General features: G+C 40.0%; 9 protein-coding genes across 18 annotated transcripts; 6 read left to right on the forward strand and 3 right to left on the reverse strand.

The window, feature by feature from the left end:
* The first annotated feature begins 23,281 nt into the window (after window positions 1-23,281).
* On the forward strand, window positions 23,282-42,146 carry col1a2 (collagen, type I, alpha 2). The gene is made up of 50 exons (XM_055058877.1): window positions 23,282-23,487; window positions 24,066-24,075; window positions 26,195-26,230; window positions 26,643-26,726; window positions 27,184-27,240; window positions 27,419-27,463; window positions 27,633-27,686; window positions 27,771-27,824; window positions 27,941-27,994; window positions 28,087-28,140; window positions 28,555-28,608; window positions 28,770-28,814; window positions 28,916-29,014; window positions 29,114-29,167; window positions 29,413-29,511; window positions 30,145-30,189; window positions 30,591-30,689; window positions 31,097-31,150; window positions 31,229-31,336; window positions 31,420-31,473; window positions 31,559-31,657; window positions 31,864-31,917; window positions 32,014-32,112; window positions 32,225-32,278; window positions 32,381-32,434; window positions 32,543-32,596; window positions 32,873-32,926; window positions 33,019-33,063; window positions 33,140-33,238; window positions 33,356-33,463; window positions 33,562-33,615; window positions 33,711-33,764; window positions 34,667-34,720; window positions 34,824-34,877; window positions 35,000-35,107; window positions 35,227-35,280; window positions 35,609-35,662; window positions 35,762-35,923; window positions 36,056-36,163; window positions 36,403-36,510; window positions 38,153-38,206; window positions 38,300-38,407; window positions 38,494-38,547; window positions 38,658-38,765; window positions 38,856-38,909; window positions 39,496-39,603; window positions 39,737-39,980; window positions 40,079-40,263; window positions 40,355-40,597; window positions 40,697-42,146. Exons 1-50 carry the CDS (start codon window positions 23,414-23,416, stop codon window positions 40,841-40,843), a joined length of 4,068 nt encoding a protein of 1,355 aa, XP_054914852.1. The 5' UTR covers window positions 23,282-23,413; the 3' UTR covers window positions 40,844-42,146.
* A 2,085-nt stretch (window positions 42,147-44,231) lies between these two features.
* On the forward strand, window positions 44,232-57,557 carry casd1 (CAS1 domain containing 1). Its single transcript, XM_055058879.1, has 18 exons — window positions 44,232-45,393; window positions 46,546-46,642; window positions 47,424-47,544; window positions 47,996-48,040; window positions 48,121-48,183; window positions 49,175-49,219; window positions 49,337-49,460; window positions 50,395-50,609; window positions 50,712-51,131; window positions 52,017-52,106; window positions 52,210-52,329; window positions 52,443-52,599; window positions 52,970-53,049; window positions 53,173-53,274; window positions 53,359-53,499; window positions 53,578-53,655; window positions 54,757-54,849; window positions 55,423-57,557. Exons 1-18 carry the CDS (start codon window positions 45,144-45,146, stop codon window positions 55,681-55,683), a joined length of 2,502 nt encoding a protein of 833 aa, XP_054914854.1. The 5' UTR covers window positions 44,232-45,143; the 3' UTR covers window positions 55,684-57,557.
* Window positions 57,558-57,681: 124 nt separating this feature from the next.
* Window positions 57,682-70,407, reverse strand: sgce (sarcoglycan, epsilon). Of its 4 annotated transcripts, XM_055058883.1 has the most exons (13): window positions 69,722-70,407; window positions 67,974-68,084; window positions 64,893-65,015; window positions 63,708-63,865; window positions 63,376-63,448; window positions 62,140-62,338; window positions 61,538-61,700; window positions 60,637-60,851; window positions 60,186-60,212; window positions 59,579-59,767; window positions 59,251-59,294; window positions 58,568-58,605; window positions 57,682-58,290 (listed from the first exon to the last, which is right to left on the reverse strand). In XM_055058883.1, the coding sequence occupies exons 1-13, from the start codon at window positions 69,756-69,758 to the stop codon at window positions 58,240-58,242; spliced, it is 1,428 nt and encodes a 475-aa protein (XP_054914858.1). In that variant the 5' UTR covers window positions 69,759-70,407; the 3' UTR covers window positions 57,682-58,239. The 4 variants fall into 4 exon arrangements, with proteins under 4 accessions (XP_054914858.1, XP_054914855.1, XP_054914857.1 ...); XM_055058880.1 differs by lacking the exon at window positions 67,974-68,084 and having other exon boundaries at window positions 69,722-70,399; XM_055058882.1 differs by lacking the exons at window positions 58,568-58,605; window positions 67,974-68,084 and having other exon boundaries at window positions 69,722-70,398.
* Window positions 70,408-73,124: 2,717 nt separating this feature from the next.
* ppp1r9a (protein phosphatase 1, regulatory subunit 9A) lies at window positions 73,125-116,273 on the forward strand. 5 transcript variants are annotated; one of them, XM_055058884.1, is made up of 19 exons: window positions 73,125-73,546; window positions 75,376-76,859; window positions 90,872-91,004; window positions 91,633-91,753; window positions 95,082-95,186; window positions 99,434-99,569; window positions 101,946-102,095; window positions 103,202-103,255; window positions 103,895-104,124; window positions 105,244-105,340; window positions 106,310-106,445; window positions 107,573-107,652; window positions 108,221-108,311; window positions 108,403-108,460; window positions 108,970-109,018; window positions 110,916-111,038; window positions 111,223-111,246; window positions 111,447-111,629; window positions 113,190-116,273. In XM_055058884.1, the coding sequence occupies exons 2-19, from the start codon at window positions 75,477-75,479 to the stop codon at window positions 113,373-113,375; spliced, it is 3,339 nt and encodes a 1,112-aa protein (XP_054914859.1). In that variant the 5' UTR covers window positions 73,125-73,546; window positions 75,376-75,476; the 3' UTR covers window positions 113,376-116,273. The 5 variants fall into 5 exon arrangements, with proteins under 5 accessions (XP_054914859.1, XP_054914860.1, XP_054914861.1 ...); XM_055058885.1 differs by having other exon boundaries at window positions 101,949-102,095; XM_055058886.1 differs by lacking the exon at window positions 111,223-111,246.
* A 964-nt stretch (window positions 116,274-117,237) lies between these two features.
* On the forward strand, window positions 117,238-119,946 carry asb4 (ankyrin repeat and SOCS box containing 4). The gene is made up of 6 exons (XM_055058873.1): window positions 117,238-117,677; window positions 117,857-118,156; window positions 118,240-118,482; window positions 118,570-118,817; window positions 119,011-119,124; window positions 119,213-119,946. Exons 1-6 carry the CDS (start codon window positions 117,242-117,244, stop codon window positions 119,399-119,401), a joined length of 1,530 nt encoding a protein of 509 aa, XP_054914848.1. The 5' UTR covers window positions 117,238-117,241; the 3' UTR covers window positions 119,402-119,946.
* A 4,126-nt stretch (window positions 119,947-124,072) lies between these two features.
* pdk4 (pyruvate dehydrogenase kinase, isozyme 4) lies at window positions 124,073-133,806 on the reverse strand. Its single transcript, XM_055058867.1, has 11 exons — window positions 133,431-133,806; window positions 133,011-133,152; window positions 131,338-131,409; window positions 130,095-130,279; window positions 129,437-129,526; window positions 128,216-128,293; window positions 126,908-126,984; window positions 126,737-126,835; window positions 126,526-126,639; window positions 125,748-125,861; window positions 124,073-125,353 (listed from the first exon to the last, which is right to left on the reverse strand). Exons 1-11 carry the CDS (start codon window positions 133,546-133,548, stop codon window positions 125,210-125,212), a joined length of 1,233 nt encoding a protein of 410 aa, XP_054914842.1. The 5' UTR covers window positions 133,549-133,806; the 3' UTR covers window positions 124,073-125,209.
* Window positions 133,807-134,948: 1,142 nt separating this feature from the next.
* LOC129378489 (cytoplasmic dynein 1 intermediate chain 1) lies at window positions 134,949-194,045 on the forward strand. Of its 3 annotated transcripts, XM_055058781.1 has the most exons (19): window positions 134,949-135,216; window positions 135,803-135,924; window positions 136,073-136,190; window positions 136,620-136,707; window positions 136,975-136,980; window positions 137,788-137,829; window positions 139,785-139,844; window positions 139,962-140,077; window positions 155,657-155,752; window positions 159,876-160,047; window positions 161,530-161,629; window positions 162,371-162,496; window positions 173,147-173,293; window positions 175,048-175,161; window positions 175,411-175,544; window positions 176,599-176,743; window positions 184,323-184,463; window positions 188,564-188,689; window positions 193,313-194,045. In XM_055058781.1, the coding sequence occupies exons 2-19, from the start codon at window positions 135,817-135,819 to the stop codon at window positions 193,421-193,423; spliced, it is 1,950 nt and encodes a 649-aa protein (XP_054914756.1). In that variant the 5' UTR covers window positions 134,949-135,216; window positions 135,803-135,816; the 3' UTR covers window positions 193,424-194,045. The 3 variants fall into 3 exon arrangements, with proteins under 3 accessions (XP_054914756.1, XP_054914754.1, XP_054914755.1); XM_055058779.1 differs by lacking the exons at window positions 136,975-136,980; window positions 137,788-137,829; XM_055058780.1 differs by lacking the exons at window positions 136,975-136,980; window positions 137,788-137,829 and having other exon boundaries at window positions 136,076-136,190.
* A 65,410-nt stretch (window positions 194,046-259,455) lies between these two features.
* On the reverse strand, window positions 259,456-263,080 carry sem1 (SEM1 26S proteasome subunit). The gene is made up of 3 exons (XM_055058786.1): window positions 262,943-263,080; window positions 261,851-261,944; window positions 259,456-260,822 (listed from the first exon to the last, which is right to left on the reverse strand). The coding sequence occupies exons 1-3, from the start codon at window positions 263,016-263,018 to the stop codon at window positions 260,780-260,782; spliced, it is 213 nt and encodes a 70-aa protein (XP_054914761.1). The 5' UTR covers window positions 263,019-263,080; the 3' UTR covers window positions 259,456-260,779.
* Window positions 263,081-278,524: 15,444 nt separating this feature from the next.
* Window positions 278,525-284,583, forward strand: si:dkey-220f10.4 (tubby protein homolog). Its single transcript, XM_055058782.1, has 12 exons — window positions 278,525-278,729; window positions 279,644-279,803; window positions 280,292-280,522; window positions 280,647-280,775; window positions 280,879-281,031; window positions 281,118-281,284; window positions 281,396-281,557; window positions 281,687-281,799; window positions 283,317-283,431; window positions 283,527-283,625; window positions 283,740-283,911; window positions 284,000-284,583. Exons 1-12 carry the CDS (start codon window positions 278,688-278,690, stop codon window positions 284,131-284,133), a joined length of 1,677 nt encoding a protein of 558 aa, XP_054914757.1. The 5' UTR covers window positions 278,525-278,687; the 3' UTR covers window positions 284,134-284,583.
* The last annotated feature ends 3,775 nt before the right edge of the window (window positions 284,584-288,358 follow it).

Here is a 288,358-nt window from a genome sequence, read left to right on the forward strand (position 1 = left end):
CAATGCATTATGCATTGCAAAAAAAATAAAAAAAATAATAATAATAATAAAAAATGCAGCATGCAAGTGGATCTTGCTAATGACATAAGTGGGTACATTTAAGTTAAGTCAAATTTAAACAATCTTGATGTTTAGGAAACACATTAACTAAAACAGACTTTGCTAAGATATTAACGGTACTTAATTTCTGTCTGGCCGTGAGAAATCACTCTGAATAAATGCACTGCGTGCTTAAGGCAAAATCAGTTGAGATGCACATTTATTTGATGTAACAAGCTTTTAGAGAGCAGCATTTACTGGGGCATTTGCTGCTCCTCGCACACTGTGGTGCAGTGGCGCTCCCTGCTGGACAACGCAGTCATTTTAAAAGTTTTCAGCAAAAGTTTGACTTAACTGTTCCTGACAAAGGACAGGATATACATTTCTTGGAAAAATGAAAAACAAAATGAGTGTAATGTCAATTTTTTTAAAAAAAGCATTAATTCCACAACATATTAAGACACCTGATAACGGGATCTTTGAGAGTCTCACTACTGCAATAAAACACGACTGGAAACTGGAGTTGGAAAGGGGTCGTCCCTCCTCTTCAGAGTTGCTCGCTGAGCAGTTCAACCAGAAGAGGTTGCTGCTCTCTCACACATGAGAGAGCAGCAACAGAGCAAAGTCAAGCTGGTCTCAAGTGAAAGGCATTAAAAAAAAAGAATGGACAGCATATTCGGATGGAAACATGGGGAGAACAGCTGTGAATAGTTCTTCTCTCATATCAAATACGAGAGATTCATATTCCTTGCTATACAATTCTGTAGGGTGGTATTTAAAATTAATCATCCAATATATATATTTTTTTGTTTTAAAGCACTTTGTGTTTTTCGATGTTTTGTTTCAACTGTGCTCTTGTGCTTATTTTTGGGGGAAACCGTTAGCTGTTTTCCTCTGCTTTTCTCAGCAGATGGTCGGGGCGGGCGCTGGAAAAAGGTCTGTGGGAGGTGCTTTGACCCATCACGTTTTTCTCTTTGTAGCCAGACTAGCTTCTGCTGAAATACTGCGTTTGTAGGACTACCTAAGATGGGACATACGTTGCATTGAAAAAGGCTGAGAGTGCTACTGCTACAATACATTGCTGAGGACAATCCGCACACAGACGTGCTGGTAGAAGTGTTGGGACTGAGCAAGCATGACAGAAAACACAGAGGTCAAGAAAACTTTTAAATATTCATACGACAAAAACAAATTTGAAACAAAAATGTTAATTTTGTTTCCTGCCATAAACTGGGACGCCTAAAGAACATATATGTGATATCATATATTTAATCTATTTAAACATTCATTTAGTTTCATCCTATTGTTTGTATGAATGCACTTATTTCTGTTTACTTTTTGATAGTAAAATAGTAAATAGTAAAATTCACATTTTCATCTCAAAAACAGAGGAAAACTTTGTGTAATTTGTCCATTTCATTGCGCTGACATGTCAGCCATGTCTTAAAGCCAAATTTAGATTATTTTGTCTTGCCAATTGTAAGGTGAACTTTCCATGAGATTCATGTTGTAATACTAGTTAAGTTTGATTTTTGTTTAATCACAAAGGAGCGTTAATTTAAGTCTAATATTTGCATCAAACTGTCTGAACTTTAATATTTCAACAGATCAATCTTTTACATGAGCTAATCTATAGACCAAATCAAAGAATAAGAATTGCCACACTTTTCAGCTTCAACGCATCAATCAACAAGTTATTTGCAGCACTTTTTGTTTGAAGTTTGTTTTTCTTTAAAATTGGTTCAAATTTGAATTTTATTTTCAAACGAAATTGTAATTCCTTCACCTTTATGCCTTATTCAAAACGTTCACCTTGATCAATGAACTCATAGAATGTCTTTACTTTTTTACATGGTATTGTGATAAAAGCACAAGAAAATAAAACAGGTTAAAAATCAGGTTCTGGTTCACAATTACGTCCTTGAAGTCAGAACTTCATATAAATCATGAAACCAGTGTCACTCCAGAAACAACCTGATCTGCATCTGGACAGTCTTTAATGTGGCTCCGGATATGATGACACGACATTGAATAGTTTTATGCATTCACACCTTTGCTTATACAAAGATCGTCGCAAATGAAAAACCAACTGGATCATTTATGTAATCTACCCACAACAACAAAGCATTATAATTTTAGTAAACAGGTCCAGTGTTGTTCAGAAGTCATTAGTGTCTTACCACATGATTTTTTTAACAGTTTTATAAAAACATTTGTTGTCTTTCTGCTGTTAAACTGATTGTTCATTTTGACATAGCACATATAATATAGTCAGGTACTTAGCATGAAAATATCTACCTTAGGTATAAGCATTATATAAGCATCACTCTAGAGGGCAGCCAAGTTACTCCAATACTGCCTTTGTTGTGTGTTAAATATGCAACACCAGGGATTAATGGTAAGGACACACCACCTTGACTTTGTAGTGACAGGAGTCAAAGAGTCAAATTCTCTACAATATTTTGCAAGGAGCTCAGTCCATTTTACTCTACTGATTTGTCACTGTTGTCACCAACCCAAACCTTTAGTTTGTGCCTCTCTATCCTCTTTACCTCTTTGTAGTTAAACAAATTTTCTGCCAAAACCAGGTAAAAGTTCATGCTATTCATTTAATAAAGTCAACTGTGCAACAGGGGCAATTTACCCATTTTCTCTCTCTTTTGTGGAGCAAATCTGCCAGTGACACTGCTCAGTGTCCATTCCCACCTTGCTGTTTGTATGAGTTGCCAGGACAGGGCATAGACTAAAACAATAAGCAGAAAAGGGACTTTCGAATTTCCAAATCAATAACAATTTCCTTGCGGTAAGCAATCAAGACTGTTCATGTGCAAACTGGACGTGACTTAACTCAACGTTATCAAGATCAGTTTGTCAAAACGCCACATGAGACGTGCAGGACTGTGTCTCTGTCTCAGAGTTTAGATAAAATGAGAGACCTGAGCTCAGCATACAAGGGCCTCAGAAGAGCAGCTGAACCAACTCTGAGCCCTTTAACGCACCGCTGTGTGGTCAGCAAGGTGGCATTTAGGGAGCGCAGGAAGCAAGCTGACTGCACCGAACCTCCCTTCTTCAGCAATGCAACCACATCACACTACGAGAGGAAATGAAGAAGAAGGAGAGCAAGAAAGAAAAAGGACAGAAAGAAGTAAGGGAATCTCAAGCAAGGAATTGAAAGGAAAAGTGGGAAAAAGCAGAGCGAGGGAATAAGGAAGAGTCAAAGAGTTTGACAGAAATGAGAAGGAGGGCTGAACGCTAGCTAGAGACAACGTGGCAGGAGGTTTCCTGTGATGGGATAATGGGAGTCTGGGTTCATCTGAGGATGATCCCTGTGCAGCTCTTCACCAAGGTGCTGCGACTAAACACTCATTAACTTTTAAACCTCTAACTGTTGTTTGCCCTGAATCTGATGCGATGATTATCAGTCTTTTAATGTAAATCTCACTGTCCAAATAAACTCATAACATGCATTTTAAGTAATTAAATCCTCAAACAAACACAGACCTCGTCTCTTATTGAATGCTTGTATATAATGTGTCTCCAAAGTCATCTTCTATATTGTTTCCCTCCCCGCAGACCTGAATCACAATAATGTGGTTGTCCTTTAAAAAGCGAGCATCTTGTTTACCTCCGAATAAAGACAGTTTGACTTGAATAAATCGGAGGCCTGTTTTAAGGTCAGAGAAAATTGCTATATGCATCAAGCCCAGCAAAACAGTGGAGAACAGCTTGAATTAAGCAGCGCGACCTTTGTTCTACGACTTGCTTAACAGCTTGTACTTGTTCTTAATCCATACTGACCTCATGTCAAGCAGAAAACTCACACGGTGGATTTAAAAGGCCAGCAGGGATGAAACAGTGCACGCTTACGATGGAGGATTCAAAAACTTTTAAATGTGTTATGTAAATTACGTGGTGCTGTTGCCACACATTTCAACAAAATGAACTCCATGTTTTCCTCTGCAGAGGAACTGCAGAGCAGACAGCACATAATTGTAGGCTGCACTTCTCCCGGGCCCACCTTTCATTTTTCTCATTATTGCTTTGGAAATGAGGGGGGATTCACTCAATGTGCAATCACGGGCAATGTGTCGGTAACAAGCAGGTATAAGTGTCTCCCCCACATACATTTTTTTACAGAGCAGACGTTGGATCTTCAGCTTTGATTCTTTGTTTTTTGTGCGTTTGTGACATGGCGAAGCTTTTGTTTTATCAGTGGCATCCATTGTTGCAAAACAGATAAAGAAATTCAGAGTGAAAACATGTCGGTGAGCTTCAAGTTTCAAACATCTCATGGGTCTTAGTGTAACATTTTAGTGTAACTCATGTGTGCTGAGTTGAAGGATGAAATATTTACAGCATGCTTTTACATCAGGACACAAAAAGATACGTTTTGCTGCTCAGTTTGTGGCTTTTTATCCATACGTAGTTACTGCCGAGCTATCTTTTACCGAAAGTACAATGTTCTATTTACAGTGTACTAATGCCCCCAGTGGTTGGATAATTAATAAGAAAGTAGGTTGGACTGCCCTGCTATAGGAGCCACTTCAAACACTTAGCATGTCTAGGAGAGTGAATTTTCATCAGCGCAGAAAGAGAACGTGCATGGCGTAGTATGAAATCAAGCAATGCTATTATTTCATCAATTTGGTCAATGTTTCACAACATTGAGATTGATGTCTACATGTAGTGTAAAGCTACAAAATTGATTTGAAGTTGTTCCAAAATTTCATGACGGGCTGGAGAATCACAGTAGCTGCTCTGCTGCTTTTGCTGTACTATTTTGGATAGTTGGGAATAGGTCCTTGTTAGAATATACAATGTTAGGATGATTTAACTAAATAGTTAGCAAAACTGTTCAACTCTAACAGCTCTGTGCAACATCTTAACAAATATCTTTGCAAGTGTTAGTGTGCTTATTTAAACAAACTCTCTAGATGGTTTAGCAAGAACAAATTCATACAGTTGTAAACATTGATATTAATAGCTTTTAATAAGAATGGCAAACTTTGGTGCTTTACAACCCAGACGACGATGCAAACCAGTAAGCCAATCAGAATCCAGTGAGAAAATGATTCAGAAAAAAAAACTGGTAGTGATGTTAGCACTGGAGGACGAGGCACGGGGAAGGGTGAGAACATGGCGGCAGCAAAGCAAAAAGTTTAAACGAGGGAGGAGGATGAGGAGTGGCTGTAAATGCAGGTTCCTTTGTCTCCTCCTCGTCTCCCCTCCCTTCAGTGAAAGTAATGGAGTCCACAAGAGAAGCCACCTGTCTTTTCCTCTGCCTGAAGGTGGGTTGTCATGTCTTCCACCAGGGCCCAAGATCCACCTGAGAAGGTTGCTCCCACCTCCCACCCTTTGACCCCCAGATGAGCAGAGATAGACAGTAACGATCCATCAGCTCTTTGGCCACGCAGGGTTTTGTTCCACTCTTACTGACCAAACTGCAGGCTGAGACAATCCAGCAGCAGGAGCCTTGAGCACAAGAAACCGGGTGGAAAGAGAGAGGGAAAAATAGAAAGGAGGGGGGAAGGGAGACATTTGGACCCTTTAAGTGTCTGTGGAAAATGAATCACGGGGGCCGGCACAAGGGGAGATCCAGAGAAGAAACACATCTGGCCGGGAAGAAAGAACAAAATGAGAATAGGTCTGAGGATCCAGAAAAAACACAAAGACTTGTTTTTTCATGACCTAAATATGACATTTGTGACTTTTAGACATCAAAATGTGTCTTTAACAAAACAATTAATAAGAAGAATTCAGGGTGAAGAAGAAGAAAGGAGATAAAAAGAGACATAAAGATTATAAAGGGAGCAGACAGTTTACAGAGTAAGACGGGATGAAGAGGACAAAATGGAGACTTTGAATTGCCGACTTTGAGGTTAATTCCATGTTATTCTAAAGTGGAGATGCCCCGCCCTAAACACAGACCTGTCTCCATCGTAGACGGGCAGAGGCAGGGAAATATGAGTCAAAGCTGCCAGCTCTCTGCTCTCTCTAGCCGCGAGGGCTTGTCATTATGACTTTTTTTCCCTTCTGTTCCCTTTTAGACGCAAAAAGTAAGCGCAAAAAGTAGCAGAAAGTCTAAGTCAGCCACGTCACCTAAGCAAAAAAAAAAGGAAAAAAAAGATCAATGTGCCTGACATTGTTAATAAAAAAATTTCTATGTGAATTTTAAGTTAGTTGCATGCTTTTGTAGTGCAGTTGTGTTTGTTTATCTCTTAAAGGAACCTTAAGAACTTCTTTTTTTACAACCCCATTCTGAAAAAAGCAGATTTCTGAGATTATTCAGTCCAACCGAGACATTCATGATTATCCTATCAGTCATTATTGTACGTCTTCATATTTGTCACCCAACCACATTTGCAATACATATTGACCCAATTGGCATTCAACAGGAAATGCATGTGCTTCTTCTCAAAGTTCAGAAGTAATTATTGCCACAAAGGGCGTGATCAAAAGACGTGGAAGAGAAAAGAAGAAGAGAAGATCCTGTTGGATTCCAGACACGTTGGAAAAAGTCCAGCTCTCTGAGGCTGCAGGCAGCAGACTGCAACGCAACCAGCAGTCTAAGTTTTTAGCCAGATTAAAATATAAATCTGAGACATAAGCTCAGATTTATATTTGAGAATCTGAACAAAATTGTGTTTGTGAATATTTGCTCTACCTTCTTTCGTTCTCTTGTTTACTCTGCCAAACCTACCAGGGCTTTTCTGCAGCTTTTCCGGAACTGACCAATTGCTTATGTCTGAACTTACCTCGTACTTCTCCAGGAAGTTCAATAGCTAGTGAGTACCACGACAGTGCTAGTACTTAAAAGATCACGTTCTAGAAGTGACAAAGTACTTTCCAGAGCTCACCGGCAACTTTGATGAAACGTTTAATGAACTAAGTGGATATTTTTTTGAAGAGCATCACGTACTGTTCAAAATCTTGCCAGGTGCTCATCTTGGACTAACTGACCACTTGCCCAAAAGTTGCAATATATTTTTTCAGCACTTAAAAGGTATTTTCTGAAACTTAGCAGACACTTTATTGGGACTTTTCTGTAACTTATATTACTTACTTACTTACTTACTTTCCCAGAATTCCTGAAACTCAGTGGTTGCTTTCTGTAACTTCCCAAATGCTAAATGGATTCCAGAACTTTCACGACTTTTATCAATAGTGAGCACAGTAAGACACATTATGGAGCTAACTAAATACAAAAAAAACAACTCTGACAAAATCAGAAATGAGTTGCAAAAAAGAAAAAACAAAACAATGAAAATGTTTTATTATTTGAAATTTGATAGATATTTTTTCAGAAATACTTGCAAGTATTTACAATTCCTCAGCCTCACTAATGCAGTAACAGTCTCGGGGGTGTGAACTCCTCCCCCGCAGCAGAAATGCTTGAGTTTGTTTGTGTACATGTGCGAATCAGAGCGTGTGCATTAGCCGAACCAACCTCATGGGAGCAGTGAGAGGAAACGCCACCGAGTCCTGATCCCTGTGGTCTCCCTCTTTTACACAGACTGAGAAAACACAGTGACATGACCGCCTGAGTGGCAGAGGCGCTCACCTGTGAGTGTGTGTGTGTGTGTATTAATAGGTATGCGAGCAGATATTCACGTGTGAAAAGAAGAAAACTGATCTTGCAGCTTGCAGCCTCTGATAGCGAATGCCTCTGCAGTTTCAAATGTTTTCTTCATTTCTGATGAAGCTCCTCAACAGACTGAACGTCTACAACTGGAAAGTGTCACTTACAGTCACAGACCGACCCTTCAGTGTAAATGTGCTGACAATATTTCACAGTTTATTGGACAGTGCCATACTTTCTGAGGTTCTTTTCTTTCTATTTAAAACCACAACAGCGTCAAAGTGATGACAAGAACGGACTGAATCAGAGCCTCGGGAGTTTTGTGATTACAGGCAGGCAATGCTTCACTGAATCAAAGGGGGGTTAATTCAGTCTTCTGCTTTATTTCTTACCCTTGAAGCTCAAAGTGGGGACTTCCTCAATGCAGCTCCATGTCCTTAAAATAGGGTGCAAATATTAAATTACACCGTCCAGCGTTTTACGATAAACCGTCTTTTTAACACATATGTCTTGATCTTGTAAATGCAGCCGGCTGTCCTGGCCCTGCGGAAGAAAAAAAATGTCCCTCAGCATGATGATGCCGCTAATATATTTAACGGCGTGTTGCTGTCACAATAGTTTTTCAAAGACTCCAAAAAGCTTACTGATTAAAGTTAATGTCCAGCAAACATTGAAAGTTTTGAGTGTTTGGATAATATTGATGCAGTATCACAATATTCATCCGCCATGCCTGCTGGTGGCAGTCAGAGCACCTGGTGGTGTCAGACTTACAAACTGTGCCAGGGAAACTGTAGCTACAATATAGTAATTTACTGCTATCAGTGTGTGAATGTGTGTGTGAATGGGTGAATGATTAAATGTGGTGAAGAGCACTTTCAGGTCATTTGGACTTGATAAAGAACTCTAAAAGTACAGGTAATTTACCTTTTAGATATGATTTTTTTACAAATATGTCATAGGAGGGACGACCGATTATTAGACTTATTATCTTATGCAAATGTTTGGCACAAAATCAGGACATGAATATTTTCATGTCTGGGAAAAATTTGGAATTAAATGGGTTAATTTGAAGTGTTTTCCTTAAATGCTGGGATTAACGTGACATATGAGGCCAGTTGATTACAAAGGGTTTTATTTAAGAGTTTTAAATCAAAGGGAACTGAGTAGAAATGCACAGCACAACTTTCAGATTTTTTTATTTGTTGAAAAGTTTGAAAACGATTGAGCAATTTCTTAAATTTTGTACTTTTTTTCTTTCGCATAATTCTGTTGATACATTTACGATACTTCGTGTATTCCAGGCCTTGAGCTAGTGAAGAGAGAACTTGGTAAAGTGAATGTTTACTCACTTCATTCTTTAAAAAATGTACACTGCCCTGAAGTGGAAGATCAATATCAAAGAAAAAAATTGCTGTTAATTTTCTGCTTTGCCTGATTTTCTTTCTCTTCATTGGAGTGTTCAGACACAAAAGGAAACAACGTGTCAGGTTATAATTTCCAGAAATGAAAATCAAAATGAGAAGTTTGGTTTTGATTTTAACCTCCCAGGAAAAAAAGGGGTTAAATTTAGACACCAGAAGAGCTTGAATTAAAAAAACAAAAAAAAAAACAAACAGACTTGCTTCTTTCCTTTCTTTCTTCCATCTTCCATCCTCCATCCTCCGGTTCCTGCAGAGGACACGTGGAAGAATTTTTGGGTCGTCATAAAGTTTCTGAGTCTAGCAAGAAGGGTGAAAAAAAAGAAGACAAAAAGCAGGAATGAAAAAAAAAGACAAAGCCAGACTCCGCCTCAGCATTATGACTGGCTGCAAGAGATCGTCTGGTCAACAAACTGAACAGCAAAAAGAGCAGACACTCCCTGAAGCAAAGAGGGGGGAAAAAAACCCTATATGTGTTTATGCTGCAAGGAAAGATGGTAGGAATCCAGACAGACTGACAAGTTCTGAATATTTTTACTGCACAAAGTGCTGAATTTGAAGTTTATTCTGAAAATGTGTCAATTGAACTTCATTGTGAAAGCCAGAACCCACTTAAGTCACATATGAAAGTGTTGGTGAGTCAGATTATATGTGAATAAACCCTCAAAGAGAAGTGCTTTCACTATTTCAGCACATTGACTAAACTGCTCAACAAAATAATAATCAGACATTGGGAAATATGATTCACCTGCAGTAATCTGAGATCATTTGCATTTCTTTTGGTCACCATCTGGAGGCTGCAGCAAATAGTTCTTGCAAGCTGTGCAGACATGGTTCCTTGTTGTGTGTTGGGACGACTTTAGGGCTTAAATTTGATTCAACTTTGTAATACTGACGCCGCTGCAAAGCTAACTTACTAAAATGCAATACTGGAGCTCCCTTGTTCAGTTAGCAGCAGGAAATAATGATGGCAATCATAATTTATGTCTTTGAAAATACAACCTCTTGTGAAAAAGATTTTTAATCTCAAAGTAAAACGAGGGGTTCTCTTGTTTGTACTGGAGAGCTATCAGACATTATAAAGTAATAATAGCAAAAATACTGGAACTCCCGGCACAAATGTGTGAAAATTCTTATATTAAATAACTTTTTTCATGGGAGTACCCTTATTTGACTGAAATAAATGTACAAACATCCAGCCTTTAATATGAGTACATCTAGTGAAAAGAGAAAAACTCACACATTTAAAAAACATTCTTACTATTTCTACAAAATTACTTAAATTTCTTTGCTCAAATCAACTCTTGGAATTTGTCCACGATGAGACACAGAGACACATTCATTTTTAATATTTGTATGAGTACGTGTTCAAAATGGGTAAGACAAGTGAACATAACATTCATGGAAGTCAGATGTGTGCGAATGTTCTTAAATCGGGTCACGTGAAGTGAAGAACAAAAAGGCGTTTTGATTGCAATCAGTGTTATTTTGAGAGTGTATTTTTTCCTGTTGATTTGAATTAATTTAAGTGTGACGTGGAGACAAAGAAGCACTCAAACATTTCTCCAAACTGAGTGACTGAATATTGTGTGAAGCGCTTTGTGGTCGTCTGAACCTGATGCTATACAAGCACTTTACCATGCTAACTGGTCATTTAGCAGGTAGCATGACGGTTCTGTGCAGAAAGCCTTGAACAACCTAAAATCTCTTTATAATTTGGCTCATGGGAGTCAAGGTCTCTGATGCCTGATCTTCCTAAAAAATAGGGTATTTAACCATTTTTTTCACTTTGTCTTTTCATCTGTTAAATTACAAACATCAAATGAAAGTCCAATAGATGAATATGTACTTTGGTGTACTTCTTTGAAATACACCAAAGAAGTAGACCGACACTAACACTTAGGTGCACACACAGGAATAAATTGATGTCAAAATGAATTTTCTGATTGAGCACTGAAGTTTTTCCTGTCTTTCTGACATTGTGTTAGTTCATTTTCCTCCTCGTGTTATTATCTCTGAGCCTTGAATCATACAAACAAACAAACAAACAAACAAAAAGAATGTGTGCTTCTCTCTAAATCTGCTTCAAACATCACAGAGAAAGCAGGTCAAAGTATCAACTAGAGTTTCTTGTCCCACCTGTTTGTCCTTGTGAACTGAGAATAAAGATAACCGCAAAGTTCAGTGACGCAAAACAGTAGAGATCAGTAATGAAACTGGTCTCAATGTGAAAAGATGCTAAGGTAAGTTGCAGTAATGGTCGGCTGACAATGCAATGCGAAGAAGAGGAATCAGAGAAGTGATCTGAAGGAAAGCAGAGGCAGTAACCAGACACAGAAATCTCTCAGTGGACGTCAGCCAACAGGCATGTACTAATGCTTTAGCTATGTCATGGGCTGCCTCCTCTACCTCCGCCCCTCTCTTTCTACCCCTTCTTTTTTCAACCTTCTCCTCTGACTTACCCACCCCCTCTCTGAGCTCAATCGTCCCCTGATTTCCATCACTTTCTTGCTCTGCAGTCACCCAGCAGCTTCTGACTCACACCGTCGAAACCCACGTCTGGCACATGCCCTGTACGAGCGACGTCATCACAAACTAAAGTTGGTCACATGTAAAGCTTCTCTCTAAGAGCTTCAGGATAAAATCGCTGCTCTGGGATCATTCAACGTTTGTCGAAGTCTCAGCAGAAAAGCAGGCGAGCAAAAGCCATGATGGTGATTTTCCGTTAAAGCCCTGAGAAGCCAGTGGGAGAGTGGGAGGGCCCAGACAAAAGAAGCTGGAAAAAAATAATACAAGCATCTGTAATTCTCTGTAGGAATTTCTTCCATCATCAGCCAGACCTCTAAATGCAGGAAGCAGATGAGGGTAGCGTTTGCTACTTACTGACCTCCAAACACAAGACAAACCTTCCTTACGGGTGAATTTGGAAGAGAAAAATTACATTAGTAACAAACTGAAGATTAGTTTTATTCATGCAAACTGCAAGACCAATCCGAGCGATGCTGCGAATTGAATAGTTTCACTTTTAAAGTACATTTTTGCAGTCAAAATCAATTGTTTTTGACTGCAGTAGCTGCAGTTAAAAACACACAGTGTGGGACGATATCATGGGGTCGCAGAAAAGCGACCAGGTTGGTCGGGGGTGCAGACTTTCCTAATGAGTGTAATGTGGGAACGGCAGACCCTTGGCCACTTTAAGACTCATATGCCTACCACACGGCTCCACCGGGATGTAATCTGTTCCAGGTGCTCAATGAGACTTTTTTTTTTTTCCAGATAAGTTGGTAACATATAAACAAATGGTAGTTGCCTTTCACATGCGCAGAAGCACAAATTTGCACATCCACGTGTGACATGGGGGAACAGAAATTAGTTAAAGGATTTGTACAAAGATGAGACCTTCCAACGTTGGTTTTCACAGACTACGCAGGAAACATAAAACACTTCAAGCTGAGCTACAAGCTCATGAGGGAACTAACTCTGAGAAAAAATATTATGTCAGAAAGTTGCATTTATTGAACATTGCTGTTATTATTACACTGGAAAATGACCATGTCCAGTAACGATTACTCAATTATAACAAAATATGTATATATACATATATATATATTTTGGATCCTTGGATTACAAGTGTCTGGTCCCGGCCTTCTCTACACAGCAGCAGCTCCAACCACACGCCGCCCTCAGGCCTGGGTAGCTTTTAGGACTCTTATTAACACACTAACTCCCAAACAAACTACATGCATGTGGTTGTTGTTGCTCAACAGGAACTCACCTGGGGTTTTCCTCCAGTAAACTGTACATTTACCTATTAGTGTACTTGATACTGCTAATTAAGTACCTAATCCCATTGCTCTAAATGGATTGCTACCCAAGAACACACATCTGTTTCAAATTATATCCTCCCAATTAGAAGTTGAAGGTTTGAAATAAACATTAATCTTACAATTGAAAACCATTTGTTGTGGTAATGCATGTGCTTATGCAGACGTGGACATTTTTGTTACCCCCCCCAGGGTAGAGTTGTTTAAACAGAATAAAAATTAATTCATCCTTTATTGCGGTTGGATGCAATTTAGGGGGGGAAAAAAAATCAACAGATAACCTAAGAACATCAGAGGAGAAAAATCTTCATGTTCAAAGATAACTGGCTTTACAATTATTGATACCTCTAAAAGTTATATTTTTCTAAAAAAAAAAAAAAAGGCATATTTGTGCTTTACCTTTTAAGTTAATCTGACTGTACTTGAAGCTCTGGGGTATGAATATGATGTGACACAGAGGCAAGTTTTGCTCTTCAAAATGTGAAAGAATGCAGCAAAATGCATTTTCTGTCAGCTAATTTGTTTCAAACTGGAGTTTAAAGCAAATCTCAGTTTGAATCTCAGGACCAGAATGTGCAACACTGCAACTGAAAGGAGTCGCTTGGATTCAATTTTTGGCACATTTCAAAGGCAACAACTTCATGCTTGCACTCTAATATTTGATCTGTGGGATGCATTCTCACTGGAGCCCACACATAATATAAATTTGAAGGTCTAAATAGTACAAGTTGATGGAAAAAAAGGAAAGAAAAGTTTGAGAAAAAATGTTGGTTAATTGTCGCCTCCGTCTTAAACACAAATGTCTGAATTGCGTCTTTTCCCAATATCAGGCAACCCATGTCTATTTTGCCACCGTGTTCATAAGGAGGATGGCAAGAGAGGTAAATTTTTAAAAAAAACAAATCGTCTTAGCTCAATGTTGGATACTGCGTAAATGGTTCTTTTTCAAAAACACTGGAAAACGTATCCAGTTTGATGATCCAAAGCCCAAATCTCACAACCGCCTCAGCCCTGGGGCATAGAAAAGATATGTACCACATTTATTCAATTTTATTTATTCAATCTAATTTGTGTGTAATTTTGCATTCAAGTATTGTTACGTATGTAAGAATCTTTATCACATACCAGAATATAAATGTACAGCAGGTGCTTGTTTGGAGAACGACACTGTCTTTATTTCATATCAGAGTTGGATAAAGACAAAGCAGATATTTTGAACTCCTGACGGTCAGAAGTTTGATGCTGTATCAAACTTAACCAAATGTATCGGTATTTCAGTATTGGTGATACTGATCATGTATTTAGTTTGTTGGATTGAACCAAAATGTTCAGCTTTCTCACTTCTCATCTCCAGAGTTCAGCAGTTAGTGAGAAACAAACAGGAAAAGTCCAGATCGGCTGTAAAGTAGCTAAAACACTACAATATTTAATAAAACACAAAAAAAAAAAAAAAATGAAAGAGATTTTACAGTAATTCAGCTTTAAGTGCTTCATTCACACTGCAATAACAAAACAACACAAATAAAACTCATTTTGTTCAAGTTCCAGCTCAGAAATAAAGCTTTTAGGAAGAGTCACAGGTCATGACTCCTTCACAAATGAGCTTAAGCGTCTTTTTTTGGGATCTCTGCATGTGTTTTCTCTGGACAGCAACCCTAACATTTGGATGCAGGCAGAGAGGAGAAGACGAATTGAAAAGAAGAACTGCCCAGAGAAACAGGAGGAAGAACAGGAGATTTGGTGATGTAGATTTTGAAATGAAGAAAGCGGAATATAATCTGAGCAACCTTTAGGGATAGAAAAAACTTTTATTTTTGTTAATCACAGAAAGGAAAAAACCAAGTAAAAAAAAAAAGTACTTATGAGTCCTTTGGTATTCATTTTACTATTGTAACATTCAAGATAACTTAGATATACCAAGGCGAGTCTGCTGACAATGGCTTTATCTCGCATTGGTCTTCCTTCGGCTGTGACGGTGTCTGTTTCTCTCAGCTGAGGCTTTCCCTTGCAGCTGCCTCCCAGCCCCCTCTCCTAGGTTTGCGGGTGGAAAAAAAATGACACTGCTGCAGACTGAAACGAGAACGAGAACGACGCTCCCAGACAGAGCAATCAAGTGTAGACCAAAGAGAAGATTTCAAAATCTGAGCTACATGCTACATAAAATACAGCACTGGTGTATTTGTTCCCTCATCAAACAAAATAAAATATAACAAAAGGACACACACGACCTGGTCTGTGTGTCGAATCAGCCAGGACTAAGTGTAAAAGGAACTGTCCCTCCAACAACAAGTAATTCAATTTTCAGGCTGGTATTTTAAGATGTTGCTTCGAATTTCCACATAATGTTCTTTGTTCACGGTGCCATGCATTTTGTAAAATGCACCAGTCCTCCTATGCCAAAGCACCTCCATCTAGCAACATGAGTCTGCAACATATGATGATGCTCTTAGGGTTTCAATCTAACCTGTTTTTTCAGGAAATGAAATAATGGTAATTATGACCAAAGACGTTGTCTTACTTTCACTGGACCACTTGATATGTCTTTGAAAACCAAACAATTCTCCTGATGTTCCTTCATGAAATGCAATCAAGCTTTTGTATGCTTGTCTTGAAATAATGACTGCTGTAGGTTTAAATCTGCCTCTGTTTTTGAGGTTAGATCTTCTTCAACACAGGACCCGTCTTCCTTTTTGAACTGTTTGACAACTGGACATCCCCGCGTGGTTTAAAATTATTCAAACAAATAATTGTGGCTCCTTCAGGCTTCTGGAAATTGCACCCAAGGATGAACCATTTGTGGACGACCACAATTCTCCTTGTGTTTGATGTAACACAAGGAAATAGTGTTTGAAGTGAATACTTAATCCAAAGCTGTGCTTCAAACCAACCATATTTTTGATTAGTCTTTCAGCAGCTAACACGGTCATGCCGTGTTTGTTTCAGTTTCTATAAAAGAAAAATCTCAACACCAGTTCACCATAACTGGGAGTAGGTTTCAAAGGAAGAGCCCTGGCCTGGTTGTCTAGCTGCAGGTCATACTTTGGATTTAGGTTTAAATTGCACATCATTTGTTTGAGGGCTGCCTCAAGGGCTCAAGTTTCAAATTGGCCAAATTTCAGCGTTGACTTCCCATGTTCTGCCTCCTTCTGCTTAGGTGGGGCTTGCTTTGGTTGAAAACCTGAGAAATAGAAATCATTTATGCAAAACAAACACAATGAATTGTGCTTAGTTAGTCATACGGCGGCGTGACATAAGTGGAAACCTCCGTCACCCTGCTTCTGCCCGTTGGTCTAGCTGTTTTCTTTTCTCCCAAATGTGAGGTCCTTCAGGTCTGGAGGAGTCATTACTTCCTGGATGTCAGACCAGCTGCAGCAGCAATAAAGGGAAACCAGGCGCTGAGATCTTCCTTGACAAACAACCTACATATCTCAAACACTGAAGTATATTTTTATCCTAAAACCTTCTTAGAAGATTTTTTCCAATCAATTGTACTAGTAGTTGTTGAAGCTCCTAGGTTTTAGAAGATGTAGCAGGCATTAAGATGTTGACTCAAGAAAAGATGGGAAAGGTGTTTTGTTTCCTTGTCAGCATTTATTTAAATACCTCCCATTCTTTTGGTGGAAGAAGGTAAACGTGAAGTCGGGCGTGAAGGGGCTGTCATATGCTAATCTTCAAGAGCTCGCAGAAAGTTTGCATCCCCTCCCCTCTAACTTTGACCTCTATTCTGCAGCGCATGGGAGTCATCCATCATTCCTCCTGCAGGAACCCCTCTGCTTTCCTCTGTTATCAGACAGCAAGATAACTTGGACAAAAAAAGATTTAAAACTAGTTTCTTTCATGTCTTGGTGTGTATAAGTGCTGTATAGCATCAGAGAGACTGTAATACTGTGGTACGTAGAGCCAGAACTAAATGGCAAAAACACTCTTCATACTGAAAAAGTAAATAATAAAAAAGGTTTTCTCCTCTCTTGAAAGCTCCACCTCTCGACATCCATTAAACTAAAATAAAAGAGCAGAAACCAGAGTAATCTGGAAGAGGTGGAACTAAAGGAGCAAAGTAATAGGAGGAGCCATAAAACTCTCACAGCTGTAGCCTACTTATTAACATATTTTATTCCCTTACTTGCCGCACTTTTATAAGTCCGTCGTTCGCTTTGCTGTATGTTTTTGTGAATTAAAAGGAGTATATATGTTTTATTTTGGTTATGGGTGAAGTCTATTGTCTCCTCTCGCTCTTGTGTGTCACCCTGTGCTTTTCCCCTCCAGATGTGTAATGATATACAGCTGTGTCGAACTCAACTCCAAACCAAGTGAGAGAAAGAGAGAGAGACAAAAAGGGGGAGAGAGAGAGAAAGGTTGTTCAGACAGCTGAACTCATTTCATGTGTGCTGTAATGTGGAAACGATTTCAGTCTTCTCCTCTCTCACCGTAACAGAGCTCAGCTTTAACTCCTGAAGAACCAGACCACAGTAAACTCACAGAACATGATCAAGGATGCTTGTCGGTTCCCTCCCTTCACAGCCCTACAACTGATCATGTTTACATCGTAACACAATCGAAATAAGCGTCTGTAATTCCCCTTGGACATTTAGTTTGAAAATGGTGGCAACCATTAGAGCTGGTATGGAGTCGCATTCTCACATATTAATCAACTTGAAAGGTTAGATATGTAGAATCTTTATTCTTGTAGTAGGAAGGCACAGTTTTTAAAAGTTGGTGAAATGACATAGCATTTCAACCTCAAACTTCAATGTATTTTCATAGTTGAGTAAAATTTCTGGATCCTCTAACCACTGCGAACAACTTCACTGAATGAATCAGACGCAAACACAGACAGTTCATGTTCAAATGAAAGTTCTTTGTGAAAATGCCTTGCTGTTTCTGCGACCAAACAGTGTGTAATTTTATCTCAAGATAAACAGCTGTTCTGTGAAGGCCTCAAAGTTTGTTTTCTACTTGCTTACCTAAATACAAAATGCTGTCTGGTGGAAATCTAACGCTACTCATCCCAGCAGTAGCACCATCGGCACAGATTGAAAGGATCAGCTGTAAAGTAGAGCACTGTAATGCTGTAGAAACTTACAGAAGAATATCTCAAAATTTCAACATACATTGGTGAACTGTTGAATCTGACATTTTAAAAATGGACAGGCAAACTTAACGTAACATAAACATCACCCAAACTGACAGGTCAGGTCAGGAGGGCATTAATAAGATAAACACCAACTTTAGCTAAAAAGTTTAGCAAAAAGGTAGCTAACGTTTTTGCTACATGCCAAGAAATGGTATGTAGCAAAAGTTAGTTAACCACAAGTTAGTGTTGGCTAACTTGTGGTTAACTTAACTAACAAGTTTGCTAAGTTAAAGGGTCGTTTCACAACTTTGATGAAATATGTACAAAAGCAAAGCTCTTAAGAATTGCACTTAAAAAGCTACAAACATGAATAAACTATATGCACTGACACGGAAACACTTCAGCAGGTGCTCGTAAAATAATTCTGAAACCTTCTGTATATTAGATGTTGGACAAGTGTGGCAAGTTTTTGGAATAACTTCTGGTCAGCTAACACAAAGGTTAGCTAACTTCTGCCTAGCTAACACATGCTTTACCTTTTGCTTGAAGCTACAACAAAATCCATTACACACATTTTAAAGGGAAAGTCAAGAAGGATTTTTGCAGTCCAAACATATTTTGTCACCTGGGGCTAATTTCTTTTACAAAATTTTGGTTTGTGCTCTTAAGACAGCTTCCAAGAATTACCCTGTGCTATGAGTATCGCTCATTCCTTCTTTGCACATTCATACAGTTTCAGACAGAAGAAACACTACACATACGACCGCTCACTCGTTTCCCAGTTTCACTGCATTTTTTTTTTTTCTTCTTTCTCAAACCACGGCCCAGCTCTATCTAGCAATTAACTGCCTGCCGTGGACTCTGGTGACATTGTGTGGGGATATTTCTGTCACGTTTATTATGCGTTTGCTGACCAGACTGTGAGTCATTTAGACATAGAAGCAAATCTACCGAGGGGCTGTTTCCCTTTAAGGGAGGTGCCTTGCTCTCATTTTTGTCCTGTTCCTTTACTTTTTTTTTTTTGAGAGAGGATTTTGCTTCTTCCCAATGTCTTCAGTTCGCAGAATCCAGACTTAAAAATATGCCTTCCATGTGCAACGTAATTCAGTCAGATTCATGGGGTTCCAAATCTCCAGCTTGCGTTCACTGATACGCAAGCTCTCGCCATCCACTCCCTGCCTAGAAAATCCTATCAGGGAAGTAGCATGCATACATTTACACGTCACAATCTTGGCCAAGATGTTGTATAATTGCGGGTACTTAGCCTGAATGACTGCTTCTTAAAGTCCAAGCCTGTTTTTAACTGATTCCCCTTCATTTCTTCCGGTGTTGTGCAGACAGACAGCAGGGTGAACATCAACCAAAGGCCTCAGCATGCAGATATGCGCTCATGCATGTCTGACCAGCCAGTTATCCAAATTCTTTGACCCGGTCTGCGTTTTCCACGTGAAGAGTGCCTGGCCTGGAGCCTTATATAGAGCAGAGAAGAAAGTCGCAGCACAACATGAATAAGATCAAAATGAAAAGTTACATTTCCAACAAAATCAGTTTGACCTACTTATGAGGTTTTAAAAAAAAAAACATGTACACTAAGACAAATTTCCTAAGTAAATATCTTCCGCAGATATGGCTAGCTGAAAGATAATATTAGCACACTTAAGAAATTTAAAAAAAAATTTCATCCCCTTCATCGGAAGCAGAAGGATATATTTCGTCTCTTCATAACATTAGAATGCAGCAGTCAGATAGATGAAAACCTCCATCCCCGTTTTTGCTGATTTTAGCCAGAAAAATAACTCAAACTACAATATTCGAATGAGCCACATTAGTTTTATAGATTTAAACTTAAAACACCTGAACAATATTTAAGATGCCATAGAGATCATCAGGCATAAACCAGGTCTGGAGATTTAACGATAATTGTCATTCTTGATCACTATCTGGTCACGTTCCATGCTGTGAAGGACCCAAACCTGGGGCAGCCAGGTGACTGCCTGAAAGATAATGCAGTGAAGGTAATTAACTGAGAGAGCCTCCTCAAATGTTTACACTAGTTTACTTTTTTAGGTGAGGAGACAAAACTATAGAAAAAAAAAAAAAAACATATCATAAAAGTTTAAAATAAGTATTTGTCTCCTTACAACAAGCCCAAATTCTGCCTCTTATGTTCTCTTCTCTTTTCAATCTACATTACTTTTCAATAAGGAGTCAATGTTATTTTAAATTTCACCTTTTCAATATGCAAACTGGTAAATAATGGGGCTTCAACACAAACTCACGAAAGAATGTGAAAAATGGCTTATTTTAAGAAACACCAGGATAAATTCCAGTTTCCTTTTATCGAAGTCACTTTCTAAAACAGAGTGTTGCATTTTCTTTCCTATAAAGAAAGTCGATTTAAGGTTTTCATGGAGCAGCCTGAATTGAAAGAAGCATTTGAAACATAGGCTGTAATTTGAAAACCTCATCCGCCCCTGCATGTCTGCCACTATGTGCACATGCAATGCCCTGTTTAATTAGGGCCTACCTCTGTATGAGAGCTTTTTATCTCACAATGTAAACACTGCGCATTTCTTTAAAATGATCTTTCCTCCTCTACATATTTCTTTTCTATGCTTTTGTCTTTTCTATGCTTTTGTCCATTTTTCTCTTCCTGCTTCAGTTCTAAACAAAACATGAATTTGGGAACCGAGTGGAAGAAGGTTAACAGGTTCTGCTCTTCCAGACTCCCGTGAATAATTAGTTTAATATTAAAACTTTCACTAAAGAAACTGAACAAAGGGGGTTGAATTTGCTTCCGCCCCCTTTCATAGCATACATTCAGCAAATAAAATCTTCTAAAGATGTCTAATTAGTAAATAGAGTCCATCTGTGTGCCTAAAGCTCAGCATATCTACAGATAATCTGAGGAGGATCTTTGCTGGTGCACAAAAAGCATCAACATGACCAAGAAAGAACTTAAATACATTTCTTGACCTCTTCCTGACTTTTTGATCTAAATGTAAAATGTCATGAGTGGCGGAAAGCAAATGGACATTAAATTATTAGCAGAAGTGTAACAAGGTGGTGGCTGAATCATGTTGCGGATGGAGCTAAATTCAGGGCAATCCTGGATAAAAAGGAGTGAAACTGCAAACAAGGTAAGACAATGATGTTGGTAGTTACTGTCTCTCCAATTCAATCGGAGTTGAGCTATTTTGCAGCGTGATTAGACGTTGTTTGTCTCCAAGTGTATCAGCGATGGAAGGCAGTTTATGGAGGTTTGGCTATGCGAGTGCATACAAATGGATACAGTTCTCAGATTATTAAAGGCAAAGCATTTTGAAAACTAATAATGCATTACCTTGCATTACTCTATTACTGAAAAAACACAAACATTTGAAGTAGTGATGTTATAATTAATCCTTATGTCGAAAATACAAGAAATATTTATTCTATGATCTTTTATTTGTAGAAATGTGGCTCATTTTCAAGAGTGACTACCCAATATTGTATCTTCCCAAAGATAACAAGACATCAGGGATGAAACTGCAGTTGATGTTAGCATTCCATTCATCCTGAGAAAACGTACTGATTTTAAGATGTTGCAGTGATGCAGAATTATGGGACACAAAGAGAGATTAAAGTGAGCGAGGATGGAGTTTAAACAGCGAGTCCTTAGTGATCTGCATGCAGGCTCAGCTTGCGGCACTGTGGAAGACAGCAGTGGCGAAGAGCTGAGCATAAGATTTAAAAGCTTATCATTTCTGGTGGGGGGTTGCCTGTCAAAACTCGACCAAATAAAATGTTGTGTCCATATCTACACATTTTTAACACATTACTACTTACAACAATTTTAAGAGCAAATAGTGTCCTGTGATCATTTGAAAGTTACAGTGAAACAGCGTTTCTCGACTGTAATCACACCGTAAAGAGTTCTTAAGGCTGATGATGTGGAGCTTTTCAGCCATCTTTAATTCCCTGTGCTGCCTGTCTGGTCTCTTCCACCCACTTCAGAGTAGCTCTGCAGCGACTGGGAGCGCTGCCATCTTTAAATCAAATTTCAACTCACTCACTCCTCCTCTTCTTTTTTTTTTTACTCTGTTGTATCTCTCAGGATTGACTCAGGTATAAGATTTGGGTGGAAATTTTGCAGACTGGTTCCCCTCAATCACTTTCCGTGGGTGCAATAGTTGCAGGTAAGTTTCAGTCAGCAAAAGGCTCACTGTAGCAGGAGGAGGGAATGTAAAAAAAATTTTTTTTAAAAAGACCACAATCAAGAGTGGTTTCTACGTTTTAGGGCTGCATAAACAACACCATAGTAGAAAAAGAGCACCAAAATCATGCATCATCTAGGGAAAGGGGTCTTTATTCTCATAAATATATAAATAAGCATTATAGTCTATGGGATGGAGTGAGTTGTGGCTATGTGATAAAATGCTGGATGTGGCCCTGGATGGATATTGTTGGAGTTGTGGTGGAGCAGATGACATGTCTGGTCATGTGGGCAGGTAAGAGCTGCACAAAGACAGACAGAGAGAAAGAGAGAGAGCAAAGGGAGGAGTAAAGTTAACTCTTCTCTCACACCTGCCTTTTTGACAGTCTGAAGGTTCCCCTAATATTTTTGCGTGAAACACTGCATTCCTCCTGTGGCGTTTTCCCAGAGAGAACGCTGCTGTGGTTCTGACTCGCCTCTGAAACAGTAAATGTTAAAGTTTGCACATAGGGGCTTTATTAAAAATGTCTAGTGGATGAGTTCTGCATGACGTGTTAATATGTGGGAGAAGTGAAGCTTTAATTTCAATCTAATCAACGCGAAAAGCGAAAGATTCGCCAAAATCCGCGCGCAAAGCTTTGGCGCAAACGTCCAGTCCAAAATGATTTGACGCGGAATCTCAACATAAGCTGCAAAAAATCCGAGTAGAGGCGCACTCGGAGCTTCCCGGTGAAAAAAAAAATATCCCCACTCACGCTTATCTTCTTGTGCGCGTTTTACGCACAAAAAGTATCAGGGCGCATGACCAGACGCCCCTGGCCCTGCGCGCTGACCTGATCTGCACCGACGCTCTGTAAAAAGAGGGACTCGAGTTTGGCCTCCGTCTGCCTTATAAACCTCGACGCTGTCCACGTCCTCAAAAAGAATGGATCTAATTAAAACGTTGCACTCGTCATCATCGCCAAAGCCTCTGCCAAACTGTTGCTGGTGGAGAGGAAAAAGGCAGGGAGATGCCGGACCACATGACTGCCTCCAAGCTGCAGAGGGATGGGAGTCAGATTGGGTTTCTCCTCACCCATTGGCTGATGGGCCGACTTTTGACACGCAGACCAGGGACCCTCCTGCCGTATAAATAGGCCTGATAGATCTTTATTATTCTAGCATCACGGCAGCAGGCTTCTGCTAAGTTTGGAGTTATTCGTGTCACCACAACTGTATGCCTGCTTAAAGGTGGTTTAAAGACAGGGGCTCTGCGGCACAAGGAGTCTGCATGTCTATTTAGACATGCTCAGCTTTGTGGATACTCGGATTCTGTTGCTGCTTGCAGTAACATTATACCTAACATCATGCCAATGTAAGTTTTGATTGTCTACTCTTTCTCTGTGATGGATCTATACTTTTTCCCCCCCTTTGGGTCCCTGCTTCTTGAGGATGTTTTTGCTTGGCTTTTGTTTGGGACCTACATGATGATGGTCAACCTGAACTCAACCGGACTGAGCTCATGCAGTGGATTCTTCACTTTATCAAAGGATACAATGATTATGTGATTAGTTTTTTTTATCTCTCTTTTTTTTAAAGGATAAGTAAGAAAAATATTGATGTGAGGCGAGACCTTCATAACAAGTCTCCCCCATCCCCATTGTTTAATGCATGTTGAATTAACATTGGCACTATCCTTTAGAAAAATTGGATGGAAAGCTTTTGTGGGGCGTTGGACACATTGTTCCATCCACACGGCCAAGAAACGCAGCTTTGCGTTTTATGTTGCAATGTCTCCCCCTGGTGGTCATGGAGGCAAGCACCTAATTGGCACAAATTCAGGCTTTTTATTTTTTATTCAATCAAGAAGCTCCAATTTGCCTTGTGAGAAATGGCATAGATAGGAAAAGTACTACATTAATAGAAAATTAAAATAATAAAAAAATTTAGTCTTTAGTTTGAAAAAAGTTGTCTCTCTCTTTAAAGTTCCTGTTTTTAAGGCTAAAAATAACCCCCAAATCACAGAGAATTTCAAAGAAAAGACCTCAAACAATTCACTTAACTTTAGTTTGACTTGCGTTATAAGGCAAAAAGGGAGATCTCACATTAACGCTTTAGTGTGCCACCTGCTGGACCAATGTGGACATGGCACGCCAGAGTTCACAGGGAGGTCCCAGCAGCTCCGATCCCAAGCCATGACCACCTGATCCCAAAGCCATCCAGGGAGGAACTGGTGTTCACCTGCTTCAGAGAATAAACAGGAGTTGCAAACTGTCATCAAGACAAGTTAAATACCACCTTCGTCCTTTTCAAGGAGCTCAGCAACAGAATCAGAGCACATTGCAGTATACTGGAAGTTACAGATGTCATTGGAAATTACCTGCATTTGGCCTTGTTTTCAGAGGCAGGCAAAAATATTCTAGTCCCGAAGGCATACCTGCTAGTTCGGACCTGTTAACAATTTGCAGCTTTAATATGTGGAATGCTGCAGGTTCCCAGAGATGAATCTCCATGACACGGTTAAAACATCTTGGAGTGGTTACAGTGATTCATTGAGTTTGTTGAGCTTGCAGCTCCTAGTTTTGTCTGAGCTGAGACGTGTTGAGCCACACGTAATTTGAGAGGAGACTTACTTGTTTTATTATATACTTTATATTCTTTAAATGTCATGGTGAAGGAAAAGCAATCCTACGTTCAGGCAACACAGAAAGCCAGGTTTTATGTTTCAGCAGGCAGAAAATATACACAGTATGTCTTTATTTTAATATCTTCAATCAGTACTCCATGTTTTTTTATTAAATAGATAATGTATTATCAAATTAATATGAGGATGAATACTTCAAGATTGTTTGCTCTGTACATTATGAAATTTTCTAACAGAGTATTCCCTTTTCTCCCCCTGCCCTCTCCTTTTCCTCCCTCCTCGCCCGCATCATCATCTCTACAACGCCACAGCGGTTAGTATGCATGCATGCTACCATAACAACATATCTGAAACACAGCTTTACCTCATCTTGTCCACCTCGTCATGTCTTCCGAATCCCTTGAAACACATCAGGGAAAAGCCACTGTTAGCTACTGCTGACCAGTGTGAGCTGTCTCAGTCACGGCAAGAGGATTTCTTTTAGACTGAGCTGAGCTGTTTCTCTCAGCGTATTATCTTTCTTTCTGTCCATCGTTAGGTAAGGGTCCTATTGACTCTAGACCGTGTCAGTGAAAGCTAAAACCGTAATGCTGAGGCACCCATGAGAGCCTGGCACAAAGGATCCTTTCTGAGGACAGCAGAGAGGGGGCCAAAGGGAGGTTTTTCACGACTAGCTGACTTTGAGTCAGTTTGGAGTCTATATTTGCCTCTCATTTCAGATAGATGCAAAGTCCAAGGTCTGATATCAGGCCTGTGAGTTGGAGAAAAGAAAGAAAAGGCAATTTATGTCTGAATCACTCTGCTTTGATGGAGATTGCCTAGCCTGAGGTTTGCCAGTTGGACCTTTAGCAGCAGTACCATCTTACAGTGTACACTGCGTGGTTTTGGCATCATCTTAGAATATTACTTGCCTTAAGGGAACCCTTGTGAATTAGCTTTTTACTCTCAAGAAATGATTGAGCTCAACTTTGTTGTGCACTATGTTGAACACTTATATCATACACGCATTGCACTGTTGAGGCCTTTTCTTATCCTGATATTATTGAAAGCAGTATTCAGTGTTTGTCTTTCATTGACTGATAATAATCACAGGTTCCAACAAAGTAAGACAGAAGTATGCTGAAATATCAATACATGTATTTATTTCCAATCTATACAAGGTAGTGTTTAGATGAATGCATGGTATAGGATGGATCTAGTGGCCAAGGTTGACTAGAATAGAGATTTGCAAGTTCCAGTAAGACAATTCAAAATTACCTTTAGCTGGTGTCTACCCCCAACCAATGAATCAAGTTGTTCTGTGCATGTTCAGTGTTTTGACAATATAGCTCTCATTCAGGCAATGAGGCCAAAGTCTTCTACTTGATTCCAGTTAGGAAATCTTGCATCTTAAAGCCGTCTAATCTGTGTTGTGGTCTAACCAAGTGATTTCTGCGCTGCAGGGTCCCAGAGGAGACAAAGGACCTCGAGGTGACAGGGTAAGCTGAATTTGAACTCTGCTACCTTTGATCTGCCAAGTGAATTCATGTAAACATTATTTGACGTTTGCATTCTTTGTGAAGCGTGATTGGTTAAGTTTCTTGGTGCTGTCTGACCTATTAGCCCCAGTTTGTCACTCCCCTTTGTTTACCATGCATTTGATAATTGTCCCCCTTGATGGGAATTTTAAGATAAAAGTTTACAGGACACAAATTTTGTGTTTTTGCTCATATTAGGTGTGTTTTGCTATGTTACAGTCACTGAAAATATTTCACAATGACAAGCATTTATGGGGGGGGTTTACGACAAATTTGCAGCATGTCATTTCGTAATAGTTTTGTCCGATTGCAAACATGCTTTGTTCGTTAAATCCGTGACACGTCATCACTCAGATTATCTTCTCTTCTCCAGGGCTTCCCTGGCCCTAATGGAAAAGATGGCAAACCTGGACTCCCTGGCCCTCCTGGCCCCCCAGGCCCCCCTGGACTCGGAGGAGTACGTCTCTCTTTTCACACTCAAGAAATCCGCAGTTTTTTGAAAAACATTCATGTATCTTCAAAAATAGACTCAAGAAACGTTGTTGATGCCACACAAAATCGCGTCTTCATTTGAGTTTATAATAGACGCATGCATGATTTTAGTCTTTGACTCCTGACCTTTGCCCTCATGAACTTTTCTAAGACAAGACATGCCTGCTGCCAAATTAGGTCACTGGTGGGCAACTGAAATGTAAAGTAGGCTTACAAAAGCTAAAACAATGTTTTATATATTTTAGGTAAAAACTGGTATTTTTACCAGTTTTTCTTTATAAATTATATTGTCTTTTATGTAAAGACTGAAATTACTCTGACCCTTGTGAGGTTAATGTTAACCCTAGCAGTAGCATAATGTGGTTTACTCATGAATTAAATTGAATTAATTATTTTTCTGTTCTTTTTTACCTACTCAACAGAACTTTGCTGCTCAATATGATGGTGCGAAAGCCCCCGATCCTGGACCCGGACCCCCAGTGAGTTTCCTACCCTACCCCAATATGTCCTATTTTGTCTCAAATAAATAACGTCAAATATTGATTTGTATAAACATCTAAAAGCAATCCAGATTAGCACAATTTATCTGCATTGCTTTCAGATTGAATACATCACAGCGTGACTTGAAATGAATCATTTCATATTTCTTCTTATCAGGGACTGATGGGACCCAGAGGCTCCCCTGGAATGCCTGGACCCCAGGTGAGGGCACAGTTCAAAATTTACCTTGAAATTCACATTCTACTCAAATCCATAAAGAGTTCAATAATCCGAAAAGACAATTAAAAAGACACATCGTTGAAAGAGCTCAGCGAGGCAAAGCAGAAATGTTCTTCCATCAATTCTTAGCGATGTATGTGTCATTCAACAGGGACCTCAAGGACAGACTGGACACGCTGGTGAGCCCGGACAGCCTGGAAACGATGTAAGTGTACTCCCTCAATCTTTCTACTAGCCTGAGTTGCCATTGCAACCTTTAAGGTTTTAATGCTTGATTTCTGTTTTCCAGGGTCCTGTTGGAGCCCGTGGACCCCCTGGACCACCTGGCAAATCTGGAGAAGATGTATGTTTGTGATCTTTTTCCACCACTTCTTTTGATCTAGCTTCTGCAGTTTTTTGTTGTTGTTTTTTTTGCATCCATAAACAGCTAATGGTGGGTTCTCTTCTATTGATTCATAGGGAAACAACGGCAGACCTGGCAAGCCCGGAGACAGAGGTGCCGCCGGCCCTCAGGTAAGTGGTTCTTACCAGGACATGGAGTCGTGACTTAAATTGAGATTCAGCATTTTTATTCCTTCCTAACCTTCCTTGCTTTGGAATTGTAGGGCGCTCGTGGATTCCCAGGAACTCCTGGTCTTCCCGGGATGAAGGGACACAGAGTGAGTGATTTACCTTTTTTTTAACCTTTTAACCTTTTAACCTTTTCACCTGCGGCCTGTTTGCCGGAACTTGAACTTGGAATAGACATTTACTGTGGCTCATCATTCATCATCTGACCCTTCTCCTTTTACCTGGATAATTTGAAAATGCCCCAATTTTAATAGTGATGCCTTCCATATCGACACCTGCCTCCTGTTAAAATTAATTGTATTAAGTCTTCACTTGAACTTTGGCCATTAGGACAGAGAAATGAACACACATTTTCACTTCACTCCATCTCCCTTCAAGAACTTCTGTACAACAGATCGTTAAAAAATAACAGCTACTTTCATGAGATTTTCTTTTCTTAAGTGTTGACCTAAGTTTGGCCTCTCAGTGACTGCTTTACTCACCTCTATTCTTCTGTGTTGTAGGGTTACACTGGTATTGATGGACGTAAGGGAGAACCCGGTTCTGCTGGCGCCAAGGTAAGGCACCACTCAACACGTAGATTACTTTCTCACTTTCTGCTTATCTTTTTATTTTTGTTGGAAGCCTGTCTCTTTCTTTGTGCTGATCTACTTCATATGTTAGCATATAGCTACAAGTATAATGGGGATTTTTAATTTTTTTCTTAACTCTCCCACAGGGTGAGTCTGGTGCCTCAGGATCTCCTGGAAGTCCTGGACTGGCTGTAAGTTCATAATAAAACTCAATATTCTTCATCTTATATTCCTGTGAGGGTTTTCCATCAGCTGTGGTTTTGACTGACTCTGTTGGATGTTCGGTCTTCAGGGACAACGTGGTCAGCCCGGTGAGAGAGGTCGCCCCGGCCCTGCTGGCCCTTCTGGTGCTCGTGGTTCTGATGGCAATGTTGGACCTGCTGGCCCCGCTGTGAGTAAACCTCTATTTCCAGTCAAAGGAGCAAACGAGAGACGTTGCTGATGTCAAGAGAACTCCTTACACCATGATTGTTCTTCCTCTTTTATCCAGGGTCCTTTGGGTGCTGCTGGCCCCCCAGGCTTTCCCGGCGGTCCCGGACCCAAGGTACATGTCTTGTCACTTCCTGTTAAAGAGCCACAAAAGAGTTAGAGAACAACATAGTCACACATAGCCTTTATTTATTTTTATTTTTTACACTAAATGTCCAAATGAAAAGCACAAATATTGTATATTTTCAGCAATGTTTACATTTTTGAGCACACACTTCTTCAAGTAACATTTAATTCTTAATCACAGCCTTCTCTCTATCACCAATAAATGAAAAATAATTCAAATATTGTCATTAACAGGGAGAGATTGGAGCTGCTGGAGGCACTGGCCCCTCTGGACCTCAGGGATCTAGAGGAGAGCCCGGACCCAATGGTGTTGTCGGCCCAATTGGTCCCCCTGTAAGTAAAAGAGAGGAAAAAAAAGAAATAGTCAACTGGTATATTTTTAAAATCATTATTTGTCTGGGAGAAGACTTTAAGTCCTTGATAAACCATTGAACACTGGAAAGAAGCTTGTTTTGTGGTTTCTCTTTGAAAATAAGGGGGAACTTCTATTATATTTCAACTATTCTTTTTTTTCTGGTTTTGGCATGTACATTTTCTAACATGCACTTCTGTGAACTGATTTTTATAATTCATTTGATATAGAGAAATAACATATAGTATAATTTTAAAACCGAGAGAGGAATAGTGTTTCTGTGTTATGTAATTATATTGTACAATTTAGGGATTCAGGCACTTGTGTAAAGAGTTCATTTGAAAATATTCAGACATCATAAAGATTTACTAGACTTTTTAGATAATCTTCATGTACTAATTAGGTTTTCATAGCGCTGTATGTAATTAGACTGAAATCAACTGCATGATCACATTGGACTGGAATTACATTTGAAACTCAATGCATTCTATATAACTGTATTTTAACTGAGATGGCTTGTAAATTGCCTTTCGATAAGTTAGATTAGTTGTAATTTGGGGCTCTACAAACATAAATAATTAAATGAAATGAATTTTTCTCTGCTTTCCCCATAGGGCAACCCTGGTGCTAATGGTCTGAATGGAGCCAAGGGAGCTGCTGTGAGTATTCACTCTGTTTGGTGTCTTCTATGATTTGCATACATGTAGATCATTTTGCAGTAGGTTCACACTCTTACCTTAAGAATGAAGACAGGTTTATACACCAAATACACTCAGTCTATACAGTCCCTAAAAGAAAATTGTGTACTTCCTTTAGTTGTTGAGCTGGACTGCACCTTATGTTAGATTTTAGTTGTCTGTCTATGTATACTCAATAAATTGGACGCATTAAAAAAATAATCTTGCTTTGTAAAACGTGACACACGCAAACTCAAACCGTTTTTGTAATCCTGTTGATGATCAGTTGGATGTCAAAACCAACAGAGGGCATTATGTTGAAGTCTGGTTCTGAACGATTTACCAAACGCCAATGCTGACCTGTCACCCTCCCAACTGTAAAGGGAACCCCCGGTGTTGCTGGAGCTCCTGGTTTCCCCGGACCAAGAGGAGGACCTGGACCTCAGGGACCTCAGGGTGCTGCTGGACCAAGAGGACTTTCTGTAAGTATAAACCCTCTGGAAAAATTAATCCACTGGATCAATTGTTACTAAGTAACATCCATGAACATCAGCCTCACACATCTCAGCCTTCGCTGATTCTGACTTCTCATTTGAACTGATCTTAAGTTCCAACATGTTGTTTCTGAACTTTTTTCTTATTAATAAAGGTGACAGATTGCACAGAATGTACACGTTTATAGTACTTTACATATGCACTACTGCAATAATAATGGATTAGAAGCAGTGCTTGTACTGCAGAAGCTTTACAAAAGCCTTTTGCTTTGCACGTCCAAATGCAGACATAATGCTACTGTTTGGCAATGCACACTAATCACACATGATGCATTACTGGTATAAAATATTTGCTCTTTGGTTGAATTGCATTTCTATTTCTCTTTATGTTTCAGGGTGATCCTGGACCTCAGGGTGTCAAGGGAGACACTGGTGGCAAAGGAGAGCCTGTAAGTTGAAAAGATGATTTATTCAAAATGCAAAGCAAATCTGTTCAAGACGCTGAATTTCATTGCTGCCTCCTTCAGGGTAACGCTGGCCCTCAGGGACCTCCTGGAACTCAAGGTGAGGAGGGCAAGAGAGGACCCACTGGTGAGATTGGTGCTAATGGGCCTGCTGGTAGCCGTGGTGCTAGAGTAAGTGTCCTACCATAATCTGTAATGGTAATGTTTGACCTCTGACCTAGCTTCAGCTGCTGATAGCTGTGTGTCACCCTCAGGGTGCTCCCGGAAGCCGTGGTCTGCCTGGTTCCGATGGAAGAACTGGCCCAATTGTGAGCATTAGGCCCAAGACACTCAAACGTCTATGCATTCAGTGAGCTACTATTTCTAATGTTGACCACTTTTGGACCACAACAGGGTATGCCTGGTGCCCGCGGTGCTACTGGTGCTGCTGGACCTCGTGGACCCCCTGGAGATGCCGGTCGTGCTGGCGAGCCTGGCCCTGCCGGTCTCAGAGTGAGTCTTTTTAATCATTTCGTCATGTAGAGGAAGAATAGACCATCTTAGAGTGACAATGAACTTGATTTATATGTATGTATAAATCAAACCTACATGTCATCAACTGATGCACTGTACCAAATTGTAGCAAAAGCTAATTCGACTTCTGCAGGCCCCCTGAAAATGTGGACTCTTAATAACTTCTCCATGTTTGTTTTCTGCAGGGTCTCCCAGGAAGCCCTGGAAGCTCTGGACCCCCAGGAAAGGAGGGACCTTCTGTGAGTGAACCTTAGTTCTACTCTCTTTAGAGAGTTGCTGCTGGTCTCATGACTGTTTCTCCAATGGCTTGAGGTAACACTTCTTCCATCTTCCAGGGTCCTGCTGGACAAGATGGCCGTTCTGGACCTCCCGGCCCAACTGGACCTAGAGGCCAGCCCGGAAACATTGGTTTCCCCGGGCCCAAAGGACCCTCTGTGAGTGGGCCTAATGCAGGACCTGAAAAAAAATAAAAATAAAAAAAAAGCAGTTCAAATTGTATGTGTTTGTTTCAGCTCCATCTTACCTATAAATCCTGTTTTCCCTCAGGGAGAGCCTGGCAAACCTGGAGAGAAAGGACCTAGTGGCCCCACTGGTCTGAGAGTAAGTCAGAAAATATAATGCTATGAAAGCATAAACATTTGCATAATTTCTGTTTCGGATGTTCGGTGTTGCTGTATGCTCAGTTGCTATCTCTGTTGTCAGGGACCCCCTGGACCTGATGGCAACAACGGAGCCACTGGCCCCATGGGAGTTGCTGTAAGTGTCTCTGCATAAAAGGCTTAATGTAATATCCGTTCTTGCAAATGAACCATGCAAAATTTGATTGTAGCAACCATTTTCAAGAATGTTTTCTCCTTGATGTAGGGCGGTCCTGGTGAGAAGGGAGAGCAGGGACCAGCTGGAGCTCCTGGCTTCCAGGTTTGAACATTTCTCTTCTCTGATTACCAAAATGGAGGCAATACAAGGAGATAAGAGCATTTCTGATGGCTACATATTGTCTTAGCATTGAGTGCTTATGGACATCTTTCTTCATGGCCACTTAAGACTGGCCAGTCCGGGTCTTTAGTGCCCTAAAGAGCACTAAAGAGCACTTTAATACCAATTTCTGTATTGTTTTTTTCTTTTAATTCAATTCAATTTACTGTTTTCTTGTTTGACACTGTTGGATCTTGCGTTAACACTTGGTGTTTGCAGGGTCTGCCTGGACCTGCTGGATCTGTCGGTGAGGCTGGCAAGCCTGGAGAAAGAGTAAGTAAATGGACTCAAAACAAGTTTCGCGGATGAAACCCAAATGCTGGTGCAGTTTAACCAAACCTAACCAAAACGATGTGGTGCTCTAGGGTATCCCAGGAGAGCAGGGAGCCGCTGGGCCAGCTGGTGGCAAGGTGAGGTCACTCTGCTTTCACATGCATGTTCAAGATCCAGGAGAGCAGAAATTAAATAAGCATCTATAATCTGCAGGGAGAGCGTGGTAACCCAGGTGCTGCTGGAGCTTCTGGAGCTCAGGGACCAATTGGACCCCGTGGACCAGCTGGAGCCCCTGGACCTGATGGTGGCAAGGTAATCCAAAGGAAGAAAAAAATTGTCAAAAACGTATTATGATTTTTTTAAAGCAATGTAAGAAAGATAAACAAACAAATGACTTTTCTTTTTTTTTTTTTCCTTTTCTGCTGCTAGGGAGAGCCTGGAGCTGCTGGAGCTGCTGGGGCTGCCGGACATCAAGGATCTGCTGGCATCCCCGGTGAGCGTGGTGTAGCCGGTGCTCCAGGAGGCAAGGGAGAGAAGGTACATTTAAGAGGGGAAAAAAAATCTACCACATCCACATTTTTTACTGTATTGTGTTCGAAAGTTACAGTCCGTCTAACTACTGCTTTCATTCTCAGGGAGAGACCGGCCACAGAGGCCCTGATGGAAATCCTGGCAGAGATGGCGCTCGTGTAGGTTAAATTCTCCTGTTCTTTTGAGATACACCTAAAAACAAAATACTGGAGTCTGTACCCATCATTTACCGTCCCCTTTAACCTTCTACCAGGGCCCCGCTGGACCTCCTGGCCCTCCTGGACCCACTGGAGCCAACGGTGATAAGGTCAGTTGGTGCATTAGCTGCGTAAATAGATAACTGACGAATCTTGGCAAATGACACCAGCGCAGGACTATTCCTGCCAAACAAACAAATATCACCAGAATTAATGTGCACCATGAATGACTCCTGCCAACACTCAAGGTAGACTTCTTAAACCATAGCTTTGCAACAATAAGCTGCCAGGAGAAGCAGTTGGGATTGCAGAAGTGTAAAAATATGAATTCTGAACAAACCCGTAGCTCGTTTTCAAATCCTTTGTTTTTCTCTGCGGCCAAATCCCAATTAAAGCTGTAGCAAATTGCTATATTTATAGCAACAGTCTCACTGCTGCCATCTGGTGGCTGTTTTATAAACTGCAGCAACAATCCAGCTGCTACCGAGCAAGAGCAGACTTTTTTATGATTTAATTAAAAAAAGTCCATACATATTTTTTTCTTCCATTTCTGTAATTATTTTAATCCATTTTGTTAATAAAAAAAAGGTGAATATTTTTATACAACACATCATAATCAGAAGGCAAGGATCATATTTTCTGCTTGGTATTTATTCATATAAAAAGATTGTATAATTCAGGAATGTCATGCTCTTTTTCACTTCGGGCCACATCAAGATCAGGAATTTTCCCAAAGGGAAATAAGCTTTTAAAATATTAATACAAAAACTGTGTCTGCATTCGATAAGTACTTTTTCTTTTCACATTGATGTTATTTGGCAGAATATGAATAAAGTGCTTTGACTTTTATTGATTAAAATAATATTTAAGCATACAGCTGTTATCTTGAAGGTTCTATTGATGTGGCCCTGTAGAGTGCAGGCGGCCACATAAGAAGGCATTGAGTCTAATGCCTCTGATGTAGATGATTAAGCGTCAGAGTAATTCTTATCCTGTCTTTTGTCTCTTCTAGGGTGAGGCTGGTTCCTTTGGACCTTCTGGCCCTGCTGGACCTCGTGGACCCTCTGTAAGATAGATGTTCTATTATTTACATAGCTTCACTTCATCATATGTCATCATAAAACAAGGTCTTAGGGAGCCTTTTTTGACCAAGTTCTTCTTACCTACAGGGTGAGCGTGGAGAGGTTGGACCTGCCGGAGCCCCTGGATTTGCTGGACCCCCTGTAAGCCTGATTCTTTAATAGGTTAAAATTACAACGAGATTTGGATTGACGGATATACTGAAGATTTGCTCAACAAGCGCAAAAGCTTGTCCGGACGTTTACATCCATTGGTTCTCCCACAGGGTCTTGATGGTCAGACCGGAGCCAGAGGAGAGCGAGGACCTGGCGGAGCTAAGGGAGAGGCTGGAACCGCTGGCCCTGCTGGACCCGCCGGACAGTCTGGACCTGCTGTAAGCACACGCACGATCTCGCTTTCTCACACTTGTTGCAATTGCAGCTCAAATAGTGTGATAGGGTATGGCGAGATATGAAGAGACGAAGAGATTTTGCTTCTTTTTTTGCTATCTAGGGCCCATCTGGCCCTGCTGGACCTCCTGGCGCTCGTGGAGAAACTGGCCCTCCAGTGAGTACTCGATTAAAAGCTCAAATCCACACGGTACCACACACATGCTTTCTATCATCACTTTTCAGTTCAGTTTTGTGGCGTGCCTCCTTATTCCAAAATAAGAATTGTGATATCTGTTAAATTCAGGGATATAACACACGTTTAGCTTTTATAAATATCAAACTGTTCTTCAAAAAATACACATAAAGCTTACAGACACTTACTGGATAAGATATATTGTATTATTTCATTGTATTTGGGTAAGTTTTTTTTATTATTTAAAAAGCGTATGCTTTTTAAATAAAATAGAACTCTGTTTCTAACCTCTGTGTGTGTTTTCGTTCAGGGTCTGACTGGTTTGCCTGGTGCTGCTGGCAGAGTTGGTGCTCCCGGCCCTGCTGTGAGTACTTTCATCGTGCAATTCTCCATAAAATCAAACACACACACACACAAAGAAGCCACACATTACACAACATAATCCTTGCTCCTTTTTTCTCAGGGTATTGTGGGACCTCCTGGCCCCTCCGGTAACGCTGGCAAAGACGGACCTCGTGGTCTCCGTGGTGACCCTGGTCCTGCTGGTCCTTCTGGTGAGCAGGGAATGGTTGGACCACCTGGTCCTCCTGGAGAGAAGGGACCCTCTGGAGAGTCTGGCCCTGCTGTAAGTACTACGAAATCACATGAAAGAAATATGGCGAGGGAAGAAAGAATTCTAAGAAATGAATGAAATGTCCCTACACATCACCTCAAATTGTTATGGTGATTAATCATGAGTGTTTGTGCATATGGTCAGGGACTTCAAGGTACTCCTGGACCCAGTGGACCTCTGGGAATTACAGGATTCGTTGGTCTGCCTGGTGCTAGAGGAGATCGTGGTCCACCTGGTGGTGCTGGTGCTGTGGTAAGTCCAATTTAGTACCAAGACAACCCCCTGGCTCAGGACATGGTAGAAAGCCATCAATCACATTATATCTCAAGGGTGCAGAAATGTAATAAAACTGTTCAAACAAAGGATCAAGGATCTTTAAACAGCCCCAGTGATAAACTGGAATATACTTCAAATGACAATTAGCATCCTATCTGCTTCATCATGAGTTTTGGTCCATGTCTCACCTTATTTTCTGTTTTACAATAATACAGGGAGAGCCTGGTAGACCTGGACCTTCTGGTCCATCTGGAGCCCGTGGTCCCCCTGGTAACATTGGCATGCCTGGTATGACCGGACCTCAAGGAGAGGCTGGACGCGAGGTAACACTTACTCAGAAATTTAGCCAGTTAGCGCGTTAGTTCTTGTTCAAAATGTAGAAAGGAATGATTGCTTTAAAAAAAATGCTAATTGCTTCTACTGTAGTTATTTTGAAATATATTTAAACTCTATCAACTTATTTCTCAACCAAGTCAGGCTCGTCTTACACAGAACAAGCAACACAACGAGCATAAATCAAACAGAAAGTCAAGTAACTGTAACCAAACCAAATGGAAAAAAGTATGGCAAGCCACTGGCGTAGGGGAGCATCCTATAATTTCCAGATTCCACACAGCACCATTTTGTTTTTGCGCGAAGACATGTATTCATATTTCAATAGAAACTATATTATTTGATCAACTAACAAGACAATGTAGACAAAAGTTGAAAAGATCCACCATTCACAACAGTTCAAGCCCAGATTATCAGTGGAAGCAGCAACATTCAACTCATCATCATAATGTTTCGTGTGTACTATTAGACAGATTGATTTCTTCGTCAATAATTAAGTATGAATCCACTTTTAGAAGCAATACACTGATTAGTGCACCTCCTGAATGGGTAGGTGAAATGTTTTCCTTTTCCTGACAACTTGCATTAATTGCATAGTTAGCCCGGATATGTTGCCAGGCTTTTTCCTTGTCCTTATTCTCTGTATGCATTCCTGTCTCGTGGACAGATAGAACCTCCTTTTGCTTCTCCCAGATAAACCAGATAATGACCACATGTTAGCAACAACAACAATGACATACTTCATACTTCTGATTCTAGTAGCAGAACGAATCATGCTTTTTGTCAAATGAGAATTTGTGTCTAACTATGATTTTAAAAAGTCTAAATACAATCCAAAAGCACAAGACTTATGTTATTTAGAGATAGAAAATGGTTGAAAAGATTTCAGAGTTGAAGAAAAATAGTTAGAACTCTACTTGCCAAATGTGGGTCATCTGTAAAAAAAAAAAAATGTTAATGTAGGCCATTTGATTGGCTGAGCTAATGACAGATAACATCTATGGTAACTTTTATTGCGGTTTGTGCTTAAATGTGTAACTGTGCTGCAATTTCTTCATCATATCGAACACCAGCAGGAATATTCTGAATGAGAAATTTTAGAAGGCAAATTTCAGCTTTTAAAAGTTTTCTTCATATTATTAACGCTGCTATAAGATGAAGAAAAGTGGATAAAACTTTCAATGTTTCAATAAATTTCAAGTCAATAAATCCTTTATGAAATTTGAATGGGTTATATTTTGGCCAAGATGATGCTTTTCTTCATAACAAGTATAAATTATGTCCGAAATGCAGATAGTAAGCCTACCTGGCTGTGGTCAAAATGAATGAGATTATAAACTTAAAGCTTCCTTCAAATGAAGCTATTGCATGTTTTGTCTCTGTGTATTCTGAATCAATATGTTGAATATAATGATTTAATTCTTTTTTCTGACATGAAAAACAGAAATAATTATATTAGTTGTGGGTTTCATTATTGTCCTGTAGACCACTGTAACTGTATACACAGAGAAACTGGAGCTAATCAATGAGAGTGAAGGACAACATCACTTGCTTTACCATCTCACATGTATATTTCACAAAGTTTGTTAATGAATGTTTTTTGCCTTTATTCCCACTCTTTGTCCGAAACAGGGCAGCCCTGGTAACGATGGACCCCCTGGTCGTCCCGGTGCCGCTGGATTCAAGGTAACGTCCTGATGGTTCATTTAAACATGATTGTTTGCTGGAGAAAAACACACTATGCTCTGAGCTTCATGTTCTCTTGTTTGTCATGCTTAGGGAGACCGTGGTGAGCCTGGATCTCCTGGTGCCTTGGGACTTGCTGGTGCTCCCGGACCTGCCGGACCTACTGGAGCTGCTGGCAGACCTGGAAACCGTGGAGAGGCTGTAATTATTGTTCTTCTTTGTCTTTTCAAATTGCTTACCTTTAAATATATCAGCTTGTCTTCATATATTTGTTGGTGTGTCCCTAGGGCCCATCAGGTCCTTCCGGACCCGCTGGACCCGCTGGAGCCAGAGGCGCCCCAGTAAGTACAATAAATATGCCACACTATTGGGTTCCATGAAACAAAGCAACAACACATTCCTATGACCTTGTGTGACGACTGAATTAAAGGCTGATACCTGTGTGTTGTAGGGACCTGCTGGACCCCGTGGTGAGAAGGGGGTTGCTGGAGACAAGGGAGACAGAGGCATGAAGGGTCTTCGTGGACATCCTGGTCTCCAGGGAATGCCTGGACCTTCTGTGAGTATCATTTTATTGACTCTGGTGTTAATTTTGGAAGATGGAGAGCATACAGAGTGTGTATGATTTGGGACTTTCCTTTTCCGACAGGGACCTCCTGGTGAGAGCGGTCCTGCTGGAGCCCTCGGACATGCTGGACCCAGAGTGAGTTTAATGCTGAATTAGAGACTATTCTTCATTTGTTCTTGAGGTGATCAAAAGTGTGAAGCCACAATGTTACACAAAACTTAGTTCAAAGTTTTGTGTAACATTGTGGTGTGTTTTAATTAAAGATGAATTGTTTAACTTCCCATTCAGAACTGCAGCAATAATCTCCCTGAAACTCTTAGAGGGAAAGTCTCACAGAAACCCCACGTTAATGCAGCACAACCTCTATTTGCAATCACGGTGCTTTAGAAAAACAAAAATGTTGCTGTTAGCGTGCGCTGCTGCTTGATGTTAGCATCACAACAAGCAGCAAATCCTACAGATTTCCTGGCTTGCAACTTGAAGGAACTTATCTGGGGTATTGACTTCACTCCAAGGCCTGAGCTCTGACTTTCTTGATAAATTAAATGCAGCATTTTTTCACATTACTAGATTTCTTTAACACAACATTGCAAAAAAGAAAAAAAGAAATGGGTTGCCTATTAAAAGACTTCTTTGACATTGGGGCTCCAAGTTCCATTCATGCTATAATTGTTTGCTGTACATTATTTTAAATGGCTGTAAACAATTATCTCTTCTTTAGGGACCCTCTGGACCCAATGGACCCCCTGGTAAAGATGGTAGATCTGGGACACATGGTCCAATGGGTCCTCCTGGTTCCCGTGGACCTCCTGGATATGTTGGACCAGTTGTAAGTTTGACTTTCCATAGCCTATCTATCAGTATTTTGGACAGATTTGTGTGCTACGATTTGCATTCTATGTCTAAAGTAGAAGATTCAGATAGGTGTGCAGCTTATTGATCAACTCGCATATCCATTGTAGGGCCCTCCTGGATCTCCTGGTCTGCCCGGACCTCCTGGCCCATCTGGTGGTGGATATGACGTCTCCGGATACGATGAATACAGAGCTGATCAGCCAGCTCTCAGAGCCAAGGACTACGAAGTTGATGCCACCATCAAGTCTCTCAACACTCAGATCGACAACCTGCTTACCCCCGAGGGATCCAGAAAGAACCCTGCCCGCACCTGCCGTGACATCAAGCTCAGCCACCCCGACTGGAGCAGCGGTAAGCAGATTATAGGCCCGGATTTAGTACGACGCATTTATATTACCTCCTCCAAACCCAAAACATTCGACTGATACCCCATGCCTTCTCCTCCTCAGGATTCTACTGGATTGACCCCAACCAGGGCTGCATCAATGACGCCATCAAGGTCTTCTGCGACTTTACCACCCGCGAGACCTGCATCTATGCCCACCCAGAGAGCATTGCACGCAAGAACTGGTACAGAAGCACAGACAACAGGAAGCACGTGTGGTTCGGAGAGACCATCAACGGCGGTACCGAGGTGTGAGGGGGACGCAGTCAAATAAGAATGCCTACCCTGAATTTGGCCGTCCTTTGAAATCCTAACTTTTCTGCTTGGTTCTGTCCTGCAGTTTACCTACAACGACGAGACCCTCAGCCCACAGAGCATGGCCACGCAGCTGGCTTTCATGCGCCTGCTTTCCAACCAGGCTAGCCAGAACATCACCTACCACTGCAAGAACAGCGTTGCCTACATGGATGGTGAGAGCGGCAACCTGAAGAAGGCCGTTGTGCTGCAGGGCTCCAACGATGTGGAGCTCAGAGCCGAGGGCAACAGCCGCTTCACCTTCTCCGTGCTGGAGGATGGCTGCACTGTAAGTACAGTTTTTGCTTTTTTAGGCTCTTTATAGACATTGAACTCCACCGTTTGTCAGTGTCTAATCTCCATTTTTTTTCCCCTTTGCCTTTTGCAGACACACACTGGTGAGTGGAGCAAGACAGTGATTGAGTACAGAACAAATAAACCAACTCGCCTCCCCATCCTCGACATTGCACCTTTGGACATTGGTGGACCTGATCAGGAGTTTGGTTTGGACATTGGCCCAGTCTGTTTCAAATAAATAGACTCATGATAAATTAACACCAAAAAAGAGAGAAAGAACGAAAAAAAAAAGAAATCTCTGCCCTTCTCTGTTTTTTTTTTTGTACTGAATGCTGACTTCTCTCTGCACATCCACTTGCTTAAGATGGGCAACTATCGGACAGGACCGAATGGACTGAACGGAGATTTTGTGCAATGCAAATTAATACAGCCAAACCCAAAGGGACGCGGGAAAACACCTTGTTGTGGAACATCATGGCATCTTTTTTTGTAAAAAATAAAAGAAGTGTAATAAAAATGCTGAAAGTATGCATCACTTTTTGTGGTCTTTGTATATCTTCCAAAGAAGAGGTTTAAAACCACAATTTCCAAGAACAAAAAAGGTTTGAACTACCTCATGCCTGTACTCAAAGAACATAGTATTGACAAAAAACCTGAGTCCACAACCGAGATGTTAAGACTTCTAATGCTTCAAGCTTTGTCCTGCTTGGAAGGTGCTCAGTAACTTGAAGCAGAGACCTATGGTGCTAAAATGCAGATGTGGAACGAACCACTTTTTACTGTATTACTTTGTATTGACCTGTGAGGAGTCTTACATTAATCCCGCTGATATTCTCCCCACTTTAAGCAGGTGGAATGTTCCTAAACCCTTATGTCTAATGTCTGTTTTCTAATTTTTTTTTGTTTTGTTTTTTGTTTTTAATTTTCTGACTTTTTTGTCCTTCAAAGTTTTTTTCAGGCTTTTCTTTTGTACTGCCCCGGCTCCACTCTCAGTGTTCACATTGACAGCACACTTTTCCTCCCAAATGGTTTTCAGGCGGCCTTTCTCTCTCTCTCTCTCTCAAACAATGACACCACAAAGTCTATTGTACCTATTTTGTATATGTGAGATGTTTAAATAAATTGTGAAAAGTTCTGAAATAAAGCATGTCCAATGTTCCAAAACCCACAAACCATGCAGTGACTTTTATGTTTTAATGACATCATTGAAGGTGTGTCACTGTAATGCTTTTTCTTTTTTTTCAGTTTTTTTTTTTATATATATCATTTCATCTGGTCTTAGTTGTGCTGACGATTTATGTATCAGCATTGACTTAAACATCTTCCTATTGTGGAAGCAGAACACTATCATGAATCACATCCCCCTTTATGTTGCCTCTCATCAGAACATCCAACTTTAATGTATAGTAAACTTCTGTTTACACTCACCATGTCATTGTGTGATTTCTAATGTGCATTTTCTTGTAAATATGCATTCTCCAATGTAGCTTTTTTTCTTGCATAAAACAGCTTTTGCATCCAAATAAACCTCTGTGTTTGGATCAAGGCTTAAACTGTATTGATGCATGACTGTAAACATTGGCTTCTTTATATGGCCCAGGATTGCAGATATTTTACACACGTTGTTTAATTGACTTAGAAGCACTGGGTACAGATATTTAGAGACCCTTTGGAGACTTGGAAAGCTGCAACTCACGTCACTGCTAAATGTAGTGAGCTGCAATACCAATTATAGCCACAAGATGGCAGTGAGGTATAAATGTATCTAACACTCTAAGGGGCGCCAAAAAGAAACACGTTGTGCACTTAATTTTAATACAACTGGCATTAGATTTATAAGTGTCAATAAGTCGGAGTAAAGGCTAGTTTATATTTAGAAATGTAAGAAATTGCAGTTGATGCAAAAACACAGACAATTATTGATAATACACTGAGGAAAACATGTGACAACAAATTTCTGGGTGCAATGGTACCGCAGAATCTGCTTGAAAATTCAAGGAAGACATGCAAAAATGAAAATACCAAAACGTGCTACAGCTCTGGGGACATTCAGCTCATAGATTAATGAACGTTCTGTATAATTCACTTGCAGTGACATGTATTACTCACTGTGTAGAGGACCAGGGTAACACCTGGTCCTCTACACTGAATACTGAAAATATGAGAATAATACTACCACTACATTATTTCTCATTAGGATTACATATTTTTTCTGGTTGAAACATGTTGCATAGATCATACTTTGGTGGAGATTCTTTACATAAACCCGGATTTTCAGTCACTCCTGATTGTCACAACAAAAAATTAGCTCTGATTCAATCTTTTTAAATTGAACTGATGTTCTTAAGATATTCACAGTGTTGCCACTTACTGCTAATTTGGTAATATCCAGTTGCTACTAAGAGGTTAATACCTGGTCCTCTACACAGTGGACCACAAAAATGAGAAATCACAAATTAACTGTATTTAATGTAACACGTGTTAAAACTTGTCAGTTTGATCAAATCCAAAACAAAACAATAATTATGTCCAGTTTACTTAAAAGCAGTAACCTTGAAATGTTTACAGAAAAGGCAGTTTATGATTTCAGTTGCGGAGAGAATGTGTGGGTACAACCAAAAGGAGTTTGTGTATTTCAATTTGGGTAATGGCTTTGAAAAAAAAGTCAAAATATGAATGAATTTTTTAAAAATTACAGTAAAAAGACATTTAGGAGAGACATAAAGCTGAGGATGGATGAGTTTTAGTGAAAACTTCACTAAATCCCTTCAATTGTTATGCTTTGCTATCACATCAGATTCAAATAATTGAATCTGATGCAAATCCTTTTCATTCAGAAATTGGATGTTTTATGTTTTGTTGGTATGCAAAACATTTAGCTTGCAAAACCAGTTTATGCAATTTTTGCACAACTAAATTGACCTTTGTATCTTCACCAAAATAGATGGCACACCCCAATAAATTTAGAACATATCAGTTTTTATTGTAGTCTATAGCCATAAAAAGTCAGCCACACCTGTACAAAGTAACCATTGAAATCCTGTTTCTGTGCTGCCAACCATGGGTGTGTTGTTCTGTTCTAGTGGGGAATAGTGTTTACGATTGTGTCATGGGTTTGTACAGCCTTACCCTTTTATTTCTTCAGAGTATGACCATGTGGTCAGACCAGTATTTTCTTTTTTATATATGGGCACAGTCTTCAGAATTTTCAGGAAAAAAACAAAATAGGCCAATCATTTTCAATCTAATAGTACTAGTTAGCTTTTTTCTTAATATATCCTGAGCAAAGATACAATGTAATTAGTTTAGCTTCTCTAAACTATTTACTTTAGTATGGATCTTGATCGTCGTCAACGTGTTTGTTTGAGGTAGGTACGGCACACAGAACTTGTAAAATACTGAGGTGTGCTCTTCTGTTCTCATCCAACCATAATGTTAACAGCGTTTCACTGGTAAAAACCTCAGGCTGTGTGCTGTAATTTAACATGTAAGGAAAATAAGTAACTTATTAAAGAACTACAGACTGACAGAAAAAAAATCATACAGTCACCCTGCTTAAAGGACTCAGAGGAAATATTCAAGTAGTGGAGTTTTAGCAGAGAATCTGGGCTGCAGGGCGATCAGGTAGAGCATTCATGGGAGCAGACAACTCTGGAGGAGACCCAGGTTACAGAATCTGTCAACGCGATTTTCGTGCTTTCCGCTTATTTGCTGCTCACTGAACATTGGCATAAAGAAAGAAACAGAGTGGACAAAAATATCATCAGCCTCTGGACATAATCCAAAAGACTTGCAGCCGCAATTGCACTGAAAGATGGTTATCAATTGGCTTGACATTACCTGACTATTAGCAATTTGTGTAATTTTTCTTCCGTTTCAGAATCATCGACTCCTTTGAGTAGGACTACTGTGTGAAACTTACATAAATCACAGTAAGGTTTGTGGTTCTGCATCATCAAAATGTAAGGCTCAAGGGGCACAGAAACCTTTGCAGGCAAGTATGAGGCAACATTCATCTGGAAAACTGATGACTAATATAATGGAAAACCATCCCAAACCTTCATAACCTAAATGTACCCAGACTTTACCTCTCCAGGTTTTAACATTGGACTTTGCCCAGTAGATTGTACGTGGTTTATAACAGACAATATAGCATTTTCAAAAACTCAGACAATCCTCTCTAGTACCATAACAAGAACAATAAGGCGTATCCTAAGAAATTACTAGCTGCACTCCCTATATCGGTAAAACCTTAAGTCAGAGGGTATGCACGGCTCTGCACATTGTTCAGGACAATCCAGTCCATCCAGTTCGACCTCTGAAAAAGATTCAGAGTATTTTTAAAAGTCTCCAAACGGAGAGCGCGCGCGATATTTACGGGACACACTGGGGTTGTAAAAACTGCGCTCGAGGCACTTGAGAACTTTCCCCGTTGTTAAGAGTGAAAGGGCGCGCGGTTGTACATAAGCTCGGGAAAAGTTAATCATTAGGAATACAAACAGTCACCCTTGAGCGCTCGCAGCGACTCTGCCGAGGCGATGATGGAGACCGAAGAGGAGGCAGTGCCGCAAGAGCCGCAGCGGACAGGTGGTGCTGCGCTGCCGTTGCTGCTGCTGCTGGACCACACAGCTGCCTGTTGTCATGGAGGAGCAAAGATGGCGGTCCTGGCCTATAGCCTGGGCAAACGCGAAATAAATCAACATTTTACAATCAAGAATGCTAAATTGATATCGCTGGCGGCGGTTCTGTTGCTGCTCTTGTTCCACACGGCTTTGCGGCATTACGGAGGTAAGTGGAGCGCCGCTATTCGAGCTGACTGTTGATGCTGCCCACACTTGACACATGCTAACAGCAGCTAGCTCACTGCCTGGGTCTGGGGGCGCTTCTTCGGCTCGCTGCTGCAGTGCAGCGTTTGTTTCGTGGGGCGGATAAAAAGATTGGAAACAGGCATAAAATGTATGCAGTGTTGTTGAAACTAAGCCAGGCAAGGCTCGCAGCGGAGGCGTGGATGTTTGTTAAGCGTGCTAGCTAAAAATGAAGCTAGCATACTGTAGCTCTACTGACTTGTGTCAAAACCTGATTTTAATATTCGTAAGATTGAAATATTCATGAAGCAGACGCCGGACAAATAGAGCCAGTAAACTAGTTACTCCTAGCTTTCGTGTTTTTCTTGTGAGCTGAGTGTTGGGCAGAGTCTTGTAAAACGCGTAGAAAATTTAGAAATAACCCTTAAATATTGTCATTACAAATGCAGAATTCCTAATTTGCATTTCTTTTGCTGAATAATAATAGGAGGAATAAGAATAGTAAACAGTTATTATTATTATTATGTAATTTTGTTAGTAAAGTGACTATATAAAAAAATCTGAAACTGCAAAGTGTAGTGTTTTTTTAACCATTGTCTTTTGCTAACTAAGCTTTTTTCTTCTTTTTAAAAAAGTAAAAAATAAAATAATAAAAATATTGATTTTTGCACCGGAACACAGCCTCTAAAATATATTTGATTTAAAATTTAAAAATACAGAGTGTAGTAATACTGTAAACTAAAAAAAGTAACAAAATGTTTAACTTTTCAATATTTGTGTACTAGTACACAAATATTTGTGTCCTGCTATCAGTCTAGAGAGACTTATGCCTGAGCAGCTGCTTTGAATAGGTGGTGACAGTAAAGCTTGTCAGTCATCAGCTTCCGTGTCTTTCATGTTTTGTTGGTTTCAGCAGACATGTTCAGTTGCAGCTGCATTCAATTTTGTACCTAAATGAATAGCCAGAGGGAATTGCATTCAAAATAAAGCTCACGGCTTTATTTTGTACGAAGCCACCCAACTCGAGCTGCGTATTGTATTGTCCTGTGGCAACCACTGTACTGTTTACACATCAGTGAAAAGTGAGTTATTTGTTGTTCACACTTACTCTTAGGTTTTGTGTGTGTGTCTCTAGGTGGCGACTCGTGTGAATGGCTGTTGTCCAAAGGACGCTACTTGGGGGAGAATGTATGGCAGCCTTATGGTTGTATGATGCACAAATACAAAAGCACGTGAGTCATACAAATAACTGTTCCTCTGTGTGTTTTAAAGCAATCTGTAGGTGTGGTTGTTTGTCTGCAAGGGTGGATGGGCAACAGTTACATTTAATAAATTAAATGGAAGTGTTTGCATCGTTCCTACCTCAAAGGTTTTCACAATATGCAAAGAAGAATAAAACATAAAGTAAAATGTTCCGACATTGCATAATTGGAACCAACATGCAAGTGAATGAAATATTTCAAGCAACGGCTGGCTGTCTCTGTGAAACTGTTACCTCTTTTCTCTTAAAAATGTTTATTTTATTGTAGATTTGCGAATATGATCCATTTGTTTTAACTCAGATTTTTATCATTGTGAAACAGAAACAAAAAAAACTTTGCCTTCTACTTTTTAAATGAAATTGTCTGAATGTTTTGCCCCACATTCTCTTTAGTTTCCTTCAGATTTCTTTGATATGAGTGAAAGTTGTTTAGGCCTGAATACTGAAAATATGAGAATAATACTACCACTACATTATTTCTCATTAGGATTACATATTTTTTCTGGTTGAAACATGTTGCATAGATCATACTTTGGTGGAGATTCTTTACATAAACCCGGATTTTCAGTCACTCCTGATTGTCACAACAAAAAATTAGCTCTGATTCAATCTTTTTAAATTGAACTGATGTTCTTAAGATATTCACAGTGTTGCCACTTACTGCTAATTTGGTAATATCCAGTTGCTACTAAGAGGTTTTCACATTTATACTTCTGATTTTTACATTCCTCACCAATGTTTTTGTCTTGCAGTGAAGCCAAAACATGCCTTTCCAAGAAACGGGTGGTCTTTGCCGGTGACTCACGAATCAGGCAGCTATTTTACTCCTTTGTCAAAATTATCGAACCTGAGAGAACAGAAGATGGAAACAAGGTATCATCGCGAGACATGGCATGTTTCTCGCTCAGGGGCTATTAGAAATCTTTCCATTCCGGTTTAACAGGATACGTTCTACCTGAATCCCTCATGACAAATATTTGTTGGTTGTTTAGCTCTGAAGCCCTATAATTAGATCTCAGACTCTTCCTGAGAGATAAAAGGATTGTTTTCCCATACCCTACGAAGTTGAGCTGTTACTGCCAGAAACTTAAAAGCCTTCCTACTTGCTTAAAAATGAGATTTCTGTCATCTGTTTCAGCCTAAATGTTGATAAATTACTGTGCTTGTTCTATTTTTGGTAAATGAGTCAAACTCCAGATATGTGCAGCAGAGTGACAGACTAGTTTTGTCCTGAGCTGAAGCAAGCTGGTGAAAGGAAAGTGAGAAAGGAGAAGTCATTTTCCAACAGACCCTCTCTTTGTCTGCTTGCATGTAACACCTGCAGCATGAGGACATCTTCTTTCAAGATGAGAAGTCCTCTCTTAATGTGGTGAGCTTTCTATAGAGTCACAGTTATCTTTCCTGTTAAAAGAAAAAAAAAAAAACTTCTGTTCTTGTTTATATTTCTAGGACTTCCTTTGGTATCCAGAGGCAAATAACTCGATGAAGGACCGCGTGGTGTCATGGACTCATGTGAGCGCTGACACAGCATCAAGTTCTATTTTTAAGCACCAATTGAACGATTCTATGACAGATCCATTTTCTATCCTCGAAGCAGATCACTTTGTTTGTGTCTTGATTGCTTGGGTAAAAGTTTTCCTCACTTTTCTTCACATGTCATGCTGTGTCATATCTGATTGTAGATATTACGCAATCTTTACGCCTTTATTCATGAGCACAGCAGGCAAGTCAAGGGGGAAGTTGTTGAAATGTTTAAAACAGTGTTAAGTTATGAAGCAGTATTGCAAGTTTTAGATGTCTCATGGATGAGTTTTTGTTTGTTTTTCTAAATACTTCAAAGGCATGGCCATTCTCCTGAACTGACAAGCCAGAAAACAAGAAAAAGTCACTGAGACGAGAGCATAATGAAACCTTTTGGCCAATGTCAAAAATCCTTTTATTACAGTAAAGTAATACTGCATATTATCCTGAAAAGCTAATCCACATAGTGAATTGGTAGAGACAGGGCTTACAGTGGAACATTTTATTTTTTTTATTGAGGCCAGGAAGCTGGTTAGAATTGATAGGAAGATGGATGGAGATAAATATATATGGTGGAGGAAAATATATTACAAGAACAAACAATTGAGACTGTAAATTCAGTCAAAATCAAGGTATAAAACAAACATCTTCGGCAAGACTTGATGACTCTTTCTTACAGTCAAGCATCATTGCTTCTGAAAGTGAGTCATTTTGCAACAAACACTTGGCAAAAGTCTCTCTTTTGCCAAGTGTTTGTTGGTAAATGTTTGCAGATATGATTGCAGCCACTGGTGGTTTTCTCCATGTTGATTCAGGGGAGCTAAATGCAAATGCTTCTGGCTTTTTGTCAAGGAAAAACTCTCAATAAAAGCAATGGATAAAAACTTCACATTTCCTTTTTATTGTTGACTTAAAATGAAAACAAATCAGGTTGTCTTCCTCTCATGTAAATCTGTCAATACTCTTAACCTTTGTGTTGCAGGAGACCGCTACGAAACCTGATGTTGTCATCCTCGGAGCTGCAACAGTAAGCGGTCTACAAGAATGCCTGTCAATATTTGCAGATCAACTAGTGCACAGAGCTGGCAAGGTGTTGGCCAAATACCATCTGTCTTAATCTCACTTGTTTCGTCACTTATCACAGTGGTCCATCAAGTTGCACAGTGGCAGCAGCGAAACCCTGCAGCAGTACAAAGCAAACCTGACGGCAATTGCCGTGCATCTGGATAAACTGGCTGAGCATGCAGAGATCTACTGGGTCCTGCAAGGTGAGCTTCACTCCAAGCAGATTGCCTGCTTGGAAACATGATGATGATTAACTTTTTACTTTAGAGTGAAAACTTAAAAACTGAGAGCTGATTATTCCTGTTTGAATTGATGCAACTCTCCCTAAGTTTTATGTTCTTGGTCATAAAGTCTGATATCAGCTGAGAGTTCAACAGTGAAAGTGTTTCCAAGTCTCTGAATTGGCCAGCAGAGTTTTGGCATTTTGTCAAGGGTGTAACTTTGTGTTGCAAGTTGGAGGGCGCTGACATGCCCTCAAGTATGCGATTGGAAGACCTTTAAGTGTGAATGCCATACAGTTTTATTCAATACATGAAGATGCACGTCCTGATGAGGCTTGTCAGATTAATGGCACTTTTTCAAAATACAAACCTTTTAAGCAGCAATTAAACATACTAAAGATGTTAAATTGTTAGTTTTTATTCATCTATATAATGTCTTTCACTTGGTGACGGAATTACTGAAAAAATAACTTTTCAATCATATTCTGATTTATGGAATGAGTGTTTGCGTGCTGAGTTCTTGTCTACAGTTGAAAACAGTTACGAAATTCACTCATATTTTCTGTAATGAATGATCTCAATGATATTGTTGCCTTTAATTACCTGATTTTATGAAGTGCTCAAAAACAGAGACCAGAGAGGACAGTTAGGGGTAGAAGAGTAACCATCGATATTACTGGATTGGACGACGTCTATTAGCCGCTACAGCTAGTGACTTTTACCTGCGTTCGCCAATGCTCTGCATTGAGTGATGTCCACAAAACCATACCATTCTAATGCAGGAGGAGCAGGAATCTGTCACACAAATGGTGGTAGCCCCAATATTTCTTATCCACTTGATGAGTTTTACAACAGAAAGTGGTCAGTAGTCAAATGTGTACCATGTGAAGTATTGCCATGCCATTCTGTTTGGCAGATCCGGTATACGAGGACACGTTGAGTGAGAACAGGAAGATGATCACCAACCAACAGCTTGACCTGTACAATCAAGCGGCGACGGAGGTGCTCAACAGCAACAAGTACAGCAGGAGGTCTCGGGTCAAGCTGCTGGCGGCGGCCCGTCAGGCTGCTCTGGAAACGATCATTAACTCAGATGATGGTTTACACCTGCCAGAGGGCACCAGGAATGTGGTAGGCAGGATATATATATTTTTGGTTTATATTTAATGAGATTTTTTAGTGTTTCTCCTGTTAATTGTAAAAAAAATTTTAACGTGTGAAACACCCCTCCAGGGTGCCATGGTCCTCATGAACTCCCTTTGCAACAAGCTGCTGAGGCCCATCGACGGCTCCTGCTGCCAGACCATTTCCCCGCCAAACCTCATCCAGAAACTGTCAGCTTGTTTCTTCCTGGGAGCAGCCGTCGTCTTCGTGGTCCTCCACGTCCTCGGCTGCAACCGCCATCGCCGGCATGCCACTCTCGACGTGGAGAGCCTCGAGGAGAAGAAGCCTGCCACTGCGGCCGCCCCCCTCGGACCAAAGGCTCCTTTCCAGGCTCTCTGCAGGATGGGCGTCATAATGTTGTACTTCTACTTGTGCGACCGAGCTGATGTGTTCATGAAGGAGCAGAAGTTCTACACACACTCTGCATTCTTCATCCCTCTCATCTACATACTTGTGCTGGGAGTGTTTTACAGTGAGAACACCAAGGAGGTGAGGAGACGCTTTACTGCAAAAAACACACATTTTTAAGTATTTATAGTGCAAATACGTTAGTTTTATCTTATTTCAAGTGTATTCACAAGTAACTTTTCGGAGCTTGTCTTGAATCAATAATTTCTTAATATTGTTGGAGAAAAAAGTGCTAATTATAGGTGAAATAATGTGCCATAAGTCATATTAGCATATAGTATGAGAGAAAATGTCTCGTTCTCCAGCCACTATATTTCACTTGTAATTAGTATTTTTTTTAATCAATATTAATAAATTGACCCAAAACAAGCTCCTGTGTTATACTGAAAAGTTTCTTGCAAGTTAGCTTTTGTCTTATTTCAAGCGTACCAAGATATTTGCACTAGAGGCTACAGCAGAAATACTTGGTAAGATTTTGTGTTTGCAGTGTTCACTGTGGAGGTTTCTTTTTTAATTCTTTGAAATGTCTAAACACGGTTCCTACAGTCCAGAAAACTCTGGGAGGCCGTAGGGGGGGGGGGTTCTAAAATGGAAAAATGTTTATGCTTTCAGGCTTTAGAGATTTTATGATTAAAAAAAAAAGCTCACAAATCTATATAGGATGTTGAAGGGGAGAATAGAACAGCCACACGGATGTGATTTAAATTAGTAACTGGGTCAAACTTTGCCAAAGACTGCTCCTTTTTCAGTTCAATATGTTTGTACTGATTACGAATCTCGTTAGTTGAAATGTAAACTTGCTCTGGAGCTGTCTGCTGTTGCCCTCACTGGCTTAAACAAAATGCACCCATTCAGGATTGTGACGATTCAGCACTTTTCATTTATGTTTAGTGTCATGTCTGACTGAAAGATCCAATTTTTATTTATATTTTTTTGTTTAATCATCTTCTTTTCTTTGGATCACAGGCCAAGTTGCTCAACCGAGAGCAAACAGATGAATGGAAAGGCTGGATGCAGTTGGTTATTCTTATCTATCACGTTTCTGGAGCCAGTGCTGTGAGTCCCAAACGTGTTCCTTTTACATGCATAGGCAGCTGTTCTGCTTTGAGTCTGATGTGCATGTTTAATAAATAACAAACTTGTTTGTCTTGTATTATAGTTTGTTCCTGTGTACATGCATGTGCGTGTATTGGTGGCAGCATACCTGTTTCAGACCGGCTATGGACACTTTTCCTTTTTCTGGCTCAAAGGAGACTTTGGACTTTATAGAGTGTGTCAGGTAAGCTTACATTCAGTTATTCTGTAACCTTTAGGAATCCCCAACATGAATGACTTGTATGCTTATGAGCGTTGTTTTTTTTTATTTTATTTTTTTTATGTGTATGCTTACAGGTGTTGTTCCGGCTAAACTTCCTTGTTGTGGTGCTTTGCATTGTAATGGACAGACCATACCAGTTCTACTACTTTGTCCCCTTGGTCACATTCTGGTTTGTTCTCATCTACGCCACAATGGCCATTTGGCCACAGATCCTTCAAAAGAGGACGAACAGTAGGTGTCAAATATGAGATTGTTATTAGTTTCACCACCAACTTTGTACACTTTTTTGTCATTTTAAAAAATTGCAAGTTGTCAGTGAAAAGTTCACATATGCCCGTAATCGGGATGACTGTTATTCATTTTGGAATTTTAAAGTAGGGTTTGGACCTTTGTTCAACTTCAGTTTGTTTCAAAGCTGCATGAGAAAGTTTGAAATGACTTTCTTTAGACCTAAATGTAATGACATTCTTGAACAATAAGGGTGCATGTAAACATTTCACCAAAACTGTTATTTGCATTTGGTAAACAGTTCAAATCTTGCATTGTGTGCAGTTTTAGAGATGAGGGGTGTCTTTTTAAAGAAACCATGTTGTCTGGACAGGTAGTGGTATCTGGCATCTTGGCATTCTGGCCAAGTTACTGGGCCTGTTGCTGATTATCTGCTTCTTTGCCTTCTCACAGGTGGGTCCATTTACTCACTATAATTAGTGGTGTTTTATTGTTACAAATTGGTACAAGTCTTCTGTGTTTTGGCATGATGTGCAGCACTTTTAGTCTGACCTTCGTCTCCAATCTTGCCTCCAGAGTCTTTTCATGAGCGTGTTCTCAGTGTGGCCCGTCTCTAAGCTGTTTGAGCTGAACGGAAGTGTCCATGAGTGGTGGTTCCGATGGCAGCTGGACCGATTTGTAAGTCAAATGTGGCAACCAGCGTACTTTTAACCAGTTTCAGTTTACTGTAAACCGAGACGGCTTCCACTTGTTGGCACGCAGGCTGTGATTCATGGCATGGTGTTTGCCTTCATCTACCTGGTGCTGCAGAAGCGTCAGGTGTTGTCGGAGGGCAAAGGAGAAGCTCTTTTCCCTGCAAAGATTTCCAACTTGCTCCTTTTCTTTTCTGTGGTTTTCTTCATAGTAAGACCTCTTTACATTTTGTTTCTCAGTCAACCTATGTTGCAGAAATGTGCCTAACCTCTCTTCTTCATTTTCAAGACTTACTCAATATGGGCGAGCAACTGCAAAACCAAAACGGAGTGCAATGAGATGCACCCTTACATCTCTGTGGTCCAGGTACCGTCTTCTATTGTTACATTTGTAATTTTCTTAAGTTACTTGTTGCAGATGTATCAACTCAACATGGCAACCTTGTTCCCTATGAGAAAAAAACTTCTTAAACTGATGTTAAGATCATCAGATGAACTTTTCTGGTGTGTGAGTAACGCATTTGTGTTCCTGGGGTTAAAGTGCCGTGCAGGGCGTCGACCTTCAGTACAGCAGATCTTTTATGTGACTTGGCAGGAGTTGTCTTGGTGACTCTTATAAACTCATTTAGCATTCCCTGTTCAGTCGAACGACAGCAAACCTGCTCACATACTATTTCTATAAGTCTAAGTATTTCCTTTCAAAATATAAAATGACAAGATAATTTTAGTTGTCTGTTTTTCAAGATAAGTTGCCTAAAACAAATGAAGACTTAGATCTACAAATTGCTATCAGCTGGGCCTCATTCCTTTGAGATCTTTACACAATGAGGGTGTGACTCATAACTTTGTAATGCAATAATTTATGTTTGAATATAATTATTTCAGAATAGAGAGCTCCAGTGTATTTTTAAAGCTATGAATCTGATGCTCAAGTTTGCTCAAGATCCTCTTAATCCACCATTTTTCACTTCGAAACAGCTTGTATTCAAATATTTAAGTGCTACAGGTCAATGCCATCGCTCCCTTGAGCCTTGCTAGTCTTATCTCCATAACAAAGCCAGATGTCTCCAAGCTGATTATTTTGCAGCTTCCTTTTTTAAGAACCCTCAATGATTTCGTTGAACTTTCTTCTATCAATCGGGTCATTTCTTGCTGACAAGGAGAAACGATCAGAAGCCAAATAGTCTTAATCATTCAGAAGTTATCATGCCTTGACCTGATAGATGTAAGACAGTTGTTTTGATTTTTGCACCAAGTCGCGCCCAGGCCAGCACCATTCGGAGAACATTGTTTTGAATGTATTCAAATGTTGACTTACAATTAAAACAATGAATGTAATAAATTGCATATATGCCCTTGCCGAATGTTTTTACTCTACCTAATACTTCCAAAACTTGAAATTTCACAAATAACACACCTGTGTTTTCCTGGCTTGACTTGGAAATGTTTTCATTTTGTGTGTTAACAGATTTTGGCCTTCATTCTTATCAGGAACATTCCTGGCTACGCTCGCTCTGTTTACAGCTCGTTCTTTTCATGGTTCGGAAAGATCTCCCTGGAGGTAAGATGGTCCTGTCTCCACAGGCAGGTACATGTCATAGTTCCGAATTGCGTAATGCATTGTAAATAGTGCATTAAAACAGTAAGTGATGGCAACCTTTTGGTGAGTCTCAATTCAGTAAGATGTAAATAACTGCAGTAGTTAAATATAAATGCATCTTGCATAGACTTACAGGGTACAGTGATATATTTCAAATATTTAAAATTTTATTTGGTTTACAACTAATATAATCTCCAAGTTTCTGATTGTCATATTAAAGAGGAAAAAAAATAACATCTAGTGTTTTTCTTTCTAAAAATATGTATGTTTGGGTTTTCATTAGTGATGTCATAGCTGAATAAAGTAAACTGAAATGCTTAATAGGTTCCTCTGTGTCTAACAAAACTGAATTTAAAACTTGTTGAATTTAAAATGTTCAGCGCTATTCAAATTTGAATTCCTTTGTTAACTTGGTAGAAATAAATAAAAATACAGACTTGACTAATTGAGTTGGACTTAAAAGGTCTGCACAGGTTACGAACATGTAACTTTAAATGGACCTGGAAATATGTGCTTTGACTTTGTCGCCCCCAGCTGTTCATATGTCAGTACCACATCTGGCTTGCAGCAGACACCAAGGGAATCCTGGTCCTGATCCCGGGTAACCCTTCGCTCAACATCTTGGTGAGCACCTTCATCTTCGTCTGTGTAGCTCACGAGGTTTCTGTCATCACCAACGACCTGGCTCAGGTGGTGATGCCCAAAGACAGCATGGCCCTGCTGAAGAGACTGGGGGCCATGGCGGCCCTGAGTTTATTTGTACTGATGTCCCAGGTCCTCACACCTGGAACTTAAAGGATACTTTGAGAGGACTGGGTTACAGTCTGGGGGTCTGCTATGACTGAAGTGACGGATAAAATTCAAACTGAATTTTTTTTCTTTCATGCTGCTGGTGGCCAGATGAGACTGGTCAGAGTACTTCAGTAAAGTTGTTATTGGCTGCTGTAAAATGAGAAATCGTAACAAGAGGACAGAAACGCTGAAATGTTTACATTACCTTCATGTTAGACTTGGAGACCCAAAACCACTTTCTCTGGGCTCAGGACCTCATGCTTGCTGTGAACTTCGCAGCACTTCTTCTGCTTAGCCAAACTTGTTTCATATGAAGTTCGTTCCTCGTTTCCTGCGAGGATCCCTCTGTCCACGTGGCAGTCGGACCACCAGCATATATTTGGGACCTTTTTTTCTCTTTTTTCCCAAATAAGCTGACCTGCATAACATCTTGTCATTGACCTTCCATATTGCTGGTGTGAGATACTCACACAAGGAGCACAGTGGATCAATGTGGACCGATCACAAACCTGCCGAGTGTATAGTAAAAAATTTGCAGTGCAATTGTTAATTTTAGGAACATTTAAAAAATTTTTTTTTCATTTTAAGCGATGTTTGAGATTATTGCGTTTGCAGAAAGTCGCTGTTGTCACCTGCTGTAGCTCAGAAATGACATGTGACGTGTACAGTATTTAATGACTTAAATTAAGCTTATATTTTATACATTTTTGGCTTTGTTTTGTACTTTGCGTCCATAACTGCTGTTTGTGAAGTATCGCATTAAGAATTTTGTACCCACTCTACTATCTCATAAACAAGATTGAGCCTTTCAGTCAAATAGTTGTGTCCTATTAGCACCACATGCTGTGTAAATATATATATATAAGTATATATGTATATTTGTATGATACAACAGATTTATTTTGTACAGCTGTTCATCTCCTGTTCTTTGAAACATGCCTCATACTAGCTGTGGTGGAAAATGCACAATATTGCACATACTGTTCTACCATAGAAGAAACAAACGTCCTTCCTCAGATTGACCTAAAAATAAAAAACAGCTTTTTTTTTTTTTATATAATTAGGTGAAGGCTTTTGATATTTTTCTCTTTTTTAAATTCAGAAGGTTCTGTAACCAACACATATCCAAGTGTGTCAAGAACTTGAAATCAGGGCCACTTCAGCATTATAACCACTTTGTAATGCACTGACAGACCTAAGAGGATACTTTAAAGCCGCATAGATGAAAATATTGTTCAATATGTCTGTTGCCAGATGGGTAATTGGTTCTTTGCCTGTTTCTACTCACTTGAGAGGGAGCACTTTTATTTTGAACCTGCTTTTTATTTTCCACTTTCATCTTTAAGATGAAACCCAGATTTTAGTACATTCTTGTTTGGCATATTTATTATTATTTTTTGCTCAAAGAAAACAGTGATATTAAACTTTGTGTTTAATTGCATCTACCGCCGGGTAGTAAAACAATCATTTTGTATTTATGTTTGTGTGGGGATTTTTTTTTTCCCCCAGGAAAATTAGGGGGCACATTTCTGTTTTCGTTACAATCTGCAGCTTTTGAGGCTGTTCACTCTCAAAATGAAACGGAACCAAGGTGACCTCAAAATTTCTACTAACAATCAGACACTCGTAGAATTATTGATAATATGGTACTTTACCTGCTATCATTTTTCCTTTGGTACATGTATAAAGTTTACTGACCTCTTTTATTGATCAACAGCAAAGTGGTACATTTGGCAGTTGTTTCATGCCTTAATTGATCTGTGTGATCACATAAAAGCAACAAATATTACACCCTTTTTTAGGGCCTAGTCAAATATTTACATGTTTGTTTGTGGTGTCTGACAATGTGTGGAATTGTCTTCATATTTATAAATGCCTTTATTCTGTTGTACATTGTTTAAAAAAAAAAAAAAACTCCCTTGATTAAAAAAAACAAACAAAAAAAACTTGTGGGGTTTCTTTTTCTTTTTTTGCTCATGTGTATTGCTCAAAACCATTAAATATTTTATAAAGAATTTATTACCAACTCATACATTACATAAAATTGACACATTACAAACTCCCTTTGCTCTGAGGTCCATATGTTTAACATAGACACGTCTAGTGGATCTGCTGCTCCTCGGTTACAGATTCTCACCAAACAGGAATGATATGTGACTGAAACCTTCCATGTGAGACATGCAGGCTGATAACCGGGAATGCGAAATAGTTCAAATGTGTGCGACGTTCCCACAATGCCCACACGTCATGAATTAACACTTTGCATGCCAGGAATCCACCCGGATTTGCTGGATGGCGTGTCGCTGAAGTAGCCGTCGACGCCTGACGCAGAGGGTCATGCCTAAGATGCTAAAGGTCACGCAGTCGGAAGCACGAGTGGAAAAAGAGATGCGTTAATCGCCACTGACATTGTTGCAGTTTTCGGCAATAATACAGCAGTTACATGATTTAATATCATGCAGCCCTACTTTGGCGCAAATGTTAGAAAACACACACCCACAAAAAAAAAAAAAAAAAAAACAGACAGATGGAAGGCAGTTCCTACGCTGGAGCTTCTGGTCATAGGTTCAGGGCTTCAGCCACCTTCCTTTCCTCAGGGATACCATTTACCTGGGACAGATATCAAAAAAATGTTGTTAGATCCTGCTGCGCTCTGAAGAGATCAGTGACGTTATGTTATGGGTGGGTTGTCACAGTATGGCCGAGGTTCAACAGTTTTCAAAAAAGCTAAAATTCACATTTCTGTCATTTCTGTCAATCTTACCAGTAATATATCAGGTTATACCATAACAATTTCATGCTGGCATATAGTATGAAAAAAATCCTGTACAATGCAAGAAAAACTATTCAAATGACACATCAATCATCTCAACATAATTGCACCTACCTCCAGTCTTCGAAATGTTGACATGACATAATTATCTCCTTTGTTAGCAGTGAACAGAGAGAGCAGTTGGTTAGTGCGTCATGCAACTGATTGTCATGCTCACTAGAGGGCGCTCACACACTGTCAACATAAGGGTGACAAACTGAGGCTTCTTCTCCAAAATGCGTCTTTGTTTCTTTGTTTAGGAAATGTTCTAAGTACATCCACTGACCCAGACGTATTTAGGAAGCAGATATAATGTGATTATTTAAATCCTCCAAAGGAAATCAAATGAAGTGGCTTTTAGAGAAACACTGTAGCAGCGTGTGTGAAAGATGAAATCTGAATGCTTAGACTTTTCAAGTCAGAATTCAGACAAATCTTTTACTGTTTCCGTTTTCCTCATTTTAGCTTTAGCTACTTTTTCCACCTTAAACATTTGATGTTGATATAAGCATATTCAAGAAGTGCTGGAGATGTTTGGTAGAACTCTCAATTTAGGGCTTTAATTATTTGTAAAGTTTCTGGTAGTGTTGTTACTTTTGTTACATTTTCAAATGAAGTTGAAGAGTTCAGACATGGTGTGATTAGGGAAGCTCAAACAGCACAATATGAAGTTGGACGAAGAATGAACCAAGTGTAGTTTGCTGTTATGACTGTCTGAGTAACAGACTGCATTTTTAGACACCTCTGATCATACTAACCTGATGGCCTCTGCTGTGGTATTGTAATCTGATTCTGCAGATTCCTGAAGACAAAAACAGACAATAGGGTAAATCATGCAATTATTTCCGATAATTTATTATTATTTTTTTTCTACTTTCTACTATTATTGTCTACGAAATGCACCATGGCCTTTTCGCTTTTTGTCAGATTATAAAAGCAAATTTAGGTATGAATTTGGATAAAAAGGGACTTTGTGCTTAACAATCGCATGAAATTGCCCGAAAATACAACTAAGAGTGTGAAAATATGTGATACTTTAGGACGACTCCTATAAACTTGACCGAACAAGCGCTTCACTTCACTCACGCCTGTGTCTGCATGAGGGGCATGCTGGTGGTCTCGTAGTTGTCGGGGTGAATGGGGGGCACCACCTCCCCGCTGACCGGGTTGAAGACGGGCAGGGTGGACAGAGGCCAGGAGATCTCGCGGTTCTTGGACATCCCCCGCAGCTCCTTGGTGGACTTCTGGATGGTGCTGTGGTGAACCAGCTGGATGCTGGGGAACAAGAGAAGCGGTGAATATTCGTCGCAGCGTGTCACTTTATGTACGGCATGGCGAAGGTTCTCTCATCCTGCACTTCGCCTAGTGGTCATGCACAAAATAAACAGAACGCCCAGCCCCAATCTGGAAGAATGCAGAGGAGGGTTTTCTTTTGTTCAGCAAAATTACTCATGTTGAATTACTGAAGTCTTATTACACCTAACTCCCTGCAGCGGGTCATTAATTTTCAGCAGCCCATTAAATGAATGGATGGCAACACACAGATGAGCATATGAATGGAAATGAATGGCCATCGGTGACAACAGAAATAACAAAACAATGACTAAAGAGAGGGAACAAAAACAGCCCAAAAACAAAAAAAAATAAACCAACAACAACAAAAAAAAAAACACAGGAGAGGTAAAACACTTACGCTGGTGTTTGCATGTTTCTTTTTTCCCTAGAAACAAAACAAAATGGATGAATTAAATACTAATATTAATAGTTGAAGCAACATCTAGACACAAATGAATGAAGTGTTGCATTAAGTCAGAGTGGAAGTGGAAATGGAGTGAACAGAGGGAGGCGCTTCTCTTCCAGCCTGTAAATGACCAAACAACACGAATAAATGACCTTCAATGGACTGAGAAGCAACACCAACAAACAAACAAAAAAATCACATAAAGTAATGAGAAACTTAATATAAATGGATCACAATACCAGATGGTAATGACAAGCTGCAGCTTTCAGTCAAGATTAGATTTTTGTCCAATCAACCTGCCACTATCTAGACCCTTCGTTCAGAAACCTGATCGCGACCTTTTGTCGAACGTCTTTGGGGCGGTATTAGTGCAGAAACAAATGGCAAGGCCGTGCACACTTACACCCCCTCCCGTCTGCAGCACATAGTGTAGCCCAGGATGAAGAAGAGGACGAGGGCCACGGCGGACGGAATGGCCAGCGTCACCAGGAAGTCGGAGAAGTAATCTGGGCTCTTCAGAGACTCCGACGGGGGGTTGTACTCCCCGAACTCGGGCAGGATGCCCGTGCCCGGATCTGGGCGGGAAACGTACACCGGAACCACTTTGTTGATATCGACCTAGAGCAGAAACTCAGCGGTAAGTTTCAGTTGATACACTGTGGCTGATGTGATGATTTGCAGCGCTTTCCACAGATACTGGAATGTCTGATCATATATTTTTTTTCTGTTATTCAAACAACAATTTGAAAAATCTAACTTTTTAATCTGAGCGTATATATTCAGTGGGAAAAAAATAAATAAATAAATTAAACATGACAAAAAAAACCAGTCCTCACATTTCTGGTAACACATTCTTACCAAGGATGCCATAACACTGCAAAAACACAAAAGTATTTTTGATCTAGTTTCTAGTAAAAATATTTTATTATATTTCAGACAACAATAAAACAAACTTACAAGTAACTTTTCAGCAAGAAATAAGAGCTTGTTGTAAGTCATTAATTCCTTCATAGTGATTTAAAAAAGTCCCTGCTTACTTATAACAGGGGAAAATGCCTTGTTCCATTAATAATTAGTACTTTTTTATCAATATTAAGTAATCATTCACTTAAAACATTAAGTTCTATATCCTGCTGAAAAATTACCTGTAAGATAGGTTTGTCTTATTTCAAGAGTAATAAGACATTTGCACTAGAAACTAAACCAAAAAATATCTAGTAGGGTTTTGTGTTTTGGCAGCGTGTTCTGGTTTTTGTTAGGCAGCGTTTTGGTGTCGTGGCAGAGTAACGCCGGCGTCTCCTCACCAGGGAGATCTTACACCAGTCGATGTGAAACTGAGCTCTGAATTTCTTGTCACAGCTGATGACAGGCTCCATCTCCTGACTGCAGCGCAGCTGGTTGTGCGGGTTCTCCACCTCCCGCAGGCACGACGAGAAGGGGACGTCGGCGCCGACCATCACGTACACACTGAGGAGGAGGTGAGAGAAGAAAGGAGAAGGGAAGAACGGGGAAGACGAGACTTGTTTTCTGTGTTTAGAAGGAGGCTCGTAAGAAAGCGCTCCTGCTCCTCTGAGTTTTCTCCTACATGCTTTCATCTTCCGACACATTAGCATCAATCTTTGATGTGCAGCTCACAGCGGGTCATGTGGGCTTCCCTCCCAACTTAACAAGCTGAGTGTCTTGACAGTGCAGATGGTGAGGTGTTTTTATCTGATTCACAGGGAACTGAGGGACCCTCAAAGCCCCAATTAAATAAAATGTCAAAGAGGAGCGAGTGGGCACAGAATTTGTTGGTGGAGACAGGATAAAAGGCTGCTGGGGGAAGAGTTTCTTCTGAAGAACTAAACCTCGTAGAAATGGAGAGCATCTCAAAGTTAATGATGCAAATCCACGTCCAGATCCTCACCCTTCTTTTAGGTTGTTGATAGGCAGGGGCACCCGGCCACCGCGGTCCAGCGCCGACGTGATGTTGATGGCGTTGAGCCGCTCGGGCTGCCACACGTTCTTCACGGCGCCCAGAAAGTCTCCCAGCACCTCGCTGGCCAGCATCTCCTCCACGTTCATGTTTTTGATGTAAAACTCGGCCTGGTAAGGCAGCGGGAACTCTGAACACAAACACAGGGAGGGGGACCAGCAAGAGGCGGGCTCAATCAAACGCCGGCGACGCAGATTTTACCCCGGAGATCCCGGTATGTTTTCAGGTTTCGGACTCCTTCTGGCGCCAGATGGCTGATGACATCACGCTGCACAAAGAGTGATGTCACGCAGAGGCAGCAAGCAGCTGCCTGAATTTAAGCCCCTTCGTCGGTTTACGATTTAATGCATGCACCGCGGCTGGTCAACAAGCTGTGAAACACACAGATGTGCTGTGTGACTGCAGAGACACAGAGGAGCATCTGCTGCCTTCCAATAGATAAATGTCGCATTTCGCTTGAAACTCCACATCATTATTCCTTTGCTAATTTGTGTTTTCTATTAAAATTATTGCTAAAAAAAATAGAAAATGGGACAACCATCATTGCATCATTTCAGGCGAATTAGAAGATCCAGCAGAGCAGAAAAATACACTGTATTAACAAGTTTCTGGACAATAAGCTGTAACAGAACAGTTAGTCCCGGAAATGTTACTGTCAGACCAAGAGAGCTGAAACCACTAATCATAATTAATCGATTGAAATAACCGTCAACCAGTCATCATTTAATCATTAGCTGGAATATGCAGACTCTGAAAACAGCCATTTGTTGAAGGAACAATTGTTGTAGAAAAGTAATTAAGCCAAAACTGTCCAAAAATAATCATACAATTTGCATCCCAGATAAAAAAACAAAGAACAACCTTCTTTGTCTATAAATATGTTCTGCACAGAACTCCTCGAGTGACAGAGATTTAGCTTTGTGTGGTACAAATTCTGAAAAGGAGACAAAAATTCTCTCAGAAGCACCTTTTGCTCTCCAATTACTAAAACAAAAAAATAAATAAAGACTTCTATTCTTTAAAGAGATATTTGATATCTGTAGGCAAAATATTCAAAGGCCTTCTTTTCCATCCTGTTTCAGAGTACCAAATGTGCTATTAATTAATTAGCAAAACTTTTAAGCCCCATCTCTACTAGCTCTAATCATTCATAGAGGCGCCTCGTACCTTCTGTCGCCATGATGTTAATGACCAGGTTGTGCCGCGCCGTCTCAAACGTGCGTCTGTTGTAGGCGGTAATCTGCGACACAGAGGGGGTGAAAGTTTAAGCCCAGATCAGTGTAGCTTAGATGGCTGGAGTTCCCAGGCCGGAGCTGAGATAGATGCAGGACGTAAGGCGCCGTATCGAGACATACATGAGCCGTGCCCGACACGGTAAGCCTTTTGGGAATGGAAATTCAACGGTAGCTTATAGGCCGGCAGACAGATCAGAAAACACACACAAGAACTCGGGTCTGAAAACTGCACGCGTAGTATCAGAGCGACTCTGAGCCACTCACCTCTATCACAGTCGGCTTGCCGACATGCTCTGCAGTGGGGGAGCCGTAGAGGACGCCGTCGCCGTGAGGAGTCCTCTGGATGTAGCGCAGCCAGCCGGGCCTGTCGGGGAAGCCCTTCAGGTTGGTGTTGAAGGTGATCGGATCATTGCTGGCATCACCTGGGGAGAAGATTGTTTAATGATGACCGCCGCTGCCGGGATTTGCGGTGGGTCAGAGCCAATTCCATAATGAGCATTTAGACCGACCAGATGAATAGCAGACATGTGACTGAAGCCAGCGGAGAATCCCTCTCTAGTGAAACTGGACGCACAGATGAAAACCCAAACGTTTTAGCTGCAATCAGCTGATGTACCAATTAGAATACAAAAAGAAACAGAAACAATACTCATAATTCTCTTTTCGACCCCACCTGTCATGAGCAGTTGTTGGAATCAAGTTTGTCTGAGCAAATAGTCATTGTTTTGCTGAAAGCAACCACAAAATCAGGAGCTCATATTTTAGTTTTGGTATTGTTACGCTTTTGTTTTGTTTGTATTACATGTCCACCCACTAGGGGCACTGTTATGCCAGGAGCATATGTTATTGGTTTGTGTTCTTCTTCGGTGCTCTCTGTCTGTCTGTTCGGGGGATGCACATGGCGGAATAAAGTTGAGCAAAGAAACGAGTTATTTTTTTTTTACTGACTAACATTGGTAGCAGAGGATGGTTAGTAACTACAGAGTTCCGCCAACGTTTGAGGAAGGAAAGCCTTACGAAAGCTGGAAGAATGAAGTCAACATTTGGACGAGAGTTACAGATTTGGAGAAGAAAAAGCAAGCGCTGGCTGTCGCCCTGGCTCTGTCTGGAAGAGCGCGGGACACGGCGATGGAAATTCCGGTAGACGATCTAAATAAAGACACTGACTAACAGGTATCGTATATTAATGATGCGGTTAAAATGGCAAATCTTGAGTCTTCTTCGCTTACTAACAGCATACACATCAAAGAGTGTTGCTGCGCGTTGCATGTGTTCTCTGATCGGGAAAAGGTCCGGATTTTGGGTTATAACTGGGTTATTGGTGCTCTACTCAGTCTGGGGTTCACAACCGTTTATTCTGATTAAGATGAAAATCAAAAGATTCTCATCGCTGGCAGATATTTTTGGTGCATCTCCGGGTTGGACAAACTGCAAATGTTTGTGTTGTACCTGATTTGGGGTAAGGAGGAAACTCTCCTTTGAAGTGCTCTCTCTCCAGCACGTGGACAAACAACACGCCAGCTGATGGGTAGACATTACGGTCGGCGTGGGATCTTGACAGGATGGTGATGACTGAAAAACACATTTCAAAGAACATGGAGGTTAGTTCCTCTTAGCTGAGCATCTTGTTAACACTCCTTCTCTGCATGTACACAAGGGAATTTATAGAAAAGGGAAATAAGGGAAGAAAACTACTAAAAAGTAGGGAAAAGAAGCCACCCAGAGTGCGCTGGATCATTTTATGCTTTCACATTAGACCCACAAACTTATTAGTGAACACATTAAAGAAGGTACTAACTACATTTGAAGGATTTCTGAGTATGCTAATTGTTGTTTTTCTCCTCAGCAGCCTTCCTTTTGGCTCAACCTTTAACCTTTTGCCGCATGATTTTCATAATCTCACTTTTTTTTCTTCTCCTCTGTACCACAGCAAGTGGAAACTCAATTTTTAATCACCATGGGAGACTGAGTGCAGAGCTAAGAAGAGGAGGAGGATGAGGAAGGAGCTGTGGCACCAGAGAAATGTGCTGTAAAGTGAAAGTTAGGGGCCACAAAGCAGATTTGAGCTGCTCTCGCTTCCAGATAGACAAATTCAAGACGCACTACACAGCTGGAAAAAAGCTCAGAAAGCTCCGTGTTCATTCCCACCGGTGAAATGCTGCATATTTCATTTATTTTTAGGCTTTTATTTAAGAAATACTTTTTGTAGAACCGAACCACAACTTGCTACACTGATCACGCTGCAAAATGCAACAGTCGTTGCTCTGCCTTTGAACCAAGATGCTGCTTTTTGATTAGGAATTTATTTTCACGCACAAAAAACAAGCAAACAGGGAAACCTTCATGATACTCTTAGCAAGTATCATAATGCTAATGATGTGTTCAAATCTTTACCCAAATGTATGTCTCATTGCAACAGAATCATCTCACAAGAAAAAATTTGCTCATTTTTAATTGACTTTAGCTTTGGAGACTGAAAGTGGTGGTGATGAAGAAGGTTAATTCAGTGTCTGGTGAAACATTTCTCTTTTGAATTAGCCCTGTTTTTGGGGGGAGGAAGGGTTTTGGTCATTATTGTGCTGAAACAGCTAGATATGATGAGTTTTCAATTTCCTGGCAGAAGATATTAAATATTATATTAAAATTTTTTTTTTTTTTCAAACTGTTCATAATCCCCTTACACTCCCAGAGTCTGGAAGTCAAATAAGACCCACAACATCATTTGTGTGAATTGTTACAGAATTACTCTGAGTAATTCAGGCACTGCTAATTTGTAAAAGCAATTATTTATTTGCTGACATGGGATTTCCCCGCCACTCTCCTCAATTAGTAAACGTACTCAACTTTTTTAAATGCCTTTTTCAAAAGCATTTTATCAAAATTCATTTTTGCTAAGTGTCCCACTGACTTAGAAAGCTGCTGTCCATTTTAATCCGTCTCTATGAAAAAACACAGTCAAAATGAAAATAGTACTGAACAAGTCAGAAAAAAAGAAGAAAACACTGATGCACACAGAATGGGACATTTACAATTCAAAATCACAGCAACACAGACTCTGACCCAGCCATATGTCTGGTGTCCCCAGGGGCGCTGTCACAGCTTGATACAATCAATGGCGTTTGGCAGCCGCTAAATCTACACCTGAGGTTCTGTCCACCACATCTCTTTCGAAGCAATCGCCTGAGCATGACTAATCCCCACAATAGCTCATCTGGTTGCAGCTATTGCACCCACGCCAGCAGGATCTGGGTTAGCCGAAGACCAAAAACAAAACCTCATTTAATTTTATCAGACCGTTTCCTAAGTAAGAATCCAGTCTGAATGGGCCCGATTTCTTTCTATTACCTGACCATGTGGGGCCACAAAAAAAATACACTCCTACCAAAACAATGGTAATGATGTGAACGTATTGTCTCCTTTGGATTGTGTTTCACCTCCTTTCTAAGCCAGCGTAAATAAAGATCAGTGACTTTAGCCTCACTGGGGATCTGCTTATAGCACTCAATCTGCTTATTTGTGGCCGGGGTGAGCCTGCCAAGCACTCTCGAGATGATGAATCTGAGCGCGTCACCCAGGTGTTTTAATACATTACCAATTAAAAGTTAATGCTAAACTGTACACTGAAATCTGTACCAATTCTGGGGAGAAAAAAAAAAAACGTCAAAAAGAACAAGTTGGACGTTATTTTTTTATACGGCACAGATTCCAAAAAAACTATGTCCCCCAAAAATAATAATGACAAATTTTTAAAAAATTTGAACAGAAGGTTAAAAAGAAAGGGCGTGTCTGACAGTAATATAACTTGGTAGATCACTTACAGACCTCGAGGGTGGTGGAAATAGGTAACCAGATTTAATGCATTTCTTAGCCAACCTTGCACCAGCTCATGGGATGCCTCTCTGGAGCTCTGAGCTTCCATAACGGTTTCAGCCAACAGAGCTCTCTCTAACTAGCTGAGGGCTGAGCCAAGGAAAAGCGCCTCCGTCCTTCTGTCCTGCTGAAATGAGGCTCGTGTGCGCACGTCTACTGGATCAGGAGGAATTCATGTGCTTCTTTGGTGCTTAGGAAGAAAGCAGAACCAACAAGGATTGCCACTGTTTGCGACTGACGCCCTGGCATGCCCCTGATGACGAGTTTGAACTTGTTATTCTGAAGTCACACATGGAAGTGAAACTTGCTGCTTTCGCAACAAGCAGAAGGACGGGGCTCTGGACAACAGTGGACACGAAGCAAAAAGACCAAAAAAAAAAAAAAGAAAGGTAAAAACTAATTTTTTTTCTAAAATTATTCGTTTTAGATTATTTAAAGCAACGATAAAAAGTCGGTATAAATATTTTTAATCACAATTAGAATGAAATTTCTATCAAGGACAACATTTTAAAAGAACAAAGGTTGTGCTTAAGAAGAAGCAGGAAGGTAAAAACAATGATGCCGCTATTAGGGGAGCCAGCTGAACTTGCCACTGTGTTATGAGAGGGAGGGATGAGGCAGCGGGTCAAGTGAAGTGCACCACCGCACAAACCCACTCACCGTCTTTGTACAAGGTTCGTCTCTGCAGCAAAGCCACGGCCTGCTCCGAATGGACATTTCCTTCATGAAACTCTCTGAGTGTCACTTCTTGGGCATGCACAATGTAAACCACTGCATCGATAAAATAGAAGCACGCATAAAACAAAGGGGCTTTTCTCAGCAAATTCTGGAATAATGTTCCTCCCACCTACACACAACTGCTTGTAAGACACAAGAAGAAAAAGCAGTTTCACAAGAAATCCTAAATTTAGTGTTTTGTTATCGTTTCCCCTGCTTAAGTCAGCACAGACACAGCTGATGTTTACAATCTGTGCCTCTGGCTCTCGCAAAAAGTTATCTTTTTGACATGACAACCTTTATGTTCCTTTATGTTTTAGCCACTCTGGTTTTGATCTGAGATCTCGCTGCTTTTGCTGGAATTGGTTAACTTTTTATGTATTGGATTTTTATATTATACGACTGGACGGAAATGAATAGGGAACAGACGCTCAACAGGCTAACTTCTATTAGCAATACAAGTCAATAACAATGGATTTTCCTGCATTTTATACTTAGCACTGTAACATACTGACAATAAATGTGGGTGAAAGACCTAATGGAGTTCAGACAATCAGAAAAAAAAATGTTATGCTAATATTGAATTTTGTGGTCCAAGGTGGTGGGAAACCATTCACTTTTCCATTCAAAATTGCACATTTTAGCATCTTTATGTGCATTTTGCAACTCTGAACAAGAAACTTTCACCTCCTGAACACATATTTAAACCATATGATTCAACTAATCAATGCCAGTCAACATATATGTTTGCATATTTCTTTATTGTGTCTGTTTCTTTTTTTTCCTGTCAAAATTGTGGTACTGGAAAATCTTTGTATTCACCTAAGCAGTACTAGTATAACAAGTACAAGTGATCATGGCTAATTTTAAGCCAAGTGCATCTCAGAAAATGCTGGATTTAATTTAATTTCTGCATAAGACGTCAACTTCGTATATGGATTCAACATACACATGGTATTATATTGGTTTTACATAGCCTGTCTTTTGTCTCTCATCTTCCACTTAAGACTTTGATCATTCCTGTTGTTCCTGTATCCAACATGTTTTTTTTTCCTTCCACTTAACTTTCCATCCAAAATGCTAAGCACTTTGCGAGCAGCCACCATTAGCAGTTACCGTTTATGGCTTGTGGACGGTGTCAATTGCTATCCACAATCTATTTTCCCCGTGATTTCGTAGAACTTCAATGGCCAGAAGAAAAGCCATTTTTGTTTGCCAATATTCTACTATTCGGCTTTAATAAGCCGTAAGCCACTATAATTTAAAAAATGGGAGGGGAATGTGTCAATATATGTTATGTGAGTTTCGTATTTTTAATAGAAAAACTAAATAAACTCTCGTCTGATAATTTAGAGATGCACCTGTAAGTGTAACTGGAGGAGCTGGGCCGCTATTAAACAAAAACATGAGCATTTAAAATTACTGGTTAAGCGACTGAAACGATGCAACAGCATTATTGTCGACATATTGTTTAACATTTTCTGGTTCTGTTCGCGTTGTGGCACACAGAACCCTGCTTTTAACGGTCGAGCTGTCAGCCGGTAGCCATTTTCCACGTCTTCCTCCTCCGCGAGCCCTCTGGAAAAAATGACCGAAGCGGCTAAAACGGGCAGCGGGCTAACTAGCCGGCTAACTAGCATCGACGACGAAACGCGAACGACGCATGACTGTCGGTTTAAATCGATACCTACCCGTTCCCAGCAACACCGTGGCAGCTGCGGCGAGCATGGTGTAAAGTCCTCCACGTCAACCTCGCATGGAAATATATGCTTTGTTTGTTTCTTTTTTTTTTTTTATCCTGTCTTCACTGAGGTTTGACAGCCATTATAATGAGCATCCTGCAGCATTCCTCCCTCCGCCTCCTTCCTTCGCTGGATTCAGCGCCGCTTCTTATTGGCTGAACATCTGGATGGAAATAGATGGCAACGTGTTGTGCATAGTGAAAAAGAAACGCCACGCCTTTGCTTGAAAGATCCCTTTTGGAAGAGCTTCAGTTTCTCCGAGCTGCTGTCGCACATGCTTGCTCGTTCTACTCTGCTGTTTGAAGCGCATCACTCCCTCTTTTAAATGTACTGGATTTTGCCTCCAAATTCACAGAAGGTCATCTGAAGGCAGAGCCGGCCAAGTCTCCAGCTTGACCTCCCGAGCACAGCTGGGGGCAGAAGGTTGTTTTGAAAGTCTGCTTCAGTCTGTCCTGCAGCGGCTGCCTTAGCAGACAGATGGTCGTGTTTCGGGCCCTGCTGGGTCCCCCCTAATGTGCTTTGGGACCCCTAATTGACCCCCACACGCTCCCCTGTTGCCAGTCACCTCTAAGACAGCTCTTTGAAAGCAGTGATGAACATCTTCTGTTTCATAAATTCTTAGGTGATACTCAAGCCTTGGCTTTCGCAGCGAAAAACACCATCCCTTTTGCTCTGATGCGCTGTTTTCTCCCATCTATCCCCATAAGATTATTTTTAGGCTGCTTAGCAACATCTTACGCAGCCTGTGTTTAGACAAGTATGAATGTATTTGTAAAGGAGGCGTTACGCAGCCACCCGATCAAGGGGAGCGAGCCTACTGCATGTTTGTGCTGGGGAAAAAAAAGCCTGATTTGGGATTTTAATGTATAAATTCAATGGCAGCCTTAAATAACTTTAACAAGATAAAATGTATCTACTGTGTCTTTCTATCTATATTATGCAGTTTGTTAATTTTTGATGACTCAAATCAGTTAGTTGAGACGCTGGACTCTAGAGGCGGGTCTTGAAAAGATGAAAACCTGGATGACTTTACATTTTGTGCTTTTAAATTCAGACAGGATGGAAGTTGTCATCTTAGGCTCTTGATCTTTGAAAAATAAACTATTTAGTCTGTAAATAACGTAATGGGTTTTGCATAATGGGACTGAACTATGTGGTTGCTTTTCACAAAGTAACTTTTGCTGTGATTTGATGCTATATAAACAAACTGAACTGGATTGAATTGAAATGGTGAAAGCTATTTCAAAAAACATAAAACATAACCTCAGTGTTTTCCTTTTTAAAATTGGTATCCAATGTGATGGACCAACACTGCTAATGGAAAATATGTAATTGTCAAAACAGTTCAGAGTAAAACCCAAAATCAGTGACAAGCACTTGTTATACATTGTTAGACTTTCTGTACATGTGAAATTAACAGTGGTCTCTATTATACCATAGCAGAATCACTGAAGAAACTCTGGATCGTCTGTAAAAGGAATCACACATTTCGGAGTTGACAAAAGCTTCCTTGTTTCCTCGTGATTAATCACATGATTTTCTGCTTTAGGTGGTGTGTCTGTGAACTGCAGTGTGACCCAACCAGCTGGAATGTCGGACTTGCATAGATCCTGCTAAGCATGAACGAAAAAAAACAGTATTCAGATTCCTAAATGACTTGGAAACTAAATTCTTAAACACGGCTTGTTAAAGAGTGAAGAAATCCAGGACGTAGTGAAAAAAGTGAGTGAATTCATGTTGGAGATTACGTTATATTGAGTTTTTATCTCAATCAAAATTGGACTGCCTGGACATTTCCAATACAATCAAGGCTTTGATAAGGCAGATGTTTGTTGTTAGTTCAAAGACTAAACTCTAGCTCTATGTAGTCATGTCACAGTGGGCGTATACGGTTTCATTTTAGAGTTGATGATCCAAAAATATATAAAAATTTGAATAAAAAAGCAGCTTGTTAGCTATACTAGACTTTAATTGTTGATTTATGTCAATAAAACATACTTTTAAATCCTAAAACCGCAAAATTAATGAGTATCTCAACTTGAAACTCACCTCTTTTAAATCTTAAGAGTTTAGAGTCAGAGTTATTTAAAAGACTATTTAAAACAAAAAAACAATTTGATATTTTATGAGTTTATTAATATGTGGCTACCAAAGGAGCAAATTAAGAGCTGCGAAGGTATTTTTAAAGCTGAACAATGTTTTTCTCTAAAACATGACGTTGGCGTGGATGAAACTAGTTATATGATGTAAATGCGCAACACTTTTGAGTTTTTGAAGTAAGTTGCTGTAAAGTTGTTATTTTGCAAGCAATAACCTTATGTGGGTTCTGCAGTTATCAAAATCTGGATGAAGAGAAAGGCGTTTTGACTGATGACAAGTCAGACCCGGGATAGGTTCAGAGTAAGGTTATGCCTGGGATCTCTTCGATAAATTAAACACACATTGGCATACAACACAAGAATATTCAGTCATTTATTTATTTCTAATATGACCTCAGAGAGTCATATTAGATGTTAGAGGCTGCAGCTGAGAAATTCATTTTTCCACCATTCTATTTTCAAGCACTATCACTTCTGCTAAAACTTTATACGGCTGATTCAGATCGCTGAATCAGCTATTAGTGCAATACGTGTGTCTGTCACGTCGGCCAAACGACTCACGCCTTTCAGACCAATTCCATCACCAAGGTTCAAAATGTTCCGTTACTTTAAGTAATGAGAACAAGAAAGAATGATCACATTCAGTCTGACTTAAACAAAGTATGCCCTTCTTTGTGACAGGAATGCCTCATGATGAAAAAAATACACACTCCTGTTTGCTGGGATAATGCTGAACACAAGCAACTGTCACTTTTCTGTGTGAGTTTGTTTTGCGGAACAAATTGTGCCAATTTCAAAATGGCAGAAAAGCCAATCTAGTCTGGCTGACAATTAAACTTTTGTGCTTCTTCGCACTATCAAAAACGTACACAGAAATGTACAGCATGTAAGACCCTGACTACTTAACGCAACTCCCTAGAACCCAAATTAAAATAATAACAACAACAACAATTATAATAATAATTAAAATAAATAAATCCAAACTATCCCTTTATGTCTAAATGTAAAGTTCTGGCAGTTGAACTGCAGCACGACGACAAAACAGCTGTAAACTTTCTGGCCCCCGCACCGCCGTTTGGGAACCCCTCTCCTATGGACCACCAGCATCAGTGTGGCCCTTGGCCCCACACCACCCAGAGCCTCATCCTCCAGCGAAGTTACCGTCGCTGTGTTGGTATTTATGCCCGGCTGCAGGCTCCCCGAACAACCCCCGCTCTCTCCCCTCCCCTCCGCGGCGCAGATTATCGGACCGAACCATTGCCGCAGTTTAGGTTTGAGCACCTGTCACATGACGCGTTATATTTCCACGCCGCTCTCCATCGGCGCAGCGAGCTCGTGCGCTTGGACGCGACGCGGACGTGGGTCGGACGCTGCCCTCCGGCGAACACGCCGCCAGAGTGCTGGTTTCTCGGCGACGCGGGCTGCCAAATTGCCCCGACACCCCTATTGTGCGACTGGCAGCATCACCCGCCGCCTGCAATGGCGTTGAAGCGGCGTCAGTGTGCCTAAGCGTTTCCGTAGTGGCGACTCCGTCCTGGACCGTTTAAGAGCGTGGGAGAGAAATGTTATTTTTGGGAAGCTTTTCCAGCGAGAGCGTCCATATCCCCCCCCAGCATTGGTCCTCTGGATTACATTTCGTACGTGTTAGGAGCCCAACGAAGCTGGAGCGTTGAATGTAAGTCTTTTTATTATTATTATTATTTTTTTTTTTTTATTTTATTTTTTTTTATTTTTTTTTATAGCAGAGGAGTCAGATCGCAGTGGTTTTGTGGCTAACAGTCATAACTTCGCCGCCTTGAAAACACCGAGAACATTTGACCGCATATGTGCTCCGCCTGTTTTCAGAAAGATGCCAAAGGAGATAAATGTAAATAAATGCACGTTAAAGGGCTCCGGGGAGGAGGAGGAGGAAATGTGGGGGCCAGTCCGAGCTGTCATGCTCCGCGCGGTGTGGCTGATGTGCGCTTGTTTGTCTGATTCAATTGAGTCAGTGCTAAAGCCTCACTTTTTTTTCTCCTCCCAAACAGCATTATGGTCTCCCCCTCTCCTCCACCCACACACACACACACGCACACACACCCACACACACCCACCCCTACACACACCCACGCACACACACAGTGGTGCTGGAGATCAAACCAATCAATGCATTGCTTAAGAAATTCACAGAAGTGACCCGTTAAGAGTCCAGCTTGGTGAATAATGAATAGTGAACCAGGACATTTAGGTTTCAGCCCCTGCTTCTGTTACTCTTACATCTATACCATTCAGGCTTGTGGGTTACAGAACAACTCGGGTTAATGGATTTTTCATGTACCGGATGGTTGTTCCTCTGTTCTTTTTTTATCCCAGTGTTTCCTGATGTTGTGTGTGGTATGCATTTCCGAACCAGATTAAATATTAATGGCTGTTGATATGGAATATTTGTCTGCTTTAATCCAGTTTTACGGTGTCCGGAGGCAGAGAAATGTTGCCAAAAGTGCCACCCGTCTGCAGCGAAACATTAAAGCTCATAGATTACACAGTCAGCGAGTGATGGCTGACATTTTGGAACAACAAACAAACAAACATAAGGCATGTGATGTTCTCAATAGAAATGGTTATCAAAAAAAAAAAAAAAAAAAAAAAACAAGTATATTTTGTACAGCTTTGAACACAAATGTAAGACTCTTAACATGAAGTATAGATTTATAAATATCAAAGGGTGTGACCTGAAGACACTAACAGTGTGATCGGGGTAAAACCGCACAAAGTTGTCCATCCAAATATTTCTGCAGTTAAAGCTTTGAAATTAGAAGCACCGATGTTGCCCCTCCCGCCCCCACCTATTGCTGTTATTGCTGGTTGGCTGGGTGAAATAAGGCTAATCCACGTTTTACTTCATTATTTTTTAAAACAATTGTCAGGTTTTTTTTTTCTGGTAAAAAATAAGAATCGGCAAATTTAATATTTGCTGATTCTTATTTTATTAGACCTGTAATATTCATTAATATTCAATATTCTTTATGCCTCAGGTAGCAGGAATGATGGCGTGCTCATGTACGTTTTTTAAAACATTTTCATTTATACCTTGAATCTGTGGATGTCTTATTTTTGCTTTTGCCTTATGTACAATAACATCAAGCAGTATATTTGTTCTACTTGTCTTTTGAAGAGTATGTAAATATGTAATTGATAACATAAATTATATTTTCTTGCTTTTATCTATAATTATTAACAAAGTGAAAAGTTAGCTACATATAATTGTTTATGTCTGGAGGTACAACATGAAGTGTCAGGAGGAAGAGTGTGTTGTGCAGTACACAGAAAAATACAACATCTGCCTTTTCATTCAACATCCTCAGGCTGGACTCTTCATCCCAAAGTTGCCTCTGGTGCTTTTACAGATGTGTGTTTATCTCTGAGAAAACACTGTGGGTAGAATAAAGAAGTTCTGCATTGACTGTTGTTAAGATATTGTCAAATATAAATTCAGTCTACTTACATGTCTTTTTCTCTCTGCAGGTGTGACTAGGCTTAAAGCACTGAAGTAGGCCCAGCTAGACTTTGGACTCTATTGAGGTCACAGCAATGCTGACATTGCCTCTAGACCCAAAGACATCATCATGCTGAAGACGGAGGCTTCGGGGGAGAGGACCAGCCTCCGCAGTGCCTCCCCCCACCGTAATGCCTACCGGGCTGAGTTTCAGGCACTCAAGAGGGCCTTTGACCAGCCTCGGATTGATGGGGACTCGAAGCCCAAAGACCTTGAGCGGGTTAAACAACGAAGGGGTCGCCAGTATGGCGCTCACGTCAGTCGCATTAAGGACATGTTCATGCAGATGGGCTCAGAAAATACAACCGGTAAAGCCAGGGGTCGGGATGAATCCTCGCCGCAAAAACTAGTGAAGCCCACCAACTTCATCAACAAAACTGATGGATCAGTCATCAAACTTCAACATTCTTCATCTGCTGAGAGGATTGGCGGTGCAGGGGCAAAGTTTTCAGAAACCAGGAAGCTATTTGAACAACAGTCACGTGACCAATCCCAATCACCGGTCTTTCCCTACGGACGCGATAAGAGGGGCTCTCATGAACACCTTGACGACTGGAGAGGAGCGAGGTCCAACAGAGGCAGCACAGACTCTCTGGACTCTCTGTGCTCCAGAACCGAGGCATCATCGCCAACCGTTAGTCAGCTCAGTGCTGTTTTTGAAAATGCTGACCAACACAATCAAGGGGGGTCCTATAGAGGAGCCAGTAGGCGAGCCCTCTACTCACCTGATGGATCCTACCGTCAAGGAGGAGATCTCAGCGAGGATGAGTCACGTCAATCTCCAATCCGCGGAAACTACCGGAACAAAATCGGGGGCAAGTTTCCTGCGTCTTCATCCACTGAGGACTTCCAGAGCCCCAGCCCTGGAGCAGATACTTCTGAAGCCAAAAAAGAGAGTTCACGAGATCAAGAGATCCAGGACGAAACCGGGGAAGCTTCTAGAAGGCAAAATTTGTACAATACCACCAATGGAAGCCAAGTTAACGGCTCTTGTGAAGAAGAAGAAAAACCCTCAGACTCACTGACACTTATTGAGGACCAAGAAGTCATCAAAGCCTCAAAATCCACACGTAGTACTGTGATTACCAATAAAATTTTTGAAGATGTCACTCATGAGCCACTGCCCACCACAACCCCGCCAACTGGAGAAAGCAAAGACGACGTGGATGCTTTGAAGCAGGAAACGTCCCCTGAACCACCCAAGGACCAAATTGAAGAACCGGAGGAGGAATATACAGGAAATGAGAGGGTGATTTATAATGCTGATGGGGACGCCTGTTACCAGGGATGGGGGGAAAGCTGCACCGATCCCGATGATGACCTGTACGGTGATGACGAGGATGTTGTCTACGATCCAGGCTCCGATGTGACGGAGATCCCTGGTCTGCCAGAAGAAAACAAGGAGGACATCCCACCAAAGAGGAAGATTCGCTTCAGCACGTCTCCCATTACAGTAAGCTGGATGTACTATAAAAATGTTCTGCTAATGCACAGAGCTCAATTACACCCACAGTAGACTAGACAGTAGACATACAAATAATAGGCTAAAACAACAATGCACTACATTCAAGAGTTTCTTTTAATAATCTATTATTTCAGGGTGAAACCTAAACCACAGTGAATTATTGCAAATTCTTCATTGTGTTCCTTTTTTACATTTTTGTATAGTTTAATATCTTACGTGCTAATATGGTGGCAGATGAAACAAATGCTCTCGGGGACTTTGACGTGTTTATGAGCACATCTGTGCATGTGTTAGTCATGCTGGTTCAACGCCCACGCAATTATAACACAAGACACTGTGTTTGTGTTTTCTCCTGCAGTGTTTTGTTTCATTTATTCAAATGGCAAATTCGTCATGATATTGTTTGCATCACCCAGGGAGAATCCATGTAAGCCTTTTTCTGCATATTGGGGCCCTTTAATGCAAGTATTTGATAAAGGTTTACCCCAGTTTTAGAAAAGTGGTAATTGCAAGGCAGTGGTGTTTGCTCCATCTGTCTGTTACTTTATTTCAATACTGTGTTTAACGCTCGGCTTCACATAATGCAGCAAGTGTTTGAAGAGATGGATTTGGAAGATTATGCAAAATATTTGCCCGCATTTGTCCTCCAAGTACTCAGCTTAACATTTCTAGGAGCAAACAACATGCCCTTTTCTTCTCTATTTTTGGTTATGCAGTCTGTCTTGTGAAATCTAGTTTCTCTGCCTGAGACTTTCAACCGGTGCTTGGCAATGGGATGAGATACTGCTTAAGATGTGAAGCAGGATCTTGAGAAATGTAGGTTATTGTAGAAGAGCTGCTGTAAGTGGAGCTGTAACAAACGACCAGGGTGGTTGTCACCAAACCCTTTTTTAACACATAGTATTGAAGCAGAACAATTAGCCCAGTTATGCTGAGGCAAAAACCTTCGCATTGGCTAACTAATTACCCTGAGCTTTCTCTGCAAAGTGTGTCATTTTGCCCTGCTTTCCTTCTCCTTGTGGTTAAGACCCAACACACAGAGAAAAACAGGTTTAAAGTCTATGTTGCCTAGTACTTATGTTTTGCTGTTTTGTAAATAAAACAATATTGAATATTTTTGTACATCACTTATAAAATCATCTTAAATGCATGTATCTGTATTATAAAAATGCATGCATGTGAATTAAGAAAGTTAGAATACCTCATTAAATATTCGTTTTTTCTGAAAGAAAAGCCGAAATTAAATGTTTAATTTAAGGTTAATGGTACTTTCATTGCAAAGACCAAACAGCCCCATTGTTTTACTCATTGTTCATAAAAGTTTACAAAAATGTGTCTCCTAACTGGTTCAGGAGTGTATCCTAATATCTATTGTACTTCCTTTGGTTAAAAACTACAACTTTTGTGAGACAAGTCTTGTAAACAGCAACCTTTCTTTGATATCAATTTGAGGAAAGTTTGTCACTTTCAGCTGTGAGATGGTTACCTTATTCATCTGTCTGACTTTAGAGAAGTCCTCGTCGTTGCCTTTTGTCCCCTTTGGCTAAAGTCCTGCCCTCACATTTTCTTGAAGAGCAAAAGTTTTCTCTATCTATGAAAGTGAAATGTGAGCAGTCTCTTTCTGGTAGCATAGCTATGCACCTCTTGTTTGACAATGTAATGAGATTTTAGGATTTTTTTTGATGCTACATTTAGCCTCTTACAGTCTGTTTTCAGACTGTAAGAGGCCCCAAACGCCTTCATGAGTAAGTTGTTTTGAGCGCCTTTTTTGTGCAGTGTAAAGATTAATATCAGATTCATTTGAGGCCTCTTTAAATAATTTTCCAGGTTCAGAAGCTGCTTCCGAAGGCCTCAGACAGCTCTTTCGATTTCTTTGTGGTTTTTACTCTCACTTCCAACGCTTGCACATTGCAGCAAGTGTCTAAAGTTTACAGCAGCTCAAACCTCTATCAAAATGCTGAGTTGCGAATTGCGATGCTTTTCACCTGATGTGAAATGCCTGTTTGATTTCACGTTTGTGTTCAGTTTTTGTTGTTTATTTGCTTGATTCTTTTTCAAGATGTCAGAAAAACAACCAGAATGTGCCTTTTGTGAGAGTACTAACACGGCGAATCTGGATACTATGGCTCTTGTTGCCCCATTTAGCGTGCAGTTTCTTTGGTCTGGTCTTGCGTTTCAAGGCTTCTGTTTTCTGTGAAAAGCCCTGACGCTCATTCATCATATTGAATATTCAATAGGGTGGCTGCCCCAACCGCAAACGCAAACCCACAACCAATTAGACATGCACCCCTCCCACCTCTTCATTACACTCCCCCTCTGCTCTCAGCACATGAGGAACAAACAGGGTTCTGTCTTTTGTTCATCTTCATGGTGAAAGACACAAAGCTATTTTCTCAGCCCCCAGCACGAGTCCAGCTTGACCCCTGTGGGTGGAGACTGTAAATGTGTTTGAAATTCTGTTACATAATTCTAATAAAGTCTTAGTACTCATGCAATGTATTTCTCCTGCTTTGTAAAATAATTAAATTATTCGAAACTCGATAAATCACAAAGCTTTTGAGTTATGATTATCTTTTTTAAGATAATCTGCTATCAAGAAGATTTTCTGTTGTAGGTTGAGTAAAGGATATCTTTTTCGCCTTCTTGAGTCTGTCAAAAGTGCTTAAATAGAAACTGAATCTATTGGCTCTAACCCCTCCATTTACACAGTGCTGTCCTTTAGTGAAATGGCGACGTTTTGTTGTTGCGGTCCAGCTGCTTGTTTACATCTCTTTGCTTATTGTCGTCTCCAACAGCGGCACTTTCTCAAACCAGGTCTTATGGTGAAACACTTTGGGAACACAAATGCAGAACGCTCACCTGCATGCACGGGCAGATAACAACAAAAACAGCGGCGGATGGCGTTGTGCTGTCTGTACTTAACACATCTTCTGATAAAAATACATTATGTGTCACATGAGCTCTTGGTACATCGAAGACGAAGACGGGCTACTGTTTTCTTAAATTAGGTCAAACCTAAGGGTCAAAAGCTCATGTGTGTTTCGACACCATGTTAAGATCACAGCGCCACACAGAGGCTGAGCATCACAATTACAGCGGATTCAAGGTGTCTTCGCAGTTTCATCTAAATGTGGAACTTTTCCCCAATCAACATCCAGAAATAGTTTCCAGGCAGCCTTCTCGCCCAAACTTGGCCTAAAATAAAATACCACAGATGTTCCTTTGACCTAACTCCCCACGGGATCAAATTCTGTCCAGCTGCTTCAACGTCAGATGACAGACACGTCACTTTGAACATGACAAATACCATATCTGCTAAACATCAGACTATTTGTACCATCTGGGTCAAAGTTGGCCTCATTCTCCGTAAATACAGGCTCGCTGAGCTGCTTCGTTGGCTGTAAATCACAGCTTTTAACGTCCTCGCTGACCCACTAAGAAGTGACCGCTTTGAGCCAGCAGACGCAGCGGTTGTCTGCCATACCAAGCGGCACCCACCAATGGAGAAGAGTCGGGTCTCATACTAATTGAAACTGCAGGGTTTATCCCCGACATCCGTTCACTTGTTCAGTGTGTGGCCAACAGATTAAAGCGCAGGCATTAAAGTCGATTTGGTCCTCTATCACACATTTGATGTGCTGTTATCAGGGCGCGTTGTGTTCAGCTTATCCGACGCAGAGAACCTAATGTGTGATCTGAATTTATCACGCACATCTCTTCCAGTTTGAAATCCCCGACCTCGGTTGTGTCTACAACCTGAAAGCTGCGACCATCACTTGTTGCTACCTCGCCTCTTGTCTTTTAATGTACATCAGACAGACATCTTGGGTCTCTGCCTCTCTGCTGTGTCAGTCAACCGTTGGATTCTCTCCTTCTGCATGAGTGGTTTCCACTGTTTTCATAACCGTTTTGCGCATGTAGAGCCGCTGCGGTTTCATTAGTTGCAATACTGCAGTATCTTAATAGAATTAAATAGATGTGATGAGTGGAGCAGCAGTTAAATGGCCGCTGAAGTGGCTCTGTAATCGCTCCACTCTGATGTCAATGATCAGACACACAAAGGCGATGTCCATTAGTTTCTGCTGCTGCATCATCACTGCAATCCTGAGTCGGATGGATCTGAGGTCAGAACGGTGATCAAAGTGATCTTTAACCGTAATGCCTACGTGGCAAAGGTTTCCTGAATGCAGACGGGTGTTTGTTTTGCCAAATTGATTTGAGGCATCAAATGGTTTTGTTGACTATCCATATTTATTCATTTATGTATTGTTTTCCACTTCTCTTTGGGTGTAACAGGACTGTGAGAAACACAAAAAGTTATAACGATTGTATTTGGTAAAGGATGAAAGAAAGTTGCTCATGCCAACACAACAGATCCAATCCCATCTCGCATTCACTCAGTCCCACTCCACAGACTTGTCAGGCATTAAGAGGCAGTTATTTCTCTTGAGGATTTGGAAACTCTTTTATGTGCCTTCGGTTCAGGACGTGGCAGAGAAACCCCCGGGCTGAATCTGTGTCTATTCTTCCTCTTGTGCACAACAGTTAATTCTACAGATTTTTTTTTTTTTTTTTTTGATATGTGGGACTCCAAAGCATCCTTATCTGAAGCGTGACTTAATACAGTCATGTAAAGGTCAGCTCAGATTAGATGAGCTGTGGCCTCCAACTTTGTTTTCTGGTGGACGGGATTACTCCACTTTAGGACAGGCTGCATTTCTGGATGGAAACATATGGAATTACACACGATGTGGATTACAAACTATGAAATATTCTGAAATATCTTCTGGAAGAATCAAAATCAATGGGCCCTGAGCTGGTTGCAGTGTTTGTGGAGCCTGTAAGCCAGAACCTGTCAGTCAGTTCTGTCAGCAAGTCTGCATGTTTTCCCTCTGGGTCTGGGGTCTGTTTCTAGTAGCCTCTAGGTGAGAGGTAATGTACAATCTGGATTGGTCACCAGTCTATTGCAGGGCAGTACAGACACACACAAAACAAGCACCCATACATACAAATACACACACCTCAGGGCAATTTAGAGTAACCAATTAACCATAACATTTTGACCTGAATAGATATAATAATAATAATACATACTCTATAAGACAGAAAATATTGTGCAGTTGTTAATGTTGTGAATGTTTTTATCAGTATTAATCATCATCATCATTAGATCTTTGGTCTGCTTTAATGATTGCTGGACTCTTTTGTTAAGTTCATTTTAATGTCGATATCCTGCACATTTAAAGTAATTGATGTCTTATGTCTTAGTTATTTTCTATTAATTTAAAGTAATACTGTTTTTACAATGCTATAAAGTTGCCTATGTGAAAAATTGGAAACATTTTGGCAGAGAAGTATTTTATTATCAGCAGTAAAACTCGGCGGTGATGAAAGGTTTATTAAAAACAATCTATTTGATCTTGTTTTTTTTTTTCTATAACGATCATGCTTTCAGATGGAGGAAAGGAAGAGCTACTGCTCCGAAGCGTTTTTATTTTCCCTTTTTTTTTCTCTCCCTGATGGATACAACTTTTGACTGTGTTTGTACATGTATCCCACTCACTTTAATTTTAATGCCGTTGTGTTTTTGTTTTCTTGTTTCGGGTCCACCCGATCCTCCACGGGGCATACATTTTTAATCATCCAGGAAAGATGAGATGGATCTTGTGCTTTTTGTAGCTGTTCAGGTGTTGTCCTGCAGCCTCTGACATGACCAATCTCCCAGCGCCCACCTACCCAAATACCTAGTGGTTCTACCTGTGGTGAATAACATAAAATAAATAAAAGCATGCTAGTCTTCTGCTGTTTTGTCATTTTTAGTAGTGAATCAAAAATAAAATAATTTAGAATTTACCATTTTGTTAGAATTCAACAGTTTATTTTGGATATAAAGAGAATTGAATAATTAAAAAGAATGTACTAAAACATACAAATATTTGTAGAATAGTTCCAATCAGACAAAGTTGTTAAGCTTTTTGGGGTAGGCCTCTTGCGACACACTGGTGACCTGTCCAGGGTTTTCCCCGCCTCTCGCCCGGAACATAGCTGGAGATAGACACCAGCACCTCCCGACCCCGTTAGGGATAAGGGTGAACAGAAAATGGATGGATGGATGGATGGGTACGCCTCTACCAGGCAGTGCTGCGTTGCATATAAAAGTCCCAAATTTTTTTTTCTATTCCTACTAAAAATGGGAAGAAATTCCCATTTTCTGGCAAAAAATGGCTCAGTCTGACCGAACTGAGTGATTTTTAATTCTTGGCAGATTCTCAGTTTTATAGGCTTTCACTGCTCCATTCTCATCCATGACTATCCTGGGATCTAAGCCATTCCTTTTGACTGTACAAAACCTCTGACCCAGTCTCAAGTCTTCAGAACCCTTTAAAGATTGCCGGGAGATCCCGATTAAAAAAAAATGTTTGCCACACTTTTCAGATGTCAACTCCTGACTAAATTTGAAAACCTTGTATCCTTTTTTCTTCCATTTGAACTATGTTGTGTTTAGGTTATCACATAAACACACAGATGCTTGTAGTTGTAGCTTGAGAAAACATGAAAGAGTTCATGGGGCGTGTGGATACACTTGCAAGAAAAAAATAAGAAGTGGTCCTCTGCTGCTGCAACTTAAATAATACTTTACTTCTTATCCCAACATATATATTTTGACCATTGGATTTAGAACAGTTTATGTATCTCCCTTGTCGTTGGCTAGTCGGTTGTTTGTTAGTGGGAATCATGTCATCCAGACGAATTGCACAATAGCTAGAAATCGGCTTTTAGGTAAAATAAATGAAAAAATAAGATAAGATAAAACAAACAAACAAACAAACAAAACAGGCCTGTCAGAAAAGCACCAATTAAAGTCAGCAGCCTTTGCTCATTTTTTTGATAACAGATCAGACACATTGCGTTTTAATCACATTTCTGCCAGCACTTTTTATTTTAAAACATCGACTTACATAAATAATCTATCTGTACTGAATAAAAATCAATCTGACGTGGTAAAAAAAAAAAAAATCTTCAGATGAGGATCGAGAAATGATGTGTCTCAAGATGACAGCCGAGCTGACCTTGATGGGACTCTAAATTCTCCTGTTCTCACATTCGTTCCCATTGCAGGAGCGGAGAGTGGACGTTTCGCTCGGTTTCTCTCTTTTCTCACATTCTCCTCCTCCCATCTGAGCATCTTCATAGCTGTCAATCTCTGTCTGTTATTGCCGTCATCAGCAAATGCCTCCTTCCCTCAGAATCCAGACACTCTCTTCAGCACCTGTCAGCTCCCAAGCTTTTGTGCGTGTGTGTGTGTGTGTGTGTGTGTGTGTGGGTGGTCACAGGTAGAGGTGATGAAATGCAAATGTGCTGAGCTGTTGCACCAGAATGGACCCAGTCTGCATGTGTGTGTGTGTGTGTGGGGGGGGGAGGAGTGGTGGTGGAGAGAGAAGCAGTTAATCCACTGTGAGCGTTTGTTGGGCTTGTGCTGCAGCACCATTTCTCCTGGGTCTTCCTGCCTTCCATTGCCCCGGGCCGCGTCCCACTGTCTGGAAGGCAGCAGCCTTGGCACCAATACAGCAAAGACCCAGTTCAATACCATCAGAGGCTATTTGCAGGGAACGGGCGCCATGCCGTGTCTTCTTAGTCAGGGACTCAGATAACCCTGGAGCAAATTAGTCCTGGCCTCATCCAGTCCCGAGCCGCTCTCGCTGTTATTTTTCTTCTTTTCATTTTCTTTATTTTCTCTCTTATTGCTCGTTTCACTCTTCAATAGCCTCACTGTCTCCTGCTCCTCCAGTTCATGAGTCGAATGAGTCATTCTGTTTCTCTGCCTGTCCCTCTGGATTTTGCCTGCCCCTTATTTACTGCTGCTCTGTTTTTTTTTTTTTTTTTTTGAATTCATAGTCCACCTTCTCTGCATCTCATCTCTTATCCCTTTTGCGTATTTGTTTCTCTTGCCGTTGCTCTCTCTGCTGAACAGCTTTATCCTCCGGCTCATCGTCGGCCATCAGAGGAACCCTGCAGCTGCATCACTTCACGGCTGAGCAGAGATGCTCGTCAGCAAAGCTTCGACCTCTGTCATGAGTCAGCGTGTATAAATAGTTAATCAAATTCAAAAATTCAGCACTTTGAACCATCAGAACAACTTTTAAAACTCGAACCAGACCGTATTTCCTTCAGAAGACACGCATGGTTCACAATTCCCTGTTCAGTAATGACATTTATTTAAATGTAAATACTCTCCTCCAACAATTGAGCTTCCTGTATGTGTGTAAAGACGTAGAGCGGCTCTTCTCTGAAATCAAGCTGCGCAGGACTCTGCTGCAGCAACATCCACAGGCACCAATAAACCTGTATCTCATGACTAAAATCAATCTCTTCTCGACTGTGAAGCCTTGAGATGGAAAAAAAGAAGCCGGTCTGTTCAAGACCAACTGCATTCAAAAACGTTTTCTGTTGGAAGCTACGTTAACTGGGAATATGGTGTATTTTGGAATTGAAGTGCATTGCAGGCCTATTATTTTTACAAAGACCTGTTGCCATTTCTCCCGTTTTGTCACATTTCAACCTCAATTTCTCAACTATTATTGTAATTGTGTGTGACAGAGCAACACAAATTGCCACATAATTGTGTAGTGTTGTTCAATTTGAAAAAGTGCCACATGTTTGTGTTCAGCCCCCTTTTACTCTGATGCCCTAAATAAAATCCAGTGCAACAAGCCTTGCGAAGAAAAGCATAAGCAGAAGTTCTGTTTGCCGCAAGTTATTTAGAGGGAACCTCAAAGAAATTTGCTAAAGGCTGCAAAAAATGAGACTGAGGACAACAACATTAAGCGTACAATCAGAGCCACAATAGAACGGGTTCGATCAAACCATGAAGTGCAGACCTAACTCCATCACAGAGTGGTGGCTCTTAAAAAGTGATGTTCTCTTTTCAGTCTAAGTTCAGATTTTTTTCTGTGAAGATTTGGCAACAATTTTGGTGTTTTGATGTGCAAAGACAGTAGGAACGAACTGCAAAATGATTTCTAGTTGTAATTGTTACAAATCTGGACCTTCAAAGGATTGATCTGCAGGACCTGAGAACATAAACACGCTTTTCTGACTTGTATTTGTCATTTCTTTCAAAGCTTAAAAAACCCCAAACAAATACGTGCTGTTTTTCCATTGTAATGTGAAAAATGTCAAGTTGTATGTGTACTGTTGCTAGGTACTCTACATGTGTATTCAAACAAAGGAACGGAAAGAGGTGGCGGGCTAAAATTGTAGCTTTCTAGACATCTGCTGTGCCTCCAGTAACAAGCTGGTCTGTTCAAGTGGAACTGCTGAACTCAGCTGCCATATTTGCAGTTGAGGCTTTTCACAGCGATAAACGCCGTGTGGATTTTTGAGGACTTTTGGAGTTGGGAGCGTTGATCCATGTGTTGTGTTTGAAAAATAATGTAAACCTTGTCAAAAAGAAAGGGGAGGAAGCGGTGGCATTTCTTGATAAAATGTTTTGCTTCCAAAAAGAGGCAAAGTTTAACATATGATTTGCATTGTTTTATTTCTGTTATAAAGGTATGGAGAACAATAACAAAATGATACAATAATACAAAAGGAAGTTTACATTATAGTTACAATAAATTAAAATACAAAACACAAAAATGAGCATACATTGAGATGTACTTTGTCCCCTATAAGGATGATTATCTTGAGCCACACACATATGGAGAGCTAAATCAGTTTCCTCACAGCCAGAAGGTTGCAGGTCTAGTTTCAGATTGAAGTTTCTGGTCAAAGATTTTCATGTTTTGTGAAAATCTGGACTTCCCCAGGCTGATTGTCTTTCTCTCCAAACTCCCCAAAAAAGCACATGTGTTCTATTAGAAGAACTAATAGAACTATACCGCACAAATAATTACCTTCTGAAAATGGGTTAGTGTTTGGCTACAAAGTCACTTCCAAAGCTTGAAGGAGTGCAGGAAGGGCACACGAATACATTAACATGCAAATGACTTTGTGTTGTGGTAAACCCTCCAAGAGACTTTTTCGGTTCAGCGGTAGAGCGGCGCGTTTAGTCGACTAAAGCCTCTTCACTAGAAACTGGATTACAGTCGAGTATTCCCAGGGAGCACCCAGCTTTGCCTGAAAGTAAATGAAGCTGTGGATGTTTGTGGTCATCATTTCACTCAGTTAATAACAGATACCAGTGTTTAAATGGTTCAGTGTATTGGATTATGCTTGCAAAAATAGTGGCGTACGTAAAATTGCGCTTAGTGAACCCGTCAGATTTTGGGCCAGCAACACATGTAAAGTCGGACTGCCTTGTGTACGTTTTTGAAATATGGGCATGATGTAAAAAAAATTTAAGTTATTACACGGGGAGTGTGATATATTTACTACCTATTCTAACTAATATATGCATGTAATTTATGGACACTTAAAATGCTTCTCCTTTTAAGTATGGCAATTAGCAGCAAGCAGTAGACCTGAACAGTCTGCCTCACAGCTGTCCGAGTAAAAGTTGCCAGCAACACGTCTGGACTGGCTTTCGTTCCTCCCCTCCCTGCGGTAATAAAAGCAGCGGGCAGCAGCATTCCCTCATTCCGCCAAGGTTAAGTACCGTCTCACTGAAGCATCTCCCAAGTCAAAGTGTTACGTCCTTATTTTTTAAAACCAAAAGCACCTTTTTTACAAGATTAATTTGCTGGTCAGATATCATACATAACCTGTTAAATTTGCTCCTTTTGATAGACGGATGTTATTGTGTAATATACAACCAACTTACATGGTATCTTAAATATGCAAAAATCATAATGAAGGCACATTCACACAAAGAGTTAAACTGTTTCATGTCACACTTTAGTCAATGGCGTCTCACCAATGGTGCTTACTTGCTGGAATATATCCGAGAATGTGCACTATCGGTTTATGTGTGTATTTTGATTTTATTGTGGTGCTAGTGTACATCGTGTGTTTTTACTGTTTATAATGTAATTATTTATGGTAGTAACATTTATCTATCTCTCTCTCTGCCTACTGATCTATTGATCTATTGAGCTAGTTATAACGCAGTTCAGTGCAACACTATGATTACAGATAAACATTCTTGGCTGTTATGGATTTCTAACAGCCAAGAAACGTAAATGAGGTCATCAGCGGTTCTGTTAGGCCGGTATGGTAATTGGTCCAGCTCAAGGTCAGGAAGAGAGTGTCCTTTAAAACAAACCAGTCCCTCAAAACAACCAGCAGGTTGTTGTGAGGCCGGATGTTAGTATTACGGTCGTGGTTTCTCGACAGGTAGGCAGTGGAGTTGTTTTTTTAGAAAGTGTTTTAAATCCTGTTTTAGATTTTTGGAGATGTGATTTTTACAGCATCGACGGACCACACTGACCATGCTGGGTCGGCTCTTTCTAGGAAATTGGTCTGCGTGCGGCCAGCAGGCTCCTGTGCTGCTAGTTACACTATCAGATGTTGTCTCGTGGGTAAATACTTCCTCTTTGTTGCTGCAGTCCAAATCCCTTTCCACTTCTCAGTTCTTCATTCCCCTTGCGTGTACAGTTTCATTTATCTTGTCGCTCTCTGAGTCATCAACCCTTTTCCTCTTCAGCCTTAGTCTTTTCTCCACATCTGTTTCTGAATGTTTTGTCCTTCTCCTCTCCCCCATTTTTCTCCATCACTACACACCAAACCACTTCATCGCTCCTTGCCTTCCCTCACAGATCCACCCTCGTCTGTCCTCATCTTCCTCCATGACCTCCTCTTCTCTCTCAAGTGGGCTATCCACATGGTAATGTGTTTGCAGACAGCACACAGTGACTTAGGGAAGCCATTAGGGAATGCCCTGACGGCGTCGGATGTCTTTGAGAGTACAAGTGCTGGTGTTAGCATTTGTCAGGGGCCTGCTTGCGGGTGTGTGTCCGCGTGTGTGTCTGTGTTCATTTTAAGGTTATAGTGAGGGCTGAGACCCGATGCGACACCTGTTTATGGTGACTTCTTTCATGAGAAGCAAACATGTGCAAATTGCTTGCTGGAAGTTTTACTTACAGTCACCATTAGGAAGGATGTCATATTGATTTAGGATTAAAAAAAAGTATTTTAACATAGTTTTAAAGAGTTGATTGATTATACAACAAACTTCGAACCCTTTAAAGCAAGTATTGGGAGGACAAGATTAAATAATTTTTTGTTTTCTGCAATCCAGATATATTCAGTATTATATGCAGAATGTCCTTAATCAAGTTTCTTCTCTGACACTGCCTGGGCATTTGATCACTCTTTTGACATAATTGTCGGTTTCCTTCTAGAGACTTGATTTTGTAAGTACAGAATATTTCAAAAGTGTTGAAATCATTGTCTTTCCAGAAGCCTAACCTTAGTCTTCCTTACCAATTTTAGTTCCAGTTTGATATTAGTTTTTATCCATTTTTGTGCACATTTTAACAATCTCGATGTGAAGTTGGAGAAGTTGTCTTCACTGTCTTATTTATTTTGTAAAGAGTTGTTTCAAAAGTATTCACCAGTAGCACATGTCATGAAAAAGACCCTGCACATGATGCTGCCCTCACCATGCTTAAAGCTATTAAAAGGAAGTGTTTCCTTGACTTTTCCAAATACTTGAAAATAAATTAATCACTCTAATGTCAGCCATAATTGCATGTAAACTCAGTACTGTCTATTTGTTTTTAGGTGCATTTAATATCTTATTTTTGCCTAGCACTATGTGCTGGTGACTGTGTGTGAGGCTTCATTTACATGCATGCATCTTGCTTGCATGGAAGTGTTATGAATGCAGGGCTGTTGATCCCATTGAATTATTGATGACAGGGAGGTCAAGGATATCGCTCACTCTGGATCACACAGAGGACGGAATAGAAACCAACCCTGGGAGCGGCACGCCGATCCACTCTACCCCCTGGCTGCACGCACAACTACTGTCTCATGAACAGACGTTGCAGTTAATGTTAGCCATAGATCTGCTAAAGAAAGGACATGTGGAAACATGATGTCTCGAGCCCTGTTATTTGTCAGTGTTTCAAAAAACAGGCACTCGCTTGGGCTGCTTTGCCGAGCTCGCACTCCATCCTTCCTCACACATCCCAAGTCGCCAAGTCAAAATTTGGCCTTCGGGTTTAATCAATGCATGTGCTACAACATAATGCCTTATTGATCCCCTGAGCAGCGTTCTAAATAACTCTTAATGACTGACGTCACAAAGCTGCGAACGGTTGGTTAGCTCTTTGTAAAAGTCCTTGTTTACAAGAAGACAGGACCTTGGGGGGGTTTTGCCACCAATTTTAATAAAAGCCGCCGCGGTTCGTGTGGGTGCGGGCTGCGATTCGCGTCATGAACACGATCAATGACATCGGGCGATGACATGCAAACATCGCCGGGCATGTTTATCTGTCTGCTCGAACAATTTGCACAGCCATTTACTTCGATCTTCAGAATTAGGAGTCAGCTTGCTGCAAATCACTGTGACACGTTTGAGTCGGCCGGTGCACAGCTTTGCCCCCTCTGCATCTCCTCCGTCCTGCTTGTTGAGGAGCCCAACACGTGGGAAGGATGAGATGTGAAGTGACAGCTGACTGGGGAAGAAGGACGAGCGGGATCCATCGCCCTCTACACTCTGACTTATTTTTTTATTGTTTGTTGTTTTTTGTTTTTTTTCTGGCTGTTTAATGTTGGTGTAATGTTTCAGTGTGTTAAGGAGTTCGAATTATTACAACTTTAATATAGGATTCCTGTGAAGTCTAGGAAAGTGTGTATAAATATTAACATAATTCCAGGGATCAATCCATTTGTCTTTTAAACAGTAATCTTTGGTCTGGACAGTCTGACATTTTAACAGGAAAACTGTGTAGGAACTCTTTCAATCGCATTGTTTTTTGTTGTCTCAACCATATATAAATATATTTATATTCCACATGAAAATGCAAAACAGCACTGATATATAGTTGCATGACAGGTAACGGTTGCCATAAATTTAATCCACGATCTGCTCCTCCTGTTCTTTCTTTCTTTAGGTGTTCAACACCTACTCCAACGAGGACTACGACCGACGTAACGAGGAAGTGGATCCTGTGGCCTCCTCGGCGGAGTACGAGCTGGAGAAGAGGGTGGAGAAACTGGAACTCTTCCCCGTGGAACTGGAGAAAGGTGGGAAAGAACGTCTTAATGAGGAAACCGGTCTGTTGGTTACTCATTACACCTGAGAGATGGAAGCACCCACACACACACACACGGGTTGTCATCGGGACGCTTTCTATTATTAACAATATTCACGTTGCTAACATAGTGTGCTAGAAATATTAGTTGTTCAAGAAAAGCACGGAGATTCCCCTGCATGCATGCATGTATGAAGAATGCGTCATCGGCTCCTCAGCTTCTTTTTCCACTTGTCTTGTTCTGCTGATGCATTTCCCCACGATGCAGATTGTAATTGCCCAGAAACCGAGAACGTTGTAGGACTCCTCCATCGACGAACTGTTATGCAACCCGAACAACTTGTAAATAATTAATTAAAGGAAGGGGGTTGGAAGAAGTTCTCATCCAGCCAATTTCTTATTTTCCATGAAGATGTTTGAATGTAAATGTCTTTTTCTACTCCTAACCAATGAATTATTGATGTTTAAATGCCTTCATTCAACAACATTTCCACGTATCCCTCTGAAGCTTTTTGGACTAGTTCCAAGCTGATTCTATTGATGGAAAAACAAAAAAAAAAAAGAAAACATTTTGCCGAATTCCATCTGAATGCATATCGAAATGAACACTGTGTGTCCAGACGAAGACGGCCTTGGGATCAGTATCATCGGGATGGGTGTCGGCGCTGATGCTGGCTTGGAGAAACTGGGCATCTTCGTGAAGACCGTCATCGAGGGTGGAGCTGCCGAGAGAGACAGCAGGTCAGGGCTGGGCTCGTCTTGCTAACTTTAGTGCATTGCAGAAGTATTCATGTCCCTTCAACATGTTCAGATTTTGTTTGCACTGCAAACACAAATTTCAATATATTTATTGGGCCTCCATGATAGATGAGCACAGAGTGGCACATAGATACAATTCTAGTTGTTGCATGTTTCTACCAGTGTTGCATATCTGTAGACCTTTTGCATAATATCACGGTTTATATTAGTTTTAAGTCTTGCAGATATTCTCATTTGGATAAAAGTCTGTACTTTGACTGGGCCAGTCTAAATGACATTTATGGGATCTAAATCATTCCATTGTAGCTCTGTCTTTACATTTAGTGTCCTCAACCTCAGTTTCTTGTCCTTTGCAGCCTCTTATAGGTTTATTCTGATTTCCCTTCATTTAGCTCCATCTAGCTTTCTGCTCCCTACTAAAATAAAACATCTCTAAAATAAAACATCTCTACAGCATGATGCTGCGACCACTGTGCTTTGTTGTGGGATGTGCTGAACAGCGATGTTTTTCTTTTTGGTGCATCTAGAGTTTTGCGTGTTTTCTGAAATGTCTCATCTGAAACTTAAAGCTGGACTTCTTATCGCTTTTTGTTTGACAATCACATTTCTCTCCTGCCTCTGTGACTTTACTCATGGATGTCACAGTAAAGGGGGCTGTAAAACAATATTTGCAAAAACGAAGCATCTTTTTCCTCCATCACATAAATTCCAGATAACATCTACAAAATACTTTGGTTGCAGCCCAACAAATCATGACAAATCTCAAGCAAAGACTCTACAGAACATCCAATTCTTGGAGAAAAAAAAATCTCCCAGCTGTTGAAAAGGTTTTTTTTTGTTTGTTTGGTGTTGTTTCTGCCAGCCCACCTCCACACTCGGTTTCTCTCTCCGGTGCACTCGGTCGCGCTCTGTCCTTGTCAGATTTATCAGCAGGGGTTCGGATTAGATCTACTGAGACACAAGGTTCTTATACGGGAATGTAGGTGTATTTGTGCTCCAGATATATCATTTGACAGAGATATTGCATTAAGGCGTAGCGTTCCTCTTTATAAGTTTTAAACAGAATCCCCGTTCTCCCATCTTCACAGTGTGTTTCTGTTTCTATCTCTGGATGGTGCATCTGAGCGTGAACAGTGGAGAGCGAGCACTGAGCCAGGAATACAGGATATGACAGCCTCTCAGCAGGGAGGCTGTGATTTCTGCCTACAAACCGCAAACTTCCACCCATCAGAGTGTTGATGTGGTTCCTGTTCCCTCTGAACGGATTAAAACATTGATAGGCTGGTCCGCTCGCTGCTGCACGAGAGCGCAGAGCGCTCCGGAGTCTGGATTCTGACGCTCTAAAGGTGTTAGTGGTGGGCGTGTTTTGTTCTGCGATTGATGTAACCCTTTAAGCAGAAGCCTCAGTTGCAGTTTTCCAGAACACGACAGTGAGATTAGCTCAAAGTGCAGCAAGCAGAGGAGAAGCTGCTTTTTTGCGGGGAGGAAAATTTGATTTACCCCAACGTGACAAGGAAGGAGAAAAGTGGAAAGAAAAAGTGGAAAAGACAACGGGAAGGCTCTGTTCCTGCATGAATGTAGTATTGTGTTCTTGTAGATCAGAGCCTTCTTCTGACTTCATTATGTAATCAATTGTTCTCCACTGTTTATTCAACTGAGATAATGCTGTGTTAATGTTCACAGAAAAACTCCCAAAGGTTCCAAATATTTTCAGTTTTTCATTGTTCATCAAAATACCTACATTTGCTTATGTGAAATACTGCATTCTCAAATTGTACAGGTCCTTTGGAAAACAAACAGTTCTGTTGACTTTCTCTCATAGTGTGTATTTGGTGACTGACCCATAGATTTACCTCAGTGGATGGGCGGAGGTGGCTCTTGCAAGCTCCTCGAACAGAAACACCTCGAGGCCATGGTTTTTGGTGAGATGCCAAGCTTCAAATCAGAAATTTCAAGGGCAAACTTTGACGCTTATTGCAAGCAGGGATTATTTTCTGTCACCCAATCATTGGAGTGTGTTATGTGACGCCACAAGCTCTCCTAATCATAACCTACCACTGCCCAAAGTACCGACAACTGAAGGGGGTCAGTACTGTTGTGATAAGGGCCACTTTTATAGTGAAAACAGACACAATTGCACCGACCTGTGCCGTACCGCTCAGGAAACGAGGTGTAAGACCTGTTCAGTTTCTCAGAAGTGTTAAGAAAGGGATTTTACGGACAGGTTCTGAGTCCAGGTGCCTCCTTAAATTTACCCGGGGACGGTTAAAAATGGAGGATGGATTCAACAATGAGCATGTCTCAGCTTTCAGAACCAGAACCGTCACAATCAAACTCAAAAAGAGCATCTCACTTTGATCTAACAAGTTCGTCCTTGGGACGATGTCTGCATAAAATGATAGGTCATTTTGATTAACAGATGAACTGAAAACCCACGGCAGTGGACGTCTGCCAAAGAAAATATTTCCTTGTGTTTATCTTATTGTTACTATTGTTGAATGAACTTGCAGCAAAACTTTCAAGGAGTTTGCTGTGCTTTAGTTTGAAAGGACATCTCAGCGTTACTCTAGGAGTAATATTTCATGACTTTGTGATGTCAGTGTTTTCCATAAGCATTGAAGTACACATTATATAGCGTTACATATAATGTGTGGCTTCATTTTTGTTGGTAGATAAAAAATATGAAATCTAATCAAATCAAGAAGCCCTTTGTAACTATTTAATAAAACAAACAAAACCCACTTGGATTGATATGATAATGAGGACCCATTCAGGAAGAGTTTCTTTGTTGCATAAGAAAAAATTATGTTCTGTGCCTTTAAGGCACTGAGGATTTATAACGATAGTTTTTTAAAAATAAATACTTTCAAGTAAACTGAATAGTTATCAGAACTATTCATTAAAATGGTTTTTCTTGCAACTTCCCTGGCACTGAATTCTTTTTTTTAATCTATGGTTCAGCTTCAGGTCAAGGAATTTTGTAAGCTTTAAGTTTTTATGTTTTTTTTTATGTACTATGTAGCCCGAGGCAAAAGACCGCCTGGCCTCTGTATCCTTATTAGCCTCACTTATTAGCTCACTTGTTTTTTTTGTTTTTTTTTAGCCTCATCTTTTCCGTCTCCTGATTTTGCAGGAGAAGTTACCTTTGTGAACGTTTTCTGAAGCAGCCGTGTTGCACTTCATAAAATGATTTGAACATGTATGACGTGGGACAGTGAACATGACATTAATGAGAAAAAATTAGGGAAACTTCTCAGGCTCATTTCATCAAAGCCCGGTGTTGCCCGATGCCTCTGCTTGTGCCCATCAGGATCAAGGTGAATGACCAGATTGTGGAAGTGGACGGGACCAGTCTGGTGGGTGTGACCCAAAGCTTTGCTGCTTCAGTCCTCAGGAACACGTCAGGAGTCGTTCGGTAAGAAAAACTCACTTCCAAATAAATTTGGTTCCTGTGAATTTATGTTAAGTCTCAAAAAATGTTTATGACTTTCTTAAACCATATATAAAAACCTATTTGCTAGAGAAAACTTTCAATTCAGGTTTGTTTTGTATTTGGATTTTCTGTTTAAAATAAGATGTAAGAAGCAGAAATATTATTTAGTTATCAATTTCTCTCTTTGATTTCCACATATAAGCTCGCCTTCGCAAATAATCCATGCTTAAACTATGGAAAAAAAGTAGAACACATCAACAACAAACAAATCAATTCATGTAATGCCTCACTACCCCTAAAACAAATAGGTGATTGAGCTCTTATAAACATTAACAGGGAGTCCAAATTTAAATTTAATGTGCATTTTCTCTTTTCCAAACTGTCAAAATTATACTCACGGGCTCAAGAACTTGCGTACACCCTCACCGATTTTTGGTGAAACGTCACGTAGCAAGTTGAAGAGAGAATACACGCTTTTCATAATGAGAACATTATCCGAGAATATTTCTGGTTGAGTACCTGGCCAATCTTCCTGCTAAAACTTCACAAACCGATTGGTTTCCTGGGAGCTTTTAAACATATTTCAGAAATATAAGGTCAGATTTGATTCAAAATCTCCTGGTGTGCCTCGTTGCTCATTAAGCACATGCCTTAAAGCCTGAATCAGCCATAGCTACCTTAGAAAACACGTGTTTGTCAAAAGAAATCTGAAAAATAAATTACTATCTATCTGAAACTTAAAAAAGCGATTAATTTATCTATTTATTTTGTTGTTGTTGTTGTTGTGCAAGAAAAATTCAATGATGAAGAGCCTAGGGGAAAACTTCACTTTATAATATATTTGTGACTAGTCTATTTTCATGTTTAATAAAAGAAAACGGCAGCCTGCCATATAGATTTGAAATGCTTTAAAATTACCCACGACCAGCAGGCGTCTGAACGCTGCAGCTCTGAATTCCTTTAGCCCTGCTGTCATGGTGCAGAAATCACAAAGCCACCCCTCAAGTCGCCATACTCGCTGTGAAAAACACACACGCACGCACACACGTGCACACACCAACACTCAAAGCATGGCAGGAAGGCTTTGATTTGAAAAGCTCAAGCTGTCCTTGGCAACAGCCTCCCATACCAGCCTCCAACTGATTCTTGTCTTTTATTCTCCTTTGGTTTGCTTAGTGTTTTTTCAACATTCGCGGTGGTTCCTAACCTCCTCTCCTCTCATTTCTTTTGTCTCTTTGACTCAGGCGTCCAAAGAAAAGTCCGACACGCTGTTTCTGCAGGTCATAGTTGAAGAGTTCTAGTTTGCTTTATGATTCATACAAAGATTTTTCTCACTTGAACCTGTAGACGCACTGTCATCTGGAGAGCTGTCCGCGTCGCTGTTAAACAACCGATCGGGTTTCGACTTCTACTTATATCTTAAATAGGGTGGAAATGTCGAAAGATGCATTATGTTGTGGAAATGCAGCCCTGGTAGAAAACCTGAAGACATGTCCACTAGTGTCACAGCACACTGCTGTCCCAGCAGATGCTGTTTGCTGAAATAATATTGACAGTGGAGGTTTTCCACACAGCAGGATGCGTGTGTGCGTGTGTGTGTGTCGGTGAGGCAGCCTTGAAAAGGTTAACATCCATCATCTGCCCGTCTATCCTGGTCACACAAATATGAAGAGATTAATAAGTGAAGAACTAAAAAGCATGCAGATTTTCAAACTGTAACTCTACGTCACTCAGGCAGCAAATCGTGATATTTAAAACCAGAATGTAGATATCATGTTGACAAGTTAGAGCAGGTTATTTCTGTCTCTCATTCCCCTGTGTTATTTCTGACCAGATTCGACTCTTGCATCCACCTCCTCACTCGCACTCAATATTCAATCTTCCTCCAACACATCTCACTCACTCTTCCTCCTCCTTCTCTTCCTCATCCTCGGTAAATCTGTCCCTCACTTTGTCTGATCACCAGAGGTTTCGTGGCCGAATGTCCCAGATTTTCCTTTTCAGCTAAATTTAAGCCTGGTTTTCAGCAGTGAAACATCCAGGTATTAGACAGAGCCTCTCCTTGCTTCACTGCTTAAATGTAAAATGTAGCTTAAATGCAGTTGCAAATCAGGTGGCATTTCTAACAGAAAGTAGTTGTAATAAAATGCACAACTGTATGCTGCAGAGGAAGAAACTGTTTTCAACCTAATTTATTTATTTATTTCCTGATTTAGCTCAATGAAAAAAAAACTGGTTTACATTGAGGATTACAAAGACCTCATGGCCTACTTGTCAGCCTGGGAAGAACACACATTTTTGCCAAGTTGACGTATTTTACTACATTTTGGATCATATTGAAGGAGTGCTAGACATTTATTTGAAGGAAGACATCTACAATATCTTCTATTCAGCCAACATCGTGCTATTCTATACAACAGAGCCATCCTTGTTTTAATTGGAGAGCAGAAATAAATCATTTCTGGCAGTGCGTGCAGTTCAGCTAATCCTGTGCCCTGTCTGGCTGTCTCAGGGCAGGAGGAGGCAGCTACAAACCGAGACAAACTCCACTCGCACGTGGAGAGAGGCTGTTTCCAGGTCATCTACTCCTCAGGCGTCCCCTGGCTGTCCGTGCAGGACCTCACTGTTCCACTGCCCTTTCTATCACTGTGGATTTTTCTTTTCTTCTCCATGCCCTGTCCTTCATTTGTTCCTTCACATGTAGATCAAGTGTGTCTCTCCTAGAGCGTAAGCCCTTTTCCTACCAGCCCCTAGAAATGTCTGAACAAGCTCAGGGGAAATGAATTCACTTGAATTGTTCCTATCTTGTATCCACTTTCCTTTCCTCCTCTCTCACGCACACCGGTTGGACCTCGCTCACACATGCACACGGACGCTTGGGCCCTGCTGTCCTCAACATTGGCTTTAATTATCGCTGTAAGGAGAAAAGAAAATGGAGATAATGACATTTTTCCCCTGATTTGTAGAAACAGCGCATGCAGTGAATCAGAAGGTTTAAGCTGGGGAACATGCAACATCCTATGATCTGGGAGCCAAAATGCAAACTTTTAGAAGGGTCGTTCTTTTTCATATTGAAGATTTGAGTTGGCTATTTGTTGTGTCCCTACAGAGGCACAGCCTGTTTTTTTTTTTGTTTTGTTTTTTTTCCATTGGTTTAAATCCCTGCCAGGCTAATAGCTGGCTGCCCTGCCGTGCTGACTGGCTTCGCACATTATCATGCACATCCAGTCCCCTAGCCTTACTCCGATACGTCAGCAAATATCGCTGTCATTGCTATTCGGCTTTGGGCCTCTGTTTCTCTCTCGTCGGCTGCTGTTGTTGCCTTGCCTCCCTGCACAAAAACACAACACAATCCAGGTCACCGGCACTTAACATGCGTGTCTGTTTACATATTCACGGGAAACACTATCAGAAATTGTCGACTGTATCCCCAGTTTTTCATTGTTTAGCTAGAAGGAGCTGAGTTACAGCGACTGATCCAGGTAGATCAAACTCCACTTAGATCATCTTAATCCCCTATCTAACAGCATGTGAAGATCACATTTTCTGTTTTGTTTTGCTTTTAGTTTTTGCTCTAAATTCTTACGTAATCAGGATAAAATCTAAAACAATATCCATGCTTGCCTATTGTGACATCACACAAGGTCTACGGTATGTTCATTTTGAAATGTATAATTTTCTTGTTTGTACTTCTTAGAGAACCAACATTATATTATATTATATTATAGTGATACATTTCTTTCTATGATGAAAATTCTGCTTTATTATCACAATAAATAACAAAAGTAATGATATCTAACCCCCCCAAAACTGTCCATATTGTCAGGAGGCTAGTTTTACTATTTTCTCCACTGTTTGGTCAATGAAAACATCAATAAATGTTAATTCATTTGAAAATATGGTTACACCAGTTATCATGGGTGTTCTGGTGATGCCAACCAAACTGCATTTTTTGATTGGTGTCCTAAAGACGCCTGTTGCAAATTTTTGAAGAGCAATATCTAAGTTTGTGTCGCCACGATTGCTGTCATGTCATGTTGTCACTGTCATACATTTAACAACAAGAGAAGCACGAAGTAGTTCTTATCGTCACTTTTACCGTTATCACAACATTGTCACAAAATTCTCTGGTAAAACGTTTAGTCCATATCGCCCATTCCATTCCATATAGTATCGTATCGTATCATATCGTATCGTATTATGTTACTTAACAACGCTTGTCCATGCAGCTTTGTGATTGGCCGAGAGCGCCCCGGTCAGCAGAGTGAGGTGGCCACACTCATCCAGCAGACCCTGGAGCAGGAGAGGAGGCAGAGAGAACTCCTGGAGCAGCAGTATGCCCACTACGACGCAGACGATGACGAGGTAATTACACATATCCTTACTTTCCCGATTGGTGTAATGTTAGCATCACACACACACAGGACTGGGAATCCTAGTTTGGATCCTGAAAGGCCATTTATTTTAAGTTCACACGCTCCCAACAACTCATGCAAGTGACAGTGTAATAAAAAAATGAGGCTTCTGGTTGTCACTTAATGCTAATCAGCTTCTTTCCCGTGGCAGCTGGCTTGAAGTATCAGCTTATTAGCTCCATAAAACTGAATGACAGTGTAGGCTTTTGATGCTAATGTTGAAAAACATGCTCTCTCACAGCCATGCAGACTAAGAGGATGCTCTGAGAGCTGCATCACTCAGCATTTCCCTCTGGTTCTGATGCGTAGTCACAGCACATTTTAATCCTCCAGACACTGAGCTCCCGGCATTGCAACTCATGTTATCTTTGGTTTTGAGCTAAATAGACACAGTTACACTTTGCTTCTGCATGAAATAGATCACTGGAAGAAGCAAAGATCAGTGCAAATGTAAAATGCATGCGGAAGAAAGGCTGCTGTCTGGTCGTGTTTCTGCATAGTGTTTTATCCATTCAGTGTGAAATCTTTCCTTCCCTGGTGATTGTTGTGTATAAAATGGTTTTGCTTTAAGAATCTCCTTTTCAGACTGTTGATGCTGAATCTAGCACTTGTGAAATTATAACAAGACATAGATACAACACTGCCAAGTGTCATTAAAGCTTCTGATTTGGCGATTAGCAGAAGGTTCACCAATCTGTGCGCAGTCAGACTTTTGCACCCTGAATATCTCTTTACATGTATTTCCCCCTCTCGATATGTCATGATGTGGTTGCACAACGGCTTTTGATAAAACAAGTTCAGATTTTTATTAAAGATTTCAGTCATTCCTGGCATGAAAATATACAGTGCCTTGTGAACGCGTTCATGGAAAACCTTCATCTAAAAATGATCAACTTCATTTTGTTTTACCTGATTTTTATGTGACAAATAAACTACAAACAGTACGTTATGTATTAATGATAGCTTTTGGCTAAGGAATAACTTAACCTCTTACCTATCATCCCCAAATAGCATATAAGTTGATGGATTTGTTTCGAGAGGAAACCATTGTCCTTGTGACAATTAAGAGGTTACTGTATAATTACGTCTCATTTACTTAAACTAAAACAATCAAAGTCAGAACCAGCTGAAAAGCTCCTTCTTCACTTAAAGTATCAGTGTCCAGAGTTTAATCCCATCGTTAGTACGGTATATGGGAATGTAATATAGGACGATGGCCCAGTAGCCACAAACCAATCAGACCGACCTCTGTTTATATGAATAGAGGATATAGGTGCAGGGAAGAGCAGGAAAAGAGACGAGGAGGCAATGTAGGTCAATATAATGAGACCGTGAATCATGCCTGTACAAGAGAAGAAAAATCAGAAGGAAAATTTAACCAACTGTGCACTACAGAGTGTATGTCAGGACTTTTTTAAGCTTTAGAGAAACATCACTGCAATGATTGGTCTCTCTTGGTCATCAGCCAAAAACTGAATCAACCCCTCCATTTTAGTGCGTAACAGTCAATGCCAATGTTCATTAATTTACAGGGTTGTTTTGAGAGGGACACAAAGAAACACAGTAATGGCTTACATAAATGTCAAATCCGGAGATGCATCTTAGTCATTTGAAAATATGTCCCTCCAGACGTCACTAGTTTTACCTTCTTAGTATCTTTGCGCTTGACATAATGTAAAAACCTTGACATTCGTATATGTCAAGAATAACATGATCACTGCTGACTCGTGGAATGTTATTTCATGATTCTTTCGCATTATTTTTCAAGCTTCTTTTTTTACACCAACGCACACTGCTAAACCATTACGTAACAGGCATTACAAGCCTGTGTGAAACTTGTGTGAAACTGAAACAGAGCTGAGTGCAGATTTAGGAAAAAACCCTTTACCATCAGCCCTTAATGAAAAACAAAAACAATGGGAACGTCCCTGTAATGGGACGTGTCCGGTGTGCCCAGTTCAAAGACTAGCTACATTTATTTCTATGTCTGAAGCAGTTTGCAATTTGTAGATAATGGCAGGTTTAACCTGCAACCTGAAGTGAAATCTTGCATAATTTTTGACAACATTCCTTCTTTTACCTATCAAGTCAAGTCACAATATGGGTCACATTGTTTAGCTTTAACTATGTTACAATTTCAGTGGGGTAGAGTATTGTACCCATATTTTAAGTCAACGTCACTTTAGATGTTTTTTGAGAGTTCCTAATGTTCAAAAAAGCAAATAATTTCCATGTAGCTTTATAGTACATTTTCCAGTCTTATTGATAACAAGGGCTATGAATACAATACATTTATTTATCTTTTTTCTTTTAATTTCTTCTAAAGCAGACAGGGGAGTACGCCACCGATGACGAGGAAACAGGAACGACGGCGGGTGGCGAGAAGAGCATAGAGGTGTTTGATCTGCCGGAAACGGAAGAGATCTTGTCTCCTTCAGAGTTGGACGCCACGAAGCTGTACCAGAAGTTCAGAGAGGTAAACCCTCTTTCTACAGTTAAACACTTACACAGTCAAATAAACATCTCTGAAGGCAGTTTGAAAAAATATCAGGGCACAGTTGGTTTTAATTCTTGTTATTGCTTTGTGGATAAATGTTAAGCCGAAGTAAATTGGTTTATCGGAAGATTAAATTAAATTAAGCAGCACAAGTTGATGACACAATGCTATGTTTTACTCTGCAGTGTTGTGCTCTTGCCAAGAGAGGCGATCTGCTTACCTTCTCAAATTCCCAGGTGGCTCATGAGCGATTATAGGTGTGAATACAGTCATCGCTACTAATGACCACGTTTAGTTGTGTCTCCCAGGAAAGAACGACGTTACTCCTCTGCACAATTTCTATCCAAGATCCAAAGAAAGAAGCGCTGCCTCCGAAATTTAAGCTCAACTGAAAAAAACCACGGCGATAAAACGGAACATTAATTTATTGTCAGGTAGCGCGGTCGCACTCTTTAGGCTGCTGAGTGGCTGATAATATTGATTGATCACTGCACTGCTGTGGCACATTTTTCTCTTTGTGAAGTTCCACAGTGGTTATATAACACGTTTAACAAATGGCTTCAACTGCACAGCGGGCGCTTCTGAGGAGACCAAGAGGAAAGAAAATTTAAAAAAACCTGCTCTCAGGGTTTTTCGCTTGTTCTTTTTGAATCCGTGTGCTGTATCTTTGCCCAACTCCTGCAGTGCATTGGTAATTACTTTAATCTTGTTTTTTTTTCTGCTGAGCTTAAGTTGCAACATTTTTATTGCAGCCCCAGACTTTACACCAAGATTTTACAAATGCTCCATCGTTACTCCCAATTCTGCTTTCACCCAAATATGCAACTCTGCCCATCCAATGTGTTAAAGATTTATATTTTAAAATCCCCCCGCTTTTAATGTTTCACTAGCTTGTTTTTTCTCCCCCCATTCTTTCCTCTGGGATGAAACGTCAAAGTGGGAGCTGGGAGGATAGGGTCGGCCGCCTCTGCCACTCAAACCGGATCGACAGCAGAGAGCCTGCGCAGCCATGCATTTGATTATCTGACCGCCATCTCTCTCCTCTCTGACGTTTCTCACTTTTGCCCTGCTTGGACTCTCTGCAGCTCCAGATCAAGCACACGGTGACAGAGGCCGAGATCCAGAAGCTCAAAAACAAGGTAAGAGATTGAAACCTTTGTGGGCTTAGTGGAGTAAGACGCTGAGGATTGTCAAAGTTTTGTTCTTTAGATGTGTGAGAAACACACAAATGCATTTGACTGTGCAGGTCTTTCTCATTCTACTCTTTGTTTTTTGTACATTATCTCTTTATTTATTGCTCCCAAGCATCGCTTTGGCAAACTGTGGAAACACAACACAGTTATTTGGGATTCTCTTCTGTCCCTAAATGCTAAAGTGTGCCGTTATTTCTGCTTTTGCCACTCATCTGAAAGCTTCAGCTCTTGCATGTATGCAAATTGATTTCAGTAATTCTTGAATTAATGAGGTGGCAGCTGAAGTGATCGAATAAAGTGGTGCCTGAAAAGCCTATTAACATGTACTGATGCTCCACTTTACCATTAAAAGTAAAGTGGTGTTATTTGAGCTTTCAGGTCAGATTTTCTTCACCTCCCATAACATCCTGCAGATTTTAAATGGCATTTTACATCATTTTCAGAAACATACCTGTCTTTACCGTGGCAGGAACTTTGATATCTCCTATTCAAGTCTCCAACACTTTCATTATCCTCACAAAATTATTTCAACAGAGAGGCTATGAGTAAATAATGTAAACAATGCTGTTTTTTGCCCGTCAACAGTTGGCCTCCGTTGAGAAGGAGAAACAGCGCTGGGAGAAGGAGAAGAGCCAGCTGAAGGCCAGCATCGAGGAGAACAAGGAGAGGATGCTGAAGTTGGAGAGCTACTGGATCGAGGCGCAGACGCTCTGCCACACCGTCAACGAGCATCTGAAGGAGGCCCAGGCCCAGTACCAGGCTCTGGAGAAGAAATACAACAAGGCCAAGAAACTCATTAAGGATTTCCAGCAGAAGTGAGTGAACACCGAGGAAACTCTTTCTAGATTTAAAACAAACCGTTTACGTCATCTTTTTGCTGAATTTTGTATTGTTTTCTTTTTATTTACAATTATTTATTTTGAGTTAATCAGACATGTCTAAATCTACTTAAAGTATTGAAATCTTTTGAAGTGTTTGCATTATGGAAAGAAAGAAAATTGGCTTAATGGGACGTTGTTTCATCCCTTTAAAACAGTTGAAAGGCACAGATTTCTAACTTCGCCTTCAACTTCATCCATCGTCTTTTGAGAAGCTTAACCTCTGATGAATTTTGAAATGCAACTGTTCTTAGCGAGCTCAGATGCCATAAAGTACTAAAAGTACTAATTTTATAAAAAAATAAAATCAGCCACACTTAAAAATCTGAAGGCAGCATTTTATGGTGCAAATATGTCAAAACTGTTGCATTAATTGATGTTTTGTGGAGCAAAGAGGAATGAAATCCAGGCTCAATATTCGAGTATTTTCACGTCTGTTATTTTGTGCTCGGTCATCCGAAACTGTCTCAAAAAATTTTAATTGGAGTCTGAAAACATTCCGGTTTTTGAAATGGGAAATGAGAAGAATTCAGAAAATGGAAAAACGTGTCTAAATCTAAGTAAGTTTAAAATGAATACCTCCAGACTTTAAAGCTGACTTGCATCCCATCTCTGTTGTGAGAACCATGAGCCCTGGACCACTCGGGCTCGCAGTCTAGTGCACTCAGACCTTCCTGCGCTTCTGTTCCATAATTCTTTCAGTCAGTCCCATCAGAACCTCTACCGCTCAGAACCACTCTGAGGGACTCTAATTGGCTCGGCCTCTGCAGGCCAAATGGAAGCAAATTGATGAAGCAAAACCCTCCATGCTCATCAGCAGCAGAGCCGCAGAGTTGTCAGAACAACGGCAAAGCAAACAGAGTGGGAGGAAGAAGCCATTCGTTCCTTCGAGAGGTGCACCTCGTTTGTTGTGTGTGATTGTATAATATCTTGCTGTATTGCTAGTTGCTCTGAAAGCCTAACTTGTGTAAAGAAAAAAATAAAATAAAAGCTCCTGTTTTCACTTGTTAATACACAGCTACCGGGCACCCTGCCATTTGCTTCTTGTACTTCCAGAGAGGTGGAGTTCATCCAGAAGGAGGATGCAGAGAGGAGGCGACTGGAGGAGGCTGAGAAAGCTCACCTGGCTGAGATCCAGGGACTGCAAGTTAGGGTAACAGGACTATCTCCATCCGTCTTCTCTCATCTCTGTCGAAGAAAATGTCTTAATTTCGATAGAAGTTTGTGTGCATAAATAATTAACAAGCAATGAGTCTCGGTTTTCTTTTCATCGTTACTGCGGGAGTATTAAAAATTTTTTGTGTAACACTGATGGAAGGTTCTGTATCAATATATCTGATCAGGTGGCCCACCGTGTGATTATGTCACAGTAATAAATACATGACTACGCCAGCTATTCATATTATGTGTGTGTTGTTTCTTCTTTTCCTGCCCTTGTTTTCTGTGTTTTGTTATTTTCTCCACGGCTGAATGGACAGTCACCCTGAATACCCCCGTCATGACTCTGCACACTGAATCCATGTCCCTACTGTCCTGCTGCGGCGCATTGTAAAAAATGAACATTGAATATTAGGCCAAGAACAAAAACTATTAATCTGTTCAGTGTTTCTAAGCAGACTGGGGGGGGGAAATTTAAAAAAAGGAAAAGTCTGGAATTCATTTAAATTATGTTCATGTCTTGAGTGTGGAAAAATCTTTGCTTTTCCAGGCTATTTTTACTCTCTTGCTTTCTAAAAGTTCAGTCCATCCATTCATGTCTGTGGATCCGTCCATAAAACCATTTTTTTCTGTTGGTTTGTCCGTTCATCTGTGCTCAATTATTTTTTCATCAGTTTTATTTGTCTGTTCATCCATCCCTCTTGTGTTTTTTGCATGTTCATGTATGTCAAAAATTGTATCCAGAGTGAACTTCATAGTGAAATCTGATGAAAAATAGAAGAAACGTAGATCTTGTAATATGGAAATCTGGAAGAAAAACTAATTTCAGATATAGCGCGAGCTCAGCTCATCTTCTGCAAACGATTTCAAACCAATCAAAACCCGAGTAACGTTTATTTCGGAGCTCTAAGGACTGGTAAAAGCCCGCAGATCATTAATGTTGATCGGTGCCTCTCTCCTACAGATTGCAGCACTGGAGTCTGAGTTAATGCAGCTGATGAAGCAGAACGGCATCCAGGTCAACAACAACAACAGCAACAGTTCTGAGAGGCTCAGCGCTCAGCAGCACAGCCCGAGCGGAGCTGCGGCTCAAGCTAGAGGTCTTTATGGGAGGGCACTGGTTTCCACTACATTTTACTACTTTTTCCACCTTTAGCACAAACTAATTTATACTCCTGGGAAATTAAGACTTAAAATTCTTTACGTTAAACCAAGAAGTTTGCTTTTAGCAGAATCAGACACATTTCTCTACAGATAAGTCACTGAAACAGGGCCACTCAAAAAAATTTATATTATGTTCAGTTGGGAGAAAAAAAACAGTTCCTCCCTATATATATATATATATATATATATATATATATATATATATATATATATATATATCTATATATATAAGAGGATTTTAGTTCAGTGATATATATATATATATATATATATATATATTATATATCACTGAACTAAAATCCTCTTAAACCTTGTAGAAGCATATTTTTGATGTAACGATGACATATTTAAACTATTGGCCACAATTTGCCACTGTAAATTTAAAATAGGCAAGACAGGTTATCTTTGATGTCACTTAATTAGTGAAATGGAAAGTGAATTTTTTTTCTGTTCTCCTCTAACACATCTCCTGCAACTCCAGTGTAGCAGCTCGACTTTGCACGTTTTAGCAGACCAGATATCCGCCTTCGGTACCAATCGTTTTGTTCGGCCTTACACCGAAAGCGGACACGCGTCCATCCCCTGACCTAAAGCTCACTTTAAAACTTCCCGCCAACCAAAACAATGGTGTAATCCATGTTTAAGCACATCTGTCCGACTTTCTTCTCCTGGAGTCTTTTTAAGCTCCGCTGGCTTTGTTTCAGTGGTTACATCTGTCATAGCAGAGTCGGCTCTAACAAGTGCCACGTCTGATGGGGTTAGAGTGATTGGATCTGAGCCGATACGAACCAGGCGGCACTCTGCAGGAGGACAGAGCCGAAATGTGACAAAGAGAAAAAGACGCCCTCTGTTGGCACATGTGCTACTAGCACTTAAGGGATCAGTAGACTAAAGAATTATTTAAAACTCTGTTAATAATTCCAATGAAGCTTTTTTAGTTTCACTCAGCTGACGTGTTCTTTAATGATGTGAAAGTTCAACGGTGCATCAACACGGTGGACAGAAGCTTTTCATAAGAAAATCACTGTTTTTACTCTGTTTTCTGTTTTCGGTGCTACTCTAGAAGTCGACGAAGGATCTTCCCACTCATCCAGCATAAAGACAGGCTGCACAGGAGACGGCGTCAGTTTCCAAGAGGGACAGGTTTGTATAAGCAAACGCTGTCATTTGTCCTCATCATCGCAAGAGTTTTATCTAGCGGCACCTAGAGAATTGATCCACCAAATGATCCACAGCCATTCAAGCTGCTGAATTGCTGCACGTCTGTGTCTGTCGTCTCTCATTAGAATAATTTCTGTGTATAAATTTGCTGCTTTATTGAAGTGTGTGACGCTGTCACAGCTTACTGTCCTGCCCAGCGGGATAATAACATCAGCAATGAGTTTTTTTTTTTTTTTTCTGGATGCTGGCTAAAGCTGTCACTTAGCTCAGCGAGAGCAGGAAGGAGTCCAGATTAAGGGAGCAAGTGGAGATGAAATCTGGCAGGAACACAGAAGCAAAGGCGCCTACATAGAGAAAAAAAAGAGGACAAGAAATTGGACATGGGGGGGAAGTATGTCAAGAGACTTCTGTCAGATTAGTGTGCAGCCCTAGTTGTTTGGATCAGATGGTGCATAAGTGTATCTTGTACCAAACATCACTATTTTCTCCATTTAGCCTTATATCATCATTCTTTAGTGACCTACTTCCGTCTTTATTGGTGTGTCTTCAGATTTCTGAGGCACTTGGTAGTCCAGCGCGTAGTTGCTTTGGATCGGTTCGCTGCGATTCGAAAGACGGTTCCCCCAGGAAAACACAACATGGTCAGTACATCTGCTTCTTCATCTACTGGTGTACTTCTTTTGGGTGTCCCAATATTTGGATTTTTCTCATTTCAATATACATTTTTCGCAGGTTCTCAGTCAGTTGGAAAGTCAAGCCTGGACGAACACAGACAAGCTCCAGACCCTGGGTAAAACAAACAAAAGGAAAATCTTGTTTGCTTCATCATTTTCCTATTATCTTTTACTGTTGCAGAAAATAATAAAGAATAAATCAGGTTAGTGTTTTTAGGAAAGTCAAAGCAAGCAAAACGTGCAGATGGAAAATCTGGTTCAGGAGAGAATTGGGGAGAAAACATCGACCAAGGAGATGTGTTGATCAGCAACAGAGACCTGAAAAGTCATGAACACCGATGATGAACATACATGGCGACTAAGAAATTAGTAAATAAATAGCAACTGCTGAGAGACAGCAGGAAATTAAACAGAAAGCAGATTGAGCAGAGTAAAAACTACAGCTTTTTATGAAGAAATTTATGCAAACCCTGGGGCGATTTGCATTGTGGCATAAATATTGCCAAACTTTGTTGATATGATAAAGTAATCACATAAAATGAAACTCTGAAGATCTCATCTCATCAGCTGTTCAGTATTTCTGTAAATCCATCTTGTTTTGTTTATCGCCTTGTTTCTCTTCCAGTTCCACAGAACCGTCAGCAGATGGCAGTGTGCCGAAACCAAGGGACAAGGTAAATGAGCTTTCCTCTGTTCTACGGAAACGACGAATCATTGTTCTTTTTGCAACCAGGCACAAAGGACATTACAAAACAATTTTTATTTGTGATATTATTAATTGAACAAAAAGAGGCCTGTTTAGGTTTTCTAAAACTACCTTAATCGATATTTTTAAGCCAAAATTACATCAGCTCTCTGCACACGTTTGGTGAAAAATTAAAAACTCTTTTTATTTTTGCACTAATCCATTGTTTTATGTCTGTTAAACAGAGCTCACTTACATGGCCCCAGTTCTTCTCCTACTCATATTATGTGGTATTGTATAGGATCATGATTTGTTATTTATATCCCTATCCACTTAAAAGGGGAATAAGATGTTTCTCTGTGGGGTAAATCAGAGACGAATCATTGCATAACCTTAAACGAATCATTATCTACAAACAGAATCAGTTATCAACGCTTTAATTTTGCTCATTGTATTATTGTTTTTATTTTTTTTTTTGCATGTGGGACTTTGCAACAAAACAATTTCTATCGGACGTGAATAATATATTAATGAAGGAGACTAAGTTTTTGATCCTGAACAACCTCCGTCCTTTTCTCTCTCTTTCTCTCTCTTGAGGACGAGCTCATCTAAAGATGAGTGTAAATCAGAAGATAAATCAAAGCAGAACTTATGTGCAAATGAGAAGCTTTTAGGGGAAGATTTAACTTACAGAGCTGAGAGTCTTAGCCCGGGAGATTAGTCTGACTTTTAGCTCAAATGCTGCCAAGGCTCAAATAATCCCTCTAAGCTGCAGAAGACAAAATCTTTTTATTACATTTGATCATGACAGTCTTTGAAATCTGCTCTCAGTTCAGGAGTAATATCAATCCCAGGGCTGAATAAAACCATTTAATTTTTCAGGCTTCGTCTAATGATATAATGTGTCATTTTTCTTTATAATAGTTTGCTTTCTCTCCTAAAAACCCCCCACATATTTATGTTTATTTTCAGGGCCTCGCGAATAGCCATTTCACATTTTGTAATAGTCCAGTGGCAAACTCAATATATGTTAAATAAATAGTGTGTTATAGATGTACACAAAGTAATGCTAAATAGGAATTGGAATGAAAATAAGAACTGGTTCACATTTTTTGTGTGTGGGTGTCATACATACACTGTTTGAGGCGCGTCTCTGTCAGCTAAAATGTTCTGTCAGTTCTTTAAAAACAGAAGAAAAGTTCGACCTGCATCAGGTGGGATGAAGACAGTCTGTAAACAGTCTTGCCACACAATTTCAGTTGGATTTAGGTCTAGACTTTGACTGGGCCATTCAGCCGGGATCATTTTTCTGCAGGAAGGCAAACCTTGTCTCCTTTCCAGCCTCTCACAGCCATCAGCTTGTATTTGAAATGCATAAGGGTAAAAATCCTTACATAAATAAACCATTCAATAACAATGAAATAGAATGTTTAGAAGCATAAACAAACAAAGATGTTATTTTTCTTCTCTTCTGTAATGATGCCATATGTTGTGATGGTGTATAAAGCAAAATGAAATATACTTTGTGGTTTATTGCGATGTGACCAAAAGTTCAATGGGATGGGAATATTTTAGCGGAGCACTGTAGCGACACATGGAACAATCTGAATTTATTTGTACTTTCAGTTCATTTAGGAAGCTTTCATCAGAAGACAATTGTTTATCACCTGATATGCAGTTGTGCTGATTTCCCCCCTCCTCATTTCCAGCCGCGCATCCTTGATTCGACTATCCACTCACTAATGCTACATCGAGTTACTTTACACCAATAACACTGCACCGAACCAGCAGTAAAGCTAAAATACTCCAGTTAATCAGCTAAATTCTGTCTCAAAGCCAGTTGGCTCCTGTTGCAAAATTCACTAAGTGCAATTCTGACTATACAGGCGCCAAACGTTGGCGACGACCTGAGCGCCAGCAGCAGCAGCAGCTCGGTGGAGATCAGTGGTCTGCTCAGCGCCACCAAAGTGTCGGGGCGCTCACACACCCCAGTGTTGTCCTCGGATGAGGTAAAAAAATACACCTGGAAAATACTCTCTTCCTCTTTGGAGGAAGATTGCTTGAGGGCGTGTGTGTGTGTGTGTGTGTGGTTTTTTTTTTAGATACTCTTCTGTTTTTGCAGTTTAACTAATTTCTGCTCTGTTAACAATACTAGTCCTGTTTTTATTTATTTTTTTCTGCTGCGATGTCCAGAGTCTGGATATGATAGACGATGAGGTGAGACTAAAGCTGCTGGCCTGTAGAGCTCATGCGTGTTGTTGTGTCCATATTGTGCTTGAACAATGTTTTTTGTGAGTGTGTGTTGTGTTTTGTGTTAATTTAACTGCTGCTTGTTTCATCTGGACTCATTTTTAATCCCGTTTTGGTTCATTAATCTTTTTGCATCTAATCCGCTTCTATATCGTGTGAAATGTTAGATTTTTGATGAAGCGCAGTCTTCGAAGCAGCACGAGTGGCAGAGCCGCAGCATTACGGACTGGACCTCGCAGCAAGTGGCGCGCTGGCTCACAGGCCTCAATTTAGAACACCATATCCCAGAATTCACTGCCAAAAACATCGACGGGGAGCAGCTGCTGCGGCTGGACAGTGCTGAACTCAAGGTGACTTTGTGTTTCTGGCCTAAAAGAACATTTTGACAGGAAGCATAAATGCATCAGTAGTATGAGAATAACAAAATATCAAATGAATTCATGTCCATTTCAATCCCAAAGCAGTTTTATTCAAGATAGAAGTTTTCATGCACTCATTATGGGAAGGATTATTATTCAGGTTTGGTGCATTTATTGTAAGTTTGTCTAATGGGGACAAGGTCAACATGATATACACAAAGCCTGACAAATATTTTGATCAATATGTAACACATTCCAAGACAGATAATTGTCACAGAGGAGTTTCCAGATCTAGATAATCCATCAATAAACCTTTGGCATATTTCTGGAGGAATTGACAATCGTCCCTAAACCATCCATAATGTATGTTGGAGTGTGTTCAAATATAACCTCTGAGTTGAATTCAAATGGAAGAATCTGGAGAATCTGTCATATATGTATCTGGAAATTTTTTTTTTTCTATTTATATTTTGATCATTTTATTATTTCCATGTTTTTGTCATTTTAGTTTATTCTTTGTGCGCTTTAATTTATTCTTATTGTTTATGCTTTGGATTTATTTTCTTTGAATGGCGCGTCTTTTTGTTTACTGTTCATATTGGTCTCAGGTTTTCCCCTAATGTTCCCCCTTCCCAGCTGCATCCACTTACCTGTAATTAGCTCTTTTGTTCCCTTTTATAATTTCCACCCCTCTCGGTATTTAAGCTCCTCTCCCCCATTTTGAAGACACATTCTGTGGAGTCACAAACATCTGTGCTGTCACACAGCACGATGCTGCCACTACCATGCTCGAGAATTAACAGAGTGCCTTGACACGAGTCATTCAAACCGTTTCTAGTCACCGCAGCGTAATCGCTCCGTGTTTGTCTCATTTGACCATAAAATGTTTTTCCCCAGAAGGGTTTTGGTTTGTCTACATAAGTGGACACAAATTTCAGTCAAGCCAGAAGCTTTTTTCGTTGGTTGCCACGTCACAGTCATGGAAAAACTTGCTTAGCTCGGGAGAGTAACACTCATGCCCCGTCATCTTCCAGTTTCAAATAATATTGAGCCAAATTTCCTTCGTCTGCCAGTGATGGCTAACCCAACGCAATCGTGTGAAATTGTATAGCTTTGAATTTTTTGACATGACTTTCTTCTTTTTTTTTTTCTTTAAATTGATGAACAATGCTAAAACGTTTCTGGAACAGTTTCCCCAAAGCCCCAAAATTAACACTAATAAAAATTTATAAACCATGCATAAATGTTGGATCCATGCCTGGAAACCAACCAGTTTAAATAAGCTCTACTAATTCTTTCCAGAGCCGTAACAGAGTTCTGCCCAAACTTTATTGATGCCACATTTCTTTCGATCGCTGTGTAATGAATAGTTTATGGTAGACAATGTATTTATACACATGTTGGGTGTTTGAAAGCTTTTGTTATAAACAGCATTTCTCCACAAGCCGAATTTTAAAAAACAACGTTTCGATTAAGCTGTATTAAAAGAACTGACAATCTCAGGTTAAAAAAAAATAAACCAATGTTCTTTTTTGTTGTTGTTTTTTTCAGACTCTTGGAGTGACTTCTTCCCAGGACCGCTCCCTGATCAAGAAAAAAATCAAAGACCTCAAAGTTCTGATGGAGAAGGCCCGGCGCAACCAGGAGAAAGTGGAGAAACAACGTGAGAAGATAAGGAAGAAAGAGCTGGAGCAGCAGCAGCAGAAGGATGCATGCAAAGAAAGCTCCACGGTGTGAAAAGAACCCGACCTGTTGTTGTACTGTAGCGCCACACGGAGCAGCATCTCGCGGAGCAGAAGGTCAGCAGGTCCCTCGTAGAAACCCAGCGGGACGCCTGCTCTGTAGTTCTCAAAGTTGGAGCTCCACAGCTGACCGTCAGAAGGGGCTGAGTGATCTATTCCCCCGGCATACCAAAACTAAAACTAGCTTTTGGTTGGTGGAATCCTGCCCGTCATTTTCCCAGTTTTCTCCCCCGTCCATCCTGTAATTTCACCCTTTTTGACGAGTTATTAAGTTCTATTTATTTTGCTGTTTATAGCTGTAAATTGGGTTTTATTTATTCATTCATATCCAGAGTCAATCTGTGATGACGTTCATCTCATCTTCCTCCCATATCATCATAGACAAAACACGTGTTCATGTACAGCGATAAATACAAATGCAGATTCGTCTAACGTGCCATTTTAATAGACTTGTGAAAACCTACATGAGCAGAATCTACTGTTTTTGTGAAGCAGGTTAGGTCTGCGAGGTCGATTTTAAAAGGACATCCCTCAACTCCCCCCCACTGGGTGTCTCCATGACGCTCATTTCTTCCACCCAAGGAAGCAGAACAGAGAGAGAAGAAGATCTGTTGGAGAACACTGGAAGTGCAAACACTGGAAATGTTGACATTATACGCCGAAAAGCAGCTTGACTGATAAAAGACGTACTGTATTCACCGGACTGGGTTTGTAAGTGATTTTCAGGTACTGTGCAAGCAGTGAATTTGTAACCTAATCTAATCCTCAAGAAGCTCATTTACTGAAACTTCCTTCTCATATGCATAATGTTGCTCCGACTCCACTAATAACCTGCTTTCGACCTCCTTTTGTAAGTCGGTAATAAAGTTAAACCCCGCTGCTGCCTTTAGACATGCTAGAGTAGTTGAATACTTCCTGAGCTCTCCCTGCTTCTGTGTGCGTGTCGAAACAAATGCTAAGCTAATTCTCTTATATTCTTTCTTGTTGTTCTTTTTGATGGTTCACATGCAGATATCATACCTGACACTGTAACGTTACACTGGTCGCCAATTTCAGGCGACCAGTTTTTCTGAAGCTCCATCAGTCAACGCCAAATTTAGCTGTGTTCAAATTTGAAAATGTAACAGCATTTTAAAGAGTTTGATAAAGCTTTGATAATGTTGATCACCATCAGAGCTGTTCTATTATTTTAAGACAGAAATAAAATGGTTTATTTTTATTTCTCTTAACATGCACAGCTAGCATGTTTCGTTTTACAAAAATAGCAAACTTTAACGTTAACTGTTAGCGCACACTAACAAAACATCTCCAAATTCAGAATATTGAATGACAGAGAGTGAAAGCAGCTTTGCAGTGCATTTACCCTTCCTGTTACATGCTGAAAGTTTTGCTCTCTCTTGCAGCTGGACATGCTGTAGAAAAAAACCCTGATTTCTGCAGGATCTAAAAATAATCCACATTTCTCTAGATTTGACTTGAATCTACATATTTCAGTGGTTTACTAAAACGCACCACTAAGTTTGAGACTAACAGTAAGTAAATTGTTGATATTTTAGGACTGTAGCTACATGTCTGCACAAAAAACATCAACTTTAGTTGCTAAAGTTCCATTTTTTTTTTAAAATAAATATAAGCTTTTAGGTAAGTATGTTGAGCTGACTTACGTAAACTTTTCTTTGTACAAGTCAATGTATAATGGTGTTAAATTGATTCTACAATGATATTATTGTTATCGCAACCTGGTAACAAGGCAACACAAGATATTGTGAATTCTCCAACTGGAAAAAAATTGGATTTTTGAGTTGGTTGGAAATCCCTTGTGACCAATTAAATTCTGATTCCTGTCACTAGCCATTCTCTCGGTGCATCTCTAACATCAATGTCTTACCATATTCTGTATCTCATACAGCTGAAACCATAACCAACACTTGTTAAGTTGCTTTGCAGTTATTTAAAATGTTATTTAAGATTATGAAATGTATGTTTCTTGTTTCCAAAGGAACATTTTGTAGGATTTGCGCCACATGATTGGAGAAAGCCCGTTCTGCTCAAGAAGCCTTATTGACTTGCTGCTAACAGATTAGGAACAGGCAATGTCCCAGCATCACCAGTCACTATTATTTATCTCTTCATATATTTTACTGAGTATGTATCTGTTGCTTTCTTAGCTTATAAAGATAAAGAGTTTTATTAACAGCTAATAATGATTTATCCAGAATTGTACGAATATACCCTTTTTCCAGATCATGTATGAATCCTCCCATTAAAACTCTAACGGAAAATGAAAAGTTCATCCAAAGAGAGAAGGACACACAGTACTAATTTCCTGTTGTGCTTGTGGTTTTCTTCTCTTGCAACCACAATGCTGCTCCAGCGCTACTGCTAACGAATAATTCCTAGAAAACATTTTGTAAGCCTCTGTGAATACACAGCAAACTGGACTCTTTGGACTCATTTCTTTTGTATGTACAGTTAAACACTAAAAGCAATATGGCGTAAGGATACTGCAGAAGCCTTGTTTTATATTGTGTCAGTGTGTTTGCGCAGTTCGTCAGAAGCTTGAGGAGACCCCGAGCCACCAGCGGGACTCTTTATCTTTTCTACGTGTTTGATTGAGCTTGCCTGGGCTGACTCATCCCATGCATGGATGAGGCCCTGGTGTTCCTGGCAGGCCAAAGAAATGCAGATGGTTCAAGTATTGATCTGGAAGTGTTTGTCTTTTTGTGTGCATCGAGAGTGAAAGGACTTTGCCACCGACAATAAGTTATGCTTTTACCCTTTTGTCTTTGCCCTGCTCTTATTTTTGTTTATTTTTTATTTTTTGCATTGAGCAGAGTTTGAAAGGGTAGCAACCTGTCACGCTAAATAAAATGTGCAGTCATTGTCCACAGTTTGCCTTGGTTATTTCTTTGTTCCTCTTTAATTATTTTTGATTTTCTTTGAACGTAAACAGTTTTATTAATCATAAATATCCTGTTTGTTAAAAATCAGTTTTTTTATGTGTTACAGTTTTAAAAGAAAACATCTGCACAGTTAAATTTGATGAATACATGTCACAAACAGAGATGTATAAAATATTAATGGAATAAAAGACTTGGTGATCACAAAATGCGATTGATTCTGGGAGTTCTGGATATGTTTTGTTCTAGATAAACAGAGCTGGGAGCTTTGTATTTCACAGTACTATCTTTTTTTTTTAACATCTTTTACTAATTTTTTAACTGTAGACATGGAAAATTTTAATCAATTTCTTGAGGCTGTATTGTGACCGTGTGTTGCGTCGTCTTTCACAATTTGAACATTAGCTTTCTGTGTCACGTTACATTTATATCCTAATGAAACAGGAAATCATAGATGACTTGGTAAAAGCTTCTGGACACTAATCAAGTTAAAAAGAAAGTATAATAAACAAAACAACAACAGAAGCCACTTTTGTTTTGCAGGAATTGTTGGGGGTGCAAATAATCTGTTTTTTTTTTTCTTTTTTGAAAAAAAAAGAAAAAAAAAGTGAAAAAATTACCAAAAAAAATTGTTCTAAAGACATTTCCGAAACTTTAGCTAGAGGTTGCTGTATAGATTTCAGATAGAAACAAAATGCTGAGTTTTCATTGCTAAATTACTGATGTGCAAGTTTGGTGCCTTCTGATTTTTGAGATATCAGTAAAATACTTTTTACCAGATAAGATCTCCACAGAAAATAATCTGGTTAAAGTAAAAAAAAAAAAATTAAATATATCATCTAAGTTCCCCAGAGGTCTTAACATACTCAGAAAGGTGGTTATTTATACCACTGAATGACAGACATCTCAGCCGAACAGCTGTTCTACGATGAGCAGGCACCGACCTTTATGCTTTCTATTTATGTCTCGCGTCAGGAGTCACTATTTTCTCCCTGGTGACGACACGCTGCTGCCGCTCGCTTCCCGTCTTCCTCGACTTCATTTCCGTCCTCCTTCCCCAAACAAGTCCCATGGCTGGGATCTAATGGTTGACATGCTTCTTGATTCCCTTATTGCTACTGTTTGTATGATCATATCCAACCTCATACATGCTTTGTGGAAAATAATAGACTCTGACCCTATTGATTTGGGAGGACAGAGAGACTTTCTGCAGGATTACATGGAGGAATTGAGCTCCAGACAGCTGGCAGTCAAACAGCTAAAGGAGAAGTTCCTGAAGGCCCTGCAGGAAAACAATGCTGAGGAAGTCCTGCAGATTCTGAACACTGGCAAACTTGATATTGACACAGTGCTGGAGGTGGAGGATCCCAATATGGCATTGGCCTCTTATAAACAGGGTAGGTAAAAATGACATTTTCCTTATTTCCCTCCATAATAATAGTATTGCACTAGTTTAACCACTAGGTGGTGCTAACAGCCCTCAAACATTAAATCACCTGAAGTAAATATAGTAATTAAAACTTTAAATGAGCTTTTTTAATAACTCCTAAAAGCTCTACTGACTTTTTTTGTTCAGGATACTGGCTGCCAGGCTACAAGCTGGAGAAATCCTGGGCGATGGGTATCCATTTGTGTGTGATGTACAACGCCGTGGAAACAGCGCTGGTCCTCCTCCAGAAAGGTGCGGCCATCAACCACATGCCCAATGGGAAGACGCCCCTGCATGTGGCCTGCGAGGTCTCCAACAGCGACTGTGTGGCCCTGCTCTTGACTTATGGGGCAAAGGTCAACAGCCTGTCGCTGAGTGGTCACACTCCTTTGCACTACTGCATCACCAGGGAGTCTGTGGAGTGTGCCAGGCAGCTCATCCTCAAAGGTAGAACTGCGAGGGTGCATGCGGGTGAACCGGCCTCGGAGTAAATGAAAACGTTCATTCACTGATAAGCGTTGCTTACGAAGGTGCAAAGGTCAACACAGCCAGCCACAACAACGAGGAGGACACGCCTTTGCACACAGCTGCCAGATTTGGGGTTCCAGAACTGGTGGCGTTGCTTCTGACGCACGGGGCCTCCGTGAACGCCCTCAACGCTCTCCAGGAGACCCCCTTAATGACGGCAGCCTTTTGGGCTTACGACTCCAAGGAGCAAGTCTACAGCCAAGATCATCATTTCGTTTGTCGCCTTCTGCTGGACCACCAAGCGGGTGAGCGGTTCTGGATCCCACTTCAAGGCTGTAACGTCTGAAAAGTCTTTTTTTTCTTCTTGTTCTTCTCCTACCTTTCTGTTGCAGACCCCAACCTGAAGGAAGAGGATAATAAAACAGCTCTCCACATGGCAGCCTGGAACTGCGATCACGTCCTGATGCAGATGCTGCTGGAGGCTGGAGCGGATGTTCGAGCCATGGACATCAACGGATGTGCTCCCATTCAATACGTCCTCAAAGTGACTGGAGTCAGGCCTATGGCCATTCCTGAGGTCTGCTTTCAGCTTCTGCTGAACTATAACGCGGCGCGGATCTATCCTCCGCAGTTCCACAAGGTACCAACGCGTGCGGAAGTCATGTCCCTTTCATGTTTATGTTTTACGATTTTATGTCAACAAGGAGTGAAGTGGACGGGAGGGAATACATGTTTTTCAAACCGTTCACAAAAAAAGGGACAGGCTGAAATTTGAATGACAAAGTGTGGAAATACATTTTAAGGCTACGGATGACGGGTAATGTTTTTGACAGGTACTGCAGTCCTGCTATGACTACCCCCAGGTTGTAGAAATTTTGGTGAACTCCTATGAACATTTAAAACCTACAAGAAAGTGGAGAGCGGCTATTCCCGATGACTGCTATGAGGTAGACCGGTCCTTCTGAGCCGCATATGCAGCCTCCTTCTTAAATGTCACAAACTCCGCTTTGACTTTGGGTTTCTTTGTTTCGGCAGCGACATAAAGACTTCTACGACTCGATGTTTGCCGTTTGCACCAACACGCCACGCAGCCTGCTGCATCTCACCAGATGTGCCGTCAGAGCCGGACTGCGAGGGTTTTGTCAGCAAGGAGTCGATCAGTTACCTCTGCCATCGACTATGAAAAAATATTTATTGTTAGAACCTGAGGGCATACTTTACTGATGAAGAGGCTTTTAAAAATATTTAGCTATGTTGCTGGGATGATGATTTTTATGAAAGAAGGTTTAAATCTGATAATGTTTCTGTTTGTATCTATGAATGTAATGACCAATGAGGAAATCGATCCCCTTTCTTTGATTCTTTCACCTCCCTGCTTTAATGGGCCTTTTTTAGTTTGGCCTGTACTCATTTTCAGTTATCCTTTTCCTGCCTTATTTTTCAGCAGTGTTGACCAATGTGGCTTCAGGCTGAAAGCGCAGCAACACGCTGACAAGGATCCAGCGCTACCCAGCAACTGGCTAGGCCCAGTTCGCACTCTCAATCTCATGATATTCCTATTTCAGCACAGCACTCTCGACTGATCACTTCACAATAAGTGTTTGTTTTTCCACCGGGCTGCATGCCCGGTGACCAGGCCTGTTTCTTTTTTTTTTTTTCTCCAGTTTTCTCACCAACAAAAAGTTCATCTGTTCAACCTCCCTCTTCAAAACATGTTCCAGTTATCCATACCGAAAACTGTTCCATGTTAGATATACTATCAGATAAGGATAAAGCAAGTAAACACAACGATGATTTTGTTGATTAAAGAAAAAGAAAAAAAAACTATTCAAATCTGATGGATCCTATGTAAAAATAAAATTTCTGGTCTTGTATAATTTCCAACTATGATTAACTGCACTTTGTTTAGTCGAATTAACACCCAGGTCTGGTTACTGTTTCACCAGTAACATCAAGAAACCACTTCCATAGATCCCATCAGACAACATGCAGGAAGCTAAACAATCTCAACCGTTCTTTATGACCAGGAGCCCACAGCACCATGCATCCTATGTAGCGTAAAGAGGTAAGTAAGTTTTTTTTTTTTAAATCTCTTAAAGGTTTGGTTTACAATTATCACACAACAGAAATACAGCTGATTTTGTTTTTACAGTCTCTGTGGGTTTGATCTTGCAAAGGAAGCAAATCTGGTATTTTTAAATAAGTCACAAAAAAAGAAAATTGCTATTCTAACCACCTAATATTTTATCTTGTTTTTCCAATGCTAATCAGAGTATTTATAGACATAAGTATTTCCTGTTGCATGGACGAACCAAACACTGCTTCACAGAAGTCCTTTATCACCAACCAGGTTTATACTGTTGAGGACAATCTACCCGATCATAGGTCACGCATAATGATAGGCGGGTCTCTGACTTCTATTTTAAACCTTAATCCGGCGCTGATGTGTTTGTGCATCAAAGAACCAAGGCTGGCGGAAACTTTGCAGACTTTGCAGTCTTGGAAGCGCAGCTCTTTTGGTTTTGCTTGTCAGGACAGCCCAGGAGCAAACATGTCTCCGCCTATTAAGCAAACACACTACAGAGTCAATACCAAAACGTCATGAACTCACATGTTCTCTTGCTGTATGTGAATCAGCTGCGACTTGCAACAGCGCCGCACTACCGTTTTACGGTATGAAATTATGTAACATTTAATTTGCGGGGAAAGAACTTGGTGGTCTTCAAGCTCATAACAAAGCAGGGAGCCAAAAGAAAAGTGTCTTGTAGTGCCAGATCAGAGAACACTGTCTGCATGACTAAAGTGTCAGACCTAAAATAAACCAATGACTGCCAGCCACACACAGACACTCCTTCTAAAACGCGATAAGGGGAAAATTGAGTCATTCGGTTGCATTCAGAAGCTCAGGGTAGAAAGATTATACAGCAAATTCAATTACTGATAGAAAGAAAAAAAACCCAAAAGAATTAGGTTTGAATTGATTAATTTATTAAAGATATTAATGGGTCAATCTCAGAGAAACAATCACGGCTAAAGCAATCCTTGTGTAAACGGTACTGAAAAAGTGGTGTCACATCGCCACAGTAAATTGAGGGTCATTGGCTTGGAGAAAATTGACACCTTCAAAAAAATGCTGCAAATTGCGGCTACCCTCATGGATAAGCAGAGAAAAGTTTCATGGTCAGACGGGATAAAGAACGAGTTATATGCGGAGAAGCCACACACAGACACTCACACGCAGTTATTTGTGGAGAAGTTGAGAGACAAGCGGAGGCTTTGAGGTGTGATAGTGTAGTAGCATGGTGGTGGGAGCATCATGGTGAGGGTTTGGGATTTTTTGTTTTTGTTTGTTTTTGCTTCTGGAACAACTGGAGTGTTGTAGAAAGCAGAATTATGAAGAAGAGGACTTTCTCTTAAATTCTTCAGCAGTATTGTAATAGAAAATGCACATTTAGAATCTGGAATTGTCCTTACCTCAAGTCTGAAAAAAATTAACCAGCCATTTTTCCATAAACAAAGCAAACTCCCACTCTCAACTGATTTATATGACGTACACTGTTACTGATTTGATCATATATTCCATTGGAACTGAACGAGACGCTCCCTGAAATCGTCAAAGTGAAACTTTCCTTTAACCAGACTTAAGAGGGAGTTTTTGTATGGCTTAAAATCTTTGCATATTTCATTCAACCTTGTGTGTGAATATATAAAGCAACAGACAAAAATTTTTTTGTCTGTTGTTTTATATATATATATATATATATATATATATATATATATATATATATATATATATATATATATATATATATAAAAGAAAAAACAATTTTTTGGTTTTTTTTTAATTGTATCATCTTTTCACACCAGACTGCATTCAAACTTCTGAATCTATCTGCTGCAGATGCGTGACAAAGAGATTTATGGTCACCTTCCAGCTGAAAGCTCCTTTATTTGCACATTTTGTAATGATCCAGTTTTAGTTTTAGTTGAGAACGCTAAAAAAAAAAAAACGGAGCGGAGACGAACAAACAAAAAGGTGACCAAACCACAACATAGGATCACCAGGCACACTGATGAAGCTGTCTGACAGAGCTGAACAGAGTGTTCCCAGCGTTCCCAGCGCCTACTGGCAGCCGGCCATCAAAAGCCACTGGACTGTGTCTGCCACGGCGACTGACAACCCGACCAAAGTTTTCACAAACAAGGGAGCAGAGGAGGGAGACAACAGTTTAGCAGAATCATTACAGAAGCAGGCAGAGCTGTTTAAACACCAGAAACGTCTTTATTGCTGAATTATATATTAATTTTTTCAAGTGACGGAGTTGTAGTTTTCATGCAAACCCTTCAGAGGTTACACGTTAGTGTGACGTCTGGTGGCGGCAAAGTAGAAGATTGAAAACTATTTTGAAAGCTGTAAAAATAAAAATTTAACAAAATTGCATAATGGGAGGTAAAATGAGTTTTTTTATTTTTTTTTTTAACTCCAGTCACTGGTTCGTTTTGTGTCGAATCACACGCTGAGCTCTGTGGCAACGCTTGGCCTTTAAGTCATTCTAGTAAAAACTGAATAGTAAACAACCAATATAGTAACACTAGAAGCTTTAAACAAAGTGTAGGCAGGCTGGTAGATGATTGGTACCCGTCACATGATCTGCATTTCACCCCCAGATCTCCTTCTTGAGGAAACTGCAAAGGTTCTCAAAAGGGTCGAGGTCAGAGGAGGATGGTGACCACACCATGAGTTTCATCTAATGTTTTCATACCTTGTCTGGCTGATAATAATTGCATAATAACTTGGAACACAGTGTCGTTCTCGAACCAACAAAGTGTGTGTGTCTGAGTGAGAGATCCCGTCAGTAAAAAAATAAAGTAATGGTTCACAGTGTGTTACCTAACAGGGCACAAGGGTAGTTTTCTGTTATGGATCATTAAACATTTCAGCAAAGGCCTTTCAGCTTTTAAGATGTTAGTTTAATAAACAACTTGCTTCCAAAACAAGTTAGGAGTTGAAAAAAACATTGAATAAAGATAAAATATATGAATCTACAAATTACTGCAGACATTGCCAAACTATTTATGCTCATTAAATTTGTTCCAGTTTTTTGCCCGTCTTTATTCAAAACTTGCATGTATTTCATTTGGTTTTCATAAACTAGAACAACAAAAAGCAGTACATAATTATGGGTGGGAGAAACAAATGACGATTTCTTTCGCAATTAAAAATGTGGAAATTGCAAAGTGCATCTTTGATAATTTTGTGAATTGTTTTGGCCTTTATGCAACAATTTAAAAAAAAAAGTGTTGAGGAAAACTAACATTGCACATCACCGTGAAAAAAACAATCTATATGCTGTGGCAGCATCATAGTGAGGGCAAGGTTTTCAGCAAAGACAGAGTAGTGGGACTGAACAAGCACACAGAAAACCCTCAGAGAAAACTGTTAAAGTGCTTAAGATTTGAGAGAGTGGATCACCGTTCTGAAGGACTGAACATACAGCCAGCGGTGAAAAGGGCTGACTCAAGTCAAAGGATTTTCATGTTGTAACGGTCCAGTCAAAGCCTTTAAATATAAATAAAAATCTCTGCACTGCTTTTTGTTGGTCTTATGCATAGAGAAACTTAGAAACAGTTTCTCTATGATGGCTTTTTTCTTACTGAAATATTGTCTCTGTCTTACTTCAGGAGCAAAATATTATAATATAAATTTTTTTTAACCACAAACTTGCATTATTATTATAATATCTTTAAAATGGCAGCTATTTGTCTGCCTTAAACAAAATGTTCTCTAGAAAGCATGTGCTTATTAAGCACACTTCAGCGCCGCACTCCAGTATCAAGTTTCTTTTAATCGTTTAAGAAAATGTGTCACTGGCATGAAACAGAAAAAGAAGAAGCGAGCGTTAGCATGAAGTTTAATTGGCTTGTCTTCTGTATTCAGCGTTTTAAAATAGAAAATGGATGACAAAACTCACGCATCGTTACAAAACACTTGGGTTGATAACATAGTAAAAAAACAGGAATATGCTGAAACCTGTTATGCAAGTTTTGGCAGTTATTTTTAGGAGATACTGAGAAAGACAAACATCTGTTTAGTTCAGACCAAAGTGAACCCGGCAGCGGTTGCAGTCGAAACTTTAAGGTGCAGCATGCAAGGACTCGATGCTACAGTAAGAAGTTCATAATTTCCTAGCTAAAAACAATCTACTAAAATCATCTTAAACATCACTAAGAAATGTTTTAGTTGAGTGAATTAAGCAAGTTGGAGGGTTAAAAACAGACTTTGCTCCCTTTTGCTACACTCATCATGTTTGACCTGAGTGATCCCACGCTGGCTGGCTTCAGCGAGGCTTTCCCAGACACAAACACCTTATGCAGGATCAGTAACCGAGGCTCGTGTATCAGTCTCCGATTTGAGTAATAACTGTCATGTTCACACGTGCACCTTGGTTATAAAATGTTAAGAGAAACATTAGAAGGAGTGAAGTTTCCTCTGGAATCCATGCTGAGATTTTTCTTCCTTCTAACACTGAAGTAAAACATCTGGAAGATCAGTGCATGAGGAATCTGGAGCAATGATCGCCTGTGACAGTAAAAGTTAACAGTGGGAATACTTGTGAACATAAATCTCCTAAAGTTTCTTAGTGTTTGCATGTGAAAACACTTCAGGTTTAGCGCTTGAATCTACTGACTGAGGCATGAAAGAAATTAAACTCTTAGCTTTTTTTTTTTTTCTTTATCATCTTCCATAAGCAGCAACAAATAGACTTATAAGTGGTGTATGAGGTTTTGTGAGGTTAAGCTGGTCTGAAATGTGTTTCTATGTTTACCATTTCTCAATGAAAGGAAATTTCTCATCACAGCTCTCCAGAAGCTTTCTTGTCTGGGAGAAGATCCCACATTTCATACAGAGAAATCCAAGTTCGGTCACATGATAGCTTCATCGTCTCTTCACAGGGTTCCATAACTTTGCTTTTTCTTTTGTTTGTTTTTACACTTTCATTCAAACAGTTCCACTTCCTCTTGGCTCCGCCATCACTGGGTCCTCTCGTACTTGCCCAGTTTCTTTGGCTCCTTGCTGGGCATGCACCAGTCGTCTGCCTCTATGCTGGACTGGTAGTGCCGCAGGGCTGACTTGTTGAAAACAGGAAGTCTCTCCACTGACTCTGAGGACAGGGCCTGGTCGGAAACGTCAGAAAATGAATAATTACTCTCTGGACCCAATTTCGAGTTGACATATCTAACAATGAAATCCCGGTTACTTCCTAATTTGCTTTGAAATCTGATTATTTTTAGATACTTATGCACTTTTATTTCAGTTCAGTTTTGTTTGATCTATATTTAAAATATAGATCAAACACCTTAAGGAAAAAAAAATAATGAAACAGCCCAATGCAACACTGCTTCAGTTGATCTTAAATTTATGAAATACGATGATAAAGAAGAAAATATTTTCGAGGCATATCCAATATCAGTCTGACATTTATCAGATGCAGATCGACTTTGTGTTTTGGTAATTTACGTAAGTATATTTATAGCTTCAAAGTGTTGCTGTAAACTGATCTGTTCTCACCTTTAAATATATGACAGCTGAAGTGCCGTAGCCCTCCATGGAGTAGAGCTGCAGGTCTCCCTGGAAGTACTTAGCATAAAGGCGAGAGATGGGAAGACCATAACCAAAACCAGCCTGGAGGCAGGAAGGAAACAAAAACAGGAAGGTACCTCTTAATAACTTAATACTTTCTCTTCTGATTGCAGCTTAAACCCAACAACATGTGGCTGACTGCATTCCTTCGCTGTGCAATCTGCTGACTTTGCAACTATGTTTGATTGTGTAAAAGAATGTTTGTCTTTCAGAACGCTGCATATTATTTCACTTTTATTCGGAGCTTAAAATTAAAGTAAGAGTTCTCCAAAACACTCTTGTCCCTAGTGGGGTCGGGAGGTGCTGGTGCCTATCTCCAGCGTTTCGGGCGAGAGGTGGGGTCACCCTGGGCAGGTTGACAGTCCGTCGCAGGGCAACACAGAGACAGACATGACAAACAACTCTGCACACACACTCACACCTAGGGAGAATTTTAGAGCGACCAATTAACGTGACAGTCATGTTTTTGGACTGTGGGAGGAAGATGGAGCACCTGGAGAGAACCTATGCATGCACAAGGAGAACATGCAAACTCCATGAAGAAAGACTCCGGGAATTAAACCCAGAACCTTCTTGCTGCAAGGAAACAGCGCTACCTACTGCACGACTGTGCCGCCCCTTCTCCAAAACAAAATAAAAAAATTACACTTGAATATTAAGATTGTAAAAAAATTGTCTAAAGCAAGAGAGGCACATTTAATCTTACCAGCGGAGCGTTTCTGGACATGTCTACATGGACGGGACTGGGAGCCGTGGTGTACATGTAGCTGAAAAGACGTTCGATCTTCCTCAAGGGGACTCCGCCACCTTTATCCGACATCTGACATACAAAGACATGAAATGTTTCCATTTGGAACCATGTTTTCTATGCCTACTAATCTGTGTGAACAGTTCTAGTTTAATAATCAATTTTATACCTTGATAGTAAGGTCCTCAATGCCCAATGAAACACGGACTTTAATCGGGGGCAACGACGGGCTCGTCTCGTGTGTCTCCACGGTGGCTCTCATGGCGTTCTGAAGGAAGAAAATGATGAGAAACGACAGAAAAACTCGGGGGAGAGTTTTTCCGTAATTCAGGCGATGTACCTTGAAGAGTTCAAACAGCATGTGGTAGAGATGCGAAGGAACATATACGATGTGGATGGGCTGGCCTGGGCTTTTGGCTGTGAGACAATTCACAGCATACAGTATTACATGGAGAACAGCACAAATTCACATTTAACTAGAGCTTATTTAATCTTGTACTGTGTTGTTTTACATTAACATTTAGTCAAAAATCAGTCTACAAAATTCACCTACAATCCAATCAAATAGTCAAATTCCACACAGTTTAGTTGCATCTAATTATAATAATAATAATTGATGAGTCAGATTTAGTAGATGGATAAATTACAGATAATAAATCTCCTTGGAAAACAGCACTCGTATTACTGAATTTAATGGTACATCTTCTTCATAAGTCTTGGGTCTGTTTGCTTGTTTTCCCCCCGCTTTCTAAATTACACAATTCAGGCGCAACATTATGACCATCTGCTTATCTTGTGTTGGTCCCCCTATTCCTGCCTAAAAAGCCTTGTTCTGTCGAGGAGCATGGACTCTGAAGGTGTGCCGTGCTGTCCATTCACAAACCACAGCAACACATCCACGACCTCCGACTTTTGACATCAACTTTAAAGCTCGAATGTTCCCTTGCCCCCAAATACATCCAACAGATACCACGACGGGGAGATAATGGTTCTATTCAAATCATACGTCAGTGGACACAGCATTATGCTTAATCAGTGTACGTTAAAATAGAATGTTTTTCTGCTGGGTGTTCTGTTGCATCAGGTGTTGCAGATTGGAAGGGACATGCATGATATTTGGGCCTTGCAAAGCACAAAACAAGAGCAGAGTCTTACTTTATCACAGGTTAGGTACAGTAAAACCTACTAATAGTCCCAGTTGGGAGTGCGCACAAACATAATTATTTTAGTACTACTTGTTCTGCTCTATGCTAGGATAAAATAGGTTTTGTAGCACAAATCACCCCAACATGTCGAATCAACATATTTAAAATGCTAGAATGTGCTGTTTTGTAGTAGGACGCTGATATTTGCAACTAATATAAGTTTTCCAATAGTAATCCTAAAAAAAAATAAAAAATTAATGGTTCAAAGAGAGTTCATTTAAACGCTGACTAGTGGTTTCTGTCAAAGTCAGCTGACAGGAAACAGACATCCTGACACAGTAACAAAAAAAAAGAAAAGAGGAGAGCCTGCTGCTTGCAAAAGACAGAAAAACCAACGCTTTCAAAACAGAGAGGGAAAAAGAGACAGTGAGGTCTGCAAGAGAAATCTGAAGAAAACAAAGCTATATGCTAAAAATAGAATGTATATAGTGCCTTTGACTTACAGTTGACCTCCTTTATCTCCATGTCAGGAGAGGTGAGATAATACTGCTCACACAGCATCTTGGAGGTCTCAAAGGCATCTGCGAAGTGACACAACACCAAACCTTGTTACTGCTTTACTAGAATTTCAAACACCCACAAACATGTCAACCTGAGCTAAACGGTGAGAATCAGACTCTCTTTTTTTGTGTGTGTCCCATGGACGTTACGGTGACCATGTATCATAACCTCCATGTCTGTTTTTTTTTCTGAATAAATACATTAAAGAGTAATCATTTCATTATTAAAATTATTCAGAATTTCCACTGTTTAAAACTGATTTTAGGCAATATCATGATGGTTTTAGGTGAGGGTGAAATTAGTGGATAAAAATGGCTGCACAGCGGCGCAAAGGGAGAGGAAGACGCACACCGTCAGATCTGTGCAGCGGGAGACTTGACGTGATTGAATGTTTAAAACAAGTTTGATCAAAGTTCGCCCCAGCACCGCAGATCGAGCATTTAGAAACTGGATCAGAGTTTGCACCCAGCAAACGCCGCCTGGTGCGAGAGGACGCCACCGAGGGGAAAGAAAGACGCTCCCGGTGAGAGCTGGACTTTACTTTTCTTTTTGGAGATTTTTGGTGGTGCCACTCTTTTTTCTCATCTTTTTGGGGGTTTTTGACGACTTTTCAGTTTGGATTGGGACTTTGGATTAAAACGGAGAAATACTTCCAGGACTTTGTTTTCTTTTTTGAGGATATGGGAGTCTTTTGCGGACTTCATTCTTATTAAAAAAAAAAAACGGGAATTTTTGGACATTTAATTAATTAGGTTTTTTGCTGACATCAACTGAGTGATTTAAATCTAACCCATAATTATTTTTGAGGGATTTATCAGATTAACTATTACCATTTCTTCATATTGATTATTTTACATAAATCATTGCTAAAAAAAATTTTAAAAAAAATTCATATTGAATGGTTGGATATTTATTGTCTTATCACATTAAATGGTGTAACATATTTTACCTGACTCCTAGGACAGATCCACCTTGCGTATATTGTGAGTTCCGCTTTAAATCAAGCTGAGTTTTACAACCAGTTCCCACCATACACACCATGATGACACCACTTTCTGCTTAAAGTACATACTGTCACATAGTAAGATATAATGAGGTCAAACAAGGGCTGGTGAAAACAGACTGTTTTTGTTTACCTAGAGTAGGTCAGGATCACTTATTACCTTTTACGACCTCCACCACGTCACAGCTGGGGTCGATGCTGCCGATATGTTTGGGATGGGCTGGGTTAACGCTGCCATCGAAGATTAATGCTACGGGAAACATGAAACAAACATGTTTGAAGTGACTCACATGTTCTGTCCGAGGTACATGTGAGGGAATTAAAGTTGATGTGCATTGTGAACTTTTTCACATTTTGCTACATTAAAACTAGACTTCAACGCCTGCACCTTGAGAAACGAAAGAAATAGGAGGTTATTTTAAAACACTGAAAAGTGCGGAGTGCATTTGTGATGAGCTGATTCTGATGCTCTAGTCCAGTCCAGGCCCATCCGTTACAGGTTTATCAATGTACAAGATTTCCGTTATTTTGAATCTCAGTCATCATAGCAACATCAACGTGTTAAAGCGTCATGCAAATTTTCATATCAACAATGAAACTACTTTTAGTTTTTTGCATAGACTTTTATTGTACTTTATGCTTTTATTGGCTAAAAGACTAAAGCTCACAAGGAACGGTTAAATTAAATACGTAAAACATAATATGGTAACAACTTATCTTCATTTACAAGGGCCCCATTACTGACATGAATTGCTACTTGCTACGTGTTAGCATCTGTGTTGATTAACTCACAGTTATTACAAGAGTGCAATACTGACTGTGCTGGTTCATGAGCATGCGTGTGGAGATGCGGCTCATGTAGAAGCGGTCCAGGAAGTACTGGACATTCTGGTTGGTGACGGGGTCCACGCCGAACGCCTCCTTGAACTCCAACACACCCTGAGCCATGGTGGGTACCACGTTGTTGTGCCGGTTACGGACGTTCACTAGAATCTGTGTGAAGCTGCAGGTAAGAGGGAACAAAAAGTTAATAATGCTTCGTTGGGTTCACCTCATCAGAAATATTTGTTTTATTGATGTTATCATGCCAAACTGAGTCAATCACGTATTTGTTTTCATTTGAAACTTGCTAATTAAATAATAGTTAGAAACCTTACTTTTAAAGCCGGAATTACGAAACAAAAAGTAATGGATCCTTATACCCTCAGCTGCCTATCATTGCATTCATTCACTTCCCAGGTTTCCTAATCATTTGCGTGCCAAAATTCCACGTGAATATGATTTCTCAATCTTGAAGTTTTAAAATTCACAATGCATATATACATTCAAAATTTCATTATGAAGGTAGATGTTCCCATCTAATGATGGGCATTTAGCGTATAGTTTATCTTTATCAAAATTATGTTTGTACATCGCAGAAATGTAAAAGTATTGATGGGATTATTTTTACTATTTTCCACTTTTGGCTCTATAAGAGAAGAAATAAATTAAAAATATTATTAATTACAATGTTTGTAAGCTTTTGCACTTCTTGTCCTTAAGTAGCCTATTCAATAATTAGTGATTGGTTATTTTTTTTATGTTTTGATTCTTTTATTGGCAGTTTTTACCTCTTAAGGTAAAAATAAGCAGTAGTTCTCCAACTTTTTTATTATTATTTTTTTCTTTCCACATTATTTTATCTTGTTAAACCCTCAGTTTTGACTCATTGAAAGGAAACACCTAAAGTGGTGAACCAGTAAGCTTTACAAAATACAAAATTAAAATTATATGTTAATGCTTTGTTAGTAACATTTATATAAAAGTCTAAAAAAACAGTCTGACAGATAGTAATTGCAATGTTTGTGTGACTGCAGTCTGACAGTAATACATATTGGCAAAAACGCCTTCATCTTTTTATCATCATTATTTTGACAATAGATAATGGAAAATATTGTCTCTTGTCTTGTCTCTTGAGTTTGTGTAATTTACCTGAGGTTTGTAGTTAAACTATATGATGACAAAAGAAAACCTAAAGTACAATCACAAACATATAGTGGGATGTCTAATATAATGGCTTACTTTTTTAAGACATCCTTATCGTCTGGATCTTTTTCTAAAAAGTCAACAAGCTCCATCAAACTCTGTGAATACCTGTAGGACACAAAAAGGAAAGAAAAAAAAACAGCATAAATACAGGGTGATGTTTTGTGACCAGGAATGCAAACGGCAGAAGAATATCTATTCTTTTTCAAAACTTTATACATCACACTGAACGGACTTTGCTATTTCTTCATTAACAATAACTGCCTGTCATGTGCGGGACTGTGTGTGCAGGCCAGGAGAACAAGAAGGCCTGAGTGCTGAGCTCACACTCTCTTACGCTGTGTCAGTGCATAAAAAAAAAAAAGAAATCTGGGTGAGAGGTGACTCACTGTGTCACTGCATGTGCTTTCTATACACCAAGCCTGTCCCTCAAGTCACCTTCGGGTTGTAAAAAAAATTATTTATGTGAACAGCCAGATATCTGCTAGAATGGACACAAGTATAACATGAAACATAAATGTATTTTGGCTTCACAGAGAAGCCACTGAGCTCTTCAGTTATGCAGAAACAAAAGATTTGACAGAGCATTTAAATGTTTGTGTCTGTGGCTCTTACGCTGTTATGTAAACAGTGAAATCCTGTAGATAAGATACACGTGTGGAGAGCTGCCCCCAGCTAACGCTTCACGGCGTCAAGTACAAATACAAACAGTACGCATTTTATTTCTTCCACAGTAAGACTGTCAGCAAATAGAGAATGCTGAGTTGGTGACCAGCAATGATTGTGAACTTTGAAAAGTAACTTCCAACATGAGAATGAATACTTTTTTATACAGAACTTAGACAAAATGTGGAACATAAACAGTGGATTTTAAACACAATTAACATAATTTCACAATTTCTGATAACAATGAGGAAAAAAATCCTTTCCCACACACACATGCATGCATACATCAGTGGTTTTGCTCAGCCAAATTGACTTAAAATACCCCCAGACACATGCAGGAACGATCACCTGTTGCTGGAAACTATTACTTTCAGGCATTTCTGGGTCAAACAGCCTCAAACCAAACACTGAAACAAAATGTCGTTCTGATCATTTTTGCTACTCATGAGTAGCAAAACAATATTCATTTAAAAATGTTTTCTGTGTCCAAAGCAAAACAAAGGAATGTATTCACTCTCAAGTTCATTTAAAGGCAAGATTCAAATTTCAAGACTTCTCCAACATTTTTAGCACATGGTCTGCCATACCATTTTATTTTAGATTGTACAGCTAGATACTAGAGATCTTCAAAATAATTTAATTGAGGAAAAAGACTTGAATTACAATTTTTTTCATATGCTATTATTCCACTTTTCACTAAACTAAGAAAATATTTAGTTCAAATTAGAATAACAATCCAGTACATAGAAAAACCTATTGACTCATCCATCAATATTTTATAGGTTTGCTGTAGTTTGGATGTAACCTAATCTCCATGTCTAATTAAAGTGAAGATCATTAAATATAAAGATGGCAATAGGTTTGTTACTTTGAAAGGATTAAATACAAGGAAGATTTTTTTTTTGTATGGTGAAATTATAAGAGGATTTTGGTACTGGAAGGAAAGTCCCCCATTGGCATGAACTTAGGATGATGGGAACAACTGGCTGAGGTTTGGCTTTCTGTTCAGCACAGAGAATCTAAAAGAAGTCCAGGTATCCTACCAGCTTGTCAGGAGCTTTACAGATGGAGTACTGAGGAGCTTGTCAGGGAGGTAATCAATTTCCTTCATGATGTTGGCCAGCCTGACAGGAAGCTCCTGTCGCAGGAACACAAAGGAGGTCTTCTCACATGCATTAGCAGAGCCTGTGGTCACATGAGCGACATCAACAACAATTACAACAAAGCAAGAAAAAAAAAGCAAATGGTACAGAAAACTAAAAAAATACACTTTTACAAATAAATGATGTTTGTATGAATTATCTGGAAGTTTCCTCGACAAGAATGCAGTCTGCAGTTATCTGGACATGACCTGGACTTTTCTAAATTAGACAATAAGTCACGCCAATTGCGTAATAGCAGAGTGAATGTACAGTATGTACGTGCAGCATATAGCTCTATCTACATCAGCCAGGAGCTCTTACCGAAGTCAATGAACTGCTTCATGGATAATGGGGAAGGCGAAAACTTGGAAAACCTCTCCACTTGTTTCGGTATCCCAGCTAACGAGCCGTTTTTCAACAAAAACTGGGCGAACCTCATTTTTCCTCCTCTTCAGTAAACCCCAAATGCTAGCAGTGTATCAGGGACAAGCCGTCCTTTCTGCCTCCAGCACAATCCAGTTTAACGATTTTTTTTTTAGCCAACAGGGCAATAACTCGGTGTCACACCAGTGAAATACTTCACATCATCCTTCATGTGTTTTTCTCCGGCGGTTTCCTTCCACATTTGCGCCCTTTGAATTCAACTAGCATTGAAGCACGGGGTATGTTGTTGTCTGCCAGGGGAAGACGTAAGACTGACGTTGAAACCAACCAATCAGCGCTCAGGGGTTCTTCATTCTGGGCGGAGCTCAGCGCCCATTGGCTAGAAGAGCTGGACAATGACAGACCTCTTTATGTGAGCATCACCTACCGACCAGTCATCAAACATCCCCGTGTTTACAGTTTTGAGTCACTGCCATCATTTTTGTAGCATCAAACGCATTTTCCTGGTTGCACCCCGAGTTCAAATGAAATAATAAATTGGAAGTAGCCTGGGCTGTAATTAAGTAAATTGTTAGAGTCATGCAAAAACCTTCTCTGAAGTTTCCTTTCCTCTATGATAAGGCATATCTTTAAATCAATACTTGACTAAAACTTTCCTCTGATATAATTCTTATGTCATTTCTACACGTCTAAATTAAAGCAAATGAAAATTTATATTTATTCAAAATAAGAGGTGAGAACTCTTTCTTTCTTTTTTTTTTTTTTTAGGAAACCTGATTGATCTTGATGACTTTTTACAACAAAAGAGAATCTGAAGCATAACATGCACCAGAACAGAGAAAATTGTTTTCACAGTGGTAAGAGCAACATTCGTTCTGGTCAGGACGTTTCATACTTCACAAGAAACATGAACCAAATAAATCAGAAGATGCTTTCCCGCATAATTCTCAAGAAAACATTATAAGGGTCTTCCATCTTCAACATTTGTACGGCAATATGATAATAGATGTGGGACACCAACAAAAACGAGGTTTCGCCAACGAAAACATGTCAAAGTTAAGCGTTGTCATTTCGAGCTTGCAGTCCCAATTGTTCCAGTTGTCTGATCTTGTAATGCATAATGGTCTTTAAACTTACATCAGCAAACTGTCTTGCTGTATTCATGCTGTTTTTTACACAAGTATTATCTCAAGATATTATCTCATCATCTTTGCAAGAGCTCCCTCTAACACGTTTTGTGTCATGTTTCTTATTTTAAGTAAGCAAATAAATCAATTTTTGTAAAAAAAACAACAAAAACAAACAAAAAAAAAAAAGTAAAGCAGCTCAGTCAACATCTTCCCAGTGTTGCAATGGCTCTTCTTCAGGCGGCCTCAAGATGGCGGCGTTGCTGATGACAGCGCCTCCCCAAGACGAGGAGGAGGAGGGATTTCCTCTCTTCCTCTTCAGCATCACTCCGCTCGTCGCTCCTTCCCGAGGATGTATCGGCGTGCCGGGCACCTGCTTCCAGCTACAATAACCCATTTTCACTTACTCGCTTACTGAGACCCAAACGAACCGTCCTCTAGTACCAGAGAGGCCTTTGATACAAAGAGACTGGAAGCAACCCGACAGAAGATGTGTTGATTTTTGTATTTATTTATTTATTTATTTTTAAATCGAGATACAGCAGTGAGACAGCATCTTTGCCCGTGACACATCATTAGCCCTACAAGTGGATAAGGTATGACACCGTAATATGGCCGCATATGCGACATATTGAAGCTTTTTGTTTCATTTTCAGCGCTGGAAGTTGTGTTTTTTTTTTTTTTGTAGTCGACGTCACAATAAAAGGCTCTCATATTTACAGGTTTGTGCGAATGTGCTCTAATTTCTAGCTTAACAGCGTTCAGTGACAAAGCACACAAATTCACATTCTTTCATATTGTCTCAGTGACCTGGGTTAGATTTATGCCAATATTCTTTGATACATTTCTATTCATTTATATTGAATGTTTTTGCATTGAGCTCAAAATTGTCAGGTTTTGACATGAGAATAAGGTTATGATTACATTTGATACATCCTCATGTTGAAATATTTGGCTTGATGCTTTTTTTTTCTTCTCGTTATTGTTTTGATACGTTTTAATCAATGCTCTCAGTTTTCAGTGGGGTTGTAAGGAAATGTGTCTGACACACCCGGCTGTGAACAGTCAGACTTGCTTTCTGGAGAGAAGCTCTTCTTCTGTGGTGTGTCATTTATTAGGGGACGACATATCAGGCGACTGCGTGCTGTTTCACTGTCATTTGTGGTTTATCGATCCCGAAAGGCCTCCAGGACACCATGTCAGACAAAAGTGACCTGAAGGCAGAGCTGGAGCGCAAAAAGCAGCGCCTCGCCCAGATCAGGGAGGAGAAGAAAAGAAAGGAGGAGGAGAGGAAGAAGAAAGAGGTAAAGGAAGTAGCACATAAATTTATGTTATGCTTTTTGTCAGACATGAAAAACTGCAGGAGGTGAAGTTGTGAAAAATGTGTGCCATGAATCTTTGAAAAAAAAAAAAGCCTCTGAGTTCTCCCTCTATATGCTTCCCTGGGTGGAGAAGTCAGACAGCCAGCAGAAAACAGAGGTGACGCCAGAAGATTCAGACCTGGACCGCAAGCGCAGGGAGACCGAGGCCCTGCTACAGAGTATTGGCATCTCCCCCGAACCTCCGCTAGGTACATCATATTCTCTTTTACAAGCAAAACATTTAAGAACATTCCTTCAATTGTAATTAAGTTCTCATGGAAAATTCAATGTGCAGGTCCGTGCTTATGTTGCATTGTTCATTTCCGCTGTTAAAAATGAGGCTTTGAATCCTCCTAGAAGTGTTTATCAGCTCCTTAAAGAGTGCTGTTCTCTAGTGGTCCAGGATTGCAACAACACCGTAAACTCCTCTAAAGTGGGTCGCTATTTATTTATTTTTAGCTCTAGTTATTTTTAAGTCGTGTAAAACAACAGATTGATGAGAAACAAAGCAAAAATCCTGCAGTGCACCTGGGCCTCTGTTCGCATTATGAGCTATATGTTTTTGCTTTGACAAAATCCTGTGCTTTGTCTTATGCATGCTTTAAAAACAAGATGGTTTTTGTTACCTTGTCCCTTAGTTCCTACACCTGTGTCGCCCTCTAAATCAGTGAGCACTCCCAGTGAGACGGGAAGCCAAGATTCAGCTGAGGGAGGGGCAGCAGGCAGGTAGGCAAACGTTTCTCACCCAGAGTTCAAAGCCAGGCGTTCTTCTTTATGTTGTTTGCCATTTTAAAAATGAATATAGTGAATATGGCATTTGTAGGAACAATGTTTTTGATGCTTATGTAAGAGATAGAAGACTTAAGGACTGCTTTTTGAAGTGTAAAGGCTTCATAAAAGACATTTGATCTAAAAATGGTAATAACTTTAATGAGGTCTGGATGGTTCACAGAAATATTTCTGTTTTTTTTCTTCTTGATATTGGCACGACAGATTTAGGTAAGGATGGTTCCACCAACGGTGAGGTTTCTTCATTGCGTATAAATGTGATTTTGGTGTCTCTTTTTTTTGTGATCACAGTACTTTGTGTTTTGATGACCAGTCTTTGGTTTACACACCAAGGTACATATGAGAAGTTTGCTTTGCAGAGTGTCAAAACCCTTAAAAATGAAGCTACAGAGACAGGCTAGCAGACTTAGTAACCCTGGAAAACCGTTCATTACCAAGACTTTTGGTAAGACACTGTGTCTATTTGAGAAAGCAACATTTTAGCCAATTTTTTAAAAGCAATCTTTGCTTTTATTGTGCTTCATTGGGCTTGAGTTTTTTGTTTCATATAAAGGCAACAAAAATTCAGTGAGATGTGATTTAAAGTTACGCGTCATATATGCTGCATCCATTACAGCATGTTATGTATGTTAATTGCAGAGAGGTGGTGCAGTCGGTAGTCCTAATGTCAGTGTTTTGGTGAAAAAAAAAAAACAGTGTGTGGTCATCAAGTGCTTTCCATTTGCTTACTGTGAGGTCAATGTGTGAGTGACGCCTTTGGGATCATCAGTGATTTATTGTTTGGTATGGCCAGTGGTGGCGTTGGGGGTTGAAGAAGTGAAGAAAGTTACGCTTACATTTCCAGGAGAACAGAATGCACTTTTGCTAAGTTATTCATTCATGTTAGTTTTTATCAATTTGGTGAATTGAAGACAACTTTCCCCCTCCAATTCCACCTTGGATGACGACATGCCAATTTGAGCTTCTCCATTTGTGGTTGAGTATGAATGCGTGCGTGTGTGTGTGTGTCCTTCATAGGTCAGGTTTCTCTAAAAACAAGCCCCAAGCACAGAGCTCAAGGTAAGCATTTTCATGTCAAACCCAGGAAACCCCTTCCTTAACTTTCTGTGGCTGAGGTCCAACTCAGAACAGAAAGGCTTCCACAGTGTTGTCTTTTGACTTGATTTAAAAGACCAAAAGAGTGCTGTGTCCCACCCTTCTCCTCCCCGCTCCTCTCTTGTCCTGTCTTAAGCTGTGCTGCCGCCTCTGATAGCAGCTCGAAACATCTCCTCTCACATGAGCTGAGCCGCAGAGGTCATTTCAGTTTCCTCAGAGGTGACAGTGTTGCTTAAAGTGTCATCTGTGCCACGGCAAAACAGCCAGCCTGTCAAGCCAAAGAAATCCCTTGGCACTCTTTGTTTCAGAGCTGTGTGACACATGCTGAATGTGTGACGGGTCTGTTTTCTGTTCAGCAATGTATCATCAGGAGGTCTGGTGTGTTATCCTTTTGCAGCTGGTGTGTTTCAGTTGAGAAACACTTTGATTTTCCCATAACTGATTGATTCCTACCTGCCAAAGCAGCAGAGGAATGCAGCCAGTGAGCTCAGCATTTTTCCTCACTGTTTGTTTTCCTAACCCTAACCCTAAATTTATTGACTGCATGGCATTTCCAATGCCTTATTTAGCTCTTAATTATTTGTCCATGCTAGACCTATTTACTCTATTACATCCAGAGCCTTGCAAAAATCCTTCATAGCCCTTTAACTTTTTTACATTTTCAAGTTGATGCTATAAAACTTCATACATTTTAAGGGGATTTTATTTGCCTGTCCAGGGGTCTGCAACCTGCAGCTCTGGAGCCATAAGTAGCTCTTTGGACTTTCCACAATGGTTCCTTAAAATCTTAGCTAAATATTATAACGAACTAAGTAATGTTTTCCATTTTTTTGTCACAGAAAAATTGCATTAAACAACACTAACATTAACATTTATAGTAATTACATCTATTTTACTTGTCATTAGATTGGAAAATAAGTTTTTTTTTTACATACTTCAATCAATATCCTATGGAAGACAATATATTCATCCTGATTTTGTAAAGTTTTCAAGTTTTAATTTGTTTTAAAATGTAAAAATATGAATGAAATTGTGGTTCTGTAAAAATAACAAACTTCCAACAGTGTTTCTGAAAAACAAAAGTTAATTTTTTCAAAATTTTATTTAACATTTGGGACTCTGAAGAAGTTTTACTTAGCCAGACTGAGAGCAAAAATGGCTCTTTGGGTTTTTAAGGTCATAGACTCCTGTACTAGACCAACCCGAAAGTGGGAGAATCACTTCTCTGGACTCTCACTCCTTATGGTAAACATGATGGTGATGGCAGCGCAATGCAGGGGTGATGCATGTTTTTCTGCCAAAGAGGATGGGAAGACAGATGAATCCAAATGCATGCCATGCTTTATAGGTTTTACCAGTAAAAAAAATAAAATACAATTCTGGTTGTAACATGAAAAATGTTAAAATGTTTAAGGGTGGACATACTTCTGCAAGGTGCTGGTAGCTTTTGCTTTTGCAGACTTTTGCTGATATATGTTTACAAAGAAACAATTTTTAAAAAAATGCAGCTACTTTTTCCTGATGAGAGAAAAGTGCAAGCCCTTAAGTGTGCTCTCATTTACATGGGAAAAAAGGTGGACATAAATACCTCCCAACCTAAAAGTTATTTTTTTGTCCATTTAAATGAGAATAACTTAGATTAAATAAAGGAATATAAAAATGTCAAGGATTTTCTGAATTTTAATTTGTTCTTCCTTTTAAATAAATGAAAAACCTCACAACATAAAAGCAGAGATCTTCAACGATGCATAATGAAAGACAGTATAATGTCTCATTACAGGAGACATTTTACTTCAACAGGCAATGTATGTGTGTGTACATGTGATGTATTTGTAGGTCCTTCATAAATCTGTCCTAGTGACTGCAAGATGTTTCTAACCATTCGTGTTCTCTCTTGCTCCCTCTGTTGGTGACATTAGGACACTGCAATGGGACACAGACCCCTCTGTGCTGCAGCTGCAAGCTGATTCTGAGCTTGGGTACATCTTTCTCATCTCACTCTCTAAAAAAAAAAAAGATTAGAAATTGACACAAGACAGTTTGGGATTTATTTACAATATAATTAGAGTCATTAAAATGATTTTGCTCTCATGCAGGCGAAAGATGCAGAGACTCGGAGCCTCTAAAATCACCCAGGTTGACTTTCTTCCCAAAGAGGTGGTTTCTTACAGCAAGGAGACACAAACACCTGTCAACACCCACCTCTCTGAAGGTATTTATTCATATATGTTCTGAAATATCAATTCTAGATTCAGTATTGTTCAAAAACTTCTTCACTAAGAAGAAGTTCATATATATGTATATAAAAAAATTCCCTTCTCACCCACCGCGGGTGGTTCTTATCCTCTGAGCTCGGGTCCTCTACCAGAGGCCTGGGAGCTTGAGGGGCGCAGTATCTTGGCTGTGCCAAGGACTGCACATTTCTGGACTGAGATGTCTGATGTTGTTCCTGGGATCTGTTGTAGCCACTGCTCCAGTTTGGGGGTTACTGCCCAAGGGCCCCGATGACCACAGGCACCACTGTGGTCTTCACCTTCCAGGCCCTCTCCAGTTCTTCCCTGAGGCCCTGGTATTTCTCCAGTTTCTCGTGCTCCTTTTTCCTGATGTTGCAATCACTTGGTATTGCTACATCTACCACAACGGCTTTCCTCTGATGTTTATCCACTACGACAATGTCTGGTTGGTTTGCCATTACCATTTTGTCTATCTGGATCTGAAGTCCCACAAGATCTTAGCTCTGGTGTTCTCCACCACCTTTGGGGGTGTTTCCCACTTTGATCTCGGGGTTTCCAGTCCATATTCTGCACAGATGTTTCTGTACACTATGCCTGCCACTTGGTTTTATATATATATATATATATATATATATATATATGTCAGATGAATCTCTTAATATACTAATTGTGTATATATATATATATATATATATATATATATATATATATATATATATATATATATATATATATATATATATATATATATATATGTCAGATGAATCTCTTAATATACTAATTGTATGTCTAAACAGAAATTTGCTGTTAAGTTTAAATGCCGCTACGATTTTATGTGGAGTTGATGCCAGTAAAAAAATAACAGTTTTCCTGTTTTGAGTGCATGGTCTGAGTCTGTAGAGAACACGAGACCACATGTGCATCCATGCGAGAATGTGCATATTTGGGTCCCTGCGAGTGGGCGTTCGCATGTGTGCTGAGCTGCGGCTACTAAACACATCCATATGGACAAAATCTGAGCTTTATTCTCACATTGGAGCAGGAAGAACATCCGTGATTCCAGGTGTAAAGGTTGAAGTGTTTTGGTTTTTTGGACCTAAATTGATATTTTGGATCAAGGACGGTTGGAGTCGCTCCACATAATTAGGCGTTTTGTTTTCTTTGCCAACAGTTAATGGTGATATTTTGTGTAGAAATGTTCTCTTGACATGCTGGAATGCCAATAGAAAGAATTCTTCTCAAATCTGCTCATACACACATCCACACACACTCTCTCCCTATCGTTTTCTCTATCTCCCCTTCTCTCGCTGCCAAGACAGCTGGCAGCCATGTGACTGTAAAGGGTTGTACTTCCTGCTTCCTGTCATTATAATAGATGGTCTGCTGTTGATTCCTCTGCCCCCCACCCCTTTAACCGGCAACCACTGAGCACATACACTCGTCTGTCCTGATCTGCATCCTAATGGCCTGCTGCAGCTCTCCTCATTTCCTCGGCAGCCCCAGGAATAGATCATGTATTCAACAAGTGCACGTGCGCTGACTCATGCTCACACACATGTTAACATATATGCGCGGCGGTATCACAATCCGTCACTCTCGGTCACGTTTGCTTTCACCTATGAGGACTTGACAAACAAATAATACCTGACGCTTAGATACAGACTAACAAGCGGGTTTATCTGAGTCAGGTAGTCGGCACAAGTATAAAAACAAACACGTCCAGCAACACTTTGTGTCTTTTTATTTAGATTCATTTGTTTTCAGTCTCCGTTGAGGGTTCAGGAGGTCTGAGTGTGTCTGTGTGCATGTGAGCCTGCATGCATGAGAACATCTGGGAACCAGAACAGAGTTCTGGTGGTCTTCTGGGAGGCGACCCTGGTCTCAGGAGCCCCTTTCTTTGCAGACTACCACAAAGCTTGTGTGTCTAGAGGGGGCGGGGGGGAAAGGAGACGGTAGCACCTGCCTGCTTCTCTGGCTGTTTGTTTGTTCAGGTCTGTTCCTTTTTTTGGAGGGATAATGAACCCCGCTTACAAAGCATATCTTAGTTTATGATTACAGATGAATTTTTTGTGCTTGAGCTACACACTTTAGCTTTGACTCTAAGGTGGGCTACGTTTGAGATCGCAATGTTGTGCGGATATAAGATCTTTAATGAAATGGTTAGATTTTTATGCTTGACCGATCCTGATCAGTGATGTCAGCACTGTCTAAGCACTGTCTAAGCACTGTCTGATCAGTGGTGTCCAAACCTTTAGCTAAGAAAACCAAAATCTTGAAATTGAAAGTATATGTGCGCCACTTTTCTTATTTTCCTGAAAAGCTAAATATATTTAATGAATTTTGATTATTTCTGACTTGGTCAACAATGACGCTCTATTTAAATGACATTAACAAGTTAGTCTGAATCTTTGTTCGAAAAGAAAATGGATCTGTAAATCTTTGTAAATTAGAAAATGTAATAGGAGCTAAACATGTTGGAGGAAAATAAATGGACTACAAAATGTATGGAGTCTTCTTAGTTTGGGCACTAAAACACTGAGAGATAAATTTACTGGAAATTCACACAGAGACTGCTGTTAGAAATGGCAACCACACAAATTACACTAATCACTAGTAAAAGGCGCTAAGACAGTTTAAAATGTCAAGTCTGTAACCTGCTGACTTTGTTTTGTGATAATTGTTACATCTTGTTTAACTGCAGAGTTATTTAACACTGACTGCTCTCTGCCTTACACAGGGTATATTTCAAATTTGGTCAAAGAAAACTGCTGTAAGCCCCCTTACAGTCAAAATAAATGAATGAAGGATTTTAAAATCTTACCCATAATAGTAAATTATAGTTTTTTTCTCTCAAATATTAAGTTGGGCACAGTTGTGATGTGTTTAGAAACAAGTGCATTGAAAGAAATGAAATCGCTTGAGATGTTATGCTCATTACATTTTTAGGTGTGCAAAAAAAAAGTACCTGCTATCCTGTATAAATTCCTTCAACATAACAAATTTTTCTTTATTTCTACATTTCCATTGCTCTAGACAGTTCTGTAAGATTGGGCTAGTTTGCAGTAGAGCTTTACATTTATTACCTTTCTGCTACTTTTCTGCTTTTTGTTACCTTCTGAACTCTGACCTTACACAATCCCCATGAGATTTATAATCATATTCTAATATTTTACTGCAGATTAAACTAAGAGAATATGAGTGAAAGGTTTCTCCCTCTTGAACTTCTAACCTCTTGTGTGCTCATATTTGCCCTCATGTTGTGGTGGCTGTTTTGTGTTTGTGTGTTTATTCGAGAGTGCAGCTGGAACCCTGGAGGCAGTGGCATTAAATTAGATTTAATCTGCGCTTTGTGTTTTAAAGCTCCTATAAAGTTAGTTAGACAGACTTAAAGCTGAACAAGTTGATGATGAGGATTTTTATGGCTGCAACCAGTTTGCTGTCTTGACATTTTGATGGGTTGCAGTAATCTTTTTGAAAGTCCTCTGATTAACCTATTACCAGTTTATGTTGTGCAATGCAGTCAGATTAAGTCCAGTCATGGTTGGCTCCAACTATTAACTTCTCTCTTCAGCGATATGAATGGACACAATTGTTGTGGGACATGGATGAGTTTGACTAGATGGTGGAGAAATTAATAAAAGACTAGCATTGTGTGTTACGGTAACTGGAATCAGTAGGGTCAAGCTAAGTTTACTGGACTGTGGACATTGTTATTTTATTATTTCATTATTTCATTAGCTGACCCAGTCAAACCAAATCTTGAGTTACTTCTGTCCTGTCCACTTCTTAAAATGCTAAAACACTTTGACCAAGTAAGATTAATGTCAGAAAATTTAAACCATTGGTTGTTCACTTAATTGTAAAATTTGAAAAATGTGTATTTTTTTCTCTTGGTTGAAATGCACCAAAAACGTACCAATCATTGAACTTATAACAGAGAATCATGCGGAACCGTGATCATTTTACTGTACATGTAATACATAAACTCATAAGATTAATTTGCAAATAGATAAATATCACTGTTAACAGTTTGGCCAAGACTGGAATTTACACACCATCATCACATTTGTGGGTCAAAGCTTAAACTACGCTATCGGTCCTCAAATGACGGCCCAAGGTCCACATCCGGGATGCGAGCCGTTTATTTTTGGACTTCCACGCTGGCTAGTTGCTGTCTGCAGTTTGCGATCAGACCATGTCCTGATCTGGAAAACACGACGGATAATGATCCACTCCGGATTCTCCATGTCTAAAAAAAACAACCGCTCCATAATTTTTGAGGTGACAAGTTAGTTGTGAATTACTTTCGCTAGGTGGAGCGTTTAACAGATGCTTAAAAGCTCATGTGAAAGAAGTCAGTGAAAATGAAAGAAAATGATGAAAATGAACAAAAAACTAAAAGGTAGTAAAAGGTGAAAATAAACGTTTTCAGAGTTTAAGTAAAGGATTGGCAAATTGAAACTAATATGGGAGGTGTGGTAAAGATTACATTGAAAAAAGTGGCCCTGATACTGGAGCAGTAATTGTTACCAGTGAACCAGAAAGGGGGCCATTACAGTTGAAACTCTTTGTGTATATGTGTATAATTAGATAATGCGATGCTGGAAAACCCCTTCTCGGGGTTAAAAGTTTCAGGGTTCAAGAGTTTACGTATTGTTTGTGCGTCTGTATCTAAAAATGTGTGTCTGCGACTTTTTCTTCACTCCAGTTTGCAATATTTTCTGGCCCACTGGTTTTTTTTGGGCTCTGTACAGCTCAAGTGTAACTTTGGTCAGAACTTCACCCTTTAAATAAGTTTCTTGCAAAAGGAGGCTTTCTAGCTAAATTTAGTGGGGCGTGAATAAAGAAAACCCCAAAACAAACAAACATCATGGGCTGGCATTAGTCTGAAAAGAAACAGTTACATTCCTCCAAATAGCTGAAGACTCATACATGAGAATTCAGACAGATGTTAACACTTAAATCTTACTGAAAGATACTGGAATAAATAGTCATAGACAAAATAACAAAAATTTACTTATATAAAAACCGACATATGGCTGTTTATGTCTTTTAGAATGATTCAAATGCAGCAGCTTAGTCATTTATACACCAGCTTAAAAAAAAATTCTCAATCTGTTTTTCAGATTGTATAAATAAAAAAAATGCTAAAAGGGAACATTTATACAAGAAAAAGTTATGAGAGCAGCCATTATCCTCAACATCAACCAGTTCAGCTTGAGCTTCGCTGTAGCATTCATTATGGACTCTGGATCATCCGAGTCAATTTGAATGTTCCTTTTATGTGGTCTTTGTTGTAAAAATCTCCTCCCTATTTTGTACTTCTCATCAAAAAACAATTTAGACTGGATGCAATCAGAATCCAAATTCTGTATTTTAAGACTCAAAATCATCCTCTTATTTAGCATAGAGGATGCTAAAGCTTTAAATCCCTGTGAAACTCTTTTTTGTGTGTGTGCCGGTGCTGGTGCTATTCTCTACATCTTATCAGCTGAGTGCTATAAGATGCAATGCTGTCTAAATATATTTTAATTGTTTATATATCAGTTTTTAGATAATTTGTGAAATTCTGAAATTGAGATTCATATTTTTCACTTTCTTCATTCTTATTCTACAACACATAAAAAGGAAATGCACGTCTGGGAGCATATGTTATTACACATAAATGGGATTAATGTTTACAATCTAAGGACGATGTTTACAATCAAATACGTCTGAATGTATAGAAGTAATAGAAAGATGATCAGAATAGACCAAATCTAAAAATCAGCACTTTAGACTTGAGAAAAAAAAAACAAACAAAACTGGTAATTGGTATCAGGCAAAAAGGAATGATCAGTGCAATTGCCATACTTTTGCAAAATATACCATTTATACCATATACAAACTAACAATAGTTAAAGAATGCAAGTAAGACATTCTTTGTACTGTTTTAGTTGCATAATTTTGTACAAAGCATCTGAACTATTATGCATTCAAATAGAAGAGAACACCGCATAACTTACTAACTTTATCTGAAATTCTCATTACCCACTGGTTATTGGGCAGTCGTTACAGTCGTTGACAGAGGAATACGGTTTCTGGGAGTGTATTCTGCCTCGTCAACCACACGCATGTCCGCGTGTGTGTGTATTTTGTTCTGTGTGCATGTGTGCCCGGCCGCATATGGAAGTACTTGTCTCATACCTCTTGTTGTTGTTCCAGTCAGACAACAGACTGAACTGACCAGAAGGGGTGTGAGCGTGTCGAAAGTCAAACGCTATCTAGAGAAAAGCACCAATAAGGACAAAAAAAAAAAAAACGAAGTGTAAGAATTTGTCTTTTTATGTCTTTTTATAGAGCTGTTGCCTTGGGGTAGTTTTTTCTTGTAATTCTGCTGGAGTGGGTGTGTGTACATTCATGCTTGCAATCCTACTTCTCAGATTCAGAGCCAGCTTTTTGCATTACAGTGGATGTGAAGTTTTCCCTTGCAGAAGACTTGTAATTGTCTCTTTTGGGGTTTGGTTTCATCTCCACCGCTCTCCAAATTAGCAAAAATCAGCCTTCACTCCTGTTTCACTTGCAAAATTGATCTTGGGTCCAAAGCGGTTTGAGTCGGAATGATCAAGGCTGTTAAAACACAGAAAAATCCGGCATGATGGAGAGAAAAGAAGCCTCTGCAGCGCCTGAGGTATTTCAAGCAAGTCACAGATGATTGCAATTTTCCACTATGACCACTGTATAATGAGGTACATGAACTCTGTCTGTACCCCCTACCTTATGCCTTCTCTCTCCAGTAACACGACTATCACCCGAAATAGTATTTGTCATCTGATGAGTACCTGAGATGAGTTGAAATGCAGTTTTAGGTTTCCATTTTTCTGTCTTTCAGCCCTCTCATGTTCTTGGTTTGCAGTGTGCTGGTCTTGACTTTTTGACATTCGGGCCCCACCCTGTCCCCCTCGTACTGTCTTTTTCCACACATATAAAACAACTGTGGGTTTCTAACATTTGCCTGGGTGGTCTCTCTTCTTACACCAGAGAAAAAACCCCAAAAATCTGTGGATCCTGGGGGATTTTCATTTGATATGGCTCAGGGCTGCAGCTAGCCTTCGCCAAATAGCTTAACTTGTTGTTTTGTTTGAGAACTTTATGGACAATTTCACCTCTTATATTGCATATATTCTACATTTTGTATTTTGACAACAAAAATATTTAAATTAATGACAATAATTTGTTTGTATTTGATATTTAGTCAAAAGTTATTTGCTTTCTTAAGAATGTAGTTGCCACTTATAGCTATTAAACACATGTTATTGTGATAGTGAGTTTACAGCCTCATTAGGTTCAGTAGTCTTGATATTCCTAAACTCGCCAGCAGGGAGCACTCTTGGCACATGTTGTTTTTTCTCAACTCTCACCAACCTGAAATTACGGCGTCTTAACCAGATTTTTTGATTTTTTTTTATTTAATGAAATAATCTCACTCCAAACTCTGACAGTAATAAACTCCTAATCTCTTTTAGGATATATATTATTTCTCTAACAAAGCTGCCTTATGAATCATAAACTCCATCAAAGCATCTGTAAATAGTTTTGTCTATTTTAGCACAACCTGGAAAATCTTGACCTTTAGCCAGCTTTTGTGAAATACTTTTGTCCCATAACCGTAAAACTAAATGAAACACCAATGGGGAAGCATGGACCACCGGTCGACGTCTTAGCCACACAAACAGTGACACAAATACTAAGTCAGTTGGTGCCACATCATTTTATTGTTTGTTTGTTTTTCCTTGGACACTCTCTGTCTTTTGATTCATCCTCTTAACTCTCTCGCTCTGACTGGGTTTTTGACAGTTTGGAAAGTTTGAAGTCATGGGTTTTAATCAGGACCCTGTGGTGGGACTCGGAGCATGGCACGGCACGGCCATGATGGCTCATTTTAAAGATGTGGGTCTGGGTCGGGGCCAAGCCTGGGTGGCACTGCTGGAAAGAGCGTGGCGTCCTGAACAGACAGAAAGAAAGGAGAGGGAATCAGCAGCCCACAGTACTCAGCAAAAGTTAGCCACAGACCCCTTAAAGGGCTGTAAGGGCTGCATTAATGAAAGTGGGTTATGTGTGGAATGGTGTGTGTGTTTATGGTGAATGCAGACTCAAACACACACATATACAAAGCCTGATCAGTGTGGGGAAGTGCGTGGAAAAGATGCATTAATATAAATCCTGCTGTGGGTTTTAGCTTTGCCAGTTTGCATTAGGTCCTGCTGCTAATGTGTTGGTGTGTCGGGAATACTTTTACCTCTACTGTGGCAATCATTCCTCGATGAACCATGATGAATTTTCAACAGCGTTTCTATTAGAATAAATAATAAGGGAAAAATTGAGGAAAATTAGCAAAAATGGCTGTAAAAGATTATGAGCGCCTGGCTCTTTGTGCATCTTGGCTTTCTCTTGTAAATGAATAAAATCTACTCTTCGTGGCCCAAAACGCTTTTCTTTTTCCAACCGGCTACTCAACAAATGTCTCCACTTTGCAGGCCATTTCAGTGTTGTGCCCTCACAGTGTGATGTCTTTTCAAGAAGTTGCGACTGTGATGTCTGTCTGTGCAACGATCAGCAAGATTCCTGAGCAGGTTGGACTGGCCTTTCACCTCTCAGAAAAAGATCTGCTCGGCTTTACGAATGGATAGCTCCAAACCAGCAATTTTCCATCCTGGCGAGCTAACTGGGGTCCCTAAAATGGTTGCAGTTTTTCTCTGTGCTCAGATGGAGAATATAGCTGTTTTTAACTGTCAAACCCTAAAGCAAGTAATATGGAATACTTGTTGTAGATCTCGGGAATAAGTAAAACAATAAAAAGACCTTTAAAGCACTTTTTTATACCTATGAAATTGTTTTACAAATGCATCTTTCATTTGTATTCCAAGGTCAATTGAGCCACACTTTTGCTCCAGATCAAACAGACAATGACCTTCCAACTGTGTTCAGCTGTAAATATTATTTGAATATAGCAGTCAGATTAAATAGAGATCATCAATGTTGAAGTATTGCCACAGATTTTCTAGATTGGAGTTGGGTCTATAACATTCTAACAAATAATTATTCTGAGATATTATAGACCCTTCAGTGATTTGTGCTGGTTTTCAGTTTCTGTAAAAAATACTTAAAAAACCCCCCTCTAAATACGGTTTCTTAATACTTTTTCCTGAAGTTGGGTAAATAATTTTGGAGTTCCATTCAAATTCAAGTTACTTTAAACCTCTCATTTCTTAAAATAACCGAGTTAGGATTAGAGGTACTCTTTTTTTAGGGTCAGCGTATGTTGTGTCAGGGCCACATAAGAGGAGGTTTCAAATGGGGTTGGCCTCTACAAAGCTCCCATGTTGTGGTCCTTTTAGGTCCTTTTAGGACCACAACATGGGAGCAGCAGTTTAGCAGCCCAGAAGTTAAAGTTCTGATACAAATCCATGCTGATTTATGTGGAGTTCTAACTCCGACTATTTTTTTTTTATTCTTTTGCATTTCTCCCTGTGTGTCCTCAGTCTCCTCTTTGTTACTGAATACAACTGGGACGAGTTCTGTCAACTCAAAATGTGCGTGACTCAGTTCGGTAGTCACCTCCATGCTGCTGTGATAAGTCAGCTGCTCTGCCCCCCTCACTGTATTTGATGACAAGCGGTGCTCATTCTCATCCTCCCTTTTACACAAACACCCACAGCTCTTTGATAACTGCTCCAGGCATGCGCTAACGCATTTCAACACCAACACCCAACTGTGGATTGGGTTCAGAATCAAGGTTCAGCTGACGCTTTGATCCATAACCAAACAGAACACATGCCAACACTTTATTGCTCTGACGCATCACGCCATTGTGCTTCATGTACTAGCTGAATAGGAGCAATAGACGGTCCGCGTCTTTTATATGCAGCCAATATCTTTCCCCTCACACGTGCTGAGGTAACCTCCAACTGAGAAATAGTACAACATGTTTAAGCTAATGAAACTCCCAGCAGTTCATCAGTCTTCATTAAGACTGTTTTTACTTTAATCCACAAACAGATCAGCCCATCACTCTCAGCTGCGTGATTTCAATCATCTACTTAGCAGAATTCACTATATGTAGAGTTAATCACTCTCAGCAGTGTAGCTAAATGCATCGTATCGCTATACTGGTTTTAGTTTTGATTATGGTGAGCATTGCCCTGGTTGGATTTCCATAAGTCTTTGTTGTTCCACGAGTTTTGTTTCTGTCCAGAAAAGGAGAGTCAGATTACATATGAAAGAGTTTTTCACTCTGTGGTTTTGGACCCTGAACTACTCTCTTTGAAAGTGACAAATTTTGCCATTGTTCTGTCCATTAGGAAAAAAACAAAACTCTAAAGTTGTCTTCTGATCTAAATGTGGACATAAACGTTTAATAAACTTACACACTAAATTAAAATAATCCTGAAACATTCTAAGTTTCTTTACATCTTACTTTGAGTGACCAAGATGCTCATGCAATCTTTTGAAATAGTTTAAAATAATCAGTCTTCCAGCTTTCTTTTGACATGGGATGCTTTTGTAAACCCCCACATGACCATTTCAAGAAGACTTGGTCTTTAAAATGATACATATAATAAGTAATCATCAGCTTTCCTTGATATCCTGAATTGGTTTATTCAATTTTATTCAATATCAGAAACTATTGCTTCAACAGAGCAACCAGATCTGTTTCTTACACCTTTGGTTGAAAACACATGAGAGTTTAATTATTAGTTTCCAGATAAAATTCATTATTCACAGTTGAATGTTTATAATGGCAAGATTTTACCTTTTTCTTTGCATCTAGTTGGTAACTTTCTTTTGGTCAGGTGGCATATTGTTTAATTGTAATTTTTGCAAAACTCTGTAAGGGGCCAGAAAACTATGAGTGAATAAAAACAATAGTGTTTTATATTTGATCAGTTAGCCACGTCAGACATAACATTGCATCTAGCATTTTAAAATTAATTGTCGTAGTAAAATGATGTCATTATCCGACTACACTGAAATTTTAAGCTATAGCAGATATGCAAATGGGAAACAGAAATATACTCTTTAATATTTTTAGTAATTACTAACAGCAACCAGCTACAGCAATACAAATATTAAATTTAATATGGAGAGTAGCCCAAATTCAAACCAATCAAACCAAACTGCTGGTAGAAAAACAGGAACCGACACGGGATTAAGGAATCAGAGAGATGCTTATGTTTGGAAGGTGATTACTGGAACAAGACAGGTGAGTGATTGCATATGGGGAACCGCTGCGAGAGGTGCGCAGTACAAAGGTACTGAAGAAAAGAAGAATGCAAAATGGACATAGGATAATCTAGGGATGAATAAGGAAGAACTAGAGAATCAGAGAGATGAGTAAAAATCAGTAAAAAAGTGGAAGAATGAGAACGCAAAACTCTGATAAAACTAAACCACAAATCATGACAGTTTTCCCTTTAAAACTCTTTTATGCTAATTCTTCTTTTTCAAACCACTGCATCTTTAAGGAGCATTTCCTCCAACATTTGTTCAAGCATGTAACATTTGTAAAGGCACTTAGTTTCCCTGTTTTACTGAGACCGTTACCCGATTTAGAACAATCAAAAGCAGCACTCTCATTTACTGGCTAACCATTACTATTTTAAAATCCTCAGCTTGTTTTGAAATTAGTGCATCTTTATAGCAATTTTGGTGCGTTGTCAACAATATCTATACATTGCATTTAATAATTTTTTAAATAATCCTAATTCACTGGATTATGAATATGACTTAACACTAAGGCCCTTTTAGCAACTGTGCAAAATGGGAAAGAGATTCAAACAAGGCAGTGGCGTGTTGATCTTCATTAATTAAGAAACAAGACTACAGGAAAACAAGAAAACATTCAATGAGCATGACGTCTACTACAGATAAAATAAGGGCTTGTTTATGAGTTCTAGAAACTTTAATTGCAAAAACGTTTTTCTGTTGGTAAAGCTGTTTGTATGAAATAAGGCGCATCTCTGGCCTAAAAGCCTAAAAGAGACAGAACATTAACGAATAGCACACATCCCAAAACATCGAATCTCTTACTTAAGACCATTCGTTTGTGGTGAGATTATGTGAGGTGTTACACAGCACGTTCCTTTTTCTAAAATTGAGAATATGAGTATGTGTTAGGAAACAATAGGTAGATTTTTGTTTTCTTTTCAGATTGGTCTGACAAAACATTTGTTGCTGCAGTAAAAGCGAGTTGTTTGAAGCAATCCTAGGTGTGTGGATAGTGTGTGTATTCTCTCTTTTACCCCTCGACATGTGTGTGTATGTTGTATATATCTCCTTCATGCCTGCTGGGATGCTCTGAATTGACCGGACCCGGTCAGCATGAGTAAGCAGCTGGGAGAAGATTGAAGCAGCCAGATGCAGACGCTCGGGCCGCCGAGGATATCATTACCCCGGGCGTGTAGCCGGCCAAAACAGCAGCCCCCAAGTGGCGTTTCATCAAGGTGGACCCCCCGTCTGTGTTGAGCGGGGAGGATACCAGTTAAACGGTCGTCCCGCCGTGAGGAGTGGTATTAAGCGGCAGGTGGAGAAAGGAAAGCGTCTCGTGACTAGAATAAGGTGGAAACAGGAAGGTGTGCGGATACTTAGGGATAGCAGGCAGACACATTCACACTGTGAGATTGTCTCTCATAATTTCCCTTCACTGCTTCTTTTACAATGCAATAAGAAACCATGTGAATCCTCTCTGTGTGTTTTGCTCCAACACTTTACATAAAGTTTTGTGTTCGATATTTCTATTATCTCCTCTCATTTGCCCGATTTTGCTCGACTTTCCGAGCGCATGTAAGGGAGAAAAAGAAAAAATTCTGAAAGCATCCACTGAAGGGAAATAGTGGAGATATTTTTGGTGCAGGATTGTGACAGGACTGCTTGATGCATGGCCATTGGCAGAGACATCAGCAGTATCTTCATACGGGAATTGGACCGTCTCTCCTCCGTGAGGTAACCCATAGGCCATGAATCAAGCTCCTTTGCTCCAGACTCCTGTGGTCCCACGGACTGACAGTTTGACCGCTCCTCAATGTGGTCTCCCTCCTCTCCTCACACTCCTCCCATCCCCATCACCACACATTCCAACCACCGGACCAGTCACATAAGGTCAAGAAAATAGAGAAGAATAGTAGCTGTGTGTAACATATCTTCCTGCTTTCCTTTTTTTTCACATCCTGAAGCTTTTCAGATTAATAACCGCAGTTTGTTGAGGGGAAAATGATTGACAGATGCGCAAAAAACTCCACACCAGAGAGAAATAACACTTTTTAAAAGGGAGCACAGGAGAGAGAAAAAAGGCTGAAAATAGTACTACTGCTGTGTGCTCTGTTAAAATCTGTTTTAGCTGCTCAGACATGAAGTTAGTCTGGCAGTCTGCCCGTCTGTGTTTCTCTGGCCTCTCCTCCTCACTGGTGGGTCACTGGTGTTTGGATCAGGACTACTGGCTGTTAACCACCAACTTGGATCCAGGCTGAACACCATGTATTTGATTTAGCTTAGTCATTTATTATGTACACAGAATGAAAATTAAAGTCATATATCAAGCCTGTTTTAGTGGAAGAAGTAAAGGCAAAAAACAGACATAAACATTTAAGGAAGGATGTGCTGTGGAAGCTAATATTATAATTAAATCAAGGATTTATCACACTGATAACCAAGTTTCTGGGTCGGTCACATGATGCAGGAACAATTTTTAATGCCGTTTCTTTGGGTTCTGAAAAAAGGTTTGTTGAATTTCAGTGTTTTCCAGGGCTGGATAAGAAGGACCGAATTTACAGAGATGTGGATCCCTGGGCTGGAGATAGTTTTAGTGCCCTAGCCAATAAAAATATATTCTATGGCAAATTACACGATATTAAAACTGTATGAACTGATGTACGATAAGAGCGATAAGTCCTAGAAGAATATTCTAACTTCATAATTTTCAAACAACTAATTACTGTGTAGTCATAAAAATCTCAAAATATTTTTACAATGAACCTCATAAGAGCCTATGACACTCAGATAAAGTACAGTGTCTGAAAAGCACGCATTTATTAAAAAATAAAAACAAATAAATAATAAATAAAAAAAACATTTTAGGTCCGCACCCTGAGGCCTTTCGAAAGTCTGGCTCAGTGCATATGGGAAGAGAAAACAATTAGGACATTGTTTTTATTTCCAATTCATTCATTCATTCATTCATTCATTCATTCATTCATTCATTCATTCATTCATTCATTCATCCATCCATCCATGTTTTATATGAATTTCCCACTGGAATTAATAAGGTAAATTCACTTGTTCATTCATTCATTATACTATGGTCAAAAAAAGGCCAGCAAAGGGTTAAAATTTTATTTTTTATACATTCAAATTTTTCAGAAAAATTGTGTAGAGACGCTGAATTAAATCAAAGCAGGAAGTTTATGAAAAGCTTAGCTCGGTGCAAGTGATAAAGAGACAGTTGAGTAAAAGTAGCCCTGGAGTGAGTGGTTTTATCAGTGCCCTAGGCCGTACTCCAGCTGAGTTAAACACACTCTGACATGTCTGCGTGTGCATGTGTCTGCGCGTAGCATTTCTGAGGGTGTGATGTAGTCACTTCCTCCCACTGGACTGAGCAACTGTTGTCAGCTCGACCCTGCCAGTTAACCCCTCGCCACCCCTGGCACCGCGGGCGAGGGCCCCCGCTTGTGTGTGTGTGAGAGGGAGAGAAAGCCAGATTGTGTGTGTGTCTGGCGTGCGCGCCGGCAGACCACAGGTGTCTGGTCGCGGTGTCAGAGTGTTAAGAGGTCTTTGGAGAGGGCCCCCCGACTATCGGCATCTGTTTCAGAGGGAGGGCGCTGCCGAAACGAGGAGAGGTTGGCGAAGGTTACCTACACAGACCCTGAGGGGAGCCGGGGGCAGTAGCTGACAAGCAGGTGCCTGTGTTGACAGTAACCCTTCATAGTTGAACCCAAGACGCACACACACATACACACACGCATACACGCCGCACTGACTTCAGTATAAATCCTGGAGAGTCAAACATAATTGCGGAGCCTGATTAGAGTAAACGCAGAGGGAATCCCCTCTTACACACACACATACACATCACAGGATCTCTATTCCAGCGGGTCGAAGGTCAAGAGTGGAAGAGGAAAGCGCTCAGGACTTACATTTCCTGTGGACTGTGTGTGCTTGTGATTTGTGTTCACATTGACCACTACACTCAGTCATGTAGGCCATTTATGATCAATTGAAACATTCAAAAGCAGGTTCCCTTTGAAATATCCGTTCCCGCTGCAAAGTACCTTAACTTACACATGTAACTGACTGAAAGTGAGCAGCATTCATGCTTCAACTACAAGCACCTCTCTGTTTGCAAATGCAACCCATTTGGGGTGAATGTTAGTCAGGTGTACCGACGCATGTCTGGGAATGATTATTTTGTTAAGAAGCAAGGGGAGGAGACACACAGAGGGAGGTCGGGGAAAATTGGAACAGCTGTTGATTAACATGAGTCCTCTCTCGCTTTTTCTTCTTCTTCTTCTTTTACTCTCTTTCAGTTGAGGAGGAAGAGGAAGATGAAGAGATGATGGAGGCCAAGCCAGGCCCAGAAGCCGAGCTGCAGGATGAAGATGACAACAAGGAGAGCAAAGATGGTATGGAGAATATCTGAATAATGCACAAAGTTTGAATTATTGACTTTATTTACTCCAAGAACAGTGGTTCACTGCTGCAAAGCGCTATCCCACATAACAAATAAGTTGATGATAATAAAGATGACATTAAAAAGTAAGAATAAGATTAGATTTGAACATAAAGGTGAAAGAAAAGAAGATATCTAAACATAATAATATCTCTACTTCTAAAGAAATTTGAAACTAATCTCTAGTGTACCAGAGCATACACCTCCTACTCCAGTGTTGTTGAAGCAAAGAAATGGTTTTGGAAAAAAAACTCTAGATTTACATAAAAACACATCAAATGCAATACCGATTAAGTTTCTTTTTATCACCTTCGTCTATATCTTCTGTAGCCACAGCAGCGAATAAACCGCTTTCATAGCTTTTAGCTGAGGCAGTAAATTGTTATAGCTTATGTTTGGAAGCAGCACAATATCTTCTCACTATGCAGCTGTTTTATTGCTATCCTACTGTAACACTTTCCATCATATTTATTGCTAAGCTAAAATATGTTATACTTAGCAATTTTTACTAAATAAAACATAAACAATAAAGTTGAATTTAATTAGCTTCAAATTGATTCAAAGGAATTGGGTTTAAACTCAAAGTTAAGTTGGATACGACATTGTGTACACCAGATAATCTATGTTTGTGAAACTTTATGTGGAAGTGTTGTCATTTAAGGGCTAGACAACCACTCCCTCCTCCAACAGCTACATAAGTTGTTTAAATGAAGGGGATTTCCCACTGAATTCTCATTTTTTGAACAAAGACAAAGTAGACAGTTTGGATTTTTTTCTCATCTTCTAGCTTGGTGCCAGAAGACCAAGAACAACTCTCAATTAAAAAGACTGCTGTTTTCAAACAGTCTGTAGCATGACAATTAACCTACTTTGGTAGAGGTCTTGTCAACTTCAGCCTCTCAGGCCCTCAGCTCTCACAATGTGTGCAATAGTTGACAATATAACTTTCTTGCATAATTTATTTTCCTAATTTCACAGTGCAGAAAAAAATCTGTTTTCTTATTTTGATAATAACCTGAGTTCTCTTGTTTCCAAGTTGTACAACATAAAAAACTGACAAAAAAATATGATAATACTTGTAATACCTGTAATAGAAAGGTCTTATATCGAAATGAGCTTTCTGAAGAACATCCTTGGAGTGGTGGAAGCTAACAAGCTCTTCTTTGATGATGCTGCGCAACAGACACAAAATCTCATATTATTATTTCCACTCTGATCAGAAGATTTAGATACTGAATTTTAAATGACTAATGCCAGTTAAAACAGTGATCGCCTCATTAGCTGTTAGCTCACACTGCTCTTTGCAACAATCTCAGGATGATATGACATGTTTCTACTACGGGCCAGGGAACTTTTACTGATAACGACAGAGCATCAGCTCAAAAAATGAAAAAGTAACCCTTGATGATGAGATCAGTACGATTGCTATTGCGTTTACAAATTGTCCAATTTAAGCTTTATCTTTCTCGACTCGATGTGTAATAAATGACTCAGCAAAAATAATACTTTTTGGAAAAAAACGAACAACACAAATAAGTGTACAACAAATTTTCTTTTTTTTGTGTGTGTTCCTTCCACTTTCTTCATCGACATTTTTGACATATTTTGGGGGGAACTTTAAAATATATATCACATTGTTATGACAGATTACAGCACAGACAAAAGCTCTCATTCTTTACCCTTCAGTCTTCCTCCCTCTCTGCTTCTTGCATGTTGCTGGTGAGTCTGTGATGAAACGTGGCCGCTCATGTGTGACACTTTTTTTTTAGCCCAGTCAGTGGCTGTATCTGATTGGAGGGAGGGGGTAGGTTACAGTTGAGGTTGAGGTTAAGGAGGGTCTGCCATATCAGCTCCATGGCATGTGGAGGTCAGCGCTGATTAAAAACCTGTCACTTGACCCTCTGGCCACATTTCAAAGGAAAGACAAGTGTGTTTGTGTGCAAGACCACGTGAAAGGTTTGTGTAGTTTATAATAGAAAGAAAAGGACACAAGGCTTTTGGGGTGTATTGATATTGCTAGATGTAATAAAGCTTTAGATGTATGTTCAGTTGAATAAAGTGAAACATTTTTTGGGCTGCAGCAAACAGGAGACAAACAGATACACGCATTCGTAAACACACAATCACCCGTCTCATCCTGGCCTATTAGAAGGCCTGGCCTTTGATCTGGGCCACTCGATTCACTGGGTCTTTTCTGACAACTCATAAGAACATACAAAGGGATGAGGGGATCAAAGTCAAGAGGCAGGGGAAAGGTCGATACATGTGTGTCTGCATGCATGCGTGTCTGTGTGTAAAAGGCCGTGTGCGCTCAGGGGACAGTGACTTCAAAAACCGGACGCCTTGCTGTGCAGCCATTACGTTCAAAGGGAGGCGGGCCGCTCACAGGGCTTTGTTTTTCTCTTGTTTATGAAGTTCTCGCTGAAGGATTTTACTTGGAAAACATCCATTAAAACTGTCTGTAGTTTATGATGTTCTGGTTCTGGTTTTCATTGAGATAAAGAGAATGCTAATATGTCGGAAGAAGTAAAGAGGACAGTGCTTTGTTTTTTTCTAAAAAAAAAAATGCCAGCAATGGTATTTTTAATTAAAACTGTAAATCAGTCAAAATGTTTTTCAGGCTTTACTTCATTTGTTTTTGCTTTCTCAAACTGATATGTTTTCATGTGACGCAATTGTCACTTATCTGTCTCCTAAATACTGCAGCTCCTCCGATGGTGTGTCAGTATATGACATTGAGTTCATGAGACAAAAAACTAGGAATCCTCGTTTTCCACAATTACAGTAAAAGTTTCAAATAAAAACTATTTAAAAGATTCTATGATTACTATGTGTATGTTGAGAATTAAAAGTGGCCTGAATACCAAACTGTGTAATGATAATTTTGTGTTGTGTCTGACAAACTAGTTAGATACATATAAACTAGTTATATGTCCAACAGGATTTTTTTCAGCTAAGTCCATTGCCCAGCTTCATAGAAATTGATCCTACTGTACTTTTCACTCTGTTACTTTACAAAAATTTTTTCTATGTTTATATGGGCTTCTTCTGCATTTAACTAACCAGTCTGGTGAGCAGTGTTTCTCACTGATCTCTGAACCAAACAGAACAACTTAGCAACTACTTTCTCAAAGTAAGAATTTCTAGCATATATTAATATATCATTCTTAAAGTGCTAATCCCTTTTACAGGGCCTAAAAGGGATTAGCTGGTAAAGCTTACAATTACTTTACCAGACCAAGCTGTAGCACAGCAACAACTGAGTGAGACAGACTTCACTCTAATGAGAATATGGTATTTTGATTAAGAGCAGCCTTTGACTATTATTAGACTGGTGTGAAAGTGTCACATCTGGTTGCTTAGAGATTCATAACACAAAAGTAGAGACTAGTTTTAATATGGTCAGCATGTCTCTCCACTCAAGATGAGAACATGTTTTTGGGTGCTGGAAAGAAGGAGAAGAGTGAGTAGTGGGTAGAAGAAAATCTCTGGTACACCCAGAACATCTTTTACTTATGCTCTAAAATATAATAAGTTAATAAGTTTTTTTCCCCCCCACAGTGCTATAATGGGTCTTTTTATTTAATTGTATCACTTTCAAGCAATCATATAGTAAACTCTTATTAAACAGAGATTTTTGAAATATTTGTTTTATTTACAAAAACACTAAAAATTACATTTTAATTTATTTTATGGCTTCAAGTTAGTGTCTGTTTCAAATAAAAACATTAAACAAATAAAAACCTGGAGTCTTTTCTCATGTCTCTGACGTTTTTGTATTTCTCATTCTTCATGTTTTTCATTTGTTAAAAGTATTTTATTGCTGTTTGAGTAGGTAACATTTTTTTATTACAACAGTAAAAATGTAAATTTTCAAATTTGATGATTTGTCATTTAAATTTGACGATGTGTGGTGCGCCACCAGCCACTTGGTGCACCATGCGCGATGATGTGCATGGGCGAAGCAGCAGCGCTGATTGTATGGATTCTGGGTGAAATACGAACAAAGATATTGAACGAGTTTTCAGTGTCATTTCCTGTTGTGATGTCTTTTTTTTTTACTATTAATATCACAGGTTCTTTTCCTGTTCTGCGGGAACTGACAGAAGAGGAAAGGCAACAGATCCTGCACTCATCAGAGTTTCAAAGTTTTTTCGACTGTAGCATCCGGGTGATGGAAAGAGCGCTCGCTGAGGACAGCGACATCTTATTCGACTACAGCGGCCGTGACCTTGAGGACAAAGAGGGGTGAGAGATTTTGGCAATCTAAGATGCATCCTGCAGAAATTCAAATGAAGTTTGAATTCCATCATGAAAAGTTATTTGTTCATATTTTAGAAAATAATGGGGATGCAAAGTGAATTTGGTCCGCACATGCATCTATTGATACTTTTCCAAGTGACTCACACCCACCGTGTCACTCTTGGGGCCTCAGAGCTGCTTTGTTCTTTGAAAAGCATGTCTTCATAGTGAGGTCACACTCTCAGATGGTTAAAGATTTCTGTGAAGTGGCATCCATCACTTCTTGCAGAGCATTGTCTTGCCATCTGAGCGACTGCTTCCAAAATAGAGGTTATCAAGCCGTCGGTTGAAGTTGTTCTAGCCAGAAGTGCAAAGCTGTTTTAGGTTACTGCGCTGCTATTATGGAACAACTGCTTTTACTGATTCACTTCAACTTTGACCGCTGCAGCCACAGCGAAGTATGAAGCCTGTGGTCAAATAAAGATTATGTCTAAAAGAGGCCGTAGCCCATTGCTCAAGATCGGACCTGTTATTTTTTTTCTCCCCAGCAATGTGCTTTTAAGAGCATAAGTACATAACCCACATTCCACTGCCTTGTTTTATTATATACAATCTCACCCAACACTGTAAGAATGGTGCATATATTTATATTGTTAATTAGTACTCCAAAAAAAAAAAAAAAATCCTGCTTGTAGTCCAGTTGCTTTGTCCTCTCAGTTTTGTCATGGATGGTTTAGACCAAGAAATAACTTCTCGTTGTACAGATTGCTGCTGTGGTCAGTGACATAACAAAACAACATGTAGTTTGACCCCAAGTAATATGCTCATCGCTGGCTGAAATTACAGACTCTGTAAGATGAAAAGCAAGGCACAGAGTTTTCTTCCTGCTCTTTAGAAGACGTAAAACTGTTTAACCTTGTTTGGGGCCTGTGAATGGACTTTGACAATGCCAATGAGGCTACACATTCTGTCTCAGTAGATACAAATTATCTCTGTGTAAGAAAAGAAAATAAATGCGAGTGATCGTAAAGATTCTAAAGCAGTACAGATTGTTGCAAATAATTTCATTAGTCAATGGTCAGAGGGGTTACAGTCTGAAGTTGCTAGATTTTGTATTAGGATTTTATGTGATACTATAACAGAAAATGATGTGTAGATATGTAATAAAAGATAAAGAAAATTGTTTTAATTGTTGTTGTTTTTTTATTTGGGGGGAGTTAAAAAAAATCAACAATTCAATGTGCTGTTCAGCTCTGTCTATTCTTGACACATTCAAAGAAAAGCCAGGGCAACCAAATAGCCTTACTGGCTACTCAGAATCACCATTACTGCTAATTCTGTGTTGATGCTTTTCTTTTGCTGTGTCAGGGAGGCTGGTCAGAACTGATGAGGAGATAACAAGCAAACATGGAAGAAAACTTTAGAGGCTGAAAAAACTTGAAACAGGTTTTGATTCACCTCAAATTTTATCATCTTGTCTACTTGCAGAGACTTGGGAAGCGGCTCTAGTTTGTCCTTCAGCAGACTTTTCTATGATGAACACTGGTCCAAACATCGTGTTATTACCTGTCTTGACTGGTCCCCTCAGGTGAGGCCTGACATTTTTGTGTTTCAATTTATTTAAATCTCACCCAATAATGCCACATAACGCTCTTACTATTTGATCAATTTCCTCTTGTTCTGTGTTTAAGATTCCCTTCTCAATATTGAGCATCTGCCTTCAGTTTCAGTAGCAGCAATTAGAGTAATAGTTATTAATTATCATCAAATAAAGATGGTTTTAGGAAAAAATTGTTTGTTTGATATCTGCTTAATGATTGTTATTTTCTAAAGGTACTTTTAATCTCTCAAACAAGCCTTGTCTGAAGACTTATGATCTTAATCTATATAATCTCTCTGCAAATGCTTCACTCACCTCTGACCACTGGGGAGCATTCATACAGCACTGTGATTTGAATTACTGGTCAGCTGATCATTAAATATCAGAAAAGAAAAAACTTATCAAGATGGCAATGTCATGGAAAAGTTGCACACCTGACCAGAACATTTTGAAACACCATTGATCCCAGTATGGATACACTATTTGGAACTGGAGAAAATCAAGAGTGGAATTCATAGTTAAAAATGTGACAGGAATTGATATTTAACAAAATCTGCTTCATTATCTCAAGTTTAGACCCACCTAACACCTGCCTTTCAAAATACCAACATTGCAAGACAGGAACAACTTCAATTATATGGATAGAGACGATCGTCGTATTTATTCTTTTTATTTAAACATGTATCTCTCTGTAATCTTTTTTTTAACCCCTGTGGCTTTCTCTTGCAGTATCCTGAATTACTGGTTGCATCCTACAATAACAATGAAGATGCTCCGCACGAACCAGATGGTGTTGCCCTGGTGTGGAACATCAAATTTAAGAAGGCTACGCCAGAGTACATCTTTCACTGTCAGGTACTTTAAATCTTTAAACTTACACTTACATTTTTACACAGTGCTATAGCTATTACACTGTTCGTTAGAGTGAATTAAATGTTCTACATATATTCATCCATCATTGTAGATACAAAAAGGCCAGTTTTAAAAAGAAACTGAGGTTTAAGGGGGAAGACGACTCATGGGTGGTTGTGACGTTAATTGCAAATGACACAAAGAAACTTGATGGAATGAGCAAAGAGGGAGCAAGATGATTGAGGGGGAGGACCGTCAAAGGTCCCATCAAACAGGCAGGGCCATGTAGAGATGTCTTGGTCATAAAAAGATGTGGTGTACCACTTTCTAATCCAACACTGCATGTGTGCCTGTTAGCCCACCCATGCTGATCCTCCCACAGGGACACTGTAATAAGTCTTCCTCATACAAAACTGTGAAAATCACTTGCATTAATGATCTACTTTGCTGTTGAAGTGATGTTAGAAATAAGCAGACACTCTGTTTCAAGCTTTGTCCCCTCAGTACATTCGTACTGGATTTATGTAGACATTTCCTCCACACTCCTGGAGCATCTAATTTTTTTTCCTGCACCATCATTTATGCTGCTGCTGAACTTCATGTGGTTGCACAGACAGATTATACCCATGCATTATATCTCTGTAGTATTGTATAGAGTTTCCGTGTGGTTCTTAGATGAAATATGTTCAGTGCATGTACTTTTGACTTTATCAACAGTGTGGTTTTAGCTCATGCCGATCCGTGAATTGTCAGCATTCAGTTGTAGACAAATAAAAGGCTCAATATGTCATCTATATGTCTTTTTTTTCTTCATTTTTGCAGTTGTGTGAGACAAAGCCACCATACAATTTGCTTAAGCTTAACTGGTAGTGCAGGAACAAGAACCTGAAAGGACCACTTAGCACACAAAAAAAATAGTAAAATCCTTATTTTGTCCCACAGTTACTTGCTAAGTCATTCAGATGCCCTGCAACTTTTGACAATTTGTCACATCACAACCATGAACTCACAATATTTTACAAATTCTACATTTGCATAGGAATTGTAGAAAAACATTGCTAAAAGATATACTGATCGGAGTGTTAAACAAGTCATCTTGCTTATGACATTCAGAGGAAGCTGTAACGGCAATGTGCTAATGGGAAGACAGAGTTGAATACAGGGCAATCCTGTAAAAAAAAAAAACTGTTAGAGGCCGCAAAAGTCTGAGGACAAAGTTTGCAAAAAAAGCAAGGGAGGACGAAACAAGTAATAAAGCATAGATAATTAATTCTTCTGCCATGGCTTGGGGAGAACTATGGAAATTGAAATATTCTTCTTTCTCCTTTTCTCTTTGGTACTTTGTCCAAACAGAACTGTGGCTCTGGTTAGCTGTGGATCAGATGGCTCTTAAAGTGCAAGCATATTCTGCTGCTTAACCCGCCAAACCACAGGGTCTGGTACCTCTTCTGAACCTTTTTTTGTCTTTTGACTTCCACCTCTTGTCTGTAGCAAGAATAACAGAGTCTAGCCATATGCCCCCTCTCCCTTGAATCTGTAATGATGCAAGATGTCGGCTATACTCTTACAAACACACACACAAATGCTTCGTCACACCAGATTGCTGCCATTGGCAAATACTCCCAAATCCTGTTTTGTTTTCAGATTTTTCTTTACCTGACAGATGGGGAGGTAATATCTGAACTCTGTATAACTCTTTATTTCTATGTGAGCGTAAAGTGGGTCTGTGGTTGAGGTTGGATTTAGCTTCGGGGTTTATTGTTTTAGACAATGATTGATTGAAGATAAAACTTTTGGTGCTCCAGCTCAGGTTTCTTTCTTTCTTTCTTTCTTTCTTCCTTATGAATGTGTTCATAGAACAGACATAGTGTTGCAAAGCCCGAGCTTTCCAGGCAAGCACTAAGCTTTAAAAAGTTTAAGATAGGATTAATTGGCTCATAGGTGAGAAGAGCTTAGTTGAGGGAAGTATACAGCGAAATTGAATAAACCAAGATTTTCTGTGCCTTGTAAAAGTTTTACAGAGCTCCAGTGTATACAGAGCTGTACCGATCAGGTAGTGCTGGCATTATATCTCTAAAATCCTGATGCGATTGACTGTAATGAGGAGGTTTATGTTTTGGCAAAGCATCAGCATTGTTTGGGGCTGTGCGCTGTGGGAATCTAGCATAAATATTGTAGCCGTATTAAGTGGTGCTTTGTTGTTGCACTGCGTTAAACTACTTACTGAAACAGATTGTGGTTTGCTAAAACATATGTCAAATAAAAAAAATGCAACTAAAATTACACTTAATGTTTTAATTCCTTTTGTTCTGTATTTTTGCCTGTTGCTGCAGCTGCTTTTCTTGCTTTCCTTTACACATTTTATTCTAAAAAAAACTATTTGTAAATATGTGTAAAATCATCATCCTATTTATAGACGTATTGGTACAGTAATGTCAGATTTGCTTGGTTTGTAAACATAAATTATGGTACAATGCACCTTCTTAAGATTTTCTGGAGCTTTGGAAAAGCAACCGGCCCACAGCATGACAGATCCTTCACTATTCTTCATAGTAGTCTGAAATGGTATTTTTATATTTATCCTTTGTTTTATACATCAGCAATAGTCTCTTTATTTATTTATATTCAAGATGTGTATGTTATCTGGCTGTATTATTATCTTCTTTCATAACAATCCAAAAGTATATGAGCTTCTTTTGGTATATTTTGTAGAAACATTTAAAAGTGAAACCCCACTGATACTAGGCTTAATAGGAAATGTTTTGGTGTGGTCAAGTTATCATTTAAGCAGCAACTCGATGTTCATTGAAATGTGACTGTGCCAGCCATCAGTAATTTACAAACTGAACAAACCCTCAACTCAAAACGTCAAACTCTTCAGCCTAATAATTCATTTCAACATAATTCATAATCAGCCATTTCTTTCTAGATTTTATTTGACATGAACTGAGTAAGTATTGTGACCCCACTTCTGGAGCCATTAACCTGCAATGTTGAGAGTGTGTGGGTAGGGTTTGCACTGCAGAAAAGGTTTTGCATGCGCTGTGAATTCTGCTACCAGCGTGGCTCCGCTCATCATGGCCATATTGACAGTGGGACCCATCATCGCCTCGTCCCAGTTGGGTCCAATCTTGTAACTTCACACCAGCCTCTCAAGTGGGCTGAGTTGCACCACATGAAAGGGGTCCGTTTGGCTCGAAACCTCTGCTTCAACTCCCCCAACCACACGCCTCCCTTTGAGAACCCCCGCCACTACTGTCACATCTCATTGGTCTCAGTCATATTTTTATCAATATCCTCTGCATTGCTATCGGAAACCCTGGCACTTCCAGGATGTCTGATTACCATAAATAGAGCTTTTATGGAGTAGAGTGGAAAGAAGTGTTGGAAGAGATGGATGCAGAAACTGTGTCATAATTCAAATGAAATTAGTGCAATTTCATCATACGATGAATTAAGTAGAACAAAGGAAGACAGTGTTTTTCTGTGATCTTCAATATTAGGCAGAAACATCATTACACAGATAATAGATAGCATAAAAAGATAAAACAACGAGTTAATGAAAACGCAGTTTCACATTTACCAGTAGGTAAAGATTAATGGCGGCACGTCAAAAGCTTCACAAGAAGGTTGAGTGTTCAGAGTTCTGTTCTCTGTCTTGAGCCGAGATCTCACACAATGAGTTCATGTTCAGTTCCCCTCACTGTCTCATACGGGACACTGAAGATTGAATGTAAAAGAATGTGCAGAATTTATCTAAAATTATTCAAATATTAATATTAAAATGGGGTCACACAAAATAAATAACATGTTTTGATCTTTAATATTTATATCCTTGTTGTTTCCCTGTAAAAACAGAACTTACAGCAAAATAGATAACAGCAGATTTAGGATGAACAACCAAATGTACTCCATGTGGTAGAAGCTGGAAAAAGAAGGAAATATCCACACTCATTTATTTTCATTGCTGTTATACATCTGTACAAATCATTAAGACTAGAAATGGAAGTCTACATGTGATCTATCCTGAGCTGTTTCTTCCAATTGTCTGCCTTCGCTGCTGCGGCAACATTGCCAAGTAATCAGTGATGTCTGTAAGAAAGCAGTCCGTGTATATACCAAAATGTCATTTATTTTCATTCTAAGTTAAAGAAGATATCAGCAGTATCAACAAAAGCATTGTTTTGTAATGAATATGCCAATTCTGAGTCCTGCAACTGAGCTGCAGCGCATATTTCTGAGAACAACTTTATGTTGTTAGTTTTCTCAAAAACGGACAAATCTGAAGCAAATTGATACAGTCTTGCATATAATTTGCTGTGAAACAGAAACCATACTTTAAAATTAGTGTGCATGTCCATATAATTAGAATATTATAAAAAAAAAAAAAAAACAATTTCAACATGTTTTTCTTTAATTTTCTTTAAATGCCAGAAAATACTGAAAAAGGAGATCCAAGAGACAGAGGAAAAAGGCCCGGTATGTGCTCCCAGAGCCTCTTCCTCGTTCTGATGCTCCATTGTTTGTTCGGTGAAATGGAGACTCTGGCTTGGTAATTCTCGGTCCGTGCCAGAAACCGCAGAGTGACAAAATCTGTGGGGTATCATAAACGAGCGAAGCCAGGGGGAGAAAGGTGGTTGGGAGAGAGGAGAGGTTGCGTAGCCTTGATGCAGGGAGAGACAGTGGGATCCATCTGGTCCTGATAAGGCAGAGTTGAAAACAGATGAGTGCGGTAAGAGAGCTGGAGGGGTGGAGGCCAGAGGGAGAAGAGGGATACAGCATGAAGATTGGGAAGACATACTATCTGGCATTCTCTACTAGGACTTTTCTTTCATTTAAATAGCACTTTCACTTTATTTCTGTGTAACTGAATTGACTTTCAGCATTTTAGTGCTACAGTAAACAACACATGACCAATCTCCAGCTTTCTTTCTCCATATACAATTCCTTTAAACATCTACACTCTCTTGTTGGGTGCCATCTTTCATCATGGTGCTCTGTTTGTGTTTTATTCTTTACAGAACAATTCTCCATAATATAATGCAGGCTGTCAGAACTGCCAAATCCCAGTTGTTGGTATAGAAGGAACATAGGATGATACATGAGTGACTTTCTTCGTCAGACACACACAAACACAGCAGACTTTGCCCGAGGACAGAAATAAAACCCACTGTTCTGACAGCAGGAGTGTCGCCCTGTGTGTCTCGAGATTCCTACTTCGTTTTCTTACATCCTCTTCTTGGTCTAACAGGACTTAGCATTAGCAGGTGTCTAACCTACTTTGCATCTGAGAGTAAAAAAAAAAAAAAAACACCCACAGAGTCACTTTGAGTTTGGAAATTAAATGTCGGGCCTGGAATCCAGTTTGTGCCTCTATCAAGATGCAATCTCATTGTTTAGACAGATGTGCTTGTGTGACTAGCACATTTAGGAAAAGCAATAAAGAAAAAGCTATCTTTTGGTTTGTGAAATTTAAGGATCATTGCTGTATTTGATTCAGTTAAATTGGTTTAGCTAATTGCCATCTTACTGTGAACTGAACTACCGCAGAGTGACAAAATCTGTCACTCTGACAGTGTCTTTGTCCTTGAAAATGTCTTTGTCCTTGAAAGTCTTACCAGCAAGCTGTTTTGCTAGTGCTTACCAGACTGCTGAGTAGACTTGGGGGTTATGAGATTCTCATGGTATGCTAACCATAAGTAAAAATACCGCACTTTCAAAGTATCACTGTATAGTCACAAAGGAATGTGAAACTGAATCTAAATGATTCAGTTTCACATTTTGTGATATAGTTTTAAATCACATTGTTTAATGTGATTTAAAACTATATTTCAGCACTTATCCCTTCTCCACATTGGATGCTTACTCTTACAGTTGGAATAATGTTATTTTAATAATGCCAAATTTTATTTTGACACAAAGCTTAAGTAATTGAATAATTCAGTATTAGTTTTCAAGTAAGCTTGCTTGTTTTGGAAAATGGAGTGAGCAGAATGAGTTTCTTGATCATTACAGTTCAGCATTGGAAGTATGTTAGGGGCTCCTTTAGTTTCCACACTGTTTGTGACTGCCCATGTTTTTTGCAACTATGAAAATTTACAACCAAATTAGTCTTTCTTGTAAGTGAGTGAAAACTGTAATTGCTTTCTGACATGAAGCTGACCAGAAGGTTCACAGTAACAAGTGTGGGAGGGGCTCTCCTGGGTCTTTATGCTCCATTCAGCTTGAGAAATTTTTGGTTACTCTGTTGCTTTCTTTAGTACCAATATTATCACTCCATGATAGTATTATTATATTACTCCGTGGTGCAATGGAGTAATATTTTGTAGCTTTTGAAAAGGTGAAGTATTAGTTATGTTTATTCAACTGGAATTGTTTGACTTGTTAGAAATGGCAATAAGTATTTCTTAATGTTGAACTTTTTTTTTTCACTGATTGCACATACACCAATAACAGATGACATTTTTGTAAACTATTCGGTATGAGATTATGCTGCTGGAATAAACAGTGAATTTATTTATTACCAGGCTTCTGTAAATACATTGCTGTTAAATATGGAGGACACCTGTCCCGAAATGTGTTTTGCATCGAGTCCTTTAGACAGTGCATAATTTCCCTGCAACTCACGCAGTGACGACATGGCAGAGGCTTAACATTTAAGGACAATTAGATAAAACCCATGTACATGTTCAGTAAATTATAAAATATTTTAACTCCAAATTTTCAGTCAGTAACCAGTTGACCATATAATTCACTCTCTTTGTGGGCATCTCTGCATAATATGAATTTAGAAAAATCTATATCATATAGCCGGAATGACATTTGTGTAAACACCCAAGTTTCTGTAGTACATCTTGCCGTCTTTGGGACAGAGCCAGTCTTCATTTTCAGTAGCACCTTCACTAAGCCTGACTGTACATGAGGGGAATGATGGCATGACCTGCGGTTTCTCAAAAAGGGGATTCAGAGTTTATTTGGGAATTTTTCTCTTAAGATGGCGACACTGATAGGGCTTTTGAGTTAAACTAACATATGGAGCAAATTGAGGGGTCTCTTGATTTGATTTAGCTTCTCTCTGTCATTACTCATGTGGGGTAGAGATGTTTATGTAGGGTGGTGACTTGTAGAGGAAAATAGAGCGAGTGGAGGACACGGATGTTCTATGTTTGTGTTTGTTGATTCAAGTGGATTTGCATGTTTATTTCCAAGTTTTGACAGTGTTAATAGTGAAATTTAAATTATATTTTTCTATTTAAAAAAATGGAAACAACATATGTGGTGCTGTAGATTGTTACACTTTGACAAAGACATGACAAACATATATGCAGTAAATATTTAAACACAGAATAAAAGCAAAGGATAAGCAACGTAGTGTTAGTTTTTGCTTATGAGAGAAAATTTGTACCGTGTGATAGAGGTCAGGTTATCAGTTCCTTCACTTTTCTTGTGGTCAATGGTTTACAGTAGATTTTTTAAATTTAAAACATGTCTTGCTTCACACAAAAGGAAAGAAAATCAGAAACAGGATAGAATTAGATGTTTTTTCTCTCAGTCTTTTGTCCTTGAAAGACTCAGGACAGCTGTGGCTCTTTGGTGATGTCCCAATTGGAAGATTGGGGTGAATCCTCGTCTCAGCAACATGTTCGTAAATCCAAAAGTAACAAAGTACCTCTTAAATTGGATGAAAATACGATCTGGATATATATCTACCATATACACGAAGTATCAAACAGTTAATATCTCTTCACTTTGTGTGCCTGTAAACATAGATCTGAACGTGAGCTGTATCTTTCCATGAGTCACTGGCGTTCTGTAAGAAAGAGCTCTGCTTCTGTTCATTTTCTCATGGTGTGACTATTCCACCAACCACATCTCCACTGAATCCAAATGTCATTGCTAGAAAATGACTAAAGCTGACTTTATTATAAGGTTTACTTTAATGGCTTAACTTTTGAATAACAGGGAAAATGTGTGTTATTCAGAAGTTGTCAAAGGAAACTTTTTAAGTCAAGTTATTAGGCAATAGATGGTATTAGAGTTACAGTATGATTGGATATCCATCCATCCATCCATCCATCCATCCATCTTTTGATGGATGGATGGTTTCTGATTGAGACATTTTGGTCTAAATTAATGAGTGTTATGTGTAAATATGAAAAAGAAACACACTGTAAAAATTACACAGTGCATTGCACAGCCATGTGCTTTCAACAGTGCATGAGAGACAGCCACGCACTGTTTGCATTGTGCTGCAAGCCATATAATTTCACATGGTTTCACAACAGTTTCTTTCCCATCTCACCTTGGCACACACACCCACGCGCACACACGCCTCCACACACCGCTTCTGAGATACACACAGAAGATAGCATGCATAGAGTCATAAACACTCCCACTGACAGTCAAATTGACCACCAGCCCATTTCTAGATCACTCTGGCACAATCTGCACTTTATGTAAAAAATGGTTTAAAAATCCCATGGAACCAGTGGATGACATATAGGCATTTTGGACGTGACACTAAAGGTCTGTTGTCTAGTTGTGCTTCCAATTTTTCTGTTGGGGTTTAGGGTTTTAAGGATTTTTATTCTTTTCCTTAAGCATTTTAAATTTTTGTTTGCATCCCACATTTTCATTCTGAGCCGAGTGTCACAACAAACATCTTATTATAGCTTCAAAATGATTGTGAAGATTCCTGATTCTAGTTTGGACACGACTGACAATTCCCATATTTTCTGCATGGCAGTGGAAGAATCATGCTGTTTTATTAGCAGGAACAGGGAGGCATGTCAAAGTGGATGAGATGATGAATGCAGCTATTGGCAGGAAGAAAACCTGCATGAGTTTGCAAAAGGTTTGGGAATTGAATACAAATGGGACTTTTCACATTTTTATTTGTTAAAACAAATGAAAGTGCATCCTCTATTTCTCTCCTACTTCACATATATGTTGTACTTTGCATTGATATAGCACAAAATGTCCAAAATGAAAACATGTCCAAAGAATATTAATACCTTTGCAATCCACTGTAGTTGCTTAATGTGATTTAGACCTTTTAATATAAACGTTTTGCAGTTTAGGTGATTATTACCCTCTTAGGTTCTTGTCAGCAAGCCCAACAGCATCTTGGCCATGCAAGCCTGGCTCGTAATACAGGCTGATAAAGCCTAAAACCACAATCCCCTTTTGTCACGCTGTGCAAATAAAGAAAGAGCCCTCATGGCAGCTGATGAGCGACTTTATTTTTATCGCCAAAAGCTCTGTTTATTTTGAGTCTCGACATCTGAGGCGACTACAGAGCCTTTTCTCTGGACTTGGTGATGCCTCTGGAGGAACAAAAATGCAAAATAAGGACGGCGTAGGGTTTTCTTTCCTTCTGGTTTGTTTTCCAATCGCCCTTCAAAATGAAGTGGGGTTTTGGCTGCTTCGCACATGGTGTGCTGGAAGGGATGGAAGGAGAAGAAGAAAAAGTAATACTACGACTGCAGTGTGCATTTGGTCTTGGTCATAGTTTTGTCTACTGCTTCTGTGCTCAATGCTACAAAAGTTAGTGGAGGTTTTCCTGGCAAGTGGTCATTGTGGCTGGCTCTTTATTTTTGTTTTGGGCTAGCATCACAAAACACATTTTAGCAACATCTATTTCACTAATGCATTATTATTTTAAATTGGAGCTGTTAGAATACCAAATTCCAATTTGTCATGAAACCATTTGTTAATACAGTGATTAGGAGTAGGATTCTGATCATTATTGACAAATTTAGTCTCCAAGCACACGCTAAGCTGCTTTTCTAAGAGCCAAATATCTGGCATCCAGTCTTCAAGACCAATAAATGTGTCAGCTGAGCTCCGTCTAATAAATCTATGACCGTGTTAGGCAACAACGCTGTTCCAGAATGCACCCTGCATCTTGTAGTTGCTCTGTTTTTAATTGTGATTTGTGTCTGAGAGCTTCACTTGGCGCTGTTGTGCTTGTAAATTATTTCTCCTCTCAATTTGTAAAAGCGTTACACCACTTACCCTCCTGTTGCGCTAAGTAACGGGATGAAACATTTTCTCATAATTGAGTCGAGGAGATCCTTCGGCGACCCCGGGGTCAGGGGCGGTTGGCTATTCCGAGCAGAAGCCAATACGGTCCGAGCACCGAAGAGGAACCAAAACTCAATAAGCATGGCAATGAGGGGTTGGAGGGAGTTCAAGGGTGCGCTCGTGATGGAGGCTACGCTGAGCGCTTCAGTGGCTTCTGGAGTTTTGATGCTGTAATGTGAAACGGCTGGGGTGGACGGGGTCTACAATCCCCCTCTTTGTCTGGCCTCCACCGCAGCGTCACCCCTCTCTTCTCTCCTCAGCAGACCCTCTCAGTGGCCAAGCTCATCATCTCCGTCTCTGTCTGTTTCCCCACGACTGCCACTCATTTTATTGTCTCAATGACTGGTTTCAACTCCCACCCAGTCGAGCATAACCGGTTTAAATTCATATCTTTCTCTTTTCTCACCACCTGATGTCTCACCTCATAATTTCACCAGTCTAATGCATTTTAGCACTCATATCTTTTCTGTATTATCTAACAAATATTTTGTAAACCATTTGTGTCTATATTAATGAAACACACAGATATCCCTGTCTCAAAAACTCTTTCTTCTCTTCTCTTTTCAGTCTCCAGTCGTATCTGTTGGTTTTGCTAAGTTTCATCCGAACTTGGTGGTAGGAGGAACTTACTCGGGACAGATTGTTCTGTGGGACAACCGGAGTCACCGTCGGACCCCAGTGCAGAGGACCCCCCTCTCTGCTGCAGCACACACTGTAAGGCCCATTTTACATAACATACTCTTACAAACAAGAAAATAGAAGTGCCAGATCCCACTATGTCTCTAGTTGCTTTTCCATTGATCAGTGATTCAACAATTGTGCAAACTGGAATTATGAAAATAAATTTTGTTAATACACTAATTTAAAAAAAAAGTCATGTTTTTCAATAAAAAGTCAACATGTTTTTGTTTTTTTTGGCTGTAACAAAGATAACAAGAAGGTTGTTGGCACTGCATATTTTTCTAATGACTGAACATGTGTGATTTTAATTTTGTTTCTTATTTAATGAAAACACCACAATTGTGAGATTGTGTGTTTTTTTTTTTTTTTTTTTTTTTTACATCAGCAGAATATTAAAACATTTTTGCGCACATTTCGTATGGAAATGCAGCTACCAATCAGTTCAATCTCAGCCTCGGATCTCTGCAAAGAGAAATACTGCTCAGGATCAGACTGATCAGTTTCTTCCAGACAAGAAAACATTGGTATTAACAAAATATTTCTCTGGAAATATCAAGATGTACAAGGTTGGTTGAAGTAAAATAGACGGTTCAACCTTCAGGTGCAAAACTCAATTTTCAAACATGACAGAGAATATTTAGGAAATTATATAAACATACAATAATAAATGGGAACTAAAAAGTCAATCGTTTAAAAAGGGTAAGAAAAAAAACAGAACATACAGCAATAGTTTGTGAAACACAAATTTATTACAAAACAATATTTTGTGAACTTTACATAATTGCTGTAGATCCAGCAAAACCAGATTTATGCAAATACTACTTTTTTTCTGAAATGTTGTCTTTTGCAAAATATGTTTTCAGACTTTTTTGCATTACAAAATGTTCAGTTTTCTGAATGTCGTATTTTGCATTTCATTGTGAGTTTACAACTTATTGTGAGAAGAAAAAGAAAAACAGATCGAACAGATTGCTCAGTTTAACTCCAGTGAACTTGCTCACTGTCAACAAATTACCAATGCATGGACACAAGCAGCAAGTCCTTTTATAGTCTTATCTGCAGAAGTCATGTAGCCCCTTACATTGCCACATGCCTTCTATACTGTAGTCTTGAAGAGATTGCTGCTGTCGTCCTCTCCAGTTAGTCTAGCTTACTAGCATGGTGCTGATTGCTGAATGGGCCCTTTGTGCAGCCCAGCAGACAAATCAATTACTGGCCAGTAATGATATAATGGCTTTACACACTCATGGATTTGAACAGCAGCACATGTCTCAAACGTAAAGGGATTGAAAAGGACCACTGCACTCTGGCATGCAAGTTGCCTGTCGACCCTCTGTGCTTTTGGTCCTTAAAGCATCTCATTATGTCATGTGTTTCACTGTTTAATTACATAATAGGAATGAGGGTGTTTTAACAAATTTCATATTATTAATAGCAACTTTTAATGGTCCAGAATACGATTGTGGTTTTGACAGCCTTTTGCAGTTAGGGATTGTCTGAGTATTTAACGCACAGGATGCCAGATTTAAGAACAAGTTTCATATTATTAATACATTTAAAGGTTTAGAAAACGATTGTGGTTTCGACAGCCTTAGGAATTGTCTGAATATTTAACAGACAGGATGCCGGTTCGAAGAACACTTAAATGTTTCCAGGCGAAAAGATTTTCTGGGATTTTGTTTTGTTTGATTGGTGGATTTGTCAGAGATGTTACTTTAATGAGAACAGTCGTAACTGCAGCACATTGTTTCGCCCCGCGGCTGTGTTTCTGTACGTTACTTCAACAGCACCCGGTATATTGCGTGAACGTGGTCGGCACCCAGAATGCCAACAACCTGATCACTGTATCAACAGACGGGAGGATGTGTTCGTGGAGTCTCGACATGCTCTCTCAGCCTCAGGTAGTGAAAAATGTCACTCATCAGACACACAGTTCCCACAACCTGGACTCGATGTTAAGAAATTTACAGGGAAAAGCCCTTGTATCTCAGTAGTTCTCGGATGTTAAAATGGAGCAAACATGTTTTTGTTTTTATTTCCCCTTAAATAATTCTTAAAACTGTCAGTCATCGATATAAATCATGACTTTATGTGTATTTGAAGGCTTTAAAATGCATAGTTTACCAAATCCATGACATTCCTGTTTGCAGGAGACCATGGAACTCGTGTACAACAAATCCAAACCTGTGGCGGTGACAGGTATGGCTTTCCCCACAGGGGATGTCAACAACTATGTGGTGGGGAGCGAGGAAGGCACTGTGTATACTGCATCCAGACATGGCAGGTGGGTTAAATGTTTTGTGTCTGTGCATAGCTTTGGCCAGAGCTAACTAAATATAGATCAAATATTTAGACATAAACTAATAACTAAATATTTCTAGCTAGACCTGTGATGACCAGTTTTAGCAGCCGTTCAAATACCCCACCTTTTTTTGATTAGTAAACACATGCCTAAGCCCTAAGACGTCATGACGATCACAACACTCTTCAGTGTGGAAGAAAAGGGAAGAGGACTCAGTCTTAGCTATGAGATGAATGAAATTATTTAAAATTTATATTTTCTCAACAGCACATATGTCTGATGTTCATTCTGGCTCCTACAAGGTAAATGTTTACATTGTCTAGAAAACAGAGCCTTCTGTTTATTGTTAGCAATGCTAACTGAGCGAGTTGTTATCTGTCATGCTGAAAACAACTAATAATCTACATGCTGTTATCAGTTTGTCAAAAATAAAGCTGTTTTACAGCAAATCTGACCTCTTAAGAAGAAATTATGTCAATGAAAAGCAGGAAAACATTTTTTATATTGAATACAATTATTATAGAAATCAGTATCTACTGGTCAGAACGACAATAAAGTCCAGATTGAGGTTAAACATAGGTGTATAGCACAAGGAAAGACCAAAATAAAAAAAACTGAAAAAGGTTTGAAATGTAATTATTTTCTCAAATTACACACATTTAGACTTGTTTTTTTTTGTGTGTATTTGAAGGCTTTTTAAATACATATTCTATGTATTAGTGTAAGAAGAAATCATCAGCAGCCGGCATGTGTGTAGTTATTTCTTTATTCATTTGATTTGTAATCCTACTGGCTGTGGTTCTGACAAGATCCCATCCACAAGAGAAAAAATTATGAATATAGCAATAATGCAAGTAATTAAGAACTTTGACTTAATTAAATAAGCTAATGAAATATGAACTAGAAACAAGAGCTGAGAAATCTCAATACTTCATAAGTTGGCTGATTTCATAGTAAGTTATCCCAAACTCTCTGTGGTTGGGAAATTGCTATTCAGTTTTTAAAACTAATCACCAATGTTCGTTGTCTTCTCCAGTAAAGCGGGCATCTGTGAAATGTTTGAGGGCCACCAGGGGCCGGTTACGGGAATCAGCTGTCACAGTGCAGTGGGCACTGTCGACTTCTCCCACCTCTTTATAACATCTTCCTTCGACTGGACCGTCAAACTCTGGAGCACCAAGGTGAGTCAATGTGTGTAGGGGTGTGTGTGAGGGAGAGAGAAAATGGCAGAGGGAACAGATGTGTGGGGGGTTGATTGTGGTCTCTGAAAGGTTACTTAGAGGGACTCCTGAGAGAATGAGGGGAGGGAGTTGAGTACATTGGATGAACATCTATTTGAAAATCAGTCTTTCTCTTGCTATTTGTGTGTTGCCGTGTGTGTGTGTGTTGGAGTAAGCTCTTTGCGATGTGTTGTTGCATATATTGACTGGGTGAGTGCACTGTGAAATTAATCAGCAGAAGCCAGGAACTCTGATGACTGTGACCTGAATTCTTCCTCTCAGACGTTGTTATGCTCCAAGGCTCAGTGCTGTCCGGAGAAACACTGATATGACAGTTTCTCTTAGTAATAGCAAAGGAGGGATGTTAGGTTTGTGCTTTATATATTTTAAACAGATAATATTCCTGAATGCATTAGAAAAGTCCCTCTTGTAATTGATCCTTGAAAGTGACGTCGGTCATCAGAGGGTTCTGCGATCATTCTGACAAATCAACCAACACAAACCCAAACATTTTGATCTTTATGTTTATCATGCTAAAATTAAGTTCAAGAAGATAGACAAATGGAAAAATATGCTAAATGTAAACCTGAGAATATCACCAAAAAAACAAACAAAAAAACTAAGAAATTTTATTCTCAAATTTATGAAAGTAAAGTCACACAAAATCAAGTTTCCCAAAAGATTTAAAGATTTAAATGAGGGTAATTTAAATGATAACTATTATGTTATATCTGCCCATAAATAACTTTCCCATAGTTCAGTCCTCTTGGGCCTTCTTTCATGTTTGTCACATTATCACATGTATATATTATATTAGGAGTTTATGACGTGCAAGAAGCTTTGTAGCCTACTATCACTGGAAAGTAAGACACAAAATTATCCATGGCTTTCAAAACTTTTTTTTTAAACAGAAATCACAAAAGTGTGGTGTATATTTTACATTCAGGCTTCCTGAGTTAAGAATGTTCTGAAATTACATCTGCAAATCTTTTTTGGGATGGCTCTAACAGCTGGGGATTGAATCCAAATGTACATCATACTTTTCAGATAAAAAATTAAAAAAAACAAATTGAAAACCCCCTTCTGACTTTTTGTTGCTGCATAATTTAAAATCTAAATAGAACATGCAACATGTGTGCATTTGAAAAAAATACAAAGGCTGTGAATGCTTTTGAATAGTGCTGCAAGTCAGGTAGAGTCTACACATGCTTTAGAGATATTTACCTAACGTGCATCTTGGTCTTTGTCGCTTGTTATGTTTTTAGCACTTAACCTGACAAACGTGCAGAAGAAACGCTTTGCTTCTGTGTTCACTGATGTGTTTGTCAAAGTCCCCGCAAATCCCCCAAAAGCTCTGACAGGACGGCGCTGGCGCATTCAGAGAATCAAGAGGTGGGCGCTCCTCCTCTCGCCGCATTTGAGTGACCTCGTCCACTCAGGGCATTTGCTTTCCCTTCAAACAGACGTGACGAGTTCCATTTGGAAGCATTTCGACGTCAGTGAAATCCAAACAGTCACTGCTGTTGTCGGAGAGAGGCTGGATAAGAGAAAAGTTGGTTAAAACACTGACAGGACATTTTCTGTGCTACTGAGACTGAAGTTTTTGTTCTGGGTGATTTTACGTGCTGCACGGAATTACTTAGAGAAATAAGAGGAACAAAAGACACTGATTACAGAAGTTAGCAGGAGGAAGTAGGCTAGGGATTCTAAGTTAAAATTATTGGTTAAGAAAATCATCTTTATAAAGGATTGCTGAATATGATAAAACACATAATGAATTTCCCATTATACCTACAGCTTGATTCTGGATCATGTTTTACTCTTCATACTTGGCTGCGACAGGCTATAAAACATTCTGATGAATTCTGGCGCAGGTTCGCAAGCAGCCAGTCCATAAAGCTTGAGCAAAGAGCCCTGTGACACATATTAAAACATTTCTGCGGATTTTCATCAGGAGAGTGTGTTATGTTTTCAGGATTTGGGAATTCCCTCTCCTTTGAGGGCCACCGCAGGAATGCATGTCTGTCTCTCTTCCAGCGTAACCCATGTTTGTGTGTGGGCAGGCATCTACCTGGAGGTGTGAAGGTGTGTGACTACAGACACACCACATATGTCTCTCATACATCTTAAGAAGGCAGTTTTTGCCGGGTCTGAAATCCCCTAGAGGTCGACCTTCAATCCTCCGGTCGCTCACGCACACACACACACACACACACACGCACACACACACCCACACCCACACACACACACACCCACACACACACACACACACACACACACACACACACGCACACACCTACACACACACACACACACACACACACACACACACACGCGCGCATCCCCCACACTTGCACTCGCAGACAGACTGAGAATTGTTTTTGTATTCACTCGTACGTTTGCCCTCACAGTTCAGAAAGGCCGTTGTACAGAAGCCTGCTAATGTTTTTACTCTCAGCGGTGCAAATATTGTGGTTAGCGAGACCGTCCTGCGCCGGGCCAGAGTTTGAAGATGTCGCGACAGCTGGGAGTGGGTTTATGATTGTGCATAACTTGAACCGTCTTGCTCTCTTGACCCCAAACCCAGCGTCTACTAAGTGATTGGATGAAGTATAATAATTCCACTTCTGCTCTCTGAAGAAGTTAATTAAAGGCCTGCATCACTGTTAGTTCAGGTGATTGTTGAAGAGTGTGGATTGAGTCTGGAGCTGAGCGTCAGTAGGTGTCTTTGGAAATAAGATTATAGCAGGGGTCTGTCCCGGTGTGCTCTCACATGAAGGATTGTAATTAGATGAAAGTGTGTCAGTACGGCCATAAAACCTGGAATTAGCTTAAACCTTAATAGACCCGGTTAACCTGGCTAACAATAATGAAAAGGAAGAGTGTCTCCATTACGTTGTACAACAGATGCAAGAAACAGAGGAACAGATGCAATCTTCAACTCTTGTTAAGATAAATTAAGGTATACATCCAACAAGATGCACTGCTTCCCATTAAGCTCAATATTTCAGTTTTTAGCCAGTGGAAGAAAATTAAGTAAATACAAATAAAAATCGGACAGTATTTGGGAATGCTTTTGCAAGCATAATTGCTCCATTTTAAATTTGACAGTGTAGAAACAGCATTTAGGGAAGCTGAAAGCTTTTTAGACGAGGATTATTCTTCTGGTAAATGCAATAGAAACACAGGGGGGCTAATAATAGTCACAGAAAACTATACAGATTCCTGGAAAAGGTTACTGTAATAAAAACGTGTGTTAAGTTGCTTCTTATTTACCTGTAAATAGTTGATACTGAAATTTCCTCTCAGTACCACCAATGGCAGTCCACACTTGTACCACATTTTGTGAGCCATGACTCAAAGGAGCTAATAGGAGAGAAGTAATTTTAGGGGAGCTGCTGCTCACTTTTTGGACTGAAGTCGAAGTCTCAGTTGCATTTTTTATTTATTTTTTTATGCCAGTGTGTTTTGATCAGTGCTGCTTCTACTGATGTTGTTGTTTTCTTCAGTACTGCATCTCGTCACCTTCCTAAAATTGGGGCCTATATTAATTTTTGCCTAAAGTGATTTTGCCAAAATAAAATAAAAAAAAAGAATATCACATCTTTTTTGCCAGAAGATGATTTTGGAAAAAAAAAAAAGAAAAATCGCTTTTGGCAGAAAACCACTTTGGTCATTATTTTAGGAAGGTGATGAAATAGTTTATGTCTTGCACAATTCAAAATTAATGTTTTGCAGATTGGTCTTGCAGAGTTCTGATAACAGAGTTCAGGTCCTCCAGTATTACTTTATTGCACTCTATTAAGGTTTAGTTCTTTTGCTCAGATGTGCAAGAAGCTTCGTAGCCTACTATCACTGGAAAGATAATGACAAGCAGGTTCTTTCTGTGTGGCGCCACTCGGATTAAACTATGTTTTGAGATGAGTCTTGAAACTTTTCACAATCTTAGGAGATGGTGGAAATGGCCAAAACAGAAGCTTAAGCCTGAATCAGTTCTGTTGATTTTATGTAAGCCATGTATAATTTTGAGTTTATATCCAAAGTGACAGATTTTAAAGACAATTAAAACGAAAAGGGTTACTGCAGGAAGATAAGCTGTGATAAAAGACGACGAGTAAAGGATGGGGACAATGAGCGAATTATATGTTGAGAACCTTATTATGCAAGTGATGTTTCTCAGATTTTCTTAAATGGTCAATGAAAATGATGTTCAGTATAATTTTCAAGTCATGAACAGTATAAATTTTACTGAACAAAGCTCCCCATGAGAGCAGTGTTTTCTTCAAAAATAAAAAACTCAAAATGCTGTATTCCAAATTATTATGCACAGCTGATCTTCTAAACATTCTATGTGGTCACATGTACTAAAATCAAAAGCGATTTCAATCAAAAACATCTTAACAGACTGAGTTACATCTTCTTTGATATCACCTGCACAATTCCTGCATCCATTGAACTTGTGAGTTTGTGAATAGTTTCTGCTTGAATTTCTTTGCAGGATGTCAGAAAACCTTCCCAGAGCTGCAGTTTTGATATGAACTTCATTTCACCCTCAGATCTTCTCCTTTAGAAAACTCCAAAAGTTCTCAATAGGGTTGAGGTCAGAGGAGAATGGTGACCACACCATGAGTTTCTCCCTTTTTATGCCCATAGCAGCCAATGACACAGTGGTATTCCTGCCAGCATGAGATGGTTCATCATCATGCATGAAGATGATTTTGCTACTGACGGTTCGGTTCTTCTTTTTGAACCATGAAAGAAAGTGATCAGTCAGAAAGTTCATATACTTTGCTGAGGTCACTTTCACTCCTTCAAGGACTCTGAAGGGGCCGACCAGCTCTCTCTCTCTCCCCATGATTTCGGCCCAAAAAATGTCCATTACTGTGTCCATCTGGACCATCCAGGGTTGCACAGCAGTCATTAATGAACAAGTCTGTTTGAAAATTAATCTTCATGTTCGGCTGGACCCACTGCGACCGTTTCTGTTTGTGAGCTCTGGTTAGGGGCCCAATAGTCGGTTCATCACCACAAGCCTCTGGAGGATCCTCCACTTTGAGGTTCCAGATAAAAATAACTGCTTGCTGCTTTGTAAGGGCATTTTAACAGCTGCTCTCTTAATACGATGAATTTGTCTAACATAAACCCTCCTCATTATGCCTTTATCTATACAAGCCCATCTTTGTTCTGAATCAGCCATAAATCTCTTCACAGTACGATAACGCTTCATGTTTTGTTAAATATCTAATGTTTTCCTACCTTGTCATGCGGCTGTCTGATGATTTTTGTCAGCAGTGAGATCCTTTCTCTTCCCATATTGCTTGAAACCTGTGGCCTGCTTAATAATGTGGAACATCCTTCTGAATTTAATTGAGCTCACCAGAAAAACTAATCAATCCAGCGCTCTGAAATTAATTACAGTGATTCAAAGAGCCCTGACACACAATACCATCTATAAATTTAATAGCACAACAAAAAATTGTCATAAAGATTTAAGTGCCTTTATGACACTTAAATCCAATATGCATAATAATTTGGAACACGGTGTAAACGTCAACCCATCAACTTATTGAATGTAAAACCTGTGAGGCAAAGAACACGAAAAGAGTTCTCCTGTCCTCTGAGTGGAAAACTATTTCAGTCGAAGCTAGAAATGTACTCGAACGTTTGTTTGCGCCGTGTTTCTAAGTGCGTACGTGTTGTCTCCTAGAAACTTTGTAGCAAGACAATCAGTGGCAACGAGGAAGAGAGAGGGAATACTGTACATTCTTTTATTTCGCTCCTGCAGCCAACCTGTCTCCTCTCCACGACCCCTCCCTCTCTTCTTGTCAGGAACGCAGTTTTGTTTCCTAAGCCCTTGGAATTTGAGTTGTCAATCTGAAAAATGGGGATTACACTCGGTCACACACATTGAAGCAGAATCTCTGATTTTAACGCTTGCAAGTATGCTTCATCATGCATGGCAGCTATCAGGAGGAACACAGTGTTCGTTTGGTCCAACAAGTTAATTATCTAGGGCACAGTGTTTAGCATTGTTTTAAATATTAATGTTGCAGAGAACATATTAAAGATGTTTTTCTTAAATAGAAGTTCAAAGTCAACTGATAAGACATAACTAAAAATCTTACTTACAGAAAAAAAGTGACACTTTGGTTAAAGGGTAATAAAAACTAACAGGACAAAACAAAATAGAAATATAGGTATTTCTATAAAAGCGTTGATTGAGAGCTCAAAATGTAATTTTTCATTTAGTTTGCTAAAACTGGTGCAAGTTGAGATTTATATATTTTGTAATTCAACCAGTTTTTGCTATATCTTTTCATTGAATTTTAAATATGAGATTAATATCATTATGTCAAGTTATTAAAACTTTACTGCGATTAACAGTACGTATAGATTAACAAATACTGTAGAGTGGGCAAGTCTCTAAACTCCAAATTAATTAAAAATTAAAATTTAGTCATAATTTTTGTAGCTAATATAAATGTACAGAGAAAAATGTTTGTAGTTTATATTTATAGTATTCATCTAAAAAAATAATTACAACAGTTTATCTGTGCTTGTGTTTTGTTCCCAGTGTAACTGGGGAACACAATAAACAATTGTCAATAAACAAATGGCAGGTGATCCTTCACTCTTGACAGTGTTCCAGAAGGTTATTCTCCAAACATTGTTGCCAGGCCATATGAATAATTATGAGGAATAACATTGTCTCCTTTTTGTTGTTTGCTTCCAAACACTAAAATAGATAAAATAACACACAGCCATGTAAATATCTCTACAAATTTTGTTGCATTATGTTGTAAATTCAAATCTGGACTGGGGTGTGTTCTGGGTGTTGGAGCTCTCCTCTCCAACAAAGTGTATTGTAAATAATTACGAGTTATGGTAATTTAGCATTTGTCCACTAGAGAGCACTGACAAGTTTTCCATGCGAAAGTAAATCTCCCACATCTCCCACGGCACCAGATATAAATCTTTATTAATATCATTTTATGCTAACAGTGATCATCAGCTGATATGATTGCAGAGATTACAATTGCTCTTTACCGCCGAACATAACCAATAAACTCGTCATTAATTAATCCGTTCATGCCTGAAACAAGCACATCCTCCTCGAAGCGCCTCTCGTTCCCGTCCACTGTCTGCCCCATCCTTCTCGTTGCATTCTCTATCTCTTCCCATCTCTCTGACAGCTGTTATGTTAAGGTTACAGTATACCTTGTGGAGGGGCCTTCTCTTTCATCTCTCCCAGCGGTTTTATGGCGCTGTGTGAATGTGCAAGGCTTTTTAATTAGGCTCTGCACCCAGACAGGCCCCAAGGCTGAGGCAGCGCCGCTCTGTCTGAAGCTCACACACTCCCTCTCTCCATGCCTTTTCACTCGGTGTCTCTCGCTCTATTTTTTTCCCGTCCATCTCCAATGTGTCATCTCCTGTAATCTCTCCGTTTTTCTTTTTTTCTGTACAGTGCTATTTCGCACCGTGCCACTCAAACACTCGTCCACAGTTATCTTCTTATTTTCTCTCGCCCCCTCTCTTTCAGCACAACAAACCGCTGTACTCTTTTGAGGACAATGCCGACTATGTGTATGACGTCATGTGGTCGCCCGTGCATCCTGCCATGTTCGCCGCCGTGGACGGCATGGGCCGCCTGGACCTGTGGAACCTCAACAACGACACGGAGGTGTGTGGATTTAGGTCACTGTGGGCGTGTTTTCTGGCTCATCTTCTTTTTTGTCAATATGCGTGTCTGTTTGGTGTCCTCCGGGTCTGTTGCTGGGGCTCGGCCCGAACCGCACAACCCAACACCCAAAGCTCTCTTCTTCACACACACACACACACAAGATTCAAGATTCCCCTGCAGGCGTTTCCCACAGCTCTGACTGGGTGACATCTTCTCGCTCTGGCTCCCACCCAGCCACCCCGCTAACATTTCTACAACCTCTGCCTAACGTTCAGACGACCTCAGAGACCGTCTTCCTCCCAAACTGTGTCCCGTCAGAGGAGTGCACAGATGTGTCGGCGACCGCAAGCAGAGAGCCCCAGCCCTCAGTCCACAGTCCCATGAAAAATAATGATTTAAAAAAAAGAAAGTTCAGGCCAGCAAGGGTTGAGTTTTGAAATGCTGTGGTGTGACAGTTATTTTTGAGATGAGTGCATTTAAGGCCATTTGAGTGCTGGAATTAAACATAATCATGTGTAGTATTAAGCAAAACACATAAAAGGAGTGAATAATGTCTAAAGTTATGAGCAGATAGTTTTTCATCCTATAACTATGTCCCTTCATTTCATTTGTCATTGAACAAGTATTTCTGCTAGGGATTTTGTTTAAATTGTTTTTGCTTAATCCAGACCTTTTCACACAAATTCACAGAGTGCATTTGATGGAACTCCAGGTTAAGACCTACGAACACTGAACATTTTCAGAAATTCAGCCTTTGACTGAAGTGCATTGATTCATTAAGGAAAACATGTATCTCTCTTAAGGACATAATTGTTTTTCAACAGAATCATTAGAATTACTGGGCCAGTTGTCTTTATTTCAGAATAAAGACAAAAACACGTATCTCTTATTTATTAAGGGGTGTCTTTTTTTCTGCTTCTATTTTAAAATAAGACAACTGAAACATTTCATTTTGAATTCTACTGCTTTAAGTTGTTATGTTGTTCTGTGTATTCAAATGTCCAATTATTAACCCGTAACTTTTCAAACAGAAATAAATATAAATGTAAGTATGTGGAAATGCAGTTCCACATACTTGTTATGTACTGTCGTTATGATTCCATTGGGCTGGCTTTGTTAGAGTGTAGTCTATCTTGATATCTTTGAAATGCCAGGGAATCCTAAATTAAAGGAATCTGAGGGGACAAGTTGTTGTAATTATTTTTTTAGATGAATATCGGTCTGAATCATACACAAAATTGAACTTGTCTTTTAAGTCTTTTGATTTAAATCTGTAAAACCTGTAGCTGAAGAGAAGATGCCAGTACCCTTAAACCAGTAGTCTATTTCCTACTAGAGGTTGTGCAAAATGATATCATCAGGGTGGAAAGTAGTCATTTTTCTTTACATTTAGATTTGGCCCGTCTGAAAAATTATACTGAAAATGTGTTTTGTTTTTTCTGAAATGTATATTACAAGATTTATTTACATTAATGTTTTGTATCACAAATGGCAAATGTGGTCAAAACTGTCCTCGCATATACATACTTCGTCTTTTAAAGACTACCGAACCTCTTGGGTACCACTTCTTCTTCACACAATTTGAACTTGGTAATGAGTGAACTTGAATAGACCATTTTCTCTTTCAGAAAGAAACAAGCAACTACTTCATTGTCTGCTCCTTGCTGGAGCTTTATCTCCTGTGGACGATACTACAGTTATTTTCATCACATTTATTATAAAGCAAAAATGTAACTTCAACCATGATTCTGTAAAAACCTTTCTGTCTTTCAACCCTGTCAGCAGACAACCTTTGATCATTCAGGTAAAAGTCCAGATAAAAGGATCCTCCGTTCTCCTTCCTCCTTGGTTTCCATGGACACACCAGTGACTTCAACCTTAATGCAAGTCTGCGTCAAGACCGATGCTCTCACTCCTCTCACATAATAAGCTCTCCCTCTTTTCCCATTTTCTCTACCATACAAGACTCTCATGTCTTCTCACTTCAGCTCCCAGCTCTGCGTATTTTCTTGCTTTAACGCACACGGCTGTGGGAGCAGCGGCTCCTCTGTCTGCAGCGCATATTCCCATGGTTCCCTCAACAGCAGCCTTTTCACAGACAGAGGAAGAGTTCATTATCGGGGGCTTAACTCGCCTAACAATGTGCTTTATGAGAAACATTTGCACAGACGAGCGCTCACGCAAACGGATGCGTCGGACGCACGCACGCACGCTCGTTCACCCACACACTCGCCAGTCTGATAGCAACAGGCTTTCATTGTTGCCATCATATTAAAAACACAGAGTCATAACAACATTAACAGAGCAGCGTAGCGCGCCTGGTTCTCATTTCCACCACACACACACACACACACACACGCTGACCCACGCGCACACACGCAGTTTTAAAGCTCTCCGTCCAGATCCACTCTTTTCAGAGGAAGGGAAGCTAGTGGGCTAATGGCAGTCAGTCTGTGGTTAGCTCTGCTTTAAATGGGCAGGAGCTCACTGTGCGAGGAGACGCGATGCCAAGGCCTCTGTCTCCACTGGTGACATGTGTCAGACTCGCCTGCCACATGTCAGGAACAGTTTATGGAAACGCTGCAGATGGTTTTGGGTTTTCAAAGGTGCAACATGAGCACTAAAAAGACAGAAATCAAGATTCAGCTCAGCCCGATGCCAGCAAACATGCACGGGCTATTTTCAGAATAAGTCGGCTCGCAATGTGTCCGGTCGAATAAAAAGCTGTAAATGTGACAGCTTTGTATTTGTAACCTCCAGCATATCCAGATGAAGCCACCCTGTTCTTGTGGTAAATTTGCTCTGTAATCACATAATGTAATGTTCCCATTTTTCAATAAACATTAGGACACGTTGCAATTAGAGTCACTAAAAAAAACGTAGTAAGGTTTCAAGAGGCTTGTCATAGTATTTGGCCGATTATTTCTCTATTTTGTCTTCAGAATGAAAGAAACCTGCTGTGAATAATCTCGCCAATAAAGAGGAATCCTTTACATTGGCCCTGCTTCTGAAGTAATTAACTAATAAAACCTAAACCAATGTTAGTAAACTTTTACTGTTAGCGAATATTTAATTGATAATCTAATTAGTAGATTTACTTTTCTTGTTTGAACTATTATTTTGCTGATGTTCCATAAGACCGCCAATAAGTGCTGAGTCCAAAGTTGAAATTAAAACTGAATGATGGAAACGGTTGAACAGACATATTGTGATTTGATGGCAAAAAGATGTATTTTTAGATACTTATCATTCCTCCTGCATTTTCTTCTCTCCTCCTGCCTTTCCCTTTGTCCTTCCTTCCTTTTATTCTCCCTCCCATCTTTTCTTTATTGTGCTCTTCCTCCTGTCTTTCTTCTCCTTCTTCCCTTTCTTTCTTTATTTCCTGTCTCGTTTTCAATCTTTTTGTTTCTTGTTTCCCTCCTTGTGTCCTTCCTCTCTTCCTAATATCAATCCGTTTGCCTCCTTTCTGACTGGGGGTTTTCAGGGCTCCACATTTGAGTCACACTTACTGCGGAAATATTTGTCATTATATTAGTAAACTGGCAAAAAGAAGTCACAGCTCGATAAAGTTGAGCCTGGAAAGTGTGATCTTGCACACGGGGGAACCATTACTTTCACTATCACAGCATAATTGACTTTCCCATCTTTGTCTTTCTACATGGCTAACACTAAAATATTAGCACATTCAGTTTGCTCCTCAGCTAAACCAGGCGGCCATAGATGTTCTTGCCATGTAGAGAAAATATCTGCCATGAATTGTGACACAAAAACCTACTCTGCAACATATTTTGTAGAGGTTCAGTGGTGACACATTATCATCTAATTTCGTGCTACGACACGCAGATGCTTTGCCAGCATTGATAAAAATTCCTTCACCTCAGCATGTTTAATGCTTGAATTTGTTCAAGCATACAGAAGTCTGACCCGTTTTCTAATTAATTCATTTTTTGATCACTTGGTGACAAACTCAGTGAGGTACGATGACAGTGAGGGTCAATTGACAACTGAGTCTAAAAAAAGAAAAAAGAAAACGTGATTTCTTGCATTCAGTACTTTTCACAGAAATCATTTATTTATTGTATTTTTTTTTTTCCTCCCAGGTGCCGACTGCCAGTGTGACCATTGAGGGAGCGTCGGCTCTGAACAGGGTTCGCTGGTCATCGGGAGGGAAAGAGGTGGCCGTGGGCGACTCAGAGGGAAGAGTTTGGATCTACGATACAGGAGAGGTACATAAAACAATCATGGAAATGTTCTGCTGGGGCACAAAATAGTTCTGCAGATGTTTTCCTTTGTTGTGAACAAAAAGTACATCCTGAAAATGTTGCACTTTTGGTTAAATACATTAATATTTCTTTTGCTTTTCTTTTTTTTTTTTTTTTGCTCAGGGCTCACATGTTAGATTCACATCGACTCCTATGATGCATAGCTGAGAGGCTCTCATGAGTTTCATTTTCAATCAGGACCTAATTACAATGTAGGTGCAAAAAGCATGAGGAAACTAGAAAAAAAGAAAAAAAATTTGCAGTAGCTGGACAGGAGCAGATGGAGAGATTTTTACTGTCAGTAATTTGACCAAATAGTGTTTGTAAAAGAGATATTGGGTCTCAGTTCATCATGGATGTCTATGTCTGTGTTATTATTATTACATAATACAAAGCATGTGGAACTGAATCTTAATCTCTGAATTTTTGGAAACATTTCACTGACTTATCCGGAATAAGTTTTTACAAAGTATTTTCAGCTTCACACTGCCGTATGTAACATTTTATTTAATGGTTTTTGAAAAAAGCATCACAAAGCAGCCATCTAGCGATTCCGCTGTAGCCGACGGGTTTTAATGCTTGAAGATGTATTTAGCTTAGCTGCTTGGCTAAGTTTAGCATCTTTTTTGTGTGGTAAGCTCGAGGGGAGTCAAGCAGAGCTGGTGGCCTCAGCGCTGGGTTGATGGTAATGAAGAGGCCTCAATAAAACTGAGTGAAGCTGAAAGGTTTTATGGGTCCTTTAGGCAGGGTTTTTTTTTCTTTTCTTGGGTGTGTGTGTATGCGTGTGTGGTAATGGGGTATTTACTTTACTGTAAACTTGCTCATGTAGCTAAAACTGGGAAGAGAGTTTTTTTTTAAAGAAAAAAATAAGTATCTCTGGGAATAACAGAAAGTCTGGAGACTTTTCCAGGAAGGACAAAATACCAACAATTTCCATTTCAGTTTCATTTCACTCTAAGAATTTTATTTTAAGCATATTTACCATCGGGTTTATCTATTAAAACTTTACAAGTCTTGGCCAGCGTGGAAAATCCGTATCACAGGGTAAAACTTAGTCCCTGTTGTCTTGTACATTTCATAGTAATGAAACTCCTGATTTTCAAACCTAGGAATCATTAGGAACAAGCCTCTCGTAGTCGTTCTGCTATTGCTTACGCCACTCATCAGCGCTACGTACCTCCCCTCCCCCCAACTCCTCCGTGACTGTGGCCAGGTTTCTGATTAATTACAGCCTACCCATGCGAATGGCTTGCAGACATCTTGGGTGGTGGCTGCGGCTTTTGTCCCACTCCCTCTGAGTCCGACTGTGCTCAGCTAAAGAGAGGAACAACGTTCGGTTTGACCCTGACGGCCTGTGCAGCTCATGTGACGAATTTTCCATTCTGACAATGCGGCTCCTTGGACTCCAACCCTCGACAGATCGTTGGATGTGTTCTTGCTGGCAAACTGGTGGTCTGTCATAAAATAGACGCCAATCAAATTAGCATGATTATGTTTACTTTTTCTTTGGTAGTAATTGAATGTTTTCTCTGTTAGGAATTGGAAGTGTTTTTGCTAAACCCCAAATAATAATCATTATCTTTTAAACTGAACTGTTAATTTGGATGCTTTTAACAAAACAAACCTCTTTTCTTTTTTTTCATAATGTCCCCTCTAATTGGTGAATTAGGCATTTCTGGTAATTTAGTTCAGTTCAATTAAAAAATATTCCCAAAGGGAAATGAAATGTAACTCACATTATTCATATCGAAGTTGTTTTAGATGTTTATAGCTGTGAGCAGAAAGGATCTCCTGGAGTGGTCTGTGTCTGTATGACTGCAGTTCTGAAGAAGCTCCTGACTGAAGAGAACTTTTTTGTTGTGTAAAAGTATGAGGATGCGTATCTATATCACTTTTAAAACTCATTTTACACAAAAACATTCCAATGCATTTTGCATTTTCACTGCGCATTTCACACACAATCAACATTGCTAGTGTGTGCATTTATTGTTTCCTTAAACAATAATGCAATTTTCACTTAAAATAAGAGTTCTTATGAAACTGAAACCAGAAATGTGCAAACACTTTGCAAACAAATACAAACAAGTGATACAAATCTTCTTCTTTTCACCTGACCTTTAATCAGACTAAGTTTTTCCCTTTTTAGGTTGTTCAGTCCGACCAAAATTGTCTATTTGCTAAATGCTGGAATAACGACATGCATCACTCTTTCGTACACTCTTCAAAGCCAGAAGTGTACATACACTGAGATTAGAGCGTCTTTAAACAGTCTAGACAAAACCAGATGATGTCATGAGGTTTTATGGAGTTAAATGGAGTGACGCATTAAGGCACACTTTAAGCACTCTGCTTCCTCGTGTGACATCATGGGAAATTTAGCTAAGATATCAAGGAAGTAATTGTTGGCCTAACTAACCTAGCAAAGAAAATCCTTGGTCAAACTTAACATCCAATTGCGGGATCTAAAAGATTATGAGCCATTGTGACAGTGTGCAAAACAATGTGCTATATTCAAATTGATAGATTTCAATCCAAAAGGAAACTTATGCAGTGTAAACACATAAAGGAAGCCAAACTTTCCCTAAATGCGCTACGCAGCTCTATAACAGAGTTCAGCTTTTTGTGATTTATAGTGACGCTTTTTCTCATTTGATGCTAGTTGTTTCTTTTCCACTTTCATCATTTTTGTCGTCGCTAGGTCACCCTACAGTGGGATGTACTGTAAGAGCCATTTCTTGTATAGTTCCTCAGTGTAGTTCTGAGGAACTACCAGTGTCGTTTATTTCCACTAAACCCCATGTCACTTGAATTCAGTTCACTGGAAAACATCCACATAAGTTGTCATATTCAGCTGACCTTTTTCTGTGCCCCTTTTTAAAGTAGTATAGATAAGAAAACACTCAGTTTGTGTGTTAATCTTAAGTCAGGAAATCTCCCTCTACTGTGCATTGAATAACTCGTCGGTTTAAAACAACTGGAACTGGAACAGTTAAGTAAAGACCCAAGATATTTTTCTCCTGAAACTCAGACTAAATGAGGGTGAGACAGATAGATGAATAAATATGTAAACTTTATTGTTACAGTATATCTTCACTTTTTTCAGTTTTGAGATTTTGCTGCTGCAATGAACATAAATTTATAGCAAGACCTTTCACACATTTCCCAATCATTGTGAAGGGTGCCGTTTTTAAAATGAACTAATTATGCCCTCTCCTTTACAGCCTCCTGTAGGGGCGGCCGTGTAGTTCATGTGATACTAATATGCTTACAAAATGCTTTTATCTTCATTAAGCTGTGTGCAACGATGTAATATCACTGAAGACTCTCTCTGTGTGTTTACATGTTCGACTTTTGTTTACTTCTTAGGCTATTTGTGAGTTTTTTCACCCCATGAACTGGCTGAACTATATACAATCAGAACAGAGCTGACATTAGATTTGATTAGACTTTTTTAAAGATGGTGTTTTCACAGCCAGATTATTCATTTTCTCTCTGCTGGAAGCGCTCCGCGGCGACAGATAGACAGCGTGGGAGAGGCACAACGAACAAACACGAGGAGCCTCTGAGTTTTTCATTAATGATGTTTTATTAAATGATATCGGTGCCGCTAGCACGTGTCTGCAGGATCAGGGCAACGACTGGAAATGTATTGCAAGTCTGAGAGAAAAGCAGCTCATGGTCATCACACTGAGCGCTCCAGACAGTTACCTGCTGTGTCCATGTGGACATTTTCCAGACTTTATACCAGGTGGCTGGCTGGGTAAACTCTGCAGATATTAGCACTCTAACAGGCAGCTCAGCTGGACAGTGTCACTGTGAGAGCTGCTTCATGGGCATTTTGCTTAATTTTTTTTTGTTGGTTGTTGCTGCTGTTGTAATAAAAATCCTAATTTCTTTTAAATGTGAAATTGAGAAGATCATCAATCAGACTGTAATTGCTGACCAAAAGCAAAATGAGTAAACGCGGCAATCTAGTTTAAAGTTTAACAGAAAAAGCCAAACCTGGCTAAATATGAAATATCAACCACAGCATTTGTCAAGTAATAAATTGACTTTCTGAGCCACATTTTTTTTTATGCTTGTTTACGCAACCTGATCTGTAGAGTAATGAAATCACTGTAACAGAACCTGTCTGACAACGTGAAGTAGGCAACAAAAGCAACATCATCTAACGAAATTCAAAAATGATGGGAAAAAAAAAAAAAAACTCAGTTATGGTCAGTTTTTGTGATTCAAGAATTAAGGAGATTTCCAAGGTGAAAAGTCCTGCTGACCAAAAAGAAGACGTTCACACAAACTGTTTTGCGTCTCCACTAAGTGTTAAGGCACTATGTGTACCATTTTGTGTCTAACCCATATTATTGCATATTTGGTGTTTAAATAATTTAAAATAGGCAGCTCCAAGCATTTTTAGATGGCGGAAGTGGCAATTATTCATAGATTCCTAGCTATCCACAGAGAGTTGTCGCCAGACCCCACAAATAATTCAGCATATTAATGGAAAGTTGAGTGGAAGGAAAACGTTACATCCACATCCACTCTCCCAGCATTAACGACCTCGCGCCTTTGTATCTGTGACCTCTGCAGCTTTCCGTGGCCCACCCTGAGGACTGGGCGCGCTTTGCTCGCACGCTCATGGAGATCCGCGCTAACCGGGCGGACGGCGAAGACGAGGGTCCTATGGAGCTGGCTTCATAGGAAGGGACTCCTAAACCAAAGCGACTGGAGAGCAGGGAGCCGGTGTGATTCGGTTGGTGCCACTGTAGCATGTGATGCTCACTCAGCTTTTCCTTTCTCTGCTTTCAAGCAACACCTTCATGTCTGCTCAGAACGAGGCGGAGCTTTTATTGTAATTTTGCTCTGTGTACGTGTCTTTTAATTGTTTCTCTGTCTTTATTTATTTGCTTATTGACTTCAGGTGGTGTGTTGCTTGCATCTCGTGAGCCTACGGTAGATATATAGAGTGGCAGCATTATAGCCTTATGAAGATATGTGTACTGCAACGAAGCTTTGTCAGGGTTAACCTTTAAGGCAGGGTCATAGAAGTTTGCCATGTATTATTGTTTACATATATAATGACGACTTTATGTTCAGCTTTTTTTTCAGCTGTTGTTTTAAATCTGCATGAGACACAAACTTAAATATTCCAGATGCAGGAACCTCATTGTAGCCGCTTTATTTCAGTCTGGATAAGGAACAGGTGTTTTTTTTTTTTCCCTCTGCAGAACGAACTGTGATGAACTGTGACAAGAGGTATATTGTAACTCAGAGTGATTGCTGTCAAATGTGCTATGTTTGCTATTAAAGCATAGATAATAAACTGCTTTCTTGTTTTTTTTTTTTTTTTTTTGCAGTTTCCGGTCAGGTAATAATACAACCACTATATATAGTGCAGGTGTTTTTTTTTATTGACCATAGACATGTAGTTGTACAAGAGATAAAGTAAAGCCCTGCTTTAAAATTCACCATAAGTCTGTCTCTTAACTTGGCTGCCATGACCATGTGAGGCTTTGCCAGAACGGCTGCATGTATTTTGAGAATAAACACGTCGGCGTCACGTCGGTTCTCTGATAAAATAAATTCAGAAGGCTTTCGGTGAGGCATCTCGCTTAAAGGGGTGGAGTACAGAAATGTGAAAATTGAAAACCGTTCATCGCTCTCCTTCTGTTTCATTATTTTCTGTTTCGTTATTCCATAACATCAAGATGAATTGAAGTCTGTTTTTGTAATGTGACAACATATGAAAAAGATCAAATGATGCGCATCATTTTCTAATCCATTGCATCAAAGTAAACTTCCGGATTTGTCACATAAAATATGTTTTTATTTGATTTATGAGCCACAGAGTCATGACTTGTGCTGTGTAAAGATGTTAAGTCATCCTTTGTTTCTTTCTACTGTGCAACTAAAAAGCCTAATTTTATTCTAATGAATATTTTAGGATTTCTAATCCTAAAATCCTGATCTGACCCAATGCATTTTCTAGCTTTCTAAATGTATTTTAGTTTGTCTTTTTTACTTGCTTTCAAGTTGAACAAGTTGAACTTCAGCTGAAATGAATAAGCAGCCTCAACAGATTCCTGCAGTACTGTGCCAATGACGTTTCCGAGGCATTCAAAGCATTCTGCACATCGTTTTGATTCGTGTCTCCATGTTGAAAGCAGTCTTAAATTCAGGTGTCTTCCTAGCGGTTGCAGAAAATATTTGTCTCAAAAGCTTCAAAAATGCTCAGTAAATCAGTGACCCTATCAGATTGATGTCTCACAGTATTTGTCTGCATTAAATTGTTTCAGTCATCCCGTCCCTAGAGATCTGTGTACAGCTGCTAAAAGATAAATGCTGCCGTCCTCACAGTGTAGCGTGGGAGATGCAGTCCAAACATGCCAGCAAATGGGGCCGGGGCCAACCTGGAGCCTACGATGTGGTCGTGGTCGGGGAGCCTGTAGGCCGATCTCAGACTTGGGGGCAGGCGTGGAGCCAGCCGGCTCTCTGCAGCGAGAGGAAGACGAGGAGGAAGCTGGGAAGTACAGTCAGAGGGAGGGAAAGTGGAAATGGGGGAAAAAGTCGAACGAAATGGGAAATAGCATCGAGTGTGAACAGTCGGCAGTTTTATTATCATCATTATTTTTATTTTGTCACATTTAGCACTCGCCGCCCACAGGAGTAAACATCCTAGGAATATTAACTGCCACCACATCATAACAGGAAATAAAATGCGGAACAGTTTAACATTTCTGCCTGAGAGCAAAGCTAAATCAAAATCCCTCACAGTTTTGAGATTTCACGCCAAGCTCTCAGATTTGTTGCCAACCCAGACAGCGGAAGGAGCGCATCAGAACTCGGTCCAGACCACACTGGACGCCCGGCTGGACCAGCGACTCACTTTATGTGAAAGTAACGTGTGAGCTGACGGATGCCGTTCGGCGCAGTTGGAGCTGTCCGTTAAAAGTAGCAGCTCCGCTCGCCGCTGGACCTTTTTTAACTTTACGGCAGCAAATTATTCCTGACAGTGGCCTATTCTGAGCAGAGAAAATGGGCTTGCTCCAGTCAAATGGGTGCTGTCTGCCACTATGACATGCGGTAAAACTCTTCAGTTTGACTAAGCGGCTCCAGGCCTCTGACTGAGAGCTGTAGTCTGTCAGCTTATGTGCTCAGAACTTATTTTTGGTCCTGAGTTGATGATGAGTTGGAAACCAGTTTGTGTTGGGAGTTTTGCTTGGGTCGGCGTGATCAATCTGACGGGACATGTTGTCGAAGGTGACTTGCTGAAAAAGACATGGATGTCACCTGAAGTCAAGGCAAAACCTGCAGGATCTCAGAGGTCATCAGCATGACTCCAAACAAGCTGGATGAATCACTTCATTCACGCTTAATAGTCCAAATCACATGCCAGCATTTTTAAAGGAAATAAGTTGAATTGCCTTTGTGTGTTTAGAAAAAATTAACGAGTAAAGCAACAGTTTCACTACTTATGATGATTTTAAAATATTTCACAGCACTGTATATCTGTATAGTGCTGTGAGAAGTATCCTCCACCTACTGATAACATTTTATTACCAGTTAAAGGTTAAAAAAACCAAACAGTACAAGCAGTAATGAGGTGGTTTTGTATGTAAAAAGTATATAAATTACAAAAGCATAAGGAAAACTAAATTTCTGGTATTTTCAAATAGTCTTATAAATTATGTTTATAACTTTCTTCTGTGCAACACAGAAACCCTCACCGTAGATAACCACTCGCGCACATTCAGAGTTAATATACATGGTTTGGGAATATGGTTGAAAGTACCTTCAGAGAACTTATGCATGCACAATGAGTTTTTAAAAGGCCACGGCACACGCCAAAAAAAACCCACAATCCATCCAAAATGTTTCAAAACTTCATCATCATATTTTACTATTAAATATTGGCCTATAATGCAGCTATTGTTGGCTGTTTAGGGACACAATGACAGAAAGAAAACTGCAGCCTAATGGTGTCCAGGACCAGTTCCCTCGCAGTAGTGGTTCACCTTCACTTCCTGTCCAGGAGGACCCTCTCCTCTGACAGAGGCAGGCCGCCATGCTGCTCGTGCTTTGTCCTGATCCCGTCGGCGTCTCCAGAGAGACTTTCTGGAAGCCTTCGAGAAAAGTCCGAGAGCCTTTCTCTTTGAGAGTTGAATGTGTTTGATTCTAAATAGAGATTTTACACTTCTCCCAGCACAAATGAGATGATTCGCAGAGAGCGGCCATCAGCAATCGATTGAAGCCTCACATAGGATGGCAACTGCATCCCCAACGAGTGGTTTTAGCGCTCTTTGTTCCCCCCTTTTCATGCGCGCCATATTGAATCTTGACCATCCGCCACATACACAAACTATACACAACAAGGGGGCCAGTTCCTACAGCACATCATCAACCAATCGAGGCCATTATTTAATCTCTACCTTTTTTTCTCTCCTGCCTTTCCTCTCTCACTCCCCTCACTCGTCTCAGAAAGCTCTAAAAGGACCCAGACAATGGACGGTAATGAGAGCAGTGCACACTGTGCCCCGCGTGCTGGCGAAAGTGTGACTGCGAGGCCCCCACATCCAGCCACTTCAGCCATGAATGGACCCAATCATCGATTGCTCGGTCATTACCATCAACTACCCTCTTCACGATTTAACTCCAACTTCTTGGTTTCCGCGGTGGTCAAACGAGCTATTTAGCAGGTCTGATCAAGTCGGCGTTCGATAGACTGACCACCTGCACCGCTCCGAGAGGAGGAGAACCGGTCCCCACGCGAGAGTGCTTGGATTCATTTCTGGCTCTGTTCTCGGTGACATGGCCGCCGTGGGCCGGGGAAGGCCGTCACTGGTAGACCGGATCAGCAGCCAGCTAAATATCGCTTCAGAAATCGAGCGAGTAATTCCATTTTCTGTGCCGCCAACTATAACATGTTAATTGTAAAATGTATGTAAACTTGGGATGATACATTTGTTTGAAAGAAAGAGAGAAAGAAAGAAAGAGAGAAAGAGAGAAAGAAAGAAAGAAGAAGAAAAAGAAGTAGCGAGGGTTGTTTCAGCCTGTGAGGCTGCCAGCTTTGTGTCGAGAAAGCACGGGCAAAAAGAGGAGGAAGGATTTATGAGTTTTCCATGTTGTGCCGTGCCTCTACGTAAAAGGAGAAAGCACTGCTGAAACATCCCCGAAGATTAAAAACCGACATGAAGAGGTTTTAAAGCCCTTTAAAGTGGCAGGGCAGTTATTAGAGCTTTTCTTCGATGATAATTTTAGCGTTAAACACCCTGGGTCTGATGAAATCCCATAAACAGAGCTGTTGGGACATTAGTGATGCTTACTTCTAACTAAAACAACAGAGCATTTCATGCATGTTCATGTTGTTTCTTTTGGGGGGGGTTTGTAGCTTTTTGGCTAAACTTGAAGCATTTCCGAGCATATGTTGCGTGTGCATGTACAGTATAAAAAAGGGATTGGAAGCCCTTTCCCTCCGGCCTGTTTGGCAGCCATCTGAGGCACTTCCCTGCAGCAGCGCTCCAAAACCCCAGACCCCAATCACTGAGCAGCACTCTAATTAGCAGCTACCGCCATGGAGCCTGCGGTCAGGGCGCTCGCCTTGCTTCCAAACTCCCGAGCTCTGCTACTGTCGCGGCAAAGAGGAGGAGAGGTAAGAGCGGAGACCTGCTCATGTATGCTCGACGAAACGGGACTCGTGATTTCATGTCGGAGTCAGATCAGACTTCAGAGGAACCACGAGAAGACCAGCTTTCACGATATCCACTGTTAGTTAAAAGTGGCAATAGGTAATAATCAGGAGGGTGATTTTTAACAGTGCTGCTTGTAAAGTCTGAGTCTGGCTTAAGCATTTTAAAGGATCTTGGAAATTTGCACGTGATCTCTTTACTATGATCAGTATTTATAGTGCATTGCAAGAGGCATTCAAGCCCTTAAACTTTTTCACATTAAAAATCCATGCGTTTTATTGGGATTTTATGTGAGAAGCAAACACACATGATTGTGAAGTCGGTGGAAAACGTAAATACAGTGCATTGATTTTAAGAAAAGAACAAACTGAAAAGTGCAGGATGCATTTGTATTCATCTCTATTTTACTCCAACAGCCTCTAATACAACCTGCACTAAGGCTTCATAATTAACACTCCACACACTCACAAATCACACCCTACTTTTTACTACCTTGTTAGCAGGTGAATTGTATTAGTCAATTGCTTGAGCTATCTTTTTATTTATTCTATTTATCATATGTCTTGAATTGAAGAAAATTCTAATTCAATTCTCTTCAGAAGTTTAGCCGATCCTTTGTGAGACTCATGACATTTGTCAGAAGACATTCAAAAACGAAATGATGGAGACCAAGGAACTCAGCAGACCGGTCAGGGATTACGCTCTGAAGAAGCTTAAAGCAAGTTTTGGTGTAAAAAATATCTCACGGAGAACTGTTCAATGGAAAGAGTATTAAACCGCAAAGCAACTAAGACATGGAAATCCAGGGTAACTGCAGATATCCACAGGTAGGCAGGAGATTCTGTTGTGACACAAGCTCCTTGTAACAAACTCCACAAATGTGAACTTTACAAAGTAAGTGTGTGCTGTATAATTTGTGGTCGTCCTTGACATGCTGGCGTAAATATGGTTCAGGAAGAAAGATGTGTAGAAGTAGATATTCGGTTCGGAACAGATGCAGATTGCTTCAGCTTAAAGAAGTTCAACAGACATGAATATGTCTGTGAGGCAAAATATGTACCAACAGTTAGTCTCTTTCCACAATGGAACCCAGTAGAATGCTCTTCAACTATAGATCAATAGGAAAACCTGAGAGAAGCTGAAACTGTGCAACAGCTGCTGCACCTGTTACCCGACTGCTGTGCTGTGCTGCAGCTGTCAGGTAAGCTGTTGTGGACACAGAGCATTTTGTGCCTCATGACAGGAAAAACAAAATGTTTCAACTCTTTATTTTAGTCTTCTCAACTTCACTGAACAATAAGTGGAAACTCAGAGAGAGTACAAGTTTCAAACTCATTCTTTTTTTCTCCAAATGTTTGTCCAAAGAGAAACCCTCCAACTTCCTTTTGGAGAAACACTGGGTTGCACGCGCCTGCAGTTGAAAACCAGGAGGAAGAAAGAGTTAACAAAAGAAAATGCCAGTGAGTTGGTCACTTTTAGTCCAAAATGTAGCCAGAGAAAGCTTTCACGGCTCCAGCAATATTCTTTTGTTACTCCTCGCCCTAAACCAACAGTCTTAGCTGTTGAAGTCCAACTTTAGTCTGAGAGCAACTATCAACTCAACTACAACTTTAAGATGAATCCCTGCTCCAACACACCTGAAGGACTGATTTATTGACAGGCCTCTTCAGCTGATGCTGATGATTTCCTGATTGATTCAGGTGCATTGGAGAAGGGATGCGTGTAAAAGCTGCATAAACTGGAGTTGGGCATCTCTGGTTCGATTCTCTGGTGAAGCATAAAATGAACACCAGAACAACAGAGTGCATAACTCTGGACTGGTCTATGAAGACATTTCTAAGGACTTGGCAGTCCAGTGAACCACATGAGTGTCAGGCCTAATAAAATGACTCCATATGCATCGACAAACCATCTTGGAGTTCACATAGGATGACATCTAAAGCTCTGTGTACTTTACTTGTCTCGGTAAAGATTAGTGTACGTGAAGCAATAAGAAATTTAGGGGCATCGATAGGAGAATTAAAAGCTTAAAATGCTACCTGTCGAAATAATTCAGGGGTGTACTTTACATTTCCCCAAAAATGCCTCGATGATCCTTAGGATCACTTGGAATATTGTTTGTGGACTGACGAGGGACCTGCATGACTTGGTGTGATTGATGAAAACCATGACTTTAGTCTTTAGAGAAAATTTGCTTGAAGATTCAAAACAAAAACATTCAAGTGTGACAGAAAAGCAAAAGCGAGAAGAAATCCGTGAATACTATTTTCCAGGCACTAAACCCCATGGTTGATTCATGGCTGTGGTTTCCAAAATACGGCTTGATAATTCCAGCCACAAAATGAATCTGTTGATATTAAGCATCGGTTGCAATTAAGGTTGCCTCCAAAATGCTCCTGGGACTTTTTTTTTTAAAGCAAAGTCAAAACATCAAAACACAACACGGCACACAAATCATGTTTCACCACTGGCAAACGATCCGCGTCCTCGGCGGCAGGTAGAAGAGGGTGGCTGAGAGAGAGAAAAGCCGAGGAAGACAGACTGGCTGACGAAGATGGCTCCCTGTCTGCCACTGTAAACAACACGGAACCATCAAGCCTATCCGGTTTCCTGCTGCACTTCAGACCTGTTGGCAAACTGCCACCTTTTTGACACGGCGACTACAGTCAACAGAAGACGTTTAAAGAGGCTGGGAAGAGTCTCCTTGTTTTGGACAGGCTTCATTTAACTCCTGTGGGATAATCCTTTGGTTCCTACACACACACACACATTCCCAGAGAGGATTGGCAGATACCTGGCCTATCTTTTTTCCTCTCTTTCCTCTGACACATCTTGTCTTCCCTGTTGCTCCCGGCTGGAGTTGGATTAGCTGCTGGAAACTGGAGGATTGAATCAATGCTGGACAAACATCAATGCCATGATTGTGACCGTATCAAGCACTCAAGCATTAACATTTAAAAACACATTTTTAAGTACAGCTGAACTTGTTCATCAAAGATTTCTTTTCTTTTTTTTTTTAGCTACAATTACAGCTTCCCTGCAGCAGTGAATGGTGGCGCTAGAGTCTCAGCCACCCAGCTGAACAGTAGCTCCACCAGAGGAGGCTGAGTGTCAGGATAATTACCCTGACAAAGGCAGCTCTGTGCCTGGGTGCAGCCCCTCCGGAGCCAGCCCGTCTGGGGCTTGCAGGCTGCAGCTCGTCTCCTCCCCACCTCGCCTCCGCCGCCGCTGCTTCTTTCTCAATGCACTTTGTCTGGTCCCTGTGCATCAACAGACGAACGCAATAAAACTCGAGCCCCGATGTATTCTCGTGCGCTCGCGTTGGAGGACCGACGCGCGACGTGCACTCCAGCAAAAGTCGTAAAGCGCTGCGCAAACACACCAACAGGCAGGCAGGCGGAGGGAACACGAGGCTCTTCAGTCTCTTTTACAGACCGGAGATTTAAGTTGATGCTCCCTGTGCTGACAGGTGGTCAGATGAGCGCACAGATACTGGCCTGCAAAAGTATTGCGCTACAAACTTTAATGTGCTTCATTTCAAGTGGGGAAAACAATTACAAAGGGGAGAGGAAACAATGCATAGCTTGCTTAATGTTTTACGAATAATAATCCAAAAAGTGAGCCATGCATGTACTCAGCCCACATACTTATATTTATGCTCTTTTGAGGTGTGTCCCAACTAGCTTTGCTTAAGACTTACATTTGTCCTATTGATGGATGGGGAACATCAATCAATCAAGACTTTCCTCAGATTTTCTGTTGGACTTTGGTCTGAACTTGGACTGTGCCATTCTAACACAATCTAAACTTCTGCTTTCTTCCAGGATTGTCCTGAATTTACCTCCCATATAACCAGGATAGCCTTTTCGAATGACAGCCAAAAAGTCAGAAAAGGAGAAAAGCTCAAACCCATCCGACCAGAGCCCCTGCATCCTCTACGTGCCTTGTAGCAAGCTATGAGCAGTTCTCATAACTTTTATTTATTATCTGCTGTCTTCTTGCAACTCTTTCCTCCAAAGGCAGGATTTGTTGAGTGCAACGCTTGTTAGTTGTAAAGCGTTGGACAGGATTTCTGCTGCTGCTCCAGAGCTTCCATGGACTTCTTGCCTGCTTCTCTGATTAACGCCTCTGTCAGTTCAAACTGCCCCAGTCCGACTGCCCCGGGGCAGATGTGGCTATAATCCAGTAGCTTGCCACCATCAGCATGCAAATGTGTGTGTAAGTGGGTGAATGAGTAGTGTGAAGCACTTTGGCATCCTCTGGACTTAATGAAGTGCTAATCAAGTACAGATAATTTACCGTTTTACTATTTAACGCGTGTCTTGATGTTGGGTTCAGGTGGATGGCGATGTCTTGGTTGGGTCTGCACTTGTACCGTTGTGTTTCTTTTTTTAAGATTAGGCTGAATGCTATTTTGATCATATTTAACTGTGCAGAAATTTGCTTTATTGATATTATGATTAACCAGCATTTTCAGGAGATTTTTTGTTTGTTTGTTTGTTTACCAATAGCTACACATCTTGCCTAACTTCGTTGGATGCACTTTTGATATTCCACACATTAACGTCATAATGACAATTCTGAGTCAATATGTGACGCAGATCTACTCGGGATGTTATAACCTAACCCTGCTTTAAGGTTTTATATAACTTTTTTATTTTCCCCTGAGGCCTACGCAAAAAAACAAGTTTTCAGAGTAAACTGAGATGAACACAAATGCATCAAACGCTTTTCCTGTGTTTACAAAACAATCGTTTTCTTTCCACTTCACTATTTTTGCACTGCTTTGGTGTTTATCACATCATTCCCAATAAAACGCATTAAAGTTTATGGTTCTAACATGACAAAATGGAAAAAAGTCTGAGGGCTTTGAAAAGTTTTGCAAGGCACAGATGCCCATGAGAGGAGTCCAAATTCCTGCGTGCTTTAGAAAAAGGCCCGAACTTTCCCAGAAAACAGTCCTCTTCAACAACAACAACAAAAAAAAAAGCAACAGATAATAATAATAATAATAAAAAACATTGAATAAAATAACCCCATCATCGTATTTAGGTAAAACAAGACTAATAATTAATACAACAGCAGGTATTAGACTGACATTTTCACAACTGATTGTGTTTGCAGGCGAGGGAGACTCTCTCCTGCCAAGCTCCATTAGGAGCTATTTATGTAATTCAATTAGCCGCGCTCCGTTTCGCCCTGAGGACTGATGTCCTCGTCAAACCAGTTAAGCTGCTGGTGCAGCGCAGCCGCGACTATTCCACCTATTCCCCCAGCTCATCTGTGCAGCCGAACCGGAGGCTCGTGTATTTATAAGAATGACGGCTATTAGAAGCAGGAGATAGTATTTTAAAACACAACAACGCGTTTGGCATGATTACGGTTTTTCACATGCACTTTTACAATGTGTCGGACGCACAACTATCACACAACTCTAATCTGTTCAAAGGGTGCGCTGTAATTTTTTTTTTAGCGCGGTGCCATTGAAAAATACCAATTATGGCAATTAAGGTTAAATACAGCTTTTAGCATAAATTGTGCCTTTTCTTGTTCTCTCGCGGACCACATGGAATTGTTGACTTAAATGATGGCTGATGGCGTAAGCTAAATGTATAATTGTGCAACAGTTAATAGAAAAATCACATATGACTTACTCATAACAGTGATAAAGAAATAATGGGTTGTTTGGAAATTCTCAGGGCGCTGAAAATAAAGAACTGATACGGCTGTCTGACACCTAATCTTGCGGAATCGAATTAAACACGGATTCAGTGTCGAGGCTTTCCAATGGCGTCTCATTTAAAAACATTTTACAGAATGAAATTGAGGTGGAGTTGATTTCTCACTTCCTATCGGTACGAAGATATCAATCTATGGGTCGGGGATCAGTATGTGGCTCAGGTGTCTTTTCGGTTGTGAAAAGGAAGCATAATAAGATATTGATCGACTATAATCTGAGATTGGCTTGATGAGCAATTCTGGATTTCCTCGACTCAAAAGCATGCAAACTATTTCAAAGGACGGATAAAAGAGTAAAGTTCTCTTGCCAGATTGGACACATAGTTAAGGGTCAAAATGTTGACAAACCAATCAGATTAGGAACTTGTTGGCTCATGTTTTTCTTTACCAGCCTTCAAGATAATGATGCCCCAATTTGTCTATTTTTCTCTTGCTTCATCCTAACGCAACACCTGCTTGAAGAAGATATCAACCCCTGACCTGGCGGGAGCGACGCACATTTTTCTAGTTGACAACCGTGGCCTCAAAGTTGGAGGAGCTGCCTCTGATTGGCATGACATTCGGCGCTGAACTACTCCGGCGAGCGCTGATGGTCGTGGCTTGAAGGCCCTGAGGTTTTTCCTTTAAAATCGATGCTGGTGAACCCGTACTCCTGCCGCGCCCCTGCTTGGACGGAGAGCAAAAATATACGGAGAAATGCTGAATGGTCCTAGTGAAAGAAAAAAGAAGGTTTTATAAACATTATTGCATTTTAAAAGTAGAAAAAAACGAATTGAAATTGTTTAGAAATGGCTTCAGGAGATTAATAAGACTGGTCTTCACTTTATTTTACTACAAATGTGCTTTTACTGTCTTTAGCTTCACTCAGCGAAGCCGTTATGGCGGGATGTGACACGCGACCACGAAGGCACAGCCATGAGGGTGGATCTCAAATGTAAAATCAATGCATTGAATGAAACTTCATTTGTTCACCCAGTGACATCATTAACCTGCAGGCGGAGAAGCAATCATCCAGGCAGAGAGGGAAGTAAGCAGGAACTCCAGCTGATGCACTTGTTGGTGTTCGTCATGTGGGCTCTGCGGGGACTCTGACATGTCTTCTTCTTGCTACCCTCTGACGACACATCGTCCTCCCACCCTGTGTTTGTGAGGGCAGGGAAGGGTGGAAACACCGCAAGTTCATGATGCCCTTTTGTAGCCGGCAGAGATTTAAGAAGCAAAAGCGCTTTTAAAGAGAAATTATCTGTGAAACAAGGGAACGTGGTGGGATTTTTTTTTTTTTTAATCAAAATTTTTAGAAAAATTTTTTTAATTGACAAATTCCTTTTGTGTGTGTTTTTTTTTCTCAACTGTATTGAAAATGTCTTATTTGTTTCTTTTTTAGGGGAATCAAAATACAGTGGGGAAAATAGACATTTTCCTGCTTTTATCCGCAAAAGTGTTCAATTATGTGTACCACTTCACTTTTGTGTTTGCTAAATAAAATCCCAACATAATGCAAAAGTTGGAGAAGTTGGAGGCGGGTGAATACTTTTGCAAGGCAGTAAGTTTACATTTTCTCTCATCTCCTGAATGTTGTTATGTCTTTACGTCTCCTGCTTCGACCTTCTCTCAAGCAAGCCCTCATCTTTGGTGATATTGTCTGTCTACTGCTACGGTTGCCAATAGTTACTGTAGCTGCACGCAAAAAAGGGCAGCATGTCGCAATTAGATGGCAATTGGTTGCCATGGCACCGTTCCTGACTTAAACAGCCCTGGATTTTGTTTCTTGTCTCTTGTCTTTTATTTCCCTCATTCGCTATGAATGGTGAATTGTGCTTTTCCTTGCTCGCCTTACGGGAAGGCATCAAGTTTTTTTTTTTTTTTGGTTTTTGTTTTTTTTCTGCAAAAAGTCCCATAGTTTTAAATATTGCTGTACACTGCCTGAGGGAAGAGAGAACCAGATTGTGGGCAGAGTCATAGATTATAATCGTCTCATTGAAGGTGTGTACAGCTGCTTTTTAAATAACAGAGAGTTACAGTGAGCAACAGGCTGCGAAGAGCGACAGCGCCGCTCCCACGTCTAACAGCTAACTCTTTGTGACTTGTTTTATGGAAATAGCCCGCTTGATTACACGCCTCCTAATTGCGAAAGCATTAAGAGGCAATTGGGCCAGGTCCATAAAAAGATTTGGCTGCTGGAATTGGATTCTAATGAGAGTGGAGGAGAAGGAGGAGATGAAGATGTTGTTTACTCGAGAGGAGTAAACAACAGCACTGCTCCCAAAGATGAGCTGACGATTAAGCAAAAAGAGAAGCGGTGCTGGAGCAGTCTCTGCACTTCTGTGGGCTCAAATTGGACTCAATAAGTTTTTTCAGCAAGGAAATGAATCGGTAATCTCAGAACTTTTGGGCTGAAAATGGAGCTGTGTGTTTTTATTGGTTTAAAAGAAAATAGAACCAAACATAACTTGTAAAGTTCAGTCTTTAAGAGTTAAAAATCTGAGATGCAATTGCAATAAATTAAAGACTCACGTTTTTTAAAAAAAAAAGGAAGACGTAAAATAACCACTGTGTTTTGTAAAACCTTCAGAACAAAAACATCACACGTGCGCATTGCTCCTTGCCAATCCCATACATGATTTGTGACGCTAATATGTGGCATAGTAAACCTAATGTTCACACTAAAGTAGTATTTCCACAGCACAATTTCCACTAGTGAAACACACATGAACAGATGTTCCAAACAAGATGCTTTTTTCACATGTGGAGTCTGTGTTGTAGGACTGCACATACGCAACATTCCTGCACGCAGAGCACGTATTTCACATGTTACATATTCTTGTTCTCACCTGGAACATCTGGCCACATGTTTTTGCCACCCGACCATCCGTCTGCACATACGGTCATTTTGGAAAACCACGTGAGCGCAACACTGCTCTGATAATAGTCAAAGAAAATTTGAGTTAATGATTTGATTAAATGTCTGCAGGGGCCAGGCTTGCACGGAGTTACAGACTGAGGGAGGAACAGAACAGAAGTGGCGAGTGGGTGTGAAGTGGGGATCATACCAACAAATGCTACATGTAAGCACACAAACCTGGTTTCTTTGGGAGAGCAAGTTTCGCCAAGTGGGTGACACACGAAAGGCTCAAGGCAGCGTAAAGACGAGCAGTCGTACCATGAAACAGTCGTGAAGATGCCTTCAATCCATGATAAAGTACTGCAGAAGACAGATGACCTCCACCGCATTCAAAGTGACATATGAGTCGTTTTGCTGTTATAGCAAAGTAGAAAAACAGGCAAATAAAACCGTTAAGAGGTTTTGACGCCCCGAGAGATTTGAGATGAAAGATAACAAAATCTCAGACTTGGCCCGTTTGGTTTATGCCTGGCTAACAATAATTATGAGGAAACGCCAGGTGGTACAAATTTTAAAGCTTTAAGGGAACTTTGAGAACCCCGAACAAACCGATGGAAGCCACAGGCATCTATAGCGAAAGTCCATTAGGAGCTCCACTGAACCGCAGAACACCTCTCTGGGTGATTTAGCACATTTTGGAGCTGTACAGCTCCATGTGCAATTACACCTGCTGTAGAAAAAACAAAAAATGAAGACGAAAAAGCATTTCAGAGACCTAAAAAGAAAATGACTGAAACAAAATCTCTGAATAGACCAAATTTATTGTTCTCACTTTATCTTTTGAACACGTCAAATATGTTTGAGGCTACAACATGGCGGTGGCACCGTCATGCTTGTGATTTGTTCATCTTAATTCCTGGCAGAGGAAAGTATGAATTCAGTAAAACATCCAGGAAATACTGCATTCAGATGCCAAACTGTATGTCAGAAAGCTTGAAAACAAAATTAAATATCTGATCCTGAAACAGACATTGGGTCACGTTTTACTTCCAGAGGGATTTGTTTGCTCAGTCAAAGAAGTTAAGGTTTTTTTTCTTGACTACATGGGATTTTTTCCCCCCTGTATTTATTTTATTATTCAGTTGACTAAATTGTAAAATACTCTGGTCAATTTTTATTCTTTTCAAATTTGTCTGCACAAAAAAATGTGGCGATCACAACCTTGAGAATTAAAATACTTAAGAATATATTTCTTATTAATGTATTCCTGAGGAAGTTAAGAATACGAAAATTTAGGGGGGAAAAAGGTTAAAAACAACATAAAGATGTGACTTAAAGCGAGTTTGTGGTTAAGTTTCAATTTACTGCATCTCTTCAGCTACTAGGAACCAAAAAGGCACAATTACAAAAGCAAATATTAACAATATATTTGACGTGATATTTTTTTATAGGATTATAATTTACAAGGTTTTACATGTTCATTTATACTTTGCAAACTTGAAATAAATATCCCTTAAGGCGCAGTGCTTTAAAAACCGAGGGGAAGAATTTTTATCTTTAGACAAAATTATTTTAACAGAAATTGGTTTGATCACATTTTTCAATAAAGGTCATTTTTGTCCGCCTCTCTGGTTTTTATTCCTGAAAAATATCTTGCATTTTATCTTTTCTGTCTGTCTTTTTGGGCAAACTTTCTGATTAGCATAAAATGATTAAAAAAATAAAAATAAATAAATAAAAAGAGGGCATCCGAGAGAGAAATAAAAAGGCAGAGGAGAAAACAGAGGTGACCGGTCAGGAGGCGAGGTGTGAGGGAAGGTCAGGACTGAGGCTGGCGGGCTCAGGGTTGTGATTACGAGTAACAGCATCGGCGGCACTCCTATGACTCCCAGGTAAATTACAAGGCAAGGTGATCTTTGGAAACCTGGGCAATCAGGTTTATTTTTGTACACCCTGCACCTCTGGGATTCAAAAAAAAAAAAAAAAGAAAAAAATGCACAATTTGGTAAAAGTTTAATAATCTCTTCCAAAGGCAAACAAACGCAGGACATTAACACCAGCTAAAAGCATTAACACCGTCCACAAATAATCTGGGGTTAGGGTGTGGATGTTTTAGATTCAAATGTAATGTTTTCATAATTTATGTCAGAAACCCGAAGAGAAGTCAAAAGTGTTTCCATACTTTGACTCTTGGTCTTCACTAAGAGAACTCCGGCTCGCAGTAATGACCCTTGTAAGTATTTTCTGTAACTCAAGTCCCAAAATGGTGGCCAGTAACTGTCAGATAAGCATCCAGCCAGGCTTTGCAAATGGAGCATGCCATTCTTACCAAATAATCATTAGAAACTGGCAACCCGTACTCGAGCTTAATGGAGCTGAGCCACAGGGTAAAAAAAAGGAATAAAAAAACAACAAAAAAAAAAGGGTATGCGGGGGGAGTGGAAGAAGGTGGGCGCATTTAGGAGGAAAAAAAGCAGAGCGGCGACAAACGACTGGCACAAAACAAAACTTTAGAGTAGTCGAACATGGGAACTGAGACATGCAAAGTTTGGCTCACAGGAAGAAAAGATAAAACTGCATTTTCTCCCCTTTTTCATTTTTCTTTCTCTCTCTCTTTCTCTCTCTGTCTCTCTTTTTCTGTGTCTTCAGCTTTATGGGCTGTGGATCCGAGGCAGGCACTGTGGTCCAAACCAACACTTTCACAGCTACCAAATGATATAAACAGATTTCATGTGCTGTGGCTGGAGCCTTGCAGAATCAGAGTTCAGGAGAGTTTGACGTGTGCATGCATTTGTGTGTGTAGGGGTGATCGCGTGTGTGTGTGTGTGTGTGTGTGTGTGTGTGTGTTGGTTAGATAAAGTGGCAGGCAGAGTGCAGAGCCAGCACTAACACCGGGGCCTCAGCCAGGATGAAAGGAGCTGTCATGACGGCTCACGGAGGAAAAGAGGAAAAATCCATCCGTCCGCACTTCTCCTTTCTGCATTTACCCTCCTTTCTCTCTTATTCTGCATTTGTTATGGCTCTGCTTATGGCTCATGCATTAGATAAAAAAAAACACAACAGCTATTCTTCTTCATATAAAGTTATGTGGGTTAAATCCAAAAGGTTAAAGATTCCCCAAAATTACTTGTAGCAATTTTCTTCTTTAGGATTTTGTGTAATTTGTTTAGTTGAACAATTCTTACGCAAAGGCCAGATTTATGGAGAGCAAAACTAATAGTTGTCCCATTTGCAGATTCTCACACCTGAGCTGCGGATTTCTGCAGCTCCTCTCGTTTCACCACTGAAAGCCCAGCCGTGTCTCTGATTTACGCTCTCATTTGATTCGGTTGAATTGCCGTCACCCTGTGATGAACTGCTGAATTGCCGTCACCCTGTGATGAACTGCTGACCTGCTCTCCTCTTGGAGTGAGACTCAGGTCCCCGTTAAACGTATCTGTTCGTGTTCAGCAGTCACTTGACTTTTTCCATTTCTCTCTCTCTCTCTCTCTGTCTCTCTCTCTCTCCCAGCAAATTTAAAACTACAGCCGGTCCAGTGTGCTACATTTCTTAAACATTTTCCCAGAACTAATAAGGTCAGCTGAATGTGCCCAAGTGGAGTTAAACCCATAATGACTTGTGTATCCTGAAATATTTTTGCTTTAGTGATCAGCATCAAAAGAAAAGTTGAGTCAAAGAGCTTCTTTCATTTGCTCAGGCTCTGGCTGCTGGCCTTGGAGAACTTGCTGTTAAATTCATGATTGTGTGTGTGTGTGTGTGTGTGTGTGTGTGCGTGTGTGTGTGTGTGTGTGTGTGTATTTCAGGTAGACTGTGACAGCTCAGTGATCAAAACCTATGAAGGGAGTCTTGCAGGTAACAGACCGGTTTGAGGATGTGCAGTGGGGGTCTCGGGTAACGTTCGTTGTCAGTCTCCATCTCCTTCCTGAGAAGTGTTTGCGTGTGCGCGTGTGCACCTGTATGAGTTTCGGCTTACACTGTGACCACTGTGAGCATGCACAGTGTTTGGGTTTGCTCTTTAACGTGTGATCTTTACAGCTTCCATCAACAAACAGCGACTCCCGGTCTCCAAACAGATCCGTGTCTGTCTGTCGGACTGTCACAGGAGCGGCACTCAGGATGTCGTTAAGCAGATTCATACTGTACACACTGCCTCAGTGCTGCGCTGCGTCATTCATATGTGCTTTTTCTTGAAAATTCTGAATGATTGCTCCGAAATACGTAATGGTTGCTGAATCTGATTAAGATTCTTGGCAAAAATGCGGCTGTACTCAGAAGGTTCCTGAGGTGAAGCTCAGCACAAATAGAGGAAATGTCGTTAAAGCCTAGATGTGTGGTTCTTAAACGTGATTAGACAGCATACAGGGATGGAAACATTTCCCAGCTCTGCTGTTTTTGACCAGAATTCATATCTTCACAGTGACAATGGCCTGACTCTCCTGCACCTTCGAGAACGCAGGCACTAACAAAAAAACAGGTGTCTGAGATTCAAACCAGAACCACAATATTCTTGTTGAGAAGTCACCATATCGTCCTTCCATGTATCATCATGAATAAGCTCATTTTATCACATAAAAAAATAAAACTGGCAGTATTTTAATAAACAGAGAAACCTTGCAGGATTAGATTTATGTAGTAAAATATTGCAGCCCATTCTTCATTTGACTTGTTAGCCGTTTCTCAGATCTGCTATCAAGTCACCATCAACATCATCCATTTGTTTTTCAGAACGCGCAAACCAGGGACGGAGTGATGAAGACAAAATTAGTATTTCGACTTGGACAAACCCGTCCTCCTCCAAGACCCTTCCCCAGAATTCAAACACACACATACACACACACACACCCACACACATGCGCCCATGCTTCATGAAAAATGATCTAAACTATAAAAAATAGTAAGAATTTCAAAATGCTGATCTGTTCGATGCTAGTACCAGTAGATCACGATCAAATGCAAGTCTGATTCTTCAGAAACGGCAGTAAAATAACCCTTTGGTTTGGTGCAAGCTTCAAACTTCAAAGTAATTAGACCCCCATGTTGTGCCTCACCTATAAAATCTACAGTAAACATATTTATTGAGCAGGTTAACCAACGTAACCAGTCATTTGCGTCGAGACTCAGCAGCCAAGTTACAAAGAAGAACAGAGATTCGACGTGTGTGGGTGTGCATGCACTGACTTACTCTGAACTACACGGCCTTCTCAGGAGCCACACCCAGTAGCTGTGGTACAAAACCTGTTATTAAATGGCAAAATGATTAAGAAATGAAAAAAAAGGAGTGCTGTGGTACCCCGACTCCCTCTTCCCCCCTTTTTTCCCTCCGATTCCAACAAACACACATGAGCTTATGTACATATACCACTTCCACAAACTCCACATCAAGTGTGGCTTCCTGCTGCATGCGTCCAGCCAAGCTCGATCCCCCCCAAACGCTAATGAAATCTATTGATGTGGAGCGTGGGGGGTGTGGAGGGGGTACATCAGAGCAGCAACAGGAGGCAGAATGGAACAAGGGGGTAAAGAGAGGATCAAGTGAGCAAAGCTGCCTCCCAGAATAGGGAAAGGGGGGGAGGCTATGGAGTATAAAAGAAACCAACCAAAAGTTTACACAGGCCTCAATTACAACCCAGAGTTGGACAGACATAAACAAAATAATCAAAACACAACACAATGAAACTCGGCCCCCCGCCCAGCCCACTGCTAATAATCTACGCCTGTTTATGTGCAGTGCTACCACACAATCATTGCGTATTTGGAAGGTGGAAACAAGAGCTTTGGAGCTGCCATCCTCACTGAATCCAAAATAAACACGTGGAAAATATGCTTGTGTTTCTTTAAATACACAACGGTCTCTCGACAAAAGTCTCGGAGCACTTCAGATTGCGCTGCACGTTTCCCTAAATTTTACATGCAGAGCAGTTTGGCTGTTCATGTTTTACACACTCAGGAACAAATATAGGCCGTTGAAAAGATTGAATCAAAATGTTATGCCACAGCTCTGAGTTTGCAAAGCAAAACATTACGCTGGAAAAGGATTGCTATCCTTGGAACTTTTTTTTTTTTGGAGTGCGTCGCCTTTCAGTGGGATTTTAATTGTATAGGGGAAAGAAAAAGAAGTCTTGTTAGATCTTTTATTATTATTTTATTTACATTTAGACATCTAAAACGTGTGGGAATCAGTTGTATGCAGAACAAACAAAATATGAAGCTTATTTGTCAGCCTATGTACAGTATGTGTACATTAAGTATGTGATTCTTTTTTATTTTTATTTTGTTCAGATTTTTTTTTTTTCATACATGCTATTTAGATCAAATTTGATTGTCATTTTGACTCTGATGAAGGCCACAACCCGAAACGTGCTGGTCTGTTTGTAATGTTGGAATTCAAAGTGACGCTGGCGTTGCTCGCATGACAAGATTTGCAACCCCACAGTTTGATTCTCCACTGCTATTTCACAGTGATGCACAACGTTGGTTCGTCACTGCACACGACTTTTTTGTTCGGGTCACGCCTGACCAGATCATCATCTGCAACACAATGATCTCCGTGTGGTAGCTGAAAACAGGACCTGTTACAGCTTTGTTTCAACACTGGCTTTCTTGTTGCCACTCTTTCATTAAGGGCAGATTTGTGGAGTGCGCCTCTGATCGTTGTGCTGTCAGCGCATTCTTTCATCCGAGACGTGAATCTCTGCAACTCCTCCAGAGCTGCCGTTCAGGTCTTGACTCAGATCTGTCTTTCTCTAACCGCAGAAAAACTTTGATATTTTTCAGGGCATTCATGTGTCTCACAGCAGCTCAAGTGCTTCCTCTCTAAGTGTAAGTCGAAGCAACGATGCAAACAACCTGGCTCTTTTGTTTCTTCCTTTGACAGCGATGAGACTGACAATCACTCGCACGCTGCAGGTTAGAGTCTTTGCTACTAATAATGTTATTTCCTGGCACTTAAAGAATTTCTAGAGCGTTCACATTAGCAGAATCCCGGCTTGCCTTAAGGCTCAAATGCATGCGGCGCAGTCTTCTGAATCTGTAGCAGTGTGCAGGTCTGGACGTCCGGCGGGGCCGGGTTGTGACAGAGACCTAAAGGTATGTGGCCTCGCGTGTGACGTTCTTTGTCTCGCTCTCAGAGTCCCCCAGCCAGCCAGTGATTACTTCAAAGAAGGCAGGTCAACACAGAGGTGAAGTCACACCGCCTACCTGTCCACACTGGCCCTTTCTTCTCCTCTCTCACCGCGTCCCTTTAATCGTTCCTACCACTCGTTCTTTATTCTCTCTCTCATCTCAACTTCTCTTTTGCAAAACATGCTGACTCAGGCCGTCTTTTTTTCTTTGGCAGTAGCGGCCTTCATTGAACGGCAGATAGACGGGAAACGGGGTTGAGAGAGAGGGGGAAGAGAGGCACCATTCCTGGACCGGGAATTGAACCCAGGACCACCAGAGGCTATTTTTGTTGTTGTCCACTTAATAAATAGGCCAGTTTATGAAAGCGATCTGCATTACTGAACACACAGATCAATCGGTGAGACATTTGAGTCAAATACCTACTGAGTGTCTCATAATGATATGGCATCCACTGAATGAACCTGAACTCAAACGTTTATATTTGTGTTGAAACGTTGAATCAAAAGAAATGCTGTTTTTGTGTTTTCTAGAGGATGTTTAATTAAATTTCAATAATCTTTCTCATATCAGTGGTTGCAAAAATGTCTGAAACCTTGCAGGCAATTTAGTCTGTATACATGTTTTATATTTAGCATAAATGCTAAATTACCTGAACTGCAGTGGCCTGAAATCTAACTTGCGATAATAAAAAAGTATAAACAGTAATCGTCAGATACTGGAGAAAAAACTACAATAGCCTGAAAGAAAACCATGAAAAAGTCAAGCTAGCCACTCAGCAGCATGCCACTGAAGATACTTCAGCAATTTGGGTAATGTAGGCCTTTACGTGCAGGAAGAGGAACACACATGGAGGAAGGGGAAATACTGTTAAGAAAGATGTGTTTTGAGTTGCGGTGTCTCTGGCCTGTCAGGCGGACACAAACAAAAAGAACCGACCCAAGGCGACAGGCTTAATTAGAGAGAGACAGAAAGAAGAAGGGAAGGCAGGCCCGTACCTCCTTATTAAGCTGTCTCTCTTGGGATGGAAGAATGAGGAAAGGGGAGGACTGGAGGAAGAGAGGAGGAGGAAGCGTACCAAAACAGTGGGGTGTCTGACGCCAAAAACAAGGCCCAGGCACCGCCCTTCACCCTCCTTGCGATCGCTCCCACCGGTACAAAGAAAGACACACATGAGGATTTTCCCATGACATGCAGAAAGCCATATGAGTTAGGATGAGACAAAAGCAAGAGATGATCCAGAAAGTGAGAGATTAACCAAGAACAAGAACTCTTCTTTCAGAGCCGGCCAGGGAAATAAAGAGACCATTGTCCTCACTCTCTCACCCTTTGCTTATGAGGACAGCACAGGTGGTGGTGGTGGGGGGCCAGGCAGGCATACAGGTAGGTGAGCGGGGTGGGTGGTGCGGTGAAGCTATGCAGAGAACCAATGGGGCGTGACTCCTCTCCCCAGCGGCCGAGCCAGGAGTAAAAGCCGCAGATAGACTCTGCAACCCGGACAAGGGCAGGGTGGGAACAGTCACTGCCCACCTGCTGCCAGCACACAGGAAATGAGACAATAACGACATCAGTAGAGAAGCAGAGGACTATAAATCATTCAGTCAACAGCCAAAGGGAGGTTTGACAGAAGTCGCACCGCTGTTTCAGAGGGAGACTTCCTGTAACACGGCAGAACACACAGAAGCCTATGAGTAATGTGACATCTTACAGACCGAAGCAGCACACAGTTCTCAATCGCTGATCCGATTTTTATACATCATTCATAACTACTAAATCTGTTTAATGCGATAATGTTGTCAAGAAAAATAATAGTCTGTCGAAGAAATAAAGCTACAAAAGTTCTACAGTTAGGAATTAAATGCTTTACAACTACATCCTTTAAAGATTCGACCATTATGTTAGGTGCCAGTTTAGAATAAGACATTTTTAAAAAATGTGCATATAAATTATATTTCATTGTACATATCTTGTCACAAACCTTATTAAAATGAATGAACATAAATGAAAGTTTGTGTTTGCATTCAAAATATTGATAACAAATATTTTTGTTATATACTCTGAACAGATATTGCTTTGCACACACAAACGTGTGTAAGAATTGGTCAAACCTTATTGTAACTTTCTGCAAAAACAGTAAAAAAAAAATTAAAAACTGTTAATTTAAAATAGTATAATAAATGACTGCAGTGCAGTGGTTGAAGAAATTTCTAAATAACCCCCCCCCAAAAAAAAATCAGAGACTACAGTCCACATTTTGCATGTTGAAAAGTAAAGTTTATGAAGGAAGAAAAAGACTGAACAGCCTGGGCTTGTTGGGAACGTTTGCATGGAGAGAGTCTCGTCCCGACTTAAAAAAAACTATGAACAGCATGGCTCTGGTCATGAGGTTGCATCTAAATGAGGAATAAACGGTATGACACAATATGCTTTGATAAGATGGAAGAAGCGATGTTTGGGGTAAACCAAACAAAACCTGGGATACCAACTGGAAAACACAGGAAAGGTAATGATACAGTCTTGTGTGTGTTTTCTTTATTCCAGAGACGGTGTTGTGTATTATGCCCAAACTCCATATTTAGGGGAAACCAAACAAATCGTATCACCTCGTTCTTTACCGAAACACTTTAAACCACCTGCCTCTGGCTTCTGTGACTTTGAAACACCATGTTACACAACACCATACTGTTTGAAGAAAATCAGAAAGCAACTACGAAGCGCAGTGGTTGGGTTTGTTTTGATGCCACAAGACTTTGCAGCCTCAAACCCGTCTGTACAACAAAAATGAATCTAAATCAATCACAACGTCAGTCCAGAAGAACCTATTTGTTTCAGGCCTAGTCAAGGTCAAGACTTGAAACTGACTGAAATTATGTCATAGGACTTTAAGAGAGCTGTACTTCAAGTGGCACCTGCAAAATACACCGAAAAAGAAAGTGGCTCCGAATAAAGTTCAAGCGCAGACACTACATGCTACTGAATTATGGGATGCATTTAGTTCTGCATTGTGAGTCCTGGAAACCTTCCTTTTCCCATTACAATATGGAGGGGGAAAGAAAGTGATATCTACTGTATTGTCATGTTGTTTAAACTTCACATTCAATACAAAATGACAAAGTCTAATTGTGTACTGATATACAAAAACCACAGAAACGAGTCAGCCGGGCAGAAACAAACCGAAACACGTGAACAGAGCTTAACGGGGTGGATGAAAAAGTCGTAGGAATGATTTAAAAGAGAAAAAGAAATGTAGCGGAGTAGCAAATAAAGCAATGGAGAGAGCTCCAGAGAGCTGGCGGCCAGCCCCCGAGCCCAAACCACAAGGGTCTAAAGTGGCTCATTGTGGCGGGACTGGCGTCTGTGTTGTGCTGGGCCCCTCTGCTTTCTCCCCTTTGGCCCCAGCCTGGCCAAGTCTTCACTGCAGCACAACTCTGACTAAGAAGGAAAAAGTCCTCAGCTCATCTTACTGAATGTCCATATGTTCGTCTTTCCTCTCCCTCTTGCAAATTGCTCCTGTTAGTTGCTTATTACGTGCGACCTAAAGCATGTCTAACTTTCATCAGGTGTTCTGAAACCCGTATCTGTTTCTTCTTATGCAAGAGCCATGGGTGGTTTTAAAGATTTGGTCAGCATTCATCAAACTGGGATTCATGTATTGCCTAATAAATTATCTATGACAGGAAGTTGCTCAGATAGAGCTCTGTTGAAACTTTAGCTTAAACCTTTGAATGTGACTTTTTTTTTTTCTTCCTCCAAAGCTTCCCATTGTTTTGGCTGACAAACCTGGTTTGAATCAGTGAGCTGAAACAATGGCTGAACATATTATCTTTCCTATTCATGATAAAGAAACACATTGTTTTGGGTGATGAATTGCATGTGAACAGAAGGCATTGTTAGTCGTAATTATAAATCTTTGTCAGTTGTGACATTTAGCTGAAAGGAATAAAAGGAAGGACAAGACCTGCTGGTGTGGAAGAGGAAACCAACAAGTGTTCATATTTGGTACCTGAACCAAATTGTAGGCAGGGCTCCTTCCTCCAGCTTCGCTTCCACCAAACCAGCAAGAAAGAACAGAGAGCGAGACGTTTCAAGTTGCACCCAGAAGATATTTCATACACACATCACCAAATCCGTGACCTCCAGATCAATCTGTCAGTCTGATGTTCCACGACGATCACAGGCAGTTTTTTGTTGTTGGGTTTTTTGCCTTTGCTCCGTGTGAAAATACAGACACAGCCGCAAATCCAATCCCGTGCTTCCATCGCGTCATTCACTCATAACAAAGATACTTCATCTTTGGTCGCTTTTCCCCCTTGAAGTTCATCAAGAGTCCTAGAATTCCCAGGCTCTTGGTGCCCTGGGAATGCCAAAAAACCCTCACCCGCCTCTCTCCTCGGAATATTAGGGTTATTTTCACTCACATCTCCAATCAAGGGGAGCCGAGAGGGCTATTAAAGTATCCCATTGCCGAGAAATAATAATCAGGTGGTGCATTGGGCCGGGGTTAGAAATTATGTGCACACTCGTCCAACCACAGAGCAGACTCAATAGAAGTCGGGGAATCGGAGACACATACAGTTGTTTTCTGCCATGAATCGTGAATGATACTAACTGGGATTGTCCTTTTTAAGATAAATAAGAGATCCAATTTGATTTGGATGGAAAGAGGAATCTTGGGTTTACTTTGAAAATGTCTGACGCTTTAGACTCATCATATAGACACCGTAGAAACCTTTCCTGAGGTACCGTGGGCCCTAAAAGCTAGCGCCTTTACGCTAATAAAGAAAAGACAAAATAAGAATTTTGGGAGCTAAAGTTTCAAAAGATTTTGGCTCTCCTCATGAGCAAAGTCAAAGACTTGTACCAAAGAAGTGAAAGTTATTGCCTGGGTAGACGGGCTAATTGTACCAAAATAAAATAGTCTAATCCAAGATACAAAGGAATACCTGTGAACATTGCCAAAAATGTCAAAGTTTTAGAATTAGATGACATAAAATAATGACCTTGTCATCCAATATAAATTAGGTGTTTATTGAAGATGAAGTGCAGCAGCAGCTCGCAGTGATGACAGGCAGAAGAAGGCTTATAGTGAAACATCTCCTCAGTTCAATGGTCTCTTAAACTATTTCCATGTTAACGTTTATAATGCTTTTTTGTTGTTGTTTTTCTAGAACAAATTGACTTGAATTTTTCTGACATTTCATAAAATGTGATGATAACAGGTAATTTAACCCTTAGAAATTGGTTGGCTAAAAGTAAGGCATAAATCCTTACTAACAATGTATACATTATTTTTCGCAGCAAAACAAATGTTTACTTCTCCTGTTGATTAATTAATTAGATGAGCAACGAGGTGATTTAACCATAAGATTATGAAACTGCGGCACACAAATTGTGACTATCCTCTAACAGGCCCTGCCAAAAGTTGCAATGAGATAAAAATCATGCACAACGAATCAGTAGCGAAGAACAACGCTGCGCTAGTACGGAGAGTGTTGTATGATTAAGGCCTTTGTTATTTATTCTACCTCAGCTTACATCATTGGTGTTGGTCTGCGACTTGGCTGTGAGTCACCAGTAGAAGTGCCAGAGCACATCAAGGACAGCAGAACAAAAAAAAAAATAGGGTCTTGGAGAGTTATGGATTTTAAGAGGCCGCTTCAGTTAGTAGTAACTCGAGACGTTTTCTATTGTCGGGTGAAAAATGAACAGGTTGACTGCAGGTTGGCTTACAGTGGTGGAGTCAGCATTGTTTGACCCGCTTTATTCAAAGAGCAGCAGGCTGGGGTTGTGACAAAGTCGTCCTACACTGGAGCCATTCACCCCGCTGAGGCTCAACTTACCCCTGAGGTATGTTCTCTGATTCTCTCTCTCTCACACACACGCATGCACGCTCACACACACACGTTTGTCTAGGATTATGTGCAGGTAATGTTCACGAGCACGTGAGGCAAATCCGTGCTCGTGACACACCGGCTGTCATAAATACACACACAGACACTGATGGAGTCTGGAGACATTGGGGATTTTTAAAATCATTTTAGTTTATTTAATGTGTTGTCTCCTCACTCAAATACGTAGAATTGATTCTCTGTTGGAATTATGAATGGAGATGCACACCTGCAAATTATTACATTAATAATAAAATTAAACTCTAAAACACAGACAAACTTGCTTTCAGCCAGTGAAGAATTGATACCTGAATTAATTTCTGAAACAGATAATTATTTGTTTGGCTGATTTTCAACAGAGCAAGAATAAATCTGAGCAATATTAATGCAACGGAATCTCAATTGCATTGCATTATTTTATTTCATTTGTTCGTATTTTAATTATCTCCTTTATTTTACCACAACCACCTCAGTTTCATTGTACATCTTATGCAATGACCACGTGGGCATTCTATTCTATTCTATTCTATTCTATTCTATCTATTCTATTCTATTCTATTCTATTCTATTCTATTCTGAAGTATTGGAGGCTTTGGAACAACAAAGTTAGACAAAACAATAATTCTCCCTTAATGTAAGTAATAGATGATCTTTCTTTCTGCATTTTGTATTATTAATAAATAGCTTTTATAAGCCTCTTATACTCCTTGTTACCACTTTCAATGCAACTCAGTGCAGCCGGATTTAACACCAAGCTTTGTTTTAATAGAAATAGATTGTTGGAAAAGTGCAAAAACTGGTTAAGCTGAAAGTAAAAAGAAAAAACAAAAAATCTAATTATTTTAACCATAAAATAATAAATATGACAATAAGTAGCAAATAAGTCCTTGTGCAACATAAATCTTAAAAGCTACTGAAAAAAAAAACATTTGCTTTGAACTGTGGTAAGGAAATTACTTGAATGCAATTTCGTGGCTGCAGCACGACGTCATACTGGTATGGTGATAGACCTTTGAGATCTGCACAAAATGTCTCAGTATATTAATTTGAACCACTCAGAGGTTGACTTGCTGGTGTGCTTTGGATCATTGTCCGGTTTCATAACCAAAGTATCCTTGAGCTTGAGGCCACAAGTTGAATGCAGGACATTCTTCTTCAGGATCTCTTGTTCTTTCCATCACTTATGGCAAGTCGTTCAGGTCCCAAAACAGCAAAGCAGGCCCGGGTTTGATAGTAGGTGTGAAACTCGTTTTTCTGAAATGCTGTCGTAGCTTACACCAGATGTAATGCAGCTCATTATTAGAAAAATTCAACTTTTTGTCTGGTCAATAAAAGGCCTCAATGCAAGACATGACACTTCACTGATAGGTGCTTCAAAGGTGACGGTGTGGCTGGTTGGGATGAATGACAAGCAACATCCTCATCATCTTATGCATCATCTCCTATTAGTAACCTATCCGCAATCTGTTTTCTGGATCCACCAATTACAAAGAGGCACCTGCATCAAATTTGCATATAAAAACAATAGTCATGAAAGTCAACGGAATATTTTTCCAAATGTCCTCAGGATCTTTGTGACGTTTCTTTGGAACTGCGAGACAGACCTTTGCATTCATGCTCAACAGAAACTTTCCCTTGCCTTTGCTATTGTTGCATCATGAACTCCAAGTGAAGACAGTGAGGTCTGCAGCACTTTTTGATGCGATTTTGGTGTAATGTTGTTTGGTGGGCCATCCCTCAAAAGGTTCACCACTGTTACACATTCTTCACTGAGGGCTATTGGTTTACACTGTGGTTCGCTGGAGTCCTGAAGGCTGAAATATGGCTTTTTAACCCTTCCCAGACTGATGGACGCCAGTGATTTGGGGTCTGTTCGTGAATTTGTTATTTTTTTTAGATCGGACCACAATGTGTTGCTTTTGCAAAACGACATGTCAGAAAAATTCAACTAATAAATCTTTTACAAAGGTGGTATATCTTCAACTTATAAACCACTAAAGAAGATGCAGTCATGACTGTCAAAGTACTTCGAGACGGTCAATCTGACAAATATCTTATATACTCAGCAGCTCTGTGCAGGCGTTACGCTCTGTAGCGCTGTGTCAAAGGCAAAACAGTGGCTCCAGTTGCACATAAGGAGTTAATCAGGATTAATACACGTTTGTGCATGCTTGGTTCTGTAATATATTTGAATGCCTGTGCGTATGAGCAAACTGTTGAAAAATATGCACCCGGTGCACGCAGACGTGTGTGCACTATGTGTTTGTGGGCCAGGCGGTAGTACGTGCGGGCTGCGCACTTGCGCTCCCTGAGGGGGGCCTTAATGACTCAGGGAGTGGAGGGTGGGATGGGTGGTGGCTGTGGAGGTCTGGCTGGCTCTGAGCTATCATGGGCCGAGCCAAACTGAGGCTCGGTTGCCCATGGTGGGAACACCCTGCAAAGCTAAGAGGCTCTTGGCCTGGGTCGGGTTGGCTCCACACCCCTGATAAGACTTCAGATAGCATCATAAGGCTACACTAGTGGCCCAGAGCCATGTGCAGAGAGGTCCTAATGGTTTCTTACAGACAAGCAGAGGAGGAGAGAGTCAGGAAGCAAGAAAGGAAAAGAGGGGAATTGAAGACTTACAGCCAAGTACCAAAGAAAAGAATGAAAACCAGGAAAAGTTTTAAATGAGTGAGATATACATTTGAAACAACTAACCATAGAAGACAGAGATAAAGGTTTATAGACCTTTAATTTTTCACATTTTGTCACATGAGAACCACAAGCCTCAGCTTGTTTTATGGTTGAAGTGGAAGGATGAAAATAAATGGTTTTTCAAGAGCTTTGTTTCAACCTCACTATACTGTGATGACCCTAAATAAAATCCAGTGAAAGCAATTTGGTTTTTTTAGAAACTTAGAAAAAACATTTCAAACTCGCAAGATTATAAAGCAAGCAGAGTATGGAGATGTTCAAAGCAGGTTGAGGTTATAAAACAATAGTTGAAACTAGATATGTACCATGGAGCAAGTAATGTTTTCAGTTTGTCACAAGACATTCAAGGGACACAGCAAACATTTGGAAGAAGGTGGGACAGATGAGACCAAACAAGAGCTTTATGGCCTGCAAGCAAAATCGCTTGTGAGACGGAAACACTGCAAATCACCCTAATCATCCCTGCAGTGAAACACGATGGTGGCAGCATCATGCTGTGAAGGTGCTTTTCAATATCGAAAGCTGGAAGCTGGTCAGAGTTGATAGGGAGACGGAGGGATTTGACTACATGGCAGTCACAGAAAGCTGGACAGCACAGAAAGCTTCTCATTGAAGCTCTCCAGTTATGCTGCGAGGACAAACTGGACAAAAAAAATGTCTGGAACTTGACCGCAATTAAAAAAAGAAAAAAAGTTAAAATTTTCCTTCCACTTAACAAGTGAAATGTTCTCACGTATATTTCGCCAAAAGATTTGTGGTAACACAAATGTGATAACATGAGGTATAAATACGTCTGCAGGGCACTGCACACTGTGGTGGGTTGGATCCAGATTTGTTATTGAGATGCCATCTGGTAGGAAGAGTGAAACAAAAAAAAATTTTTTTTGGGTGCGTGTTCAGCACACAAACACACGTAACTTCATTATGTTGAAAACAGACGGGTGCCTGCGGGCCAGGACTTAGTCAGCCCTCTGCGAATGTGATGACTACTCTGTGAATGCCCACATTTGGTGGGTTTCTTTGAACTCACTGAATGAGTTCGAGTTATTTTTCTCCCTCTCCACATTGGTTGACCTTTATAGCTTAACAGCAGCCGGTGGAGGTGCTCTAGATCTGTTTAATCAGCCTCATGTTGTTACCATTCAAGTAGTAGGAGCTGACCTGATGAAACCTGCTGCAAACCTGGGCAAGAAACGAGAGGCGTAATTTACAAGCAGCAGAATTGCCCCGCATCAAAAACGAACCCTGTCCTGTGGTCGTGCATGCAGATGCTGTCATCGGAAAGATTCGAGTGAAGAGAAACGGGACAGGTCAAGAGGAAATCTTGACAAACAACGCTGGCTAATCAGCTGAGTTTCTCTCTAAACCGTCGCTCCGCGGGGAGATGTAAACTGGTCTCAACTGCTGCATTTTTCCCACCACGTGACGCGCTTTATCTCGGGGAGTTTAATTAACTGCCTTTACGAGGTGGAGGAAGTGGCGTAAGAAGAGAAAACAGAGAGAAAAAAAAGGTAACAGATTAAAAATAGACTCTTGGTTTGCAAGGAAATTCCAGACAGACCTCAAACTCTCTTTTATGAGAATCATGATCCCCCTCTTAATCAGATGAGGCTGTAAAGCGTGTAGAGGAGAAGCTCCAGGTAGCTTCTTCTTCTTCTTCATCTGTTTTTTTTTTTAAAGAACCGCATCTCTGAATGTGTTTGATGAATCCCGTTTATGTCAAATAGAAGATTTGCTGCAACTTGGAACAAGAGAAAGTGAACAATTGTAGATCTTCCCTCCACTAGATGGCACTGTTTGCTTTACAAACATTGTTCACAGAGCTGGCCTGCTGATCACAGTGTCTGCAATGAGCAAATAAAAAGCTCCGGCTTTGGGTGAAACTGCCCTAACAGAGAGACAGTTTTGCATCTGTTCACATCTGCACGGATCTTCCCACAACGTCCAACTGAAAAGATGAAAGGGTGAGGAGAAAAAAAAAGAGAGGAGAATCTCTTGGAGGGAAAAAAAAAACAAGTGTGACGCTTAAAATTTACTCTTTGGTGAGTGATTTCACAGTGCTCCGCCATGATGCTGCCTTTAATGTGTGTGTGCAGTTTGTGCAGGGGGGGGTTCTTCTAGCCAGATTGTCTGCTCCATGAGGTAAACATTGCAGCGAGGGTGGGGATGACAAGACTCCACAAGGTGTTTATGACATGAGGCAAGAAGTGGACGTTTGGGCCTGTAAGGCAAAAAAAAAAAAAAAAAAGTCGAGACGCAGAGAACGCCGGAGGGTCCGAAAACAAGCTCGGAGATGATGGCCTGTAAAGCCCCAGTCTCCCATCTGCGTCTGTCTCCATCTTCCCATTCAGGCTGGCCTGCTTTGGTTTGACACCGCCAGAGAGGTTAGACTTAATGACACGTTGGGAGAGCGATGGAGACACATGGAGGAGGAGGGAAGGGGGAGATGGGGTGTAAACAACAGAGAGACAGACGAGGCGGGCGGGGGGGGGTTGAAGAAAGATGAAGAGCAAACAGAAAAGGTAAAGAGGAAGACAAATGAGACAGTTACAGTCTTTTACCGTGGCTGTGAAAGACTATCGTTACTATAACCCTTTTCTTACAATAAAATCTGCAATAATGGTTTTACAATCTTGCACGTCGATTGTACGTTTGGTTTCTTTCTGATTTATCGTCCGTCATTTTACACGATCATTCAAGTTAAGAGTATATTTACTCATCACCTCAACCTCCAAAGGCTTATTGATTCATTCTGTTAAAGATGACTTTGGCTGTTGGTGAGCAGAAAAAAAAAAAAAAAAACCCACACAGCTAAATATATAAAACCCACAAGAAGCCATTCCTCATCGCAAAAGGAGCGAGCGCGTGCAGAACCGTGAAGCCCAGCTGTGGGATGAAGCCACAGCTGTATCTCCTGTGGAAGGAAGAGGAGAAATGGATTCAACTCCCAGTGGTGGTGTGAATCTAACTCATAGAGAAACATGCGACTTGCTTTCCTGAACCTCTGCTCTGACATAATTAACCAGTGCTCAGCCAGACTTAGGAGTCTCTTTCTTCTCCAACTACAGAATGCTTAGTGAGAGGTTTCAATTGGTAGCTTTGGACAATAAATCCACATCGAACCCCACTGAGAGTAGCCAACAGCCGAAAAACTGGAGCAGGGCTGCAAAAAGTTGCATTTAAAACAATTTCGGGCATCTTGTTGTGACTATTTAAAGTTCTAAAGTTTAAAGCACATGCCAGAGAAAGTAAAAAAACAAAAAAAAAAAGGAGCAATGGAGCTCAGGCTCTCCTTCACCTGCTGCTGTGCACTGCCTTTAAGTGGACTGAAAGTCAGACAAAAAATTACATATGGTATAAAGTGTCAGCTTTTACTCTTTTTAAGGAAGCGCTGCTTTAAAATGACATAGCTCGCAAGTCGTTTACCAGAGCAGATAGCCTGACTAACAAGCTGCAGAAAACAAAACTGTATAATATTTGCATAGGCACATAAAAACAACAAGGTGTGCATATCAAAATCAAAATAATATATTGAACTTAAGTGTTTATTTGATCTTTGCACAGAAGAGAGAACAGTTTTCCAAATAATTTATTTTTATGTAGTTTGAATAATTGTTACTTTTCTACTTTAAATAAAAAATTATGCTCTCCAGCTTTGTGTGTAATGCTTTGTCCTAATACAGTAACATAAACTGTGGTATCATCACATACGGTTATATACAAGTCATACACTGTGAGATTGTCTCATACAAACACGCTTAGACGCACTCAGACAAACATACACAGCCAAGACCGGCTAATCAGACGACTGCTCACTTTTTTGTCTGGTCTTGGTCGCCCAAAATGTCCCTCAGGGACAACCGCGGGCCCCGCAGTGACGGGGACACATCCCACAGGGCCTGTGAAATTAGCAGCCATTATGAGTACCTGCAACCGCAGGCCTACGGAGAGCGCCTGTAAACAAATCACTGCCATCCGTTTCCCCTGAATTGTGACAAGAAGGACAACGATTCAGGAATCATAAAAAAAATTTTAAAAACATCAAATTTTCTAAACTTTCTGGTTTGCCACCTGACTGGCCTGTTATGCACAAAGTCAAGGAAAAAACAAAGATGCCATTTTAATCAAGAGTCTTTCAGATTTTTTTTTGTTTTTAAGAAAAATTGCATTTTGGCAGGGTTTTTTTCTTTTCAATTTCTATTAATTTGATCAATAAAAACAAGCAAACTCATCATTAACTATGTCAGAAAAGTTTTCTTTTTTTTTTTAATCTAAGCTAGGCTCCAACAACAATACAATTGATTGACAAAATAAAGACATGAATTTATAACAAAATTTCAACCGCTACATTCAAGAAAAGGATAAGAATCATAGGAACAGGAGAGTTTGAAAAAAAATTAGGACAATAAGTAAGTTAGTGAGTCAGTTCAAATGAAATGATTATCAAACCGTCCAAAGAAGAATGGCCTCCTTTTCTTTCTTTCTTTCTTTTTTTCAAGCCAATCACATTGGACAAAATATAATGCCCGGCGTTTAAAATCGTGGCATTTTAGGATTGACTGATTCAGAGGGATTGTCATTGTTGCGCACGGAAGTCTAAAAGAAAAAGTGTTTTAACAGCAAAACAAAACCCTATGGGACTGTTACTTATTGTTTTGCTGCATTTGAGTGATATTTCACTGACAGCACAACTGATCAAACACAAAATTTGAGGCACCCAAACACAGGAAGGGGGAAAAAAGACTGAAGAATGACATTTGCACAAAGCTAAGAGGAGTTAAGAAATATATAATAAAAGACTAGACACTACAACAAAAGAAACTTGTTTAAGGAGAAAAACAAAACGCAGCAACGGCAGCAGACCTCTGTGAACACAGCTGAAGGGCACTCTGGACTCTGAAGGAAAGTAAATCAATGGAGGAAGACACTGACACACATGTGAGGCTAATATGTTTGGGTGTCAGCAACTGGTGAGTCGTGACTCTCTTCTTCGGTCGAGACGCCTCATTGGGAAATGAAACTAAAGGAAGATGAGCTGCAGACTTGCAGCTAAAATAAGAAGGTGAAAGTGGAGAAGCCACTTGTTTTTTCTCCCCCATTTATGGCCCGTGCGCATATTTAAACGTGTGTTTGGGTCCATCTGCAGAACAAAAAAAAAAAAAAAGAAGAAGAAGAAGAAGAAAAAAACAAGGCGATTGGAGCTTGGAAAAAGCCGCACTGGAAAACCACACAGAGCAACAAAACAACTGTGGTCCAAGGCGAAGGAGAAGTTTACGGTCTCAGCTCGCCTGAAAAATCTTCACTTTCGTTTCTGGAGCGTGATTTTTATTTGGGAGGCAGATCATATAAAGCTGGGGGGCTTTACACAAGCCAACAGCAGACCACCGAGGAACTGGACGTGAATAAAAAAATACTCTTGGAGGGCCACCTCTGTTTGTGATTCTACTTTACATTTTCCACCAAAATTTGAACAACGATGTTTCCTGTCTTCCCTAATTTTTGCTTCTCATCTCACCAGAAGCACAACTACCCATTTCCCTGTTTGCCAGTCAAACATATAATTGGGGCTTTTTGAAAATTTGAGTAATGCCACCAATTCACCATTTTGAGAGCTTAAGAAACAAGTGGGACATGTGACGTCTCTTCTCGACGCTCGCCCAAATTTAAAACAGGAGCCCCGAGTTTCTGCATGCCACTTCTATGGACATTGGTAATGCCAGTGCCAGAGAAAACACAGCACTGTGACAGAGCGAACAGAGGCTTTGGACGGCGTCCACGCATGAGACGAGGAGGGGGGGGGAGAAAAAAATGCATGTAATTGGTGAGAATCTCTGGCTTCCATCAAGACAGTAATTGGCCAGAGAGAGCCCTTGTGAGAAATATGCGGCGCAAACGTTTTCCCTGATAATCCCATCTTGTGAGCATCTGGCGGCGGCGTGGTCAGAGAGGCAGGAAAAACAACAAACCCATGAGGGGAGAGGAGAAGAAAATAAAGGACAGGAACATAATTTTTTGGCTTATTTTGGAGGGCGCACGAAGCTAAACTACAGTCAGAGTGTGCTGTGCGAGTCCACAACAAAGTTTCACGACGGATTCTTATTTTTGAAACCTTAATATGACTAATCTGACGGACGGACGGATGATAGACAAACAGATCTGGAAAATATTGCAATCAACACTTAGGCTTTTCCAGTGTAGCAACCTTGTACAGCAACACAGAGACAGAAGTTCAAGAAGCACATAGGACAATGTTTACAGATGTTTCATTATGACGTCCTGGTAGCCATTGTTTTATCAAAAAACGCTTACATACACCACGAAATATCTTACAATAATGTCAAATTTACTGTCTTTCATCATTCATTTTGCCGTTTATCAAAACCTAGGAAAAAATGATCAAATACAGGCACCATGGGCAGAAAACTTGCATTTCATAGCAAAGCAGTGAGTGCTGCTGGCTGACGGCCTGCTGCTGTGAAGAGCTGGAAACCGCTGACTGGAGGCGGGTGGCGGGGTTGGTGGGGGCAGGAGATGGGAGGTTAGGAGAGGCGGTGGGGGAGGCATGCTGTCAATGCAGAGCCACAGCATCCAAGGCCACAAACGCCACACAGCTGCACCTCTGCTCACACCGGCAAAAACACGCAAGGACACAAACATCCATGCGAAGATCTGACGCTCTTAAGTTTGCATGCTGCTGCTGCTTGAGAGCAAAGCACCGACATGCACCTATAACAGCGTTCCAATATGTATGCTCGGCTGCCCGCTGCGCGCAGGCCATCTGGTCTAAGTTAGGAGTAATATAAAAAGCTTATTCAGATACACGTTGAGTGTGGATGCAAACCTGGCAGAGCGCAGGCCTCTCTTTCTCCCTCTCCCATCCATTTCTTCAACCCCTCCCTGCTAAGGCCTGGTTTAAGTCTAGACATCATATTGGAAAACGGCACACATGCCACAAATATACAAGGAATATTCCAAGTGCTACTATTTATGGAGGAAGAAAAAAGAAAAGTCTTTCTACCTGCTTTCAGAATGTGGGATGTAGGTCGACTAATGGAAAACAAATGCAGGGGGAAAAAAAAGTGCATAACCTTAGCGTTTCATTAATGACTAATTTCAGCAACATGGAGGACTGTGTGTTTGAGCGAGAAACATTTGACTGTGCGCACGAAGCACATCGAGACAAATACTGAAGGTTACAATTATAGGATGAGACAAAAGCTAAAAGTGAGGATGAAGCAAAGTGTACGGGTGCGTAAATACTTATTTTAGTACCGACCGTTATTACTATTTTATCAAACATGACTGCTGGCAGCAAAAACAGTGAGTGGAGACAGAAAATGCCAACTCGGTTAATTTGTGTATTTGCTGTCACAAAGAAGCTCCATGGAGTCAGATGTTTGTACTTTTAGCAGCTTGACAATCCAAAATCCGTTCAAAGAAAAGGGTAAGTACAAGATGTTATACTTTGTAAAAAAATAAATAAATAGTTGAAGCTGCTTGTTCGAACAGAATTACCTAAATGATTACTCATTTTACAGCTCGTGGTACAAACGCATCATCCTGATGCCATTTTGCTTTCTGGCATCTTGAGAAAAGATGCCAGAAAGCAATAAAGCTAAAGGATGGGAAAATGGGTAAAGTCGCTGCGGCTGAGCTGTTTGTCCCTCTGATAAATGACAAAGTTCAACTCAATGAGCTCAACAAGCTGCTGTGGAAAAAGGATGTGTCAGAGGATAACAAAACGTGCAGAGGAGACAAAAAAGTGGCGCATTAGGATTATTTGGTTGAATATTAAATATGGAGACAAAACACCAACATTGATTGTAACAAATTTTGCTTCGGGCCGTTGGAGGCTTGGGCCGGCCATGGACTGCAGGTGAAGCACCTGGCAATAAATTTTACGACGTTCAAAGCAAATGGTTATCAGATTTGTCGAAGGTTGTTTTTTTTCGCTTCACGAACTGCATATTAGTTAGTGAAGAAAATTTGCTTTTCAATAAAGTTCTAACTGACACCAGAAGAAGAATAACATCAAAAATATCATTTTTTTTCTACCTGCTTGTGTCCACAAATGCACAGAGATGGTTTGAATGAGGAACCGATTTCTCGTTCTTTACTGAATTTACGATTACACAAAGAGTTACAAATATTAACCGTTTTATCCTGTTCAGGTGATTAGCTAAGACAAGGCTTTAAAAAGTGAAACGTCTTTTGGTTACATAAGTAATTACTTGATTTTAGAAAAGCCGAGTGAAAAAAAAAAGAACGAAAAAAAAAAATCCCGATTGTTTCTGTCAATGGCAATCTCCGGTGGCCAATTCAGCTCTGATTGAGCCTTAAGTTCCCTTTAAATCAGTCTTGGATGACACATGGCAGAACTCGTTTAAGATGTGTACTCTCCATATTGAAAAGGAAAAGACTTTTCTTCCTGCTTATGGACACTGTGCAGCCAGCGGAGTGGAGAGACACTGAACATGAGTCCTAAATTACAGCCCTACTGAAGAAACAAAAACAAACCAATAGAGCGACCTGTTTCTTGTTACCAAACAGGCCGAAGGAGCGGAGAGGAGGGAAGGGGGATTATTTCTGAAGGCAGGGAAGGAAATAGGGAGAAAGGTGATATTTACTCCAGCTTAGACTTACCTTCTGAAGGAAGACAGCCTGTGTTGATTTTTTTTTTTTACTCTTTAATGAGGCAATAAATATACAGCATTTAATTCTTGAAAAGACAGGCTCCCTCAGAGTGTGGCGTTTATATTATCAGCTTTTATAGACCTGTCAACACTCAGCACTCTTTCTTTTTTTTTTTTTTTTTTTTTTTCCCCTCATGCTTGATTTTCTGGCTGAGCTACAATTGGATGACATGTGCCAAGTTATGTTTTTATGAACTCGCTGTTCCAACAAATAGCACATTAATTTTTTTCACTTGCTCGGATTCTTGTGCGGCCTGTTCCTACGACGCGAACTGCCGTGGCTGTTACCAAAATACTACTACTACTACTAATAATAATAATAATAAATAAAACATTTTTTAAATGGCTTTACAGAAAAATGAGCTGAAATGAATAGTCAGTGATTTCATGTGAAGGCAAACGGGACTTTAATGTGACATAAGCTGAGGCTGTAAATGTTTTTAATAGGTCATAAAGAACAAGAGTTCTTTAGTTTTCTGCTTTGGCGAGGCCGTTCAATCAAACCAGTGACACAGTGAAAGAGAGAGAGAAGGAGAGAGACAGAGGGGGGGAAAAAGCTGAATTCTGTGGAGTGTCACAATAAAGCAACTTTGACAAGTCTATAATCTCAGTCACAAGTTATTTGCTTTTTATGAAAGGGTAGCTCAATCCTGCAGTCGGTGTTTGTGCGTTATGTTTTTCATACAATTTTCCACTTGTGAACAAGTCCAATAACACATCACAGGCACAGGGGGGATATTTATTAACCTTTGGGAAAAGGCAGAAAAACACCAGACCTTTTTAATTGCCACCAAGACAACGTCACTCTAATTGATCCTTTTAAATATGAAAATTTACATATGTGCATATATAATCACCTGCGGCAATCGTGCACCCTGTCGACAGCAACAATTAAAAGGAAATTCACTTTACTCTTCCGTGTTTTCCCGCGAGGGAGGGGGAAGGTGATGGGGGAGAGGGAGCACGCGCGTGCGCCGCATTTCAAATCGGGCCCCTAATGCGCCGACGCCTCTCCCACACCTACAGAAAGCCGGCATTAGACTTGTTTAAATCAATTAGGCAAATGTGAAATGAGCAAAGAGTACAAATGTCTTCCCTGTTTTCACCCGAGCACCAGAGTAATGGTGCCAGTCACACGCGCGCACGGCCACCCACCCTCGCTTCCATCTTCATCTGTGTCCTTTAGTCGCCTCGCCGCGTCCGAGCCCGACCTCATCTCGACGCAGGAGCACGTAGAGTATTTTTGTTTGTGGATAACAGAGTAGATGGGCTGAGGTCAGACCCCTCACATAAACACGCACACACACACACACACATAAAAAGGGACTTTCAGAAAACATCTTTCAGGGCACGTTTAAGAGGAGCGCTGTCAGGGTTGAGGTTAGAACGCTAGCTAAAGTCTTTGGTAAATGCCATGAAAACAGGTGCAGCGTTCACGTCTGAACTTTTATTTTAGTTTACATAATGACATCAGAGTAGAAGCTCATTAGCCAAATTGTCACTGCCGCAAAGGCGGAATCCTGATTATGTTGATGAGTCGAAGGTTTCCTTCATCAGCTCAATTTACTTTCATTGCTTTATAGAAAAAAAATGAAATAGAATATATATATCTATATATATAGATATATATAGATATACAGAGATCAGAGCATTTTTTGGAAGATCTTCTAAATTAATTGAAAGAAATTGATGTTTAAAAGGACCAAAGTACATATTATTCTTTATAGCATCTTTGTAATCCAACTGAGTTTTGGGGATTCTTATCTTCCTCCTCACATTTGTTTTGCTGGAAAGTAAAACTTTAATCCTCATCTGGATTAGTTTATCAGAGTTTAAGTTGTTTTAAACTTTTCAGTTATTACTGTAGTTGCACATATAGAGGTCCTGTTTCTTGAGCCTATTTTCTGGCTTCAGAAAACGCAAACTATAATCCTACTTATTTGAAATGTTTGTTTGTCTTTCCCATTTTGAAGAACAGCTAAGTGAGGGACACAAAACCAGTAATTTCAGCGCCGGTGACTTTGTTAAACTCTTATTTTACACATTGCTTATTAAAACAGACATATTTTTATTCACAAAATATATTGTTTGACACGGGTAAGAAAAGGTGGAAATTAAATTTCACGTTTTATAATGAGGCAATTCATTTTTTTCAATCAAATGTATATTTCGTCTTATTATTGCTTGTGTTCTACATAGCACATCGGTGCCTACAAGTAGTGCCTAAAAATCTCACCTTCTTCCCTGTCCCGACTAAATGAAACCACCTCACAGTATAATGCTGCCACCACAATGTTTCTCATTTGGAAAGCTGAGTTTAATGTTAATTTTCTTTCACACGCAATGTTTTCCACGTACCAAAACATTCAATATTAGACCAGAGCACCATTTTTCATGTCTATTGTGTCCTCTGCATGATTTGTGACACATTCCCTCTGTTAACAATGGATTTCTTCTTTTTTATTCTCCAATAAAGGTCAGATTTGTACAATGCACAAGTTGAAGTTGTCAATATTGTTGTTTTTACAATCCAACTCCCCTCTGATCCACTCTGCAACTTTTATTCATGACCTGTCGTCGATAACTGTTGATGATAACTGGAATAGCTCTTTGCACAATGGTGTTTTCATATCGCAAGATATCGAGCCACAATACTTGTCCCACCCCAACAAGGCATTGCATGAACGACTAAGAAAAGTTATTCTCTCGAAGAGTGAGGTTCGACTCGTTAAAAAGAGAACTATAATTCACCTTACAGCTTGACATGAATTTAAGTGTTTTTTTGTACGTTTTTTTTGTTTTGTTTTGGCAACTTGATTAGAGGTGAAACAAACTGACTGGAAAGAGTTCGGGGAAGTATCACAGTTCTGGCTTTAAATCTGCTCTGTCACAGCGTTAACCCTGCACGATGAAAGTAAACCATCATGTCACCCAATATGCTGCAGCCTGATCCTAATCGGCCCCGCGAACAAGCGAAGCACCGTCCGCCGGGTTTGAGACAAGGCTTGTGTTTTGTTCCTGATGTCTCTTAAATCACAGTGAGTGCTAATGTTGTAGCGAATCTGTAAAAATCTGAGGATATTAATCTGAAACTAAATCGGAGGCCGAATTACTGACTGCTTGTTTTGAAAAAGAGAAACAGGACAGTCCTGAGGAGGGAGTCTGGGCCAACGCAGCACTCTTGAAATGAGATTAAGACGAATAATAGTGCAAAATAGAGCAAAAAGAAGGTCGTGAAAATATCTTTGTAGATGTTTAATTTAGCCATGATGATTGATTTCCCAGTCTCCTGTATAAATATTTCACCAGCCACACATGTGATTATTGAGTTTTTGCTATTAAATTAGCCACGTAACACCTATTAAAGACTTAAGCCTAAATTGCTGTAATGAGATGAAATATTAAATTATAATAACAAGCTATTCAAACATTGTATTCAGCGGTAGACTCCATTGTAATTACTGCCACGCAGTGGTAAACCGGCACACTTAGACAACCTATCAATCCGCGCTAGGAGTAATTCAAGCAGCCTTTTTATCCAGAGGCCTGTTATTCCATATGTAATGTCATAAACTCTCTGAGTGTGACAGCGAGAAAATAAAACATTTTAAAAGGCTCTGTGTGTGTTCCTGCTCTACTGCTGGCAGCTAGAACCGAGGAGGGCCGGCTTTGTCCCGCACACAAAAGAAGCCTAAACACGACGTTTGGGACACTTTAAACAAGTAGACCTTTAAGGGCTTAAGGAAGTCTAATGCAGGGCAATAAAAATTTCACATCAAATTAAAACCAGACATGTTTAGACGCTATAAAAAGACACATAATATTATTCCTAGTTGCTGGAGATTAAATCTGATTAAACGTCTACCGTATTAGAAGTGAGGTCATCAGAATCATTTCTATTTGCAGAATGGTAGCATAAAACTTTATTTAAAGGCGTTTTACCTTATGGTTTTGAAGAACTTCCCTTCGAACTGTACGACTCGAGCCTGTTTCCACAAACCTATCGCAATATTTGCTCATTCCTCCTGAATTGGTGTAACTAAGGTTTTGAGGCCAACTTCTTCTCCAACACCTTGTCTGCTCTGTCCATAACATTTCTGTAGCACTGAGATCAGGACTTTGTGGAACTCCAAAACATCCCCTGATGTTGTTTTGAAGCCTCTTTGTGCCTAACGTGGTGATATACTTAAATTCATGCCAAGTGTTAAACCCAGCTCACTGCTTTAATATCTGCACATATAAACTTGACTCATAATGCCATCTGTTTTGTAAAGTGCATCAGTCCTTCCAGCACCAAATCACCCTCAAAACATGATGCTGCCACCCCCCATATTTACTTTACACTTATGGTTGCAACCTTGCACCTTTTCTAATTTAATTATGGTCGTCATCGTTAAAGACTTAAGTTTTGAAACTTATGGTCCTTGTCACCTTGTAATTTGACTTTTTCATGTTCTATTTGGAATAATGGCTTCTTGGCGGCATTTCAACCAAAAGGTGAAGCTTTAGCCAGCATCTTCACAAGCTCATTTGCTTTTGTTATGACGCTGCAGGAATGGAGGGAACTGAGTAAGAGGCTCATCGGTACGGTCTCACGGTGCATAACTGGACCACGCAGTCCAGCCCTTATCCGGGCCCTGCTTCCCTGTTCCCTTATGTCCATTATGAATTTCATAAATGGATCTGATAATTACAGGATGGGGTCAGAGCTAATGAGAGGTCCCCCAAGCATCCATCTATCAAACCTATTTCAATTTCTGAGGGGGAGTGCGGCGACAGCGATGGGAGGAGGGGGTGCAACGACTCCATTTTCCAGGTTGTAATTAATTATGTTGCAAATAAAATTTGGAGCCACTTGTAAATCAGACTTTTTTTTTGTCTCGTTTCATCTTATCCTTTTTTTGTCATTATTCTAACAAAAACTGCACGAATGAAATAGATTGAAGGCAAAGTGTTGTGTATGATTAATTCCTGGTTTTACCACCGCTACTATTTCGAACTCAGTTTAGTTAAAAAAAAAAATGTTTAAGTTGTGTTAGAGAAGGAGGTGCAGAAGTAAAAATCTGATGTCGTTACTTCTCAGGCGAGACTAATTGTTTTATTGACTAAGCAGGTAATTCTCACACTTAGCGCGCTGCTAATGGCAGGCATGAGGAAAGCGGCACAAAAGCAGGCTGCAGCAGCTGTGAATCTGACATTAAAAACAAAGCCAACGCCGCTTCCTCTAACACCGCTGGATTATTTCAACTTCCCCAACGGCCATGATCCATTAAGCCACAGGTAATGTACTTCAGATTTATAACCTTAGAAAGCAGAGGAAATGTTTAAGCAGGGACATTTTTGCAACATAAATATTCACATTCTATAAGATAAACCTCATAAGTCCTCTCTGTCTTTTTTTTTTTTTTTTTCATTATTTGCATCATTTACATGCAAAGATATCATGTCTGTATTTTTCCAGACATGACTAATCAACATATTACTGTGACTGAGAGGGGCTGCTAATGAATGAGACACTGGGCCAAAGTTTAGATTAGGCAGGGCTCCAGACCAGATCCAGGGGGCATCAGGGCGGATCGTATTCCACACGCCACTCAGAAGCTTGGGTTAAAGCTCATGATGGTTGGTTAGCAGTGCCATGAAGGCTGCAAAATGATTACCGAGACGTAAGGAAAGTCTGTGTTTCATTGCGAACCAGATGCAACCCTCCATAAGCAATTTATTCCAAAGTATCTCCCAACCATCAACTGCTACGGCGCGATCCCACAGCTGCCCTTAAATAGCTGCAGCTTTGCATTCAAGGCTCATGTGATTGGTACGGAGATGCATTACAGCTCAGTGGGTGACTGGGATGGGCTCATTTTCAGCTTGAGCATCTTCACCGTAACAAGATGGCTCTCAAAACATCCTAATTTGTTTTTTTTCTGACCCTGGGGATGCATCAAGGCTGATGGTTAATTTGCACATTATCACAGGAATCACAGCTTCAAGCCCGCTAATCTCTTATAGTATTGTGTTGTATGGTATTCAGCTCGAAATGTGAGCGGTTTCTGCACTTCCACCGTTAGTCGCAGCCTGACTGCGGAGAAGAAAACACTATCAAGACTTCAGCAGCAAGCAAGTATGTGTCTTTCTTTCTGAAATATGTACAGAAATTTCAACAAGTTCCAACAAAAAAGTATCCTGCACATAAAATACTTTTTGTTTTTTACTCATTACTATCAAATGTTCACATTGACACTCTGAATCCTAAAGTTGTTTTTATCTGGATTCTTTCAGCTATTGCAAGATGGAGGATAATTAGCTTAACAAATCCCTTTAATATTTAAATTGCAGCCTGAAAAGTGTAAAACTTCCTGCAGTCTCTCTCACATATGTGCAACTGGAAGGTGTACGTGGAGACCTTTTTCAGTTACATAACTTGTACACTTTTTTCTTTAGTCATGGTGTGGGCAGTGTGGCTTTTTTATTTCAACTCACTGGAACAGTTAAAATTACAAGTGGCAGAATATAATTTTATACATATCAAGCATAGTAGAAACTTTCACTTTAACATAGACTGTTGTCACAAAGTGGGATTTGGTAAAAAATGACTTATTTAAAGCAAAGTTGACAATTTTAATGACCTTTTGACGCAGGTTTTAATGCAACTTTGCATTAAAAGTGCCATTCTGTCGAGTGACACTTCATGACAGCAGTCACAAACATTCATGAAGATTCCTTCATGTTCATGACAAATGTTGAGCCATGAATATGACACTCTTATGCACACTTCCTCAAATAAAGCTTGACCAGAGTTGGTTGAATCAACTTGTAGGTTGCAATGAGCCAACCCAGGCTGCCTTCCTTCAAAAACTCCTAAGACTATCCCCTACTGTTACGTGTTGGCCCCACATCACAGATAATCTCCCCATGTTGCAATCAGGCTCCCTACATATTGTCACCACAACAAAAAAGCAACTTTCGTTTTATTGGCTCGCCACTCACGGGAAGAATAACCCCGATTCCCACGTTTCCTTTATTTGAAAATGATGGCTCTCAGTGTGGTCCACTGGAATTGAAAGCCGTGGAAATGGTTCTGTTACCTGTTCCAAAGGCGATGAATGTCACTGACTTCCTCTTGTTCTCATCACATACTTCCTCTTGTTCTCATCAGATGAGAACAAGAGGAAGTCTTTTAACCTCTTGTTCTCATCTGTTCTTGAATTCCTTTCGGTTGAAACATGATGTGCTGCTTTCTATATATAATATATATATATATATATATATATATATATAGAAAGCAGCACATCATGTTTCAACCGAAAGGAATTCAAGAACAGATGAGAACAAGAGGTTAAAAGAAAGTAGGCTAGCAAGATATATATATATATATATATATATATATATATATATATATATATATATATATATATATATATATATATATATATAATATATATATATATATATATATATATATATAGAAAGCAGCACATCATGTTTCAACCGAAAGGAATTCAAGAACAGATGAGAACAAGAGGTTAAAAGAAAGTAGGCTAGCAAGATATATATATATATATATATATATATATATATATATATATATATATATATAATATATATATATTATATATATATATATATATATATATATATATATATATATATATATATATATATATCTATATATATATATATATATATATATATATATATATCTTGCTAGCCTACTTTCTTTTGTCAAATGGGTTTTATTTAACAGATTTTTCAGTGTGACAAAGCAAAATAAGAATAAATCTGCAAGATAATGAATACTTTATTCCATATTATTACATTCTTTAGAACACTGGATGACGCCATAAGAAATGTTTTCTTATTATGCATATTCAAATTATTTCTGATAATTTTATTTGGAAAAAAAACAAAACAAAACAAAAAAACAATATTTTTTATACTATATTGTATCTCTCTCAGTGCATCCAAATGCATCTTTTGAAACCAAAGACAGGTTCAAAAAAAAGCTTGAGAGTAACATAAGTGCAAGGTTTTGGTTGAGCCGCTCTGATAGAAGGACATTTTTCCTGCATGATAGTAGCAGTGGAGGGGCTTTAATAATCACCTGTCCCTGGCAGGTAAGCATTGCCGCTGACAACCATCCACCCACCAAAATCGCACAGGCATACACACACATGCACACACACACACACATCCAGGTGAGAAAAAGCTGTCAGTATCAGTTTGGTTTTGCAGCACCGGACACCCACCAGTCCGAGCTCAGAATGCACGCTGTAGCTGGCAAACTGCTATTTTCCCAGCACGCTCCCTTAACAAAGTTTTTTTTCTCCCCCTTTTATCAAACCTCTAAGAGTCTCTGAAGGGAAAGGTAGGTATTATTCACACTTGAGCAGATGCTAGGATTATAAAAGTGGAGAAGAGAGATAAAAATGTCAGGTAAAATGGAAGGCTTACACTGTCTTAAAGTGAACGCATTTCAGAAAGAAGTGAGGAATGGCATAAATGAACCAGCCGATTATAAAAATCAATTACGTCTGTGCATCATCTTCTCCAAAACAAAGTGTGATCCTCCCTAGAAAGACCTGCCTCTGTTTCACTCTCTCCTGCTGGACCTATCTCTCCCTCTCTCTCTCCCTCCGTCTCGCTGACAATCCAAGAGTGTAATTTCCACATAACAGATTGTTAGGACTGTCACTACATCCACTGATTTACACAATCACAAAATGTTGGAGGCAGGCACATGCATTTCTGCTGCTGTTTACATCTGACCATGACAAACAACACACCAAACCACTGAAATAAGTAAAAAAAAAAAAAACAACATTTTTTCACACAGACAGCTTCCAGATGGACTCCAGCGCAGTGTGACCCCCCGCTAAATCCTATTACCCCCGACTCGCCTCGCTGAAATGAAGTCCTACCTGGCAAAAAAAAAGCAGCAGGCGCTCCAGGTTGAAATCTGCCCACACTCTAACTGAATCCCATTCTTCCCAGAGATTTTTGCATGCGATCAAGGTGCGGTGGATGATAAGGAAGGTTTCTTTCTGACTATTTCAATTCCTTATTTTCATTACGTTTACACAGATGAGTGATTAAAAAACAAGATTTCCTTTCCCTCAGTAGTCACATTTCTCTGTCACTTGCAGGTGTATTCCATAATTCAAGATATAATGGAAAGGCTAATTTAAAAAATTCATCTCAAAAAGTTATGCAGATAGACAGACAGACCAACTGATAGATAGATGGATGCATGGCCATGGCCCCCCTCAGGCCACACCTTGAAGGTGCCCATGTTTGTACTTTTCGCAGTGTCGGTAGGCAATAGGTACTGCTGGAAAATTAAATCATCATGAAGTATCTGGTAGATGGCTTTAGCCCAGGTCGCTTCCACCACGTTTTGTCCTATCACTCAACTTTCCATCGATTGACTTTGATACAACAGTCTGTGAACAACCAGCTTCTTGTATGGACTGATTTTCTGACTTACCCTCGCTTTTAATTTCTGCCTGCTGAACAACTGTCAAGTCAGCAGTTTTCCCATAATTGTGTTGACCAAAGTATTTCTGTAATTTAAAAAATATATAATTTTTATTGGAATTTATGCAACATTCTGATTTTATGAGAGCTGTGGGTTCTCAGTAACTTTAAGCCATAATAATTGATTTTTTTTTATTTTTGTGAAAATCGGTGGTAACAATTTCTAATCGAAGCTTTTTACTTGCCAGAAACATAATCAAAATTCAAAGAAAAAAACAGGATCATCATGTGAAATGATTGACTCTTTTGAACAGAAACACCAAAATAAATCAATGATATCCTAATGTGTCTGTTCTGTGATCATAAGAATGCTGGTTTGCACAATAATCCTTTAGACAATGTGTCTCATAAAATCCTTTGATCATAAGGAGAACAGTGGCTTCACAGCAGGAGTATCATCAAACCATCGCACATTTAAATGTCTGGAAAATATATTATGCCTTTATCTAGGACCTAAAAACGTGTTTGGAAGAGAGGAAATTTATGAAATGACTTCGTTTCCATGAAGCCAAAATGAGGTTTAGATACAAAGCCAGGGCCATGGGTTCCTAATAGATTTACCCCGATGCCACGGCCGCCATTTATCCTGCTCCAAAGCCTCACAATGCAACGGAGTGCTCCTGAATAGCACGGGCAATTACAGTGCGTGAGTGCGTGTGTGTGTGTGTGTGTGTGTGTGGTGTGTGTGTGTGTGTGTGTGCGTGTGTGTAGGTGTGTGTGTGCGTGTGTGTAGGTGTGTGTGTGTGTGTGCACTTTGCTCTTTCTCCTTTTCCAATTACAAAACCCCCACTACTCACTCCCACCGCACTATACGCACACACACACACACCTGCACACACATGCAGACACCGCCGCCCCTCCCCCCCCCACACACACACACACCTTCAAGTAAATGTAATAACATGAAACTACGCAGCCATGTGCACTTTGCTCTTTATAGAAGCCTAGTCAGTTACCATGGCAATGATTTTTTTTTCTTTTAATCTTTTCTCTTTTTTTGACTTACCCCTAACATTTTATTACCCATCATTATGTATCATTAAATACATACATATTAATGTTGAAAAACAGGGGTGGTGTTGATGGGAGGTGGGGGTAAGTGTGAAATTAGAGGCGCATCTATAACAGAGGGAACACCTGAAAAGGCTCCTGATGGTTTGATGCGTCACATGCAGCCATCCTCCTCCTGTGCAGTTTCACGCCAAAAAAGTCAAGTCATAGATTTGCTCACAAAATGCGAAAAGAATAGTCAGAGAGGATCAAATCATTTCACATTTTTATTGTAAACGTTCTTCAAAAAGGAATGAAGACTTTTCTTATTCCTAACTATTCTAGAAACAAGAACATAATCTGTCTTGTATTGTTTAAATTCTGCCAATGCATGTGGTGATTTTACAATCATTTTGGCCCAGCTCTCAGTTTGAGTCTCCCAACTGCTGAATGTTTGGACCAGCTGAGCAAGCCATGTAAAAAAACAACAACTCTGCTTTACGCAGTCTCTGCTTTTAGGTCCATTTGCAAGCCTTAGAATGACAATACATAAATAAAAAAAAAACATGTTAAAGGTAGGGCATTGTGCATTTTCCAGGCATGAAGCCCTGTCACAGAGCTGAACAGAGCAAACACCCCAACTTGTGAATATATCACATCACCAACGCAGAGGCTCCAGTAAATCATGTTGTAGTGAAATGAGGGTGAAAGAGGGTCAGCCGAGCTTCAGGGCACAATGGATCAACAACCGGAGTTCCTAAAAGAAACATTGCAAGGATATTGACAATATCAGTTTGGTTGTTGCGTCACACTCTTCACATTTGCAGATGGTAGAATAAGCTGATGAAGGGGAACTTAATATGAATTACATGCCACACTTTCTATATTTTCATCTCAAATTTTTTTTAATCAGCCATCCCTTTCATTTCACTTTACAAAGGGTTTATCACATAAGACCTCAAATTGTAACACTATTCATTACACAAGCATTTAATTCTCCTTCCTCTTCTTCTGAGGAATAAAATAACCATCGAAACCTTTGTTGTTGTTTTTGTTCACTCAAAGTGTTTTTCTCCTTGCAGTGAATAGTTCCTGGACTCTATTTCCCGCTTTTCCAGCCGTTCTGTTTTTTTTTGTGCACAAAGGGAGAAGGCAGAGAGAGAATTTCATGACTACAAAAGCAAAGGTTAACATTACTCACAGCATAAAAACAATTTAAAAGGGAGCAAAAGGCCTCTAATGGCCCGACAGTCTTCAAAGAAAATGTATTTTGCGCTCAAAATAATTCATAGCTTTTTGCTGGTGGCTTTTCAGCTTCCTGGAGACCCAGCATGAACCACTGTATTTTTCCCAGCAGGCTCTCTGCTCCTCTCAAAATGGCCTTCACCAGGGCATGCTTGGCATCCCCTCCAAATATTGACAGCACCGGGCTCATCGCTTATTGGAAAAATGACTGTAAGTAATGTTTTATCAGCCGATGTAATCTCCACACCTGTATTTTCTCCTGTCGTACGACAATATTTGACAAGATTAACAATTCGATCTGGTGGCATTTATTTCCCATTACTGTCAGTCTCGCGAACAAACAACTTGCTTGCTGGTGGCATTTAGTGTGAAAAGCATGGGGTAGTGTTATTCATGAGCTGCAAACTTTTCTTTAAAACGTGTCTTAACAGCCAAGAAATGAAACTGTTGCCTCCTTGGGATTCTTTATGAATGACTCCCAGCTAAATGATGTCTGCTTGTCAAATTTAGACCCTATTTTTAGCATTCAAATCACCAGAAATTGTGTCCGCCACTAAACAACAAGTGAGTTTTAATAAAACCTTTGCAACCTTTGAACTTCCTTTGCTTCGGGGGTCTCCTGTTTACATCCCCAAGGACCCACGCGTCCTGACAGCTTGAATGATGATCGGCGGACGGTTGTCCCAGTGTGCCTCCTTGTACTATTTTTAGCCTACACCAAACACAGAGACCAGAATGTAGGTCTAAACAAATGATTAATAGGGCACTCCGGGTCGCGCCGATGACCTGCGCGTCCCTTTTAACAGGCAATAATGGAGGCCCTCCAGGGTCAGAAGGCTAAAAAAGACTTTCTAATAAAAGTAACAAGACATGGAGATGTGTTTTTTTGGAGGAGAAAAAGTTGTGTCTCGGTTTGAAATGCTGACAAGTTAATAATCCCTTCTCCAATGGCCCTACCGCAGTAAAATGGCCAGTTTGTTCTTACTTTTATTGCTATCATCTGTCAGTCAATCACATCTTTTCTCTGTTCTTTTTTTTTTTTTGCCTCGCGTAAAGTGGACTTAAAGAGCTAAAGAAGCTTTCAAGTAATGCTCTGACTGGGGCTTTATTCTCCATCCTTTTCTCTTTTTTGCTCAAATGTGAATTCTTATTGTAGTTTTTGGCAGGAAATGCTTAATGGATTCCAAAGGATGTATTCATGACATGGTAATGAGATTCAAATTTGTAAGGAGTTTTTACCTGAAGAAAGAGGCTTTGTCCAGTTTTCCGCCGCTCAAACATACAGATTTCCAGTCGAGAATCAGGTCTACACAATATTATCGTGAAACATGCAGCACAAAAGATTTGAGAAGAAAGTCAGTTGTGACACGCTTTATTGTTCGTACAGACAAATTTTGTCCTTGATTGTTTTCTAACCACATTGAATATCGACTGAAAATAAAATGCTGAAAAATGCTTTCCAATAATTTGTTCCATTATATAATAAGTCATGTAAATATTCAAAATTATACCAGGAGTGTTAGCCAAAATTTCACACTCATGCTGAGCAGCTGTCATATCTGTAGAATTATTTAAATAGAACATGTATCACTTCATGAAATGCGCTAAAATTGTTCAACAACACACTGTCTCTCAAACTAAAACTGTTCAGAAACAGCCAAGACACAAAGTCACTGGCATCTTGGAGTCGGAAAAGGCTTGAAAAGTCATTTGTAAGGTTTTTGGGCTCCAGTCAAACACAATGAGAGCTATCATCCACAAATGGAGAAGCAGTGAACCTTTCAGCAGTGAAAATGACTCCAAAAGCAGATCAAGGATTCACCCAGGAGATCACGAATGAAACAAAGGCCTCCGTTACATGAGGTAAGAGGCTGGATACTGTTAACAAACCAAAAAAAAAACACAAACTCCGACTGACTCACAGATCAGTAAGTCTATCTCTGAATGTCTCCAAAACACTACGCAAGGTTTGGAGTGTCCTAATCAAAGTCCACAATTCAAGCTGAGTGGGATAATGTAGTTTTGTTTTAAACAGGCAGTTCATGCCACAAAGAACGAGCTTGAATTCCTTCACACAGGCGTAAAACCCTGCTTTTCATCCCAAACGCTTGACAGCAGCTGCAGTCACAGTGAAAATTTTTGAGAGTATCTGAAACACATGAGAGTGGCAGCAAACAAAAATAGAAAACAAAATGGAGTAAAGTAATTTATTTGTGTAAAAATAAATGATTATTTAAGCTTCCTGCAAACTATGACTTTATCTAAATGATGCAAATGAGAAAATGTCTGTGCTGACAGGACAGTTGAACTTTACTTAAATATAGTAAAGTTGAGGCCAGAGCCTCGTAAAAAGTCTGAATGTTCAGGGCTAAACCAGAGGAGAAGTTTTAACGAGGTAGTTTATGGGTGTGCATTCTTAACGGGGGTCGAGATATTGGAGAACCATTTTAAGTATTTGTAGTCAAAGTGATGGCGAAACCTTCTGAAGCACAGTTGAGAATTTGCAAACCACTCCGCTACCTTTCCAGTCATCTGTGTTGCTTCACCGTCTGCTTAGTTTACAGCTGAAACACTGAGTGCCTTTAAATCCAGATTAAAAACCCACCTGTTTGGAGTTGAAACATAGTCAATGAAACATTAATCAACAATATGATGCTTTAACAAAATGTAATGTTTCAATTGTTGACTGTATGTTCGATGACTTTGCATTTTTGTGTTTTTATTTCAAAGCACTTTGAAATACCTTGTAGCCGAAAGGCGCTGTTGCAAATCAAATTTTATTGACAGCAATTTCATTTGGACAATTTTGCACTATGCTGACGACAAAGTTTATCACTTTATGGATTTTACTTAGAGTCCATGAGCTTAAAGGCATGACAAATATGAATCTAATTAGGTCTTAATAATGGTCAGTTATTGCTGAAAGAGAAAATGATATGAGAGGGCCCGCCAAAAAAAGTGCTCTGATTTATTGCATAATTTCTTGTCTTTTTTTTTATTACATCGCAAACCAGTCCTTTATGGTCTGGGGAAAATAGATCTTACACTTATCCACATCTCAATTGCACATTAAAAAAAATGCATATACATATTAAAATTACACGTATTCTGCTCAAGGACACATTTGCAGTCCGGCCAACGGACAGTGCAGCTGCAAACGTGCCACCACTTGATTGCTACCACTTTACTTCCCCTCTAATTAAGAGAGTCCCACCCGAGCAGGAAGCCTGGCGGCGGTGTCATCGGGACTTCAAGATTTCTGAAAACGCGAGCACGGTGCGAAAACACTCCGTTGTGCAACAAGTAAACCGTCGCACTCGCCGAAGTGTCACCAAAACCACAAAGCAGACAGTCGGAGTTGGGTGACTCAGACAAAAAATCTGTTCTGCATAAAGGGCGGGAAGGCGGTGAGAGGAGGAATTATGTGACCACGTCTTATGAAATCAGTCTCCATCTGATATGCGAAATATGCTGAACTCTATTTGCTTTCAGTGCCTTGTTAGAGAAAAGTGCATTATCATTCTTCATCAATAAGATAGGGAGTTTATTAGCAGGATAATAGAGCCTTCTTCTGTTGCCCTGGTGCCCGGCTCACAATAAAACATTACGTCTTATAATGTACTGACTTTACTCCAATCAGGTTGTCAAATACTATTCTTAATCATCACAGATGGCATGCAGTGCATTTAAGTGGCATTCTTGTAAACACCGTATCTATAATAGCGTTTGACAGGCTGCCTTTGTTTATGCCATAATAACTGGGTGTTTGAATAACTTCTCAGTTACTTTAAGTAGCAAGCCAGACTCACTCTGCTTCCATTCAGCTGTAAAGCCCGATAACCCGCACTGACATTTGGCACAAAGGGGAAAGTGGACGGTCGCATCGGAACATAGAGCCTGACAGACTCTCCACCTGCAGGCATGAGACACAAGAGGGTTTTCCGAGGCTCGTGTATTTTTTATGTGCATTTGTTTGTCAAGGTACACAGACAGATCTGTACATATCTGTAGGGAAAATTAGCTTTGGCAAATGGATGCACTTAACTGTTTTAAGAGGTCTTGTTTCGCCTGCATGCTCCACCTTTTTCCAATCTTCCATGAAATTTTTGCCAAGCTCAAAGCCAGCACTTGTTCCTGAATGAATGTGCCTCTTAGCTTGGGTGAAGTGGCCGTTCTAACACTACTTTACGGCCCTATCTGGGCCTGATGAAGATATGTAAGATTTGAGATGGTCCAGATTGACTAGTGAGCAACAAGAACCCATACTGGGATCCGCTCAGACCCTGCAACCCGAGAGGGCAAAGGGGTCCTACAGGATGCCTGGCTGGGGATAAATGAACCCAGATGCTTCCCTGCAAAGAGAGAACAACCAGTTTTTAGGGAGCAAATAGAGGCTACCCACTTTTTTTTTCTGTCGTTTGTCAGGTCCCTGTACTTTCTCATAACCGCTGATCACAGCGGCCTCCGTGCAAGAAGCATTGTGGGGAATTATCTGAGGGGCGTTTGTCTTTGAAGGAAAACGAGAGCAGCGCCAAATCTCTTCAGTCTTTTCCTGTTCCTCTTCCTGTCGGCCTGCCACCTGGGCTGAAGACGGATGGGGCGAGGGGAGGATGGTTGCATTTGTCTAAATTACTTAATGGAAGTTCAAGTTGGTGCTGAAAGTGTTAGGATGCAAGATATAAATGAATGTGTTTAAGTTATCCATACATCTGAGTGTTGACACTTTATAAAGTGCTGCTGCTGCTACTGAGGTGTCGTTCTCTTTCAATCACTCATTTTTACCTATTATCAGGCAATTCACTGATTTCTTTTCTCCGTTTTTGATAAATGGTGCAGACATTCTTTTAGACTTTTAACACATTTTATTTGACACAAAACACTTGCCTTTCTTCGTCCATTTAAAGCACAGGTGAATCAGGAAAACATGTTCAACCCAGAGATCTAAGGTTAAAGAGATCTAAGGTTAAAAAGATCTAAGGTTAAAAAGATCCAAGTGTTTTGTTCCCCTCCCAAAACACTTGGGAGGGGAACAACATCTTGTCTCTCTTCACACACAAGCAGCAGGACTCGTTTAAGAATGAAGTGTAATGTCTTGGTCAATATTGTCCAGCAGCAGCCTTCAGCCATCATGGTAACTGCCTGTTGTGCTAGCATGTCGTCTTGGCTACTGGTCCTAATACCCCTGGGGTTGTTTCCAGCACAATGAGCCTCCAGTAACTTTCATCAAGCTGCCGCATCACATACGTCGTGACCAAAGGTTTGCGATTGGATAAAATCAGATCCATTCGTTTAAACCTTCAACGGAGTCGACGCCTCCAGCAAGCAATCACTTCACAAAGCTGAGGGGTCCAGACCCTCCGTATGAAGTGAAGCGTAGGACAAGGAGCTGGTTCTTATCCTAAAAACATGACACGAAAATTGACAAACTTCTCTACAAGTGGATGTTACTGACAGAATTTTCGCTGTTTTTGTTTTTCACACAGCAATGCTGCCACCCCACAACGAGTGGTCGCCCTGGCAGTGACCAAATCAAACATTCCCCACATCAAAAATGAAACACTAGCCTTACTTTGTTGTACTCTGATACATCATTTTGTCGAATTTTACTAAAATATTTCGTAGAAAAGCTTTTTTGAGTCTACCAAAAGCCAACTCTGAAAATAGTTAAGTTTATTGAGAATGTGAAATTGCCATTACCAGACCAAACCAAACCAAACCAAACCAGACCAAACCAAACCAAACCAAACCAGACCAAACCAGACCAGACCAGACCAGACCAGACCAAACCAAACCAAACCAAACCAGACCAAACCAGACCAAACCAGACCAGACCAAACCAAACCAAACCAAACCAAACCAGACCAGACCAGACCAGACCAAACCAAACCAAACCAAACCAAACCAAACCAAACCAGACCAGACCAGACCAAACCAAACCAAACCAAACCAGACCAAACCAGACCACTCCTGTGGCATCACAGTGGAGTTGCAAAACTATTTAATAAGGGTGTTCAAAAGTTGGGGAAACTGTAACTATTTAGTTCATGTGCAATATTTTTGTAATCTTGTCTTGAATCAGAGGTAGGTCGCCGTGTTGAAAACAAAAACAATGGTGCGATAACACAGGCTTCAAAGCTCCTCCTCAACTCCAAACTGCAACAATGTGTTTCTCACCAGGGACCTCAGAAGTAACCCGTGTCACGACTAATCTGCCCAGCTCTACTGATGCCATCCAGATCCCTCATCATGAAACACACACCGGCTTCTTTGTTTGCTTCTCTTGGGGTTTAGACAACTTTTTTTTTTCCCCCCCCTTGCTATGTGGAACATGCAGTAGCACGCGCACACACACGCGCACGTGCAGATGCACACAGGGTTACAGCAATTCCCAAAGCAGACACTCACTTTTAAATCAACATAAACGTTTGGCTATATGCTCCGATTGCACACGCTTAACCACACATCCACACGCCTACACTCACAAACCAGCCTGCTGTCTGAGGTAGATGTAGCAATGAGGAATAAATGACAAATTTCCTATTTCATCTCAGCAAGTTCTGTCTGCTTTGACTCACTCTTAACTTTTTCTGCCAGCATCCTGGAAGGCCGAGAGTTAAATTAAGGAGGACTAAATTTCCAGACAAAAAAGTGACTGTCGACTCAACTTTGCTCAATCGTTTCAGTAAAGTTTGGGGGAGGGGAGGGGGCGATGGCCATCTTTCCACTTTGTCTTCATGGTTGTCACAGCAAACTGGGTATGAAATTTGTAGAGGATCGCTTACAAATACCATGCATGAATGCCTCTCCTTTACCTTTTGGATTTGAAACGAGACATTAGTTTTATTTATGAGAAAATAAGAACATTCATTTCTTTTCTTACAAATAATAGGATACACAAATCATGCCTAAAAAAATATCTGTTATCAGCATTGAATAATTGAATTAAGGGGATGAAAAGTCTGGGTTACAATTTTTATGCTTATCTTAATATATGGTGATCCTGATTCCAAAAAATATAAGCAGAAAAAAATTCTCCTTTCAGAAATATGAAGGGTTTTAAAGAATTGTCGTTCAGTAGAAGAATTCAAGATAAATTTGGAGTGGCCTATTTCAGATTTCTAGTCAGAGATGATCAAATGCAACCAAGAATTGTGAACAGTTTAGCTCTTTGTCAAAGAGCTTACAGTACATCACCCAGAATGGCTCCCTGGGAGTGGAGCCACAGCACCAATATCAAAAATCACTACTTCCTTCAAATGACCTGTGAAGGAATGCTGAGCTGTTTGTCTTTGATGTCAGACGTGCAGCATGTAGGCTCTGAATATGTCATCACGACGCCCATCTGAGCGGGACGCAACAAGAACCTGCGAGTGTCTGTTTCCTTGCATCTGCATCGCAAAATCTAATTCCTGTCTGCTGTCAGACATGTCCATGAGCTTGCATTAATGTGATTTCTTTGCATGTGGAATTTAACATTGCAAATACGGATTATTTTCAGAGTTTTGAGAGCGTGTCTTTGTTCTTCTTCCACATGTGTGCGCGTGTGTGTGTGTGTGAGGATGCGTGCATGCCTGCATGGTGTGCTGGCTGTCCTGCCTTCAGGGGAGATAAATGGCTGAGTGTTGTTGTTGTCCAGAGAGCAGCCGCTCAGACAGCCCCTCACACATGATTAATTGTTTCCTCGTTGGGACTGGGACCAGTCTACTGTGGCTGCATTGGCCAAGGCCTCCCACCCCGGATTGCCAGACGTGTCTCTGTGTGTGTGCACGCATGTGAAGCAGAGAAAAACACGATGAAATGTAAAGACGACGATGGACGCTTAGTTCCGTTTTCTAACTTTGTGTACACACTGTATTTTTTTGCTTTTAGCCCTGCACACACTGAGATTCAAAGTGTTTGACTCACTGTGTTCACTTACGTAGTTTAGGTGTTAAATGTACCCTGCGGCTGTCATATGGACTTCCTCTCTCTTGTTCAACGTTAGATGTCTTTAATTGACTTTTTCCTGCAACTGTTTCCTTTCTGTGCACATTTTCTGTGCTCATATTAGCGTTGACTAATATGTAATTAGTCAACGCTGATCGACCTCTGAGACGTCCTATAAATGTTGGCTGAACATTGATTTCTCATAGGTCAGCACGACTCAGGTCGATCTCCAGCGATGTTGGGTTTCAGAGAGATGCGTGAGTGGACCTGGTGATTGATTAATTACAATTTTTACAGGCTAAATAATTCCCAACGTATGATAATAACATCAAGTCTGCTTTGTTGCTCTGGCGGAAAACTCTTCTAAAATCCTCCCCCTCCATTGCCCCGCTTTAATTTCTCATTCTTCACCGTCTGGGGCTCATTAAGTGCGGCAGGACAGGTGGATGGCGGAAGCGTGTGCATTCAGATATTGAAGGTTCGGGAGGGGACAGGGCTAGAATCTGGGAGCAGAAAACAGAAAACAAAACTCCCTTAATTGCGATGTGTTCTGGGCGCAAAAGGAAAGAAGCTCGGCGATGGGGGGTTGGAGGGGTCGGTGCAGGAGACGTCACAGTAGAAAACACGCTGCCATCATGGCTGGCCCATTTGGCTCGGTTGCACATTACGGTTTGATGATGGCGCGAGGATGACTCACATGCAACACTGGTTCATCTTACATTAGACCCTTAATTAAAGCAGCTATTATCCACACTCTGCGTCCTTAAAAGAACTGGGCTGAGTAAAAAAAAGACAAGAAACACTTTCAGATTTTTAGGTTCTTTTTGAAGTTTGTGTTTAAAATAAAACATGCTATTGTGGAAAGCTGCTTTACGAGTTTCTTCATAATTAAATAAGTGATGGGTCTGTAACTTCTAACCTCTGTGTAACAAAGTCCTAAATAAAGCCTTACAGACTCTTTTAGTTGTGATTTGGTTGTATGCGTTTTACTGAGCACTTACATTTATGTTTATAGAGTACTACATGACTAAAACTGAAATGAACTAAACTGAATTGAATCAAACATACTTACTGGTGCTCTGGAAAATTGAGGTGGGAATTTCTTTTACTATTCAGGACTACTTTGTGTTATTTCACAATGAAACATCCATGCAAACAAAGGTCACACACAGGGACCCTCAGGGCTCTATTCTCGTCCCACTTTTATGAAGCCTCTACGATCCGGCTAGAGCTGACAATAAACTACAACGGCTCTAATAATCCCTTGCTGATGATGCGCAACTTTGTCTTTGTGTCACCACATTACCCGAGTCCGTAAAAGCATTTAATTAGACTGCTTTGGCATGCTGCAACTTAGTTTATTGAGTTTTCTTCTGAATCAGTACATGAGCCTCAGCTTTTTAACTGAGCCACATTAACTTTTATTAAGAAACGTGGAGAATCAAGACTAAAATTTCTGAATTACTTACGCATTTGATCATAGCATGTACGGCTTGATAGACTAGACATGTGCGGAGCACTTACGGAAACTGTTCAAGACTAATTCATATCGATTGGGAAAGTACAAATCTAAGCGAACAAAGACGGGGGCTTCATCAAGACTACTCTCTGGCCACATCTGCTCAACATGCTAATGCTAGTGCATGGAGATGATGGAGACTTGCACCATCTCTTTCATGACAATGACAAACAGCTTTATGTTTCTGTGTCCTCACAATACCAGAGAGTCATGGTGTCCATATTATCAGTGAGCCAGAATTTCCTCCTACTTTAAGCAGAAGACAGAAAAATTACTATTCCACGTCAAAAAGATTCAGCCTTAAACGGCTCCTTTTACTTTCATTCTCAAAATCTACTTTTGCGTTGCACAGTGCTGATTGATTAGTGTGAACTTCTCAAATGTCATTTCTGTTTCCTGTCTAACGATGTGATTTGTTTAATACTAATTTATGAACTGTCTCCTAATTAACATGTAAATTAACTGTGAATTGTATCATAAACTTTGGAAGTTTTTTGGCATTGAAAAAAAAAAAATATATATATATATATATATATATATTTATATATATATATATATATATCTTACAGTGCTCCATGGAGTGAGGGCAGGCCTAATGTGTTCTGACTTCAAACCAGAGTCCTGTGTTTTCACAGGGATCGCATTCAGCTGAAACACGTCCATCTGTTTCTTCTTGTGTGCCACCACGTCAGACCGGGTTAAAATCTGGATGGATTTAAGTGACAGTGAGGCTGTGGCATGATCCCACGTTGTCTGAATTATCCAGTGTCATGTTCACATGCTCATACGAATTTATTCATATTTTAAGCTGCACTGCAGCGGCACTCGTCAAAACACTTAGTGGTGTTAGAGGAAAGCATGAAATGCAACCCAGATTTTGTATCTGCTGGTTGCGTGTGTCACTAGGTGGAGTCAGATATTTCCATTTTAGATGCTCTCTTCAACCGCAGCTATGGAGTCCTGCACCAAAATGGCTCAACGCTCACTTCAAGGGAGGTCTTCAGTTTTGTAACAGCCTTGAAAAAATGGGAGACAGTTCAATTTTCACACCTTTAATTTTGTTGGACATTGAAATTAAAGGTAAATGTTTTGCAACATTTACTAAGTTTACGCCATCGCACTCAGTCAAGAAATCTAGTTAAAAACGATAAACTTAATGGTATTCTTCTTTGCAAAAGTCCTCATATTCCGTGAACATCAGTTTTTTTTAGGTCTGACTTTGACTAGGCTTTCTATCAAGTATCAGAATAAACTTGAATCCCCACAAGTAAAGATATTGTGGAAACCAGACTTCACTTTTATATCACAGCAAATGGATAACACAATTTTTCACTTGACACATGAACACACTTTTCCTTTTATTTATTTATTTTTTTCTCAATTAATGAACATGCTTTAATCCAAGCCATTTCATTGTTGTTTTGTCTTTATGTTTAGGATTGCTGTGCTGCTAGAAGGTGAACTTTTGCCCCAGACTCAAATGTTTTGCACACTTCTTCCACACGTTTGCTCTGTCCATACATAACATACGCATGTTCTTTCTGTCAACACTGACTTAAGTCAATGTTGACAGAACATTTATGGCAGGAGCTCCTTTTATGGCAGCAGCTCCTACCATAAAAGCAGCATTTAAATCTGGCTCAACAAATGGTTATCCTGTTGACGGATTCTCCTACTTGAGCAGCGTATCGCAGCAAGTCCTCCAGAGTTTCTCACGGACTTCTTGAATGCTTCTTTGATGAAAGCTTTCCTTGTCTAGTTTAAATGGACGCTTCTTGTTTTGCTTTGTTTCAGATTGTGCATTCTGATAAACTTATGAAACCAATTGGTTGCAGAGGATTTAAAGTAAAAAATAAATTAAAAAATGCATACATGATTTCAATTTGCAACATATTTTAAAAGACATGTATTCTTTTTTCCAAAAAGAACCAGGAGCAACACCACCGTTTCCTTTAAAGACAACGATCTAAAGAAGCCGGCGCTCAGAAACAACTGCAAACACCTCCAAGCTTCACAGCAGAAGGTAAGTTGATGTGCAGACACGTGAAATCCATTCTCGTCTCTTCAAAAAGTATGGTACAAACAATCTGTTCTGGAGATCTGATTAGAGAAATACGTCTGACAAGGCTGCCTGTTGTGAGTATAAATTTGGGGGGAGAGAGAGGGAAACAGAAAAAAACATCAATTAAATATTTAATGATCATCTATGTCCTAGATTATTCTTGGCTACAACATTAAACTTTCTGACTCCTCTTGCTTTCTCGACAAACGGTGCCATGAAAAAAATAGTGAAATATTGCAAATTGCTGGCTTTCCGCTTTATATTCTGCAATAAACTTGAACTAATAAGAAAGAACATGTTCACCAATGGAATTTATTGGGATTTAGCTCCTAATTAACCAGGTTTGGTTTTATGTGTCCCTTTGTTTCTAAGTCTTTCAGATTAGACCAAATAACCCTCTGCTGTCTCTGGCTTGGTTTTCAGTGAAAATATGTGTGGCCTCTGCTTGTAAGTGGATAAGCATGTTTCCCAATGTGTTTACCTTTGGTTTACCAAAACACTCAGAGCTCTTGTGGCTGCTGATGGACAGTAAGCACACACAAGCAACTATAGTGTGAAGCGCACTATTAAGCACCAGACTTGGGCCGGATGTCGGTATTGAGGGACACCAAAGTTTTAAAAAGTTACATTTTGAAAACTGTGAAAAAATGTTTTTTTCTTTTTTTTAATTTCATCATTCAGGCTTTTTAAAGAGCAAAAAGAAAGAGCCGGATGGACCAGACTTTTCTCTCTGGATTTAAACAGAAGCTTTTTCTCAGACGACTCTAAAGCATTAAGATAATTCGATTAAAAAAAAAACACTTTATTGTTTCTCTTGCTTCATATTTAGAAAGTCCTTGTCCAACTTGTCTGCGAACCTCAGCATCAGTCTCACACACTTTGCAGCCCCCCAAACAGCTTTTCCTCCAGGACTGTCCTGTACTTTGCTCCATTGATTGATGTTAGATCATTCTGTATAAACGAAATTACACATTTTTGCGTAAATACCGTGAAGCTGTACTTATTTCTTCGAGCTGCAAACAGCATTAGTTTACCCCTAAACTATGAAACTGCTTTGAACAACGTCAACGGTGAAAACCTTCTCCTCTTTTCTCGTGTAAATAAACGGACGGAGCAGATCTTATTATCTTGCTTTTATGTGTTCCTTCAGATCTTGTATCAATGAAGAAGACAACACAAGATCATTTTTGGAGCATGAATGGAGCAGAAAAAGTGGCCTGTGGTCCATCCATTCTGGTTAATTGAGCCAGTTAACGTAAAAAAAAAAAAAAAGACTTAAAAGCCTAAGTCCCTCTTGACACTGATGGCTGTCCTACAAGGGACTCTCAGTTGGGCCCTCAGGTCTTTTGATAGGGCACTTGCCATAGTCCTTAGGGGCCATCTCACCCCCCACAATAAACAAGCAGCCCTTTGTCACCAAGAGAGGGGGGGTGTCTTAAGGGTTCCTCCTCGTTATTATTTTCTAAAGTAATTATACCTTATTATCTGTGTTTACTTTAGCGGGGGTGCGAGCATGCAGGTGTGGGCCATTCTGCAATGGGTTGGCAGTCTCTCTGGTAAATGCACTCCTGAGTTAAAAAAAAAAAAAAACCTCACCCCTCCATCTTTACTTGGTGGTTTTTTTGGGGGGGTTAGTAGTAGTATTGTAGCCCCACTGTTAATTTCAGCCCAACAAAAGAAACGTGCAATTATGGCTATTATAGCAGCAGCTGCACGCTTCCTGGCTGTGCAACGACAGCTTCATCCTCACCCCGTCGCACCGCTGAAGGGATCGAAGAGAAATGGGGAGAAGTGGAGAGAGAGAAAAAGAGGGAGAGAGGCAGAGAGAGAGGGGCAGGACTGAACCGAGGGAGCCGGAGCGGTCACAGTAGCCTCTGCAGAAAAGAAAAGGAAAATATAGCCTGAGAGGCTGGTGTGTTTCCACAGTGCAGACGCGGCAGGGACTCTCGCCCACAGGCTTGTGGGCCTCGAGAACAATGGAGCTGCCATCTCCCAACATGAAGTGTTATGAAATAGTTCTCGCCACAGTTCGATTGGCTGCTCTCTCGCATGTGGTCTCAGAACTGCGTGGGCAGAGAGAGAAAGGAAAAAAAAAAAAAAAAACGATTTGCAAATAAGAGAATGGTTATCAGAGTCTGGAAGAAAAGAATCAGTTTGCAGCCTTTAGGAGTTCAGTGATGCAAAGTTTAACTTCTTTTTTGTGTGTTTGTTTGTTTGTTTGTTTGTTGTGGAAATGGTTGAACTTATGCCTATTATTTGGGTGAGGCAAATTTAACGAGAGTCACCGTGACATCAGATGCAAAAAATAATAATAATAATTAAGAGGACGACTGAAAGGGACGGAAGAATTACAGGCTTTGTGATCTTCGTGTGGCTGAATATCGACGGGGCCCATTGAGGCCCGCGACTGCGTCAAGCACTGGGGAGCAATCCTAACGCTCTCAGCACAAACAAAATGGTCACAGGTCCTCCTCTGTTCCTCTCACTTACCGATTTCTCTCACTCGAGTGGCTTCCCAGCCCATCGCAGGAGCATCTGAGCCCAGGGCTCTTAGTTTCAAACAGACCCAAGTGACCCTGCACGTCCGAGCCAAAACACCAAACCTTGCTTTATTTTCTGCAGCGTGCCTCGGCACAATGGTTGTTTTTTTTTTTGTTCATTAATAACTATATTAGGGGCAGCTGGAGCATGCAGCATAGACTCTGTCTTCAAAAAGATCTGTTTGGTTGTGATATGTACAGATAATTGAGATAATGACTCAAGGTAAACAGGGATTTGATGTTTTCCCGGAAGAATAGAAGTGACTGTCAGATGCTTGTCGATGTGCTTAGACTTTCTTCAGTCTTTGAACGTAGAGCATGAGCTCCCATTTCTCTAAGTGAGTTACTTAGAATCTGGTGTAATCTGAAATGAGGATGATTTTTTTTTAATCATCTCTTTTGGTTATAATCTGAATTAGTAACTTTTTTTTATTGATCTGATTATCTAATGGAGCGTGTGCTGTTTGGGGTTATTTCTGTAGCATGAATTATAAAAATAACACTTAAATTTTAAAATATCTAGTAAAGGTTTATCTTTTTTTTGTTGATGGTGAAAGATCAAATATGACTGTTTCTTTTTTATTATTGTTATTATTATTATCATCATTATTTCTAATATCTCTCACCTCATATCAAGTAAATCCTTTATGTCTTTTTTTTTACTAGGAAAAAGGGCAATTTAAACGACTTAAGCACAAATGATAACAAATGTAATATTCTTAGAGTCCACTAATCAGCTGCTAATCTGTTCAAAGTCAATCTGCCTCTCGCTCAGTTCTAGTCTCAAGATGTTCTACCCTGCTGCAATGTTGGCAAAAGTTTAACATTTTGTCTGTACAAATTCCTCTTTCTCAAAAGTGCAGATCTGTTTATAACAACGACTGACTATTTCTGTTTTTCAGTTTGCGAAACAATCTCAATGAAAAAATAATTTGTGCTTTCGGGCCGAAAAGGATTCAACTTTGCAAGCTTCCAGATTAATTTAGAATTTTAAATAACAGTTTTTTCAATGTTGTGTAAAAATATGCAGGCAATTTTAATTGTAGCAGATTCTTATTTTTTAAAGTTGAGACTCTGTTACTAGGTTTCAGTTCTGGTTAAGCAGAAATTAATTTTAAAACAGCAGCGTTCTGTTTTTACTTTGGCTTTTTGGGGAGTGGGGTTGAAGGTTAAGAAGTTAAGGGGTGATATACTTTCTGTCACATGACAACACCGTGTTCCAAATTATTATGCAAGTGATATTTTCTCTGATTTTCTTAAATGGTCAATAGAAATGATGGTCAGTATAATTATCAAGTCATGAACTATTACAGTATAAATAATTTTTTTTCTGAACAAAGTTTGCCATGAGAACAGTATTTTTTTAAAAAAATAAAAAACTCAAAATGCACTGTTCCAAATTATTATGCACACCAGATTTTCTTAACATTTTATGGATTATAAAGAACTGCTTTCTTTGAATGTGCAGCATTAAGTGGTCACATGTACTAAAATCAAAAGCTATTTCAATCAAAAACATCTTAACAGACTGAGTTACATCTTCTTTGACAAAACCTGCACAAATCTTGTATCCATTGAACTTGTGAGTTTGTGAATAGTTTTTGCTTGAATTTCTTTGCAGGATGTCAGAAAATCTTCCCAGAGCTGCAGTTTTGATATGAACTTCATTTCACCCTCAGATCTTCTCCTTTAGAAAACTCCAAAAGTCTCAATAGGGTTGAGGTCAGAGGAGGATGATGACCACACCATGAGTTTCTCCCTTTTTATGCCCATAACAGCCAATGACACGGTGGTATTCCTGCCAGCATGAGATGGTTCATCATCATGCATGAAGATGATTTTGCTACTAACGGTTCGGTTCTTCTTTTTGAACTATGAAAGAAAGTGATCAGTCAGAAAGTTCATATACTTTGCTGAGGTCATTTTCACAGCTCCAGGGCCGACCAGCTCTCTCTCTCTCCCCATGATTTTGTCCTAAAGCATGACTCCACCATAAGGCACTACACTATCTGATGATTTTTGTCAGCAGTGAGATCCTTTCTCTTCCCATATTGCTTGAAACCTGTGGCCTGCTTAATAATGTGGAACATCCTTTTGAAATAGATTTCCTTTAATTGAACTCACCAGACATACTAATCAACTGAGAGCGTTAGGATTGCTCCACAGTGCTTGACGCTCTCTGAAATTAATTATAGTGATTCCAAGAGCCCTGATGCACAAAACCATCAATAAATTTAATAGCACAACAAAAAATAAAATCTTTATGACACTTTAATCCAATTTGCTCAATAATTTGGAACACAGTGTATTACCAAAGCTCTAGGTAAAAGAAATATTAACATCATCATCTGAATAAATTGATATGAATAAATTACAAAATTTTTCTTATTTAATACAACCTTCATACAGAATTTGCTACTGATTTATTTCTACAGAATTATTAATTTTTTTTCTATGGTCTTGACTACCTTACATAAATTGATAAAATGTTTTACAATATATTTATGCTTAACATTTTTATTTTGCATGTTTACCATGTAAAACAAGTCTTTGAAAAAAAACCAAGAGTTGTACAGAGATTACTGCAGAACAAAAAATTGCTGTAAAAACCGTGGCTGTGTATTGTTTTCAAGAGGAAGCGACCATTGGACCCCTTGGTCCCACTGGCATCCATTTCACCTCATTGGGACTTTTGGACCAAAAGTGTTGAAAACACAGAGAAATCATTTCACTGGAGGAGTGTGGCGGGATTAAATTGGCCTCTGGTTCAGTACGAGAGTCCCTGCTGTGTTGAGCGGAAGAGAAGGGCCTGGATGGCAGTGAGGGGCAGGCCCAGGCATGGCAGGCCCCATGCTGAGACCCCCTCCCCACCTCTGACAAACACCGCAGTGGATAATCTCTCCTTCAGGGACTCGGCTCAGCGCTGTGGGGCTGAGAAAGGAGGAGAGGAGGAAAGGGGTGGGGGGGACGCTGTGCGGCTTGGCTCTAAGGAACCGACTCTGGATGTGTGCCATCCACCGAAAGCACACATCCACACGCTAGCTTGGATTGTGTGCAGTTTATGTACGTCTCAATTTTCTCTTGTCTCACACTTTTTGTTCACTCCTTTGTCACACTGTCATCTCCTGACAGCTATCAGTAAAAACACTGAAGCCAAATAATACATTTCAGTTCAGCAGTCTGAGTGGAATTCAGAAATATATGTAACCCAAAGTTAAAGAACAATTTCAGAGGAAAAATAAAGAGTAGTTTAACAGTCCTATTGATTATTTGGTATGAAAAATACTTGATAGTTTGTATTGCTTAAAGATTCCCAATTTTAAAAAATTACCATCACTTAAAGATACGTTAAAATAATTTAGGATTAAAATTAAACCAGGCACTAAAGGAAGTAAAACTTGTTAGCAGAAAAAAATTAAACTCAAGCATTTTTCCTCCTAAACATCATTTTTTATTACAAATAGAATGAAACAAATTATGATCCTTGAAAGTCTTCTTGTGACGAGCGGCCATCCAGAGATGATCAAACATAAATGTCCATGTCCAACGTCACTGAACAGTGAATTAGTGCGAGCCACTATGACGTCTCCATCTTGTAACCATGTTTTTCCAGCTCCGCTCTGCAGGAAGGAGAAAGAAAATAGAAAAGATCAAGTCAGCAGAGATGATTACTGGTGGGTGGTTGGGGCATAAGTACCCTCTGGTATTGATTGTAAGAACCATTAAGAGATGGAAGAGAGAGAAAAAGAACTACATAAATATTAGATAATGCATGCAGCTATGGATTTGATGATTATACATACAGATGGCAGCTGTGCCCTTAAACAATAATGATATCTTTAAGAAACAACTTAATGGTAGGTCTATTGTAATTGAACTAAATAAAATAGCATATTACTATTACTAAGTTCCAAAGTGTACTCAAACATAAACAGAGCCGCCATTTATCTATCAACAGTTATTGATTACATATGCGTCTTCATCTTCAAAGCATTACAGGCCTGGAGATATCTTTCCAAACATACATTCTGTTAAGATCAAACTTAATTACATTTTTTATATTTCATATACTGATTTTTAGACATAATTAGAGCATTAAAAACTAGTCATGAATAATGAAATGGTACACTACCATTAATGGAAAAGTGGACAGAAGGACAGTTAGAAACCCCTCCCCTACATAATTAGACCCACCACATATCAAAGTTTAAGACTGCTGCACAAAACAGGAAGAATATGAGGTAAACAAAAACATTTGTGACCCTGATGTAAATTTTGTTTTTGACACAACTTTTGCTGAGAATATCAGATGAGGCTACATTATTGTTTGATGCAACATTGTTAATACAACTATCTCATATCTGCACCATTACATAAAACCCAGATAGACAACTTCAAAATGGTATAAATCGGTGAAACAAAAGCTGAAGCTATTATTGTATCTGCACAGCAAAACACAGGGGTCTCAGTGAATCATACAGGGACCAGAAGAAGAGGATGTAAAATGAAGGTTAAATAAATTTAACACTCATCAGGGGAGACAGGAGACATAAAAAGATAAACAAAACATTTATTTCAACTTGGTATGATGCTGTGCTTAGCAAAGTGAGAATTTTAGTATAATTTGTACTGCTACATTAGGATTTACCTCAGCTGATTTGAGAAATCGTCTTCTACGTTGTCGTCGTCCCAGTTGTCTTCCCAAACATGAGCATCTTCATCCTCGTCCAGCCCCGTCCAATCTGACATTTACAGCAGATCAGTTTGAGTTACAATTATATATTTGTATTTTAAACTCTCAGACAGAAAGTTAAACAGGAAAAAGCCCTTTTTCTATAGCTGTCAACAACAAAGTAGGTGTATAATGGTGAAGTTCTGATCTGACAAAATAATGTTCGACTGACCTTAAGATAAGTTGAATTTTAAATCACACAAATAGTCTGCTCATAATGCTTTCATTATGTAGCAGACTAATGACCATGTATTGTTTTCATCAATGTAATGAAATGTATTTATTTGTGAGCTCAAGCTTAATCAATCGGTGCTAAAAACATTGGCTACATCAAAAGTGCTAAAAGTAGTATAAGCAGAACTGCGTGCCATATTTAGACACATCCTTTCTGTCTGTTAAAGTTAATAATAAAATACATCATTTCCTTTATTATAAAGTAGAAAAAGATTCAAGAAGATCTTTACTGTATTTATTTCAGGTTGTAATGTTCTCTGTTAATGCCTATAAAAGGTTTATTGTGTAATATGCGTCATGTTTCCACATAAACACGTCTTCTGGCTAAAAGTAGAGCATGTATACGAACATTTACTGAAAATGTGTGTACAGTATGTAACACATAAGGCCAGTTCTTCCGTTCAAGTTCACAACCTTTACATATTTCAATGCACATTTGTTTCTCATTTTATAATATTGTTGTGACACACTGCTAGCTGCGAAGAGCTACAGCTAATGCAATAAAAATGAGAATTGGTACGGCAGAGAAACATTACATGTAAGTTTTCCGATACAGTCCACAGACAATATGTTAGAAGATTTGAACATTGTGGTTAAATAGACCAGTTTCAGTGAAATGTTGATGTTTTTTTCGGTTAGCTAGCCAATGCTAATGCGGCTAGCCTAGCTGAGTCACTGCGCGCGGGCCTCGCAGCGATAATTGTACGGCTACGAATATCCTGTTCAAAGATAAATGAGCACTTGACATATTCACAAAACACGCAAAACATTTACCCTCAGCTGGGAACTCTTCAAACTCGTCGTCCTCCTCCAACAAGCCCAAGTCTACGGTCTGCTTCTTGTCTGACATGTTAGCTCTGTTGCTGTGTGCTGTTCCGTGATGAACGGTTCTCTCACACCGGGGAATTATGGGAAAGTGAGGCTGTTCAGGCGGGTGGCTACTGCGCAGGACAACGCAAAAGTCGCCACTCTCAAGCTCGAGCAAAGCTGCAGTAGTTTACTCCAGTGATATGACTGTGGATAGAGACTCAGCTGAGGGCAATACAATCAAACTACCTGACGAATTGTTTGAAGTAGAACATTTCAGAAACATAAAAAAGATACAAGGAAATTTAGAATCAGACATGGAATTAATAATATCAGTATGATCATAATGAATGCATTTGGCACAGAGGAAGATGGCAACACAAATATCAAAAACAGAAGTGCTAGAAGATGTTTCTTAAAGCAGATTGATTTGCTCATTTATAAAATAAGATTAAAATCTACATAGATGGTTTTTATGCTGGTTATTTATATTTATTAAAAATACATTATAAAATAAAAACTTTTTAAGAATTAAGAGTTTAAAGTCCTCTTTAAGCATTTAATTAAAAATAGCACACCTTTACAGCACAAACTTAGACAAAAAAAAAACATGCGTAGGCTTATAGATCTAAACTTATATAGACTTTTGATAGAATTATTGAATTTTGATAACTTTAGCTCCTCAATTAAAAACCGAAGTGTGGCACTTAGAAGAAAGAGAAAAAAAGGTAGTAAAATAGTCCTTATCATGACAATATTACGAAATATGAGGTATTGTGTTGATGTGTATTACTCCTATTGTTGGTTTGCACATTTTGCACACATTTTTATTAATTTTGCATTAATACAAAATGGATAAATGTCTTTAACCATTTACATAATATCATATGTGATTATTAAAAAAAATGCTTTGTTCTGTAATAACATTGTTTAAGACATGCAATATTTCCTACGTTTAGACTTTTGTAGTTACAGCTAGAGGCAGTGCAAAGCAGCTGTTTTTGTTTCTTTATGTTTTAAGCATGACGAGAACTAATGCATAGTTAGTCAAGTAAATACATGTGGAGATGTTTGAGCAAACAAACACCTCTTCTGTAAATTTCTCTGTGCGTGTTTCTCTTTTCCCCCAACCAGCACACACACTTTTTTCCCGCACCACTAGAAAGCCCTCTTTCCTCTAAACAAACACACTCCAGCCATTGGAGTTTCTGTACATATTTTTCATCTGGGAACAAATGCACTTTGTAACCCATGCGGCTCACTCGAATAATGAAGCGGCAGCCACAGCTTAGGATGTATTTTGGATAAATGGGAGCGCACATTTACCACAAAACCACTCACGCCACAATGGAAATTGCTCTGCAGCTGTCACTTGTTGACAGACGGAACAAACCTCAAACTTAGGCACCGCATACTTATTCTATTTTCAAATTATTTTGTAATCATCCTAAGCCTTTGCACATGACAATGCCACAACACTCAGAGGAAAGAGGAAGAAGACTTGCAAAGAAGTCAAGGCTAAAGTGTTTAAACAATGCCATCCCCGTGGACGTAAAAATGCACAGCAGCATGTCGCAGAAATGAAACACAGCTGTAAGTTCAAAACATTTAATTTTAAGAATTTGTAAATTAAGAGAAAAAGAAAGAAGAAACTGACGTTACAGCTGCTCTCAAGGCGATGAACACATTTGATTTTAAGCAACGCCATTTAAAAAGTGCAAATATCACTCGGAGGTTTTCCACATTTTGTCCTGTAAACTTGTATTTACTAATTATATAATCAACAGAACACAAGAAAGTTTTGCAAAACTGTTAAAAGGGCAGGAACAGGCCATATGGTTCTCAAAACTTTCCGAATCAAACTATAAAAAGCTTGGTGTGCAGTTGACTCCGCCTCCCCGAGTCAGCACTTTGTAGAACCACCTTCCTAATCAATCACAGCTGATTTTTCAGATCTTACCACAGATTCTCTATTTAATTTTGGCCTGAATTTTGACAGGGTTATTCAAGCCCGTTGATTTTCCATGACACCTGTATTCAAAGAGTACCAGTTACATTGGAGATATTTAGGTATTTTACAAACGAAGCTTGTGTTCCCCATATCTATTTTTAAGACCAGAAGCTTGAAATGATGGGATCAAATTTACTGAATTTGCCAAAAAAAAAAAAAAAAAAAGTTTCATTCACATCTTCCAGTATGGAGCATTTAATTATGAATGCTGCTCTGTCTCGGTCTGAGCTCCCCTCCCTGAGGTATTGCTGAAGTCTGGTTCCCGTGTCACTCAGTTTCAGGTGCAAGTGAAGTCCTGGGAAGTAGCCCCAACGTCCGCCCGACATACCTGAGACTGCAGTTACACTGCGCCTGGCGCCTGTGGTCTCTCTGCTCAGGATAAAAAAAAAAGAGAAAAGGAAAGGGGGGTTCGTAGACTGGGAGATTCAACATGGCCATCGGAGACTGACTCCACCGTGACTTGTGTCTGTGTAGCAGCATCACATTTCTGCCCTTTCACAAAGCCCTCTGGGAAAGGACGGGTCGGCAGACACAGTAAGTGTACTGAGACAGAGCAAGACTCCGACTGAGGCACTGCCCTTCCAGTCTGACAGTCTGCACCTCGTTCTCCCAGCGCCCGCCTCGCTGTTGCCCTCAGGCCTTGTTCATAATGTGGCCTTCAGGCATTGCAGTGGGACAGGGATGGAGCCAGCAAAAGAGAAAGTTCTCCACCAAATAATCCAGATTACGTCCTAAAGATAACAGAGGAGCCTTCATTTTACGCTCATCAGAGAAAGTGACAGGGCATTGGGGGAAAGCTGTCTGTCTTCAGCGCTGTCTCGTCATGAACTTACTCTACCCTAGAATAAAAGGGAAGATTATTTGCACGAGCTTATTTACATACAAGGTGGTTTACAGGAAACCAAAGGAACAGCGGGAAGAAAAATTACATTAAAGAAAAGGAATAAATTAGGAGGAATAATGGTTGCATTTAAGCATCAAATTAAAATAAACATTTAAAAAAAAGTGAATTTAACTGCTTGTTAAAGTAAAATTAAAATGTGCCAATTAAGTCATTTTTGACTTTGAGGAGAAAGTTGTAATAAACTTTCCTGATTTAAAGAATCCTGTTGTTATGGATTCTGTCTATTCTTCTATCTCTTTTATTCTCTTCTCTCTGCTTATGTACACACACTGTAGCTTACGGGACCATGTTTATGCGTGACTGCCGCCAGTCATATGTAAGCAGACTGGAACTGATTAGACCACCCTTGGAGGTTACAGAATGCAGAAAAGAACAAGAATCCATAACACCGTTTTTCCTCTCAAGCTGGTTTTAGTGGTCCAGATTTTAACCCGGTAAATGACTCTCAAAAGTTCTTACGTCCAAAACAGGGTGACAGGTTTTTTAAAATCCGTCATATCGTCAATAGGGAGTCACGGCAGGTATCTTAATTTCTGTGTGAGATGATCATTTATTTCTAGTGTTGATTGACACCCTGGCAGACTTAGATTCAGACGTATTTATAAATATGCCAGATGTTGACATGCATCAGACACTAAATATGACAAGAACTAATAAGGATCAACATAAAACACATCAATACACAATAGGTTTCTTGCATGCTCAGATCCTCATCTTGAGTCTTATGTTATTGCAAACTTTTCCTAGTTGCCTGTATCTTTTCTGTATAAAGGTGGATGAAATTTGAAGTTTGTTGATTTAATTGACGTTCAGAGAGACTATCAGCATCTGCATGATAAGTGTTGCTTTGATACACCATAATCTAAGAGTGGGGGAGGGGCCACACTTAGACATTGAATGAAAGTGGCACGAGAATACTGCCTGGAGAAACTCCACCTGAGATATTTCTATGCTCACATTTATTGTTGCCTAATAACACAAAGTAGCCAAACACCTGAATCCACTCTGCAAAAATACCAAACAATTTCACACACTTTTTCTTTTGAGCCATCAGTATTTTATGGCCAGTTTAGCCAACCAACCTTGTTGCAATTGTGTTTCATGTTGCCATTTCTCCTTCGCTCTGAAATAGGTGATTCCTCACAACCAAATGTTACATATAGACTGTAAAGTCATTTTAAAATTAACAAAAGATTGAAATTCTGTAAAGAAATAAATATGTAATTCTCATAGAGTAACCAGGCAAGTAATGAGGGAAATATTAAAATTATTTTTTTTAAAAATAACAAAAAAAAAACATGTATACTTGGATCCTATAGGAAATCTACAGGGAGAGCAACTTGCTTCCAGGATATGTCTGTCAAGATCCCGTATTAAATTTAATCCCAGCCAGTCAGTGAGTCTTCTGTCTCTCTTTTCATATAAATACGTACGGGAGAGGAAAACAATGGATATTAGCTAATTCATGAAGAAATTTGATAGGAAAGTTGATGAAACTCCCAAAAGAATCAAATTTAAAAAATCAAAATGGAAAAGAATGAGCCTTTTTTTAGGCTCGTTTTATCTTCACAAATCCACCTTTCTGGATGTCCCTTTCACAAGCCATCTGTCATGATGAATTTAAGTTTCATATTTTTGCCCCCCTGTCTGTCTTGAAAAGCTCTGTCATCTTGGGCTTGAGGTACAGTTTGCCAAGAGGCTAATGGCCCTTTATGACAGCACAATCTGATGCCTGTCCCGGCGAGCCTCCGGGTAATCCGGTCCTCCTCGGCGACTAAGCCCTGCTCAGGCTTAAGTTGCATATTTTGTTTTTATCAGGATGCTGCTGATAAATGCTATCAGCGGGGGAGAAATGAAATATGGGGGGTCTAGCTTCATTGTGCCTAAGCCCCCCGGTTGGAAATCAAAACCCGAGGAACAATGACAACTCTATGGCTGGATCTTGAACGTCTGTAGGAACAAGCGTGACTTTACTCAATTTCTGTGCGTATGCTGCAAAAAACAAATATTTCTCCCTGAGGAGCTTTTGCAAACTATTTTAGCTCGTCAAATATCTTTGCATAAATGCATGATAATCCAAGCACTCAAAACACATCCAATTACAATTACAGCAGCTTACTTTTGGACCCCCAAAATATCATTTAATAAAATCGTAGAATTACATGCTAATTTATTTCCAGTAATGCACGTTAATAGTGTGTTACCTCTGTGTCCATGGTCCAATGCCGCCGACCTATAGTGTCTGTGAAAAGCACTCACACACTCTTACCATAGGTGATAACCCCCTTGGCGAAAAGCACTCTTATGGGAAGTGCCCATTATCTACAAAGTCTATCCTCATGCTGACACTAAGTCATTAGCTTAATCTGTCCTCGGTGTAAATTCAGAGTTAATTTTTGGGGTTTTTGGTGCAACATGAATGGATATGTTGACTGTTGTAATGAATTATGTGAGGAAATACACTGTGTTTTGCAATAATATTTGTTTATGTATTTTTAATCACACTTGTTAGAGGTGCTACGGCTCTTATGCTCCAGCCTTTGCTGCTTTAGAATGGCTCTAAATAGTATAACAATCCTATTTAAAATTTGAGACCTAATGATTTCAAAACACTTCCCACTTTTATTGTGACATATTTGAAGTGCTGTTCAAATGACTTAGCACAATAGCTGGTAGCATAACTGTCCACTCAACAAGACTAATAATTACTTGAGGAAAAATCTTTGTGTTAAGTTTGTGTTTTCTTATGTACTGACCTGCAGAACTTGGGTATATCTATCAGATTGTGAGAACATTTCTTGTTTACAGGAATCTTCAGGTCACTGCAAACATATTCTGTTGGACTAATTTCTGGATAAGCTTTTTTTTAAAAAACATTTCTGTCTTGTGAAGCCATTTTGCTTTAATGATTTTGACTTATATTTCTGCTGAAAAAAAAAAACACCTTGTCATCTGTTTGCACACATCTGGAGGGTTTGGGTCAAAACTGGATTCTCACAGATTCGTTCACATTGATAAAAACCCTCAGATCCTCCTGCACCTGCCAACATGCCTGAGTCTGACCATCCAAGCTAGGCTATCCAAAGAGTGGATCACAAGATGCTAAAAGAAGTGTATGAAAACTATAAATTGTCATTGAAAAAATGTCAATAAGGGACTTACAACTGTTTGTGCTTTTGTATGCGCCACCAAGATATCGGTGAAATTTAACTTTCACAAGAGATGTTCAAGGAAGAGATGATTTTTCTTTATGAGCAGCTTTCAGATCAGATTGAATGTTTACAGCATTTTACCTTTTAATTGTTATGTTGATAATATTATTCATTTTGTTTGTTGGATGCCTTTTTTTCAACATGCATATGGGCTACCAATAACTTGGTTATTGGTTTATTGATGTACGCCATATTTCAAATCAATAAGTCATTTTTATTGAGAAGTTTGCCACAGAAGAATCTGGACAAACATCTCCTGGTCCATGAAACCAAGTTACATCAACAGAAAAACATCAAACCAGATTCTACCATGGAGGAAGAAATGTCATGGTTTGACCCATGACATTTCTATTGTTTGTTTTTCTGTTCAGTTGTACAGCACATATATCACATTAAAGGTGGAGAAAATAATTTGCTCAGGAGAAACCATCAAAAAAAATTTTTTCATCTTGCAAAGCTGGAAACTCTAACAGGATTGCACACTTTTGACGGTTGCTAAAGGTCAGAGGGCACTGATTGTGCTGCAGGATCAGCTTGCAGCATGATCAGTGCATAGGCTTGTCATAAGCCTATGCAAAAGCCTTTCTACCATTTTGCTGATACAAGTAACAGTAACCCAAAATCCAAGAAAAATCTTTCCTTAGTTTTAGAATAAGTTTCATCTGTCAAGCAGATCCGTTGTGCTGTTTCCCTATTTTCCTCTTTCACATCCAATCACTCTTTCACTATCAATCTCTATCAGAAACAGACACACCTCCCCCCTCTCTCTAGTTATAGTCACATTATGTCAAAGTGTACGTGTTCTACAAAGCGGCAGGGGGGCTGAGTTCAGTGGATCGTTGACAAGGGCTGCTCAGCTCTTCTCTGACAGCTGTCAGCGTCTTGTCCGTTACCTGCATGAAAATGGAAATGAGCAGGAGTGACACAACATGCCAGAGGTGATGTGACAGCTCAACTCGCTCTCCATCGGCTTCTAAATCTGCTGCACGGCAACTTGCAGCTTGAGTAAAAGCTAATATCTTCTCTGAACCTGCACAACCCGAGCCTCGTTTGCGATGTGGTTTATGAGAAGGAATGTGCTGCAAACACGTGAAATGTCTCTATGGAAAATCTTGAGCTGCACATCAAAATGAACTGATGTAGTCACAAACAGATTTCTAAATATAACCACTTTGGAACAGCATGACTCGTTCTTTTGCAAAGCTGCTTCTACACTGCATGGCAAAAGTAAACTTCAACTTATCTCAGTGGGATTTTATGTGATTGACCAACATGATTTGTTTTTATAAGTAAAAATCTGCAAGATGTTGCGTATATTTACAAAAATACTGTTCCATTAAGATCTCAGAGGTTTCCATTGATTATTGTACCCTATTTAATAATTTTTCATTGAGAAAGTGGCCCATACAACCGAGCTGTACCTCACCATTCCTCACCTATAGCTCTGCAGGATAGGAGTGCAGTACGATTAGGGCAGCCATACCGCTCAGAGAAAAGGAGACATTGGTGAAGAGACCAAGGGAACACAACAGAAGACCAAGGATAAAGTTTTAAAGAAGTTTAAAGGAGGCCCAGATTATAAAACACCATTCTAAGCTTTGAATCTCTTTCAGAACATCTGGAATCCAAAAGACAAGCCCGCAAAGACAGGGCTGTTCACATAAACTGACAGGAAAAGCAACCGAGAGACCGATGGTAACTCTGTCGAAGCTGCACCAGAATCACAGGACGAATCTGTTGACGTGTCAACTCTTTGTTGTGGACGCCACTCTTTAGAGGGACACCACAAACGTGGGCGAAAACTCTCTAGCCGGATGATATCAAACAATCTGGTGGTGATAAACTAACACTGCACCTCACCCATGAACACACCATACTCCCTAATAAACCATGGTGGTGGCAACATCAAGTGTGCAGTGGTGAAAAGCTGGAGTTTTGGGGATGGAGCTAAGTACAGGGTAACCCTGAGAGAAAACCTCTTGCAGGCTTCAAGCGTCTTGAGACCGGGACAGAAATTCTCCTTTCAAAAAGCCAACATACAGCCAAACATACAGCCAGAGCTACAGTGGTATGGTTTAGGTCAAAGAATAATAATATGCCTGACTTTTCCTGGTAATTATTAAAAAAAAAAAAAAAAACATATAAAGCTTTTTTTAATTATCTGCTACTCTCTGTTGGTCTATCACATAAACTCCAAATAAAGCACAGTCAAGTTTATGGCGGTAGTGTGGCAAAATGTGGCAAAGTTCAATGTGTATGAATACATTTTCCAAGCAGTGCGTGAGCACCAGAATACAGAACCGCCCAGAGGTTTTATATCAAAAAATGCTTGTTTTTTTTTTTTTTGTTTGTTTGTTTTTTAAACGCCCATTTGCTGACTTTTCTGTTATTTTCTCTGTTGCAGTAGTTTAGCCTCTGCAGCTGTGTTGAATGTCAAAGTTTAACTTGAAAGCTAAATTCACATTAATAGAATAGGTACTAATACAAATAGCTCCATCTGAAGTGTAATCCAACTCTTTAGCTGTTGATTTTGCTGTAATCTCTGACCAGGCTGACTCCGCAATTTAGTTGGACTGAATTCCATGCAGCTAATCCCCAACATGTGGCTGTCCCTAGTCCCGGAAAAGTCTGTGATTGGTTTGATTGATAAATGAAGCCCTCCTTACGCTGTTGCCCGTCCGTTTTGAATGGGGGGCTCTGCTGGTCTGGACAATGTCCAGGAAACCATGGACAGCCACTTATTAAGTAGTTAGACCCTCAGGACGAGGCGGCAGACAGAGACTGCTGGTGGTCACCTGGGCTGGGATTTAGCTTTGCTATCCTTCACCCATCTGTCAGGTCTGGAAGGCTTGCTGCAGTTTCTTGTTATAACTGGGAGGACAGCCCTTGATTTTGCTCTGGCGTGAAGCTTTGTGTGTTTCCTCAGCCAAGACAGAACCAGCGATTTACAAATCAAAAATCTGTCATTATTAATCTGCTCACAACTCATCACTTTTTTGAAGCTTAAAATATTTTAGCTTGTATCAAAGCACTTCAAGCTAAAGCAAACATCTGATAAAGTCTAAAAATAATCTTAAAAGTGAAAGACAGTGGGTTATTTTGTCCATTCGTGTTGTGGTGGTTTCATGCCCAACATTCCTGGCAGGAAAACTCACAATCCAGGGTAATTTGCAACACTTATTAATAACAGATTTTTTTATGGTTATTTTCTGCAACATCCTGTGTCCAATAAACAATTTATGTATGTGTATTAGTACCTATTATGTGTGTTTTTGATTTTTCTTGAAAGTCAGCCCTTAAAACTGGGAAGGATTTTTGCCTTTCAACTGAAACAGTGGAACATGCTAATTGCTAACTACTGTTAGCGAAACAAGCTGATAGCAAAAATTTATAAAATAATAAATTTTGGAATTTGGGCACATTTTTCATCTTGAAACTCAGAAAATAAAGCCTCTGAGTTTGAATGCAGTCCTAATTCACTCGCAGGAGATTGTCTAGAGTTAATCGGGTGTGATCAGGTTTCATAATCCCCCTTATTTCATATGAGCCAAAGATCACTTTGGAAATACAAACACTGGAAATATGGTGTAATTTAATGCCTTCTGACTGCACAGCAGAGCATTTGACAGCGATGTTATTTGAGGTGCTTTAAAGATGTTGTAAAATGTCTGCTTGCATACATATTTGTTTAATTTATCTCTCTGAAGGATCTGAGACGTGTTGGTGTACGCCACCTCCCGCTCAGTGACAGCTGAAGACAGGCAACAGGTGTTAGCTCATAGCAATATAGCATAAGTCTACTTTTTTTGCAAAAGGACAGCAAATGCAAAAAGTCCGCTTCCTGTTTTGCAATGTTTTACCTTATCACTTAACTCAAATATTTAGTGAAGAAACATTTTAAAAAGTTTGAAAGCCACAGATTTCAGCCACATCGCGTGCATCCGACCCGCAAAATCAACCTTTCCAACACAATAACTCCTGACCGGTGTGCCCTTTTAGGTGACAGTCGCACTACGCTTAAGTTTAGCAAGCACTTTTAACCAGTATACCACTTCAGGCTGGTGTACAACTATAAAATGTTTTCTTCAGAATCTGGTGGCAGGCAGATTAAAGCCATCTCAGCTGGTGATGTGTTGCTGCAGAATGGGAGCAGAGTATCCTGAGTAGAGTTCAGATGAAACACTAGGAGGTGAAAGGGAAAGTGGTGATTTGTCATTAAGACTTTTCAAAGCAAGACCAGTGCCAAGGGTCCAATTTCTGCTTGTTGTAATTTTGCCCAATCACTCCCCCATGTCCCTAAACACATTTTTCTTGCAGGTACCGAAAGAACACCATGGAGGTTATGAGCTGAATGACAAATATGACAATACCAAACTGATGTTAGTCTTTTCAGGTCATATTTGAGCATCTTTTTTAAAAAAAAAAAAATTCTTAGTCATTTTAAATGCAATATATACGTCTGTATTCGGTGTTAAATCCAAGCTGTTTCTGGACTTGTTTATGCCTTAAAACAGGTCAGGAAAGCCTTTTTGTGTGCGGCTGCCAGGTACAGTTTCTCTTGGCCCGGGAGGAATTTGTAAAACATGTTCTCGTAAAGATGAAATCAAACGTGCCTATTCTTGAAGTGGATGCTGGAAAATTATTCGCAGGCAAATAAAGTTGCGTGCGACTGGCGAAAAAGCCGCCCAGTTCTGATGCCTGGTTCTGTTTAGCACAAATCATTTTCACTCGGATATTTGGAAGTGTCGGCAGTGATTTCCAGACTCTTGCTAATCCCTTGTCCTGATGTAAACGTTGATCTTCTAAATTTGACACAGCCTTTGCCTTCCACTGTTTGCAGCTTTTTCTGTTTTGTTTTCTTGCATATAAATTTGTCTGTCCTCAGTTTATTGTGGCAGAAGGAGCTGTACTGTTTTGTTCATCTGATTCAGAGGAAGGGGGGTGCAGACTCTTTGCGGCATACCTCCCTGCTCACACACACAGATGTGCATCATCACTGGTTGATTGTGGCTGACCCTGGCTGATTGAATGGGTAAAGGGGCAGGCGGTTGTGCAGCTGGGCCGGCCGTCTGGCTGTCCACAGTGGTGGGACGCTGAGGGGAGGAATGGTAGCGTGACTGCAAAGGGACTGTCGGGCCGCCATGCCGTGACCCCAGTCGATATACTCCCGAGTCAGCGCACTGTGGTGCACTTGTTCCCCTGCCAGAGATGGCGGAGACAAAAGAGCGAGGAACTTCCCCCGATCTTCATTTTGGCTGTTTGGACGACTCCAAGGCCCGCTCTGTGCCTGCAGGGTTCAGTCAGCAGGCCTGCGGAGGAAGAGCAGAGCAGAAAGAAGGAAAGCTGGGAAGCTGAACAATTATAAGAAGGAGAGGAAGCCTGTGTGTATATGTTGGGATGGTATCCATGACATCATTGCTGGAGGAAGTTTCTCAAATGCATCGCTGCAGTGAACCTCATTATGATTGAACAAAAAATGAAAGCTCCTTCCTTTACATATTGGTAAAGTGAATAAACTTGGAACATAAATTATATTGCATAAATGTTTAACATATTCTTGCATTTTCCTTTCAATTTGGCCACTTCCAACCACAATCCTCTCTGTATTTTCATGGGATCTTAAGAACAGCTCAGAATAGAAACACAAAAAACAGTTTTTTTGTAAATTAATAGGTCAGGGAGAAAGCTGCAAAGAAATGAAAGCTGAACAGCATGACTGTCCACGTAAACGTACAGAACAGTACAAATAAGGTAAAAATCAAGGCAGAAGCCAAGAAGTCCATGGTAACTTTGAAGGAGCTGTAGAGCTCCACAAATCAGCTGCAAATATTTGTTCGTAGGACTGGTGCCATTTGTCTGCGCTTTAAGGAAGAGCGGGAATCACACTTGAAGCTGCAGTTGCTGTGAAAGGCTGTCCCACAAAGCAGTGAAACAGGGAGTCTGAGTGAAAATGCACTCAAGACCATTTAGCTTTTTATTCATCAAAAATATTGACAATCGTTCATCTTTTTCTTCCCACTCCACATTTCGAGACTACTTTGTGTTGGTTTAACGCATAAAGTCCCAGTAAAATATATTAAAACAATGTGGCTGAACTTTGAAAAAATGTGACAAGGTTTAAAGGCCATAGATGCATTTGCAAGGCACTTTAAATCTAGTCTTTTTAATCGAGCATGTCTCTGACTTTTACAGACTTATAAAGTCTGTTCTGTTCTGTTATTGCAACTCAACAGAAAGTATACCTCAAACTAAACACTAGTGCAGTTTGGCTGAGCATATCTAGTGTTTTATAGGAATATGAGTCACGCTTTCTCCACTGCATGTTTACTTGTTTGTTTATATGTTGTCCATATGCTCTGGTGCATAATTACCTTGCTCAGCGAGACGTATTAAACAAAAGGGGAAACATTTGTAATAGCCAAAGACCAGCTAATTTTTCCAGGAAAAGTAATAGCCAAAGAGTGGGGAAAGAGCCGGCTGCTGTTCTTTTCTTTCTTTTTTTTTTTTTTTTTAACAATACAAACATCAGTCAACGGGAACCAAAGTTAGCTTTGTTTCATGACTGTCCATTACTGCTCAATTATTCTCAGATGGAGAGACAAAAATAAAAAAACAAGCTCAAAAGTTTTGGCAAAGAGGCTTTTGTGAGTCGAGACATCAAGGCTTCATGAAAGTTGTTCGGAAGGCCGAGTCAAAAAGTCATCAGAAGGGTAGAGACAAAGTGGAGAAAGGTTTGCGTGTAGTTACATGAACGCAAGTTGGCCTCGTCGGATGACAAATTGTACGGTGCTGGGACGGGACGGTTCAGCCAGCTGGTTGGCCCCATCGCCGGGTTGATTGATGGTGTTGATGTTCTAAATCGGCCGCCAACACGCCGAGTACAGGACTCGTAATAGCGCAGCCTTAGATTGGCCCTGGAGATAGCAGGAAGTGGACGGGGGTGTATGTGAAAGGGGTTGACTGCAAGGGAAAAAGGACACGTTCCCATGCAAGCACATGGGATATGGATGCATGGTGCTGGGACGGCTAAATTCGGTCAACTGAGTTAGAAGTTAGAAACCACAGAGCCTTCTGTGAAAATCTCTCTTCAACTATCACTGTATGTTAGATGCTGCACAAGTGGAGAGTTATAGCACTCACCATCACTCAGGGATTTCCCTTAGCTCACTTCGAGTCTGAAGAAAATACATGAGGGGGTCATCATCATCGCTTGGACAAAAAAGCAGAGGGTCAAGGTGCAGTCATTACTGTCGAACAGAGGTCAAATCCAGAGCTCTCATGTCCACAGTTATCTGACCAATGTGCGAACAAGTCAGGAGAGGGTAAGAGGGGAGGGGGCAGTGGTGAAAAAAAAAATACAACTTCCCCTTAATTGTAACAGGAACCCCTTTATCATAGTTTGACTGAATAACACATGCTACCTTTGATCAAGACCAAGGCAGTCTGGGATTGTGAAGGAAGCTCTCAGATCTCGACACACGCAAAGGGGAAACACAGGCCAGCGTGAAGGGGGAGGGAAATCACTGGAAGCTTTCCACCATCACTGTGGGACAAAAGAGAACATTAGATGGACAATTTCAATTGTGTTCAAGACCTGTTGAACAAAAATTGCTGTTAATTTGTTGCAAAAATGTTCTCCTCCACACCTGCTTGCAAAAATTTGGACTCTCTGGGTCTTTGGATGTAAATATTACCACTTACTGATTGTGCGGTCAGCAATATTTGACATCTGTCACTTTCTCATGCAGCATCTTCTGAGATTATTGAAGGCATTTCTAAGGATGTTTTGACTTTTTTTGTTTAGTTATGTCAACATTGCTCAAAGATTGATTCGCGCTCTTTACACTGACCAATAAATCGTTCAGTAACAAGACAATCTCACATAACCCAAACTGTAAATCAATATTGTGTCTACAAAAAACAGAGATATTTTGCAGCTGTATGTTTAGCCACTTTGTAAGAGGCTTTCTAGAAAAAATATTGCTGGGTCCCAAATCTGTGTTTGCGTCTGCAAAGTCATCCAAACATAACACAGCATAACAATGACAAATTATAATTTGCTCAAACTGACTTAGGGATTAAACTAATGCTTCTTGTGTTTGCCCAGTATATTGCTGGGCATTGCTTTCAGTTACTTTTCCTGTGCATACATTTTTTACACCTACTTGTTCAAGAATTTTCTTTATGAAAATCAAACCGCTGAACACATCCAGGAGCTTCTAGCTGTGCAAAAATGTGTATTTTATTCCTTTCAAATTGTAATATGTCAGGATTTTTCATTTTGGGCAACGACACTATACATCACAAAGACAGAAGAGACAAACATACATGCACTCACACTACTAGGGCAAACATGTTTTGGACAGTATGAGAAAACTGGAGTACTCTGAGAAAACTTTCACTCATAATAGTCCAAATGTCTGAATTTCTAGCAAAGAGGAAGACAGAGAGAATGAAGTGGGCCCAAAAACAGGCTGGGGCCACAACACGTGTGAGATCAGCTCGAGCTGAACATGACGAAGCTTATGTGGACACTGAAGTTTCTATTTGTAAAGTAAAAGCTAAACCAATCTAAAACTGTTCCAAAATTCCCCATAGGAAACATGCAAAAAGCTGGTCAGCAGTTGTTGACATTTCTCATGAGTTGTTGAGAAGCATTGCAACGTACACTTGGCCTGTAAATGTGAGGTATCTCAAATTAGCAAAAATTAAAAAATAAAATTCCAGACAAGTGAAGTCTGGACAGAGTGTTGTATGCAGGTCACACAGGCAGTCTGTGAAGGCTAACAAGTTTAAAACTACTCACTTTTTGTGTTGGCAGCATGAACTGTGAATTAATAGAAATAATAGAAGCCACACCGGTGAAAATGTTGTGGGTTATAAGAAGCTGTCTTTTGATGGAAGACACTGGGTAGGTGCGCCTGTCTTTTATGTGAGAGATGTCAATTGGTGAAGTGGATTTTATATGTTTGCTGACCCTGTTTTGGGTTCATGAAAATGCATATTTTTAAAATAAAGAATGCTCAAAAAATAAATGAAATAAATCCTAGTAGATTTTCTGCACAGCTCTCCGTCCCAGTGCTATGTTGATTGTATGTGGCAATCGGATGAACCTGTCCAACTGTGCCTATAACAGCCAGGTTATCTCTTTTCTGTTTATTTTGGGAAACTTTACACAAAGATTGAGCAATTCAGACTGCTGGCTGGAAAAGACTATCAGCAGCAGTGCACCACCATACAGTATTTGTTCTCTCAGGTTTCACCAGGACCAACAGGCCATAAAATCTTACTAAAAACAGCCATGTGAAGCTTGTTCTTGTTCAAGGGCCTCCCTGTCAGTAGAAGCTGTGCACTGTGCTCTAAGAACATTATCTCCCCTTTAATCCACTTTGCCTTCTGCTGCGTGCAGGTGGACAGACAGCCAGACGGAGCTGGGTGGTACAAACACCAGCTTCCACGCATAATTGCAACAAACTATTTAACTCAGAGACAAAGTCAACTAATTCACTAGGTAGTGCATTTCATCTTTTGTTGCTATAAATTCCTTTTTACGCATTGTAGTTAAGTGCGACTCTTTGCTCTGCTATGGAGGACCCGGACATAAGGCAACAGAAGCTGGACAACCAGGTAAACACAGGCTGATTATTTGTGTTCTTCAGAGAAACAGCGAACAGGCCGAATCTGTGATTGGCTGCACTAAAATATCTCTTTATTTGTTTTTTCCAAAAAGATTTTGTTCCAGATTTAGAGAAATTGAGAGGCTCAGATCGTGTTGTTTTTCCTTACGTTGTCTTTGTATTTTCTCTGTATGGAAGGACTTTGCACTGTCATTTGAACTTAATATTCCTATGGGATCATTAGGTTGTGTTTTATTGCAATATGTAACTTTAAAATTAATTAGGAATTAATCTCCCGAGACTAGAGTGTCATTGTGTCATGGGTGTAAGAGCCACCCACTGCTTAGGCATCTGCTCAAGTGTTCTTCAGGGCACGGTGACGTCTGATTTACAGTGCTGGTCAGAGGTTTACATACACTCACCATCAGCATAAATGTAAAATTCAGATTTTTCCTATAATGGTGCATTTGTCCTTCAAAGAAAATGACTATAGTGGGTGTTGAAAACAATAATTAATTTTACAGGTAAACTTATATATTGATATTCCCCCTGATAATACACATCCACCAAATATTGGTGGGTATTTTTAGTCCATCCATCCATCCATCCATCCATCCATCCATCCATCCATCCATCCATCCATCCATCCATCCATCCATCCATCCATCCATCCATCCATCCATCCATCCATCCATCCATCCATCCATCCATCCATCCATCAACTATTCATTTTGTAGTTTTATAGTAGTATGTCCTTAAAAATAGTCAAACCAATTCAATGAAAGCACATGATATGAGCGTTTGTAAACTTCTGGCTTGATCAACATTGTGGTATCCACATTGTAGAAAATTATCAATAATAATAAAGTGGAAAGTGTACGTTTTTTCAATCACTTGTTTGGCATTTTTGATCTCCCACCCTAGCGAGCTCTTTTGATAAAAAAGCAGCAAAAGAAGAGAGCAGACGCTCAGATGGTGGTGGCCAATAGAGACGCTCGCCAAAAGAATCGGAAGCACAAGACGGTCAACTCAGAAGAGGTTCCTCTGTTGATCTCTCAGTCCCTGAGCAGCACGTCTCTGAGTGGTTAGTATTTGAACGGTGTCATATCATTTGTGGACAACAATCCACTCGTCATCGTTTTCAGGGGTATAATTAATTAATTCTAAAGACGAGAAAACAATGTGAAAGTTCAAATTTATTTGCGGGTTTTGTCACATCTGGTGGTAAGTTATGTGCTTTTATGCTGATCTTGCAATGAATAAAGTAACCTAACATTAAGTTTGTGAAATGATAATCACCTCAGCCCTACAGATGATTTATAAACAATCATAAAAGTCCCTCTTCATGCCAGGAAATTAATTTAGATGAGTTTTATCATTTACCAGCTGCCAAAGAGACTAATCATAATTCCAGGGCAGAATTAAGCCAGAAGCGTTTGATGCTTTTAAAAAAAACACAGGTTTCCTGAAACTTACCAAACAGCATTTATCCAAAAATTTGCAGAGCCAGTATGATCATTGCATCTGCACTTCAGATTGACACTGTTGATGTTTGATGTTTGTTTCCCGGAGATCAAGTAGAACATGCCCATGACAACCCCCTGGATGAGATCACACTGGGTGAGGGTGACGTGAATACGAGTTCAGAACCGGATGAAACGCCTCCGGAGAAGCCTGTCACTCCCAAAACGATGGACTTAGAGGTTGACCAAGAGTCTGAGGTAAATGGTAAAGAAGAGAACGTAGCCCCCGAGGAGGTAAAAAAGACCAAAAAGAAAGATGTGAAAAAAGACAAAACCAAACGTAAGACTTTTTTGTTGTTGTTGTTGTTTAAACTGAGGCTGTACAACATTGAGATTTTAAGCATTTTTATCTTAGAGACATTTGCCACATTTCATTATTTATCAGAGTCGTTCTGGTTCTTTAGAAGCAGAAGAGACAGAAGAGGAACTAGAAAAGGAGAAAGAAAAGGAGAAGAAAGAGAAAAAGACAAGGAAAAAAGACAAAGTGAAGGAATCTGTAGACACACAGAAGAAGAGCAAACAAGAACGTAAAAGTAATCTTGAGAAACAATCAAAATTCGATCTGTTCTATGACCCTTTTAGTCAACCTTTTGCTGCTAGGTTTATTTAACATTTAAGCAAACATTTCTCTTGCAGAGAAGCATTTGCAGGTGGATTCAGCCCCTGAGACAAAACCAGAGGTGAAGGATGAAACTCTAAAGGATAAACGCAACGAGAGCGACAAAGACGAAGAAGATCCTCGGGAGCCCGAGACTCCGTCACCCATGAAGAAGAGAACTCTGGATACATGTGAGTGATTATGTGATCTAATTTGCTGTGCAATCTGCAGCAATGTGGAGCTAATAAACACGAGTCTTTCACATTATAATTCACAGCGAGGTGTCAAATAAGTGATGAGAGCAAAGATGAGGAAATCCAAGAAGAATCGGAGCGGAAGAAGGAGAACAAGTCAAAGAAAGCAGAGAAAACTCCATCCACTCTGGCATCGTACAACTCCAACTGCAGGGAGACGTCATCCTCAGGCAGTGAACATGATGAAAGGGTCGGGCTTTAAAAGTTTTTTTTTTTTTCTTTTATGAATATCGAAGAGAAATGTGCAGAGAGAAAGAAAAAACAAACATTATCTGTGGAATTAAATTATGTCCTATTTCAGGTGACTTCTCCAATGTCCATGGAGGACCTTGAGAATTTTGCCCTCCGTCCCGCTCCAAGAGACGTGACCATCCAGTGCAGGGTCACCAGGGACAGGAGAGGCATGGAGAAGGGCATCTACCCAACTTATTACCTCCACATGGAGAAAGAAGACGGCAAGAGGGTGACCATTTTTCCTTGTAAAAATCGTTCTCAAAAAACAAAAAAAATTGCAATACGTTTTTTTTTTTTTTATGTACTGCAGCTTTTTGTGTTTGACTGTAATCTATTTCTCTATTGTTTCACCTTAAAGGTGTTTCTGATGGCGGGCAGAAAACGAAAAAAGTGCAAAACATCCAACTATCTCATCTCCATTGACCCAACAAATCTAACCAGGGATACAAACTGTTACATCGGAAAACTAAGGTACAATCTAATGTTTTTCTGCTTATAGTAAGGAAGGTTTTCTCAAATCGTATTGAAAGATGGAGCTGTTTCATCACCTCTGATGTGTGCGTATGTTTTTTAGTACCCAGTAATCGACATGCAACTTTGCGTCATTGTATAAAAAGAAACCACATCCTCTCGAAATGCATGAGTTACGTTGCCTGTACCAGGTTGGAAAGCACATACCACAGATTCCACAGTTTTGAGTGGTATACCTCAAGTATTCTGGACACTTACAAAATACTGTATAAAGCCCTGACTTTTACAGAAAGTGAAGGATTTCACATCAAAGGTGAAGGATGAACTTACTTAGTGCATCCGACTTTAGCTGTTTCTTTCCTCGACAAAGCAATTGAAAATCATTGATAGCGTTTGCCCTTTGTAGTGTTCACCATAGAACAGTGGTCCCACCAGTTTCATATGCGCATTTACTGATCAATAAAATATGATTTTTTTTTTCCAAATTCAAGACAGAGGTATATGTTTTCTTACTGGTGCACAAAATGAGCCGTGCATGAACATCACCTTGCTCAAAGAACAAAACCAACACAGTGCATGAACTCACAACAAATTATGGTATTGCACAATTATGGCACAGAAAGTACTCCTACTTCAGTCATTTATTGTTTCACTATGTCTATTTCCTTGACAACTGGATAACTGCTGCAGTTATCTCTTTTCACATCTTTTTTTTCTATAAAAGCAACACTTGGGTTGGTGTGTTTGTGTTTAGCAGTATTTAATTCCTCCTATAACCTTTCAAAAGAATGCTTGCTGCTATTAGCAGACTGTACTTTCTTTGTTTGGCAATTCCATAGAAAGTATGCCTGGCACAACGGTTCCTTGCTTTGCTGTGTTTCTATTATGGGTTGTGGGTATTCTTTATTGTTTTCTTTCTCAAAGAAAGTATCCCTTACCCATACTTCTGTGTTTTTTAAGCCATATTGGAAGTATCTCCATGTTTAAAGGGGTGGAGGGCTATTCCTCTCCTCTATATAAGAGGCTTTATTTAAGTAGCTTCTTGTGAACTGGACATGTGGCTTGAGAATTGCCTCAAAATGACATTGGTAGACAAATAAATAAACTAAATTAAACAGGACTAACATGACTTTACTTTTTCCTCTTGGTCTTTTTTTTTCCCCAGAGTCATGCTTCTTCTTTCTTCCATTCTTAAATGACCGAAAATGTATTTGATTTTTTTCTTTAAGCAAAAGAACAAATGACATTGTCACAATACCAAAACGGTTATTGATATTCTGCAATTTTATAGACATGCAATGTGCAACCTATATATTTTTAGATGCATTTGATTACGTTACTACAAACAAATAAAACGTAACACAAATGTCCAAAATCCCAAATCTAGTCCTCCATAGTCCACAAACCCAATGGCGACACACTTTTACAATGTCGATCTTTTAAATTTGAAACCTCAGTGTTCTTTTGCACACATGTTGTGGTATTACTTTTAAGAGTTCAACTCTCATTTGCTTCAGGTCCAATGTTCTGGGAACAAAGTTTACGGTCTATGATGGAGGTGAAAACCCAGAGAAAAAACCTTTCATTAAAGAGAGTGAGTCAGTGCGGCAAGAACTGGCAGCCATATGCTATGTGAGTCAAAAACATACATACACACAGACACACACTGTTTCACACAATGTAACAAGCAGTAAAACCTACAAGACACACAAATTATTCTTTTCCAGGAGACAAACGTTCTGGGTTTCAAGGGTCCAAGGAAAATGACAGTGATCATCCCTGGCATGCTGGAGAACGATGAAAGAGTGTCCATTCGTCCAAAAACTGTGAGTCTTTGTTTAAAGAAAAAAAAGAAAAATGACAAATAATGTTCAGAATGGGTTTTGAAGTTGGTTAAGAGTAAAATATTTGAGCTGAGGTGACATTTACGTTTATTTCAGGAGCTCGAGACTCTGCTGGTGCGCCATTCGAATGGAAATACTGACAAACTGGTCACTTTGGTGAACAAATCCCCAAGCTGGAATGAGCAGACTCAGTCGTACGTGCTGAACTTCCACGGACGTGTAACGCAAGCCTCCGTGAAAAACTTCCAGATCATCCACCCAGACAATGGTAAAATAACTACATTTCTCTCACGACGACAAACTTGATGATGTGTTTCGCCTGAGATCTTCAAACTCCGTTTTTATGTCTCTTTCAGAGGACTATATTGTGATGCAATTTGGTCGTGTGGCAGAGGACGTTTTCTCCATGGATTATAGTTTTCCTATGTGTGCCCTTCAAGCCTTTGCCATCACTCTCTCATCCTTTGATGGCAAACTGGCATGTGAATGACCACACCCAAAGTGCTTAACAAGATGTGTAAACTACATAGAAAATGTACTAGTTAAAACTGAAGCTACACCCATTATTTAACTATGTTGGGACTATGTTTGATTATATCCGCTACGCACACAACTTGAAACATACCACAAATGTGACAGAACAGTTGTTTTATAGGTCCTGTGACTGTCTTTTTGTGTTTTTTATTGTCATTTTAATTGAAATACAAGGCACTACTACATAGCTTTCCTTTCATATTTTCAAAACGTGTATGTGATTTGTGTAATTAAGCTATTATTTTATTTGATAAGAAATCTGAACTATTAAAATAAAAGATTGAGTATTAAGATTTACCTTTTTTTTTCAAAGGTAAAATCTTAATATTCAAGGTTATTAAGGCAAACATAATTTATTTGCCGTAATGTCTGTCTGTTTAATTTATAATAAAGTCCGTAATCTTTATGCGTGCATCACTTTTTTATTTCTCAGGAAGAGAAGGTCTACTTAAAAATCATCCTTTACACATGCGATACCTCAGGATGTGGCACATTACGTCTTTTATTGTTTTCACGGACAGGAGCAAAATATCATCTTCAATATTTCAGTTGTAGTCCAAATAATTTGGACTGTAATACAATATAGTGACTATAATATGGAAAATAAAATAAGCAATGAAGAAAGTAATTTACCAAAAGAAAAACCTGTAGAAATACTACAATACAAATACAGCCAATAAGATAATGCAGTAATATAACAGTGTGGTACGAATATGTATGCTTAACTTTGTATTATTTTCGTGAGGGCAAAATAACCCTAAAGTAATTAAGATTAGTTTAGACTAATTAATAAGTTTGGTATGTGGTCTAAGTAATCCTTGCCACAATGGATAAGACAAAACATTATTTTTAGAAGGAACTGCTTTGCTATTTTTTTGTTGTTGTTCAATTAGAAATCAATAACTTTTTGTCTAATTGATTCATAATCTGATAATTCATCACATTCTGTTTTTTTAAGCAATATGGGAAATATTCTCTTGTCAGGTTGAGAAATGCAAGTGAGAAATTCTGAAATGCTCCAGATTGGCCTTTCAGGCATCTCCAAGTTTTGCTACAGCTTCTATTCACTGGCTCTTGTTGAAGGCCAGAAGACAGAATAGTGCCAGTTGTCCTTCTGGACGCAGATAAAGGGCAGGGCTCCAAAGAGTCCACTGTGTAAGCTGTTGTTGGGCCGATGTCATTCTGGCCTTGGGCAGCTGACAGTGGCGTCTATGAAGCAGTCCCATTCTTTACGCCTTACATGCACAGACACAGGGCTGAAGACACACAATTGCAGTCGCCAGCCACATTTTCTTGCACATATATTACAGCAGAGGGTTGAAAAACTCTGAGCTGTCTCACCAAATGAGATAGAGCTTTTGTACCTCTTGAACTTTTCCATATTTTGTCACGTTACAATTAAATACAACTTAAATACATTGTAGCACACAATTGTGAAGATGTGGACACTGCTGAAGGAAAATATCCCCATAACATGATTCTGCCACTACCATGTTACACCATGGAGACAGTTTCATACAACGTAAAAAGAAGTAAACTGAAAGTGTTTACTTTCAGTTTTCAGCTCATCTGGTCAAATCACAAACGTATTTGCATGCACAGGCCTCTTATATTGGTCACTATGAGACCAGTATGTCTCATAGTGAGACACACTATGAGACCAGTATGTCTCATAGTGAGACACACTATGAACCAGTATGTCTCATAGTGAGACACACTATGAGACCAGTATGTCTCATAGTGAGACACACTATGAGACCAGTATGTCTCATAGTGAGACACACTATGAGACCAGTATGTCTCATAGTGAGACACACTATGAGACCAGTATGTCTCATAGTGAGACACACTATGAGACCAGTATGTCTCATAGTGACCAAAGCCATTTCTGTAAAAAACAAAAACAAAAAAAAGATAGCAGGAGTGTAGATCTTTGCAGCTTTGTTTCCGAGATCTAACCTACAGCAACTCCCCAGAATAACATGCCATAGACACACAAAGATGCAAATACAAACCATTCTTCACACACGTACCACCTACTGGTAGCGAAAAAAAGAAGACTGCGCTAACCTCACCATTTGTGTTCTGTGACAGTGTGTGTGTTTGTGCATGTGTGCGTCCGATTGTCTCCGTCGTCTTTATCTCACTCTCCCCATGCCTCTTCCCCCCTTCTCCTGTCCTCCTCCTCTCAGATCCTTCTTCCTCTCCATGATTTCGCAGACCTCCACTTACTCCATTGTGCAGAGAAACAAAAAAAGAAGAAGCGGGAGAATAAAGAAACACAATCGCCTTGTCCTCTCTCTCATCTTAATAAGCAGCTCCAAGTTTGATAATTACACGTTCAGCGTGCCGCATGAGTTTCTATGCAGTGTTCACATCAGGGAGAGAGCCATTGACTCCGCTGTTGAGGGGAGCCACTATTAGGAATGACTGACAACTGTCCCCCCCACCCAGCCCCAACTACCACCACCACCACCACCAATCCTAACTCCCCTCCCTTTTGGTCCGTGGAGGCTGTAAAAGCGAGAACAGATCCGATCAGTTTCAACTCCCGTTAGGGAACGTGTCCCTGAACGTCACCGTGTAAGTGCCGGAGCAGCCGGTAGACCACATAAGTTGCAAGGCCCCATAATCCATTCCATAACCCATCGCCATGTGTTGCCGATTAACGGGGTTTCTGCGGAGCAAACGCAGAGGAGACGGCCAGGCTGAGGGTTTTCTTCCGCGGCGGAAGCCAATCTGTTTAGGATTAAGGGAATAACTAGTGTGGCTGACACTGGGGCATCCAGTGAGAAGAAACGGGGATGAAGAGAGAGGGGGAGAGAGGGAGAAGAAAAAAAAGAAGAAGTATCACGAATGTGATGACAGGAGTTGATTGTGTTTTGGCAAAGGTCTGGTTGTTGGTGATGCTCGGAGTCTGTTCCTGTTGATTGTCTTGGGAGTCCATTGCTCCAGCGTATGCAAAGGATCTTCTCTCCAAATGAAAACTGACCCTTTGAAGTTCAACTTTTCCCGATCATTACAACTTCCGTTCATTCGTACACATAAATTGCCAACAGTTTAATGCGTTTCATCTTATCTTGGATCAGCGAAAATAAAGGCAACGCTGTTCTCCTGGTGTCTCCAGTCTGTTTGATGCAGAGACACACCTTATCTGTCTCCTCAGCACAGAGAGGCCTTCTTTTGTGAACCAGAGGCTCACTCACCCATTATGATGGCAATCTCAGATGATTAAAGACCCGTGGAAGAAACTGGGCTACCTGTTGCCATGATGTCATGTCTGGTCTAGAGCAACTGCAATAATTAAGATTTAGGGCCACTGGAGCTGTTTGTGGAAAAATATCAATTAGTTGCTGGCTACAGGGAAGCAGTTTATGTTTTGGATGTGAAGTTTGGTTTTTTACTGATCATTAAGGAGTACGTGTGGGTGCAAATGCTGACGCTTTTCAGTTGTTAATGTATAAGAAACAGCTGTTTCTTGAAACAACCCTTGTATTAAGACTTTAAGAAGCCAATTACAAGTCTTGGTCTGAATTTTGATTTCTCACTACATGGCCATAATAATCAAACCACAGAGTCTTGACAGTGAAGTTGTGTGAAGTCTGAATTTATTTAGCATTATTGGGATTTTATGTGATAGACTGAGACTAAGTAGTGCTTATTAGAAGGAAACTATACTTGGCTTGCAAATTCTTTTTTTTACTAAATAAAGGCCGAAAAATGTGACCTGCATTAGTTTTCAGTCCCTCTAAATAAATGCTGAAACTGCAAGTCAGCCTGAATGGTATGGTGAAACACGGTGGAGGTCACATCATGCTGTGGGACGCTTTCCTTAACCAAGTAAAGTGAAGCTAATCAGATGTTATGAGAATAGAGGCGGAACGAAATAAAAAGTTACGCTGCGAAAAATTGTTAGAGACTACGAAAGACATATGCAACAAAACTAACCAGCCAGCCAGAGCGACAGTGAATAGTTGAGATGAAGACATAGTTATGTGTCAGAGTAACACGGTTAAAGTTCAAACTTTATGTTCAAAGCAATTATGAAAGTATCTGACATGAAAATGCCATGGCAAATAAAACAAAAAAACAAATTGACAGAATTTGAAGCTATTTTGCAAAGAAAAATAGAAATTTTACTTTCTGAAATTAAAATTGAAAAGCTGGTAAAGTCCTTAAAA

The sequence above is a fragment of the Poeciliopsis prolifica genome, unplaced genomic scaffold (assembly GCF_027474105.1).
Source record: "Poeciliopsis prolifica strain line A6 unplaced genomic scaffold, Auburn_PproV2 SCAFFOLD052, whole genome shotgun sequence".
Classification (NCBI taxonomy): domain Eukaryota; kingdom Metazoa; phylum Chordata; class Actinopteri; order Cyprinodontiformes; family Poeciliidae; genus Poeciliopsis; species Poeciliopsis prolifica.

Bases quoted from the DNA above. Each gene is read 5' to 3' on its own strand.
- si:dkey-220f10.4 (XM_055058782.1), top strand. From the start codon at position 278,688: ATGGAGGACCCGGACATAAGGCAACAGAAGCTGGACAACCAG. The intron at 279,804-280,291 runs GTTAGTATTTGA...TGTTTCCCGGAG, and splicing joins GAGCAGCACGTCTCTGAGTG to ATCAAGTAGAACATGCCCAT. The intron at 281,032-281,117 runs GTGAGTGATTAT...TATAATTCACAG, and splicing joins GAAGAGAACTCTGGATACAT to CGAGGTGTCAAATAAGTGAT.
- sem1 (XM_055058786.1), bottom strand. From the start codon at position 263,018: ATGTCAGACAAGAAGCAGACCGTAGACTTGGGCTTGTTGGAGGAGGAC. The intron at 261,945-262,942 runs GTAAATGTTTTG...TGTAAATGTCAG, and splicing joins TGAAGAGTTCCCAGCTGAGG to ATTGGACGGGGCTGGACGAG. The intron at 260,823-261,850 runs GTAAATCCTAAT...TCCTTCCTGCAG, and splicing joins GATTTCTCAAATCAGCTGAG to AGCGGAGCTGGAAAAACATG.
- ppp1r9a (XM_055058884.1), top strand. From the start codon at position 75,477: ATGCTGAAGACGGAGGCTTCGGGGGAGAGGACCAGCCTCCGCAGTGCC. The intron at 107,653-108,220 runs GTTTGTATAAGC...GTGTGTCTTCAG, and splicing joins TCAGTTTCCAAGAGGGACAG to ATTTCTGAGGCACTTGGTAG. The intron at 108,461-108,969 runs GTAAAACAAACA...TTTCTCTTCCAG, and splicing joins AGACAAGCTCCAGACCCTGG to TTCCACAGAACCGTCAGCAG.
- sgce (XM_055058883.1), bottom strand. From the start codon at position 69,758: ATGCTCGCCGCAGCTGCCACGGTGTTGCTGGGAACGG. The intron at 59,768-60,185 runs GTAAGTGTTTTA...CTTGTTCCCCAG, and splicing joins AGAAACATGCAAACACCAGC to CATCCAGCTGGTTCACCACA. The intron at 58,291-58,567 runs GTAGGTGCAATT...TATCTGTCCCAG, and splicing joins CAACATTTCGAAGACTGGAG to GTAAATGGTATCCCTGAGGA.
- pdk4 (XM_055058867.1), bottom strand. From the start codon at position 133,548: ATGAGGTTCGCCCAGTTTTTGTTGAAAAACGGCTCGTTAGCTGGGATA. The intron at 131,410-133,010 runs GTAGGATACCTG...TGTGTCCTACAG, and splicing joins GTAAAGCTCCTGACAAGCTG to GTATTCACAGAGTTTGATGG. The intron at 128,294-129,436 runs GTAATAAGTGAT...GTCACTTCGCAG, and splicing joins CGTGGTGGAGGTCGTAAAAG to ATGCCTTTGAGACCTCCAAG.
- LOC129378489 (XM_055058781.1), top strand. From the start codon at position 135,817: ATGTCAGACAAAAGTGACCTGAAGGCAGAGCTGGAGCGCAAAAAGCAG. The intron at 140,078-155,656 runs GTATTTATTCAT...ACTCTCTTTCAG, and splicing joins CAACACCCACCTCTCTGAAG to TTGAGGAGGAAGAGGAAGAT. The intron at 161,630-162,370 runs GTGAGGCCTGAC...TTTCTCTTGCAG, and splicing joins GTCTTGACTGGTCCCCTCAG to TATCCTGAATTACTGGTTGC.
- col1a2 (XM_055058877.1), top strand. From the start codon at position 23,414: ATGCTCAGCTTTGTGGATACTCGGATTCTGTTGCTGCTTGCAGTAACA. The intron at 28,815-28,915 runs GTAAGTTCATAA...TTCGGTCTTCAG, and splicing joins CTGGAAGTCCTGGACTGGCT to GGACAACGTGGTCAGCCCGG. The intron at 33,765-34,666 runs GTCAGTTGGTGC...TGTCTCTTCTAG, and splicing joins CTGGAGCCAACGGTGATAAG to GGTGAGGCTGGTTCCTTTGG.
- casd1 (XM_055058879.1), top strand. From the start codon at position 45,144: ATGATGGAGACCGAAGAGGAGGCAGTGCCGCAAGAGCCGCAGCGGACA. The intron at 48,041-48,120 runs GTGAGCTTTCTA...TTATATTTCTAG, and splicing joins AGAAGTCCTCTCTTAATGTG to GACTTCCTTTGGTATCCAGA. The intron at 52,600-52,969 runs GTAGGTGTCAAA...TTGTCTGGACAG, and splicing joins CCTTCAAAAGAGGACGAACA to GTAGTGGTATCTGGCATCTT.
- asb4 (XM_055058873.1), top strand. From the start codon at position 117,242: ATGTCTCGCGTCAGGAGTCACTATTTTCTCCCTGGTGACGACACGCTG. The intron at 118,157-118,239 runs GTAGAACTGCGA...TTGCTTACGAAG, and splicing joins CAGGCAGCTCATCCTCAAAG to GTGCAAAGGTCAACACAGCC. The intron at 118,483-118,569 runs GTGAGCGGTTCT...TTTCTGTTGCAG, and splicing joins TCTGCTGGACCACCAAGCGG to ACCCCAACCTGAAGGAAGAG.